Source organism: Cygnus olor, chromosome 4, assembly GCF_009769625.2.
Source record: "Cygnus olor isolate bCygOlo1 chromosome 4, bCygOlo1.pri.v2, whole genome shotgun sequence".
Taxonomy (NCBI): domain Eukaryota; kingdom Metazoa; phylum Chordata; class Aves; order Anseriformes; family Anatidae; genus Cygnus; species Cygnus olor.
In genome coordinates, this window is record NC_049172.1 from 58,158,727 (window position 1) to 58,447,084 (window position 288,358).

Genomic DNA, 288,358 nt, shown 5'->3' on the forward strand with positions numbered 1-288,358 from the left:
TGGCATGAGTAATCTGTAGAAACACTAGTCTTGTCATGCCAAGCAGTGCATAGCAGCATTAATGCTGTAGACCTTCAAAGCTCCCTAATGATAAATGGTAACGTTGCAGTGGTGCTAGTTAGCATGCAGAGTGCCAAAATCCCTTGAGAGATAAAATATTCCTACAAATACATATCACTCATTACAGCTTTGTAAGGTAAACACAACAGATTTCTTACAAACAAGTTGAGCAATTGAAGGCAGCCTTCAATTTTATTCAGTAATCGGGTTGACATTTTTTTAGAAGCAATAAGAGTACAAATTCGTACAGTTTTTAGTCAATGAAAAGCTGCTTTTATAGCCCATAGAAATGCTAAACTTGTAGGCTTTGAGGATTTATACATAAAATCAAAGCTCAAAAACAGGCAAACTATTCTTTCATTCCTCTTTAAAAATATTGGAGCCTTTGAGTCAAGCTAACTTACATATTTTTCAAAAATTCAAGTATTCACATTTTCCTAAAACTTTTATGTCAAAAATATAGTTTATAGACTTCCTTTCCCTTTTCACAGTCAAAAAAAAAAAACAGCATAATGTTTTTCTTATCATTTTATGTTTTTCCAGAACAAAGAACCCTGTTAGGGACGCTGGGTGCAGCCTCCTCAGGCTGCTCTGGCGCAGGCCCCTTCTGCTAGGCCCAGTGCCTGGGGTCCCAGGGTCTCTGCCCAGGCTGGGGATGTGGCTGCTGCTTTCACCTCTGCAGTTCACCCAGCTGAGCACGTCCTGGAGACACACAGAAACACAGCCTGCATCCACAAACAGACACAGAGGGCATGCTGACATGGCTGGTCACAGACCGCTACCGACAAGTCGCTGTCTTCAACAGCGCCCACGCACAGGACTGCCATAAAACAAGCACCACCAGCCAGGCCCCCTTCCTCCTCCTCAGCTGGCAGAGACAGCACACACAAGTGCAGGCACACGCTCGACATTCACCAGGTTACCAGCACACACACATTTCCAGATCCCCGTGTACCAGCACGGCCCATCCAACAGCCCTGCCCAAGTCCCCAGGCCTCTCACGTGCCCAGCAGGCCTTCACTCACCTGCTGCTCCAGCTGGAGGTTTGCTGGCAAATGACAGGCTCACCAGGTTTGGGGAGATGCAGACACTCTTTCCCTCAGCAGCTGATGGGGGGCACGCACTGTTCCTGCCCCAGTGGTTTGGGCACCAAGTCCCCAGTAAGTCCCGCAAAGCTCCAGTAGCTGGGACCAGGACCCCCACTGGCTGCAGGGCACCTACACCCCTGGTCTGACTGCAGTCACAAGCCCCAGATCCACTCACACCAGTTCCCAGTAGCTGGCACCTTGTCCTTGCAGCACTCACATACACAGGTGAACAAGATTAAGAAAGGATTTCGTAAGAGGCTAGGACAGACTGCTGTGATCAGGCACAGGACTCAGGTAAGAGTGCTGACTGGCCCATTTTACATATTACCACCCCCTTTTACACCCCTTTCTGTCCACTCCCCTTTTGTTCCTCCCTAAGCCCCTTCCCTTGCACATTCCCCCATAAGTTTGCATAGCTCCATAAATCCTTGAAGCACCCTAGAGCCTCAGGTTTCATCCTTATCACCTGAAAAGTTTGCCTGAAGTTTGCTGATAGCCCATCAATTATTTTGTTCCTTGTCTTCATCCATCTAATGTTTGTCTGACAGGTCTATGTCTATTTCGGTTACTGCTTCCCACTTTTCCTTAGCATCCTATTTGACAAGGTCTTAGACTGGATAATCTTAAAAAAAAATAAAATTAAAAAAAAATCCCATATTCCACATACCTTTACAGATTTCTGATTAATGTTACGTGATAAAGTAAAATACACTTCAAAAGTATCAACAGACAAGTTGCCATCGGTGTTTTGCACCTTCTACTTTTGCTTCAGGTGTGCTCAGGCAAACACTGTATTCATTATGTAGTACTGAAAAGTTACACCCAGTGTGAGTAAAGGGTGAGTTCAATTCAAAATACAGGGCAGATAGTACTGCAACAGGCCAACCCTAGAGAAAAATAAGTCAAGATAGTCCACAAACCAAAGGCAAGCATTTAGCCCACAATTGTACTTTCTGTAGAATTACATATTGGCATAACACTTGGAACTGTTGGAAAGATGAACTCTTCCCCCAACCTCAGTTCTTCCCAGGAAACTATACACATGGCAGTTCATGCACACTCCCCAAAACATGCTCCCAGTATCAGTGTTATTGTAGCAATTATACTTTACAAAATATTCTGCAGCTTCTAATTGAGTCATGCAGCATTCATGAAGAAAACAATTTTTTCTCTCAAAAACACAGCTTATGAATCCTACCTGCTTACTGATAAAGTTGACACTATTGGAAAAATAAAGCAACTGATTTAGGAAGCAAGAATTATTCACAACGAGGAGTTATACATCATTAACCATTTTTTGCTTCTTAGTCTGTTCTTCACATAATATAGATAGAACAACTCTGCCACCTAGAGTAAAATCTAGGACCAAGATGAAAAGATTTGGTGAACACATACTATCTGCTTGACTAATTTGAAATGGAAGAGATACCTTCAGTGGCAGATAACTAAATGCAAATATTGTAGTTGTGGTTTTGTTTTGTTTTTAATCGTGCTTAAAAAATGCTTAGTAGGCTGCTTGTTATTAAAATCAGCAGCATTGCCAGAGAACTAGGCAAAATATATAAATACAGTTGAGATCATTTACATTTTTATTGGCCCTTTCATTACAAACATGTCCAAATATTTCCAAGATTTCACAGAGTAGTTATCCATTTCCCCATACAAATGGGATAGAATTCTCTTCACAGGATTTTAAATTACAAATTGGTTTATTTGTGCAAATTGAGAAATTGTAACCCAATTTAACATAAAAATGGTTCCAGTTCATATATGTATCACATTTCCAAATATCTCTACTCCTCAGGAATAAAAAAAATCTGCTGCCAGTGGATATGCAAAACACTGTCCATCAGTTGGGAGGGGAAAAGGGAGGACATGGCAAAGCAAAGCAATTCCTTGCACAGATATTACTTTTTTTTTATTTATATAAAACCTTGGAATTTTAGCATCTTATTAATATGAATTAATGCATCTGACTCCAGTTCTGTAGCTCACAAGGGTGAAGAACTGATCTCTCCTTGGATATGAATCTATTGTTTTAAAGATTCAGATAAATTTAAAGCAATAAATCATCTTATTCTGGGAGCTGAAAGGACGTACTCTTAGCTCTTCCATGAACAGTTATGTCAAAGTACCAAATAGTGCATAATATTTTTTCCTCTGGTGACCGAAATACATTTATCATCATGGTAGATGGAGATTTACTTCCAACTAAACAGAGTAAATATATGATTTCTTTTCCTCTATGTTCTCTCTCTCAGGCAGAGGAGAACAACACCCTTAGGAGTGTATGCAGGGTTAATCCCCTGCTCACCAAGCACTGGTTGAAAAGGTAGGGACAAGAATTCCCTTCAGAGGCAGGTACTCGATGCAGCTTCTGGGTTGCAAGATCTTTAAAATGTTTGTTGCTTGAAGCCAGGAGGGTTTGTCAGATAAAGCATCTGTCTTTTTCACAGTTCTTTTCCTTAAACACCTGCTATTCCTGGAGACTAGATAGTGAGATAGCTGGACCTTGACATGACTTATCACAGCCATCCTCATAGAGTTGCTTTTGTGATAGGAAAAGCACCAAGAATGAATTGCTGACGGAATTAAAAATAGCCTGTGTTTATTGTCAATAATATGTTGCACCGGATGCACATAGTACACCTCATCTGAGGACCTAAGAGTTTTGCAAACATTAATTAAGCTCTGCATGCTGATATGATTCACTGAATGCTATTATCATACCCAAGGAACGCAGGAAAGAAAGGCATTAAAGCAGAGTATTGGGAAGCGGGAAGCAAGCCCTTGAAAGAACAATGTCTCCAGTTCCATTCAAATCACATCAGCATACATACATCCCAGAACAGAGAAATTAAAAATTAAGGATTACTCAAAACAGAGCATTTCATTTTTATATGGTTTATGAAGCATGGATACTTTTTAGAAGTAGTAGTTTCTTCTGAGCATTTTTTCTTGCCACTTGTGGGAATATATATTAACATTTCCCAGTCCTATTGTTTGTTTACTCTCATCTCTTCTCACTTCTTCTCTTCTTACATTCACCTGTCTGTTCAAATCTGCTAGTCTTGTCCTACTTCCAATCATTTGCCATCTGAGCATCACAATTTCTCCAAACACCCTATCCCTCACATTCTTTCACTTGACCGTTCTTCCAGTAGTCAATGAACATTTTCCCTTCTCAACCTTTGCCACATTTCTGTGCAGTGCAGTTTGGGCTTGCTGGGGAGCTGACTGCTTACTATTGTTAAAAACAGGGTGTAAAAAGGTCTTAGCAATAGAGAGCAGCAACCAATATCCATTGTCCTCCAGTACTTCCTTTCTTCTTATCGCCAAAGCAGAGAAAAAGTGAAGAGCATTTCCTTAAAGTTTCAATAACTTGTTTGTGTTGTGGTAGGTCTCTGTAGTATTTGGTCATGGTATCAACAGGAAATTAGTATGACTGCCTCTCTGCCTGTACACTAACACAGTCAGCACACAGAGCAAACAGTAAAAATTAGAGGCCTGCATGCAGTTGTAGTGCTCCATGCCCCCAGTGAGATGTGGCGAGAGAGCTCACACAGCTCAAGTGCTGTGAAGGGTGGGTGTGGTGAATTATCACAGTTCATCAGTGTCCAGAAGGACAAGGAGGAAGATCCAAGGAATTACAGACCACTTGACCTTACCTCCAACCATGACAAGGTGATGGATCAAATCATCCTGGAAGCCATTTCCAAAAGTGATTGGTCAGCAAGAATTTACAAAACAGGAATCATGCCTGAACAGGCTGCTAACCGAATGAAGTGAAGAGTGCAGTGGAGTGCACAGTGAAGTGATGAGTGCAGTGGGTGAGTAGGGAGCAGCAGATATGGTTTATCTCAACTTTAGCAAGGCTTTTGACAGCCTCCTATAATGTTCTTTTACATGTACTGACAAAATACAGACTAGATAAATTGGCAGTAAAGTGGACTGAAAACTGACTGAACTGCCAAGCTCAACAAGTTGTGATCGGCAGCACAAAGTCCAGCTGGAGACCAGTAACTAGTGGCACACCCTTGGGGCTGATAACCGGGGCCCAATTCTGCTTAAACTCTTCATTAATGACCTGGATAACAGGATAGAGCACACCATCAAGTTGGCAGATATGCGAATGAGGAGGAGCAGCTGATACACTGGAGAGCATGCAGCCATTCATAGGGACCTCAACAGCCTGGAGAAATGAGCTAACAGGAACATTGTGAAGTTCAGCAAAGGAAAACGCTAAGTTGTGCACCGGGGGATGAGCAACGCCATGCACGAGCGCAGGGTGGGGACCAACTGGAAGGAAAGCAGCTCTGCAGAAAAAGGCTGGAGGATCCCAGTAGACAAGAAATTGAACAAGAGCCAGCAATGTACCCTCAAAACAAAGGCCAACAGCCTCCTAGGCTGCGCTAGGAATAACATTGCCAAAAGGCAAAGGGGAGTAATACTTCCACTCCACTCAGTGCTGTTGGTATGTCACACTGTAAGTGCTGTGACCAGTACTGGGCTCCCCAGTACAAGAGAGAGATGGACATAATGGAACAGCTCCAGCAAGGGACCGTGTTTATGACTGCAAGACAGGAGCAACTTTCATCACTATATTTCAGGCTCAGAGAGCTGGAATTGTTTAGCCTATAGATGAGAAGGCTCAGAGAATTTTGTCAATGTGCATCAGTATCTGGTGAGAGCAAGAATAAAAGACTAAGCCAGACTCTTCACAGTGGTACACAGTGAAAAGACACAAGGAAATGGCCATAACTTCAAGTAAGAAATTCCATCCAAGAATTTTTTATTTTTCCCCAACTGAGGCTGATCACACACAGGACAGGTTGCCCAGAGAGGCTGTGGAGTCCTCAGCTGTAAAGACACTCCAAACTGAGCACAGCCCTGAGAGCCTGCTGTAGGAAACCTCAATTTGAAAAAAAGGGGCATCGTATTAGACAGTCTCTTCCAATCTTAGCAGTTCTGTGCTTCTGTGATCCATGTTCTAGTGAGTGAATAAAGGTTTAAAAAAGAGGGGGGGAGGGACACTGTCCCTCAGTACACTTCAAAATCAACATATGGAAGGAGATCAGCCTGACATTCTCAGAAAACATATGCTATCTGCAATCCACTAGCAGGTTAATCAGACATCTCAATAATTCTGAAATTCTAGGTGGGCTCATTGAACATGCATATCAAAGAAGTCAAGCTGCAAGGCTCTCCTCCTGCAAAGGAAACAAACTCCAGAAACAGGGAATCTGCTTTAGCAGCGTACATGTCCATGCCTTCAGCTAATGAGCAGCAATGTCAGGATAAGCCTGTGCATTCCTTTCTATTACTCCATTAATTTACACTGGTTTTCAAAATAACTAGCAGTACATCTGTGAAATAAATACAGAGCACTGTTGAAAGTCTTTGTGGCAGTTCTATGCCACTTTACATTCTCAGATTTATCTTTTCCTTCCCCCATCATCTGTCACTTTCTGAAACTCCCTGTTTAAGATGAAGAAAGGTCAAACCCGCTTGTTATTTTTATACTCTTTCCTAGCTTTTCATTTTACTTTCCACTTTTTTTTTTTTTTGAAAATGAATAGATTAGTGTGTCCTGAAAGACAGAGTAGAGTCTCATGTAGCTTTGAAAATCAAGACTTCTCTTTGCAGGAGGAAATGTTTAGCTCTCAGAAGAGTTTCATCCCTTAATCCGGTGAATTACTAATACCTAGAACTCAGAATAGCACTTTCAATTAACAGAAGCTTAACATTTATTCAACCCCCTGCAGGAAGCAAGTCTCTATTACCTTTATTTTACAGAACAATTGAAGTGTTTTAATTAAAAGTCACAAAGCAAATGAGCAACAGTAAGAACTAGATTTGAACCTCCCATGTGAAGCTTAATCGAAATGTATTACGCTATTTACTTGCATTCATTAAAGCAAAGATCCAAAGATCCTTTGTTGATAGTTACCTTTGAAGGACCAGAAAACAATAGAAATCTTTCACTTCAAAGTGACAGACAAAACAACAGAATTTTTCCACTTGAAAGCCGCATTGCTGTCCTAAGGTGTTAGATGGGAATTTATTCTAAACTTTAGCCATACACCTTACATATACATATGTATGTCAATGCCCACATTGTTAGCTGATGTAGAGTCCAAAGCGGGAAACCTGAATTTCTCGTAAGGAAGTCTTCTTCCAACCCCCCCCCCACCTTATTACTGTAAGATTTGCTGTGCTAGGTAGTAGCTATTTCATTAGACTGAACCCAGCGGAGCTGCTCTGGGTTGTGTCCTATCAAGTAAGGGCCTCAAAACGGACAAAGCAGAAGCAGTTGCAGTCTACACAGAGTGATCAAATACAAACTTGAAGTACACGAGGAAAGCTCAGCTGGGGCTGGCTGCTGTTGAAAGCAAAGGAACCAAGTCCCACTGGTTCATTAAAAGCAGCTTTGTAAGACCTGTAGTTTTGTAGGGTATTTGCAGAGTACTCGTTACCACATCAAATGAAAATGGCTGCATAAAGATTCATGAAGCTAACCTGTTGACAGTTGTGAGCAAGATATTACAGCTGTATTTTACCACTGGAAAACAGAAATAAAGGAGAACACTATACTACTTCATTTTCACTAAGCACAATGAGCAAATGATTTCCAATGGTGCAAAGCATGTGTAACAGTAAGGCATATCCTTATGCTATAAAGACATGCAGTCATATACATGACGCCATTTTCTATGCATTTGTAGAATCCAGTTTTATGGTGCTGTGGAAGGAAAGTAAACAAAACTTCAGTAATTAAGGTCTTGTCACACTTCCAGCATTACTCAGCAAAAATTTGCTAGTTTCAGCTGACCATGTAATTGCTAGCAGAGATGGGGCAGAAATGTAGTAGAAGTGATAGTAATTAAAAGTCTTCCAATAAGATAATTTGGAAAAATAAATGACCAAGGTAACTTGCATGAGTTATAGTTTGAAGCTGGCAAGTTAATGGGGCACTATTTAAGTGCTTCAAGTGAATAGGGTACTATTCAAAAACAATTTAAAAACAAGTGTTGGCAAATCCTTCTGGTGTCCACACAATTAAGCTATAAAAATTCAAGGAGGCATCTGATTTTAGATTCACAATCCAGCAGCAGTATTTCACTGAAAACTGATACCGATTCAGTTTTTCAACTCCTGACTGTTCTATTCTTCCATCTCTGAATTCTTCATTGCTCCCACTAACTACAGCCTGCAGTGGAGTATTGATCAAATCAGGTGTCCATTGCTGTTGCAAACCACTACAAACATCACAGCTTCAATGACAACAGGAGGCCACTAAGAATTTAGTGATCTCCTCAAAGCAATTAATCACCCTGCACAAGCTGAGGGTAGCTCCTAACACAGTTACCAGGAGCTTTAAACTATTACAGCTGCTGTGAGAAATAGACACACCATGCAAACACTGGGAATGAAAGTCAAGAAGCCCCATTCACCACATGGCTTCACATTGGTTTTGTTTGAATTTCGGAAGTCATACCTCAAAGGTCAATAGGTTCAGTAATCTAAGAAGCAGAGTCTGTGACTGCAACTGTCTAGAAACTAATGCATTGGGAACAGCTATTTTCAAGTAGTAAGGACAGTCAAATTTTAGTGTTATATTATTTCCTATTAGGCTTTTTCTCTGCTTAGTTTACTTCTAGAATTTCTGGTTTTACTTCAGACTCAGAGAAGCCTCTTATTAATATGCAACTGACTTGTTCCTTCCTCCATAGCTAGGTGACCTAAGAGCTGTAATAAGTGAAATTCTCTCATCTGCTTATTCCTTGCATGGAAAAGCATGGACACACAGATTTCCCTAAAGTCTTCTGTAGACGAATTTTGAATGTGATATATCCTGAACACAGCACTAAAACAGTGATTCAACGGTGTAAAACCCTTAAGAAAGAAAAAAATAGAAACAGCTAGTGTTTCAGAAGAGTTCGGGCTGCATTTAAGTGAAGGAGCTATTTGTTCAACTTCCAAGCTTTTCTGTTCAAATGAATGTTTGACTTCTCCCAGACTGGGAATATAGTAAGAAATAAAAGGCCTTTTCATAAACAGCTAGGAAATTGAGCTGCCTGCCTAGTTTATATAACTCTTTGTAAAGAAGCCATCCTCAAATGTGCATACTAATTTTCCCTTGTGAAAAGGAACAGCAATAATAACCAACAAGTTGAACGTTAGCATATTTGCGACCTAGCTGTCAAATCAAAACGTGTGAATTACAGTGCTGCCTTCTCCATTGATGTTCAGAATTTTAACATATGCCAGCTTACACAGTGCTTGGAGATGAAGATCATCTTTAAAGGGATGGAAAACATACGCCCCTTTCTCCCTGTGGAACAAAAGAAGAAAATTAATGTTTGGTTGTAATGCAACAAAATCAATCACAGCTCTTTGATAATAGGTTTGTTGGAGCTCCCTTGGAAAATGGGACTCTTGGGTATTCTTAACTACAGCAGATACAGATCCAAAATAGCCTTTGCAGTTGCAGCTAATTCATGCCAAGGAAGGTTGATTTATTTCCATACAAATCTCAGAACAATTTTGTTCCACAGGAATACTGAAGTATCTGGCAGAAGCCAAAAAGCCAAGATGATCGTCTGATCCAAAGGGATCACAAAGATGATCGGAGAGTTGGAGCAACTCTCCTGTGAAGACAGGCAGTTAGAGTTCAGATAATTTGGCCTAGAAAAGAGAAGGTTCTGGGGAAACCTTATAGCAGTACTTAAAGGGATCCTAGAGGAAAGATAGGGATAGACCCTTTATCAGGGAATACAGTGATAGGACAAGGGGTAACAGTTTTAAACTAAAAGAGGGTACATTTAGATTAGATATTAAGAAGAAATTATTTGCATTGAGGATGGTGAAGCACTGGAACAGAAGCCCTGGATGACCCATCCCTGGAAATGTTCAAGGCCAGGTTGGGTGGGGCTTTGGAGCCAAGTGTTTTTGAAGAGTATATACTAAATCCCTCAACATGACTGATTCAAGAAGAGCAAAATTAGCTTTTAACAGAAATTAGTGTCGTGGCTGCTAATGATCACCTTGCACAATCGCCATTTTCTACATACCCAATTCCAATCCTGACATCTTACATGTTCAAGTTGATAGCAGCTGAACACCGAGTTCTCACTTGGACTGCCAAGTCTCTTTCACGAGTAATGAATTACATCCAGAGCATTCTAGGGATCAAGTAGTTGACATTTCTAACATACATTTATCAAAGCCAATCACCTAATCACTCATCTACATTTCTTTATAGTTGTCTTGTTTACACTGAATTTCCAATATGTCTTCTGCTTCCTTTGCTCACATTTCATCTTTTCCATCATTAACGAAGTTCAATACCAATAAACCTAACATGGAACTGTGGTGCCTTCACTGTTCCTATCAGCTATACAAGCATATTACTTTACTCCTTTTAGTGTCTTAACTCTTGGCATCTATGTCATGAACAATTTTTTTGGTAGCACTTTGTAAGAGGAAATTATGTTCTCCTTTATTCACTACTTTGGGATGTTGAAGGACAGAGTAATATTGATTTTCCTGTTCAAAAAATAACCTGAGTCAACTGAAGTAAGTAGATCTACTTCAAGGCTTCCTCCTATACTCCTATTCCTCCTATACTGTCATGTTTTAGATAGAAAACATTTCAACATTTTGGTGAGTGAGAACTGTCTCCACTCCCTACAGAGTCTCAACAAAACTAATGTGCTTGTCTATGGCTAATATTAGCAATATATGCACCGAGTAGGCACAGCAGTCAGCTCAGACTGTGGCCTCTAGCAAAGCCCAATAGCTCTGGCTAGACCTGCCAGGAATCTTAAAATGATGTATTCCACGCTCCACAAAACAAAATTCCAACAAAAACTTTGAACTTTTCAAAAAAAAAAAAACATCTTGGGTTTGCCTGTAGTTTGTTGAAATACACTGACAAGAGCAAAGCAGCAGAGGTATCCCAAGGCCTTGCTTAGGCAATAAAGGTTGCAGAAGGTACACACTTATGGGGATAAATTGCACTCCAGAAACTCTTCTTTGCATTACACAAGAAAAAAGTCAGTTTTGCTACAAAACAACTTCACGTTGAGATAATGATGGATTGAGCAGCTTATCAAAAGAAATCAAGCTTACTTATACACAGCTCGCTGCTGTATTTGGTTACTTTACGCTAGAAAACTTGTCTTTAAATGATGTATTCTTTCCTCTTTGAAGTTTCATAGCTGAAGCTGGTTGTTCTTTTTACTTCTAATTAAATTTGGAGTTCTTGCTGTTTACGAATCCAAACACACACAAAGCAGAAATGCTACAGCTAAAGCACACCTTTGAACAATTCATCGTGGACTTATTAATGGAAGTTTTTTTTAGGAAGTGTGATAAGCCTCATGAGAAGTCTACTTTCAGAGGACCTTTGCTTGTTACATACTGGTGACTCATTAATTTTCATCTACTTTCTCCAAGACTCAGTGTTTTCTTTCTTATGTCTCCACTGCTTCTTCAGTCCCAAACAGAAATTAATCAAAATCTCTGGCAACGTAAACTACAGCTATCCAGGCTTTTATCTACTTTAACTAGACAACAGCAGGCTAAAAAAAAAAAAAAGAACATGCTTTAAATGCCACAAGATTTGGTGTGTTTTATTCTGTACCCATCTATCTTGAAGCATTTCTGGCAGATAACGTTGGATATACATACCATTGGAGACAGACAAATAAAACATCCCAAATAACATTCTTTCTTTTCATCTACTTCCTCTAAAATTACTAGAAAAAGATTAACATATTTTATATTTGGAGCAGAAAACAGAATGGATTTTTTCCCCAAACCAGTATTTTTATTCACAATCCTCTTCAGGATTTTGCCTCTGAACCCTTAAAAGAGGATTTTTATCATGACAGTAGAAGGGGGTAAGAAAAAAAGTTCTTCAGCAATTAAAAAGTTTGTATTCAAACTTCCCTTGCATACAACTCATCTTCCCAATGATTCCTCTAGATTGCATTTCAGAGCACAGGTGAATTGTGGTATACAGCTTCTCCTGACCCTGTCTCCAGCCTTTCTTCACCCACCTGTGTATTCACATGCCTTCACCCACACGTGGTAACTGTGGCATACAACTTCTAGAATATTTTCATATCGCTAAGCTTTCCCTGTATAAAACCAGTACTAATGAGAGAAGTTATAGAACGAGTAGATTTAAATAAGATGTGTGGAACAAACGGAAATCCAGTATGAGATTCTGAAGATATTTCTGGAATGCTTTCAGCCACTCCTTGAATACAGAAGACCCCTGGCCTTCACCTCACTAAGGCTGAGCAGGATACTGCAGACGTTCACAAGCAATGCCAGCACCCAGTGGAACTGTTAAAACTGTCAGTTTAAAAGCTTAAATTTGACAGGGTCAGGAAATGGACTTTAATTTGGCAGTAATCAAAAATAGTTCATCTAGAATGAAACAAATCTAACTTCAGTGACTGAATCCCACCCTGCTGAAACTGGTCATTATGCAAAGCTCAGCACTATCATCCCATGGGATTACAATGCTCTGTGGTCCACTTGCCTGGGTGCCAAATTTAACAGCTAAAAAAAAAGACATTTATTACAGCCTATGCTAAAATAAGTTCATTCACAACTTGCCAGAGAAATGAATGGTCGGTCCCCATCAGAAAGTAATTTAGCTCTCTAAAGATGCAGAGTTGATTCATATATGAAGTTTAATCAAGGATACTAAGGACAAAGTGAAGTGAAGCCAATGACCATCTCACCACATCATTGCTTCTGAAGTGGGCTGTATTGGACTACAACTGGTAATAACTTATAGTTTTGATTTCCAATAACCCGTTTCTCTCCAGGGAAGAAAATTTATTTTGCACTATAAGCTGTCTGAACACCATCACACTTGTTTCCGTGGTCCCTCACCTGTATTGTCATTCACCTGCTTATCTCATTGCAATTTTATCGCCTTCAGATAGGTGGGGCTTTAGATGTAAGGCATTCAGTTTGCAGCAGTGGTTACAAGACAATTCATTTAAAAAAAAAACTGTTCTTGTGCTTGTGCTTCTTCTGAGTTGTGAAGAGTTAGCAACGTAAGGAATATTAAACAGTAAGAACTTTTAAGAGAGCCTAAGGATTCTCAAACTACTCCTTACGATCAAAATCTCAAGGCACCATACCAATAGTTAATTGGAAAGGCTTTTCACCTTGTTCAGAAGAAACACCCCACTCCACCCCAAATCCTAAATCTTCATAGTATGAAGCAACTTACAAAGTCAAAGCATCTTTCAAGCAAGAGCCCTAAGACTCAGCATTTCCAAGCCTAACTGTAGCACCCTATCTGCCCAAAGTGTCTCCACCTTCCTCTTCCCAGTACAATTGATATCAAATTTAATGATAGCATGGTAAGCAAAGAAATACTGGCCAGACTCCTAAGCATAACAAAAAAAATTCTCAAGTTTTTAAAAAAAAAATCAAAGTTTATACACTCTGGGAAAAGTCTAAAGTGAATTAGCATTATATAACATTTTCACTAACACAGTTTCACTTTTCAAAACGGAAATCAGATTTATTCAACATTAAGTGTAACAACACATCAGAAATCAATATCCACTTATAAAATAAAGTAAAATAACATGAATAAACACAGGAAAATACTGTCTGAGACTCTCCAAGCAGGACATTTCTCATAAGACTCACAGGAAAAAAAAGATTTCATATGCAAACAGACTCAATTCCCAAAAACTCAGTTTTTTCCAGTTGTAAAGCAATATATAGCCAATGGGAGGTAAACTAGAAAGGGGAATGAAATGCATCATGCTGTACAACACCAAAGAAATACTCCAATTGCATCTGTGTACAGCATTAACAACATGCAGTAGATGAAGTTAAAAGCAAGTACATTGTGTACATATTAGAGAGACAGAAACTGGTCGGTCTCAGGGCTTTGTTTCTTATTTTAGTTCGGCTAATGAAAACAAACAGCAGCTAAGAGCAAGTAGAGGAAGAGCAGAATCTGCATGGAGGACAACATATCTTCCCAGAACAGTAAAGCATTTTAAGAAAGATTTAGATTGTGCACTTGTTTACTTGTCTTGGTCCTCTTCTTGCTATGTCATTGAAAAACAACCTATATCCAATGATGGACTTTATGCAAGTATCTACAGTTTTATAAAGCTGTAATTAAAAAAAACAATGCAAATCACTCATTCTGCTAGTCTTTTGAGTCAGGCATTAATATGCTGAACACTCACTACTAAATGTTTTTTTTTCTTTTTTAAATTGAAAATAAAAGCAGGGAAAAACATCTCCCAAATAGCCTTGCTAAAATGTGGGGTTAAATGCAATTATTTTTGTTGCTTGCAGGAGTGCGGTGTGAACACACACGATATCCAATTCATTTCATTAAGAACTATTTAAACAAGTCCTTTAAACCACAAGCTGGGATGTTTTTTGTTCAAGTCAGTCCATAACCTGGCAGATTTCTCCCACCCCAACACCAATTTTTAAACAAACCCCTAAGATCTCCCATGGCTTATATCAGCTATTGAAAAGTAAGCAAGCAAAGCGCACATGCAAGTTATTAGAATTAGCCAAATATAATTAACTACAGAGTTTCAAGCAGTAAGTACATCTACATTCCCCTGGGGAGACTCAGTCCTATTGGGAGATGGATTTCAAAGCTGAGAAAAGAACACAGGTTACCTGGCTCACTCCAGTTCTCTGCCTTCCACCTGAAGACCTCCAGGAACCTGTTCTACCACCTAACAAGCTAATAAGCTAGTACAAATATTCAAGATGATTGTTTCTGCAGAAGAACACTTTTAATTAATTCCAGTAAGAACGGGCTGATGGCTGACAACTGGCCAACCTTTGTTAGGACTAGACATACTGACCTTAAACAAATTCAAGTCTGAAAATAATTGGGCAGCTTCAAGTTAAGATACAAAACAAAGGAGAATTTAAGAAGGACAACTTCACCACTCATACAGAAATTGCACCAGTCAATGCCGTACCTAGCTCAACTGAAGTACAGCAGCATTTTTACAACTATATCCAACCATGATTTAGTCTTTAAAAGCAGTATCTATTCTATCACTTATCTATTAGTAATTAACAATTACTAATTAAAAAAATGTATTCTAAACAAACATTAATCAAGTATCAGTACCTGTATTTATTTTGTAACAGTAGAGGGATCACAAAGAACTGAGCTGAATTAAAGTAAAAGGAATGTAAAGGAGAAAGAGTTAATTCAGATTTCTTCAACACATACTAAACCAAAATCAGCTTTAAGAGACGCTACTGAAGTCATTATCTGAAACAGCTCTGAGCTCTGGCAATCAAGTTAGTGCTATAACTACCAAATTTAATGCTGGATTGAAAATAGAATGGAAATGTCAAGTCAATGCCCTGCAAATTTCTACAGAATAAAGGTTAATTCTTGGACAAAGTCACTGATCCAAAAGTTTTGTGATTGAATGTACCTCTCATCTCCAGCAATATAAATTGTGAGCATTCTTTAGTCTTCTGACTTAGAAGCAGGTGATATACCTTGGCACTCTCATCCTATGCAATGAGCAAAAGGAATTTTTTTCCCCCGTGCTGCCCTTAACATCTGAGGCCAACCTAACCATTTTTCATTTCGGAGAAGCATCGAATACACAGAGCACACACTCCAGATTTGGTAAGCATGGGACTCCCAGTTGGAGAGCAAAAAATGGAATGCATCCGTTTTATTGCTGAAAGACAGCAGATTGGTGAGTGCTGCCATCTCACTTAAGCGATGTCAGATGCAAGAGCAACTGGGAATAACAGTTTAAAGTTGTTTTAATTTATACGAATCATTACATTCTGTTTATGCAAGAAAGGACTAAGTGGAGTTTCAGACCAGCACCATCTCAAAAAGGGCTTGAAGGGAAAGCCATCTACTGAAAATGTGTACGACACTGTTGAATTGGCACTATAGCCTCAAAAGAACTGTTACCTAAACATTTACATGCTATCAAGCACACAAACACTACAGGCAAAAGCCTTTTTTGGTTATTGGTTATACCAAAAGTCAGTGTTTAAGAGTCACTAGCAGAAAAGTTTACCAGCACTTGAAATCAAACAGCCTTAGCAGGCTTAACCATTATTCAATGGAGATGCAATACCCAGGATTAAAATGCTTAGAGAAATTCTGAGCAAGCTGTGTTTCAAACACACATCACTTCAGTCAGTGCAACCGGAACAGATGAGAAAACCTCATTCATCATACTTAACATATTGTACAAGGAGATAAGCAAGTAGTAAAGAGGTCCAAGAACCAGTGATTCCTCTATTTAGCTTCAAAAAAAAAGTTAAACACTCAGGTTTATTTACATTCTTCTCCCTTGCTTGAAAGTAAATGGAAAATAAATGCTTCTTTGCATACATTATAAAATTAAGGTAGTAATCCTTCTTCAGTAATGTATCTTGGAAATGGAATAAAACTATCCTGAAGCTCTAAAAGCTGGAGGTATGAGAAATGCTAATTAGGGTTCTCTCTCCTCTGCACATTCCTTTCCCACATGTTGAGAAGCAAAAGGGAAAAAGACTGTAAGCTTAATTTCTAATTGTCTTTGTAGGCTTTTAGTCAGTCACAAAATTAATGCCTAACTCAAGCTTGCATCCATACATATCACAAACTGAAGTCGTCTTGGGTTCACCATCTCCAAGGCTTCCAGATGAGGAAGGATCATTATAACCTTGACTATGATGGAGAAGCTTCCCTGTTTCAGCAAATTGTCCATCAGAAGGCAATCTGCTGCCTAGGTATCAGTGAAGTGGGGAAAGAAAAATGTACTGATATGCCTGGAACTGCACATATGCAGCTTTAAATTCCATCACTGACCACAGAAAATGAATCAATTGCTTTAATCTCAAGGTTCACAATAGTCTAGTCAAAAGTATTCCCCACACAATCAGGAATAACTTTCCTACTTTTTTTGTATTATTAGGGAAGAGAAAAATTCCAGTCTTCAGTAAGAACTAGGGAAAAGTTTGGTTCTAGAAGGTTGGGAGTTTGTTGGTTTTTGCCCTTTTTTTTAATTGTCAGTATACTTCTTGATATAGGATCACATACTTGACATTTCTTCCTCTTTCAGGTGAAAGACTTAAAGACTTAAGAGGATTCTCCCTGAAGAGGTTACCGTTTAGGCAGTGTCTACAAAGGGGCTCCTGTGCTGACAAATGATTCTTTAACAATATATTTAAGAAAGATCCTTATCTTCTGAAAATGTACTGAAGAATTTAAAATAAAACATGTATTTTGGCTATAAAAGCTCAAAAAAAGTACTCTGATCACAACCATTCTGAGTTTAGAGCTTAGGAAGTCCTGAGCTGCTAAGCAATGACAACACTAGATCATCTCAGATGTCTTAACATCTTACAGAAATCCTCGTGGACAGTGACTGCCAACTGGTTCAACTTGCATTAAGCAAACAGAGGAAAAACTTGGAGGACCTTATAAAGCACATCATCTCCTGAGATGTTGACATATGCCAGGTACTTCAGCATTAAGGCTGGACTTGATGTCTACCAGTGAGGATCTATCCTGGTATCAGTGATCTCTACATACATTTCCTCCTTATTTCCTTTCTCTACCTTACCAAAAACGGGTAGAAGCCAAATGATTTTATTTTTTTTTTAGTAGACAAGAAAGATGCTAAAGGTTTGAAGACAAACACTTCTACAGTAGCCATAATAGCAACAATGCAAGTCACTTAGATTGTGGACAAATTAAGGTGGCAAAATGTATAAGGATTCTATTAAAATAATGAAAAAAGCTCTTTGAACTTAAAACCAATTACAGTTTATGCTCCAACATCCAATACTCACCACTTCTGATCATATTAACTTAAGCTTTTAGTTCTATTGTATTTATTAAGTAGCAGCTATAAAGTTACAGGACAGCTGGTGATAAACTGAGTGTTGAGAGCAGTCTGTGCTCCAAAAGTTTGCCACTATAAAGCCAAAACCTATCACTATGATAATTTTGTTTGTACAACGCCATCTTTTTTCCCTAGAAGCTGGTTAAATTGTGTATTTCACAAAAGATACTTAACACTTTAAAAATTCACAGCTAATGAAGAACTTACCACTGCCTCTGTTTCAGTTTTTGTTACTACAGAACACTGGATTTGTCTGTTTTGGCTTCTCTGTATTTGAGCTTGCATGACTTTGATGTCAGGATTAAGGAAGTGCTGTCCTCCCACTCCTCAGTACCAGTCTTTCCCCCCCCCCCCCCCCATGTGTACATATTTACTCTCCAGTATCAAAAAGCTGCTTTATCTTCTTTGGTAATAATAGAGACAGAACTCCTCAAATGTTACACCGCAAGATTTACTATCCAACCCCAGACCTTAAACTCAATTATTGCTATAGCCTTCTTAAGTGCAGACATCAAAATTGAACATTTTTGGTAGTAATCTTTTCTATGCTGTTGTGGAGCCAAAAGAAGTGCCTTAGTTTTATGCATTTCCCCTTTGTACAGGTTTAAAGTACTTCATCAGGCTTTTAACTACAACTCTGAAGTCTCAGCAGTGAGGTGGTTCTCTGGCACAAGTCTTTTTGCATAGCTGCCTTTGGACAGTCTAACATGTACAGAGTGCACAATCTTAGTTTAAAGACACCATTGCTACCTTGTGATGACTACTTCTGCAGCCACAGTTGTTCAATGATGATTCAGAGAATGGGACAATATAATTTCATTACTTACTATTCCACCAATTTGTCTCTTCCCCAAACTTTACCAAATCTTTTATTTGCCCTATGCTTATTTATATAGATGACGCTCATTTATTTTCATACAGTAAAAAAAATCTAATTCTGGAAGAGAACAGGAAGAATCCAATGTTCCAGGACTTTTAAGGTACTTGCATAGGTAGCGTCTCCATCTCTTCTAACCCTCCTCCTCTAACCATTTACTAGCCACAGTAAATGCTTCTGTTAACATCACCACCACTTATTGAGGACAGAACTGACACATCGTTTATGTACAATGGAACCTAAATAGAAAATTATAGAAAAACATGTATCATTTAAATTTCAATTAGCTACAGGTTTTGTTGAAGGCTCCTTACTAGCAAAAAAAGATTAGGCAATCAGTGAATTAATTCTTTCATACAGTACAGCATGTACATATTGGCGAGGAATGAGCCCCTGATCACAGGCTGCTGGCAGTGGCACCTGTTACTGAGGCAACTAGCATACCCCTATGGAAGAGCTGAAACTATTTAGTCATCGCTGGGTAAATTGCTTGTGTTCATTAGAGCAAGAAGTATTTCTTTGGAATGTACCTCAAAATAAATTCCTGCTCAGTATTAACATTTTCAGACAAACTGAATAAAAGGCACTGTTACTCGAGCAGTACATTTGTTGTCTCCAACTGTTGGAAAAAAAATGGTTTTCAAGCAACTAGCTACTGTTGCCCTAAGAAGGCTTCCTTATTATCTCTTAGTAATTTAATCTCTCCATATAAAAGCTCAACAAAAACTGTTTTTTCCGAAGCATGTCGAGTCTCACCTTTATAGCTATCTTTATATCTAAAATTATGAGTTAGTATAACAGTATGCATTATAAAATTATACCATTTACTTCAGACATGTCTGAACAGCTAAATCTTCAAACTATACAAAAATAAAGTGTATGAAATCTTACAAAAGGAGGACATTAAGACATTAATAGCTAATCCAAAAAATATAACAATAACTTATACACAGCAGTAAGCATAAGCAATGTAGCCTACAACAGCTTTCAATAAACAGGACTTCTGAAACGAGCATCAGCTAAAATTGGAACATTCCCAAGCACAATAACGTTTCCAATTTATTATCTTTACCACAGTACAAACTTTCACAAACCGAATGTCCGTTGTCCGTCAGTCTGTAAACAAAAGCTACTACCCCCACCTCCTCGTTTTAAGAGAGTGAATATTTTTAGTCCTCAGTCAAGTTTCATATCCATCACTTGCATAAGGAATCAAGAGCCTCTTCTCTTGTTAAATTACATTTTTTTTATATATATATATATATATATTTATCATACAGCCTGCAGTGAAGTGAAATCACAGTGAAAGTCCTGGGAAAAACATGATCTTTACAGCAGGACTTGAACCATTCTAATAATAAATGCATCTAACAAAGCTTCCCATAATAAAAGCGTGGCATTTCCATTTCCAGAAATCAAGTCAATTAGAAATTCTAGGTTCTACTTAAAAACCCCAAAGATCTAAAAGTGAAAAGATTCATCTTCTCAAATACAAGTCTTTCAGTTTCACTTGCAGAGAGACTTTTCCAGTCTGTAAAACAGTAGTGCAATTCAATTAGTTCTTTTATTTTTCTTGAAGTCCAGTAGATAAATGTTGTAGCTCTATGGAAAGATAGGAAGATGCTCTGGTAAACAAGAAACTTTGGCAAGCCCAGGAGGGCTTACTAGTTCATTAAAGCTTGGAAGTCCAAAGTGGCTTAAAAAAGGTTTATGAATAAACTAAAAAAAGAGAAATAAATAGGCAGAAATGAATGTAAACTGTCTGAAATTTTTAATGATTTCTCATTGACAGCTGGCACAAACTTTGACAGCAGAGTCAGTTAAATAGAATCCACCTACAGAGTATTCCATTAGCGCATCCAGTCTGGAATGCTCAAATGGAATTACATTCCTAAGGATTTAAAAAACAGTACTTATAACATTACTACAAGGCTTCTTCTGCCCACCTCACTTACACTTCTTCTTAAAGAGGCTTTTTATTTTTGATGGCTTTTTGGTTTTTTCACCATTTTGGTACAGGTCCTGCGGGATGCTACTTATCCTAGGGACAGAAGAAGCTTCGTGGCTGGGTTTACTGTCACTACTGGCTGAAGAACACGAGGTGTGCCGAGGCTTTACGACTGGGATCCCACTTGAAAGCTGGTTCATGCTGCAGGACTTCTCCAGGATTCCATTATAAACTTTGCTTGCAGGACTAAAAATCATGCTCTTAGTTTCTGCCATGCCTACGCAGTCAGGAGAACCCCTAGATATATCTGCAGTTAGAGAAGAGGAGTCTCCTGTAGATGATTCCTCCAGTGAGAGTTCTTCCCGGGATACTTTCTGAGGAGAAAGCGTCTGGTACATCTCAAGACTAGATGGAGGAGACTGCTTCCTTCCAACGGATGAATTTAAGGAGTCACATTCTGAACCTGCTTCCTGTACTTCCCTGAGTCAGAGCAAACAAAGGAGAAAAGAATGAAACTATTATTTCCACCGCGCAATTAAAAAGGAAATTTAGAATCAATAATATCAGTCTAAAAGCACCACCCACTTTTCCTTAGTAGTTAATTAACAAAAACATTAAGTCCAACATTTTAACTTACAACTTGCATTATATCATTTCATTACCTAAACTTAAAATAATTACTTTCTGCAATTTCGTTTTTGTGGGCAGCAGGATCTGCCCAGAATCAGTCATTTGCATCTAACTTCAAAGAACAAAAACTATCTTTCTGGCACGTGAAGTCAGAAAAGTTATGAAATGAAAGGAGGAGATTTAAGTCTATCATATACAAAAAGTTTCTTCAGGACAAGTGTCCCTACCTTTCAACAAGCTCATTTGCTCCTTCCAAAAGGAATTTAACCTTTTCCTATGAGGCCATGTAACAAGAGTAGGTACACGCTCAACATGCTGTAAGAATTGTGTTACCATCCATCTTCTCTTCGCCCAGTAGCTGACATTGCTTTTGATCCTAGTTTCAGATGTAAAAGCCAGTAACATATTGTAATGGAGAATCAGGGTTAGTTCAGTGCACCCTGGATTGTAACATTACTTAACTGTATATGACATGCTAGCTATTTACATACACATACCAGACATGAACACTTCCTGCTCCTTTTGGCTACATTCATTTATATTATCCTACAAATTACTTTAACTTTCATCTTGGTTCAACCTCTAATTCTAAACTGATAGCCTCAAACACTCCTATCAGATTCCCAAGTGCTGTTTGCTAGTCCCCGTACCATTGTTTATCAGCAGAGAAGTAAATGGCTTCCTCCTCCTCTTCAGTTCGATAAAGAGCTGGGCAGCTCGACACAGAAAGGATGTCAGGGTCAGGGGAGTGCAAAGCATGCTGAGACTGTGGAGATGATGGCACAACATTGCGTCTTGATCGACACAAGCTACTGCTTCTTGCCAGTGTGCTGGGAGGTTTTACAATGGACCCTGAGGCAAAGAAAAAGCAAACCAAACCCCCCCATGTGACATTGATGTTAATAAAATCTACTCTAAAGACTAAATAGCAGGTGTCTGCTTCAGCCACAGTGATTCTTAAACAGCTTTGACATTGCTCGATTATTTAGAGGACCTTGCTCAATTGTTAAGAGAGAAGGCAGACCAACAGCACCTTACACATTCTCCCGTTAGATGAAGCAGCTAACCAACTGCAGCAGTTTTGTGCCTGCCAAATACTACTCTGACCATGTGCAGCACTGCCTCACTACTCTCCCTTGGGAGGGAAGAGACTAATGAGACTTGCAAACCCTTATAAACTAAAAATAGCAGTACTCAAGTTAGCACATTACACAATATCCTGTATTTTACTTGTATTCTTTAAGCTCCATACCACCACACACAAAAGTTTTGTAATGTAGGTGATACCTAACCAAACACTGAAATACACTGCATTAGTTGAAAATTACATTAGACATGGAAGACTAAATCATATTATGTATAACAAGATAGAAAATACATAATTCAACCTTATTTCAAGCTCAAAAATTTCCTATCTGATGTTTTCATTTTCCATGCTAAGAATTTCAGGAAAAAAATAATGGGTGGAGACAGCAACACAAGAGTCGACCATTCAAGCACTTAACAGGAAATGACAAACTATGATCTTTCTCATCCAATTCCTACTTCGGAAACTGATTAGGCATCAATACTTTTACAGAAAGAAACCTACAGATCTATTTTCAGGGTAGCTGTTACGCCTCAGGACTTCTCATGTATCTCCTAAAACTGTCCAACAGAATGCATCACTTTGCTTAACATAACACAGACCACACCTTTACTGCTGCTCAAGATGTTTACCTAGTACAGCATACTAACAGAATTCAACATTTACTGTAGACAAAGATTTCTAGCCTGACGCAAAGTGCATCTTATTTTCTGAGATGCCAGTTAATCAGGTAGATTACAGTCTCCCTTCCTGGAATCTCAGGAAAGGTTCAGTTCCTGTTTTCAGTGCAGGAAGCCGTAACGTTCACAAAACTGCAAATAACTGCACCTTCACATAGACTTTGTGTCCTGCTGGGCTGAGCGATAAACAGTGGCTTCCAAGTCCCAACATGACAGTTATCACATAAATCAAACTTTTGATTTTACTTTGATGGATTCCCTATTGACTTGGAAAAGCAGCTATTGGTAGCTAAAAAATAAGCCTGTGTCACTAATGAAATTCCTAAAAGAAAACAAATGTTTACTGAAGAATACAGAATCTATTTAGGAAATTTGTAGTGTGTGTCCAGGTAAATAAGATGCCATTCTACTTGCTGGTGTAAAAAACAAGACCATCACTGACTTTTAAAAGAAATTATAAGCATTTTGTTTCCTTATAGGTGCATATATGCAGGATGATGAAGGATTCAGCTATGACAACTTAGAATCAGTTTTATAGTGCAAATGAAACCCACTAGATCAAGGAGTCAACTGAACCCTAGCCAGTCAACGGAAAGTAGAAAACTTCACTATCCCTTTCTTGTAATGACTTCGTTTCAGCCTTGTTCATCTACTTTATCTCCTCCTGTTCTTCAGCTCAGGACTAAACAGATCCATTACTTCACACCATTTTAGCCTACCATATTTCTTGCTAAAGCGCAAAGAAGTCTGTCCATCTGACTGCCAACTATGCCAACCTTAAGTAGATATCAAAGGATGCTAAGGCCAGGTAACAGCCTAGACCAGACAGTTCAGTTATGTCCAGATGCTGAAAGTCTTGCTTGTAACTGACCTGTCTGCATACTGCCTTTTGCCTGAAGCCTCATGAGTGAGACAAGCCATTTTGCTTCTGTCCTTCCTCGTGTGCATTTGTCATTTTTCTCTAAAGGATGGGAATAATTTAGCAGTTACCAACGTATCACATGATAATTTGACTCTTCCTGAATGGATTTCAGGAACATCACCGAACATATTTTCTGTTTCCCCAGTCCCAAACATTTCCAGTTTGTTTGTTTTTGAAAATAGTACAAACTGTAAAAGCTAGTAAACTAAAAAGTTACTTCTCTCATGCAATCACTTGTACAAAAAGCAGACACTTATGCTTCATCAAAACTCAGAAAACACAGAGTTCTTGTAATGTTATTATGGTTTAGGTAACTTTCATCACTGATTAACTAAGATACCACTCATTAGCTAAACTCTTCCAAAAAGACAAACTAAATTTTAACAAAAACAGAAGCTTCAACTACATGTGCTCTTCCAAACTATACAGTCCTTCTCTAATCTTAGTTCCTCTGAACCAGCTGCACTTTGTTGCTCTCTGGCTTCACTTTCATGCAAGACCTGAACAAGAAGATAGACTAAAATCACGTCTGAAGTCTTACATACACGTTTCAGTGGTTTGCCATTTTAGACTATCTGGAAGGTCACGATAGTAAATGGAGCTCTGTTTTAAAATCACATCACAGGTTACTCCATATTCTTTCTTGGAATTTTGGACGTGGGAATCCGCATCTTACTGGGTCATCCAAGGAATTTGTTACTAAGCTTTAAATCAAAGCCCTTATAGAGAAGGCTATAGTATTCTTTAAAAGTAATCATAACTTGCAGAAAAAATAGCATTGCATTGGTATTAAACTTTTCAAAGGGCTCCATGGAATACATGCAAAAACACTGGTATATTTAGAACGAAAACATGCCCCAAGCACATGAAACAAAGCCAGCAAAGTGGCATTCTACTTATGTGCTTTTAAAATTCTAATTGATTCTAAGAATTCCAGCCCTGGAAGAAAAATGTACACACATAAAGATTTCTTCCCTACTTATTCCCCAGCTTGATATTGCTTGTTTAAAAAGCTACATGGAAGCTCATCTTTTGATATGCCTCCAGAGTCCAGTTAATCAAAACTTCCATGAAACAGGCTCTTGTATTGACGTAATGACTCAAGATACCAGGGTGGTCTGAATCCCCAGTGTATATACTTTCATCATAGTTTAACCAAAGCTGGATTTCCCTCCCTCCAGCATTTGGCCTCTGTGCTTCACACTCAAACCACCCAATGTATTCAAACACAAACATTCTCCCTGAAAGCTTCCCTTGGACAATAACAGGATTTGAAGAATGTTTGAAAAGCTATGTAGCACAAGGAACCCTAGGCAAACTCCATCCCTTCCATCTGAAAGAATAAAAGTGCTAAGAAGAAAAAAAAATCAGCACTACAGATAAGTTTTTGTTTTAGTGGAAAACCAAACATGACAAGCAGACTTTAGAAACCTTAGCTCACTCTGTACCCTTGGTGCCCCCCACCCCCACCAGGGTGAACAAAGGCTTTTTCTCCTTTATCTTTATTGCAAAACCGTATTTTCAGTTTATGCAAGTCCCAAAAGAGATCTGAAAAGTTACACAGAATTTTGTTGCTTCTAACTTTCATCCAACCCTATATGATTTTAGGATGCTCCTCCCACCTCATTTTAAAATCCCATGTTCCAAAGCTTTCCCATCATTTTTACTGAACTTAACACTTACCATGAAACTGTGAAACTATTGGAGGAGTATCTTCATCTAAGTCATCAACTCCCCCTGCAATTGGATAAGGGGGAATGGAAACTCGAGGCATAACTACCCAGCTGTGATCAGAGTACAGAGAGGAGGTCAAGCTCGGTAGCCCAGAGTTGTGTGCAATTTGAAAACCACAAATCTTCTCAATCTGTTGCCATCGATAAAGACGCTCTCGTAAACAGGTTGTCAACTCAGAGAGCGCCTTCCTGAAGGAAAGGAAGCGTTAAAATTACTTATTCTGTTCTTAATAGCAAAGCAACACCAGTGCAGTCATTCTAGGCCCATTAAGACTGCGCAAATATTCCCACTTTAATGTCTTTTAAGCTGTTCCACATAAAAGTGCAAAAACACTAAGATAGTAAGTTCAAATTTCAGGAATACAGTCAGAAAAAAAAAACATGCATCCTGCTATTAGTCTTACTTTGCTTCAAGGATTTTATGGTCCACTTCATCCAGTGAGGAGCTGTGTGCAACATGTAATGTTCCAAATACAGTGCTTCTCTTCTTTTTTATCTTTTCTGCCTATAAAGCAGAAATGCTTATGTTATATACTTAATGCAGACAGCAAAACATTAGCAATATTGATAGGCAGCATACATCATCTCAGAGCAGAAAAATATCCATCTGCTTATCTGAATAATTTGCATTTACTGTTTCATTTACCTAGCAAGATATCGCTCTTAAGTAACCAAAGAGTAAAAATTAGTACCTCGTCTTTGGCGATTGCTAATTGCATTTCTGCGTGCTGTCTTTTGATATTGTAATATTGTACTTCAACTTCATGGGTTAACTGAAGCCACTTCTGTAAAGCTTCAGGAACAGACCAGTTACTCCTCAGCTCAAATTCCTTCTCAGCCTTTTTTAGAGCCATGCGAACCTAGCATTCAAAAAGAAATAAAAGCATCACCAAGATTCTCATTAGAACTGATGGCAGAAGACAATAAAATACAAACACTTTTTTAAACCCAGAGCAACGTATTGAGACTTTACACCAAACTTTGGCAAGTGCCCATCTGTCAGGAAGGCAGACGAGGCATTTCTGAAATTAAGGCATGTGAATGTCCATGTACTATATTACACTCATTTTCTCTGGTGATATATAGTCACTCACTTGAAGCTTACAAGTATTTGTAAGACAACACACTGATTTAGCACTATAAATCCTCTTTTACTACTCAAGAGCAATACAAAGCTACTACTTCTCATGTGGTAACAAGATAGAAAACAAGCTCTCTTATACCCTGTTCCATGAATCCAGTTACATTACGATAACACGCTAATACATAGTGATGTCCTTTTATGGAGCAAAACACTCCTGAAGCTACGACATGATTGACAGACTTTTGCTTTTAGTACTTTCAGAATTTTCCATTCAAATCTAGTGTCAGAGAAAGGCTGCTTTAAACCCTAAAGATCTAATAAAAGACCAAATTAAAGTCAACATTAAAATACATACAGTTTGCAGATACCTGTACTAGCTCTTCCTCTGCATATTTGAGTCTGCTGAGCTCACATTCAGCTCCCTCCCTCAACTCCCTTAGGCGATGAGCTTCTCGTTTTGCATCATTGATCTCATCCATCATTTTGCGCTCCAGATTTTGCTTTTCCACAGCTACATTTCTATTCTCCTCCTGTGCCTTCTCAAGCCTTCACAATTGAACAGAAAAATGAGAAAATACACAGCATGTTTGTTAAAAATTGCCACCCTCTTGAGAAGAAATTGTGTCCAGTGCCAGGACAACAAGCAGTTAGCACAAACTGGAACACAAGAGTTTCCCTCTGAACAACAGGAAATACTACTCTACTGTATGGGTGACCGAGCACTGGCACAGGTTGCCCAGTAAGGAGTCTCCTTCCTTGGAGATCTTCAGAAGCCACCTGGACACGATCCTGAGCAACCTGCTCTAGGTGTCCCTTCTTGAGCAGGAAGGTTGGACCAGATGACTTCCAGAAGTCCCTTCCAACCTCAACCATTCTGCAATTCTGTAGTACTCAAGACTGTACAAGCTGCATGAATGTGCAGCATCACAACGAAATGTCCAGTGTCAGACAAAATATGCCAACTTTCAGTTGAACCTTCATTAAAAGTTTAATAAGATCAAAATAGCAGTCTTCATAGAAAATTGAGTTACGTATGTACCAGAGAAGCCTATGAACTATCATAATGCTAAATAAGCAATACAAAGTAATCAGCCAAGGTCTATTTCAAACTTAAAAGCTTAAAACAGGAAAAAGATAGTTCCATGTTCTCATTTCAGTGTACATAAAGAAAATAGAGATTCCAAAATAAACTAATTATATGAATATAACAACACGTACTTCTGAATCAATAGATTAAAAAGGTTGAATATGTATTCTCTACTCTCACCATTATTATTATATTCTAAAACATCCAGGAGCAATATCTACCCAAAAACCCTTCATCACTGACATCACAATTTCCACGTAAAAAGATTAACAAAAATCCAAAGGAAGCTTTAAGGCACAGTATTTATGAGCATGAATGGTCTGTATTTGTATTTCACCACAAAATGAAGTCAAGGACAACTGAACGTTAAGCTTTGTTTTCATACCTTTCCTGCAAGTCAAGAAGACTTTGTTCTGCTGTTTGGAGACTTTCCAAGTCCTTCATCATTTTTGTGATGTGTTCTTTGGAGGTTCTGTTCTGGGTATATGCAAACCAGCAGCCTCCAAAACCAATAACTATAGAAACTGTTAATACAAAATCTTTCATCCAGTTGTGAGGGGGACCTGTACAGAGAATAACATGATCACTAACCACTTCATGAATACACAGAATACACTGCAGAGTTTTGTTTTGTTTTTCCTGCACAGCCTAAAAGGTGATGGAACCTGAGGCTAAAAATTCCAACTCATTTATCTCAAACTATCTTCAACAACTGTCTCTCATTCCAGAGCATTTCTCATGCAACATAAGCCATTCTGTTCTAATACAATCTACAGTCTATACTAAAACATGTATTACATTGAGGAAAACTTACTAAATTTTAAATTACATGGTCTATATATTTCAGTGAGTTAAGAGAGCTTTCCCAATTACACTTTATCACCCTGGGAAGAACTTTAAGTTATATTTCAGTAAGTTCTCCTCCATTTGTGCCCTCTGAAATACCCTAATGCTAAATTAAAAGTTTTCTTGTACAAAATGGATTTTTAGAAGGCAACTAGCTAGTAGCAGCACTTTTTCAAAGCAAAATCTCAATTGTCAAAGCATTATATCCAAGATTCAAATACGCTACTTTGTTAGCACAACTTTTATAGTTACTTGAACTATAAAAAACAAAAACAAACTTTTTGTAACACAAACTTTTAAAAGAATTTTAACCACAAAACAGTTTGTTTCCCAAACAGAACACGTGGTTAAAATGCTCCAATATAGCTTATGCAGCACAGAGTCCATGCTTGGCCAGCCTCATTTTTTTCAAGTTTGTTTGGTTAAGAAGAGTCATTTTGATGGTAGACTTTGCCAGACCCAGCCTTTTTCTCTCCAGAATTCAGGCAAAAAACAGGACCTCACCCAAACTATGCTGACTAACCTAACAGCATATCATGGGGACAGGCATCCTGGAGAACGAGGGTTAAGAATCGAGTATCTTGATGTCAAAAAAACACTTTAGATGGGCCACTGTTTAATATCGCAATGGGTGTGTGCCAAGTGTGCTGAGGTAAAACACTGTAAAAACTGTATTAATTTCAGGGCTATTTAAGTTACATGAGCAGTTTTGGTTGCTTCTAGAGAACAGAAAAATAGTTTTGCGTTATTTTCACAGCTAAGCCTCCTACGTGCAAAACTAAGCGCTTCAAGACTGCTCCAATGGACCAGTAAGCATTAAAGGTGCTGTACTAGTGTTTTTTTCCCCTCAGATCCCCAGCTCAGATCTGATCTGTCTTTTGCAAAGTCATTCATTAGTCTCCTAACTGACTACCAGCTCTGGAAGGGCTTCCTAGTTTGGGAGCACGCAACACGCACAGAAACACAACAGAACTGTAACTGTGTACAAGTAAGTGTGTAGACCACTGGTGATGTGGTAAGGAAATGTCTGCATAAGCTAAAATGTGTTAGGTGCAGAACTGCAGTACTATATTTAACTGCACTGAAACTCGAGTGTGCACAAAAGACATTGGCATTGGATTTGAATCACAATCTTTTCCTCTTTAGGACAGGGAGTGAGGAGTCACCCCCTCTCATTTCAACATCCCACCTTGCACTGTCCAAGATATCTTGGAGGTGAATGTAACGTTAGCTAGAGGTGTAACTTAAACATAGTCAAAAACATTTAGAATGTACTTATTGCAACACAAAATCCAACATGCAGCCTAGTGGGGATACACCAAAATTATTACATTCTAAAATTCTACAGTTCTAGTCTTAAACACACGTGGGCCTTTGTTGTGATTCCAGCATCCTTACAAGCTTTAATTCATTGTCCAGTTCCATAGCGTATGCCAAGCAACCCAGCAGTACAACCACGATATAAAATAAGCCATCCTACCTACAGCATCAAGCCTCACTGAAAGTATTTTCTGTTGAACTCCTACAATTAAAATATAAGAAAAAATACAAAAAAAATACTAACGTGTGAGAGGTCCAAATAAAACAACATCCAAGGCTTTAAGCTGAAGTTTCTGTCTATGACTCCGGTCAATTATTTTGAGGTGAGAGATCATGAAAGCATGTTCATTTACTGCTATCCTGTTAATGACAAAAACATTACCTACTTCACAAGCTATATTCAAACCAGTCCATGAAAAAATATACCCATGACGTATGGAATTTTCTGGTTATATGGATTATAGTCATGCAATTAAATTAAAAGATACAATAGATCGACCTGTTCCACATTTCCCTGTTCCACTTTTTCTGAAATAACCATTAATCCATCTGGCTAAAGGCAATAGTTGATCTATAAATTTGTGAAACCAACTCCAGAACATATACACAACACTCAGATTTGGTAACTATGCTCAAGAAGAGGGGTTCTGCAGATAATTCTGATATATACCCATGCAATATATTGGAAGTTGTCCAAAAGAAAGTGAGCTAACGTACAGAATTGTGATCATTGATAGAAATTTCAACAGGAAGAAACAAGGCTAAAATGAAAGGAACAGCTGGATGCAAATTATATTTGGAATCATTTTGGCAGAAAAAAAAATCAGCCAGCTCTTTGGAAGCACAAGGGTATTTCTCTTTTCTTGCATTCAACCATGTCTTGTTAGACTTCAAGTTCACATAGTTGGCCTCATACTGACTAAATCAGCAGAACCTACGGAGAATCATTTGAAACTAATTCAGAAGAAATTCACCTGGGAAGTGTTGTTCCATTGACATTGCTGTCTCTAAAATTCTTTTCGTATTGGGGCAGTTCAACAAATTCTGACAGCCACTGAAGGGTGTCCTCTTGGGTCCAGTTATGAACTAGAAAAAAAGTGTTTGATTAACTTAATTTTCACAAAAATCAATAGCAAGACATAGAAGACAAGCAGTAGAAAAGGAAGTTAGTGAGCATAAGGCTTTAGCCAAATAGAATTGCAGATAAATTAGCATTCACGCTAACCGATGTGTTTCTGGCATTTTGCATTTTCCTTATTTGCCTAAGCTTCCTCTGAGAAGCACATGATAAACAAACAAGCACGGAACCAATATTTCTTTATTAAAAATCCACAGAATAATTTTACTGATATATTTAAATCAGGACTGCATCTTGTGACAAATCCACTTAATGAACTCAGCCTCAATCATTTCGTCCTTGCTACTCTTGCTGTACTAAGCATATGTCCGCAGGTGCTGTAACCATTTAAGGCAAGGTACCAAGATCTCTCCCAGGGACCCATTTTCACCAGAATCTTTAGAGGCTTGTGCCTACTGACCACAAAAGGGGAGAGAAGAAGAGAAGAGCAGAGAGTAGAAGAAAGAAAATCTGCTCTCTAGAACTACTCGCATGTGACAAAGCTGGACAGAGATAGCATCTTACACATACAATCAAGACAGCTGAAAAACAAGCTTAAACATTTCAGGTTTTGATCAATTCAGATAACTAGAAATAGAACACCTTTCAGACCCACTTACAAGCTTTTGAAATACACTCACAATACAAACCGCTTGCAGCCATTCGTATAGGTAGAGTATTACTCCTCCTCAGCACGCTGTTTCCATTTCTTCCTCTGCTTTAGCACCACAAGATGTTGTCCAGGTGTTGATCTTACAGCAGACAGTTTTGTCATACTACTCTAAGCTTTGATAAAAGATGTCTCAGCTATTTGTAAACAGATCATTTGCACATTGCAAAGATTCTTAAATGTTTCTTGAATATGAAAAGATCAGTTTCACAACTAATTCTAAGCATTTCAAAAAAGGGTGACTACGATCATCCAGATCATCCTTAATTGCATCCTGCAAGCATCAGATTCACAAACTGATTCAAAGCAAATGCACCGTTTTGATTTGACATACAAAAAGATATCTAAAATAGCTACTGCACACTACAGACTTCACTGACAGTACAACATGTAATTTTGGAAGTAACACAATTCCCTGCATTGATAAATGGAAAATTTGAGAAATTTCACTTCTGATGAAAATACCTGGTAGTCACACTGTCAAGACTTAGGTGAAATTGCTTTTATATATATATATATATATATTTATTTATTTATTTTCACACACACACAACTCAGCAGTAATTTTAAAACTTTTCACCTAAGAAATATTATCTGGGCTCTAATGAAATACACTTGAATTTACATGAAGCACAATTTCTACATTTACAATTTATTTTTAAAGTACACTAGTTCTTTGTAGAAACGGTTAGGTTTTGACTTTATGCAATAACTGATTGCTTTTTCACCTATGTTTTATTTGAAATACACAGAAAATCACTTTTCAACTAGAGCACTGATCAGGGTGTGGAAGTAGACCAGGGAACTCTCTGGGGAAACTGAACACAAGCATTCCATACAACAATAATGGTCCATTGAAGCTTCCTCTTATCACCACAGAAGCTTCCTTCAACTTAAGGGATTCATTTAGATATCCGTACTGTTTGAGGGTCTGAGACAATTATAATACAGAAACAAAAACTGCAAGAGAAACCTGCAGTTTAACCTGTCAGTTTATAAAGCCAACCGTCAAGCCAAGCAATTTGCTCCAGGTCCCAAAATGAGGTTGCATGACAGGTGCTTAATCCATCAGAAAGCTTTATTCTGCAGAAGACTTTTCTGTAGGTTATTGACACTGCTCGGACACTTGTAATCTGCTTCTGCATCAGTGAATTTCTAGTGCTAGGCCCACAAATCCCCACATTTTCCAGGTGGAGCCCTGTCCTCCCTTTCCTGCAGCACCACAGCGGAGCTCTGGGAGACGGGAATCAGTGAAAGCTTTCAAACTGTTTCTTTCCATGTGTGTTTTCTACATGGCATATACTGGCCAGAAGTATTGCTTGACTTGTCTCCAACAAGACCTTATGACCAGCGTATGAATTTATTCTACAACAGTATACAACAGTGAGAAGTAAACTGGACTTTTTTTTTCCTGCAGAAGCATTTATAGCCTACTGAATCATAACACAAGAGCACTGATGACGGGAGCATACTGAAAGTCAAGCTGGCCAGCTGAAATTCATCTCAACCAGCACTGGCAATTTGAATGTGACAGCTCCAATAAGCAAGCTGAGGTAGTGACTTTTCCGTATTTTTATCACCCAAAAGGAGCATAGTCCTTCAGATAGTGGAGTAGCAACTGACAATTACTGTAAGTTAAAAGCATAGAGCATTGAAAGAGGTATCATTATATCCTTCCCTCTCACACTTATTTTCACAAATAGCTATCTTGAGATTAAGAATGTCAGCAGCATGCTTTGGGCAGACAGGTATAAAAGCCACGTTTACGCCCCAATGCAGCACTCAGTCTGTAGGCTTGCATCAGCTGTTACAGTCTGTATCCCAATGTGGCTGTTTTTTAAAAACAGCTATAACCTACTTGAAGGTGAAGGGAGTATACAGGATTGGCCCTCCATGAAAATTGCTCCTTGTTAACTCCTATTCACAACTGATTGGAAGATCAGGCTATATAATATCATGTTAAATTTATCACATAGCACAGGGGGCAAAATAAAAACATTATAGTATTAGCTACAGTACTCCTTTGGACCTCCCGCACCTTTCAGAAATCAGACTACATTCAACAGCATTATTTCAAAAAATGTCAGCATTGGCAAAAAGTGAATGATAGCCATATTCTGGGCTTAAAGTTGAAAACAGGCTGACCAGGCAATACAGAAAAATGGACAAACAAAATGATTCTCTATCAAACACATGGAAGGATTCAAAAGCATTAGTATGAAAATACGCTGCTACTGGTTTTTACAGGTTTTAAATAGCATGAAAAACTAAGAGTCAGGGTCAGCATTTACCTTCCTCTCTATCTTTTCAACAGTATTACACTCCAAGCGCATGTCTTTTTTCACCTCATGCAGGACAGCCCATCTGCAGTACTGTACTCATCCTGCTCCAAATGGCACGCAGCCTTCAGTAACACGTCCTTAGCCAAGCCCTACGTGTGTTTCCAATCTCCGATATTTAAAAACTGAGACAGTAAATGGTTAACAAAGCGCAAGACAACCATAACATCTCCATGGCATGCAGTTTAGTCCTAGCTGCTGCAAGAATACATATGAAATATTACCTCAGATTTAAACAGGTAATCACATATACAAACAAACCCTTTAAAAAATCTTTATCCACTACCAAAGAAGGTAGACTTCAGGTCACCTTCTGCTTTCCCCAGAGAAGTGAAAGAAAAAATACAAGACAAATACAAAAAATATAATACAAGCTATTTTGTATTACGGAACAGTCCACAGACTACAGGATGTACTACAGGATGTATGACATTAAATGTCAAATAAGCCATAATGGCAAAGAAAAAATAGTCGCTTTTTCTTTAAAAAATCAGTTTGTAGAAACTAGCTTTTGGTAGGACTTACAGTTAGTCTGACAAAAGTAAACAACTCAAGAATTCCAGGTTTGACCACTACAGTTTTGTTTTGCCACAACAATTAAGTTGTATGGGACAATGCTACATCGCCAAGAATATAGTTCCCTGCCCTATTCACCCAGACAAGTCAGAGCGCTATCCAGCTGAAGGCTCCTACCCCGATTTTACAGACTGCCTTACTACTGATACTAAATACTTAAACATCTTCTCTTCTAATCGCAGTCAAATTCATGCAGACTTGATCTGGGTGGTGTAAGGGGTGCAGAATACAAGGGCCAGGGCCACAGGTGCTCGACACTGGACTTTGAATGCCAGTTTCTGCTCAATCACCTTTTAGACATCAAAGCAAGTGTTCATCCATAACCTTTGTGAACCCCCAACTCCCGCCTCTTCAAGGCAGAATAAATACTGACTCTGCACTTGGACTTCAACTCAACAATAACTAAGGTTGATACTTGAGAATAGCTGACAGACTCTGTACATGTATAAATAAATACTGGCTAGTTAAAAAGACAAACACCACACAACAAGCATATGGAACATAAGGAACAGGCGTACATAAGAACAGACACAGCAACAGAAAACAGAGGAGTTTTAGGAAGCAGGGTTTTCTATGCTTTACACGTTATGTCAGTTCCTAGCCAATCCTCTAAAGAGTTCTGTCTCTACAGAATTAGATCACAAGATTTAAAAGTTTGAGTGGTCAGTGGCATCAACCAAACTAAATGCCAGTTGTTTTGTACTAAAAGACTCCTCGAAACTGTGTGGCAACAGAGCAACAATAGGCTGGATGCTGATTTAAACTGTGCTGTGATTCCTTTCATGCAGGCAAAACTCAGAGCAGCCTTGAAATCCCTTTAACTTGCACCAGTACAGACTATTACTTATGGATTTTAAGCCAAGGGGGGGGATACCAAAAGCAGGCCTCGTGACAGAAATAATGAAAAAGCAATTTTTTTTTTCTTTCTTCCCTCAAATCTTGTCCACGAGGTATCAAACAAGAAGACAAACATCTGGAGAAAATTATCTTTATGGGGAAGAAAGGACAATTCTACTCAGCATAAAATAAGAAGCACTAAATCCAAGAGACATTTCTGCATAAGCAGTAATGGGCACTGTCAAGGGCACTATTTAGAGCTTGTAATTCTCACAGATACCTCAACAGACTACTTAACGAAGTTTCAAATTACTGATACCACCATTTACACTACTGTCCACACTCTTGCTTTGTGCCGTCAAATTGCATTAAACTGGCACTATAAACTAGCAGCATTTAAATCAGTATTCCTAAAACATCTAGAAAGGAAAAGCAGTATCTTGCGTGTTTCCTAAAGTTAAATGAAAATAGTTTAAGATTTGAGAGGCTTCATGCTTTCTAACAGTCACCAAAACCAAGCGTGCATATACACATAAATTCAGAAGCAACTTTGAAAAGTTTTGTATTGGGGAAAAAAAAGACATTTCAAGACCACGTAGCTTTACTTCTAAGTTCAAAAAGCAGTAAAGAGGAACATCACATAAAAAGCTAAATACTTAGGAGGTTGTTAATCACCAAAACATGAGTTTGGGAATCTCAGAATTTAGGCAGCTTAAGCGAAAAGTTGAAAAAAACAAACAACTTTACTTCTTAGTGTACAATTAAAAGACAGAAAATAATCAAGCATCTAACAGTTATATTTCAATTAGCAACATAAAATTTAAATATTGTTAGCATAAACTCCACTTTTCCTAAAGCATCCTTTATATGACTGTTAGGGAGACTCACTCTAAGGGCTTCCCTGTGGTAGAACTTCAGTATCTATAATGGTCCTGAACAGTGCAGAGCAAAGCCACTGCAAGCAGACACAGGAAGACCAGACAGTCCTTTCAAAATCTGAGTCTTATTCACACTGCTCACTGTACTCAAGAGACCTAGAACAAAGTTATATACAGATACTTCTGATAATACTACAGCCTACATTTTTGAAGAGTTACTGTAGGTCAGACAAAATTGTAGAGAGAATTTTCTGCGATAATTTAGTTGCAATGTTTTCATTGCACAAAATCTTCTGTGAGCAAGTACCTAAAGAATACTTGCAAGAGATGAGGCAAAAAACATCCACTGGTTAAAAAAACAACTGGTTTACTACACAAACACTTGCAATGTATTACCTCAGACTGCACTTAAATGAGTGCCTACATTAGCTGAATGAATGTCATCTTCCTAGTTTCGTTTCTCTTCTGTCCAACCTTTAGTTGTTCAACTGATACTAATTTATAGATCTTTAAGCACACATCATTAGCGCAATAGCTTATGAATGTTAAAAAAAATTTACTCTTAACTCTGACCAACATTCCTGACCTCTACAAATTTACTTTTTAATCACTAAATCCTGGAACATACTCAGCAATAAACAGTATACCATTCATCAAATACGTGTTTTGATATTTAGAGTATGTGGCTTATAATATCATTCAAATCAAGGAATGCACATTGGGTCATCATTGCATTGTCCTGTATTCCAAGTTTCAAAAGATTTTTACAAAATGCTTAGGACTAAGAATTTTGGCTCTTTGTCGCCTAAAGGCAATTTACACAGTAGAAGTACATTGGATTTTCCACTTAGTACAGTGTATAATTAATGTTAAAAAACACCTTGACAGCAACCCATAGGGTTTGCTCACTAAATAAAAACACATCTGGAATTCAATGCTTGCAACAGTCACTTCCATAAATTACAATCTCATACCGGTGAGCGTGAAAGCTATCCTAACATACTCACAATACACCCAGCACGTCCAGAAGAAATTAACACTAGCTGGACTGAGCGAGCTTTCAGTTGGGTTTATACACCCACCCCTGTGAATCAGGGTACTGATACAGATTCATAAAGATGCTGAAGAAGAGGTCATCCACTTACTACTCTAAACAACTTGGTGGAAAATTGGTTGTGTCTATTTCAATAACCACTTTTTTTTAACCTACCTTCAGATGTTTTCCAGCGTCTCCATAGGTCCTCAATGGTAATATGCTTGTCTTCTCTGTGTAGGTGGCTATGTTTATTAGAGGCATCCTTATACTGCATATCTTCCCTTAAAAACTGAAGAAGGAAAACAAATTAAATAACATCACTTTCTAAACGGAAGCTGCAAGTATATCAGGGCAAAAAAAATCTTTACTATCCGTTCCCCATGCAAGCAGCATACAATTCATGTAAGCTGACTATGTCAAAGACTCAAAAAGGAAGTTTAACACTCTTACAGGACTTGATTCTGCAATTATTAAACTCTGGGAAAACTGAATTTGCAATTGCTAGTATACAACGTTTAACAACATTATTCGTATACCTTAGACTTACAGTGATTCTGAGTATGCACTGCACAAATCATACTGCATACTTTTCCATTCTGAATACATTTGGTCTTACCTTCAATAGATGAAGATGACTATGTAATAATTGAAAACACGCCAGACCTTTAAGGATGATGAGTAATACCTGAATCCTGCTATAGCAGTTAAAAGCAACTGCTTGTGGAATGATAGAAAGGTGTTAACTAATATTAGTCTTTTGAGTAGGTAACAAAATTTAGTTCCATTTCAAATTAAAAACAGAAGCCATCTTACAGACAATTTTCTTCTTAATAATGATGCCTCAGTGGCTACACTCCAAGCACAGAAGTATTACACATGGCATTTCATTTACAATAATTAAGAGAAAGCCTATGTCAAAATACTAAGCTTTGCATGTTAGTAAGCATAACAAAACAGATCCTGCAATCTCATTATACAACAGTGTTGTATCAATATTTCACAAGTCATTGCAAATGGTTTCTCTTTATACAGAGAGCCAGAAAAAGCATCGAAGTGCAAGATCCTAGCATATATCCTCTTAGGTCAGGCCACTGTCAGGAAAAATGGATACCACAACCATGAAGACCTTCCTCCCTCCCTCAAAAGCTGAGGAGTGCTAAATATCCATTAGTCAACAATCTTAGCTCTTATACTGCATTCATGATTGGGTGTGCATAAAACCACACTATTCCTGCAGTGTAGTACAGCACTATGCCAGATAAACCCCTAAATTCTTCTCCTGTCTACTGCTTCCCCTTCTTTTTCCAAGTTTCAGCATAACTGAAATTTCTTCAGCTGCAAGTCAGAATTGAAGTAGGGGAAATTATGAGAGGGAGAGACTGAAAAACTTACTGCAGGTATGAATGAAGCTTTCCTAGTGGACAAAGCAAGCAAGACAATAGAAGAATAAAACAGAACATAACAAATAGGTGCCGGGCTTATTTTTTGTTTCACACAGAGCCTAGAAAAGTTGGAATGCTGGTTAGCAAAGCCATCTCCCTTTGACCTTACATTGGTATCAGACCCTAAAAAGCATACCATCAGACACATCTGTGGGTGGACACCTTATTAGTAGCAGTACCAGAAAACTAGCATGACAGCAAAGTAATCTCACAGGAGATTACTTGCTTTCCTCACTCCCTGAAGGATATGCAGCCCAACCAAAACCTGCTATAGGTTGTCAAGACAGCTAACAAAAAACGGCTTTATATGTGGCAGGTCCATACGCCATCTCCACTTCAAACAAAGGTGATAAAGAATGCCACACAAGTGGTGAACTGCTAAATGCCCCACTTAAACGTTACTCCTGGAATAAAGTATCTGCAGATCTTCCCACATTCCTAACAAATCTAGGTATGATTTAATCCACGTTGCGGGAGATGGAAAAGCAGTCAATGTATGATAGCAGAAATATGCAAGAAGAAACTAACACCAAAATCCCCTTATTAAAAATCTTCATTCTTACAAGAAAACAAGAAGTCTTAAAATACAGGAAGGGATTCAAGCTTCTCCTCTAACTGCTACACTTCAGATAAAATAGTAGTTGCCTTCCTGAATCCAATCATAAATACCATACTTATCTTTTGGTTCCAAATACAGGTTGGGTGCAAACCCTCTTTCATCTACCACTTCAGAGCATTTTTGACTGACAGACAATAGCTTTCTAAAGCAGTTTGATTACTCAAATATTTCTGTTTAGCCAATAAAAATTTCATGTGCGCTTGCAGTACTACTACGTACATGTATAAGAAGGCAGAGATGCTCATGTTTACACACGCGTGCATATGAGAAATATCTGAGAAATGTACTAAATGAGAAAATTGAGAATGCAGCCTGTTGGGGCAGAGCCATTTGCAGAACTTCTGAAACACCCTGGTCCAACAGTAGTAAAAAAAAAAAAAAGTACAGTAAGCACAGAAAGGAGTGATTGCTGCAACTATATAGAAACATACCTGCTTCATAACCTCTACTGCATATTCCACAGTCCAAGCGTGAACTCTGAGTACTTCCCAGACTGGCACAACTACTCTGAAGCTGGCAATTCCCACAACCAGCACACGATGTACAATCGAAGGTGTCTATGACAGGCACAGACATTTGTTTTAAAAAGGCCAGTGTGGTTTCTGAAGGGGAACAGAATGGAATACATGCTGTAGCTAAAGATTTCAGCACATTTTGCACCTCCTCAGCTAAAGCTCATACCTCAGAGTTTTCAATTTGCTTCCATCTATTGCTAGTTGACAGCAAAAACAAAATATTTCACGACAGGAACATCTGAACAGTTACAGGTGCTGTCGAGGAAAAGTCTGAATTGCTGTTAAGAAAATCATGCTACAGACAGGGCTAGGAACAAAGAGATGACAGATGCCAAGTGATACACAGAAAAGCTTCAGGGTGTTACATATCGCACAAGAGCCCTATAAGATTATATTAGAAAGTGTTCTGATTTTAAAAATGCAACATGGGTTACCCCAACAACCAGCAGTTAAGCAATGCAAAGAATGAATGGAAAACTTTCAAGGTTTCATGTTGTTGGGCTACAAAGCCAGCAGAGGGAGCAGGAGTTAACAGATACATTCACACTCAGCACTGATGGGAACACAGCTATGCAAGCTTGAGGGGAAAGATAGAAAGCTCATTTCAAATTTCATCACAAATACAGAAAAATCCAAGTTCACAGTACAAAATTTTCCAGAAGGAGAAAAGAACAGTGGAAAAGATCTAATTTACACTGAAAGACTGTTAGGGTATTTGACTAAATATTCTTGTCTTTTTGTTGTTTGTTTTTGTTGTTGTTTTGTGTTTTTTTTTTCCATTTGAGCTGTTTTTAAACAAGGTGTCCACACACAAACACCTCGAGCAACTTGCATTTAATAATCAGTTTGCAGTAACTCCACGGGAGCGGTCCTGTGTTTGAGGATCTCTCCATGAAAAAAGAAAGTGCCTGTCTCCTGTTCAATGCCACCTATATTGCTCTCAGGTCTGAGACAGTCACAACACAGGACAGCCACAACAGCAAAACTAGAGTGTACAGCTGGATAAGAAGACGAAGAAGGAACGCATTCACTAATGAAGAGATATGACAGTCAACAAACATCTCTTTTGCTTAAAATACCTTTATTTAAGAGCTGACCTAATATGGAAGTTCTTTGTTAAGAAAAGGAATTGCATCCTAAATTGAAGAAAGCCATAAAAACAGAACAACTCTGGTAGAAAGGATTTTTCTGTTCCTTGTCATGGCAGCTAATCTCTCTTCTGTTGCCCTGGCCATTAAGTACACAAAGAAGAGGTTAGAAAAATAACTCTAACTTGGGAGGTTAAAAGAATTAGCTCTGACAAAACACATTTAAGTATTATCTTAGCCAACATAATTATTCAACAGGGAGAAGGCCTTTTAAAGACTACAAATTTGAAACCAAGAAAGCAGATGAGTTACGTAAAAAGAAGTGTAAAATAACCATTAGTTGAGGTAGGTAATTCAAAAACAAGTAAAAATTACTTTAAAGAAAGCCACACACCTAAAATCAAACCTGGAGTTTTGATCCCTGAAGTAACATTAACAACTTTGCTCCTACAAAAAAAAAAAATCACATCCCAGAGCCCAGGATTCAGTGTAATAAAAGGAAGAAAGTTTTTCTTCTCCACAGCACCAACAGAAGCTGGAGCTCCGGAACAGTTCAAGGCAAGGTCAGGTGAGCCTCCACCTTCCTCACTACAGAGCCTTTAGTTCTGTAACATTCACCAAAAAAACAGCCAATTCAACTAAAAACCAGCCTGAAGCAAGAACCACAAACTTCTGACCCTTCCAAAGAGGAAAAAAGACACCAAAATGCAATACGGGCCTGACACCAAGGAAGCACTGACATACTAAAGCCATACACGACAAAGATGCAGGGCAGAAAAACACGGAAGATGCAAAATTGCAAAACATCCTTGCTCCTTGAGAAGCAAATGAACAATTGCATACTTTTGCTAAACAGTGGAAAAGTAAAATTAACCACATTCACTAACTACAGAAGGAAGCACTCATGCTATGTTTATTCCTCGTTCTGGATAAAGACACAAGTTTATGATTTTCAGTTTCACAAACTTAAAATAGACTCTCCAACTGACAAGTTTACTTTAAGAGCAATTAGTAACATCTCCTGGCTAAGTGTTACCATCCTCCCTTGAGCAACCATTCCTTTCTACAGTGTTATTCCTTTCGGTTTTATTATTTCCTCTAGCTTTAATTCTTCTGAAGAAAACCTGCAAAAAGTCAAAACCTCAATTTTCCTTTAACCCTACCTTAGTATACAGGCAGTCCTAACAGCAGTCACCCTTAAATGGCCTTTTACAAAGCTGTCCCATCCCGTGCTACCAGATTTACTCCATCTATTGCACTGTCACGCTTTACCACGTTATGATGGCAAGTGTGCTTTTAAACAGGCAACATGCTGCAATTGAGGTACAACAGCATTCACCATTTCCCTCCATAGAAATAGCTTCTAAAGATGTTACAGAGTAAAATAAGGTAATTTATTCAAGCATAAAGTACACATCACCAAAAAACCAAAGTCCGTAGCTAATGAAAGTGGAAGCAAGTGTATCTTACGTAATCTACAAGTTCTACTGGGAAAAAAAAATATATTGTGGCTTAAAACAAGTTTTCAGTAAATGTACTGTAAACCGTGCAATGCCTTCAAAGGGAAGCTGGAATTAATTTCCAAGAGAGCATTTAATTGTAGCAGGACTAACTGCCTGCAATGCTACGTAACAGGTGCAGACAGCTACACATTAGCTTAAGCACCTCCGAGGAGGCAAGGCATGAGGCAGGTCTGATCCAAAACACGTCTGCACGAGTTTCTATGCAACCGTACCCATGATAACAGACGCTGCCGCTCCACTGGACTTCTTTGCACAGACACAGCCACGGACTAGCACTGCCATCGTGCTTTCAGGGCACGGCTGCCTCCCACCTAGCGGGCTCTGAAAAGCACAGACTCTGCAGGCATGCCGAGTTGCTGCAAAGCTTCAGGAGGATAGAAGAGTTTGCCTTTTAACAATCAGGGACAAATGCATTAGCAGCTGAATGATAAAATTCAATAAAAGCAAGACCTCTACTAACACGTCTACAGCTGAAATGTAGCTGATTACTAAAACTAATGGAATTTTAGAGTAAGCAGATAGCTTTGGGGGAAGAGGGCTGTTGCACTGGGTAGGACACTCAGCGTACTCATCTGAAAGATCAATGTTCTTCACATAGTGTTCTCGCACAGCGAGATGTAAAACGCGCTCAGGAGATATCCGGGATGATGCAAAGCAGTTGTGCTGTTTCTGAGCCGCTGCAGTAGGCATTTCCCTACAACACACAATTTTGCCCAGCAGTCTGACTCTGAAGCATTAACTACCTTACACGACTACAAACACCACTTTAAGGACATTTATTATAAAAGTGATAATGCCAAAACACTAAGGGAACCTTCAAGGACATTTCGCATCTTGCTGAGTGTATATTTGCAGGCAACAAGAGGAAGCAAGAGCTCACAGTAGATCTCCTCCCAGCTGAAGTTACAACACCTGGGGTGAGCTCCTGAGGTCCCAAGAGGCACTAACAAAGGCAGATCAAGCTCTCCAACCACGTCACACAAGTGACAGTTTAAAAAACACATGTCAGTTTAAGAACATTTTGATATATTTCTTCAGGAGTCTCTGACTAAATTTAGGGAGGTTGTAACTTCTCTGCCTCCCTATCTTCTAAAAAGTTTGCAAAAGCTAGAAGTCTGTCATGTCCATTTATTCCATCAACTGCCTATACATACGCACTATCTACCAGCCACTCATTTTTCCAACATGTTAAACACAGAGATGCATTTTCCCCTAAAATATTTTGCTAATTCTTTACTCTAATTCTAATTCTTCTAATTCTAATACTAATTCTTTGCTAATTTTTGAGGAAAAAGATTCTTTAAAAAGTTCAAGTTTTCCTACTTCCTAAAAAAAATTGTTCTCTAAGGAACAGTTTTATGTGAGACTTCTATTTTACATAAAAAACTACAACAAAAACAGGGCATGAGAAGCTTTACAAAAAAGAAGAGATGTATGCAAGCAAGATCTCTGGAATCACTGCCAGGGGTTCTCAACTAGATTAGCAAATTAAAATAGCTAAAGTAGTTCAACATCTTTATTTCTTGTCACTTTTCCTTTCTCAAAGTAACTTATTTACAAGAACTTCCTTCCTCAGTGTAAATATAGGCTTGCAATCCATAACACTGTTTTACTAGTGGTATAACAGCAGAAAGTTAATATATCTTGTCATTTTTCCTGCCAAATAATTAAAAAGAGCTGGTGAATATCAATATACTGCTCTTCCAGGAGTCTTGTTGTAAACAAAAGCCACACAGCATGAAAACAGTAAGAAATCCATTGCCTTGCTGTTAAGAAAGATTCCTGTATCTCACGTAAGCTTTATTTATAATTACGTGGTTTATCATCTATTCTCATCTTTAATCAAGACAAGCAGTATTATCCACACTGACAGTTAGAGAAAACATCTGTTTTGGAAGCAGTGTCTATTGCAACATGTTTAATATATATTCAGAACAGTAAGTAATAAGGTAATTAGATAACTGTATTGTTAAAATGTCAGATTTTTGAAGATTAAGATAAAAACTAGTTAAAAGAGAACAGGAACATATAGATTACTAGTTTATCTTCCAATTAAATTACAGTTTTTGCTAATTTCAGGTTTGCTTGTAATGTCTTAGAAAGTACATCTGTGCAAATATGTATTCACTGATCTGCGAGATACTAAATACAGAAAAAAGCTAATTTAGCACTTACTAAACACACCAACATTTAAAAACGAAGCGCAGGGAAAGGGCTACATTTCAGTTGTCTTGCTTTATGTATGGTGAGTACTTTGAATATATATCTTCACTCATCTCTTATACCCTAGCTATAATCGCATCCCTCATGAACTATTCAAACTTCAGTCACTTTAACAAATTTAAGAGTAACTTCTGCTGCTTTGATTCACCTTGACACTCCTCTGCAACAGGAAGAAACTTAATCTCAGAGATAAAGTTGAAGAGGTCCATTGCAAGCAAGGACAGGACTTTTGAATACGACTAGAAACTTTTCAATGTGCAAGTATTTCATTAGTTTCTTTTAACTTTCTTAACTTTCACGTGTAACAAATGCAGTGCAAGTCTAGATAATCATGCAATGTTGAAAAGCTGCTCAGAAAGCTCACAGTCAGTAATGTTTCAGTTTGCAGAGTGGATTGTGCCTCTCCCAAGTATTCGTAGTAATAAGACACTCTAGCTCTGACGTTACAGAATATTTTCAGTGCCTGAACTGCTGCACCATGACACGCCTAAAGGTACAGGGCAGATTTTTTCCTCAGGAGTACATTATTTTACTCTGGAACGTCTTCTGTATTCTATTGTATTCCTTCAGAAAGCATCACTGCTGTTTTGTACATAGTCACACACAACTCAAAGTGGCATCACATTAGACTTGACCATGATAATTCACAACTTCATTCCTTCGGTGAAAACAAATCTACCCAGAGATGTTACAAAAAAAAGGGATGAGAAGCCAGGGCTAGATTCTTCTCCCACTCACCTTCAATGAGAATGGGTTTCAGAACCACATGGCAGTACCCCTCATTTTTAGCGGACAGGAGATCAGGGGACATCTTCACTCCTCCCTCCCAACCCCTCCTTTCTCCTGCCAGAAAGCAGGAGGAGCCAGAAGAAGCAAGAACAGTGAAACTACATGGATATATTTCCTTTCCTCCCCAGTAATTCTGAGAATTCAGACGGTAGAGTTGCGTAAGTACAAGAGCAAGTCCCTTGTCAGGGCCACCAGGAGCTTGCCTACTGAACTCATTCAAGCACAATCACAAAATGCTTCAGGCAGGTCTGAATAACATTCCTTAGTTCACAGACCTCAATCTACCATTAACCTTTAGCAGGAGGTGCTTACTACTTGCCCATAAGATGGGAGCAAAAAAACGTAAGAAAGCATTTAGACTACTGTCTTTCACAGGTACTGTTTTGCACCATGAAGTGCCTGGAACAAATGTGAGGTAAACAGGAAAGCCCGGTGATGCCTTAATCAAGAAAATCTTAAAGCGAAGAAACTAAAATAACAGTTTGGTAGATTATATCAGCGCTTAGTAACCCTCATTGCAAGCCAAACCAAGACCTTTTACGCTAATCTCAGAAATAACAGCTTTTATACATAGTCTTTTTTTTTCTTTTACGCTAAAACAGTGGACAACAATTTTCCATTTCTGACTTACTTTCTGCATTTTGATGCAGAAAGGGCTGAATTTAAAAAGAAACAACTACTCAGGTTCTGGAACATAAAGAGCAGCTATGTAAAACAGGCAGAAAAGGACAGACCTCATAGGTATGCACAAGTGAAGGCTTTTTATATTCTTACCTCATCGCTTTCATCTACTTCAATACCACCATCTTTGTCGTCATCCATTTGCTTATGTATCATGCGGAGAGCTTCTAGGCTAAATCGGTCCTCCTCAGTAAAGCACGGTGGGCTGAGAGAACTGCAGGGATCTAAAGGGGGGAAAACAAATCAGAAGAGAAATATCAGCTACTGTCACTCTAGAATATAAAAGTCCCAAAGCATAACACAGAACTTCAGATTTTGTTTGTATACATGTTACTTGCCCGCACATAGCCTCCAGTTCATAGATGACAAGTTTAGCCATAAAATAAGAATTCTTACAAAAAAGTGAAAGCACACCCTCTTTTTATGCAGTAAGAAAGCTCTCAGAAGAGACTGGTATAGTTTGACTCCTGCAATTCTGCCCTCACTACCCCCACCCTATAACTACAATCTCCACCTCTTCTCCTATCTGTCAACCACCTTGCATGATACAGCATTGCAACAGCAAATAAAGTCACTGCTGTTTCCAACCTCCTTTCCAGAAGCCGGAGGAAAACAATAGATTATAGTGTCCTGCAATCACAGCTTCGTAAGCAGGTAAAGGAATGATACCCACAGCACAGTAGTACCTTAGGCAGCACTACTGAACACAAAATACTCAAGAAGGACTGCAAGAGAAGAAAGCACGCCGCAAAGAAAATTCAGCTGACAAGAATATATGATACCCCACAGCCCTGAATGCTCTGATAAAAAACAGCAGTCACCACAGAGCAGGAACCCAGGTCACAAAAAGCACGTGTTCAACCATATTTGTTACTGAAGGCTCATGATTTGTGCCCATTTGATGGCTCTGCTTCCCTCGTGTCAGGATTTGGTATACCATTTTTCTTTCCTTGCCACAAGACACATGCCAAATGCTGCCAAATTCTATAATGCACAATGATCAACCCATCGTTAAAGACTTGCCTTTCACAGACCTTTGCATCAACTAGTAGCTAACTTTCATTTGTTCTGATGCATCCAAACCCTTCAAAGAACAGGAGGTGGAAAAGGATACAGAAATCATTTTTTCTAAGTTCATTACTGAGATGATTTCCCAACATCATAATCATAATCATTATAAAAATACACTATTCCCATAAACTACAATTAGTAGTTTCAGCTTCACTCAGCTTCAGTCATATCATTAAAAATATAGTTTGAGGAGGCACGATTATTTTCTTCTTCTAGTCTATCAAGAGACTGAGCTTTCTTGCTACTACTGAAGTCATTAAAGGCTCATTTGCACAAGTAATGAAAAAAACATACAGAAATTGATAGGATTGAATTTGCACAGAAAAATTTATTGCTTTAGTATTCCATACTAATTGAATCGACATGATTCTGCTTTTCTGACTTCAGTTGATTATTTTTTTTAATTTATAACAATAAGAGATGCTGACAACTCCACTTGCTACAAAGCAGCAGTATAATAAAGCTGGCAACCAAGTCACAGCTGGGATCTCGGACATTAACAGGACTGATCCCTACGGACAGACACGAGTCAATGCACTCTTACTTTCTATACCAGTTTTATTACACAGAAGTTAACAGTTCCATCTGTGTCCACATATCAATCAAAAACCACAACGACACAGTCACAGAGATAGAAATGGTATCTGTTTTACAACTACTTCATGTAACTCAGAAAGACAAATTACTAAATACTAAACCAGGCCTATCACAAACAGTTTTCAGCTTCGGAATGCAATCAGAAGGCCTTGAAAAAAAATGAAGCTCTTCTAAGGTTGTGGGGTTTTGTTTTGTTTTGTTTTAACATTAGAAAAATCAGTTATTTATCCATCTTTGTTTCACTAGAAAATGTTTAATTTGCATATTAGATGGCATTTACATTTTTATCTTGCAATGAGAAATTTACGATCGCTGGGGGATTTAAGGACTTATCCCTGGAATACAGTGGCTGGTATAGAAAGGCTTCCTCTGCAATAGTAATGAATTACCACAACATTCTGCTAATTATTGAATTCCAGTAGCCAAAGAGTATGGCACTACTTAAAAACAGTCATACATCGGAATCATAACATACTGCAAGATTACATACACTAAGTTAGAAGAAAGCCCAATTGTTAGAACATAAACTGGTCCCTCCAACACACCCAACTTGTTTAATTTGTATTTAGCCCTACTCTTACATAGTGGAATACATCAGATAAATGGAGTTCACAGTTTGCAAGCACCCACTCAAATGCTTTTCCGTTTTGTTCAGCTGAAAGGCCCGCTTTTCAAGTCACAACTTTTCCTCGGGCTACACTTTCTCAACATTGAGGTTGATCAGTTTCTTGATCTTAATGAGTACTTAAATGTGTTAGAATAGAGTGGTTCAGTTGGAAGGGACCCCCAAAGGTTGAATCCACCTGCCTGACAACTTCAGGGTTAACCCAAAGTTAAAGCATATTAATGAGACGGCATTCTGCAAATGCCTCTTGACCACCAAGGGGCATGGGACAACAGGCACCTCTCTAGGAAGGCTGTTCACATGTTTGACCACCCTCACGGGAAATAATTTTTTCCTAAGTCCAGCCTGAACCTCGCCAAGCCTTTTTTGGTTATTTAAGCATGAAAGCTCTTGAAAGAGCTATAGCTCTTCTTAAAAGAAGTAAATAGGCTACTTATGGTTCAAATGCCCCATGCCCTGGCCCCAGGAACACTTGATCTCTCTCGAAGAACAGATTGAGTTCCAGTTTGCTCCTTTTTGGACTGAAAAACATCCAGCAGGACATCTTGACTGCAATAAAAATTAATCCACTCTAAACAGAATCCAGATTTACTCCAACCTAATTTTCATGCAGTGAAGTTAAAAATAATGTTCCCAGACTGACAACACTTGGTCATCCCTTTCTTCAGAGAACAATTTCAAAACCAAAAAAAATTAGAAAGACACAACCTACAGAGTAAGTGAAAAGCATTTCACAGGAATACCTACAGACCCCTACCAAATCCAAAAAAACAACTGATGGAAACGTGATCATTTGCAACTCTGCAGAAGGTTTTAAAAACACTGCATTTTGCCTCATTTGCAAGGCAGGAGCAATTTAAATTAATGCTAGATGAAGTACTATTAAAAACTTCTCAAATGTCCAGTCCATCAGAATAAGTCTAGGGGGAAACATCTTAATATACAGCAAGTACCATCATCAAAAGCCTAAGGCTCAGCAACGAGTAACAATTGATAATTCTTGGCAATTCATCTCTCACTTTGAATCCACGTTGCCAAAGGTGTCTGGGATTCAAAACCTTTTATTATACTTTAAGCTAACTTTTAGGCCTGGACCACTATGTCTGCCCTAGTCTGGTGTGTTGTCATACATAAATAAGCACGGTCCAAAATCGTCGTCACAGAAAAGAATAGAGGTGATATCATTCACTAAGTGAACCTGATAATTTCAGATTTGGTGCTTCCTTTAACAAGCAGCACTGAGAAATTAGCAAAGCAAACCAAAGCAAAAGATGTTCAGTTGAGGTTGGCAGTAGCACACCACACATACCATGTGCCTATAAGCACACCATGCTGTCAGGACATGCAGGAGTTACACAGCATCTCTTTGGGCATTGGTCAGAAGTGAGGGGATTTCACACCTTAGGGTCATGATAACGAGGGAAATTTGTCACTGAAATATTAAAATGTGAAATTTAGGGCTCAAACTTGGTGGAGGCTTTGGAAGGAAGCCTTCCTCCTGCCTTGAGTAGGTCAGGAACCGCCTCCTAGCTCTGAGAGCAAGAGAAAGCATCTGTGCCTGGCCAGAGAGCTGCTCAAAGCCATGATTACTGACCCTTCTTGTAGGAGATGATGATAATGAACTGAGTTCAGAGTTATTCAGTACAGTACACAGGAAGCTGTTTGTTTGTTTTGAACACAAATAAGGGGAAAGTAACACTTGGCTTCCCCCCCCTCCCTCCCTTTCATTTTAAAAGGGAGCTAAAATAAGGCAAGGCTACAAGAAAAAGTCCAGTCAGAAGTTCTCCCAAACTGCGGGATCACAGCTTTTTCATCCCACTTCCTGACGGTAACAGGATGTTAAGCCTGCAGAGCGACACTGTCAACACAAGCCAGTAAGGAAAATTAATTACCCGTATCTTCAAGCATTCATGTCAGCAAAGCCCTTGACATTTATTTTAGGAATGCACGTGGCTCCAAAGCAGAAGGGTATATGATCATCGCACAGTCTTATCTATCCTGCATTTGCTTTTCCTTAAACTGTTGGGAACATAGCAGATCTCAGAATGAAAAGGCCCGACAGTCCCACAAATAGATAACCCTGCAGTTGTTTACCCCCCTTTTGCATACGGACACTGGTGCGTAAGTGCTGCAATTGTGCCTAAGTGTGACAGAGGGACTCCTGCCAGGTGCCTGCAGCTCCCAGCTAGTCTTCAAAGCATCCCAAAGGCTTTCAGTGCCTTGAGAAGCTTTCTTAAGAATACAGGAACACACAGAACCTTCAAGATTTTCCTAAGTACCTGGAATCAGGTTCCCAATTAGTTTGCTGAGAGGAACTTGGCTGTTGGGAATTGCTTGGAGAGATGGGCAACTACACATCGTTTCTGTTGAGCGCTCACCAAGAGGAAGAGCTGACAAGCAGCAGTTCCATGGAAGCCTATGATGTTTCCATGACTATCCTTTTCCTGACAAACTCAGGAGTGTGCCACGTTCCGCTAGTTTTATGATTCCTCACTCCTAAGAAGCCATCTGGAATAAAGGGAAACCTCACAGGCAAGCACTATACTGAAGCATCAGCTTCTTAAGCACATACTCTGAGCTTAAAATAACCCTGTTTCAGCAAGCCATGATGACAGAAGTAGGATTTCTTCGCATTTTCCAGAGCCAAAGCAGGTGACCACAAAATCCCCTCCTGCCTCCCCCGACCACCAAATGCATCTTCATCTCACTAGGCTTTCCTACTCCTTACAGCTACATTTCTTTTGTGGTTTAGTTTTACACCCTTCTTTAATATACTACAGTTTCTCCATCAGTTCAAAATTATTTAAGACAAAAAAAACTAAGAGAACGATGATTTTTAAAGACATGAGTACAAATCCGAACGATACAGTGGGGATTATTTGAATTACTGGAAAGCAAGTGTTTTCAGAAATTTCACCAGATGTTCAAAACGCCTATTCACAATAAAAGCAACAAACATGTAGCTTTTATCTTAAATCCTTACATAAGGTGTCATTAAAATCTTCAAATGCTTGAAGAGAGATCCTCAGAGTGAGCTTCATTTAATCTTTCAATTAACAACTCCCAAAGCAAATCACTCCTACTCTTAATAATTAAACTCCTCCATATGGCAAGTAGGCTGAGCAGGATAACAGTTAACTTGACAATGTCATTTGTGACATTTATTTAAATGATGAGAGAGAAAAAAGTTCATCACTGCAGCACGTCTTTCTACTAAAAAAGATGTTAAAGCAACAGACAAAATTTTGACAAAAAGGGCAGAATACACTTATCTTCTAATCAAAACACTCATGTTACTTAAATGAGCTTCTTGAAAAGCAACATACAATAATACTAATGACAGCAGGGAAAGGGGAAGGGGTGTAATGCAAAAGGAGAGGACACAACAATGTCCTGTTGTCTTTGAATTAAAGATATGCAAAGCTTCACACTAGGCTTTTCTGCCACTGTATATTAGAAATCAGGTAGTTTCTGAAATGATGCTTACAAACTCGTACAATAGCCGATAAGACTCAACAATGAAACTCTCGACTGCAAAACCTGGTGCCTGAAAGACTTGTTTCTGAATATATATAAAGTTTAGTGATTAGTAACACTCCACTGAGGGGAAAAAACTATGCTATTTGCAGTTCAGCTCCATAAAAGCTGTCACAGTTCTTAAAAATCCACTAAATATCCCTCCCATAAACACTTAAAACAACCTTAAAATAAATCAATACCCCTTCAATGTGTATATAAGTGATCCTTATGTGCGAGTTTCAAACCTGTTTCTGCAACTATTGAGAAGTGTCCATTTATTCTGTTTATCTTCAGTATATGCAAATTGATTATATATCTATCTACACATACACTTGATGAAGCAAGAAAGACTTTTTCCCAAAATCGCCATCAATTTCTCTGCTTTCACCACACCCACAAAAAAGCTCTTTAACTGTGAATTTAAATTTCTTTTTTTATATACAAGAAAACAGTGAAGTAACAGTACATTATTTAAAGCAGGAATTCAATCAGATAATGCCACTAGCAAACGCAAGTGTTAAGGCAGGTTTCGATTGGCACTTCTCTAATCTTTGTCAGATAAAAAGCTGTGAAAAACAACAGCAGATATAATTAACTTTCTGATCACCTATTAAGGCATTCAAAGCATCTCACATAATTTAAGAACTTTTCAGCACCAACTGAAAAGGAAAAGACATGAAAGGAATTCTCTAGAGAATTAAATTTGATGTCAAATCTAATTTTGCTTTAATTAAACAGAATTCAAAGCAAGCATCTTCCAACTAGCCCAAATCAGCAATGCTTGTTTGAAGAGGAAGTTACAAAAAGGGTTTTGAATACATTAATCATTTCATGGATTACTCTGACAAAACAAGATATCAGTACAAACATTTAGATTGTTAGGAAGTTAATTAGCAAATTACAACTCTTCTCTATGTCTAGACAAAAGTCAAGATGATGGATTCATGCCTCCATCTCCTTTGCATAACCCCTCCAAGCCCGTGTCAGTCTGAAGGGGGGAAGCTGAACAATGTGTATAAAATGGTTAAAGACAGCTGACTTAGAAGAGAAACTCTGGCCAACCTAACAAAGCAGTATGAGAGCGAACTGGGGTATGGAGATGTTATCTTACGCCACCCATTGAAAATTCTCCATTTTTCCTCTTACCAACCTTACCTATAAGGTATTGACACTTACTGTGCAAACCTGTAAGAACAGTAAAAAAGATGTCTGATATCTCCTCTTAGCAATACAAAACGTCTCACTTTACTACTCTTTATCACAAGACCAAGAAGGGAAATATTTAATTCAGTTTACATTGAAATTTTCATTCATGTATCTTGATTTTGTCATGAAAATTACTTAATATGCGTATAAAAAAGTGTATGATATACTCCTCACACATTATAGTAATCTCTGACATCCGAAGTTAGAATAGCTCTAAGAAAAAAAACATTCACATAGGTTAAAAGATAACCTATGTACATTATACCTTCATCTAAAAGAAAAACCTCAACTCAGACAAAATGAACAAAACCGTTGCTCTTTTTGCCTTATATTCCATACCTCTTAGAAGCTACAACTATCACAGAACCAGGACTGTGAATCTACTTTTTGTCGACAGAACATCAATTGAGCTGATTAAACAAACTATAGGTGCATATTCATATAAATTAAGTGACTATCAGGGCACAACACATCTAAGCATATACCAGACAGCTAAGCTTTCTACATATTCTAGGTCTAACTAGTCATTTTCTCCTGTTGTAACTTTCTCCCTTTCCCAACAGCAGGAAGCTAGAAAAGATGCGGTATATCCCTGATCATCGACCTGAACCCACATAGCTTGTCAACTCAGAAGAAAGATAAGCAGCACAGCATTTAAGCCGCTTTCTTCGGTCAGGAAATCAGATTTAAAGATGATTAAAGATGACCCGTAAACGCTTAACTACTGTTATTTGTCATTTCTGCAGCAAACTTCCTAGTTACTACTTTCTAGATAAAAGCTCATCTTCTGGCTTAGAATTCTATAGTTACTAACACCTCTGCTATGCATTAATCTCATGGCCAGGCCTTCTGGTGAAAATGTACAGAAGATGTGTACCGATTTCCATTTACATATAGTTCACAAGTTAGGCAGAGCATAGGCCACTGAACCTCTCTCCAGAGGAGAGTGATTTGCAGAACAAAACAACCTCGTGGCTGTAGCATGGCTGACAAATGTTCAATTTTTTTTCATGTTGGAATTGTAGTTTAAAAACTTCTTAGAATGAAAATGAGGGAGCAAAAGCACTTCAAAAAGGATTCCCATCTTAAAAAATTTTGAAAGAAAAGTTTAGTAAGAGACATAAGTTTTATAAGCGTGGTTTTAAGATTTACAAAGGTATCTTTTAAGACCTAAATCATTATACTTTCAGCCAATTATAATAAAGCATGTGAAAGCTATATATTAGAGAAGTTTTAAGGTCATGAGCTACTTTCATATAAACTACATCTTTACACTTAGACACTTAACTACACTAGTTTTGCTGATATTTGTTTTCACGATTCATATCGTATCCTATATCCATGAATCAGACAAGTAAGCATGACATTGCTGACATTACTCAATCTCACGTCAAGTCTTTTACACCATCCGATCCAGTACGTATATTATTAACTGTTCTTACGAAGGAATCAAATTTAATCCTCTATGAGCACCATCTGTAGCATCATCAGCTCCCTTAGAGTTCCTGTAACAACATGTTGTCAGAATGTATTTATACTTTAAAAGAGCATATCAGAATTATACAACTGAAACCTAAATTTAAAAAACTGTAACATTATACTTACAATACAGTGTGCCCTTAGCATCAAGGCACGTTTTTTTTTATTACACACAATCTGTTAGGATTCTTGCATTTGAGCATTAAATCTGTCAGCCTGTGCAGTGTCTATGCTTTTAGAAATACAAACGTGCTGACTGCAGAGATTCGTTTTATTTAACTGATAAGACCATAATTAAACCTTTCCTTTCAGCAGCATTCAACACATAAGTAACTGAGCAAGTACAAATATCATAGTTTCTTTAAATAGTCGCATTAGCTTATGTGAAGATTTAGTGGTGCAGATTGCTGGCTAGTAGAGGACTATCCTACTTCCAGAAGCTTACATGAACTGCCCTGCAGTTAGCACCCACATCCAGATTGCACAACTGGCAGTTTTGCTCCTAACTAATATGCTGCTAAATATTTTTCTCATGACAAATTTTGCCAAGTGATAAACTGGGCTGACAAACCTACTGATGCTGTCCCAGTTCACCTTGGCTTATTTGATGCTGATAAGATCCAAACAGCCCTCTCCTTTTCACATTTTCTTTTTACGTTTTCAGAATGTAAAAAAAAAAAGAATGAGATTCACATATCTGTGTAACATATCACCATTATGCTACTGCTCAAACTTACCACAGATATTGATTTTGCAATTAAGAAAGTCAGAATAAACTCTAGATGCACATATCTCAGATTCTTCTTGGTTGACAGGGTTTTAATAAATGTATTTTGGGGCCCATGGAAGTAGTAGCAAAGGGTATTGAAGGGTATTGTCTTCCAACATCTACTCCCTTGGCTGTTAAAGTGGGCATTAAAAAAGAATCCAGTTCTTACACAATGAGCAGACACCAAACATCACGTGCCTAACATCATGCGCTGCAATTACGCGGAGGAGAAAAGAGGAAACTTGGTTCAATTAAAGACTCCAAAACTCAGAGTAAGTTCTGTAATGTCAGATAGGATTAGCTCAAGTTGACAGTTAAATGGTGCCTACTTGAAAACACATAGCTCTTCCCATCGCACACAGATAGAATTTGTACACAAGCTTAAAGCAGTAGGCTTACACCTCTGGACAAATTTTGAGAAATCATTCACAAAAGCAAAGCGTAAAGCTCCTGAGTACTCTACATTTGCCTGAGCACCACACATTGCCAAACACTACTTGTGCGGCTTCAAATAACATCAGTTGCTCCCCAACAGCACGAACACATCCAGGATGCAAGGAAGAGCCAAGGCAATAATTTCACATATGCTCAGAGGCAGAACAAGCCGAAGTCTGGTGCCAAAAGGATTCCTAACTGTTCGTACCCCCACCGTTTGTTCCTACCCCTGTACTGTCCCCTTCCTTGTACCAACAGAAGCACATTTGTGCTGTCGTGCTGCAGAGGAAGGCTCAGGAAACTGATTCAGCCTGAATTGGTTCTCTATATTCCTGCACAAAGACTTGCGACAGCAGAGGAAGGGGGGCAGGAGGGCGAGCAGAACAGCACTTCACCAACAGCACTGCTTCTAAACCCTGGTCCTGTGGTGTCCTCTGAACCTGGCCACCAATGCAGCAAGCGAGCAAAATAAACAAAAACAGAATTAATGCAGTGGAACAACATCTATGCTTCTACCTGAGTGGGGAACTGCAGGTCCAGATCTTAAATCCTTGCCCTCCCTACTGTGCCCTGGAAGACTTAATGCAGCTGACAACTACCAAGCGGAGGAGACGTGGCATACATAGTTAACTGCAAGCTGATGGCATGGCCGAGCTTTATAGCAATACAGACGTCCACGTTGTGTTTAGTTTATGTAGCTCCATAAGTCAAGCTCCAGTTGTTTTGATTGCTTTCCAAAACCTAGGAGCCAGAATATGCAGTAAGATTTCAAAATGCAAGACCTGAACACACACAGGTCTCTCCCAAAGCCAACAGACTGCAACACCTGGCTACACAAAGCCAAGTGGGTGTGTGTTTTTGTTCTCATCTGTTTGTTTGGTTGTGATATCAATAATAAGTTTTTTTAAAAGTTTTCTTAAGAGAAGAAACAGATATTTACAAAGAGCTCAAGGGAAAGCACAAGAAAGTGTGCTTTTTTAAAGTGTGTTTTTTCTTTAAATTTAACACTGTGGCACCTGAGGCTACAACCATCTGCAAAAGATTATTAGTATAAAATACAATTTAATGTCTTTGGTTACGTTCAGAGATGCATCCATATTTCTTCTCAACTCCTCACTTGTGATTGCCTTTGTTCCTGACTTGCATTGGTGAAAAAAAATCAAGACGAAACGAAGGACAGTAAGCTTTTTCCAGATAATAACTATTCTTAGAGTCATTACAGATGCTTCATGACAACCATACATAGAGCTTACTAAAATTTTAAGAGTCTTAAAAGAGACTTTAAACACTAATAGTCATTTGTACCTGTCAGATTTGAAAAGACTGAAGCATGACAAACAACATACTAGATTTTTTTCCCCAATTCTGCTGGACACATACTGGAACTGGATCCCCCGTGCACTGCATTACCAATGCTTCTGCTGCTCCTTGCTCCCTGCAATACACAGAAGTACAAAAACAGGCCCAGAGCCAAACGAATTCCAATAGAAATGTTTCTGCTGCATCAACTTTTTTATAAAAATATATCAAATATCAAAAAGTACAGGTGGTCCAACATTTCCAATTATCAAAAAGGAAATAACTTCTGGAAGATAAAAAGCAACCCGACTTTCATTAAACATAAGCAAAAGCAAGCCAGAGACATGAAAGATGAATTCTAATTCGGTATGTTCAATTAGGTCCCATTTTCAAAAACCCTAGGAAATGAATTTCACACAAGGCCTTCTGTCTCCCACAGAAACAGAAATATAACACAAATAGAACATATAAAAACACTAAATTAAGATTGTTATTAAAAATATTGGAGCTTGTCTTGTTTCATTGGGTGTCCTATTGATGTTATACAGCCTCCATAGATAATAAAACACATCTGAAGTTCATCATTCACATCTCAAATAGATGCATGTTTTGTAACACCTTGTAGTTTCTCTCAGGTTTAACCAAATACAAGGGATTTTACTTCATTTTTGAGATCTATTCTGATGCCTTAAATGCAACACCTGCCAAAGCTGACACCTGAAAACCAACTACTCCACTTCAGTCACATGTAACAACCAGTACAAATGTTTTCATCCTTTGTGCATTAGCACAATGATTCACATAATACAAGTCTTTGCTTTGAACCTGCTTTTGTCTGTAAAGACTTCAAAGCAGTTTTTATACTAAGTCATCTGCAGGAGGCAGGGAAGGACAATGTTTGTCAATTCTGCATTTCTGAATACAGAACACAACCAATATATAGCAGATATCAGAAAATAGGTACAAAAACCATGCCCTTGTAGCTCTGGGTTATAGCAAGTTTCTCATTTATTTTATTAAAATGCAAGGAAACAGTATCTGCTTTTCATTAAGTCTCATTTCTTTAGTAATACTTAAATTAGCACATATTAACACATGGAGGAGTTGCCAATTCACATGAAAATAATAAAAAAACTACCAACATTTAAACTGTTTACTGAAGTTCTCTCCACACAAGTAAAGTTGTGCTACCAATACCAAACCAAAGTTAGGTTCCTTCCTCAGTTAACTTTATCAAGAAATTAATAAAAAGTTTTCAAACTGGGAGGATACGCTCAGAAAAAAAATCTACAGGTATTCTGCAATACACAAAGCAGAAGTCCTAGACGTGCTGGAGACAGACCGAAGAATGGCAACATTTTCCTATGTAGCAGAGATGGGGCTATTACAAGAGAAGTGAACCTGAGTTTAAAAGCACGGCTTTCACTTCTTGCTTTGAAGTGGTAGCAACACAAATTTAAAGCTTGCCATATCCTAAGCAAACAACTATCTAACAGAATTTTCTCACTTCCAATACCTATGTTACAAACAGCCTACATCAGACTACAGCAGTGGCCTACTACCCTACCAGCTTAGTGATCATCATGTAACTTCAATTTCTGCCTTTTTTTTTTTTTAATTTTACTTAACCAAAAACTTACGATCTATTTAAGGCAGAAAGTGTCAACGCATTAAAAGAATCTTCCACCTAGGCATATCAGACATTCAATTAAAACAATTCATCTTTTAAAGAAGTCTACACATTTACTTCTCTGAGCTACTAATTCCATCTCTTGTGCAAAATAATATTCAAGAAACAGTTTGAAGCCGTTCTGATGTTTTGAGTGCTGCACTCTCCATCGCTCTTTTTTCTCACTGAGTAAAGTTATTCTATTTTCTGCTTACACATCATCTTAAATTCAGCTGAAACAACCTTTCTACATGTTGATTTCATCTGGTCTCTCTCCACACCTTATTGGTTTATTACATTATTCATATCCAGTAGTCTAGGTTGTCTCAAGAATGTACATTCTGAAGTACTTGGACTAAAGTTGGGTATCCTCTACACAAAAAGATTTTGCAATAAGCCAAATGACATTCTAATACTTCCAAGTAACCCCCTGTTGTTGGTGTCCTTTAACTAAAATATTGCATTGTTTGACTATGTATACACATGAACGCAAACTTGCATCATGCAGCTAGTTACAGCCTTTTCTTTTTCGGATTCATTTTTAATCCAAAGTTACAATAATGCGTGGTAATACTGATTTTCCAAGTCTTGTGTTTAATGAACTTCAACCTTATTAGGCTTAAGAAAACAAAGTTTCAGTCCTACATAAATTCAAGGAGGCCACCTATTTTCAGGAAACTAAGCTTGTTTAGTCTTCTGAAAAGGCAGCTAAGGTGATCTAACAGTCATCTGCAACCACTTCACAGCAGATGGCAAAGCCTCTTCAGCAGTGGCAGACCATGAAACATGGACCAACAGTCAAACTATGCATTGGGAAGATCAGGTTGAACATCAGGAAAAGCTTCTCCCCTCCCCCCCCCCCCAAAGGCCACTGCAGCACTAAAGCAGGCTATCCAGAAGATTTAGAAACTCCATTCTTGAAGGCTTTCATCAATTAGCCAGAGCTATGGATGACCTGCTGTTGTCGGGTCAGGGTGACATTCTGGCTCAGAGCACGAGTCTGAATTCCAGTGCTCCCTTTCAACCAGCATCTGTCACCTCCTTTGAAAGGCAGATTCTAGAAGGACTAGTGATAGGGCTAGATGGAATGGCATCAAATCATGCTAGGGGAGATTTAGATTGGAAATTAGGAGACATTTCTTCTCAGAAAGAGCAGTCAGGCATTGGGACGGGTTGCCCAGGGAAGTGGTGAAGTCACTGTCTCTGGGGGCATTCAAGGAAAAGGTTGGACGTGGTGCTTAGGGACATGGTTTAGTGGGTGACATTGGTGGTAGGGGGATGGTTAGACCATTTAGTGGATGGCATTGGTAGTAGGGAGATGGTTGGACCAGATGATCTTGGAGGTCTTTTCCAACCCCTATGATTCTATGAGTCTGTGATTCTAAGACTGCCTCCAAAGTGGACGGCTCCACTTCACAAATATAAGTAAAGGTGTAACAGCAGTAGTCATTTATGAAGTGTTAGTTGTATCTTTCTCTCTGTGTTCTTAGGACACTCCTAAGAAGCACGCTGTTATGAAGAAGTTGTTGATCCACCACATTTACAACCTGAAATATTAAGTAGATACCTAATGATTACAGACAGGAAAAGAACAAGGCACGCCTGTGAAGAAATTGTTGCAAAATCCTGAACAAATCCCAAATGAGACCTTACAGCGTTGACATTTGTGCACGGGTTTTACTGCCTTTAAGCATGCACGTGTATTCCTCGTGCCTGGGCACAGAATGTGTGTACTCATGCACACATATGAACTCTGCTTAGGAATGCCTTCACAACATCTGCAGGTCTTCACCATCACATCGTTGCATCTAATGAAGAGAAATGAGTTTCAGCAGAACTTAAGACAGGATAAAAAGACAATAATGAGAACAGGATGATAAGAATTAGCACGCCTGTAAAAGCCCAGAGCTTGAGAACAGGGTAATAACCATCCAGAAGAAAGAATTCATCACAAATGAAGGCATGAGTAGGCATGTTTGCTCATTAATAGCTTTTTTTTTTCCAAAAGGGAAAAGAAAAACAAAGTATATTGTATAACATTGATTTGCATCTTATAATTCCATAAAAACTACCTTGTATGAGGAGACACTTTGTGCACACATCCTTGTGAAGAGAAAGCTAAAGTTCTACTTAAACATGGCCATGTCTAGCCCCAAAGAAATGGGGGCACGTACTCTTAAAATGAAATTTCTATTGCAGAAGTCTACAGCCTACTGCCATGATTAAAAGCAAAGAGTTTCTGACATTATAAGTTGTCTAAAGCTCCAATGGGATTCAGTGATATTTCGGTACATGATATACAAGAAACATCACCTTTCCTTTCACCAACTGATCTAAGACTCTCTAGGCATTAAGACAAAAAAAAAGTTTAATGGCTTTGTTCACACAACACAGCAGTTTTTCACAATTCACACAACGGTTTTTAAGCTAAAGGTTTTGAGAAGGGTTAACTTCATTGGCAGAAGTAGAAGGGAAGCAGAGAGAAAAAAAGGCTTGTTTCAAAAATCCTATCACTGTTTCTATAAGCAGAAAACGTAATTTATGAAAAAGCGTTACATAACTTACATAACTTACTGCACTAGAACTGCAATCTTGATCAAAAATAAGATTCAAGATGCTGTTAGCTGACTTGCAGCCAACAGAAGGAGGAGGGGAAAGTGTGTGCAAACAGTAGAAAAGGAAATATAGTGAACTAAATTGTACTGATTTAGAGAAGTAACAAAAGCAGGTTAAAACATTTAATATATTCATAAAAATACGAATTTGTAACCTTAAGACCTCACCCATAGTTTCTGATCAGAAAGGTTTAAAAACAATTGTAAATGAAATGCGCTAAAGCAGAAAAACAACCAAAATTAAATAAATTGAAGGGAAGTTAAGGAGATCTGCAGAATTAATGCAACCAACACCCTGAAAAAAATACCCAAATCTATTCCCAAAAATTGAAAGAAGTTCCACCTCAACAGGATAAAGAGTGAGCTGAGAGCTCATTTGTAACTACCTGCAGCAGCAGCACCTTAGAGAGGAAGCCATGTCAGGGTTTATGATAAGAATTAATTCCAACCATTTCTGAACAGCATCAGCTGTTCCATGCAACTGCACAAGCTGTGAGCTTGAGCGTTATTTATTGGAAGGTGGGCTTTAATGCACTTAAAACGTTTTCTCTAACGCTTGCCAGGAATAGCTTACATAGTAAAGAGAATAAAGCTATTAACATTTTTAAGTAACAGTATTTAATCAGTCTCAAACAGCAAGCTGACATAACTTTAATGTTTGATACGTTGATTTTTAACTGAATTTATTAACATGAACTGGAAGTTTCATTGTTTGTTTGTTTTTAATCTACAGATTTTGAGAATACCAAAGTGAGTAGGTAACGTAAGTTATGGTACAGTTGAATCTCTGCATTGCATAAAGGATTATTTGTTCTTTTTATTTTTTTTAAAACAGCAAGTACTTCCACCCAAGTTTTAATAAAAAAATTAAACACTGGAGTTCTTTAAATTCCCTTGTTTCATACGAGATCACACAGGCTATTGGTTTACTGATCCCTTACAAAGGATCATCTGTTTTAGTAAAACCCGATTAAAAAGAATTCTTTGAGCTTGCCAATTAAAATAATACACTACTATTTTGAAGTTACAGACATGACTGCAAGACTACAATACCAAAGCAAAAATTAAGTACCAATTATTTCAAATACAGAATGTCAAAAAGTTGCAGCAATTAAACAACAAAATATTTGATATCAGGAAAGTTCAGACCTATGTTCAATCTTTCAAACAATGACAATTCTACGAGCATCAGTAAAGACCAAGAAATCTACACTGTTCAAAATCCCTCTCACCAACACTTGTGTGCCTTTCCATATAAGAGGTCAAACGAATGGAACAAAATCACAAATTCAGACCACTAAGTTGACAAACAAAATACCCAACTCCAGAACATACATCATCCCCTTACTTTTAGTCTAAAAGCATGCATCCCGTTTATTCTAAAAATGGGTAAAAATTTGTGCCCACCCTGTAATATGCAACTCTATATCTACTTTCTAATAAAATAAATCCTTGAAGGAATGCAAGCACAGTGTTTTCTTACTTTCTACCTGCAGCCTAATTTGAAATGACTCGCAAAAGAGATAGCAAGAATGTGGACTATCATAAAAAAGATGCTATTTTTATACACTTAAACACCCACTAGCACTCTTTGGATTAGATGGCCATTTGTCGGAATTGTTCATTTTTATGTACGCACAAAAGTCAGTACACTCACAAGGGAAAATAACCATGTACATAACTGCTAAATAAAAGATATGCTAGGCAACAAAAAGCCAGCAACTAGATAAAATTAAAACAAAGACAAGCAGGATCTTAGCTAGTTTTTCCACAGGGACATCTTGATACAAACGTCTCTTGAAGGCTTACCTTTTCTCTAATACTTTTCTTTAATCCCACAGGTATTGCTACATGCCACATGAATACGTGTGGTTTTTTCAAATCCCACAGGTATTGCTACACGCCACGTGAACCCATGCCAGCTTCACGTACCAGTAGCCAAGCACATGCCCATTGACCTACTTAAGAAACCACCTGCTGCAGCACAGTCAAAACAGAGACAGGTGAAGAATTCAAGAAGAGTTTTCAACCTCGTCCAAATTAAGCCCAATGACAATATAGAGACAGCAGGCCAGGGCAAGACTTTCATGTTGTGTTTTCCTTAGAAATACTGCCCGGGTCCAGAATTTGTTCAGTCAGCCCTAGCATCTTGACCCAAACCTCACGGTACCACCACAGCTCTGCTGGCACATCACAGGTGCACTTGGCTCTGCCAGCAGTTTCTGTAGAGCAGCTATGAACTGGCTAAAAAAAAAAAAAAAAAAAAGCTTCTCATCAGCTCCTTTTCTTCCCCAGTCAAAGCTCCATTGCCCAAGCACGTCACATGAGCACGAGGCAAAAGAACAAACCTCAGCCTCCGCCATGCCATTAACCGGCCAGGACAATAGAAAACTGATGTAGGAAATCAGTATCAAGATTTTCTGCATGGATGCAAACATTTAAGTCTGCTTGCATATGCCTCAGGCAGGACTTGCAAAGCAAACAGTCGCTTTTAGCACATCACTGAGCAGTCTATGGCTAGAACCACCAGCCTGTGGTTTTGCGTGCTCAGTTCACAGCCAGGAAGCAGCATTATTGGAACAAGCTACAAAAATATCTAGTGCTCCAAACACTCAACTTGTTATCTAGCACAAAAACAAGTTTACAAGATGCTACGCACACTGCCAGATAGCTAGGGCTACCAACACATACTGTAGTGTGTAACAAGGCGACAGGAGAAACACATCGTGCTTATTCCTACTATAAACAGGCTTAATATTTAAAAATGAATAGAAAGCCAACTGTAACTTGTTACCTCCTACTTTCAATGCCATCAGTTCCTGTAACAAATTAGATTGTGCCCCTTCTCCCTCCAACCTTCACACACACAGACATTCCCTCCTCCCTGCTTTGCTCATATTTTCCTCTTTCTTTTCCAGGTCTTCTCAATGCCACCTCTCCCAGTTCATTTCAAGTGTCACAGGGTTTTCATTCCAGTTTCTCAGTCTCCTCTGTGTAAGAAGTATTAAGATTCCCTGCCAGCTAGTTTTGATATGCTGGTACCAAATTCATCATCGTACTGTATTTAAAAACAACAAAAAAATCACGTATGTCTCATATGGTGACCTATCAGCTCTCAGTCGATTATAAAGACCTTCTACTTCTGCCCCTCCTTCTAAAAATTCAGTTCCTCACATTATAAGACATCTTTCCGCTGTATCCTTCCCACTGGCTGGCAATGGTAGAGTGACTTATTCTGGTTAGTTTCTCATTTTAACAACAGAATGAAAAATGTGTAACTAAACACTATTGATCAGGTGTTCTTTTTCACTGACCTAGACGAAGTAATTTTTGCACTTGTGCATACATACACTTCTCCAAACAGGGTTAAGAACTAATTTTTAATTGGAAAAGTTCTGAAATCTAATTGTTCAAATCGGACGTTGCAGAAGAGAACAAAGGCAGTATCATTACAGGGACGAGGACAATTTAATCCCAGTAATAACAAGCTACTCCAACCCAGCAAGGGAGCAACTCCAGAGTAACAGCACTGCCTGGAAATAGCAAAGATGAGACCCCTATCCAGAATGTCATCCTTCCCTAAACTTGCACAAAGCATACACTTACCTTAAAGATGCACTTGAATAGCAATGTTATTTACATGCAAGGGAAAAAGAATCTTCTCAAATGCCACCAAAAGCAAATACAGACTTTAAGGTACAAACTTCTATATTATACGTCTTTGTTAACACCACAACAGTGCTAAATTTTAAACATCTTCCTTCATTTGTAGCCTCTTCAGTGTCTTTTCATCTCAAGAGTTTAGCTTATTTAAGGTGAAGGAGAACAAAGATGGCCACAGAGCAATTGTGAGAACCCTTCATAAAATTTACTTGCATGCCTTTTTATTTTAATGTGACCTGCTAAATTTAATCGTGTCTTCTCTAACCTTCAGTCAAAAATCTTACGGTCATAAATCCATAACTATTCGCTTCTCCCCTGCCACTTCAGGGCTTAAGCTTTAAGAAACTGTGATTTACAGACAGGCTGGATTAACTAAAAAAGACGAGTCTTCTGGATGTACAAAGATGACTGCCAGCCACTGTAAGGGAAGATCACCGTAAGTCAGCGTACGCATGCCAACACTGCTCATACAGGAGCGTCCTTATTCCATATGCAGAGAACATCAGGGGCAGAAACACCTTCAGATGTCTTGCTGTGGTACTAAAGTAGTTCATCTGTTTAAGAAATTCCATGCGTGAACCAAAAAGCCCTGCCTTTCAAACTCAGAGCGTCGGCTGTTAGGACTGCCCGGTGCTGTGCTGATTCCCAGGTAAGGTTCAGACTCAGAGGTCTCAGCAAAGAACTCCCTCAAACAATAAAACTTGGGCCATTGTGCACGTCTTTTTCACCCAGGAACAGTGGTTGTGTTCTTCCATTCCATATTAGTATTTCTGCATAACGATGCTAGAAGGACTTTTGTTAGAAGACAGATACCAGAAAATCTCAACGCTTACATTTAGCACACCTAGAGTTTTCCTCCATTGAGCTAGACCACAGTGTGGGAAAAAAGTCTGCAAGTGTCCCAGCTTCCCTTTGCTCGTTTTCCTGAAAAAGCAACAGAATTCCACTTTTTGAACGATGAAAGTTTACATGCCTTTTTTTTTTAAAAGGAGATTTTCCCTTCTACTAGGGAACAGAATCAAGAGAACAAGTATGAAGCTAGAAGAAACAATGTTGCCCTAACCATATACAGAATAGGAGAAACTAATTAACTAGAATGTAATCAACTTTATCAAAGACTTGTGCAAAAATATACACAAGATATAAAGTTATGCAGCACGTAAATAAAAAGGCCATTTCTTAGCAAGAGTTATTCCAAAAACAGATGTTAGTGTTCATCATTTGGTAGGTAAAACGATTTATTAGTAGAAATTAAGATTTTTTTCTCCTTTGTTTCAATTTGGATCCACAGTTGTGCTTGGCTGCACAGAGCCGATTGGTTCCTGATAGCATGTTCTCCAATTGTTTGCTTTTTTAACATAAAACATTTACCAAAGAAGGAAAAGCTAAGCTTCCCCTTAATATCTTCCTTGTAATCAGCCTACCAGAGTGCCTCTATTTTTGTCTTCTGTTATCGATACAATAAACACTGCATAAATACATTCTAGGAGAAAACAGCTACATTCAGATCTGTCTGGGAAATGCTGCCTTTGCTCCTTAGGGGAAATCTAGCAATTTACCTGAAGTTTAGTTCAACAGCCTATAAACTGGTACCAAATCCTTTTTGTTAAGTTGTTGCACTCAGCAGAAGAGATGGTGTGACTTGTAAAACCAGACAAATGACAACTGTTCAGAGACAGGTTATAAACACAGCAGAGAAATACTGAACAGCAGGTATAGAACCAATCTTTTCTACTTGAAGGGTTTCTCAGTTTATACCCAAAACAAAACTAAGGACTTCCCTTTTCCCCCATCAATGCTGAGTAGCTACAAGTTCAATTGCAGAACCGATACCAAGCATAACAATCTTCTTTCTTCCTACTGAATATTGCTGTTGACCAGGTACGTCAACAGCAAATCCCACCTACGATGCTTTCAGGAGAAATCCAAGCCAGAGCTGCAGAGAGGGAGAAGTGGAGGGGAAGGCACAGGAGTTTAAAACAGACCATCGGTGATCTGCACAGTAAGTCACCCGAGGTAATTATACACACTGGAATTTGTTTTAGCAGAAAATTTCTTACCAGAAAGATTGCTAATAGGTATTAAGTCAATTAAGTCATTTGCTTAATAAGCAGCTGTTAGGAGTTACTAAACAGAGCAATGCAGAGGTAATTATACCTCCCTTACCCGGGTACACTGCTTGGTTCTGCTCATCTCAAAATAGACTGAACCTAATTCCAAAGGAAAATACAGGGGGAGATTTTCACATGCAAAGGGCTTACAAGCAATGTGATAGAAAAAGCAGAGAAAATAAGCCAGACATTGAATTTATTTATGTTTTAACCAATTGATGGTATTTTGAAAAGTTACTAGTTTAAAAAAAATTGCCTTTACATGATGTGATGCTCAATTATTACACTGAGTTTACTGATAAACATCATCTCCAAGACACCAAGAACTCCTTCCAAAGCAAGGTCTATGTGATGGAACCATTTTTATTTTCCTTTAAGGTAATTAAAAACAAGCAGTCTGGAACAAGTCTTCCCTAGGACATAAGGCAACCCATGAATGTTTTTTGTTAGGAAGAGTCTTCCTGAAGACCACGTGCTGCAACCATGTGCTAAGACTTCTCTCGATACCCTCTTCTCAAGCCGCAGGTAGACAGTTAATTCAAGACTTTAGATAAGCTACTTCCCTGATTTTGTAAGATGACTATGTTCTTAAACAAGGTTTTAACCTTTTAATCCACTTCTGGATCAACAAGGGAGAGAAAAAAGCCCACGATGATATACCTAAAGATAGTATTTATGGAAGAATCAGTGTCAGTTGTTCCCTGTAAGAGCTGTCTGTGAAAAAAAACACTACAATTCCAGTATTTTAAACCACCCCATGTATTTCCATATCAAACCATAAGGAATATACATGTTTTTTTCCTCTTAAAGAAGCAGACACCAATGTTTTAATAAAAGCTGATGCCACAGGAATTGAATCTTCTCCTATATCAGTGAGTGAAATTTTTAGCAAAATGGTTCTGGGTAACAGGTGAGAGTGATAGATGGTCTGCAGAAATGCAAGTAACTTTACTCTTTTATATAAGAGAAAAATATTGCCTGAGATCACTTAATTCAGAAAACACTTCAGTGATCTGTAAGAATCTACAGTCACATTTGAAATTCAATTCCATTAATTCTTGTAAAAAGTTAGTAACAAGAACGTGACCCGTGCATACAGTCCTTCTTGTTCGTTATCCAAGTCTTTAGCAGTGTAAAAGTACTCATCAGTAAGACTAGATTATTCACAGGAAAAGTGAAAAGACAACCTTGGGGTTTCTTGCAGGATAATTTCAGCAGTACTAATTTTCAAACAATCAGTGGTGAGTACACAGACTCAAATTCCACTAAGCCAGGGGTGGTGGTTTTTAGTAAACTGATTACTAAACCCGACCCTAATCAGTGAATTAGCTAACAACCTTCAGTCACAAGACATATGCAAAATATTCTGCCACGAGTGAAGAATAAACACTATACCATGCCAAGCACCCTCAAAGTAGAAAATTTCATAATCACCACATTTCTTATACAAATATGAACCACACAGTCATAAAACTATTAGCTTAGTATTTCTGCTTTGCTTTATGCTTGCTTCTTAAACACTTAAGACAAAATGCTACATACTTGCATGAAGGCACAAAGAAAATGAGAGGCAAGGAATAAACTGAAGCAGCATTTCCCAGCCTCGCCAACTCATTCGCTCCTGGGAGCTGTGCACGCAACCCTTTAAAAGTTATACAAAAGCAGTCTGTCACCACGGCTATCCTAATGACTTGTATGTTCCGACACCACTAACGCCACAGTATTTCTTCAGAAAGATTCAGAATTTTCACCTTTCCAGCATCCACAGTCCTCACCACCCTCCCCTGATGTAGCTTTACCCTCACCCAGCCCACATTTCACTAGCAACTTCTATTTAGTCTCTCTAACCATGTTCTGCCATCACCGATCTTCTGATGAACATTCAGAAGGCCATGCTGGGAACCTCTTATTATTCTTATTTTCCTCCAATTTTCTTATTTCATCCCCTCTTTCTACAATCTGGTTGGCACATTAAACATTAAAGCCAAGCAGGTGTGTGAACAGAATGGAGGAATTCATTTTGAGTCACCTTCTGCTGAAAGCTGACTTCGTTACTTCATATGGAACAGTTCACTTGCTATTTACTAGAATCACTATACACAAGTAGAGTCCTAGTTCAGAGGGGATGTCATCGCTATATCACATGCTAAATCCTTCCACATATATTGTGTTAGACTGAATGCAAAACTATTCCTCACGTTAAACATAAAAGCTATTCCTCACATTAGGTGATGAGTCAACCATCAACTCTAAATGCAATAACAGAGCAGAATAAAAGCACAAATTTTACATGTGGTCATAAATTGGGCAGAAATTGCAAAAAGTCTAAGTAAATTCAGAGAGTTACAAGGCCTCAACTAATCTAAATGGATTGGCATCATGTTTATTTAGAATACAAACTCCAGATTCCTCAAATATTCACTCTCATTTCATTCACCCCTTCCTTATCTGAACTGAACCAGCTTATAAACACCAAAAAATACAGAAGTAGATTTCTGTGCAGCTTTTGCTTTTCTTTTAAACACAATACTTCAAAAATTCCACTGGACGCTCAACTGAGGCAAGTAACGAGCGTGAGCAGAAGTGAGGGTAATTGTGGACAGGCACCCAAAGCCAGAGTTTGTCCAAGGAAAAAAAATAATTTGAAAATTACATGACAGAAGTCGTCATATACTAGACAAATTGCTGCTGTTAGTAAGTATATATCTGGAAGATTGCATATGAGGAGTTAGCCTGCAGTTTTCTGGATGTCTTGATTACATGTGAAGCACATCCAACTGTGCTCAAAGTACTTTACAAAATTTCAGCATAAATGCTGATTTATTACAATTTTCACCAGTCAAATAAAACAGCTATAAGTTCTCTGCAGGTTCCAACATTAGCCCAAGAAAAGCACAGAAACAGATATTCTGAAGGACTACTAAACGGTCCTCAAATACAAGACAACCGTAGCCTCCAAATGAGCTATAATCGTCCCCAGCCATGCTTGAAGATTTCAGTTTTTCTCCAGCTCTCCGCTATCTCTCAGAGACTAATCTATGCCATTAAAAGACACTGCCCACAACTCTCATCCTTCCTACGGCACAGCTCCTATGAATACTAATGAACCACGAACAGCAACTCCAGTGCCGTGGTAGCTTGCAAAGACAGAGTAGGCAGACCAATATTCTGCTTGTGACTAAACCAATCACAGTTGCATGAGACCGAACAATTGTGGGCGAGAATATCACCATTTCCAATTTAGCACAACATTCTGCTCTGAAGTACAAAGTGTTACTTCAAGTTCCCAGATGCAATTAATGCAGAGGTGGAATTGTTCTTTCCCTTTTTTCATAGCTGTGCTTCTCTCTTATCTGCAGATCTGAAACATTTCTGTTAAAGGCTTTGAGAACCACATGAGCTGATGGCAGCGTAGTCTTCTGGTATTCCTTATGAACACGGGCATGTAGGTCCAAAACCAGCTGAGCACACGCAAACAGGCCTTGCAGTGCAATCCAACCATTCAAATCACGTTTGTAAAACGGTGCAAAAGCTGAAGTGACTTCAAGCATAGACAGATCATCTTCTCTACCAAGTCATCTACCAAGAACTCCCAAACCTTCTCAAAGTAATAAATTATGGCTAACAAGGATATCAAAGATGAGAAGGAGTTAACACCTCCCTCCCCTTCCCTAAGACATTAATTATAGCTTCCTAGCTAGTATTACTGATTGGCTGAAACCTAATCCTGCAGCATTTTGAAGTTAAATGACAGGAAACAAGACTTTAGCACGCTTAAGAAGCACTACGAATGTAAATATCAAATTAATATCTAACCCAAGCAGTAATTATTCAGTCTGCAGTATTCAAAAACTTAAAGACAGGTAATTTTTTTTTGCATGACTCAAAAGGTGTCTAATGTTAGATATAAGATTATGGTTTAAGGTCAGATATCACCTTCAACAGGTTGGAGGCTCCTTAAACAGGCTGAGGCACTGCTCCTGGAAGAGTTTTCACATAAGGCTGGGAGCACACATTTTTTGCCTGCATCTGAAGTGTCCTCTTTACATTCGACATGAATATAACTGACAGTGAATAGAGCTAATGGTGTGATCCACATGTCAGGGTTTGCTACCTCAGGGTAGCACATTTGCTCTCTGTACTGTGTTAGAGAAGGAGCCTGGATTCTTAGCTCAGATACCAACACCTCAAGAACTGCAAAAGGAATCCGATCCTTAAAGTTTCTGATCAAGTAACATCACAGGTAAGCACTTAAAGATGTCTAAGCCCTACTAATTTAACCACGTTTAAAAAAAAACAAATGAAAATAATTAAGCAGGAAACAGTGCAGAGTAATTGGCACCCGAGTATGTTTCTTCCCCCATATGTTAAAACCTGCATGGTCTGAAACAGCAGCTCATTCTCAACATGAGGGCATTCTCCAGGTCTGGTATGACACCAACCACCTTGGCACGACCGGCGGCCAGGCAGAGAAGCCAGGAGGATGGAGGCAGGCCTCCTGCTGGAACAGCCAGGCAGGAAGCACTGCTGCTGGGGCCCGTACCCCACCAGGAACCATCCCACACGCTTCCAGCCCCGTCTGGGAACAGCACAGGGGCTGACAGCAAAGCTTTCTGCCTGCTCCGACAAATGCAAATCCTTATTTGCCTACATCCTCTGACAGAAATGGCAACCGGATAAAAGCTGGAGGATTCCCGAACGTCATCCTTTGGATGACATCTTACATACAATCTCTGATCATAGAAAAATTGGTTATACCTAGATAACTCAGATATCTAAAATCTTTCAGGTCAGTAAAAAAAATAATTGAGGTTGACATCATCATTACAACTACACTTCATATCCATTTGAATTAGTAAATAGAAAATGACTAATGCACAATCAGTAAAATCAAGGGTTTTTGCCTGTTTAACAGACCTGCTAATGAGAACTTGCCCTTTGAAGTAACGTGGCCTATCTCAAACTTCTCTTAAACAAAGAGGAAGCAAGTTTCAAAATATTTCTAAGTAAATGAGAAACTTGAGATCATCAGGTGAGGCTACTTCATAAAACAAGCAAATATGTCAGAGCCAAAGGTTTGTTATTCATGCAAATATAACAGGCTACTTACAACTCTTGGACAAGGTGCATTACGAAAGTACAGTATTCACTTCAGCCCAACACTTAAAGCTGCACTACTTCAAACACTTCATTATTAGTGTTGGTACTTGGCACCTGTGTGAATGTTGCAATTCACCTTATACCACATTTCTAACTTACACTTACTTTACATACTGACATTAAGAAAATATCCAGGAAATATTCCTCTCCATTACGTATCCAATAAGTACTTTAGAGAAATGCTCTGTTTTAGTTCCACAGGATACAGAACGCCCTATATATTCAACTTCTGATCTTCAGCCTCACATAAGGAGCTCTTTGAGATTTCCCAACACTCGTGCAAACGGCAGCCCCCACGGTGATCTCAGGACATACGTATGCCACCGATTTCTACAGCAGTTCAGAGCTGATGTTTCTAACTCATCTGTATGCAAAAAGTGCCAAAGAACTTCGTATTGAAGACTGTCTTCTCCAAAATTCTGACTACAACACTTGCCAAGGAAAACAATTAGAGCTCTGTCCTGATGGTGCAATACATGCTCCTTCCTGCTTCTAGCAAGTCTCTTACCACACTCCTAATAAACAGGCCAGAATTAAGCTTCTCCTTATGAATACTGAGAGCACAGTACAGATGTGGAAAAGTAAGCTGAACTTTCATTGCTTTAAACACCAGATTTTTGTTAGATTCCATCTGCAAAGTGTCCCAGTTACTAGAGGAGAGTTTCACTTCCATTTTCATTTTTAGTGTGCACAGTAAACAATTCTGAAAGAGGCAAACTGAACTAGACATATTCATGAAATGTTTCTGTAGAGTCAGTTTTCAGACCAAAACCCATGCCAAGACCAGAGAGTTTCACTTAAAATGTTCTCAACTGCACAAGCAGCAGTGAAATGGTCATTTTTATTCTGATAAGCCTTTGAAACCTTTTTTTGGAGAGGAAAAAAAAGAAGAAACCACAAGCTCTGAAAAGTTAATTTCCCTCATCACCCTGCAAGTAAGAGTGGCAGGGTCATATTTAAAGAATATTTAAAGCAATAATTTGGGTTACAAGACAATGGTTGTCTTGTTCTTGGCTTCTGCAAGAATGTTAATCTGCTGCTGACAGCATTTTGGGCATAGAAAACTAAGAACGATAGAAAAAAATCAAAAACAAAAAGTCATTGTAATTTTATTAACTTCTGTCAGGAAAGAAATTTCAGCTTTAAGATTCCATTTAGGAGCCTGCGAACCAATGCAAATCAACGGAAGGAAAACAGTTCAATAAAACCAATTTACAAAGTCAGTGCCAGCAAGTATTCTGCAAGCCCTCAAGTTGAAAACCTTCATTTAGCAACATCTCCCAAAAAACTTACTGTATAAATTACGATGCAGCTTACTACAACATTATGACATTCTCCTTTGAGCATTTTAACCTTATTCTTTCTGCATTAGCAATCACTTTAAACATTTGCACGAAACCAAAAATGAAGAGCTAATGGAAAACAGCATCTGCCAAACTGTCTTGTTTCAAACACAACTGCAATGAGTTTCCCAGTTTAATTCCAGCTGTTCACAGAGGTCCGCTCCCTCCACGGAAGTGCGGGGCAGGTGGGATGTCTATTTTAAATCTTCTGATTTTCAATCAATGCCCCTGGGTCCCATATGAAAAAAAGCTACCAGTCTTCCTATAGTTGCCTCCTTTAAAACATTCATGTTTTCAAACAGGTCTACTACATCCTCACCACCAATCCCTACCACTCAAAACCCACCTGGCTGCCACAGCACCACACATCCCTCCTTCCTTCCCTGACCCAGCCTGGGGCTCATATGACCTTCACTTAACCAGTTTCAGTGAATTATTCTAGTAGAAAATGTCAGTTTACTTAACTGAAATTGCTCGGGATGAGGAAGAGTGCAGGCTGAAGGCCTAAACCCCAGCTGTTACCATGTATTGGCTTCAGCTTTCAAATAACCATGGCCACAGGGCAGGTCTTTTAAAAGCAAGGAGTCCTAATGCCTCTTCATACACAAAAGCATATATACAAGAAGTTCGGCCAGCTTTATCCAGACCTTTTCTAGTTTTTCATATCCTTTTCAAATGATAACTGTATGTATGCTATCCTCCTTTCTTCATAATTTGTCATATTTCTTCCTGAAGAAATACCAGGCTTTTTCCAAAGGACAATCCACAATTACTTCCAAAATCAAAACTGTAACAGTCAACCAAGCCCCAGTTATACAGTTAAATTCAATACAAGCTTTTACTTTACAGTATGAAAATATCCAATTCCTTCCTCCCCAAGTGTTTTGTTCGCTTTTGTTATTTTGTTTTCTGCACTGAGACAATCTCAGCTACCATTTCATTACCCTATCACACAGTATCACGCAATACCTTCAGATACCTGTGCAGTCAACAGCAGTTTATGTCAGGGCCCCCTTCATCATCCCGCCATGCGTCAAACTTCCACTCACCCTTAAGCTAATTAGGATAACGCTCCATTTGTCATCATCCAGTACTTTGAAGATGCATAACTTTTCTTCCCATTAAGGTCACACATTAGCTGTGATTGCATATCACTCATCTGTAAGGAAATAGCAGTTTCTGTGGATCTCGTAACAGGCCAGGTTGTGTATAGAGCCTCCATTTTGTTGAAGTAAGGAAATCTTACCACTCTTCAACACGGAGAGAAATTAGAGCCTTGACTACTGATCTCAGGATACTATAAACACGCAGACATGAGGCAGCATAAAACAAGTATCTGAGTGCTTTTGTGACAAAAAAGGAAACACCACAGATGTAATTTCTTAGGAAAGATGTTTACTTAATAAAGGAAACAAACCAGTTATACTCAGATTCCTTTATGACAAAGATTAAAAGCAGTAGTCAGATGAATTTAGAGTTCAGATCGGCTCTTTTTTTTTTTTTTCTCTTTCAAGCTGATAAACATTTACAGCTAAATCAGAACGGAAGATGCCTTCCTTATCCCGTATTAATAAAAATCATATTTCGTTAGTTTGCTTTATGTGATTAAATAGTTATGCCAAGCAAGCGATTTGGCTTTTGAGATAAGCTCTCTTACAATCAACTGGTAAAAACTGAGTTGGCTCCTGGAAGGTTTCATTTGAAGACAAAAATTTCTACTTGGCATGCATGGGCTTCTACTGAAACGGCCAACACTACCTTCCTCCAACACTGTTGTCTTCTCACAGATGCTCTTGTGCAGCAGTGCAGTGAAATGAAGCGAGGACCTGACCCTGCTAAAACACGAGTGACAACTTCCAGCTCAGTGCATTCCCCCGGACTACCTCAGCCACAACAATATTAAGGAAGAAGTTCGGACAGACAGAATAGGCAGGGAGGAAGAGAACGCAACAGGCACAAGGGAATATCCTCTTCTGCAGCAAGAGCCTGCACTGAGGTCAGTTTAAATTGATAACAAAGCCACATCCTTCAAAGACTGCAGAGTGACTCTGTCATTTGCCTGCAATGCAACCAAAGGAAGGCCAATTACAGGCACTGCAGTTTCATAAGACCAAAACGAAAACATTCATTTAAAATGCAGTGTTAGAATGTAGTCCCAGAGAATACAGGACACAGGTTCCTACATCAAAATAATGCCTTTGTCTCTCATCTACAAACTGACATATTATTCAGTTGTTAGAAGTTTAACCACAATACCCTTTGTGGCTATGCCAGCAGTGTTTCAGGAGATGTCTTCAGGGAACACAAACCAGACAGGAGAAAGGAAAGTGAGACAGATGGTCCCAAAAAGCACTGACAACAGTTAAGTCTCCCCCCTCATAAGTCAAACATATATACATGGGGGAAGACATAGCTGCCTTGATGCATTTCGATTGCACCTAAAAAAATACAAGTAGACAAGGATATAAAGATATTTTTTCCTTCACGTCACATCTTTATGTAAGTATCAGAGCTACATGATATTATAGTCTAATTTTCATACTTAACAAAACAGTACACCATACTTCGCACTGAAAAAGCAAACTGCTTCATTTTCACTTCAAAATCATTTGAGTCCAGGCAACAAAAAACTAACTTAAGCCAACAGTATTTTTCATACAGGCACACAACGCTACAGTAAGAAGTTATCTCGCAGCCTTCTATATATAGCAATCTAGAATTAAAACCATACTAGAAGGAAGTCTCCTACTAAGAATGATTAACTTCAGTATTTGTTTCAAAATCATCTCAAAGACCACAAAGTTTGGGTGGTTTTGTTTGTTAACAGTATATTTCTTGCTTGCTGTTCTTCAAATACTAGGCGGCATTGCAAATTCAGGCAAAAGCAAACCAAGTTGGTCATTTCAGGCTACAACTATAGAGAAGCAACATAAAATTATCTTAATCTGCTTTAGGTTGGGCATACAACCTGAAAATTCACCTGCTTACTGAAGTTAGTGAGGCTACACGTGGGAAGAATGTGTTTCAAATAAAATCCTATGGTTGGAACAAAGTGTCAGCACACTGACAAAAGTTACATTGATAACTTCCCAGCAAAACTCACCAAACGCTTCTACACGTAAACAGAGATGGTAGCGTAAATATAAAACGCTTGCTGAGCCATTCCCTCATTCATGAAGTACCAACACATGCTGGAAAAAAGACGAAGTGGTCAGGAGTTACTGATGACAAACCTTAAAGGTCATCTAGTAGAGTTATTTGATATCAAGAACAAAATAATGTTATTGTGAAAATTCCCCGAACTTGCAAAAAATTCCAAATTTTAAGTAATTCAGTTCTCACAGTGACCTGATGGAACTGAGGAAAACCTATTCCTTTTTCTGTGTAGCATTATTACGTGTGCTGAATAATTTACATAAGACTAACCCCTTCCTTTATTCTAAGCCACAAAGCAAGAAAGAACATTCATACCACACCTTGTATGCAAAGTTCCCAATTTTAAGGAGAAAGTACCCAGAGTTTAGAAACCCAAAATGTCTTCACCAAATTTTTTTTCAACAAAAAACTTGCTTGAATTTATACTCTACCAAAGGCTGTTTGCTTTTAAACACAGCTTTAAATCGTTTCAGATAAACTGCTGGTTTTTGCTGATCTCAGTTTTGGAAGCTGAGCACACACGTCAGCTTCTTACAGCTGAAGACTTAACCACAGAAACAAAGTACACAAAAAAATCATGTATTAAAATTGTAACTGGACACAGTACCATAGGGCTGGGCCACCATCGGTTGTGAGTTGCTTCACGATGCAGAAGTAGGGAACAGAAAGCGTGGCCTAGAGGAAAAGGGTCAAAGCTATCTTTGCATTCCTATAAACTCTAAGCTACAGCAGAAGTTAAAGCTTCACACAGTCCCAGTAGCCTCGACAACTCTTCCAATTTACCCAAGTTTCTGTGGTGCTGCCTGTGGTTTGCAGTACAGGCCGCAACAGTCAGTGACACTGCCTTCCACCCCTGCACCCAGGGATCCCGGAGAAGCACGATTCACCTGCAGGAGTGTAACACCGTCTGCATACAGAGGATGTTTCCTCATGAGGTACCTAAAATTCGTTGCTAGAGACAGCAAGGATGAGATTTTTTTCAAAAAAAAAAAAGGCGGTGGTTCCTACCTGTTAATTCAGATTCTGCTGAGTCAACACTTCTGTTAATGTTAGCGTTAACCCAAGTTTGTAACTGTTCTGGCAAGCACCTTATATGCAATTTCCATGATGAATTTTAGTTAAAATTCTGGACTACTTCTCAGTATACAGAATTAAGGATCCCTCTAACAGGCCTCTGACAGGTGCCTGCTTTTGTGATTGGAAGGCAAAGGAGCAAGGTCCAACGGGAGGAAAAAAGCATTAAAGAAACAGGAACAAACATCCTTCAGTTAAGTCTGAAGTGCTGGCAGAAATCAAGTAAACAAACGCAAGTTGTAGAGTACCCAGGCAATCATCCCATTCCATTTATGCTGGTTCTCAATTATAAATATGCATTTTGTTTTATGCACCCTCCCCCTTGCAGAGATGCAAAGATAGTTTCCATAGCAACACGGGAGACTTGGGAGCATCCACCGAGGCAGAATAACACCAACTTATGTAACAGCTCGAAACTCACCTTTGTTTGGAAAACGCACAGGTGCTTATTTTAGGACAACACTCGTAATGATTATTTACTCCTAACACGTACCATGTGTGGTCAAGATAAACATCTCAAGCTCCTGTATTTTAAAAAGCTTTTCACAGATATGATGCAGACTAATCCCACTGAAGTCTTGTGCATCAGGGTTTCTGCAGCAAGTTTCAGACTCAACTCTTATATAAAATACCACACTTGACTTCTGAGAAGTTTTAGACAGTGCATTAAAAGCTACAAAAAGATTAAACCTGTAATCTTCCGAGCTTTCCCACAGCATCACAGCTCTTGACAATACGTTCTTCTCCCCGGTACTGATTGAGAACATATTAAATACAAAAGCACGTAAAAAGTGCAGCACACATGCTAAAAAAAAAACAATTAAAAGGATATCAAATTGTTTACTTCATACAAACTTTTTCAAAAAGGAAACTGCATTTTTAGGTGTTTTCCGTAGCGCTAGTATCATCGTGAGAAATCTTAACGTGACCCACTGCCTCTGCCATTGGGTCCAGTTCTCTTTTGACAGATGCATGGCAGCTCAACCTACTTAGGATAGATTGTTAGTTAGAAGAAAATGAGTCATGCCCAAGTTGCGTAGGAGTAGCTAGCCAGAGCCTAGTAGGAGGTCCCCAGAAAAAGCAGAGATTGCTTCAGAATGCTTACAGCTGAAAGAGCAATGCGAAAACCTGCTGATGGAGGGATGATACTGAGTCAAAGAACTTCAAGTAACTACACTGAAACGCAGTCGGGAAGCGACCAACAGCTTCAGGTCAGCATCATTTAGTGGGGAAAGGACCCAAATTTCTGTCCTCTCACCCTAAATGATAGGAGCAGATCACAAAGAGCTTAGCTACAGGCATACAAATAGAAGTAACAGAACAAAACAAGCTTGAGGTACTCAATTTTTGTCACTAGAAAAATCTACTGGCCTTAAAAAGCAGTCTGCTAGGGAAGTGACCAGTCTTGGAGCTCAGTCGTACAAGACCAGTGCATGCACACGTAATCAAAGATTCTTTTGCTGCACAATCAAGATCACTACACACACGGTGGAGTGATAGAAAGCGTAAAGTCTCACACATGACCACGCCAACTTCCAAACAGATTATTCTCGCTAAAAAAGGTCACCAGAGCAGTTTCAGTCACCTTCAGATGCAATTACATGGGCAGGGAGGCTCATTTATTCACTCACTGCCATCACCAGCCGCTGACCCCACCCACACAGCCCCATCCTCCCTCTTCCTTGCACTGCTGCTGGCGCTCAGAGCATGCCAGGAAAGAGTCTGATAAGAAAACCATCGCTTTTTGTTGCCCCTCTCACATTCCTGCAAGCTAACGCAGCAGTGCTCATCACAGCACTGGGGACAAAAAAAGCACAAAGCAGAAAGAGCAGGAAACTCCCTCCCTCCCAGGACCAGGATGTCCTCCTGCTTGCTCTCACACTGATCCTGCTAGCACGGCCAGCTGGGGTCAGCTTCCAAAGAGAAAAGCCACCCTTCGACAGCCACCCGCATTAGAATGGCTTCAATTAACTATGAAGTTCCAGAAAAAAACAGAGTGTTTTACACAAACCTTCACTTCTCTAGTGCCAACGACAGAAATTTGAGGATCACAGAGCACTGACACGACATGATGGGGCAGTTCCAAAATGGAAGCTCAGTGAACAAGACAAATCTTTCACTTTGAGAAAACGGTTACATTGTGGCATCCACTGTTTCTGCGGTAAATACAATGTAGAGCTACAGTTAAGAATGGCCTAGCTAAATATTACAAGCTACTATTTGAGAGAATTTTATTAGCCAGATACGGTTCCAGGTTCTCTGTCTCGCCTGAAAGACAGCCAGATTTTCTGATCATTGATTAAATTTGGACATAAAAACCCACAATCCTCCAGAATTGCAAAGCAGATAATAACAGAATAAACAGAATATGATAACCCAGACTTATCTTCAAGGTCTGGATAGATGATTCCTTAAAATTTTCCACCAAATTAAGACTAAACAAGCAGGGTCAGAATGAAGAGAAAATAATCTCACAGTATTCATATTCCAATCAGTGGAAATAGTTTCATTGCTCTGATTTTTATAACGGTGACTAAACATCTTCAGAGGTAACATATGTAGAGTTATCATTTACAAGTTACGATTAAAAAGGCGCACGCATGCAAGTAGACAACAGTAACAATTAAGTCCCTGAATATCTGATAAAACATGGCTGTTTAAAAAATCATAAAGTCATAAAATTAGTTGCACATCACTTTTCTGTCATGTCAGTATCTCTCTGGATTACCTTTGCCAGCTGCTTCTCTAACCCATTAAAAACCCTTTAATGATGGGATTTGTTGAACCATTTCTGTAATTTGAATGTTATTGGTAAAAATTTTCCAGTTGATATTTAACCTCAATCTTCCCCCGTACAATTCACTTCCTCTTAACCCACCTCTTAACCACAGCAGATGGAAAAAAAATTTTAAATCAATAACCTCTCGTGAACTAATTTCTTAGATAGTGACACACCCCTCCCACAGCCTTTTCCATCCCCCCAAATAAAGTAATACATTAGTCAGATGTTAAGCCTCTCCATCCACATTGCTACTTTTCTGACTTTTTCGGCTTGTTTAATACTCAAGACTAGGCACAAAAGAGCAATGAAGAACAATAAATTAAGAGCTTTCTATAATTTAAGCCAGATCAACACATCCCAGGATAGCATCCGCTTTTGCCAGCTGCATTATGTTGCTTGTTCAGATCAATTTGCAACCATCACTCCTGGATTATTTCCTACAGCTGTGCTGACTACACACCTACGCTGTATTTGAGCATCTGAGAGTCTTCTGGGCACAGCATTTTATACTTAACAGACTCATCTTCTGGATTTTACCTCTCAAGCCTATGGAATTTGATTTTCGTTCTATTCTTACCCAGCAGAGCGCTTGCAGTCCCTCCTAACTTGATGTCACATCTGCAAATTTTAATCTTCAGAGGAAAGAATGAGAGATAATATAACTACAATCACTCCCTGCACAGTCATCTGGTTCTCCCCCAGCTTTCAAGGCTTCTTCCTTCCGACTTTGCAAAGAGTAACTTAAAACTGTTTGGGTTAGCTACCAGACAGGCAGCCAATTCACACTATCAACACCAAATCCAGCAAGTGGATGAACGCAGAACCATGTTAAAAACCTCTGAAAGATTAAAACTGATTCTGCGTTGGCTCTTAAACATACCTTTCTCCAGACCACGCTCACATTTGTAACATAGTAAATCCACTTGTGATGTGTTACATTTCTCAAATGGATTTTCTCGCCAGATCCAGTGCATGGGGGTGGGGGAGGGAGGCACCACAGCAGCTGACAAGCATCGCAGTGGTTTTACAGTCCAAAAATATTTTTTAAATACTTCTCCCTACAAATTGACATTTCAAGATTGACTGAGCGTGAAACGCAGACAGCATCAGCACTACACATAGCAAGAACCACTTAATACCACCTACGACCAGATTAATTATGCTCTGGAAAAAAAAAAAAAAAGCTGATCTAACACAGCATTTCCCCGACACCCTTGGGAGGTGCGACTCCTGCTTCAGACTGCGGATGTTCCAACTTCCTTAGTTTCTGTGGCGAGCCAAACAAAAATCAGGCAACGGGGATCTCAGAAGCGCCCTGGCCTCACACGAGGCTAATGGAATACCTAGTGAAAAGCAGCAATTTCGGCTCAGGGCGCTAGCTCAGACAGCACCGGATTTTGCCCCGGCAGGAAACGCAGCCCGCTTTGCTTCACAGGGGCTGTGGGGTTTGCAGCTCTCCCTCCCGCCTCCAGCTGCAGGGCTCCCTACAAAACGCGCTAAGCGACCCGACCAACTTGCAGCCCCCTCCGGCGGCTCCCCAGCCCCCTCTCCCCGAGCCTGCGGACCGCGAGGTCCGTTACGGGGCGGGTCCGGACGGCGGGCGGGCGGCTCGGGGCCACCGGAGGCTGCCGCAACCCGAGGGCAGGGGAAGGGAAAAGGGAAGGGAAAAGGGAAAAGGGAAGGGACGCCCGGTAACGGAGCGCAGACAGGCGGCTGTGCCCCCCCGGCCCCGGGACGCGCTGCCCCCGTTACCTGCCACAACCGCCGCGGTGTCCGCCGCAGAGGAGGAGGAGGAGGAGGAGGAGGAGGAGGCAGGGGGGCCGCCCGCCCGCGACCCCCGCCGCCCGCCCGCCGCCGCCTCCTGCTCGCCGCCCGCAGCGGCCAGGAGCAGCCCCGGCAGGAGCAGCCCCAGCAAGAGCAGGCAGGTCGGCGGCGGCGTCCCCGCCGCGCCGCGCAGCGCTCGGAGCCCGCTCATCGGGACGGCCGGCCGCGGCGAGGGAAGAGGGAAGGAGCCGGAGTCGATCCGGAGTGGCTCCGGAGCCGCTCCGCCGCACCGCGCTGCAGCCGCCGGCCCCGCGCCGCTTCCGGCGGCCACCGCCGTCGAGCCGCCCGGGCGACACGTCACCGCGCCGTGACGTCACCCGGGGGGGGCGGTGCCAGGGCGGGCTGGCGCCGAGTGGGGGCGACATGGCGGGGTGGGGGGGGGGAAGCTGAGGGGAGTCCCGGGGTTGCTGCCCCGAGTGCCTCACGTTGGGGCCGGCTGCTGAGGTGAAGCGAGGCGGGGCGCGGTGTTTTGAAACAGTTCGGTTAACCGCATGAAAAAATAAAAAATTGAGTCCCGTAAACTTGCCCTAACCACACCGGCGATGCCCGAAGAGCGGTCGCCTGAGGAGGGTTCTCCAAAAGACACGAAGGCGTGAGAGAACACCTAGTATGGCACTCACAGCCTCCTCAGGGCAGCCACAGAAAGGGGTTTGGAGTCGTCCCGAGCAACTTAAATCAGGAACGCCAAGCCCTCGTGAAGGCTAAACCCTGATTTAACTGTGCTTAGGGCCTTGGCAAAAAAATCAAAAACAAAAACACTTTTACTCAAGTCATTTCCATCAAGCCGCTGCACAGGAATAAAATCTGTGTTGTGCCTTGTGCTGTCCAAATCCATGGGATTATCAGCCCCTCGGTCTTGATCCGTTCAACAACGAATAACAAGGCCTTTAAAGCCTGCATCCCATGTAATACCGCAGATACACAACATAAAACAATGCAGCAAAAAGGATGGCAAAAGCTATATAAACCTTACCCTCGCTATAAAATTAACTAGTGCAACCAACTAAGAAGTAACAGCAGAAGTATTTTTTAAAGGTTCTTCAGAAAAGCCTTGACCTGCCACACAAGCCCCGCAGGAGATGGAGGCATCGCATGCCTCACAATCCCAAAAGCACAATCCCAAAAGCTCACTGTGCTGCCTTATAGAGCAGTCACATACAGCAGGAAATAACTTTTCAGTGACACAGTCAGCTTGCACACCCATTTCAGCCAAAATGGTTCAATAACAACAAAAAACACACACAAACACTTTAGTCATATAGCATATGAAGATTTGGAAAACGCATCTAACAGTGACTTCGTAGCCTTAGCATGCAGCAGCCTTTAAAGACCAGCGGTATCTGAGCAGATCTGGTGCAGAGAGAACAATGAAACACCCGCATCTTACGAAAGCTCACTCGGCGTTGTTTGACTTTAGGGAGGGGAGCTGGAGCACAGTAAATTCCCCAGAAGGAAACAAAGAAACCAGCTGTTATTTTAATTAATTAGGTAATTTTAAAATACAAGAAGAGACGTATTCATAAAGGGTACACGAAAGAGGCAAGTTTCTTGGATGAATGTGAACTGCTGTAACTGAGAGCCGCTGGAGTCAAAGGCTACGGACCGCAGGAGTCCTGCAGAGAAATGCCATGCATCAGAATAGCTGTGAGCTGGGGACACTAGCAGGGAGCACTTCACTGAAATGAAGCTGAAAACGATTCTCATTAAAAATCTTACAAAATTGGTTTGTTTTCACCTGTTGATTTCAGCTACAGGGTGCTCAGACCAGGAAGCCTGGGATGAATTATTTCCAAGGAGCACGTTTGGGAGCTGGGGGAGCCCGGTGCTGGTAGGCACCTGATGGTGAGGGGCACATTGAGGGGCCCTCCTGCTTCACCTCACATGGACTCAGCCACACTAGCTCAGAGCGAGGGAAGGTACCGGCACCGTGCTGCAGCCTGACCCGTTAATCCACAGAAACTTAAGTGCCTCGTGATTTCAGTGTGAGGACCCAAATATGGCTGAGTGTCCTTGATCACAGGATCACAGAGTAATTTACGACCTCTAGAGGTTATCTAGTCTAACCCACCCACTCAACCCAAAGAAACACCTATGACCACGTGCCAATTTGATTCTGGACTGTTGATCACTACTCTTTGTGTAAAGTGATTCTGGCTCTTTTTCACCCTCTTTGGAGTTAGCAGGTGCTGTGTGAAAAGCATTGCTAAAATCGGGGTATGCTGCTCTGGTTACATCATCTACAGAGCTAATCATCTCATCATAGAAAACAAACATGTTGGTAGCTCTGTGCTGTTTTCTCCAAATCAACTTCTCGTCCTTCATCAGCTTGGAAAAGGCTTCCAGAAAGATTTCCTTCATCATCTTCTCTGAGAGAGCGACTGCACAAGGCTGTTTTTTCCAGTACCTGGCAATCTCATCTGATTGCCACAGCTTTTCAGAGATGATAGGACCAGCACAATTTCATTAGTCAGCTTCCTCAGCACCTTCACGTGCACCTCCTGTCCAGGCAACAGATTGAGCACACAGCAACAACAGGGCCTGTGCTAATGGCAACCATGTTAGCAGATTATCAAGTCCACAGCACATCTATGTGCAGTTTTACAAGACACCCAGATCTGGAGTAAAAGAGCAGTGAACAAATCCTGATGACTCACAGAGGTGAGACAGAATAGAGATGCTATCACTATCAGCTCCTAAAGACTCCACAGAGTCATTTCCAAAATCTCCACACGGTTGCCAACCTCAGAATAACCCAGGAGACACGAGGACTTCAAAGCTGGTGTCATTTGCCCTGTATGTAATCGCAAGAGATGCTGGACCCAGGCATGACAGTGCCATAGGGCTGGACAGGTGGCTTGAGCATCTCTGCCTTGGTGCCACATGGCTGTACAGACTTCCCAAACACACGTGTCCTGGTGCTCCTGAGCATGAAACTGTGAGGATGTGAATTAAAGGTGTTTCACTGCAAATTCTGTTTTAAATAAAACCATCTTCCTCTCAAACCGTTCCGACACTGATATGTGGTACAATGCTGGTACAGTGTTGCAACGGTATTTCCCACCAACGGTATTTCCCACCATGACAAGTTTCTCTTTTTGCAAAGAGCAAACTCATCATCTCAAGGTCTAGAGTTAAGCCATTTATGTTACTTAGCGTCTTTAGTCTTGATCAATATTGGACTTGTATAGTCTTGGTCAAATGTTCTGAATGTGCTTTGCTGTATGGATAACCCAGGATTCTTTTTGAGTCCTGTCTCCCATTCTTTCATTGATCTTCAGAGCAGAAAGCAAATCTTTCTTTCTTTTTTTTTCTTCATAGTCTATATCTTACTGCTCTGAGTTGTCATTTCCATTAACAATTTGCAGTCAGCAAGTTTTATCTACCTTGCTTACTTGCACACATTGATTTATCTGATTAGAATAAGGGAAAGGAAATCATCTTCAGAGTTGCTTAATGCCCACAGTGCTTTCCAACAGCTACATTTGGCCAGTCCTAAAAGACCCAGGAAGCAGGGTTGAACAACAGAGCAAAAAAAATAAATACTTTTTCTGCTATTCGGTGCTATTTACGGTCTCTCCAGCCGACCAGATGAGAATGCTCTGGGTATATCTGAGGACTCAAAAGGAAAAATATTAACCATATATAGAAACAAGCTGATAATAAGAGATGAGAAACAAAGAAACCTGGGGGACAAAATGGAAGCAAATCACAGACTGAAAAAAAAAAAAAAAAAAAAAAGAGGAAGGGAGGTCAGATAACAGAAAAGACTTAAAGCAAACGCTTAGGTAGAAATGAAGGCAATCAGATTTACTTATTAAAACATTGCAAATAAAAACTGACAGTAAATTCATGTGTATTCAAATAAATTATGACCACCAGATTACTGATAAATTGTCTAAAGAGCATTTAATTCCACAAATGCCATGAAAGGAAACAATGACTTTCAGTTTTGAGAGTAAAATTCAACTGTCTTCTTGACTAGAGAAGTTATTCATATCTTTACCCAAATTATACAAAATCATGCCTCCAAGTTCTCTGATTTTGTGTGCTGATAAAATCTTGAGCAAAGATGGAATTTTATAGTCTTTATATTTGCCAGGATGAGAGGATTAGTTTAGGACCCCATTCTCAGTTGTTGCTCAGTTACTGAAGTTTATATTTTGGGGAAGGAAGGCTGTTAACTGCAGAGAAAACTATAGTAAGCATTTTAAATGGTCCTGTATTCCCAGCCCTTAATGGACTAAGAAATTATGGGCCATAGATATTATCAAGTTCCAATAATGAAATTGGAACTGAGAGAATGGAAGTAAATTAAACGTTCTCATCTGTTGAGCATATTAGCCCTTATGATCTTCTTATCAAGGGAGCTAGGCATCTCTCAAATGAGCAAATTGCCTGGTAATAACCTAAAATGCTGTTAAAATGACAAAATCTCTTTCAATCAGTGAGAAGGAACAGTCATTAAGTGCAAGCTAGGGCTATAGTTCTGTGAGAAATTGTTGATTATGTCTCCTCATTTTATTTTTTTCCCCAATTATAGTGTTATCAGCAGTATTGCAGATTCTTTTCTCTAACACTTAAAGAGTACAGTAAGTACAAAAAAATCTTGAAGAACCCAGAATGTTCAGCAAATGCTTGTTGCGGCTGAATCTCCCATTAGCATGGAAGCTTTGCTTATGTTTTTTTTTTCAATCTGTTGAGTTCTTTATGGGAGCAAAGATGCCATTCCAGCTACTAGATGTAGGCTAGGCAGACTGTGGTTGAATTTTGTTTAGTTCAAAAACAAACAAAGACTCAATCTGTTTATGCAATACCTTGAGGCATATCCGGAGATACCAAATCTGAAGGAAAACAATGGCAGAACAAGTGACTAAAATATCTGAGGCAGCACTTTAATTTCTGGAATCTGTAGTAGGAGCCAAGCAGCTTGCCAGGACACAACCGTATTAGCGATGGAGGAGCAGGAATCTTCCTATCTGACTGAATATTATTTGGCGTGACAGTTAGATTACAACAAAATGATGGGTTGTTATATGTTTTGACAGCTACAGGAACATTCAAAAATAACACAAAAACAGTTGTGGAAATTAGCATATTACAGCTTAGGATGGTCAGAAGTATGTTTATCTGCCAAGGGACAGCCTTGGAGAGCTATCTAGATATGATTAAGTCCCTCTCTTCATCTGATATACTAAAAGCATGCACCTCACTCTACTCTTTTTTCTTTATTTTTTTCCCAAAATTGGGTGCCAGACTGTAAAAGTCCAGACATTTTATTAATTTTTTTAAGAGGGCTTTGATTGTGACAATTTTGCATCCCCAATAAAGTCATAATCAGTTCATTTGCAAACCTGTCTTTAAATAATGAACATAAGTATTCTTAATGTTTAATGATAGGTAATATTACACAACCAATCAACATACTAAAATAACATGCTGGCCATCTTTCTGTTTTCATGCTATGTGTGAATTCAGCCCATTTCAAGACAGAAGCGGTAGCTTCTCACTCTTTATTGAGATGACTTACTAAAAAAGGCTATCTCAGAGGGAAGGTTGTACAAATAATTTAATCGCCATATAAAAAAGAATCCCAGTATGTACATAATCTTTCTTTCACTTTCTCTAAATCTCAGTAAATCTCTAAATCTACACATACCAGGAGCTGAGACAGAAAGTGCTTTGTGTCTGCCAATTCCTTCCTGCTAGACAGCAAACAAGGAAAAAAAGTACAACCAGGAGATGATAGAGTTACTACCGAACAGGACTAGCTTTTATTTTAAATTAAGCATGCCGACCAGCACCACCACCAACAAAAACTTAGAGTAAAAGTCACAATAAATTTCAAAAAAAAAAAAAAAAGGAATTTGGGTTTTAGCATGTGCTAATTTAGCATGTGCTCATATGTTCACAGCAAGTAGTAAAGACTGCCTCTTGGGGCATGTTTGGGGATGTTTTCACTAGGAGAAAAAGTTCCTACTCACTTGTAGCAGGAACTGTTTGGGATGGAGTCTGCCTGTTCTGGCTGGTAGAGGTGTTCTGGGGAACTGGCTGTAACCAAGGGAACTGCTGCATTAAAACTAATGTGTGTAGTAACTTTCATTATTTTTGTCTGTCTAAATAAAGAGCCAGAGCCCTGTTAGCTTCTAATGCAGAGAGGTGTTCTTTATCTTACTGAGTGGGGTCTAAGAAAATGCTGTCAGCCCAGTTGTTTAAAATGGAAATCTTTCACCCCTTTAAGTAAATATTTGGGATAAGAACAAAGAATATATATGACCTCATGAGCAGGCAAGAAGGAAGTGATCAGAGATTTGCTTCAAATGTGGTTCTGGTAGTTTTAGCAGCTGTTGATTGAAAGGTGGAAGAAGCAACCACTCATTCAGTGGCCAGAACTTGAGTGAGGAGATTATATTCTCATGATCTATGACTGGAACATAAAAAGCCTAGTGAATGTGTACATTGTTTGTAAAGACAATTATATTATCAGTTGTTTTGTAGTAAATTGAAATGGCTGCTCTGAGGTCACAGCAATCAGATTATTTCCTGGAATTTCTGAAGGCAAGCCGCACATCCTGTAAACAGAAGCTCTCCCTAGATCCATCAGACTGCTATGGCGTGTGCAGCCAGGTACCACAAGTGATGTGTCACATAACAAATACGATCATTCTGCAGAGGCAGAGACAGCTATTCTCAAATCACTCAGAAAGTTGAAGGTGATATGGAAACTACTGCTGAGAAAATCAAATAACAGGTATTTTGTCTTTGTCTTGCTTTATTTTTATTTTTTAATTCTTTGGTTTAGGTAATAGGAAAAAAAGCATTGAAGGCCGTATCCTCAGTTACAAGAACATTGGAAACGGATTGACTTCCTACTTTCAAATGCAACCTTGGGCATTTGGCATTATGACTCACTACAAACAGCTGTATTTCTCAGGAAAAAAAAAAAAAATGAGAGCAAAATTTCATCTATAACTTACATCTTCACAAACAGTACGTACAGTTAGTTCATTTTTGTTGCTGCTTGCTTTGCAGGTTGTGATACTTGGAGGTTGTGTGCAAGGTGCTAAGCTTCCCTGAACACTGGATTTGAATGACCTTCATGATTTTCCTCAGATTTTGACTTTTTTATTCCCTAATCTGCCGTCATGACAAAATTGGGAGAGTTTTGGTTAGTGGTGGGACAAAGAAAGTTCTGTATTCATTGATGAAGTTTGTCAGCTTTCTCTGATATAACCTGTATAGGATTTATCTACATCTATTTAATGAGTTTTAACAGTTTTTTGTAAACTGTTCATGATGGTTAATGGGAAAATACAGGGAAGAGTTCAACTAAAAGTTAGATATCCAAATCATTGTACTGGGTTTACGTTGCAAGGTTTTGGTAGCAGGGGGCTGCAGGAGTGGCCTTTGTGAGCAGAGCCCAGCAGCTGCCCCATATCAGAGCCATCTCCAGCCGGTTCCAAAGGGACCTGCCGCTGGCCAGAGCTGAGCCACTGAGTGATGCTGGTTGGGCCTCTGGGAGAGTAGACTGAAGAAAGGGAAAAAAAATGCTGTGCAACAGCAGCTGGGAGAGAGGAGTGAGGAAATGTGAGAGAACCAGCCCTGCAGACCCCAGGGTCAGTGCAGAAGGAGGGCAGGAGGTGGTCCATGCACGGAGCAGAAGTTCCCCTGCGGCCTGTGGAGAGGCCCCTGGTGGAGCAGGCTGTCCCCCTGCAGCCCATGGGTCCCACATGGAGCAGATCTCCACGCTGCAGCCCGTGGAGGAGCCCCCGGTGGAGCAGGTGGATGTGGCCTGGAGGAGGCTGCGGCCCATGGAGAGCCCCCGCAGGAGCAGGCCCCGGGCCGGAGCTGCAGCCCATGGAGAGGAGCCCACGCAGGAGCAGGGGGCCTGGGGGGAGCTGCCGCCTGTGGGGGACCCGGGCTGGAGCAGTTTGCTCCTGGGGCATGGACCCTGTGATACCGAGCCATGTGGGGGCAGTTCTTGAAGAGCTGCTGCATGTGGGAAGCCCACGCAGGATCAGTTCCGGAAGGACGGCATCCCACGGGAGGGACCCCACGTGGAGCAGGGGCAGAGAGTGACCGTGAAGGAGCAGCGGAGATGAAACGTTGGGGACTGACCGCAGTCCCCCTTCCCCATTCACCTGCACCACTCAGGGGGAGGAGGTGGATGGGGGATAGGTGTTTTTAGTTTGCTTTTAGTTTCTCACTGGTCTAGCCTGTTAGTAATGGGCAATAAATTAATCTCACTACACTGAGTCAGTTTTGCCCATGATGATAACTGGTGAGTGATCTCCCTGTCCTTGTATCAGCCCTTGAGCCCTTTTCCATCATATTTTTACCCTTTTCATTTGAGGACAGGGAGTGAGAGAGCAGTGTGGTGGAGTTCAGCTGCCCAGCAGTGTGAAACCACCATAGAGACAGTCAAATCCTGATCACTTTAGAATCAATAGAGAGAGACTGGAACTTCCAGAAGGTTGTTCATTTCACACTAAAACAAATGTCTAAGATCAGATAAATTTTCTTTTGAAATACTTGTTTCACTCTACTGGCAATAAAGGGAACCTTGAAAAATTATTTTAGTAATTTAACTGCTGCACTTTGGAGAGAAAAGAGGAGGGGGAGAAGAGAGAAAGGGAGGGGCGGGAAGGAGAGGAGAGGAATCAATACTTTTAGGTCTTACTGAAGTATTACTACTTACTACTGTTACTTGCTGATGTACCTGGAAAACAACAAGGATGAATGCTTACAGCTTACTTACACATCCAGTAGCAATGAGTAAATCTATTCTGATGATTTCCTATTTGTCATCATATTTACACCTCAGTTAGTTCAGAAAATATATTCAGAACAAATCCTGAAGGACTAAAGAGAGACTCAGAGAAGCATTTGGCTCCAGAGATGCATTCCCAGTGGGATTAGCTGTGCTAACACCATCAATGTTCTGCTTCATCAGGAACTAGGATTTGTGGTCCTTCAGAACTAAGAGTTCAGTATCATGCCAGGACTGATACCTTCTATGCAGTCTTGATATTTTTGTAATCTGACAAAGAAGGGCAAGCTCAAGAAACAGCTACCAAACAAAAAAATTAGGTTTCTAATGCCCCCTCAATTATGAAGACTTGAGGTAGTTGTGGAACCTGTCCAGAGTTACTCGAGAGACATGGCAGCAAACCACAAACTATGACGGTGGGTGTTGTTCCTTAGAGCAGGACAGTTGCCGTGTCCTGGGAGTCTTTAAGCTGGACAGAAGAGCGTGATATGAGGTGCACTTCTTAAATCCTAACAGCACCCCCTTTTAGATCTAACAGATGGCCTGTAAAGTCACCACACTGAAATAAAGGGAGTAGTAAATTTTTAAAAGAAATACTATGAAGGAAATAAAAAGCCAAAATGTCTAGCTTTACTCCTCACTAAAATCTTAATACAGCACTGGGTCTTTAAGTAATGTCTCTGTCCCATAATAGCCCTCCCTTTGAATGGCCCAGTCCCACCAAAAGCAGAGCATACAGCGTTGACCTGTTTGCATTGGAACAATTTCCCCAGCAGTATCAATAACCATCTCCCTGTCTAAATGTCTGGACTGAAGTCAGGAAAGAGATATTCACCCTGCACTTGCTATTTAATAATCTCACTACACTGATTTCTAAAAAGGGGCAAAATTTCAGTCAAGAGACAATTGAAAAGATGACTTACATTTGCATTGAGAATGCACTCATTTCAGTTGGGCTGGCTCCAGTTTTCTGAGAGATCTACAGGAAATTCTACAAAAAGAACAAAAAATTAAGGCTAGTTCAACTGAGAATAGTCTTGATTGAACTGTTTGGAACTTGGGAACAAGAAACCTCTCTCTCTATAAAGTCTTACTCCTTATTGAAAAAAAAAAAAAAAGAAATTTATTTAAGAACATCAAGAGTCTGATCAATCTTCAAGGAAGAATGTCACCATTACCAGAGACCAGGAAGTATCTGACAAAGTAGAAAAATGTCTATAGCTCCTAACATCACAAATTGCTATTGTACACACCATGTAAGATGATCTTTGTTTTATTATTTATCCGGATTTCACAGTTCTCCATTCGTTCTCTGGAAAAGATACTTTTATTTTGTCCTTTCCTTATGTTCTAGAATATTGCATAAACATCTACTGTACCCAAAACAGTTTATTTGTAGGAACTAGCATCTTGACCCTTCCTTTTACATAAGTCAAGTAATATGAATGAGTTTTACGAATAGCATAATAATGGGAATATTTCAATTACCTGCTTGAAAGTTAGTACATACACCATTGTGTGTGATTTGTTTTAAAGCCATACTACTGAATATGATCTCAGACAGGTTTTTTTCCAACTTTGAGTGAACACATAGGCTAACATCCAGCTTGAGACAATTTGCAGTGTTTATTGTGCCTGTAACTTCACTGCTTCTCTCTCTCTCTCTCCTCCTAATGGAAAACCTGACAGAAACGCAGTACATCCTTTCTCCACACTGTTTCTCCAAGTTTACGTCCAGAAATGTGACACAGGATTATCAAGAAAACATCCTGGGCAGCAGCCCCTGCTGTTTCAGGATGACAGCTCTGACAGGAAGGTCTTTGATGGATTTGACTTTCTAACATTTCAAACCTCTTGATCTTTATTAACCTAGATTGCTATAAAGCCCAAACATTTACTACTTTCATCTTTTCATGCTGTGTTTGCAGGTCTGAATACTGATTACCTGCCTAAATAAATACCTGCTGTAAACCGACTCTCCAGTATAACACTCACCCTTATCCATATCACCACCTAATGCAGGAATGGACTGATAACGAATCTTTAAAGTCTTTCCAGCATTTCTTCATAACTGATTAGAAATAATATCTTTCTAATGGAAAGATAAGTCCTAATCAGAAATGTGTGTGTTTTCTTTAAGCTGTAAAATGTAATTCACAGTGGCAAGAAAGCCAGATTGTACAAAACTATGTAAGGATGCTGTAAAAATGCTGTAAAAAGGAGAAGAGAAGGTAAAGCTCTAGAGGAGAAAATACCAAGTGGTAAAAGCTTGAATTCCAAAATCTATACAAATATGTCAAAAATATATTTTCTCTTTCATATGATTCAACAACATTTACTCCAGCTTTTAAATTAAAAAAAGAATTCAGGAACACCTTTTCACCTTTTTGTTGATATTCATGCTGCATGAAGATGCAATCTGAAGTCAGCAGAAGAAAGTGTGCTTTGTTAAGCATACAAATCATGAATAGTCCCTTTCTGTGCTGCAGAGAGACATTCTACAGAGTTTGCACACTTTTTTCCACAAGCCTTTCATTTCAAGAATCACTTTCCACTTGTGTGATAGTGAAGTAGAAGTTGAAGACAGGCTCTCCTGCCTCTGTGCTCAGGGTGAGGGCTGTTAATACCAATACTACTGCTTTCCCATGTCTGTCACTTAACTGTACATCTTTGGAAACTGGTTATGGCAAGATGTGGTGGTCAGAACATCTCCAGTGTATCACAAACTAAAATTAAATCTCTAAATATGTCCTTATGTTGGAAACTGTAAAGCAAACTTCACCACTAACATGAATGCTGAAAGCAACTGGAACTTCCTTCACAAGCTGTAACACTGCCAATTTTCCAGTCAGAGTTTGATGTCAGTGTTAATGAACCAGAATTGGGCTTCAAAGCAATGCCTGTGCTTTTGTAACCCAGAAGCACTATAAAAAAAAAAAAAAAAAAAAGAGAGAGAGAGAGAGAAAAGGGAAAATCTTGTGACACTAGACAAATAATCAAACAATTTTAGATCATAATTCTGAACAGATAGAAAATTAAATACTATTACTTTTTACAACATATATTTGTGGTGATTTGCTATTCATTACTGGACTCATTAACTGCATAACTTAACCCTAAATAGTACTTTTCAGAAAAAAAAATACAGAATGTACTATTCATTGAATAAACCACTGTTGAATAAAGTGAGCTATCAGATACCTACTAAAATACATTAGGTGGCTATAACATATTTTGTCTTTGACAATCCAATTCCAATTTTTGTTGTTTAAAACACCGCACAGAAATTGGTTGCATGCTTTGTCTTGCATAAACTGTGGGATTTAACTTCTTTGTTAAATATTCCATTTATTTTGGTCATAATCCCAAAAGAAACAATTTGTTCAAACTGTTCAGCCAAACACAATGTCACTTGGCAAAACACCATGGTCGTCTATACAGCCAATTCTCTAGAGATAATTGCTAGCTATCAGTAGCCTAACATCTAAAACAACACACTGATTTGGAAATGTGGACAAATAGAGGCCCTGCTCCACCCTTCATCACAGAACCCAAAGCTCAGCTTCTGCAGGCAGTAACGTCTGATACGATGCAGAATCAGGTGAATCTCCTCGGGCTTGTGTGCTGACTCAAAAAAAAAAAAAAAAGGGTTTGCCATAAAGCAGCGTTACCCACCCTGTAATCATTTTAGGACTGATCCCCAGTCAGTATTTAGCACAGCTGGATTGTATTACAGCAGTTTATGCACTGCAGTTTTGCAAAGCTCAGCAAACCAAAGGCAAACATCATTTTCTAAGCATGCATTCGTCCTGTCCCCATTAACGTCTGCTGGATGCCGTTGCACTACCTGTCATCTGCAGCAGACATAAGCATCCTGAGACACTTCCCAGAAACGTGATTGGTCTGTATGGTAGTCATTCGGTATTAAATTATTCATTGACTAATTAAAAAAATACGAAGATGAGACATTTTAACACTGTTTTAAAGCAGAGCACAACCACTCCATGGCTGGATCAAACTGATTTTCCCTGCTTCAATGTTTTTGTTAAGGTGTCGAAAAAGCTAAGCATGAAGTGTGCAGGAAAAAAATAAAATAAAACCTTTCGCTGGTTTCAGCAGACCTCAGAGCTCCCACTTTCTGTGGCTGTTTACAGCAACAAACGGCTCCCACAGAACCACTCACAGGCATGCAGCCCCTCAACAAGCGCGGCCTTGTGTGAAAAGCCCAAACCTCTGCAAGCCGCCACCAGAAAAAGGGGATTTTTTTTTCTATCCTGTTATACTGGGTCCTAAAGCTCTAAAAAGAACGGCACAGTTGTCGTCGAGCCCCTCTTCTAAAACACAGCATGGCTAATTCTTGAGGGGGAATTGGTTTCTGGGGCAGTTTCCCTGCCAGGTGCTGTCCCTGTCCCAGCTTTGGCCCTGGGCCTGGGCCTGGCCCTGCTGCACCCACGGCCCAGCGGCTGCGCCCCAAGCGGGTTTCTGGGGCCGGAGGAAGCGGGCCGTAGCCGGCCACACCAGATACAAAGCTCTGTTGATCTCAAACACTGGCTTCGGCTGATTGCCTTTCCTGTGTCCGCTTTGGGGATGAAAGCGGCCAGCGCAGCACCATCTGCCAGCGGCCAGGCGTGAACAGGAAAAGGCTGTAAGAAAGGAGGGAAAAGGAAGAGCCCAGCAGCTCCAGCCACTCCTGCATCCTCCCCTCCCTCCCCGCTTCCTAACATAAAATGCTTGACAGAAGAGCTGAGAAGTATTTTTCCGATTTGTTAAAAAGGTGGAAAGGCTCTTCTCCTTCCCAACCGAAAATACACTACCGCAGTTTCACGCTGTTTTTCAGTAGCTCTAAATGAATTCTTATTTAGGGTTAATAAGCCACTCACTAAATGACTTTCCCCTATTTAATCTTCACACAGCAATTTATTCAGTGAAATCCCTTTAGTCTTGTTGGAAGAACTGTATAAAATTCATTCGATTTCTTTTTATTGGAAGGGAGTAAAAGAGAGACTTGGGCATCATTTTTCTGCTGGTTTCTGGAAACACAGAAATTTGTCTTGCAGTGATGACTTTCCAGCCTTTCCCTTTACTGGGATACCTAACTGTTTTACAACCTCTAAATTCCCTGCATTTCTCATAGTAAAATTTGTTACTATGACCAAAAGAATTCAGTAAAAAGTAGAAACTGTTCTATTACCAAGCTAATTGTTCTGTTACCAAGCCATCAAGACTAAAGTTTCAATACACTTTTTGGAGGACTGAAATAAGATAACTTGGGTACATTTTTAGAAAAGGCTATTTGCACTTACATTTTTTTTTTTAAACAGTCTCTTTAACTTTACACAGAATTTTTGACAGGTCATAGCCAGAATCCCAAAAGTAAGCAGCAAAAATTGATCTTTCTCTAGAAATATGGAAACAATTGGTTCTTGACCTCAACCATTTGTTTGTATCGATTTCATACAGGGAGGAACAGACCAAGAAAAACAATTTGGCTAAACTGAGCCATTTAAGGTTCAGCTATATCTATTTAAATCAATATAAGCATCTTTATTTATGATTTTACTGTCAAAATTTGGCTGTGATTTATAACAGTATAAATGAAAGACAAGTTTTAGGGTTTAGGAAGCCCTGTGACAGACTATGGCTTTTAACAGGTTTGAACTGCTCTCCAGAGTTGAAGAATTAACACCTAAGCAATTGACACTACCTAGGAGTACAAGAGAAGTATCTAGCTGTGAGATAGAAACCAATCTGTTTAGTGAAAAATGGAAGAGTATTATTTAAACAAGAGATTAAAAATACATATATCAGCCAGAAACTGAAACACAATATTTTGTTGGAACCAAAATGAGAAACTGATGGGAACATGAAAACAGTAAAACTTCAGTAAAAGCAATTTTTTAAATAGATTTCAAAAAAGTTCTAATAGAGTACAATTGCAAATCTAAGGAGAGGATCCAGTTAATTTTTAATCTTATCTTAATCTTATTATAAAGCAATTGTACTCATCATTCCTGTACACATATCTGTGTGTATGTGTGTACCTTTTTGTGCCTCAGAAAAGTCAACTTAAACATCTGACAAAACTCAGCAGAGGCCTTCAGGAGATTCCCTGCTGCAGCTGGTCAATACAACAGATGGTTCAAGGGCTGCATGTAGCCCGTGAAGCCTTTTTCCAGCCAACCCTGAAGCAAGAGGCACGGCATCACCTCAGGCTGACGGAGCAGCCAGCCTGGGCAGCCAGCAGGAGTGGTCTGGCTAATCATGCATATTGGTCCACGCTAGCTGCAAGCATAAAGTCCCTTGTCCAGCCACCGGGAGAAACATAGATAAAGGACAGGAGGAAGAGTAAGTACTCCAGTGGGGAAGGAAGAAAGACACAAGGGAGAAGCGAGATGGTTAGAATGAATGAGGAGATGCCAAGTCACAAGAGAACACACCACATCTCTTATTCACAGAACTACTTGTTCAAAAAATCACCCATCAGTCTCTAATCTCTACCTATCAATGCCCTTTCAAAACTATTAAAAAAAATTAAAAAAAAAGAGAAGAAAGAATCACTCAAAAATCCCATCAAGGAATGAGTTAGAGTAATGGTCAGATTCTGCACCATGCACTTGCATAGAGCAGTGGGAAGAATTAGCAGGTCCAGCAGGGCTCCCAGGGATCTAATTTGCTATTTAGTAAGTACTTTTAATTCCCTAAAAGCCATGGTAACCTTGTAATGACCTTATTAAGCCACAGACCTTGTGACTGCTTTGTAACATTATAATTTCTAAGTTGGTACCCAGTCTTACAGATTTTAAAACTGCAAAATGCTCCATTTTTAGAAGTAGATGTGCATGATGTGCTGTCCCGAAGATGAAGTAAGGTCTTGTGGTTAATACATAAAGCAAGCTTCCTGAAGTATAAACAGGAATTCGGGAGAGACTGCTCATCTCTTAGGAATTTACTCTGTAATCTTTAGCAAATCTCTTAATCTTTCTATGCCTCCATTCCCCATATGTAAAATAGGGTAATACTTTCTGTAAAGATAAAAGCTGTCATGTGTGTCCTTTTTTTAAAAAACTATATGTCTAGAAAAGCCTCTAGTTAAAGTGTTAAAACCATTTCTGTCAAATATTAAAAGATTTATTTCCTTGGTAATCCAGAATAAAATTGCCCAAAATATTATTCAGTGTCACACCTATTAAGCATTTTAGTTCTTCATGTAAGAAGTGATCATGCTGAAGCCAAAACTTTACCTTTTTTTAAGTTAGCCTTATAAATTTAGTAACAATCTATACACGTTCAGTAAGTTTCTTACTATATTATCTAGACAGAGGTAACAAGAATCACAGACATAAAGCTCATTATCCTATCTGAGATTATGGCTTAGATCACTTTTCAGATATCTTTTGAGCAAATTATGGTTTGTATTTTATTGTCATACATACTGAATGTATGTACATTCATGCATGACAACTACATATATGTAACATATATGATGAAGATAAAAGTCCTATGGCAACCTCAGTGGCTATATTCCCCATTATATCCTTTTGACTTTGATTCTTTTCCAGGTATTAAGACATAAATCAAACCAGATTAGTGATTCCCACTTTGGTATTAAACAAGCCAGTGGAAAAAGCTGGAAGACCTCACAAAATAGTACTCGCTAACAGACAATGAGCCAGCCTGATAGTGTAGTGAAAATCCGTCACACATCGATATGAGTTTGGATTCTGAACTGAAGCCTGAGCTGTTGAATCACCAGGGCTGGAAAACTGGCAAAAGCACAACGCTGCTCTCCCAAAGAGGGTGTGGGGCACCGTGAAAGAACTCTTGGCATCATTCTCAGGGGAATATTTTGGCTCATGTGAGGACTGGCTTCAACAAGTTCAGAAGGAAGCTATGCTCAGGCCTTCTCTGCAGGGGAACATATTTTACAACATGGGACCTTTGATGAGACTCTGGGTAGGTGTTTAGAAGACGCCTGGGAGGGCATGTCGGTGAATGAGGACAGGACGACTACAAGTCTCTGTATGAAAAAATAAACATAAGTAACTAACATGAGAAGACAGAGAAAACTTCTGTGGGAAGAATAAGTAAAACAGAGATAGCAGAACTGATGTATTGTCCAACTGCATTCTTAGAAAATAAGAAAAAAAATATTGTAAGCTAAAGTATCTTTACTTTCTCCACTTACAGTATTTGAGTTGATATCCTGTAAGCTGTGAGCTTGAAAAAGTTACTTAATATGAAAAGTGTTCATAATTCTGAAACATTAACGTCACAACTCAGATGAAGAATCACATTACATTTATTTAATTTAATATTACATGCATTTTAGACACTGATTCATGCTTTGTTTTTGCACAAGTAGTCATTCTTAATGTACACGTAATAACCATTGTTACAGGGAAATTCAGTAGCATGCATTACACACATCTGTGCACAAAGTTCCTGTTTTCAGTTACAAAATTCAATTAAGGTCATGATTTCTAAATGAATATTATACATACAGTTTAATTTTGGTTTTATGCAGACATTGCATAGTTAATTATTAGCTTCTCATGAAAGACTGGAAGTGTGGTATCAGTATTGTTGAAGCAAATCAAGTGACAGTAGCAAACAAGAAGATTTGAAGAAGAGGCATAACCTTCAGGGTTGAAAGGTCAGCAAGTACAGCCTAGGATAAAAACCCAAAAGGCTTGTTAAACTTGACATTTGAATCAAATTTCTTTAAAGCAGCTAAAGAAGTCAGAAAAAGATTTGGTACTGACTAGTAACAATAGTTAGGTTCAAACCTGAATAGAAACAAATCACGCTGTTTTATGTTATTGTGCAAAAGCTTCTCTTGCCTTTTTTTTTTCATTCTAACACTTCAAAGAAAAAGCATATGTTTACGTATAGAAAACCAAGTAACTTTATTTTAGCCTTTAGACTTACTTCAAATATACGTGGCATCATGAGGGTATAAGAGGTCTAACATTTCAACTTGCTTCTAAAAATAATTGGGAATTAAGAATCCTTATCCTGTGGCTTGGCTAGTACTTGTGAAGTAAGTCCAATGTAATGACTGAAACAGTCAACGTCTTCTGATGAAGTATGTTAAAAAAAAAAAAAAAAAGAAAAGAGCCATCACAAGTTCTCAACGTTTGAAAAAAATACGTCACCAGAGCTTTGAAAAAAATATACATTTTAACACAGTAGTGGAGATAAACAATAATAATCTTCATCTTAAAGATTTTTCTTCATTTCCTACCTGTAAAATGACAATACTTGCAGCAAAATTTCAGATTCAAAAATGACAAAAGTAACTTTGTAAAATCTTTGTGATATCAAAAAGCACAGAAGCAGCAACATTAAAATATACTGAGAAAAAGTATAAGCGTCCATAATATTTTAAAAAACAATATATCCTACAAACATAATTACATATTTAAATAGAAAAAAAAATCTAATTATACAGCGTAGTTTGATAACTCTTCATTTTTGTAACAAATATACTCTTTTACATACTTATCCTCCAGAAAAGCAGTATTAGGTACTGCATGTTCATAATTAGTCTAGTTTTTATCTAAGGTAAGAATTTGGGCAGAAAGATTTGCACTATGTACCACGTGCCATGTGAAGCTTAAGTTACTGTTGTTGGCAAAGCATCAGAAACTATTTCAATCTCCCCTAACTGAAACATATCCTTACTTCAGCTGCAGCCAGTGATGTCACCTCCATCAGGTTGACTGCTCGGAAAGCAAACACAGCAGCTGCCAGCACTGGAAAGGAAAAAAAAAAAAAAAAAGAAAAGAAGAAGCCCAGTATTTAAGTTGCTGACTTGTTAATTAGTGATTAGAATTAATCTTGATTTAAAATAGCAATTTTCACTCCCCTGAGTAATTACTTTGATTCTGAATAATAATATACAGTGGATGTCAGTGTTTGAATTTCTTTGGCTATCCATTAAAACTGATAGGACAAACGCAATTTTCTTTTAGAAAAGTTTGAGTGAAAATGCTTACATTTAATGTGACAAGCTTTTAATTACAAAGGGGAAGGTAATTTACAAATAGTTAATTTCTAAGCCAAAAATTTGGATTTACTTAAGTGGCAACATTTCAATTGTGAGCATTATGTAACATGAAAAAATAATTCGTAGTTACTCTTATACAGTTATATATATCTACCTAGCTGTCTTACATATACAAATAGAACTAAAACCTTTCCTCTTCTGTTCATCTACTTTGCATTTAAAATGTGTTCCAACTGAAGATACTTATCTTCTTTAGAACACCCATCTTGAACCTTGCATAAATCTTTGGACAGAATTTCCTCTGTAAGTACAAAACTTTCAATGTTTATTAAAAGACGGGGCTTTGAATAAAGATATACAGCAAAACCAGGGCAATTCTCAGTTGTGCTAAGTGCTGAAGTACTTGCCATATGTGAATAAGACAAATATTGTATTTTGTGAAAAGTGATGAACTCAAATCTTAATCATTACCAAATCAAATGGTACCACTGAAGCTGGGAAGACATCCTACGCTCTTTTTCAGAGAGCACTTAGCATCTCTGGAGCACTATCACAGCAAACAATGATAAAGAAGAAATATCGTAAAAAAAAAGTTACTTCACATTTGTGTTAGAGATGCAGTGTTTATGCAATTCTATTTTTCTAAAAGTTATTCTCTTTGACTTGTACGCAATCTACTTTCAGCATTCAAAGATCAACTAAGTTTTCTTCTTGTCACAAAATAGACTTGAGCTAACCTCTATTTGCCTTACTACCACATGGACTCAACACATTTTGTAAAAATAATTCCATTACCAGCAAGAATTTCTAGAGAGTTGTATCCTAGGATTCTGTCCCACAGAAGCAAGAGCTGATCTGTAGCTAAATAACCAGAAAATGCTCGTACCATCCATTTAAATGAAATTCGTAGCCTGCAAACAAGTGATAAACAGTAGTAGTTACATTTTTCTCTCTCCCGTAATGATTAGACCGATGGTCTATAAATTCTTCTGCATTTCTCCTCCAGGAAGAATGGTCATTTTCTCTTGCTGCATTAATAATCAGTATTTTCCTTTGTAACAGCCATCAGAAAAATATTAAGCATCTCATTTGATAAACCACTAATATCATTACAATATTCTGACCAAACAATTACATTAAAGGGATCCTCAGCTTTTATCACCCCAAATGTTTCATCCATTTCTGCTACTATTATGAATATCAGTTATAATACAGGAAGATTTTCAAGTTCTATTGCACTTGGTGCCATGAATACACTATTGAGAATGACAGTCTCCCGCTCTTTCCCCTTCCTCCAATGGCTTCTGCTGTAATGAACATATCACAGTGAAAAAAAAAGTCTCCTGTTCCCCAGGAAATAAATCATTTACTCCATCAGATCTAACCTGCTACGTTATTCAGCTAAGTTTCAGTAATTCTTTTTCTCGTATGAACACAAAGAGCAATTTTCCTTTCTTTTTCATAGAACGTACAGAAGGAAATGCACCATGCACAGATACACAGGTTAGACAAAGGACTCCAACTGAATTTCAAGGAAAACTGGCACATTGATGGTTGCACTTTGGAATAATTTCTCTTAGCTTTTAAATTAAAATATTACAGGACGGCCAGCATTTTCAGAACAATTAATCCACAATATTTGTAGCAAGTCAGAAAGAAGTACTTACGGCTGCGCCCCAATTTCTCGAAGGTGATAAAAAAGCTGGGGCAGATGAGTTTGTAGAAGAGTCTCAAATAGCAAACACAATGACACAATGCCCTAATGAAACAAGATCATATCCTGAATACTAACACTCATTCTGTCAAATCTGAGAAAACAGTATTGGCACGTAAGTATTCATAAATTCTTAATTCAAGAAATAAAACACCATTAATGATGTAATATACAGCTCAGGTAAGCAGGGCACAGACAACTCTGATGCTTCCAGTCACTACAGCCTTGCTCCTACAATTCTGTGTATGTATTAGCAACATAATATGTTGTGATAGCCCCTTTCACCTCTAAGTTACTTATAATATTTGCATGTCATGGTCTAAGTACTCCGTGGGTTATTACAGTATGACCTACTTGAAATATTTCCTCTTCGATGAAACAGACCCAGTTACACTATATATATAATAAAAAATGGAGGATGTGAGAAATAATCTGTCTGATAACTAGAAACAAACAGCAATAGGGATAATTACAACAAAGTTAAATGTAAATACATTTTAAAATTTCTTTTTTAAATTACCATGAAAATGAATAGATTCCTGTCTGACCGGTTTCCCTGCTATTAATGACTGAAAGCACAATGCCCAGCCTTGAAACAGTATATTAAGGAAAGGATTTTTTTTTTTAACCAGGAAATGTTTTCAAGATATAATACAGCTATTCAGCACTTTGTGAGGGAGAAAAGGAAAATATTTACTATGCTCTATTCTTCAAAAATGGAAGATAAGCAAAAACGTCTACAATTGTCTTACACTTGAGACAGCTGGCCACCAACATCACCAAGTTATTTAATTATACCTCCAGCATCTAGTAATGCCAAAAAGCATGTACTGTCACACAAAGACAGTTGAGTTAAAGAAAGAGACATTAACTTGCTATCACTGAAATGACAGCTGTATCTTTGACTATATTATAGTCCCTCTACCCCAGAAAACACTTGTGAGCAATTACGTCATCAATTAAAATGAGACTGAGTATGCATTTACATAACTGCTTGAATCGAGAAGCCTATTACATAAAATACAAGATTACATAAAGTACATGACATTTTATAGCAGAGACTAAAATTGAGGTAGAAAAAAATATCCGATACTCTTTCCAAGTTTGCTGAAATATTTCATTATATTTAAAAGGACGTCTTTCAGTTGTCTAGAAAATCATGTCACCATATATTATTGTTTCATAGCAAACAGAGTATTTAGTGAGTGGGTTTTAATTCCTAATGAACTTACAGAGGGATGAGAAGAGATGGAATGGAGTCTGAAGAAAAAACGCACATACATCTCACGGAATATCTGATACAATTTGGAAGGTTCATGGTACAGAAAACAAAGTGGAGCAACTGAAAGGATAAAAGAATTATAATTGACTCAACACTGTAAACTGCTAAAAGAGTTCAATGATTAAGAGCATGAAGTATGGTGAAAAACAAGTAATTTATACTGGCACGATTTACAAAAATTATACTATATAAATTATTCAGAAAGATTTTTATAATAGAATCTAGCATTAGAAGTAAAAAGTTAAGCAAGGGAGTACAATACATTCTAGCTTACAGTTCTACACATTTCAAGAACCTAAACTACTTAGAACCTGCTTTTCATGGTGCTGGCTTCCTAAGAATAAGAAATACACTTTAAAGACAGCTTCTTTGGGAGTTAAGGCAATGATATGTTGAATAGTACAAGTTTTTGATTTAACCGTCTGTAACTTCCAATGTGCTTTTTGGACGCTGACCATCTCCAAATTGGTTCCCCGTTTTTAAGACAGGCACAATTTTACTATTTGAAGACAGGTGTTTTGAAAAGTAAAGTATTAAAAATAGCTCTTGGTTGCCATATTAATGTCCCATAAGTATGACTGATCAGGAGAGACCTGTTTCTTTCTTGTAAGATCTGAAAAACATGGCCATTTGGTAGTTTACTGTTTATAAGTTTTTTAATATACCTGATTCAAAATAAGAGTTGGCTACATTTGTAAAGCAGTGACTCTCAAACCTCTTTTTTCTTTTTTTTTTTTTTTAAAGTCTGGCATATAGATAGATCTGTTTCATGTATATGGTGCCTACACATAATCAAATACACCTGATTTTTACTCCATTCATTCAACGCACATTTTACAGACAGTTGTTCTGCATGCATTTCACAGCTTTTCTTTAATCTCTCCACTCAGTCATCATCACTCAACTATTACTTCATTTTACAGATGCATTCATGCAGCTTGCACTTGAATACATTCACAGTCTCTCTACATTCACCCTCCCCTCCACTTCTCTTCTACACAAAATAGGGATAGTGACACGTCTGCATAAAAATCTATACATGTACATATATCTATGTGCATATTTATAGATATATGTGGATGTGTGTGTGAATTCATTCATATATGTGTATATATATCAGGAAGGTGGCTTTATAGAAAATAATGGCACTTGTGTATGAGAGGTGGGGCACTAAGGTAGGGTGAGATGTTCACAGAAATGTGTATTTATGTTGCGCTGAGAAAAGCAGAGGGTGTTACCAGTGTGTATGTGTAAGGATTGAAGATGGAAGAGCTGGCAGGGTGCGCATGTACATAAAGGCCAGGAAGATAACAGAACAGTGCCTGACAGCTGCACCGTATGAGCGTATGCATGCGAGCATGCAAAAATATATAGGATTTACATAAGGTCCCAGGTACTTCCTCCTAGAGCAGCACAGCATGCAAGACACAGGATGCTCTGCTTGGACTTACACTAGCATTTCTACCACCTTGTTTTTCAGCCTCCCTCCTTCTCACAGTCAATCTGTTTTGTGCCCTTTCCAAGCAAAAGGGGAAAGGAGGGAGGGAAGAAGCTCCCACCCAGTTTGAGAGCTGCTGTTCTAAAGGGCAGAGTCAAATCCAAACATTTTGAAAAGAATACATTTCACACACAAGTTGAAAGCCTCCTAGTGAACACTTAAGGAAGAGTTTGTAACTAAGCTGTTCCTTACTTCAGAAGACTTAGATTCCCTACCCGGGTTCAAATTTCCATTTCATATTTATATTACATTTTATTTCTAAGAATCAAACATTTATTATTAGCAAAACATAGCATTTTAAGTACAATCTTGAAATCTGCTTGCCCAAATACCATAAATACCTTTGACAAATCAAAAGAAAAAACTGGAAACCTGTAACAAATATTCTCTCGCATTATTTCAGCATCTCTCTGCACTAGCTGTTTTGTTACATCTGAGAACTGGGGAGATTTTTCTGCTGTTTTCCTAGAAATCTTGTTGATGTTTAATCTTTCGTCTGTGCAAAGTAGTAGCACCCATTCTATCATGTAATACTCCTTTAACACCTACTTGAGGATGGATAGAGAAACAGGCCTTTTACATAATTCATGTTTTTAAGACTAACAGCTAACTTAGCCTACCCAAAAGAAATGAGGCAACAGAAAAGAGCAGGCTGTCAATAAACTTCCTCCCTCTACTCATACACATTAAGATGCAGCCTCTGACCAGACCATCTGCGCAGCGATTAGCTCTCAAGGGGTATGTGATATGAAGTTGTTGGAATTTTAAAAATTATATACAACAGTTTTCATGCACACAGAAACAGAACATATAGAAGTTTAAAACTTGCAGAAAAGTACATACAGTTTTTAACTACAATACAATAAAAAGAAATCCCAAACTGATAAGAGTTTATGAGTCACACTTACCATACATAGAAAAGCCATGAAAAGGAATTACACCTACAAAACAAAGATTTATTTTGTTGTTGTTGTTCTTTTGTATTTATTTTTAGCCATGCAAGAAATGTATTTTTTTCCCCAAGTTTCTAAATTGAATTCTGCCTGCTACAGGAATAAAATATTTCCTTCTATTAGCACCTGGTGTTAGATTTAAAGTTTGTAAATATTTAAGTACAGGAATTATATAATTTACTTCACTATGACCAACGGTGTGCTGTAACACGTGCTGTATTTCCTAGAAAGCCATGTAAAGCTCTGTTTCCATGACGCATAAGCTTTGCTGAAATCAGAACCCAATTTCAGATAAATGACAACCAGTAAATGTCATGCACTAACAAGGAGGGAGCAGGAGAAAAAGGAGGCCAAGACCTCCAGTAACTCATGTAGTCCTCAGACAAAACATTTAGAGGACTTGGCAGTGGTAACATGACAGTTGTGTCCTCTTTTCCAACTGATCTCAGCTCCCATTCATTAATTTTCCTATAGGACCAGTAAGAATGAGCTGCTTTGGCAAAAGGTCATAAGGACAATGTTTCATGGCTATAAAGCTGCAAATAAATGTGGAAGCAAAAATGGAAGAAGGGGAACAAACATATCTGCTATCACTGACACCACTGGAAGGGAGAAGTCACAAAAGGCAAGGTCAGAGATACAGATTTAAGATTGGTGACGTGAGGCTCTGAAAGCAAGAGCAAAGAGCTTGAACTTTAAATAAAAATTTGGGGCAAAAACAAGGTAAGAATTCAACAGACAGGGATTTAAATGGTCAAAATAAGAGCTGAAAAAAGAATTTTCACAACTGAAGTAACAGCAGGAATGATATTGACTTAAAATTATATAGAATAGTTATAACGGAATTTCGAAAATGGACACGTTTTAGCAGAAATGAGACTGTCAGGTGTGGTTTGTAGAGTTCCGAAAAGCTGGGGGTCAGATGGTTTCAGCATGTAGCTTTCAGATCCTCTAAGTGGAGCATCCTGTCACTGAAGTACAAGCTGCTGCACCAGAAGTTGTTTTCCATCTTCTTCCCACACACATAGACAAACTCCGTATGTGACTATTAACACCAGGCTGAACATGGTTCTGCAGTAGCTTCAATTCATCTTACTCCTTTAAATTAATTAATTTGGCAGAATAACAGTAAAACACAGTTTGTAATAGAAAAAGAGGTTATCATGTATTCAGGAAAAAAAAATCCTGTATCCTTCCAATCTACCACTAGAGGAGGCAATAGTATAACTCTTACCATTTGGTGGATAGAAAACAGTGTATTCTTCTATTCCAAGTTTTCCTGTGAATCATCAAACCACAATTAAAAAGATTAAACTGTTAAAATTTGTACAGATAAAATTTACATTTTTTATTTATAAGTGACACTTACAAAAATCATAACTACCAATACTATTGACCATTTGATATTGTCCAAAAGTGTGTAAGGAATTCAGATACACTCTAAAATATAAAACAAAAATGTAGCACCAACAAGGGAGGATGACAAACAGGAAAAAAACAAAAGGGAAAAAAAAAGCATTTCAGCAATGCTATACCAATGAGATTTGATTTGGGTATATATTAGGAGCTCTAAAGGTGTTTGCTGCATCCTTGAAGACAGTGAAGCTCTCTGAGGAGATAAGGTTAAAGGGATAAGTCTGTCATGCTGTGGCAGACTGACCTAGGGACCGGAAAGACATTTAAAAAGACAGAAGAACACTGGATAAAAAAACATCCAAGGCTTCATTAAGCCTGCAACAGAGAGGAAGATGGATGGTACAGCTGTGATATAACAACAACAACAGAAATTAAGTAATCTATTGGATGCAAAAGGCTAATTAAGTAAAGACAAACTTTAACAGTACAAACTGAACATACAACTGCTTCTCTTCCTTGCAAAACGAACATGTTACATCAGTTAACAGTATCTTAACTATAGAACTTTCTCAATTAAAATCTTAACGATATAGCAATCAAAAAAATTTTTAAGCACAACTATTTAAAAACTTAAATTATTTCTGTTTTAAGATGAGAAATTTAACTAGAAATTATAATAAACTATGTGAAAATATACAGATATGCAGAGATTCTCTAGACCTCTGTGCATTTTGTTTCTTCTATACCTAAAAAATTAGCGCACACAGCTTTTGTCAGGTTTGGACTTAAATATTTTCCTGTAGTATTAATCAACTGAACTAAGTTCAAAATTACTTTGTGAAGCTCTTGCCCAGTACCCTACGAAAATAAAAAGCAGTATTTTTGAATAACAGAAGTTACTTGTTTCCTTAAACTAAAAGAATAATTTTACTTTCCCTTTCAATTGTTTGCTTGCCATGCAGCGGGGAGTTGTAATCTGGAAGGACAGTATTTTTAGCATGAAGCATTTCTCTTGGCTAATTAGCCAAAAATAGGACCTACGAGCCTTTCGGATTTATACTGCACAGGTTCAGCAGAGACTTAGATTTCAGCAACTTCATTCCTCGGATTTGTTTCTGAATAAGTGGAATAGTCCTATAGCTGTGTTTCTGGGCTGCTATGGCCTGAGGTGAGATGCAGGTCCCTCTCCTGTTCTGCCCTCAGGTGAGCCCCTTGCTACTTTCAGACAGTAAGTAAAGAAAACTGCTTAATTCAGGTAAAGAGAGAGAAAAGACCTACGAAGCAATAAAAAAGGAAGAAAAAAAAAACACAAAATAATCATTGTCTCTAGTGAGAAAAATAGCAGCAGAAGGCAAAGTCAGCAGAGATCCTGCTACAGGAATCATATTAGGCTAAATACACTGGAACTAGGGACCAAAGAAGAAAACGGGAATGCAGAAGGTAAAGGTAGAATGAAAAAATAAAAAGCATTGGATGGTTGAAGGGTTCAAGGTGAAAGACAAAATTAGGGTAAAGCCAAGGCAGATGATTATCTAAGAAGCCAGGAAGAGCCCATAGCAGTAGAAGCTGGCAGAGAAGGCAAGCGTGAAGTGATAAATTTAAGACTGTCAGGTTACGAAAAATAAGACTCACAGAGGGAAATAAAGCCAAAGGTAGGGTAAAACTCTAGATGACACAGTGCTTTGAAAACAATAATAATAATTAAAAAAAAAAAATCAGTGCTCTAGCTGCGTGGTAGAGCTCTACTCTCCCAGACCTTGGAACAGAGCCCAAGATTCTTCAGCAACTTGTTCTGCTCCTGTCTACAAATATGTAAGAAACTCTCTACTTCGGGAAGATAACATCCTACCCCCACTTCCAGTTGGTAAATTTGTTGAAGTTGCAGAGGACTATGTCACGTTTTTAAATTTCTAACCGTGATGACGATAGATATCCAGATTCTACCATATTGTCATAGTTGTGTTTTGAATTTATTTTGGTAAAACACTGGAGAATTACACACATAACACTACCATAAAATAACATCATTGCAACCTGGTCTTTATGTGATCAGTTTCTAAACTGTGATAATAGAATCTGTGCATATGTCAGCTGGATACATGAAGATTTATTAATGTTCTTTTAAATGTAGTCTATCGGGTGTAATGAACATAAAGGAAATTCACATACTGCATTACTGTAGCAGTCAACAAAAGTCCGTGCATTACTATTATTTTTTTAAAACAACTCCCTTTACCTCGTATGTATGATTTTGGTGGGGTTGCACTACTGTAAGTAAAGTGCTCCAATACTGATGTATCTCGGGAAAAACAGAGTAATACCTGTAGAAGACAAAAATAAACTGACTATCAACAAAGCAATGTCAAACAGAGATTTAAGCACCTGCCCTAATTAGCACCTATTAGACTTTCCTAAAAAGAGCTAATATGGTTGAAAGCTATTGACCAACTTAATTCACTTTCCTGTTAAAATTTCCAGGCTCACTTTGAACTTGTTATGATACCATCTTTACATTCACTTATTGTCAATAAAATATCCACACTCTCCAATCTTCCTGTTTGCCTCTAGGCATGAATTTACACCCTTCTGTCATGTCATATTGACCTACACCTGAATAATCAGCACATTGGAACATTTTGGAATGCTTGGTAAGTATTCTAAGTTTTTGCTTAGACATCTTAGTTTTAACAACTAAGTCTTTAACAGCTTGCTCTGTGCATGCAACTCACTGCTGTGATGCATATCAGGTCATTTCCCTAATCAGTTACTATGACTCAGGGAAGTCCTAGTAAGTGAATAAGCAAATGAAACATTTACATTTTAACATGTGTGCATTTCCAGAAGACCGATCCTCTTATTGTCTCTCGTTCCAAAAATCTTTGCAGAATGCTTGCACTACGTTCAATTATTTCCAAAAGAACAGATGAGAACATTCACCTCATATCCATAATTTCTTAAATGTATACTGTATTTTGTAAAATATATCTGTATTTCTCATTGCTAACATAAAGGAACAATCTAGAACAACTGAGTATAAAATTAAATATTAAAAGCGTTCCTAGAAAAAAATAATAAAGAAACTCATCCCACATACAGTTGTAAAAAATGTAATAATTATTATACTTGGAAATTTTCATGTTGTGGATGCAATGAAAGGCTGCAGTATCAACGATGGACACAAGAGGGCAAAAGTAATACAGTCTTCAACTTGATGCTGATTTTTGTGTATCTTAAACCCTCTCCTCTTGCAGGTTTCAAAAGTTTTTCTTCAAATTGTAGCCAAGGTTTAAAATGTGGAGATGTTTTGTATGGTGTTTTACCACATAATTTATTATAAATAAAATTAATAGATTTTTCCTTCAACTAACTATTTCAAACATTTTCCAGAAATCAGCATTTATTAAAAGGCAGCATGCAAAACTGTGACACCTGAACACCACTGCATTTTTTTTATTATTATTATTTTGAGCCATTTCCCTCTTCTGAATTTCAAAATTACTTCTCAGATAACAAACATCTTTTAAAAAATAAATAGCTTCTTTATCTTCAACAGTTGAAGCTAAATATTATTTTTGCGCAATACACAATCATTTTCATAGCTGCCAAAATACAACTGACAATAACAATACACAGGCAAATGTAATTCTCTGTATATGTTAACTGAGGTGAGAGAAGATGAACTAATCTAAAAAGGACATAAATTGTGTTCTCTCATAGGGGAAAGAATGTAACCTTAATTTGAGGCCTCGAACACCCACCACCTTTTTTCCTTTTTTTTTTTTTTGAACACAGTGTCCAGTACCAGTATCTGGAAGTCTTTAAGACTATGTATCTTTATATCAGGTAGACTCTCAAACACAAGTTCCAACAACACCTAAAAACTGCTGGGTAAGGTTCTTTGCATGTATTCATTATGCAGGATGTAAAACTACAGTATTGAAATTAAACATCTGACATTAAATCATGAATTTTTGATTTATGTATTATTCTTCTCATTCACAAAAGTGCTACTCCTAATGGAAACTAATACAGCCCCTTTTTAAGTATAGAAATGTTTGATAAACCATTGGATATTTTTACCAGCAATACAACCACAATCAGAAAACCACTGAATTTAAAGAACTGAGAAAAACAAAAAACAAAGCCAAAGCTTTTATTAAAAAAAAAAAAAAAGACTATACTGAATGTAACCGTACTCCATTTCAATAGTTATAAAGAAGTAATAAACAAACGTTAACTTGGGATAAAGAAAGCACAGTAAAGCAAATAAATTACATCATTTCCCAATGTTCTTCCTAGGAAGGAATGCATGCTATTAAAGAGGTACCAACAATGCAACTGAATATCCTCGATATTATTTTATGTCCAAATGTTCTGGTTTTGATGGATACTTTTTCCGTTAAACAATTCACAGACAAATGTCACACTCTGCTCAAAGACTTGAAAAACTTTGAGGCGCTAATGAGCTACAAGAAAGCTAAAACAACAATGCAAAAAACAAAAAACAAAAAACAATGCAAACGTAGAAATAATTTAATTGGTTTAAACTAAAGCTTACATTATCTCCTTTATTTAGCCATTATTGAATTCCAGTTGTCATATGAAATCAGTAAATAACATTCCATATCAGAGAGGTGCCTATACTGCAAAGTTTTTAGGTCCTACAGAATAAAATCATCTGACAGTGATGCATTTGCAAATTCATGATGCATTTGCAAAGTAGGTTGGAAGAGAAAATGATCAAGGAAAATGGTTAACCTCCTACTAGAAAAAAAAAAACAAACGTAAGGAATGCCACAACATACCAAAGAAAACAAGAGCAACTAATAACTAGATGCTTAAGGTATTGTTTGCCTAAAAGCCCGGAAGTAAAATTAGCCACTTAATTTTTCAAAGATTTTTGGTTGACTCTCCCTTCAAATTACTAAGGTTAGGTTGGGCATTTTAATGATTTCCATTCTGTAATAATTCCTTTAGTCAATAGAGATATATACAAAAATAAAATTTTCAATTGTGCCTTATATTGAGAACAATGAAAAAAAATATTTCTGAGAGTCTTAAAACAAAAGATTATACTGTATACTTGCTTAAATTCATTTACAGATTTTGTGTCCATTAGAACTGTCAGCTAATGACTAGTTGTTATGCCTTAGTTGCCTATATAATGAATGAAACAGAAAAATGTGAGATTTCTACATCCCATGATGTTTCCAATATAACAATAATGAAGGTTCTCTTCTTGATTTAAGTGTCAAATAAAAATCTACATGCAGATATTTCACTGAAAAAAAACACTGTTGCTTGAGTTGTCATCATGTAGTCACTTTACAGATTTTAATTTAGAAACAAATTCAGATGCAGATCTTAATATTGTAAGCGTTTTAAGTTAAAAAAAAGGCTATAATTTCTTGAATTTAGCATTTTAAGTGTTAATATTGAAATCCTTACTATGCTAAAAATATAATGACATAATTGAATAGTATGTTTAAATACTAACACATTCTTATACTTCTATGGGCTAAACAATGTTAAGCACAGCTCCTTCCTTTGTTTATTCTCCAGACTACTAGCAGTTCTATCATCAAAGAAAAACTCATTTCATTTCACATAGCTCTAAAACAAAAAATTAAGCAAGCCTAACCTAACAGGTGTGACTAATGAAATTGAAAGAACTGTGGAAATGGTAAGTTTGCTGCATGACATTTATGTTGACACTGCAATCAACCACAAATTAGGAAATTCATAAATGTAATCTCCTTCTATTTAAGGGCATCTGACAGGCAGCAACGTAGATAATTCTTTACAAATTAGCTGGGTTCTCCATTGCTAGAAGCAGCTTTGTAACGGGAGCAATCTTAAAAGTAACCATACACATGCAGAATCAAAGTCTTCAGTCTGAAAATACATCAGTAAAATATCTTGATACTTACTGTAGTAGGCCACTGAAATAGCTCTAAAGCAATATTTTTGTTTCTAAACTGGAAATCCAAACATACTGGTCCTATCTTAATTTCTCTGTACTCCATAGCTCCCGTTTATCATTTCAATACTACAAAGCTAGAAAGAGGAAGAAAATGGCAGACTTCATATTTTCTGTATTGGAGAGACAACATGTAGGGTTCTTCAGGAGTTTTTAAGAAGCCTGTCATGCTTCATCTATCTAAATGTACAAGATTAACTTAGAGTATCGCTATTCCGAAGGGACAATATATGTAATGCAGCACATGCATCTGGCTAGGGTCTCACTGCATTCTGTCTCAGCAATATACTTTCTAGCTTTTCCAAGAAAAAAAATAGTTACATACCTGATATAAATAATCCTCAAATACAAAATAGTAGTCATCATTGCTTGCTGTTAGCTTTACATCCTGAAATCAAAAAATACAGCACTTTGAAGCTGAAAGACATCTCTTCAGACTCCCTACAGAAGCTAAGCTTAACACAGTGGTAGAAGACGCCATTTCACCATTTAATCATGAAAGAGCTGTGGTTAAGCACATACTCCGTATTTTAAAATGCATCAACATAATATTAACTTGATTATTAAAGCATTTAGAATTGAAACTTGGAATACTAGAATGCCAGTGCTTTCCTTCCTTCCAAAACCAGTTATTCCTTCAAATGAAGTTACCATTTCTTTACGACTGTTTAACACTTCAACTCAAACAAATATCTTATGCAAGAGCCAACACAGGCACAAGGAGAGAGTTTACAATAACGAATCGACACTAATTATTCTAACACTCCTTAAAATCAAACCATCGAACATTTTCTTTGTTTAAAAAAACTACAACAACATAAAAACAAGATATTGGTGTGATGAATATATACATCTCTTAATCACTGGTTAATGAATTACTTACTTTGTAAATCAGGCTGTCCACTAAAAGGTCGTACTGAATCACATTTGACTTAAGTTGTTCATAATACAAGATATCCTAAAATTAAAAATATTATCATCATCACTATAAGACAAAATTCAATCTGTATTCAAGTTACGGAAGCTAATTTTTAATAATAATAATAAAAAAATAAAAGCGTTTATTAAACTCAAATACCCACTGCATAATTTAGGAAGTATTCTATCACTGCTTCTTCTGTCTCAGTAATTAGGTAGATACTTGAGACTTTATAAAAAGACCTCCCCTTCATATTTATTTATGTATTAGTATTGTATTATTATGTATTGTATCATTATTATAAGGGAACTAATTCAAACCAAAGATTCTTATCTTCCAACCTCTGGATATCTATACAGTCAAAAGTTTTTCAATGCTCAAAATCACTACGACTTTCTTCTTTGTTATCCTCTACTTTCATGATCCTCTTCAGTAATGAGTTCTGTCATATCTTCTAGCATTAGTGAGCTGCTGCAAATATTTAATGTTAATATAATACAAACCTAAAAAAATGTTGAAAAGATGAAATGATATCAAAATGATGAAAAGATATCAAAAATCTTGTGGAGAATACAAAGAACTCGGACTTTTTTTAAACTTCAGTTACTTCCTGAGTGTCTAAAAAAGATACACAAAGAGGAAACAATTGGAAAGTAACAGAACGAACACTATTTTACTTTTGCTTATTTTACGCCTTTCTTATAAGAAAGATCTTGCAAAGGAAAAAAACTTTACATGTTCCACTATCATTATGTAATTCCTAAATCCCCAAATACCACTCTGCCATTACGCCTGCAATTGAATATTACCATTTCAATTGTTTTAGATGGAATTGTTATAATTTATACACTAAATCATCAGTCCCAAAGCTCCTTCTCACTTTACAATTTTTTTTATTTCAGCATCTCTCCAGACACCATACAAATGCTTGTATATTGCAAGCTTTACATAATATTTACTGCTGATTTCTTTGCAACAGATGTATGCTTGGAGTAAGGATTTCACAAGATAATGGGAAAACAAGATGAAATTTCAAAAGAGCATTTTAAAGGGAGAGAATGGAAGTAAAGAGAAGACTAGGGAACACTGCAACTGTTCTTTGCATTGATCAAAAACTGAAAAGTAGTGAATAGCATACACTTAGAAATCTCTTAGAACTAATAGATTATTAGACTTAGTTTGAAATGAGGACAAATGCAGTATTCCTTAAGTAATGCTAACTACCACAGGGAAAATATTTTAATTTTTCTTTTAGAGGGGAAAAAAAAAGGAGGTATAATTAATACACTAACAAAGGATGAGACAAAATTTACTAAATAAAAACTAATAGCTGTCTGGATGTAGAACTGTTCTTAAAAGCTACAGAAAACTACCTTAATATTCAAGTTATAGTTTTAAACCATCAATACTGTAGTATATTTAAGTGCAGCACTGTCAAATGAATAATCTACAAAGGTGTTTTTTTTTGTTTGTTTTGTTTTTCCTATCTCAAATAACTGTACCTATTATGACAGGAACTAGCAAAAAAACCCCAAAACCTTCTTTTTCATGCTAGCCATATTGCATGATTAACTGTTTCTGTTGTATATGTACGCAAGATGCTTTAAAGGTATTGCCAATTCCACTAGCACTAATGTGGTTGATACATTACTTGACGGAGTCTACAATCAAGGCAGTGTGTGAATCCTTTGTCAAACAACTAGCCAATTCCTCACATATGCATAGCAAGATAAGAAAAGCATTTTTAACTATGAGAAAATACTAAGACAGAATGGGAAGAGGATGAGAGAGGTTGTCTGTGAGTGACACCTTTCCTTTAAAACCTAATTATTCAACAAGATTCCAAAATACAGATCCACAAGGCAGCAACCTGATGAGCTCTGGAACTCCTGAGAATCAGTTCCAACACTGGCACGTTAGAACAAAGTCTTCTGGCACATTACATTGGCTACTAATTTGTAAAACAGGGATAATAATGTTTTTCTACTATGCATAGATCCATGAAGCTTCATGAATTTATGCTCATATATCAATTTGAGCTCTTATTTTTTCTAAGGTAAGTCAAATACAGTACCAAATCTCTGCATTTTACTTGTATGAAGTAAGTCCTGCTACCACATCTCCCAATGCCAAAACAATAATCAATTTTTTAGAAAACCAAAGCAGCAGAAAACATTAAGGACTCATTTTAAAAGGTGTTTGTGTAGCACTAGGCTGCACTTTTTCCTTGGTGCTTTTGTTCTGTTAATGAAGAAAACAATGTTAAACTTTTCACTGAATGCATTGAAAAGAGTTAATTTAGCAATACCAGATGGATGGGTCAGTTTCTCAGGAAATCTTACATAATAAACACCCAGCAGTAAGTACAGATATCAAAAACAAATGTAATGTTAAATCCACCTGAACTAGACTCTGTACAAGTGAAGGTTAGAGGCAATTTCAGTCATAAGCAGAGCTCACATGGATGTCAAGAAAACACCAGAAGAATAAATGTACACGTTGGCATTCAAATATGACAGTAAGTAGCAATCACTGTATTTGCTTTTGCAACAAAATCAAAGAATCAAATCATTCAATCCTTTTAGAAAAGAATGAAAAATATTTCTAAACTGAAAATTAAGTATCTCACAAGATAAATATATACAAACACTATAGGCTTTGTTTATAACATTTTAAGGAATGCTCTCAGCTTTCTACTTTATAATTAAGATATCTTAAACCATATATACTATTCTGTAAAGTATGTCTAGAAATTTAAAATAAAAAAAAAAAAATAAAAAAAATAAAAAATTGAAAATAAAATTGAACCAACAGCTACAGAAGAGAGAGATACAGCCACAATTTATTTTACTGAATAACTAGCTAATTTACCTCATGGTGACAATTGAACTGCAGAATAATATAGAGATAATAATATATGCCCCAAGTGTAGCTGTTATGAGTGAAAAGTGTATCAAAATGCATCTATCTGCTAATTTATCTGCTACATTTTGAAAGAAAAAAATAAATTAATAATATAGATGATGCTGGTGAATGTGCATGTGAACAGGTTTTAACTGGAGGATGTGTTTTGTTAAACTTTCAGTGAGAAGTGTCCCAACTCATTGATGAAAATATTTACTATGAAAATATTTCTGGGTATTCTAGATTTTGAGGTCACATTAGATTGTTGAGGTCACATACGGTGGGTCCAAGGGTCCAGCTAATGCTATCACTAGTCCAGTGTTTTGCACTAACCTTTTCCTTTCTTCCTTTCTGAACTAGCAAGGCATTTTATTATATTTTACGTTACCTTACAAGAGCCCATAGTGTCTCTTGTCTACACTCCTTCTGTTCTTTGATGTGTTGGTGAGGTTTTGTTTGTTTGTTTGTTTTTTGTTTGTTTCTTAACTGTTTTCCAGTCCTTTATTTCAATAATCTCAAACTGTTGACAAATTTGCAATTCAACATTATTTCATCCATCCTTACTTTTCTTTCAGGTTGTCATTACCATTCTCTAGCCACTTACCTTTCTAGAGTTTTTTTCATCTTCACCACAAAATACTGTCTCACTAACAATTTCCTGCATACAGCCAAATAGTCTCCATCTCAAGGCTCTGAACCCCGTGCAACATCTCCTAAAGCAGAATGTCTACTGCACTGAATCAAAGAATACTTTATGTGTATGAAGTTGTTTTTTTCTACCTCCTCTATAGTTCACGAGCATCATTTTCTAAGTGTGTAGAAAGTTAACACAAGGTAAATATGATGTCAGGGAGGGCGCATTAGCTGTGCTAACATAAATGTCCACATGCAAAAGTTGGAGATGCCTTACTAATTACTACAAAGTGAAAACACATCCATGAGTAGATGTAATCAAATGCACTACTCTCTAGCTTACCTAATGGTAGATTGAGTTAATACACTCACAGCAGAAGCTAACCTTTGGACAATGTCTAAAATATTCACACTTCATGCATAATAGAAACACACATAAAAAACTACTAAAAACTAGAGTTAACTTTTAGAGGATGTAACAGTATGGCCAACAAATATATTAATAGACAGACACAGCTTGTTCCTCTTTAAAAAAGAAGTAGAAAAGATGTCCATGCCAATTTCAGAAATTAAATTTTAAGAAATCTATTTCTATAATAGCTCATGCTTTACATAAAAGTAAAATGAAATATTTTATTATTTTTCTCATTTTCTTGACTTTCTGTCATCAAAACAGAATCCCCAGCTTTTTTATTCAACTTCTTCATTTTCTACATTAAGATAAAAATGTTGTTAGAGCATGTAGCATTTAACAGAATATAAACAGATGCAGTGTAACCAACAACATTAATTTCATATCTATTAAACTCCTGGTCTCATAAAGAGCAAGAATTCTAAAGGTCAAGCTGGCCTAATAATTTAAAAGAACTTAAATCTTGTGATGAGCATCTTGATTAAGATTTACAATATTTCATTATTATTTCAACAGCTCTTTCTTCTACAGAGTTTCATCTTTTACTTATGAGAAACAAAAAGCCTGCTCTATTTCACAAAAAAATAAAAAGAATAAACTAAGTAATTCTAATTCCAGACCAAATAACTTTATTAAAAACTTGTTTTAGCATGAGTGCTCCTTAGGTAAGTTGCCAATGAACAAGATTCACATTTATTTTTACGGATAAGTTTTTATCATACTATGTAGTCACCAATAAATGCTGCAGTGTTATGAGAAAATGACTACATCCTCAAAGGACATGAAATACAGTAAAATCGATACAAGGCTTTTATTGAAATAAAAATAATCTTCATACATGTAAATTTGGTCATAAATGTAACAAAGTACTGACAATTCTCCGAAGACTTAACTATAGATTTTAATTCCTATGGTATGAATATATTAGATATACTGACAATCATATATTTTCTGATACTGCAAAAGAGTTCACTGTTGAGGACTTGAGTAACATAGAAAAAGTGTTTGTACACATGCCTTTATATTTTCATAGAACGGCTCAGGTTTAAAGGGACCTTAAAAATCCTCTAGTTCCAAACCCCCAGCCATAGGCAGGGATGCCACCCACTAGATCAGGTTGCTCAGGGCCTCATCCAACCTGGCCTTGAACACCTCCAGGGATGGGGCATCCACAACCTCTCTGGGCAGCCTGATCCAGTGCCTCGCCACCCTCTGAGTGAAGAATTTCCTCCTAATCTCTAACCTAAATCTCCGCTCTTTTAGTTTAAAACCATCCCCCCTTGTCCTGTCATTATCGGACTGAGCAAAAAGTTGCTCTCCATCTTTTTTATAAGCCCACTTTAAGTATTGAAAAGCTGCAATAAGGACACCCTGGACCTTTCTCTTTTGAAGAAGCCTAAGGGCTGAACAGCCCCAGCTCTCTCAGCCTTTCTTCAGAGAAGAGGTGCTCCAGCCCTCTGATCAACTTCCTCTGGACCTGTTCTAATGTATCAACATCCTACTTGTGCTGGATTTTACTCTCCCTTTGCTCCTTACCTCTGGCTGATTAGAAATATTCAGAATGAGAGCCCACAGATCAGCTCGGAGCGCTGTTGGACATCCCTGACGGACGTATTGTTGAGCTGCGGCACTATCTTGCTCTGCTAAAACTGCAAGAAAAAAAGCAAGTAATAAACTGATGCAGTTTAAGATGTCCAAAGTTTACCAAACTATCAAGTACTTCAATTTTTATTTTTTTAGAGTACTGAAAATTGAGACACACTGCACAGCCTATGACAGTAAGAGAGTTCTGCAACATTTGCATGTATTTGAGGTGGATAATGGTCTGTTAGACCAATAAAAAATATAAAAGTAACAAAAGACAGTATTATCAAGAAACATTGTATTACAACGGAATTTGATGCACTTCTTTACTCTTCTTATTTAGCTTATTACAGTTTTGTGTGCAAGCAATGGTTCTGAAAGATTTATTTTCAGTGTTGTTTGTTATACGGAGAGAATTCAAGCATGTATTTTGGCAAATAAAACACACACATGCAGGCACCATAGAAAGCAAGAGAGTGAGGTTAGTCCGTTACCTATCTGACTGATAGCTGAAGTGTAGTTTAGCCACGTAATGTGAAGATTCAGGAACAGGGCTTACAGTTTGGTTTACCAGGATGCAAGCATTAGCTAAAGGGAAAATATCTAAAAGGTTTGGAAGGATGAGATTTGGAATCATAAACCTATTGAACCGATTTATCTTTTTCTCTCTCTTCTGAAGTATTGAATAACTGGTCCGCCAATTTTCTGTTTTACCAGCAGAGCTCTAACACAGATGGTGTGTGATCTTTTTTCCCCCTAAAGAACAGGGCAAAAAGAAAAAAACATTCCTGTATTCCCCACAAAGCTTCCAAAAAGACTGTGATTCATCTCAGTGTCCACAAGTGTTTACCTTACTGTTTCTTACTGAGACACAAAGTATGAAAAAGTAGTTTTGCTACATACAAGATTAAGTTTTACAATACAATAAAGGAATTACCAATTAGATTATAATAAAATGTAGCTCCTCAGACTAGGTAATATGTATTGCATAAAAGAAAATCAATGCACCCATGGCAACCAAGGACATAAAGAACACTTTATGTTCTAAAATCCAGTAGAGCATGGAAAAGAAATCCCACTGAATGAACTTGAATATTCATGGTCAACACTCTAGCTTACAGTTTTACAAGTTTCTGTGCCTTTGCACATACGAAAAGGTAAGACCATCTGTGTAATAGAGGCTGCTCTAAACAGACAAGAGATGAGGACTAAAAATTACATTGTGAATTTAAATGAATGGCTCAGTAAGCTTGGGTGGACAATTTATTTGAAGAAAAAGGAAAAGAACAGGGAGATGGACAGTACCCTAATGAGTGGCACTTGGATCAGAGAGCAGACAATGAACAGAAGGACCACAAAAGGAGAAGACAAAGAAAGCTCATTGTTTTGTTACTACAACAACAAAAAGGGACGGAGGACTTTTGAGATGGTATCCACCCCATTTTTTTCCTTTGATAATGTTTTGCATGAATCACAAGAAACAGTAAGTTGCATATATTGGTGGGTTTCAAACATTCCCTGCATGTACACTCCTATAAACGAACTGGAACTAATAAATGTTTTTTCCTTTCCGGATCAAGTCTCAGCCTTCAAGGAAACTCCTAAACTTTTTCAGAAAAAGCTGTATACATGGTAACTAAGTACTGCAATATTTAGCAAGTTCTGCAATTGCAAATATCCGTTAAAAAGATTTTGTTCTGACGCACTGGCGTAAAACCCATTACATTAATGAGAACTGTGTGTGCAGGGAAGGGAGTCCAGAGTCTTGTGATTTTAAAATGAAATTCCGTAGCAGCAGAAGTTAAGTCATCACCAAAAAGTTATGTGTCTATGCTTCCTATTTCACTCTAATGAAATATTTGTGGACTTATTTATCTGATAGCTACTGTAGACGGCAATGCTTGCTTTTCTGTCCTTGTCTAAATTACAATAGTATGACTGACTATGTTTTGCTCGTCTGCCTAGCTTGTTAAAATTCTAAAGGCATATGAGATATGAAAGTACAAACTCTATTCTTAATACTCACAGGTTTCTATTTGTTGTTTCTTTTAACCAAATGAAAACATATCCGTACCTTTTTGTCCAACACGTACATGTTCATTTTCAAAGAACTCTAGGAAATAAAGAAACAGAAATGAACTACAAAAATAAATTAGAAAAAAAAAAGACACTCCACCTAAAGTATTCTGTATTTTTACTACACATCACTAGCAGTAAAAATCAGCTGAATGTAAAGTCATTAAAAATTAACCTGCATCAGCATCAGTTTTTTTCCAAGAAATATGAAGAGGTAATACCAGAATTTCTTCTTGTCTGAAGGACACAAATATAAAAGTAGCACTACAATGCAGAAGCCAAGAATTTCAATAGGTAAGTTTCCATTTGAAAAGAAAAATAACTTCAGTGTTTTCCATTTTTATATGGAAAGACCATTTTAAGACCTGTTTCTATAGGAATAATTGTATACAAGGAAAAATAACAGAAGATGTTTGTGTTTATATGTATCTGTTAGTAGTGTCACACTGCAGGGTTGACTTAAGATTTATCAATATTTTCTGTAGTTTTGGAGACAGAAAATTTTGTGCTCCAGACTTGATCCTGAAGTGTTCAAACACCTGAAATTAACATATTTTCAAGCTGTAAATATGATAATTTTAAATCTTCAAATCTGACCCTTTGTATTTTCAATGTTGCCTATTATTAGCTGTATTTTACCAAGAAAATCACTAAATTCATAGATACAGAATAAATATTTATGGTTCACTATGGAAAAAATACCCAAGCTACTTGATATTCGCACTGCATTCTATGCATTAGTTCTCTAAGTAAATGACTAAAACACAGCATTTGCTAACCAGGAGGCACTTGCGCTGAATCATCAATACCCAGCTGTCCCATATTTAAGCCTAGTTCACTGAAATCTTCTTTCTGAAAAAAACAAAACAAAACAAAACAAAACCATAACAAAGTAATTAATAGTGTTTAATTCTCTAAATCATGAAATTTCCTCTGAAAGGTTTAATGCAAATATTTTCTAAACCATAGTTATTTTAAATGCATATATATGAAACACGATCCCAGGTTTTTAAAAAGAGAAAAATCTCACATCAATACTTAGTCTAGCATCATTTTTCATGTTGACTATGAACTACACCTGTATGTAATAAAGTGGGAAATGAGAGATCAGGTTAAGGATAGCATAAAATCCTCTGGAACCTTCTCAGTGGAGCCTTAAGAACAGCTCTCTTATCCTCCAATGATAACAGTTGCATTCAAGTGCTTCCTTCCATCTACAGTCTGACAGTATAACAAGATCTAAAATTACTTTAAGAGAATATCAGACACTGATTGTCAGCTTACTTGATCGTGTGCAAGCTCAAATAAAACTGTAGAATTAATTACGATAAAATGAGTGTTTAGAGTTCGCTTTCACAGAAAAAAATGGAGAAAATATATATAGGTATATTTTTGGCACAAATCAACAGCTGTGTGGTACAAAATAAAAATTTCCCAAGTGACAATTTACTTTTTATGTTTTATTTTTCATTAAAAAATTCTTCTAAAAAGACTTTTCTATGCTGTGTTTTAACTGTTGACCCACTACGCATTCATACTGATTTTCACTTTCAAAAGAGAAACTTACCTCAATTTTAATGTTCTTATTGTTTAGAATCTTGTTCATTAGCAAGGCAAAATAATTTTTATAGAAACCTCTTGTAAGAAAGAATATACTTACCAATTCTGGAATATCTTTAACTTTTAGAGGAACCTGAATTAGCCCCAGATGATTTCTGAAACTAGGTTGTTCTCCATTTTCATAATTTGGGTTTCGAAGATTCATCAGTACCTTAAAAATGGTAGCTCTGTCATTCCTTGCATATATTCAGAAATTTACATTCAGAAATGTTCTCAAAATCATCAGTATTGCAAACTGTACTTTTGGCATAAGACCATTTCCTGAAACTATCATATATACAGGCCCAAATTATATCAAACTATATACCAACGTTTTCAAAATCACAAAGGAGCCAAATTTTCAGGATGCAAATATATGTTACTTTAAAAAGTAAGCACAAATTATGAAATAAAAAAAACAGAAATCATTTTTCATATATGAGCTTAAGTGCTGGTTACATAGTGATGTCTTAAAAAAAAATTAACTTCTTCATCAAAGTCATTTGAATACTAAGAATATCCTCCTGATGGCTACAATATCTAGAATATTCTATAGCACTACGTTTTTTTCTGAAAGAATTTTTATTCGTGTTCTTACATTGGCAATCCTATGTAGCATTCAATCAAAGCATTATACAATTTGCTACTACAATCATTTCTTACTAAATAACAATACCTCAAAACACTTCCTTCTGTTTGAGATTTTTTTTAAACAAAATTAAAAATCTAAAGTAAGGGTAAAATTTAAGAGACAAGAACTCAATGTCAAGATAAATAACTGGACTATATAAAGGAATTTAGTCTGTTACATACTCTGATTCCATGGGTATACACTTTGATATTATAATGTTAAGCTGACAAGGATTCTTTCTAAGATAAGTTTCTAGCTCTTATGAAAATCTATAACATTCTATCTCTATAATTCTCGGTCTTCTAAGTATTCTAATGCCACATAAACTCATCATCAGACTTGTAAATTAAAAGATTAATGTAATAAACTGCAAACTCTGGAAAGAAAATATTTTTTAAAAAGTGGTCTTAAGGGTCACTGGATAAGTCCAAAATGAAAATGGATTCATCTGGAAACACCTGTAAGCTCAAGATTAAATACACAACTTGACTGTTAGTACAGTGATGGAAAATGAAAATTAAAATTTGTTTAATTAAACATTTCAGATATTGCTAATTGGACAAGAGGCGCTCTTTAGAAATGTAATACAATGGACAAAAAGTTTATTGTTGGATTCAGAAATGTACTGACAATTCATAACCATGAAACATTTCATACGTAAACCAGAAATATGATACATTTTCTCTACCACTACAAAAGACATTCCATTAGACTTGTACTAAATCACATCAAACATTAAAATACATTAACTCTGACTGATGATTCAGTATTAGACTTCTACATTTTATTCTGCAAATGAGGAGGCCATCTTAACTCTATAAATCTACACTGTCATGTTCTTGATGATTTGGTTCCTGTATAACTGACAAGATATACAGATGCAGATTTTTTTAATTTTATTTTCAATCTCATTTTAACCCCAAACCTCCTACTGTGTCATCATTAAGTTCACCGTCATCAACAAGACTTATTACTCCATCGTCATTTTCTATTCTAAACATAGCTGGTAAAGCAAGTTCTGTTTTATTAAGACATTTCGTGTTTGAACCATGCAAAATGATGAGTAACACTGTCATTTTGGACTTTAAAGATTCAGTAATCACATAATCTCATTTTTGTAATGATCTCATTTGATTATAGATAAAAGAGTTCAAATTCCACAGAGTTCTGTTATGTTTGATTTTTCACATTCGCTATAGATGACCTAAAATTTCAACCAACCTTTCAACCTGATTTCAATCAGTCTATCAGTTTCACGCATTGCAATTTATTTTATTTATTGCTTAATGTATTGCCATTTAACATCTAAAATGAATGAAGAAATAAGATGGAGCTACTCTTATAAAAGATATTAACCTTAACTAATGATCCAATCAGACACTGGTGTTCTTAAAAAGAGAAAAGACCCTGAATAAGCTGCAAAACCTAACATGAATGAAAGAAGGAAAGAAGTACTGAAAGGTTTGCAAACTGTAACACAGTGGGGCAAGAGAATTGTATGGGTAGGTCTCACACTTTGTTCTAGGACTCCGGCAGTACTACTATTAGTCTTTGTCTCAGTGTAAATATGCATATGGACAATTGCCCAGAAAATAAATAAATAAATAGATAAATAAATAAATAATACTGCAAATCCTTTTTATGAGCTTTCTATTATATCACTCAATGTACAATCATCTCCATCATACCAATCGGGGTTTTTTAGAATAATAGCAAATTGTATTGCTTACCAGTCTCCTTGAGACTTAAAAATTACCTTTCCCACCTCACATAAAAGACTATAAAGGATGCAATTCAATCACTGAGTTTTTTCACGACACTTACTTCAAGAAAATCTTTAGGTGCATAAACAGGCCGGAAGAGACTTAGATCTGAAATAATATTTCAATGATTATATGTTAAAACCAAAAGAGATTAAAAATGCATGCAATTTTCCCATAGCTGTCACACAACTTAGCAATTTCAATAACGCATTACAGCAAAGATTAAAATAACATCATGACAAATATCACAGTTACAACTACAACGCACTCTCCAAGATTATGCTAGTATTAGTCAGTGCCTTGGTTTTCCTTGGTATTTAAGTGAAGAGTCCTAAAAAGCCTTTTATCGATTCCACGTAAGTTTTTAGACTGAACCACTTTCAGACACGAGAGTGATATAATATTCAAAAGAGGTGTTTTTTTGTTTGTTTGTTTTTTAAATAGTGAAGATTGCTGAATGAAATGTGCTATAGTCAAATAAAAAATAGGGACTTGTCATAACCAATCCATGAAATGTATTGGTCACTGTGTACTCCATGGGATACAAACTATTACTTTTGCAAAATCATTTCTTTTGAGGAACTTGGGAATTAACTAACTGTATTTAGCTTTGCTCTCCCAAATGATATGATTGACTATTCTGTGCAAGTGTTATTTTTATATTTTGTTAATAAATTGTCTGAGCTTAATCATCCATACTTCTGAACATTTTCTTTCTATTAGCTTGAGTTTACACTAGAAGGGGTACTCCTTTGCTGTATAAATCTCTACAGCATCATAATGAGTATTATGCCATAACCTTTAAGTGTTGACTCAGAGTTAGCTCAGTAACTTGAAACAAAATAACAATGAAGTGAATATTTATCCATAATAAAACATAACAAACCAGAAAAAAAAGAAAATCAGTTTACCTTACTCTTAAAAAAAAAGAAATCAGTTTACCTTGCAGTTATTACATTAATCTTTGACTGATAAATAAGATGCATATGGTGTTTTTCTATGTACAAAAAATTAATGCACGTAATTTTAGTTGATCTTACCTGGTTCATCAGTTCCCATTTCATTCCATTTATTAAGCAGTTCTTTCTGCTCACTTGCAGGCCTCTGAAAGACAGAAGAAAGTAACTCTTCTTTTTTAAGGGAACGAGTAAAAAATATGTAAATTAATGTAACACTTTTAAAAACAGATTGCACTGGCAGCACAAACTTATTTTGCTAAAATCCAGTCCCAAGCTTGAAGTTTTATTTTTCCGCAGAAAGTCCCAGGTTCAAATTAAAGGTAAAAAAAGGTGGCAATTAAATAGTTTTAAGAGTATGCTAATGAATTTTAGGCTGTTTGATAGTCAGTTTCATATTACTGATGATTTACTGCTTATTCCCTAGAGCTGCTAGACTTTGTCCTCAAATTCCCATCCATGGTACAGTCATGAAAAGCAAAGCCAGCTGCACCCTGTATCTCTTATAACAAACCATAGAGGTTTTGCTACATACTGTAGAGAAAAAATGTACATATTGCAACAGGAGCAAACCAAAGAACAAAACATTCTGACATTGCAATCCAGTTCTGTAATATTTAAAATTAAAGCTTCTAAATGAAGAAATGCAGAATGCAGACAAATAAAACCAGTAATGATGTGTCAGTACTAGCAGTTTGCTACTTTGCTGGCCAGCATACAAAGTATATCCATATTACACACAGGCTATGCAGCTGTAAGTTATACAGCTGAGCCTGCAAACAGGAATGCTCTGTTAAAAGCCATGAACATTAACAATTAGCTCTCCAACATGCTGCTCCCTCAAGAGGCTAATTTGTGCAACAGCAGAGGAAGATCTGACCATAGATTTCTCTCAAGTTCAGCTCAAGCATACACTGCCACAATCTCTGGAATTTATTCTGTACTAAAATAATTTGGATACCAGTCTTGTAGCTCTTGATAACCACGTGTAAAATGAACACTATGTTACAAGCATACAAGACCAGGCTTAACTTCCAGAAAAACATCAGTTTGGCAACAGAAAGTTAGGAATACATTACCTTCTGTGCTAGTGGGATACTGAGTTCTGTGCACATGCTGTTTAGACTTTTTAGAATTCGCTTCTCCCAGCTTCCCTGAAATTCATAAAAAAAATTACATAAGATTTCTTTTTTTTTTCCTCTCCAACTTTACCATGACTGACAATATGCGGCTTTATGAAGTCATATATAAGAAAGGATGGCAAGAGTCACTGATTGACGTTGGCAAAAACATTCAGGGAAAGTTTACGTGGTTGTTTAAATGGAAACAACAGAGCAAACAGATTTCATCATATATATCACAATATAGAATCAGAAAGGTGAGTTATTCAAATTTCAGAGCTCTAAAAAGTACACATCTCACAATTTCTGATTTTTGACATACGCCTAATGTTCAAGCTTCCTTCCAACATCTAACAAATTCCTCAAGAGTAAAAAATGATTATGAGCAGGGCAATGAAGTACACATAAAGAACGCCTCCTCCGCTTTGTGACCTGAACAGAATGCAAGTCTTTCTCTACAGAAGATATTCGAGATGATAATGATTCACAGAAGTTTAAAAAGTTAGAAATTTGGTGTTCTGTAATGCTGAAAGAGTAGTAGTTCCACAATAATGCTCAGGAAATAATTATAAGAAATAATCAAAGAGAAAAACAGAAGTAGAAAATACTTCAGTAGCAAGTGGACAGCTTAAAGAGCAATCAGATTCTTCTGACTATTGCATTAGACTTTGAGCCTACCATATGGTGCCTGATCTGTGGATAATTCCTCTGAAGTTAATGCCAGCTAGTACTGACTTCCTAGTCAACTGACTTAAGATTTTGCTTCCGTGATTACAACAGCACTGGTGGGGTTTATATTTAATTTAGTTTTCTGTGGATGATGAGTCAAGCCCCAACCAAACGAATGCAAAGACTCCTGTTAATTTCATTTAACTCTATTTATTATTTGTAATTAGCTCTAGACACAAATTCTACAACAGTTAGATATCATCTAACCACATGCTCCTCAAGCTTAAAGTTCTGTCCAAAATGGGCTGCAGTTTATTAGACAGGAAACAAATGAAGGGAAGGGCAGATGTTCAAATGTTCTGTTTTTTTTTTTGTTTTTGTTAAAAAAAAGAAAGAAAAGATTACATCTTATCTATAATTGCTTCGCTTTAGCTTCCGTTTACATTATCCTCTTATGACATTTTCCATCAAACGCAATAGCTATCTTTTACCAGTGATTTTTTTCTCACGATCAAGTAATCCTTTTACCTTCTCTTACATAAACAAAACAGTCTGAGTATTGACTGTAACAAATGTTTTCCAGATTACTGTAAATTTTATAATATTCTATATCATTTTTATTTCACTGTATTACTGTACTTAAATGCCTTCCAAATGCTACAATTACACAACAGCACGACACAAACTGTTTACTCTCTCATGGAGGGAACAAAGCATTTATGGAACCCTGCTTTGCTGAAGAGCACTGACATGCCAAATTATAAAAAATACAAAAGAAGCACAGAGGTGGATGACAGCAGCTTTGCAAGACTGAGCACCTGCTCATGCCAAAGAGGAATGGAGGGTGATACCCTCAGTATGACTGACCAGAGATTAGTTGGGTTATTGCATCAAACATGTAGCACGTTAGTAATAAATACTATCTGGATACTCATAAACTGTGCCATTATCCAGCCTTCAAGATTCTGGCCAGTAAAAGATATTCAAACAAAGGTGACCAAATCCAAATAAAAGTGAGGGTCGCACAACCCCTCCAGAAAAGAGCTCTTCCTCTCTCCCCAGCGCCACAGGACAGTGCAATTTCCTGCACTGAGTAGAAACGGAATGCAGTATGCTGAGGGGCTAAAGTAAAAGCCAGGGGCAGAGATCATAAATTCATTTCACTGATGAGGAATGATATATATATATATATATATATTTAAGATGATTCCTATAATTTTATGAAGAAATTTAACACTAAGAAAACACATTGCTGGAATTGCTATGGTTACAAACGATTTATCTTAATGCTGTAGTAAAGTCATTTATGAACTAAGTTAAACGAAACTGGGTGGACAACAAATAAACTAAAAAGAAATACATCAGAACTGCATAAACTAGCTAGTATTGCTTACTTTTTTTTCCCCTACTATTATGAATCCCAAAATTCTTTCTTCTAGAAGACTAGATAGAAATGTCATTCTTTCAGAGAGTACCCAACAAGAACTACTCAGCAAGTAGAATTCAAGGTATCTGGCCACAGATATCATTGGCTACATTTTCTCTAATCAAAACCTGAAGACGATTTCTAAAAGAGGAGAAATGCTAGCAAATATCTTAGTATTGCTCTAGTTCTGATGCTCATGAACTCTGCTTTCTCAAAGAGATTTAGAAACTAGGGAAGATGCATTGACTACTGAAGGAAAATGTTTTAAGCGGACCTTTAGCAGTCACAACATTAAAATTTAATATGTAGTATTGTCATTTAAATGTTTTTTCAGCCTGTTTCAAGAAAGAAAATACCCTACGGATTACTTATCTCTTCTGGGAGAAACTAGAGTATGGTTGGGAACATCCCTATTAGACTTTAGAGAGTTCCTAGTACCTATGCTTTTATTGAAATCAATGGTAATGTTACTCACATTTTAAACAAGGCTGGAGAGTGCTCTATCTTGTAACTCTAAACATACAGGTCAGAAAGCTTTTTTGAAAGTTATTTCTGCTTAGCATGTACAACATGGGGAATCCAGTCTTAGTTGAGCAAAAAACCTACCAGAGTATCTACACTGAATATAGTAATGGACTCCAAGGTAATTTTCTAATCAAGTCTATTGTTTATATATTGACTTTCTTCAAAATGCAAGACCTGAAAATGAGCAATGAGGGACAGAGGCAAATGTGAGCAGTAGGAGGGGAGGATTTGCTTTAGCAAAGCTCCACTTCAGTAAGATCTTCACAGATTTGGCTAGAAGCATGGAGGTAAAGAATCCATTGGAGCAAGGAACAAACTGGTTAGCACATAAGCAATTACAGTCTTCTACTTTCCTGGAAGTCCAAAGTGCAGGCCACTGGAAGACAACTTATCCTTTCAGGTCCCTGTACTTTTAGCTTCGTAGCTGATGCTACTCAAGTGGAAAACACTGAGTTACCCTTAAGATTTCCTTATGTAGTTTATTAGAATTCTTGTTTTTGTGAATGCACTCCAATACCCTAGTTTTAAGAACTGCCATACTTTCAAGAAGGAATACTGTACTGCAGAAGATCCCCCAGAGTTACATTTCTCACTGCACAAATGTCAGACAAAAAATGTCATTTTTTTTCACTAGAGACAGATTTTGAAATAACAAAATAAAACCCTAAAGAATTGTGAACAAAAATATGCATCTAACTACATGGGTTCTCCAGAGCCAGTACAGTATCACAGCTTCCTTTGAAGATGGCTGGTTGATTTAATGTTGCCTTAATCTGGAAAGCAACACCTTCCAAGCAACAGGGTAGCAAGACCTACTCCAACACAGAACGGGTTTCTCCTTTCCTGTTTTCTTGCTCTTTATTCTCTGTTACTAGATGCTAGGGCATCATTTATTATCTATCTCCTTTTCACATTTACTTGATTTACATTTCTGTCAAAACACAACCTGAAACAGCAAGCTCCTGGCTCACAGCTAAAAAACAGGAAAAAGGAACTGTATGGATTAAAACACAGTATTGCAAATTTATGAGTTATATATTTATGGGACTATCATGATAAGAGTTCCTGTTGAGATTTATAGTGTTTGACTCATTGCGAACTTTGTAAGATCTGTATATGACACAATCAGAATATGGCTTCATGGGAGGTGTCAGACTGTAGAAACACTTCCTAACATTTCTTTGCACTCAGCTTCTTATTCTTCTCTTTAGCTCTGTTTTTTCTTATCTTTATGTTGTCCACTTCATTTCTATGTTGCTGTTTGCAGCAGGGTTCTCCTAAATCAAGCAAAGGCTTTCCTAGTGATCTCCAAGAGTGAAACAAATAGCTGATAAGGCTTGCAATCATTTCACCTCATGAAAATACAGATAAAAATAGTTAATACAGAAGTGTAATGGATTTGAGAACTTTTCAACTCACACCAGTCTCTGCTGGGCAGGTAAAGCAAGTTAGCCAAGTCCATATTTTTTAATCCTAGAATTCAGTGCTAACACCTAGTATGCATAAGATGCGTTAAGTTTTAAGAAATAATTCTGCTGTTTAACAAGGTGGGAAGAAGTGTGTTAATGTTCTATCATTTTCAGGAAAGCTGTTTGCTTTTGATATAATGAAGAGAATACAGTATAAAAACTTCAGGCTACCACAAAAGAATCAGAAAAGGTTACTCAGAAGGGTTAATTATGAACTTTCTAATATCTACTGTAAAAAAATGCAAATAGAGTTTTAATTACTGATTCATTCAAAGTAATTCCAATAAATTACATCAAAATAAGATGCTTTTCAGCCAGTATTACCTTTCTTTCCAGAATTCTGAGGTAGGCCAAAATTAATTAAGATAGAAAAGGATAAAGAAAAGGCCAGCAAACTGATAACAATAGAAACAGCACTTTAAACAATGCCTGTGAATAACAAAAATCAAATATGACGTACATGGAAAACATTTTTCTACTAGGACAAGTTTTGTTGATAGCATCAAAATATTCTTCTCCAACTGTTGTGATCCTAACAGACAAGTAAAGTGAAAAAGATCTACCTACAAATAAAACCAAACCAGTCTTCTACCTTCAAAACATTAATTAGATTTCTGATACCTAGTGGAAATAAATGAGTAAGTTTCTATTTTTAGTTTACCCCCAGAGGTATCAGCAATCTGTATAATTGCATTTTCGCTACTTCCAAATATTTTAAGTAAACAAAAACAAAATCAAGGAAACTGACTTCAAAACCATTTTATATTGTTCACTGTTCTTTATTCAAACAAGTAACAAAATAAAATTTAGTTATGATTCAACTGCTCTGATCATCCCTGTTTTCTTATGGGCCTACTACTTACAGTGATAAATGAGTACATCTTGAAAATCAAATTCTCGCATATAAATTGGTGTTCTTAGAAAACATCATGTAAATTCCCTAACCATGTATTTATGCAACTTTGCAACTGTCACTATTTATCAGAATTTCCCTAAGAAAAGGATTTGTATGTTTTTATTGAAGAGTTGTATTTCAAGAAACGGTTTGAAAGTAGATAGGGATGCCTGAAATAGGTCTGAAATATTCTGAAATAGGTCTATGAAACTTTGAAACTAGTAAACACAGGACTTCTTTTCATTCCTAAACTATCAGAAGGACTGCTGTTTCCACACAGTGCTAAAAATATTGTGTAATGTAAGTATTATATACACCTTCATAAAATAATAACCAACAAAACTTGATCAGACAAACATATAAATATATAAACACATATATAAACACTACTGTGCTTTTTGCATTAGTAAATTGATGCGAATGATTATTTTGGGGAAGTAAATTGTGGTATTGCATTCCACATCACAGAAGAAAATTTGTTTAATACAATCTTTGTCCCCAAATGCTACAGACTGAAAACCCAGGGCAGCAAGATGAGACTTACTGGAATAAGCAACAAGATGATTGAAAAAGTAACACAATTTGTTGAATAACTTGTAAGAGAATACTGTAATATATTTCTAGGCACAGCTGAGTTAAATACAATTTTATCCTCGCCTCAGATATTCTGGTTAGATTGTACTCTTGAATATGGAAAGAAAAAAAAGCTTTATGTGGAATTTTTATTTATTGGAAATGGCATGTAAAAAAAATCCAATAAAGTAAAAATACTCTTTTCCTGACATCCAATATCCTTGGTCAATCTTTTATAGTCTTGTTTCTCTTATTCTCCTTCAACATTTCTTAAACTCCTTATCTCTAAAGTTTTCACCTTCCTTTCACATTTCTAAGTACTGAAGACATCTCTTCCTGAAGATCTCACGATCTGCACAGCCTGTTGGTATTCTTTGCAAAACTGCCTACATATATCTTTTCAAAATAGTATTTTTGTAACTCTAAGTAGAATGTCCAATATCTACACTTGTTTTTCTCAACAGAATCAAACTCTCCTTCTTGTTATGTTTTACATGGTTTTCTGTAATATTCAGCTATCTGCCACTATATCCTACTTTGTTCATGGTTGGAGAATTACTTGAGCATTTTTGCTATGTATGTAAAATATCAAATATACGATGTCATTATTAACTTTAACGCACATACAATTACATATTTTTTCTAAGGTATAAACGCTAGAAATTGTACAATAATATTGAAATTGAAATAAATGTCAAATAGCCTAACCTAAGATCTAGTAAGAACTGTAAAATTGGTAACAACCAACCTGTGCTTTCCTCATATAAGCTAATGGTTCTTTCATATGCTCAGGAGGTGCTGCAGGATGACAGGGTGAAGGAAACCTTGAAGAAAGTATAGTACATTCTAAATGTTCGGATCTTTATTTTGCTTAATTAATTATTTATAAACTTAAACATAATTTCTTTCATGAGAACACTAGTAAAAACACTGCGCATGGTGATCAAAACTAAAAATAAATATTATTTTAAAAATTATTTCTTCATCTTTTCCTATGGACACAGAGAATGTAAATATGTGTAATACTATTAGTAACATTACAACATGAGTTCTTCTGATATTAAAACTAACACCTCATCATTTCAAGTATTTGCAAAATAAAATCAAGTAACTCTACAAACAAATCAGACATTCTGGCATAATGTCCTCTTAACATGATGTCAACTTTATAATTACCATTAAACAATTTTTGTTTCAAGTGACGATCTATTTCTTGAAGGACCTTTTTAAAAATCATTAGTGAACATATAGCTGTCTAAAGAAATTAGAAAGTTGTGGTGTTGATCTAAGTAAAGTTGAGGATCAATCCATGAACAGCTCTATGCCAAAATATAAAAGCTGGAACAAGACTAAAAACAACACTAACTTATCCTCCAATAATGCACGTTATTTCCAGTGACTTGTTGCCAAACATTTCCTCTGGCTTAATTTTAATTGTCTCTAACATCTTTCAGAAAACAAAATTTACCAAAAGCATTTGTCATAGCCTGAATTTTCATTTATTTAAATGCATTCAATCAGTCCCCATCATATGATTTTGGGAAAGCCTCCCAAAGTTTCCCCAAGTTTTAGCTGATAAGGTCACTCTTGTACTTGCAGAATAAATAACAAAAAAATAACTGTACATTTGAGTCCAGTATTTTCACTAGGATGAATAAGAAATAATGGCCCTTTAAAACAGAAATGAGGCTGGCACCCTTGGTATGACAGATCTTGCAGATAATAACAACGTATCAGTATAACAACATAAAAGAATTAAAAGTAAATCATGTGAATGGAACTTATTAGATAAAAATACTAAATAAACTCACACGTTGAGTTCACTATAAACAGCATTCTGAAGCTTCTTTTCCCAACCTGTTAAAATAAAATAAAATAAAAAAATCAAGAAGACAACTTTAGGAATTAATACTAACGGAATATGAATCAGAGGTTGCTTTAGAATCATTAGAGTTTTCTGTCCTGTCTCAATTCACGTCTACCTACCAGACAGACAGGAAGAGATGAAGACAGGAAGAGATGAACCTAATTAAGGTAGGAACAACTACAAGTTGAAGTCTGTATAAAGGATGAATATTTTTTACTTCCAACTGCTATTCAAATAATTACAATACAGCTTTGGTTAAAGAACTATTTGGTAGTTTTTCAAAAACGTATTATTAAAACAACTATAAATATTAATAGACAGCATTCCCGGTGATTACAGATCTTGTATCACTTATCAAATCTTCACATTATAGCTATGTAGCCTACAACTTCTAATTGAAATTGGAAATTTACCTAGGGGTAAAATGAATGCTAATTTTCCTTTTTACAAAGCGATTAAACTCTTGTATCGTTCATAACTTTTTTAAAAATAGCAGTATCTTGTAAGATGATAAAATTACTTCTTTGCATGGCATGTTCAAAATGCTGCTGTAATCCAAGAACTTCTTCCCTACTGATTTGCTCTATCCTGTTTAATAATCTGATAAAGTTCTCACAAATCCTGTTGCATTTGTCTATATTTTAGCAATGCCTCACACAGTCCAGAATTAACACAATCTCCATGTTGAAGTGCTAACAACTTCAAAAACAACTTCAAATTTTAAACTAGATTTATCACAACACACCTAAAGTGATAACTATTGTTTGTTACGAGTTCCACACACAAAGATGTGTCTTGCTGAAATAAGGGTTAGGTCTCAATCGGATGCTTAAACCTACTGTAAATTTTAGTTATTTCACTCCATCGGATTTATTGAACACTGCAACCTACAATCTTTCTTCTATTGACCACGTCTTATATATAAAAACACAGCTAACAATTGATACAGAAGCTAAATCAGGTAGAAATATAGAGTCTTGTAAGACTGTTGAACTTTTATCTTCTTCCTTTTCATAGAATCATAGAATGGTTTGGGTTGGAAGGGACCTTAAAGGTCATCTAGTTGAATGTTAGTAAAAAGAATGAAGTATTACAAACCTGATGTCTTCAGAAAATCTTTAATATCTTCTTTCAGTGATTCCAGTTTAATTTCTGGTTTGTGTAGGCTAACCTAATGTGAAAATTCATAAAGGAATAAATTAATAAGCAAACATTCACTAAAAAGAAAGTAATCCGTGTATTTTAAGTTATGAATTAAGAAATATGAATGCTTAGTGTTACACAGCAAACTGCCTCCTACTAACTTGAAGGTGGTAGCTACAGCCAAAAACGTCAGCCAACGTTTTCCTAAATCAGTCTCTTTGTTTTCACATCATCAGTGATATAAAAAAAAAAAAAAAAAAAAAAAAGCTGTACGTGGGTAAAGGGATAGGGACTACCAGTGACATACAGGCTTAACATTCTGAGCAATCACCCTACATACATAGCACAAACGCCAGTTTCTACACATTAGAGGATTGGTCACTGACACGAAACGAACAAACTGAGAATGTTCCACAAGTTTTCATTTAACCTCCCACAGTTCACCTGGCAGATAACAAGCGCCATCTTCAAACTTCAGCTAAAAACTGTGGACCAAACATTCTCCTCTGCAGCTCTGATTATAAGGTATATACAGTCCCTTGTAACGAAATGCACTTGACACAAGCCAACAGCCAGCTCTGCAGCCCTACCACAACACTACCATGAAGATGTTGCTGCAGATTTTTCAGCAGCAGCAGGAGCAGCTGCTATAACATCTATTTCTGTAGACAGACCAAGAAGAGAAGAAAAATAGACCAAAAGGCTCCAACAGGACATCAGTCAGAAACCCAGGAGTTTCTTGAAGTGACTGTAATGCATAGTTTCCTAAACACGAAGAGCAGCCATGGCCAATTGGCACTGGAGGATAAATCTAGAGGGTTGGGAAAGAAGAGCAAGCCTGTCTGCCGACTTGAAAACACCACTGGGAGATCCGTGTGAAACTTACTCCCCAGCCTTCCCAGAGCAAGGCATGTTCGAAGCATATGGCCACATCAGCTACTTAGAAATCTGAGAAACCGCTTACCAAAAGCTACTCGTCAACATGCTGTAGCCATATCAGCTGCTGATTCTATTATGATAAATCGTGCTGCTTATAAACGCTTACTGCCAGCTCATCAGCCGTGTGCCAGCACTAACAGCACTGCTGACAGCACGGCAAGCTTTCGCTCCTTCATACACAGCTAGCTGAAAAGGGGAAGGGATTAGAATGCAGACACTGACAGCATCAACATTTCGCCTTTTTAGGCCACCTTTTTATCACAGGTACTGAAGGCTTTTATATTGGGTGCATTGACTGCAACAGCAGAGAGACTGCAAGCACGCTTTTTGAGACAGAAAGGTCATTGTAAAGACAAACCATAAAATGTAGGGAGTTGCTTAATTCTCACATCAAATGACGAATGTGTTCTGTTCAGCACCACGGTAAATGCCGGCAAAGGACCATCGCTAAAAGCAAGTTTAGTGCCTCGCCTGTACAAATTCGAAACAAAATAACATACTTCAACCCAGGCACCTTTTGCCTTACTTCGGAGTTTTTTCTGAACGCTTTGGTAAATTTTGTCTTCTGGGTTAAGTAGTGCCAATTTTAATGCACTAAAGGTCCATGGGGCATTTATCCGTGGGTCCTGCGGTATATACATGCTTCAATAATCATTTCCAGATATGCAAAAACCCCTCAGAAACTCAATTCATTGACAGATGATAAATCACAACAAGTTAAAGCTGTACAATCCACTAACAAGTTTGATTGCCTTGAAAGCGTAGCAGTGTACCGAGTGACGAACGTGCAGACAGGAGAACAGTATTTCAATTCCCTGTTGTACATACAGCTGCAAAATCAGGGGGCTTTTGGCTCATTGAGGAGGTCGTCAGTATCAACGTCTGACCCCTTTTGTGTGTGTGTGTGCGCGTGGCTTCCTGGAAATTGATATGGGATGTTGTGAGAGGGGAAAAGGGAGCTCTGTTGGTACGGAAAACTTCCCATTTTCCCTGTCCGGCCACATGGTACCGCAGACGTAAACTGCGGCTCCGGAGCAGTAGAATAGATAAAGCCAAAGCAGGGAACCCTTCAGGTGCAGCAGGGTGGCAGCCAGAAAGGAAGCAGAGCAGTTCTTTGGGGAAAATCTTCTCCATGGATTATGCCAGCACTTCATCTCCACCTGTTACCTTCACTGCATGTTACCTTCATGCCCCTTTGTTCAGCCCATTCCTATTTCACTGCTAGCTCTGCTTGCAGCAAACATGCTGGTGCTAATATTTATTACAACTTTTATATTTTTAGTCCATTTCCTGTGTCCTTTTCTTTCTCTTGAATGCAAAACACCCTAGTGAGACAAATTTTTGTATACGAAACATGAAAATTTCCTCCCAAATTACGTTCGTTTCCACAGAGGACACTTCTGTCCCACTCTTGTCATTTTGGGGTGCAATCCCTAGCACCTCTTCCCATTTCCCAAGCCCCCTTTCTACCTTTCCTTTTGTTCCTTCTGATTACAATCAATAGACCCCTACAGTGCCAGGCAGAGCCACAGAGCCACACGAGCTGCTGCTGCTAAGGGCTCATTGCGTACTGGATTGCTGATCGATTTGATACCCGAAATGCGAGAACCTGGCAGCCAGGCCAGCTCAGGGCTGCGACAGCTGTAACACAGAAGAACACGTCCCAGGTCTGCATAACATAGCCAAAGGCAAAAATACTTATTTTAGCAGGCTAAAGGAAATCCCCTCTGAATTTGCTGTAACTTAAGAGAATAGCACCTCTTTGGAATTCGTACAGGTGTTTGTGGGCATTAAATTAAGGAGTCAAGAAGACAGCTCATCTTCCAAAATTATTAGGGCAGGTCTCCCACTCTTTTATTTCCCCTCAGACTGACTGCTCTAACTTCCCTGCCCATAGCACGGGGGTTGGAATTAGATGGTCTTTAAGGTCCCTTCCAACCCGAGCTGTTCCATGATTCTAACTTATTTCTATTAGTTAATTTTCTTAACAGTTTTTAATATTATGTTGCGAAAACCATTTCGGTATTTTGGTAGGTTTTATTTGCTTGTAAACTGCTCGTTACAATGTACTGCTGAAATACTGTTTGCATTTTCACCCACTATGGGTTTTTGGTAGCACGAAAAACACATTAACAAAATTTTCTTACATAGAAAGCATTACTGTGATTTACACTGATAAAAATGCCTGCCTACAGTTTATTGGGAAAAAAAACACCTTGAGGTGATGTACTGATGAATTGAATTAATTTCCTGCATGACCAAAATGCAGGGTACACACAAGCAGAATGACAGACTCTCCAATTTCAATACACACATCTTGATGAAAGATTATCTTTTTTTATTTTTATTTTTTAATCTTTCAGGGGTCTATCAAAAGCAGGGTAAAGGAGCAGGAGCAATAGAAATCAAAAACCTGTGAGGGCAAAAAACAACAGCCAGACCAGGGAAGAAGTGATGCTATCCAGAGGCTCAGCCAGGCCAAGACAGAGTCCTGAAATGAGAAAAGGATGAACGGAGCATATTAGAGCAAACAATAACAAACTATTTTTAAAAAATGTTAATGCCCTCTGGTTTCCTTTCCAGTCTAAGGCAGTATAGGATATGGCATTGTCTTATGGGTAGGACACCACGGTTCAAGGGTTGGGTGTCCACCTTCATCCACAGAGAGACCAAGGTCTTGGGCCAGCCCTTGCAAATCAAGGAGCAACTGTCTGTCGGACATTTCTTCCGAAGCCAAGCCATCATTATGGCATTTCTTGGCACTCTCATCCTTCAGCTGTACAGAAGAGAAAGTACAGTTTTGGACTTCAACAATTTGCCAAAACTTCTTCAAAGCGGATGAGGTACCACTAGCAATACTTTGTATTTACATTCTGCACACAGCTTTGATTTTGGTAAGGTATCCTGTTGAAGTCTGGGCAGTCACCGTCATAAGTGATACTCTAAATGTATTACAGATTCTGCACTTGCACGTCAGCAAGGAAGAAAATCCAGAGACTCAACGCTGACCTGGCTGAAAGCAAACAAAAGGATAGCACAGACCTCGTTGGAAAAAGGTGTAAAAAATTGATTTGTAGAGCAAGCAAACACAAAGGGACAAATTGAGTTGCAAATTAGCGTCTAAACTTGGAAATAGCATTCAGTCATCGGGATCGAAGCAGCATCGATCATGCGAGAAGACAGATGAGCCCCTAAGGCACAGCACTCAAAGCAGTGTAGGAAAGTGGCTAGAGGACCAGCAACATACTACAGAGAGGAAGTACAACAAAAGAAAGCATCACAGCATAACAACAGTGCTATTTTTTTTTTTTCCCAAGAATAAATACTACAGAAAATTGGTCCATCTATACTGAAATGTGGAATTGTATCAGGCGAATGCATTTTTTTTTCCCTGATGCAAACAGTTCTGCAACTAACTTTGCACACTAAATATTTTTACTGGCTACACTCCACCATTCCTTTTCAACACCTTTCTGTATTAGACAAGTTCGCACACCAACAGTGCATTTATTAGTCCTCATTATGACTTTGCACAAGTGATCAATATTTTTAGCTTTTATAGCTATTATTTCCCAAATTACAGTAATGCACACTATCCCAAGTGTAGTCCAACTTTAGCAGACTGAAATCAACTTAAGGCTGAAAAATATTTCCCTTTTCCATATACTCCATTCGGCCATAACTAGATTTTATCAGGATCAAGCTGACTTGTTCAAAACCACTTCAAGTATTATGACAATTTCAGTGTAAACACCCTCTAAACACCTAAAAATCCTAGAAATTTAAGGGAGCGATTTGTGTTTATTATATATATTTCTGTACGCAAAAGACAAATACTTCTGAGCATAACTAAACCTTCAGGAAGTAGAGAACCCTGAGTACACTGACGTTTTTCCAATACTTGCACATTCCTACAGTAATTTCACTAAGGGTGAAAGTGTTGTCAACTCTCCTATACAAGTAGAAACAAGTTAAAAAAATCTAGTAGTTGAAACAGAGTTTCAAATAGCCTCATACAGTAATCAACAGCTTCAGACGTTAAGTTCTCCCACAAGATGTACAGGACACATTTTTAATAACGCAATTTTGATATTTTAATTAATTTTCTAGGTTTTATTTAAATGTAAGATTAGCACTGCAAATAAAATGCAAGGTAAAACGTATACAATCCACAGTACTAAAAAAAATAAATCTGCAAATCAAGCTTGCGTTGTTTCCGAACTCCATAATCTGTTCAACGTATTCATAATTGCATTCAATTTAGAATTCATTATACTGCAGATGTTACTGCTGAGCCATTTGGACCAGAGCACGAGCTCTATCAGAAGGGGATAGCAAGCTCTTTGTTAAATGCGATGCACGAAAAGGAATCATTAATTATCTCTGATGACTCATGAGCCTATGTTTACTTGCTAAGTTTTATTAAATAAATGCTACATTTCACAGAAACATTCTCTTTCTTAATTTGATCTTTTACTTAAGTAGGAATCACTATCAACTTTTTTTTTTTTTTTTTTTTGTAACTGTTGGGAAAAAATGCCGTGAAAACCATACCTTCAGGTATCTCGCAGATCATTCACTCCACATGAAGTACCCTAAAACGTTCACCCACGCTCCCTCTGGAAGCACGCACAGAGGCAGCTTCAACAAGCATCATTCCTGGTGCTCCTCTCTTTCTTTGCCCCAGCTGAAGTCTTGTGAAGTCCCTTACCTCTCACTTGATAATTTAGGTCTTTAGACCTCACGTTCCCACTTTCAGCCTCCTCAGCCAGCTACTACCTCGTTCTGCTGTAACTTCTCCTTAAAGCACTCCTGCCACGGGCATCTTATGAGAAACACAGATCTGAAAATGTCCACACACAAAACGCCAGGAGGGATTCCTTGTACTGTGGCTATTTCTTGCTGGATTTAAACCATAATTTAGAACCTTTACCTTTCACTTTTTTCTCACCTCCTGTTTTAGGAAAAGTTATTTAGGCTTTTTTATTCCTATTTTTTTCATTTTATTTTTCTTTAAAAACTTCACTTGTTATTTGCCCCGGCCATTGGAAGTTCCAGGCAACTCGGGCAGATTCCTGTTAGGGCTCTGGAGAGAGCAAAGACTTTTAATGTTCCGTTAAATATCTGTGTTAAAAGGTGACACTTTTTTCAGATCTCTGAATTGTTCCATTTTTATTCTCACTTCACTGATGAAGATTCTGCCCCCCCACCCCCAAAAAGCAAGGTTTTACAAGAAATTTTGATTTCAAACTCCATTTTCTGACTGAAGAATTCATGTTTCCCTAACCACCTCTAATTTTTGCCTTAAAGACATTCCAGAAAGGGAAGAATGAAGACAAAACCAAACAGATTTGGCTAGTCTCACACTCTGAAAGCTTTGCCTGAGAAACTGCAATCAGATTTCTCTTCAGAAACTCCCATGGCCCCAGCAGCACTCCTACCCGTTGCAAAGCTATTAGCTAATAGTTCCGTACTTTGTCACTGTTACTATTTCCTTTCAAACACAACCCAAAATAAAAACTATAGTCACTCTTTCCTGCATTAATCTCTTGGTATTAAGTGCAGGCACATCATCAATATATCGAAACTCAACCTAGGAAATCAACTTAGCATTTCCTTCCCCAATCTTCTCTAGCTAGCATATGACCCTACCTCTGTTTCACTCCTCGGGACAAAAATGTGATTATCTGATACCCACAGAGCCAGAGCTGTGACAGCAAATCATTTGGTGCCCACGCCAAACTAATTTTAAAGAGATTGCACATCACAGTCCTTGACACAGGCGCGGGCTCCCAGTGTCAGTCCAACGCAGCGCTGGCGCAATCAGTTCATAACCGCAGGACTACTCCATCATCTCTCACAAATAACATTAGGAAGTTGTGTTTTCCCCCAAATTCTATTAACTGGTGAAAGAAACTGTTCATTCTGAGCTCTCCTTCCTAGATTTTAAAGAAGAGATAAGTTTACAAAACAGTTTTTGCTGAAAATTAAAATAAAGTTTGCGAGACTACATGACATCTTAAAAGTATCAGGCAATATTATACCGGACCTTACGATGAATTCTGACTTTCATGCTTCTACACTGACATATAAACATCAATTGCTGTAAGGGTAAAAATATAACTGTAGCAGTAATACCCATAACAGTAAGTTTTACTCCGATACACTGCCTCAACAGATTTCTCAAAATACAGTATGGCTTTCAAAAAGTAACTTGAAATTAACTAAAAAGGGACCACCAATCACTCAGTACTGTTCAGAAACTGAAAGGTAACCAGCAAACAAAGAAATCCACCATGCCCTACTGACCAACTGGAGTTCGGGCACGATGCACGGCAATAGCAAAGACTTCGAATTTGATAACGCAACTTCAGAAGCACTCCAGGCAATGGGAGAGAAATCAAGCATTAATTTAATGCAGACAGTGGCAAAATTTGGAAACCTTCAGAATTCCATACAGTTAAATAGGGATGGAGCAAAGATAAGGAACACACTGATAGGGCCGTTGCAATTGCATAGCACAGAGATAATATGACAAGCGTTATAAATAGAACAAGCCTATATTGTACATGAAAAAACGTAAATGCATGCAAGGTCTATAAAAAAATCAAGATCAAGTAGAACATACAGATTCCAGATGTACTTTTGGCCCTATTAATCTAAAGTGCAGGCTCTGAAAGATGACTTTTAATGTTGGGAAATTGTTTAGTTGGTGTATCTAAAGACCTTCCAGTCTTTCAGGTTACTATACTGAGCTATAGCTCTTACTTAAGCTTCTACTACAAATTCTTCAAACACCTACTGTAAGAATCAACCTGAACACGTCTCCTCCTCTCTGCCCTTCGTACAGATGGAATCTTCTGACCCATACGTGCACAAAGTTCTTCTCTTCTGTTCCTTCTCTCAAAGTCCTTCTCTTCTGTCCTGAAGCTACCAGGACAGATTTGGCAGTGATCATTACACTGTGATTTATTTACCCCACAGCTTACCCTTATGCTGTCAGATTACGCAGTTTCTGCTTGTATCGAGTCAGTGCTGACCTGCTACAGAATCAGGGAGGGACGCAGACATTTAAATGCCATTTCAGGCATCAGATCGCAGAGGAGCACCGCTAAGGTCCTCAGGCTGCCCACCCGGTGCTCACAAAATAACCATCCACCAGCAGCACGAAAACACCCTGCCAAGTCCTGACCATACCAAACCTCCTCGCGTGTTAAAATGAACATGCTAGGTACCAAACGGCTGTGAAATGAGGCCTTGCAGGAGACAGAGGAAAGAGAATAGAAGCAGAGGTGAGCTCAAACATTTTATTATAATCAGTAACGGAGTTGTTAAAAGAGAGCCCTGTTCTGAAAACCCATCGTTGCCGTTACCAAGGACAAGGTCTTGAATTTAACTCTCCACGCCTCACATCAGACCATCTATTTGGGATGCCGAATTCCCCAACGCGTAGCAGGAACTCAACATCCAGATTGTTTTATAAATCTAGCCTACTTGAAGTCATGCACGTTTGCTTACTCACGTTTTTTGAGAGTGGTCAGTGAAAAAGAGCCAGGCAGATATATATACATATATATACATATTTATTTTTTTTTAAAAAAGGCATTTGGAGACCAAAACTGAAAAAGGCACACAGCAATGCCTCTTGCTAGGGAAGGCTTTAGGGACACTGAGAGAAGAAAATCGCAATTCATTTAAAAACCCAACAGAACTAAGGCAGATAATGGGCATCCTATCCTAAAACAAATCTGTACCAGTTTAAGCATTGTTTGCAAAACGTTAACAAAACCCCAAGATTTTACAAAACACAACCCAAAGGATTTCAGTACATGCAACGATAGCTACAGCAGCACTACTATGTTGTCATGGTCATGAAATCTAAAATAAAATTTATCTGAAAGGGAATTCACCTGAAATACAAAAAGCTGGTTTCAAATGCAGACAAGTTACCAAATACAAACTGCTTTCCCTACTACAATAACGTATTTCCGAGTGAGTTTTTCACTTATTTTTAGCTCTTTTCAGCAACCCATCATTTCTCAGGGGGCTCTCTAGGGCAGGGGCGGGCACTCCAAGCCTTGCAAATCTCAGACAAAAGCCAAACCCGGTCATTTTCGGACCGGGTGAGGTTTGAAGAGGGCAGCCCCGAGATTCGCCTCGAAACCCTTCGTCCCCAGAGGGACAAAGCGAGCCCCGGGGAGCGGCCGGGGAAGGGGAGGGAGGGCAGGACAGGCCCCGGGCCGCGCCCCACAGCCAGGCACAAAGCGCCGGGCCACGGGGGAGGGAGCAGGGCCTGGGGCCGGGCCGGGGCTCACCCGGGCCTGTCGCTCGAGCTGGGAGTGGAGGCTGGAGCCCTGCAGGCGCCGCACGATCCGCGCTATGGTGAGGGACAGCCCGCTGTCCGGGTCCAGCATCGCGCCGGGGGCCGGCCCGGAGCGCTTTGGCCGCCGCACCGCCGCCCGTGGGGACGTTACCAGGCAACGGAGGGAGCGGGGCGGGCCGCCGCCGCGGGGGCCGGATGGAAAATGGTTCCCGGCCGAAGAGTTCCGCGGCGTCAAAGGGTTTTTTTTGGGGGGGGCGGGGGGGCCCTGCGCCCCCCTCGCCCCCCAGCACGGATAGCCCGTGCCCTGTTCATGGGCTGCAGCCGGACAGGCTGCCCCGAGGGCTGCCGCCTCTCCACGGGGCCCTGGCAGGCTCCTTCCAGCCTGTGGGCTGCAGTTCAAACATAACTGGTGAAAAACCCATACTGCTCCCGTTTCCTAAATGATTTTGTCCAATATATCCCACTAGGAAAGAAAATGGAAGCATAAGGAAAACCTACGAGTGGACCCAGGGATGTGGTAGCACCGCCTGAGCTGAGGCATAGATACCAGTGACAAGCCCCAGCCACCTCGTGTTGGGTCCTGTGCAGAGAATCATAGGATGGCCTGGGTTGAAAGGGACCTCAAAGATCACCCAGTTCCAAGCCCCCTGCCATAGGCAGGGACAGCACCCACTAGATCAGGTTGCTCAGAGCCTCGTCCAACCTGGCCTTGAACACCTTCAGGGATGGGGCATCCACAACCTCTCTGGGCAACCTGTTCCAGTGCCTCACCACCCTCTGAGTGAAGAATTTCCTCCTACACATGGCCTGCTCTTTGCGTGGGCTGAGCTGACAGACAAAATGTCTTCGTCCCAGCAGGCAGGGTGAATGTGTCAGCCTTACCTGCATGCCTGAACGCTCATCTAGTGGATGCAGGCTCCCGGCAGCAGCCTCGGGCGGTGTTTGTAGCTGCTGCGGCTCACTAGTCACTGCCCTCTGGACCCCATGGATTAACTGGCTATTAGCATTTCACATTTAGCTCAATAACTACTCAAAACAGTATTTTACATCATCATTAATTATGGCTTAATTAACTTGTCTGTCTTTGCATTGAAAAGGACTAAGTTTTCTCATACAGTCAGCGATTCCATCTCAGCTGAGCTGCTACAATCAACAGCTACAATACAGCATCCTCGAATTGCTTCTCAGCTGGAACTGACAGGGCTTCAAACCCATTTCAGAGCAGTCAGAAAGAGAAGCTTAAAAAAATCTTTGGCTGTGGTTTAAGTGGCTTTGCACTAGTGTGAGGTAGCTGGATTCACATCATTAAAGCTTGAGAGTTTAAAACGCTGCTGTCTGGGGCCTGAGGTATCACATCCAGATGGAGTGAAAAGAGCCTTTAGCTACACAGCCTCTTTCTGTGCACTTCAAGGGATATACTAGTAGACCTGCACTCCAGTAAAGTTTTATTGCACTCTTGAAATTTTGTGTACTCAGCATGGTAAGTCATTAATTCAAGCTCATTATGAGGAGCCAATACAGTTCTCATTTAAACAGGACAGCTGTGTGGCACCAGGTATATCTCACTGGGTGGTATGAAGCAAGGAGCTTCAGCACACTAATCGCTTCTGTGGAAATCTGTTCCTATCTACATAAGTAACAGCACTATGTAATCAAATTCTCACTTAATAAGCTAATTTACTAAGCCCAAATATTAATTTTGTGAAGCACAGAATCATTATTAAATAATCTAAGAGACTTCAAGGAGTTAACATGGAAAAACCAATCATTGGCTTCCAAAGTCAAGCATTAATATTCATTTTCAGCTCTGAGGATGACCATACCTCTCTAAAATAAAGAATGTTGTAACATTCTGAAATATCAGGTTGTAACTTTTTCATTGCTGTGAACTCTGCATGCAAGTAAATCAGAAGTGAGGAAATGAAGATAGATATCATCAGCTATCTTGCTAGAAAAAAAAAAAAAAAGGAAAAAAAAAAAACACAACAGTAGATGTAACAGGTATAAAAATGCACCTGAATTCATCTCTCTGCAACCTCTTGACTTCTCAGCAAGCTTTTCTGGATAAAATGAAGTTTAAAGGAAAACAGTAAAAGAAGGCCAGAATTAAAATTCCTTAATCAACTGTAGAAGAAGCTTAAAAATATCTTACGTGAAATCGAAAGACTGAAGATATCTCTCCTCTGAATTAATGGAGAGAACAGGGAAATCAAATGCCCAGTTGTCTACCAATGCCTTAAATACCTCTTCTGGTTTACATCAAGTTGTCTGTCAGTTCTGTGCTTGCATACATTTATGAAGTTAGTGGCAACAGTGAGCACATTTGCATTTCTTCTTGTATTGGGAGATAATGAAATGTTTGCCTACATTCCCAACTGAACAGCTATACAAAGTGTAATAGCTTTATGTACTAGTTCATATTAAAATTCTGCAGAGTTTGCATGGAGGCTGTGCGTCTCACTGTTTTTTGTTTGTCTGCTTGGTTTTTTTTTTTTTGTTTGTTTGTTGTTTGTTTTTGAGGAGGATCATTTGTTTGTGTAGGAACTCTATCTGTTAGAGAGGCACATGCAGAAAATCATGGTATGCCACCAAGCTCCATAACTCAGTGTCTATCAGTCCAGGGTTTTACATTGCAGCTGCCAGTATGAAAGGAAGCCCTACTCCCTTCCCTGGCACAGTCTTTGGCAGCATTTTCTTTTCTAGATTTTGGGAGAACTTGTGGTCTGCCATATGTAAGAAGACATACTTGGAACTCAGAGGCCGAAAATGGAGGAGAGACTGCAAACACCATTGCGTCTGGCAAGTGTGTTGCTTATCAGGACTGTGTGGTACGTGAGGACTCTGAGATTTGGTACTTGTGTACCTGTAACACAGCACCATGTCTGTCTGTTTTCTGTGCTGTGATCTGCAGGCACCACATCCAGCTAGATGGCAGAGTCATGGGACAGGACAGAAGCCATGATATTCTGCTGGTTAGAAGTGTAAGTTCTCCTGCTCCTGGGGAATACATGGGAAGCATACAACAGATTAGTATCATGTGCAAAGCATAAGATTTCTCAGCTCTCCAAAAGCCATCTTTATGTCCTATGGGTCAACAAAACAGGCGAAAAAGCTAATGTCAGCTGTAGATGAGTGATTTCCTACAGCTGACAACCTCCACTCCAAATTTACCTCTGTTACCTTCTTCACATGCATATCTGTCATTCTTCATTCCCTGTTTTTCCGGGCTATTTCCAGCCTGTTTTCCTTCCTCCTATGTTTTTTTTTTTTTTTTTTTTTTCTGCTGTCAGTTATGTCTCCAATATGGGTAGGAAAACTTGCTTCTTGTAAATGCCAATCAAAGTTAAAAAGAAAGGAGATATAAAGAGATCATCCTTACAGCATCTCACTGAGTGCTCTTAACTGCTTCTTGTGTCTCCTTACCATATCCAGTTAAGAAATCTCATGCTTAAGTGTGTGCTTCTTTTTTGTTTCCTTACAAGGAGCTTACAGCATAGCAGCTTGAGAAAAAATAGGGTCACTGTTAAAAAATATCACTTGAATAACAAGCATTGGCAGAAATCCCAACGTGAATGGCATTCTCTTTAGCCCACCCCCATTGGATCCCATGACAAGTTTAACTTTGTTGATGTGATGTGTTTGACAGTTCCTGCTTTTTCATTGTGATTTACTTTTAAATTGCAAGTAAGCAACTGCAGTACAGACAGCATAGAATGGTTTTATGATGTCCAGTGCCACATACCAGAGGTAGCTTTCTGGTTTTGGCAGAACATCTGGTGTAGGTGTCTTTGTTTTCATGTTGTTTTTTGTTTGGTTGTTTGGTTGTTTGGTTTGGGTTGGTTTGGTTTTGTTTTCTTTTCTTTTTTTTTTTTTTTGATCTTTCCCTTTCTTCATCGCTTACCTACAGCCTGAATACCAACTCTCTTCCCCATCATTTCTCACCTCCACTTACAACTGCAGTGATCTACAGTGTAATATCTTTCTTTACTGTTTTGTGTTGACTTACTGCAGTTTGCTATAACTGATACTGGTATCCCAACTGTCTTATATTTATCTGCCACTGCAGGTCTGGAAAGCATCAAGAATTTGGCAAGGGAAAGTAAAAATTGCAAAGCCGGTATCTGAAATATTTCACCCTTAGTCTCTCCCTGTTTCCCTGGTGGATTTTAGGTTGAAAAGAGGAGAGGATCTGAAGCAACAGATCATAAATTGCATACTGTCATTTTTAAGGCCACATGAGACAAGATATATTTTAACGCTTCCTCATAATTCTGAAGACCACTTTATTTCTTGGAATATAAAGCAGACAGTAAAAAGGAAAAGCATCCAAAGGAAACATTTAGTACCTGGAAACTTGTCTTTTTTTCCCCACAACTATGCTAGTCAACCTAATGAAAACCAGGGCTGTCTGTAGGTATCACCAAAGGAGGCAGGTGCCGTGTACAGCAGAGTAATGGGTGAGGGAGGTCAACAAAATCCCAGCAGTCCTAATCGCCAGATCCCAGCAGTGAACAAAATCCTGGCTCTTTTGGTCAGCCACTCCCAAGCCGCTCCTTCCTGAGCAGTTCACAGCACTGAATTCTCCTCCCCTAAGCAGTTCATTTGGCTAATTGTATAACTCCTGCTGCCCTGATTCTACCTTACTCTCATTCTCTTGCTTCTAGAAATAACAAGTCATAAAATTTCCACCTAGGGCTGCTTTCTCTGCTGGGAGAAAAGGGAGGTGAAGGGTCTTGGGGTGGCCAGGGGCACTGCCCCCTTACCTTACCTGTGCTGATTTATGAACACACAGTACTGACTAGTCATAGTTTTGACAAACCGTCACTTGCCTAACTGCATATTTTTACTGGAGATACCACAAAGGGCAAAATATATGAGAGTAAAATAAAATACGTTGCCTTCATGCATTTCTATTTTCTGTCTCTTTAATCTAAAATAATTTTTAATAGATAGCTAAAATAGTACAGGTCTTCTCTCCTGTGATCACTAACCTAAGGGGTACAGGAGGTTTGCCACTATTGTCATTGAGTGGCTCAGAAGTTTTTTGTGGCATTAGATGTCTCATCTCTTTTGAAGTGTTAACATGCCTCCACTGTTAGCAGAAATTCTGTCGTGAACTAAAGCGTGAAGTTCAAATAGCTACTCCCTAGGTTTCTCATCCAAGCAGGTTCTTTCGGAGAAGAATATATTCAGTCCTTCGCTCAGCGTGTTCACTCCTTATACTAGACTAATGCAAATTAAACTTTAATCTCAGTTATGGGCCAACACCCACTGCTTTTCTTATGCAATCAGAACCAGGATATATTGTTTGTAGCTGATAATGGAGAGATGCAACAAAAACTGCAAATGCAAGAAAAAGGAAATTTCTGTCACTGACTCACCCTCATCAATTTTAAGTTTTCTTCAAATTGCTGCCCAAAAAGCGACACTATATTTTGACAAGTTTCAATACTTTTTAAAAATAATTGCTTCCCATAGAGTAATGAGATTTTTTGTCGATATACCACTGATGCAATCTGAAGAATGTAGGAAGCTTAGATGATGTATCTTTACTTAGAAGGACAGAAAACATCTCTTATTGCAGACTATTGTTCATGAAAAGTAATATATTTTATCTAACACATGGCTGAACTTGAGAGCCAGACTTGACTACCAATGACATCAAGGATTATCAGTCTAGTTTTAGGTGTTTCACATTGCTTCAGCTCTTGATTTTAGGTAATTTCCTACCAGACCTTGGCTTTGTATAGGTATAATCCTCCCTGGAGAGGTTCGTGTATCTCAGGTCATGATATCTATTGCTGGTAATTTTTAATGGCATTGCTGAGTCATAGTAGCAACATTCAGTTAGCAGGCATGTAAAACATAGAACATGCACAAAGTCTCTCATTTTTCTAGTATTATTAGTTTTAGTCCATTTTTCATGTGTTTTATTATTAATCAAGCAACGTGGGCTTGAACAGTAACACTCTGCATTTTCTGGTTCTTAAAATCCTGTGTGCACATTTACCAAGACTATTGAGATATAATTATGCAGAGGCAGGTTTTCTTAGGCTTACAAAAGAAACAGTCTATTAGCCTAGATCAGTTTTGAAGAAAAACACACCCTGAACCACAGATACAGCTTATTTTCAGAGTAGTGTATGTACTTCATACAAGGCATATATATCTTAATTTTAAATTGTATGTTCACCTATCAGCAAGTTTATCTGGAAATTTACACAATTATTGCACATAGCCAAACCTTTTAGAAGACATTCTTCAACATTATCCAATCAGGCATGTAAGTTTAGTTTACTTTAGCCACTTCTTTTATGGTTCTTTAAACAATCAGTCAGTAAGCAACTGAAAAGAGCTCTCAGGAGATTCTCAGTTGACATCTTCAGGCCACAGTTTATTAGTATATAGGTATGCTAGGGCGAGATTCTGTGTTGGATTTTCAAGCCTATTGATTTCAGTGAGCCTATGTGGTATAACCACAGTCAGAACTTGAATTTTGCTTCTGACAAGAGGTATTCTCTTTTTAACAATGCCTAAAAAATGTTTGTAGGAGAGTTCTATACGTACTATTTTAAAATATCTAAAACTCCAATTTTCTGTTTATGTATTATGCAAAGTTAGATATTGCTCCACTGAAATAGCTTCTTGACACCATATCCTACTTACTACATTAGGGGAGGTTTTTTTTCTGTGAAAAGTGTAATCAATTTTTTAAGGTTGTCTGTTATATTTTTGTTCACTACCTGGAATTATCATTATTACAACTTATTATAGAGTCATGTCCATATGTGTTGCCAGTCTTTGACAACCAGTAGGTCACTTTGAATGTATTACTTGGTGTCTAAATCACAGCCTTCCTCTCCTTAATCATTAAGAAGCAAACCCATAAACTTCAGTGGCACAACAAGGATATCTCCTTGGGTATCAATTTTAGGCATTTTTTATTCCTGTGATTAAGATTTGATGATGATTAAAGTGGATTTATCTTCTTTCTATTTTTTTTAATTGTCATTAGGAAGGATTAGTAGGCTGATTGGTTTCCTTGTTCGTTATATTTTCAAATAGAAGATTCAGAAGTAAATAAGCCAAGAAGACACAGAAGAGAAGAACTCCTGTAGGGTTTTCGTAATTCTTTCCTGATGGTTAGGGTTGGAAAATAACCAGATACAGTAACTGGTGAAAGCAGCACACTAAGTTGGGTCACAGGGATCCTCACTTCCATCTAGGAGTGTTCAGATATCCTTCACCTTGACTTCTGCTTCCTTAACTTGACATCTGTCCTGTTGAAAAGACAGCTAGAAGTGCCGGTAAGATAAACTACCCAGGGGAAATGCTGAATGGACTGAACATAGCAAGCAGAAACCTTCATAAGCTTCTCATAGTTCCATCACCACTGACGATGCTTTTCTGTCCTTGTATGGAAAAATGCTTTCTTCTATCGAAAGGGAGCACAGGGGATTGAATAAATATCTTAGCCAACTAAGGAATGGAGTCTCCTCTGATAGATCTCAGGCTGTGGCAGAGGCCTAAAGAATCCTATGCCAAAATACTTAGGATTGTCCTGTATTAGTCCAGAAGAGGTTAAGTCAAAATGTAAAACTGAGCCCTAACTTCTATACACAGCTGCTCCATTTATATATAGGAATAGATTTTAGCAGAAAATGGTCTGAGAAGTTTGAATACCAGAGCTGCCTGTTACAGGAACTGTTGGGCATGCACAAAACAGAAGTAAATGAATAGTTTTTACTGTGGAAATAAGTGCATAATAAGAATGTGCACAAGAATTCAAAGCAACAACTTGAAAAGAGTGGAACAAGGAGGTGGAAGAGCAAGCACACGCAGAATGCAGCTCTGAATGCATTTTACAGCATTCAGCACAAGCAAAACCAGGCAACTTGGTTTCAAATGAAGCTCTGCACATTGAAGGCAAAATGTTTTTAATATGCAAATGCAGTTTGGTTTTCTGTTTTGCATCATTTGTTAGAGCTTATTAAAGAAATCTTTCCAATGCACAATGGATTTGCTAAATTAAAAAAAAATAATAATAAAAGAAATAAAGAAAAGAAAAAAAGAAAAAAGAAACAGAGGCACTATGTTAAAAAACAAACAAAAAAAAGTGTTATTTTGTTAATCAGTGGGATACGAGACTGAATCTTGCAATCTATATTTCAACATATTCCCAGAAGCACTGGGAAGGAAACTAGAAGGCAGCCCTCCATAACGCTGAAGGGCTGAAGGAAGGTTGAAATTATTTGTATTCATAAGAAAGAGAGAGAGAAAGAGAGAAAGAGAGAAAGAGAGAAAGAGAAGAGAAAGAAAGAAAGAGAAAGAGAAAGAAAAAGAAAGAAAGAAAAAGAAAGAAAAAGAAAAAGAAAAAGAAAAAGAAAAAGAAAAAGAAAAAGAAAAAGAAAAAGAAAAAGAAAAAGAAAAAGAAAAAGAAAAAGAAAAAGTGAAGATACAAGATATGAAACTGGTAAAACAATTCAGCAAAACTGTACAGATTTGCCCTAGCTGAGCTTGTCAGTTATTGCCATGAGTACAGCAGTGTAAGAGCAGGAATACCTACTGTCAGAAGGATAACTGTGGTACATTAGACAGCTAAGGTAGAGAGTATTTTACAGCCAGATTTTCCCTGATCCAGCTCCAGGAGTCCACACCACTGATTGTCAAGAGCTTACCATAGTCCATCCTCCTCAGTGGGATGTCTCCCTACTCTCCCTAATTATTTTTATCATTAATTGCTTTTCTTCTTCATCAGAAGGATCCCTGCAGCCAACTTTCCTACCCACTGTTTACCAAAAGACATATTTTCCAGAGCAGATGGGACAAAAGGTGCTCCCCAGTTTGAATAAATATGTGGCTACACACTAGTGGCCAATGTGTATAATAATTTCTGGTCTTTGTCTGAAACTGCATGCAGGCTTGCAGCCACAGAGAGCTGCAGCAGGGTAAATTTCTGCTGGATAGTGTGTAGTATCAACCTAAAATATAGCAGAAAAAATCCTCATTGGGGTTGCTGAACAGCAGGAGGACCCACTCACGTATGAAGCTTTTCATTTAAGTTTAATTAGATGAATAATAAAGGCAGCATAATAAGGATTTAGATGAATGAGATGCCTTTCTCCCCACATATGTACTGACATGCAGAGAAATAATAACAGGAGAGGACACCAATTCTTTGAATGAAGCTACTTTCAAAAGGTAGTTAATATTTTTCCCCAAGTATATCTGTGAGGGTTTGCAACAAGAATATGAACGGGACAAAGACTTAAAATAGCCTACAGAGCAGGTATGGTAAGGGATTTGGAGAAGAAAATGACCCAGACATATATACTACATCCCAAATCTGCTCTATGTAAATTTACATATTTGTGTATATTTTATAACCATATGCTCACTTAGAAAAACACTGGCCCTGTTATAGAGTGGTTTAGGGCACCAAAACCCCAAACCATCCATAACCATGCAATGGCTTTAAGTTTCCGTGAGCTTTAACTGTGACATGAGTTACTATTTTAAGATATATATATATATGAAGTAGTACCTTATGCTGTAAGGTGCTACTGGCTTTCATAACTTTATACAAGCAGCGCAAATCTTGGAGGCCTAACTATTTGTTTCCTCATGAGAAGTGGAAGTAATATTTAGTAGCTGCTCAAGGTACTGATTGCAGCTCAGTTGCATGACCCAAGGGACAAACACTCAGGACTTTAGGTGCCATTTGCAAATTCGGAGTTTTGGTTAAGTTCATTTAAAGGAGAAGAAGATGCACACAGATAGAAAGGGCAATAGCTAAAGAATCGCTCATGAGGATGCATGGAAGAGGAAACAGAGGAGAAGAAGTCGTCACCATGTCACTAACTAGACCGGCCACCACATAATGAACAGGGTGATGGGGAAAAGAAGCAAGGAAAAATCCTGTTTTGTTTCTCACTCCCTTTTGGTATTTGGGGAAATGAAATTTTTGGACTTCTTGGTAAGTATGCAGGATTTCATCAAAGAAATATCAATACGTATTGCCGGTTTCTTCTCAAATGCCATTAAATCTGGAAGGCCTTGAATATTTAGTAACAGACCAGAAGTACAAAAGCTTCTAATCATTTTAGTTTGGATAATGTTGTATACAGCCTACGACCTACTCCTACTTAAAACAGAAAATCAAAATATATTCAGCAATTTGTATTATGATCTGATTTTTTTTAGAATTGATTTGAACATTTCCCACAGAATTAAATTTTAAATTTCCAGCATTCTCTATATAAGGTCTTTGTGAACAAGATTTTCCAGCATGAAACGGCTCATTTTAACAGCTAATGAAATAAATGGTGCTTTCCTCTTTATTTTGCCACAGCATCTCCATTTGACAACTAACAACTTTTATGAGCAAACATTAAGAATTAAGTGAGGACTTTGGGGAGGTCTGACTTTACAAGGTATAAACTTACAGCTGACATTTCTGGCTTTCTTCACTGAACTGCAAACAAAATTTAAAGAGATGAGATCACTGTAAGACTATGGTTTGAGCAAGACTATACTTCTGGTACCATCAGGTTTAAAAACAGGGTGAGTGAGACTAGAATCTGGGAACATTTTACTAGCATATCACTTTATATGAATATTTTCGTATAAATATTTTAAAATCCTTTGCTTGTTTCCAGCAACTTCAATAAACAAAGCTTATAAAAATAACATACTGCCACAGATCTTTTTCTAATGGTTTCATCAGAAATACCTTTCCCACTCATTTTTTTTTTTCATCTTCCCCATATTGCAGGATTGTAAAATGAATACTTTAAATTAAAGGCAAAATACCGAGGAGAAATTAGGTATCCAAGAAACAATGCAGTATCCACAATTCAAACTGTGACTGTTCTACGTTGCTTTGTCTATGCAAAGCACACTTAACACCAATGAAGGTGATTACAGGAAGGATGAAACCAGCACGTGTGCAATTGCATACATAAAATAATGACTTCAGACACAAAAAAGCATTAAAAGAAATCATCCACATTAGCTTGAAATACTCAAATGTTTGTAAAAGTAAAATTGACAGTACATCAAGTAAGTGTAAATTTTCCATATATAAGGATTACATCCCAAAAGTCCAACTTCCAATATGTTTGTCTGATTTATAAGCTGCTGGATATTTGGGGAATACCTAAGCATCCCAACTAACTGAGGATTTTGCTGTAGCAAAAAGTGAGTATAGAGGATTCTGGGCAGAATTTGTCCTTGGGCTTTTGCTTCTCTCCTCTTCTGAGAGTTGAATGTTCTCCTTGGCATCTTTAAAGCAGTTTTGTAATGTAAGCAAAGGCTGAACAATGAAAATGAATTTAAAACTTACATGCTTTCAGTCACATTAACTCCCTGCACAATGTAATATTGTATAAACATGGGAAAATAGTCCAAACTAACTACAGCAATTGTTCCTTGGAGTGTGTTTTCTTAAGAATTATATAGACAAAAGCATGGCAAGACCAATAATTCTCTCTTGTAACAGCCCATCTGTGATGCAACTCTGGAAATTACTATTTATTTTCAGTGTTTGAATAATATTTTGAAGTGACTCTCTATGGAAATATTATCAAATACACCCAGAGAAACTTAGTACAATGGTTGAAATAAATGCAAGTATTTGGCCTCACTATGACCTGCCTCTCTCTCAGTTTCTCAAAAAAATGTAACTGACAGCTTTCTACATCCAGTTGTTGGACAGTGTTATATCTAACAAAGAAGTCAAAAATGCAAAGATAAGTTGGCTAATTTGCAAATAGATGTAAAAATTCCAGAAATTAAGACCAACAGCAGAACTTCAGCTGGTGCAAGCTGCCTTCCCTCTTAAAGGTCTTCCAGTACCCCCTCTTATTTGGTTCAGTAATTAGTGCTAATTGTCAGCTAGCAGAGTTCCAGTTATCTGAATTAAACAAACAAACAAACAAGCAAACAACGACAACAAAACCAAAAACAATGGCCTTGAGATTGTCACAGTAAAAGAACAAGAGTCAAAATATAAAATTGTATACAACAAAATACCTAAGAGTACCATGAGCCTAACATGACACCTTACTGTTATCCTAGGAGTCCAAGAACTTGAATGGGACCATTATCTCACAGTCTAAGCGAGTACCTTCCAACCCTGCCATGCAAAATCATGATGATGGAAAAACAGCAAAATTCTAGCAATCACATAATCTTTTGTTTTTCTTTTTATTAGATCAAAATTCTACTTGGGTCAAGATCTTTCAGGGAGATTGCATTGTTTCTTTGCAGGGATTGCTGGTAGGGGTTATGTAGGGATATGTTGTAACCAGTGGTAATGGTAGAGAGGCCTGCTAAAGGAGGCATATTTTGCAGTATACCCTAAAAGTTTCAGAGGACTGCTACTCATAGAAACCTTATGATTCTTACAAAAAATGTAGCTTTCAAAAACTGCTGTAGTTGATTAATGAATTCTTCTTCTTTAAGTGTATTTTTCAATATTCTTCCAATAGAAACAATATTTCTCTTGCTAACCATAGCTTAAATTCCCTTTAGCCAAGGGTTATATGATTCTTTGGGAATTTAGATGGCAATGAACAAATTCAAATAGTATTATCTTAAAGGTATTTATCATCTTTTACAGAAACTGATAGTCCTCCAAAATGTAGATGTCATATCAGATGTCATGAAACACAGAGTAACTTCTCTCCTGAGATAGTAAGACACACAAACTTTGTATTCTTAAGTTAGACCTCTGGCTTCAGACATAGTGGTACCAATTCACTTAATAATATATCACCTGACTTTCTCTATTTCCATTTTCATTTCATAACATCTCTGCTTTTCCCTACTAACCGTACAACCAATCCTTTAATAATTTCGTCAGTGTTGTGAACCTAACATTTCTTTAATTCTGCAGAAACTGAGAAATCTATTTGATCTTAACATCATGAGTATAGCATGGTTTCTTCTTAGAAGCACTTTCCTGTGCTTCATTTTTTTCATCCCTAAATTGAAACTCATAGCATCCGTGGATAACGTAAGTAAATTCTTTCATATACTTCTTTGAGGTCTGCTAATGAAAAGGACCAAGAGCAGAATAGTAGTGACTATTATGGACTTCATTTGAGTCCTAAAAAGAAAAGACTGTAGTTCTTGATTGTTACATATAGAGGTTTATTCAGCAATCTATTCAGAACAATTAGACAATTATCTTGCAGATATCATGACCCATGGGTTTCACCCTTACATTGTTGCATTTGGATAAGTATTATATAAACTTGTCTTAATTGCAGTTATTCTGAAACCCTAGTAGGACTCAAGGGCAGATCACTTTGAAAAAAACAACTGAATGAAATACACTTAAAATAACTGTAATACACTTAAAATAGATGTGTTCCTGAGAATTTCACGTGTTCCTCAAAAGTGTGGCCTAATTCCAGTCTTCTTGTAGTTTATATCTGTATGAGTAATTCCACAGAATCAGTGGCCTTATGCCAGAATAACCCTGGCAACTGAGGACAGAAGTAGACCATGACTTTCCATATATATTTATTTTAATTATTTATTTTAATTCATTTATTTTATTTCATTTGCCAGGACAAAAAGGACCTGGCAACAAACTCATAACTGTCTCTAGGTATGAGACAAGACAAAGATAAGCTTTTCCAAATTCATTATTTTACAACTATTTTACAACTATTTTTTGTTTACATTTGTAACATTATTTACAACTATTTTAAATAGAAACTGGAGTTTCTATTTAAATTAAGTAAAGATCTTTGGCAAATTAATTACAAAAACAGAGCAGGTGCTTTTTCTTCAAGAAAAAGTATGAGGCAACTGTAAATTGATGTGGCTTGACTGTGGATGAGAAAAGTATTATAGCATGAGAGAGCATGGTAACTTTTTTGGCTAGTAAGCTAGTGTTTTCATTTTTTGACATAACAGGGAAAAAAAAAAGACTAGGACTAGAATTAAAAAAAAAAATTAGATCCTTTTGCTATCATGAGTTTTCAGACCCCCTCTTTGAATACAGGAAAAATATTTTTGTCTATGTTTCTCTAAACTATCTGCAAAGGTACACTATGGTACATAAATTATTAATTATCAAAGCCAATTTTATTAATAAATCAGTGTGGTAATAAGGCAACCCACTCAAAGGAAATTCTTGCCTAAAACTTCCAACATCCCAAATAATGGCATGATTAAGTTCAAGCAGGACAGCCATTTAATTTTTGTTTCTCCTAAATAATAAAATGACATCTATGATTAAGCAAGCATTCCATTAAAACAGTCTCCCTTTTTCTTTATCTTAAAGCTTGCAGGGAGACAATGAGAATGATAATGATCAGCATGAAAGGGAGTGATCTATCATCCAATTATCCAAAGATAGTAGAGAGAAATGTTGTTAAAAAAGCAACTCAGAACTGTCCAAACATTAAGATTATTGGCTGTATATTTGAGTAAATCTATGTGAAAAATGCCTAGAAAAACAAAACTCTTTGATCTTAGTTTGTCTCATGCAGAAATCCACTCCAAAAGGAAAGTCAAGAGTTCATAGCAAATTCTTACTCATTTAGTCTGGCAATTTAACCAGCAGATACTGAATCCAGCTCAGCCCAGGACCAGATGGTATTCATCCAGAAGTTCTAAAGGAAATAGTAAAATTATTAAACATGATGTGTATCCTCTTGCTTACAACTACATTGTCGCCAGAGAAAAAATTTTTGCAAATGTGATGCCAATGTTTAAACAGGGCTCCAGTGGAAACCCGAGTGATTAAGAGCCAGTCTGTAAAACTGGCATCCACAGGAGGAAAACTGGTGGGTGCTGTAGAAACAGATAAAAATGTCTGGACACTTGGTCTACGCTTTTGTAGAAGAAAGCCACACCTTGCAGATTTAGAGATCTGAAGTTGTGAACAAGATGATCCAGTTTGTTTAAACTGTGACTATGTAGTTGTTGGGATTTGCTTGAGACAGCAGTCCCTCACTTGTTCCACACTTGCTTTTGGCTGAAATTAATACCTCTGGAGTGAATCATGGCTCACTAGTTAACCCACAACCTTTCATGTCTCTGCCCTATCTGGTGCCTCTCACCATACCACCCTCCATTCATTTGCTCCCTGCACACTTTGCTACTATGACAAGAGGCTCCGCAAAGCAGACTGCATCCAAAGCAGTTTGGTCCATTTAGCATTTCTGGTGACAACATGGAGCTTCCTGGCACGGCTTTAGGTCTTGTTGGCTTTAGGCCTCTTGGATGTGCTTAGGAAGCATGCCTTGACACTGTTAATGGGCCCGTTAAGGCCCAACCCCTGGACAGCTGGGGCTGATGCTCTGGGTTTACAGAGCTTCTTGTACTGAGCTGCAGCCCAGGCCAGGCTCAGCCAGCTGAGAGCACAGTGGTTAGTACTGCTGCTGCTGCTGCTACTACTACTACTACTGGGGGGACTATGTAGTGATATGGACCACTGATAACCAGCTGCATACAGACTCCCATCGGTGAGGAGCATTATGCTGAGTCCTCTACAAGGGAAAAGTCTCTGACACTTCATCCTTTTCATCCTTTTCCATGTGGCGTTTTGTGGCAGGCTTTTTGTGCACAGCCTGGCACTGCCACCACTAGTGGGCTTGCATTGGTAGATAAGGGATGAAGCCATCCGCTCACACTGTAGTTCATGACAATAAACCTGAAAGATGTTACCTAAACTTGCACATCCAGAAAAAAGAAGTTGCAATTCAAACATGGATCTGGATTTCTTGAGTTCGGGAGTTGTAGGTCCCTTATAACTCAGGATATTCTATGATTCCCTCCAAAAGGCACGCTTTCGTTAGGCTGGCAATCAGAAGAAATTACTTGGCAGCCAAGTTCCTGACTCCCATGATCATCCTGTGGGGACACAGCCAATAAGCCATGAGTAACTAGTAATTCAGTGGTAGCTGTGCTGCTGAAGATCTTAATAACACGTCAATGGCAGCCCCAACTTGTATGCATGCTTTGGGCTTCATGTTTTCTTTCCTCAGCATAGAGCATTGTTCCCTTGTGCTGTGAGCATAACCCACATTACTGAGCTACTGTATCACTTCTCGGTTTGTGTCTTCATTGCTTCTCCAGCAGGAGCTTCCAAAGGGCTGGGATGGTTTAGCACATTCAGCAATCATTGTTCACAAACAGTCCTGGAAGACTTCTTTGGGATGAGGGAGCAAAGCTGGCATGGATTTGCATGCCAGAATTATGAGAGAATTAGGAGAATTATGGAAGTGGGAGTTCAGCAGCAATTAAAGAACATGGACAAATAGGAGACCATTGGTCTGAAACGAAACAGAGAACAACATCATTAAAAGATTAGAAATAAAAAGTAGGAATGAAAAGTAGGTGTGAAAAGCAATTATGAATGGAGCTTCACAGAAAGCTTTGCTACAGCTGTTCATCACTTTCATAAATGCAACACCACATGGGAAAAGGGGTGAGATAAAAGAGTTTGCTGATGCTAAATCATTCAAGGAGGGGAGAAGCAAAAGAGGACTTTGAAGAGTTGCAGAAAGCTCTTTCTGATAAAACAGGGTGAATAAAAATCACTGCCAAGTAGAAAACAATTATAATTTTTCATGAATAGAGTAGAGCTCTGAAATAGCTATTACTATGCAGAAAGAGACTACTGAACTTACAGTAGATTCTTCCTTGAAAATGTCAGTTCAATTCTCAGTAGTCATAAGAAAGGCAAATAGGATTACAGGAGCTATTAGGAAAGGAACAGAGGGAAAACAAAACAAAACAAAACAAAAACCACTAAAAGTCAATATGACATTATTTAAATCCTTGGTTCATCCTTATGTGATAACATCTGTGAAAGACTGTACATGAATTAGGAAAGGTTGAGACCTGGGCGACAGTGTTCATGTAAGGTGTGAAACAGCTCATTTACAAGGAATGAATAACTAACCTGATGTTCTTCAAACATGACAAAGTCATGACAGGTATGAAGAAGCTGCCTTCAGAATGATAGTTCACTGTCTGTCTTGGTACAGCACGGGACAATAACCTCAGTGCCATCTCGTCGATAGCACTTCATTTCTGGAAGAGCCCCCAGTGATTCCCCTAAATTTGTTTTCCCTCCTGATCACTAACTGTGTCTCCCACAGTGTCTCTGTAACTTCCCCCGTATCTCCATTCGCTCTGTCCCTTTCTTTTCAACTGAGTCCTGGAGCCCAGCAGATGATAAGTTCACAGTCTCAGTCTATATCTAACAACATAAATAAAAATTAATCTTTCTCTTTAGATATTGCTTCCACATGGTACAGGAATAACTTATCTACAACTCATCAGAACACCAGCAATTAACCCCCCACCCCAAAAGTACAGTGGTATAACCAGTGTAAAAGCTGTCGCTGAAAAATTAATGGAGAGAGAATCCAACCCCAAGCAGAAACGCATCTGGTAAAAAAGTAATAAAGGTAATACTGCTAATACCAGTCAATACAAATGAAACTGAAAACACATCCAATCATTTCTCTAATGCAGATCTAATAGAAGGTGCCAGGAATACAGAAAGATCTCTCCCACATTAAGAATATGCCCAGAACAACAGTTTGACATCTTGCTTACAGAAGGACTCTAACTGCATTAGAGGTTATTTAATTCAGTAAAGGAATTGGTAAACACAATTACAAGCCTGTGGTTTGCAGCAGGTCAGACCATTATAATAATTGAAAATAATTATAATAGCTCCTTTTGACATGCAAAAGTCTCAAACCAAAAAAATAAAGGTCAAAATCATTTTGATTGCCAGCTCTAAAATGTGAAGACTTTAGTGAACTGACTGGCATACAGATGCGGAAAGCAAGGTCAGTACCTCAAGTGCAAAGCAAACCTTAGAAAAGCAGACATATCTACAAAATTTGGGCTGAGATTGGCTTGTTGTTGATTTTTTTTTCAACAGGAAGTAATTTTCAAAAGAAAGAGAAGTTGTTAACAGGAAGTTTTGGCAGGTCAGACTAGACTTTCTGCCTCTCACTCTTGCCTCTGAAGAAGAGTGAAAAAGCAATCTAAATTCAGCAGTTTTTTTTCCAAAAAGCATCTGTGACTTCCTGTAGATTACCCCCACTAAATCAGCACCTGTCTTGGCTGCCACTTCAGATGTTTGGGATGTTAAAATAATTTGAAATTGACAGAGAAGATGTTCAGGAAATATGGGAATAGTTCAAAATAAATACAAAACTAAAACTGAAAAAAAAATCTGTTTAATTAAATGTTAATTAAAATTAAATTAATTTGTCATTTAATAGAGTGGTTGATTATTAACATCCATCAATTTAGTCTTAAAAAAAAACAAACATAAAAAAAAAGCTGAATTAGGCAGCAAAGAGAAAATCGTTTTTTTTCAGAGACATTGGTACCTAACACTCAAGCTTAATGGTCAATCATTGTGAAAATGGAAACAAATTTCAACTTTTATTTCTTCAATATAGTTTTTTGAGATTCACAAGTAGAAAAATAAAACACATGTTATTCTGGATTAATTTCCTACCAGTATAATATAAATTTGAAACTGGAATTGAATTCTGCTGGATTGAATGTTTCTTTCCGATGAGACAGCTACACATCGTATACACTGACATGCCAGCTTGGGTCTGTTTTATCTCGGTTTAAAAAAAAAAAAAAAAAAGAGAGAGAGAAAGAGACCTCAAGAATAATATGTAAAATAAAATGAAACGTTATAATTAAGCTGCTAAAGAAAAGGGAACTTAGAAACTGGAACTTTTCAACCTACTCTCCCTTCCAGTCATGGCACTATAATTCAAGGTTGGAGAGACTGGAAAAGAAATCCAGGACTTCCAGTCTTTGTGTTATCAACGTTAAGAGGTCTGTGCCTATTATTAAGGACCTGAGATTTGAACTGTGAAATTTGTTTTCAATTGAGTAATAGCAGGGATTAATTTATATTATTAATGTACTTTTCCTTTCTTTCTTTCTTTCTTTCTTTATTCTTTCTGTCTTTCTGTTCTTTCTTTCGTTTCTTATTCTTGTCTCTCTCTCTCTCCTTTCTCTCTCTTCTTTTCTCCTGTTTCTTTCTCTGCTTTCTTTTCTTTCTGTTCTTTCTTTTCCTTTCCTTTCTTCTTTCTTCTTCTTTCTTTCCCTTCCTTGTCTTTCTTTCTTTCTTTCCTGGTTCTTTTTCGTTCTTCTTTGGCTTTCTTGATTTTCTTTTCTTTCTTTCTTTCTTTTCTGTCTTTTCTTATTCTTTCTTGTTCTTTCTTCTTTCTTTTCTTCTCCTTTCCTTTCTTTCTTTCTTCTTTTTCTTTTCTTCTTTCTTCCTTCCTTCCTTTCTTTCCTTTCTTCCTTTCTTCCTTCCTTTCTTCCTTCTTTCTTCCTTTCTTCTTTTCTTCTTTCTTTCTTCCTTTCTTTCTTCCTTTCTTCTTTTCTTCCTTCTTCTTCCTTTCTTTTTCTTTTCTTTTCTCCTTCTCCTTCCTTCCTTCCTTCCTTTCTTCTTCTTTCTCTTCTTTCTTTCTTTCTTTCTTTCTTTTTTTCTTTTTTCTTTCTTCTTTCTTTCTTTTCTTTCCTTTTCTTTCTTTTTTTCCCCTCCCATAAACAAGTTGTATCCTGGAAGTCAAAAGCCAGGACTTTGTGCAACACCAGAGAGGATGGTGTTTATGTATTCACAAAGCAGAACCCAGAAGAAAGGGCTTCTTTTAAGCAGTCAAGATTGCTGCATTTCGCTAATGCGTAACTAATGTGCAGTACTTTATCAGTTCATCAGGTTTACAAGTCATATACAAGTCTTTGCACTGAAAAATTGTCTAGGCTTCTGCTTATATGACCCAACAATCCTAGTGGCATACTTTTCATAAGGCTTGATCCAGGAACACTGAATTTGTGAGGCTTTCTGCGGCCTATTGGGTTTTGGATCAGGCACATACAGAGCTTTGGTATGAAGTTAGCACTTCACTAAATGAGCTAGAAGTAGCAGCTCTTGTTTTCCTGAGTCAATTACATACCAGTCTTCAGTTTGCTCTGAAAAATGTGAAGAAAGCAATCGCTTTCATGTAAGGCGTGCAAATCTTCTTGATGTTTTTCCCTTCTGCACCTTTTTATTCAGCTCCTCTGGCCATTTCAAATGTTGTGGTTGAGAGACAGATTTATCACTCTCATCTCTCACTGGTTGTGATTTATTGGCTGTGGAACAGCAGCATCCCTCTGAGAAATATTGCAGAGATGTGAGCAGAAGCAACCTTGCAAGGGGTTAACGCTGTAATCTTTTTCTGGTCTGTTTATAATCCCAACAGTAGGCCAGTAGCAGAAGAGGGTGGATCTAAAAAAGTACAGGAGGGGATGTGTGCTTATGTGCATATGTGTGAATAGTGTCTGTGTGCATGCCTGCTCTGCTAAACTGCTCACATGCCACTGACATAAATCTGTTTTCAGGCTGACCAGGGTGTTCCTGACGGATGGTTAAAGAGCTTACTTCTAGCACTGCCTCTCTGGTATTCCTCTGAAGACTTCATTCAGAAAGATATTGTTTACTGAAAGAATGGGCAGATAGTTACAAGCCAGCCCTCTTCTTCCTAGACGCTAACCTGTGGATCCTGAAGGATGGAAATAGTTGAAGCGAGCTTACTTGAGAACGGCACCAATATCACTGCTTTCCTGTGTGATATCCTCTTGGAAAATGACACTTTTTTCTGTGCGGATGATCCACCTTATTCTTCTAGAGGTATGTATAGAAAGTAAATCTTTTGGGCAGTTTTAATTCTAGCTGGAAGATAGAGAAACAGCCACACGAGGCTTTTGGGGCAAGCAGGGAGGTGCAACATCAACTGGTTTTAGCATGGTTTAGTATGGTTTTCCAAGGCAAACCTCCAACCGGAACAAAATTCAGATAGAATGGAAAACTGACAGTAGCACTATTGGGTACAAAATGTAAACGGCTCTAGTAAGGATGTGGAGAAACACAGTTTTGACTCTTTGAGCAGTTCCATAGCAATGGAGTTATCTGATCTGATAGTGTGTATGAAAGTGCTTAATATGAAATTATACCACTGTGAGGCTAGAAAAAAATCATCCGTGTATTAAAATGTTTTTGATTGCTGTATCATTTCTACTTTTGCATAAAGGAGGGATTTCCATGGTGATTGAGCAGTGCACATAAAGTACTTTGAGCAAAACGTGCTTTTCAGAAGTTGTATTTAATTCTCTAGGAGCCCACTGTATGCGTGTGTCCAATTTTAATGTTATGCAACTCAGGTAGATCAAATAAATTTAAGAGTTTCAGAACTTCTGCAGTTTTTATACTGATATAAAGACATAAACATCAGCAAAACTAGAAACTGACAGGCTTTTGAAAGGCTTACCTTCTGATTAAAGAATGAATCAGTATAATAGCCATCTGTGGTCGTATACTTCATACCTGATTTTCACTGTGACATTTTCAGATTTGCACCAGATAATCCGGATTCTGCTGTACTGTTTGATATTTCTGCTCAGTGTTTTGGGGAACATTCTGGTAATCACAGTGCTGATACGAAACAAACGGATGAGAACAGTCACTAACACGTTATGCTGTCACTGGCTGTCAGCGACCTGATGCTCTGCCTCTTCTGCATGCCATTCACTCTCATTCCCAACCTGCTGAAAGATTTTATTTTCGGGAGTGCTGTTTGCAAAACTGCCACTTATTTCATGGGTAAGTCTTGGAAGTTTATACTTATTTTGAAGATAAACTAGTGAGATATGTGTGAGAAGGTCATTAAAGACCAGCAAATCGCTGTCTGTTTCCACCTGCCATTGAACGTTTACCAAAATCACCAAGAAATGACTTGTAGGGCAACCTTCATGGTTCTGGTTTCCTCAGCATGATCCAGCAAAACACAGGGTACCCACTGAATTTTAACTACACAGAGAAGTGTTTTACAGGATGGGTTAGGTGAGAAGCGTTTCGCATGACCAAGCTGTAACGAGGAACCTGGCACGTCTGCTTGCTTACCCATCACTGACAGAGCTATTTGCAGTATCTGGATCAGCCATCAGAAATGACAGGGCTGTACAATCTCACTGAAGGCATGTTTTGCCCACAGATTTTTGTAGCAGCTATACATGAAAAGGAAAAAAAAAAAAAAGTCCAAAGCAGGTACCCTCTGCAGAACTGGAAGTTAGAGCAAGGGCTTTTTAAGAGCAGAGCAGGTCTGATCAGAGCTCAACAGGCGACCACAAAATGCAGACTGTGCAGATGCAGGTCTTGCAGACTGACTTTGGGAAGTAACACTCCTGTACGCTTTGCTGTGCCCCTCTGGTTGTGAAGGTCAAGCCAGGAGTTTCAAAATGTTTGTGCTATGTATGTCTGTGTAAATGACTTGTCACAGTTCCAACACTTCTTGTGGGTTTCCCTTTTTCTTAAAAAAGAAAAAAAAAAAAAGAAAGAAAGAAAAAAAAAAGAAAAAAAAAAAAAAAAAAAAAGAAAAGAAAGAAAAGAAAAAAGAAAAAGAGAACATTATGTAAAGTTTTTGCTACCTTAGAAGACCCCCAGTTACAGAAAGTCAGGTTTGCCTTTAACCTGCGCCCTTGAGAACTTTGATGTAATGTGAAAGTACACACCTAAAGTGGGAATGGGAAACCAACATCTTTTTGTAGAAAAACCGAAAAGCTAAAGGCCGTGTTTAAACAACTATAATGAATTGCTGCCATAAATACCATAAAAATTACCAAAGCATTGTCATCTTTCTTTTATTTCACATTGTGTAGATTTGTAAAAAAGCAAACAGTGAAATATTCTGAACACGCACATTTTAATTATGAAAGTGTTTATTTTAAGAATCATAATGTGAATGTTTCCCATTAGCAATTCAGGTTAAGAAGTCTCTGTTGACAGGTAGACACTAATATTGATTCTACCAACTATGCTCTTAATTTTCAGTTTTAAGATGCAGGACAACTAGTTTGAAATTACAGATAATTGTGTTAAGCAAACTAATATTGCGGTATTGTCCCTTTATATTTTGACTGACAGTGAAGCATTCCTAATAATTGTTACATGGAAGTTCATTCAATGAAATGAAACATTGTGACAAAGTTAAGCAAAAATGTTTATAATTTTCAGTGATAAACTGGGACACCTCAGTGACAGAAATGCAGATCACTGCATTGTATTTATAACAAATGAACAGGAGAAATTAAGGCTCTTCGAGGACAAAGATTCAGCTTTATGACTTCATTTCTTCTGCTTTTTTAACTCTATTAGCATCTATTTTTAAATAAAATTGGGAACATTTAATTCTGTTAAATGAGGAAATCAGATCACCGATCAAGCCAGACACATAAAAAATAAAATAGACTAGTAACTATGAACATTTGTGCTAAAATAGTAACTAACAGCATAATCCACTGTTTCAGATGCTTGTTTGAAATGAAGTGCTATTACTGTAGTGTATAAATCACAGTAGTAAGAGAAGAGTTAGAAAGAAAAGTGTCTTCTTTCCCTGTTATCAGAATTTTGTGGGGTTGTTGTGTTTGTTTTTTTTTTCAAATCTCTTTTCTCTTGGACCTGTAGAGTCAGAGAAGTGTATATTTATATATTTTTATATATAGATATATATTTATATATGTAGAAAGTTAGCAAGATTATTTGAAAATAACAAGATTGTTTAAAAGAAGAAAATAACCTTTTTCTTTATTTCATACGTACAGGCATCTCTGTAAGTGTATCTACATTCAACCTGGTTGCCATCTCTCTGGAGAGATACAGTGCCATTTGCAAACCTCTACAGTCCAGGGTCTGGCAGACCAAATCTCACGCCTTGAAAGTGATTGCTGCTACCTGTGTGTTTCCTTTACTATCATGTCACCATACCCAATTTACAGCAAACTGGTACCTTTTACCAAGTATAACAACAGCACAGCAAACATGTGTCGGCTCCTTTGGCCAAGTGATGTCATTCAGCAGTCTGGTAAGATATAACTGACTGTTTGCAAATGCATAATTATCTAGTGGAAAAGGATTTCACGGTAGCATTAAGCTTATTGAAAATCAAGTATTAACCTTCAGCAAATATTTACACCTCTATCATGCTTATTTTAAAAAGTTAAAAAAAAAAATCTCATTTTAAGCTGCTTACATTTTGACTCTTGTATGACTTTGCTTCCACTCATTTAAGTGTAAACTTAATTAAACAGTATTTTCAGAGAAATCCATGATTAATCTTAGAAAAACACATTCAAGCGCCCTTCCGTGTGCTGCCTTGGACATTATTTTGTTTGTCTGAGGGTCCTCTAAAGCAGAGAGGTGGAATATGAAAACTTGGAGAGTCTGCAAATACCCTTCTCGAGGACTCAGCCTTTGGTCACTCGTAGAGGACAGGGACAGAAAAGTGAGGGGGGAGACAGTGCCCCAAGTCTTACCTAGGCAGAGTGAGTAAATAGTAGCACTATCAAGCAGCAGTATTATTTAGACATTGTGTCCTTGCATGATGACTGAACTCCTTAACTGGCAGTGAGAAGAAGAAAGATTTATTTATTTTTTTCTTGGCTCCTGACGGTCAGTTGGAACTGGGAACAAGATTACAGTACGCACCACTCCAGCATGGCGTACCCCCAGACACAGTAAAGTTGCATTTAAGTTTTCAGTAGTCTCAGGAATTCGCCAGTATGAGCGCAGGTGGGGAGGACGGTCGCAGGGCGAACTTCCCTTCTGCACGGCACCCTTGCAGACTCTCCGCTGTGCAAACGAGTTTGCACCAAAGCCCCAGCGAGCAGGAGAGATGTGGGATCTTGAGGTGTCTAAACAGAATGATTTCCCCAAGTAGTATTCATGTTACAGAAGCTGCCTTTGATGAAGTCAGAACCTGACGGGCAACCGAGCAAAAGGCGCTCCCTGCACAGAAGGGGCTCTGCAAGGCCCCAGGGCTGTGAGCCCTGGCGGTGGCTGCTCTGTCCCTCCTGTGCGTGCCACAGCCCACGGCCAGGAGACATGCACACACCGAACCTCACTCTGGTAGTGATAGCCAGAACCAGGGGCTCCATCGAGGGTCAGTAGCTACCCGAGGTGGCTTCTGCAAGGCAGTTTTTACACCATTCAAAGCAGCAGGGCATCCAACACTGGTCTGGTTACGGCAGGGAGCCCCTTGTGGCGAGAGCCCATCTCCTCTGAGGCACCACCTCCCCGGGGCCACGGGAGGCAGGATGATGGGTGTTTTGCAGCCATGAGAGCTTTGCTCCTGCTGAGCTTTTCTGGTGGAACAGGGAGGAGGAGAAGTTGAAAGCTTCCGATTTCCAGGGCTGTCAAAATGAAACCTCGTATCAGCATGAAAAAAAATGTCAGCAAAATCTTGAAATCCCCCTCCCAAGATTCTCATAAGGAGAAAAATTATTATTTTTTTTTGTGGTTTGCACTATTCCCTGGTCACTGCCTGTCTTTTGATTCCTCAGGTACACTTTCCTGCTACTCATACTCTTTCTATACCTGGGATTATAATGATGGTTGCATATGGCCTAATTTCTTTGGAACTGTACAGAGGAATAAAATTTGACGCCAGCCAGAGAAAATCTCCAAGAGGTAACAACACATCTAGGTTATTCTTTGTTAGAGCTTAAGATGTGAGCAGTTACCTTGAGGCTACTATACGGAAAAATTTCTACTTGCAAATATTGTTATAGTGACCATATGGCTATGGTCATGAAAATGTCAGACTCATTTATTTGTTGATGGAAGTGATTCCATTACTCTTTAGCCAATAATTCTTCACCTATGGCTTGTTTGCAAAAACACCAGGTGGGATGCTTTAAATTCCTAACTGTTATAGATACATCAATTTTTTTCTTTTTTTTTCTCTCTTTTTTTTTTTTTTTTCTGGCTATGGATTAGGACCATTTCTGTCAATAAGTACCATTAAAAAAATTGTCAAATGAAGGTAGAAGTGTAGAAACTTGAAAACTATCTTCAGTACATACTTGAGCAAACAGTGTTCTCACTTCTTTTGCATCAATCTGTGTAGAGTTAAGACGTGAGAATATTGGGGGATAGAGGACACAGAGCAGCCAATATATGACCGACACAAAATTAGGACGGTGCTTTCTTTGAAGCAGTTGTTCAGCCATAAATTATGTATTTAGACTTGGATTCCACCCTTCTTTTGTATGTTGAAACATTGGTCAGAAATGTTCTGCCATCTAATTAAGTGCTACTTTATGTGTACAGAAAGGAAAATAAGTACCAGCAGTGCCAAATACGAGGATGGGGACGGATGCTACCTGCAAAAATCCAAAAGGAAAAGGAAAGTGCCATTGCAACAGCTCTCTGCTCTGAGCAACAGCAAAATAGACAGGGCAAGAAGCAGCAGCTCTTCTGCCAACTTGATGGCCAAGAAACTCGTCATCCGCATGTTGATGGTGATAGTGATTTTGTTTTTCCTTTGCTGGACTCCCATTTTCAGTGTAAATGCCTGGCGCGCCTTTGACACCACCTCAGCAGACCTGCATCTCTCGGGAGCTCCCATCTCCTTTATTCACTTGTTGTCCTACACTTCTGCCTGCGTGAACCCTATCATATATTGCTTCATGAACAAGCGTTTCCGCATGGGCTTTCTAGCCACTTTCGCCTGCTGCGCTAAGCAAAAGCCTCCTGCAATAAAAGATGTTGGCGATGAAGAGGAGGGGAAGACAACACGGGCTTCGCTCTCCAAATGTTCTTACACAACATGAACGTACCTGCACCTCCGTGAGCTGCATCAGAAGAGGCTGCAAGTGCCCTGCAGAAATTCAGGTGGTTATCGTCTGGTGGGGAAAGTGACTGTGGCATCAGCTGAACATGATTTAGTTCTGAGGTAATGAAACACTTCAGCTGACAGTAAATGTGGTGAGAATTGAAATGAATGCTATCCTTCTCCGAGCTTTATATCACTTTCCTTTCAAAAGTACAAAGGAGAAAGAGGGCTCTTTGAAGATAGGGACTTTATACAAAGCCTTAAAAGGTGGTCATAAATTTATTTGTCATAAATTCTCCTGTAATAAAACTGGCGTCCTTAACATCAACAGTTTAGCTCCATTTTCAGCTGCAGTTCTGAGTATCTCTTAAAATTTCCAAGATGCTAGTGGATTCTCCTCAAACATAAATACATGTATTACAGTGTTTACTTCAATATCTCTGCCTTATAATCAAAATCTTTCAGTTACATTTGTAGTATATTTTTTCACATTGTTCCAGCTGAACTAATACGTGTTGAGATCATTCTGCTGTCACAGTCAATTAAAAGAATTTCGGTGTGGGGAGAATGGGCTTGTCCATGTGAAAATAATGCTTTTATGTAAAATAATTTCATCCTTTTTTTTTTAATAAAATGAAAATAAATATTGATGACTTTAAGTGTGTGGAATGCATTCTTCACTTCGGCAATAACCTATTATAAATTTAGATCATTTAATGTATTTTCCATTTAAATAAAAACAAACAAAACAAACAAAAAAATGTAGAACAAGCACAAAGAAGCAGCTTTCTTCCCTGCAGCTGCGAGCACCCGTGCATTCAAGGGGCAGGATGAGATGGACCCCAAAGGCTGACATGGAAATTGTCACACTGGGAAGCAGAGGGATACAGGCAAAGAGATGCACATACAACAGACATGGCACTTAAGACCTGTAACAATGCCCATGGTAATAACACATTTCGCAAATATATTCACAGTCACTCCTATCGCAGTACTGCACACGTGAAAATAAAAGCCGCTAGAAAAGCAGAAAGAGCACAAAAAATGAGCACAGACTGAAAGACTTTATCATAAAGTGTACTTTCTTCCTAAACTTTGGAACTAATTTCCCCAGCTACATATATGTAAACAGACTCAACACAGAAAAGTCTTGAATGATGTAATTATTGCTGCTTTATTGAGCAAGTAAGTCTCCTTACTGTGTGGTGTATAGGTGAGTGTGGGTGTTCAGATAATGTACTTTGCTCTATGGGGGTAGGCAGGAAAAGTTATATAATTCATTCTGTTTTGTGAAAATATCCCATCGGAGATGCTTCAATCTTCTGGCTGAGTCAATATCATTTAAGTAAATTTGTTATTAGACAGAGATTAAAATTAAGCACTGCATGGAATGTAGATGTGGATATTAAATATAACCACTGTCAAGGTTTTAATCAGAAAAATCTGATCTCTTTACAGGATGATTTGAATTGGAAATGTAGTTTGAGTTCCAAGCACCCAGAGCCACGTTCTGCACCCAGTTATTGGCCGAAGTGGATTACCCATATAACTTAGTACACAACTTTAGCTATTAGTTTTTTTTTTTTTTTGCATCTAGCTTGCCCGCAGACAGGAAATTAAAAAAATTCTAAACAGTATTTATGCAAAATCCATAGAAACAATGTTCTGCCTGCCATGTTAATAAAACAGCGCTGTTCTTGGAACTGCGCTGAGACTACCGACATCTATCTGACCTTTTGCAAACCACTGAATTAAATTATGGGATTTAGTTCATAACAATGAAATGAAATGAAAAGTTTACTTCACCTAAGGCTGCACGATGAAACCCTCTACCAACCTGTCCTGCCTATCGAAACTGAAGGAACAAACGCAGCTGCTTTTGGATTTATGTGGAACCACGAGAGGAGGAAAAAAAATATTTAAAAAATATTTTATACCATTTGAACTTCTGGCTTTATTACAGGACATAGTTGTAAAAGTTATTTACATAAGAAAAATCACATTTTAGTGATACACTGGACGTGAGTATTGCTGACTATGTGCTGTATACACAGACAGCCTCCTTCACGCTTCTGTATCCACTTTAAAGAGCAATTTCTTTTTGCAGGAGTAATCTTTCCAGTACGTTTAGAGCCTGTTGAGCAGTATGTGCACCGCTCACCCACTCCCACTGACTCAGTCCGAGGACAGTGGTTTCGGATGAGAGGCAAAAGACATTTTTGGCAATGCCATAATCAGACCACAGGTCCCCTGCAGCCTCCAGCACCCGTGGCTGAGAGGAGCAGGGTCTCTGATGGATGCCCCACTCGTCACTGTCAGGGAACACAATTTGGAGGGGATGACAGAGGCAGGTAGGGGAAGATCCTGATGGAGTGACGGTCAGGAGGCAGACAGGGAAAGGTAAGAAGCTTGCCAGAAAGGACACGTTTCCATTTGCCCAAGGCTGGCTCTGTGCACGTGTCGCCCTTCCCCTCGATTGCCCCCTGTGCACTTTTTCTGTATCAGCTCTTTGACGTAGCTCCCAAAGTCATGAGCCTTAAGCCAGATTCTGGCAAGGAGCAGGAATTAAGTTTTTAAATAAAATATTACAATCCAGCCATTTTGTCATCTTCTGCCTGGTCTCCTAGAACAGAAGACTTCAGGATCTCTGCAACGTGCATGCATCTTTGTGGCATTTTCCCTGGCTCTGAAAGGTGTCATTTCTTACCTGGAGAGTCGTGGAGTTCTCCCAGTCCCTTTTCAGATTAAACATGTAGTTTCCTTATTTTAGCATCATTAACTTTTAGGGTTTGGGGGGAGAGATCCTATCATAACACCTTACTTTGACAATTGGCAGCAAAGGTATTAAAAGGCAAGCTCTTTCCCAGATGTGGCACACAAATTGGAAAGCAAGAGATCCAAACAATATATTTCAGATGTAGAATGCCCATAAATCTCTTAAGCCTTCTTCTTCTTCCCCTTTCTCCCTGGTTTTCTCCTCCTTTTATCTTTCTGTCTCTTCTATCTGCATGTCACCATTTTTTCTGTACCTTTCCCAGTCTCTAGGCTACTTTCCCCCACAAAGTGCTAGATTTTTTTTTCCCCTTTGACAGGTTTATTTCCCTCCCCAGATTTATTTCCCAGAAAGCACTCTCGGCTTCATTTCTCCCCTCGCCTCAGGCTGACGGACTCCCGAAGCACATCGTGCCGAGCACCTCTCCCTCCCACGACTGCGGAGTCCCCGCGCAGCCATCCTGCAGCCACTTCCCACAACCCTACGTGTGCTCCCACGTCGTCTCTCTTGAATACCAGATCCCTGCATGCTCCCACAGCAGCACATCCTAGTTCATAACAAAAAACTTGATACTAAAATAATACCAAATCCTCCTTTGCTACTTCTGTCATTATTCTTGCAACCTCTGTAATAATGTGGATAGAAAAAGGCAGGTGCCTAAAAATACAGCACTTAGTGGGGGGCAAATTATGAGTACATTTCACTGTTGCTCAGGCCAAATAGAGGTCCGTATGCTCCGAATTAAAACCAATACACAGGTGTCGAGCTGCAGCTACTGGAGGTTTACATCCCTGTCACACGAGATGTGGCCCCTTTTCTGATGTAGCCGCTTTTGGACATCCTGGTGCCACCTGCTCCTCCATCCCTGCTGCCCCAGAGCCTGGAGAGCACAGCCCACAGTCATGCACCACGGTTTATCACGGCCCTTTTACAGCTTGGAATAGGTTATTTCAGGCAGGACCAGACAAATAGACAAATGTTCACATGGATTTTAGCATCATTTGACACTATTTCCCTTAAAAGCAGGAGCTTGCACAGCCCACACTCACAAATGCACTTGGGCAGAAGGCAGACCTGCAGATGGCTGCCTTTCACGGGACCTCTTGGTTAGAGGATGCCAGGAAAATGTGGATGAACAACCGTGTGCCAGTGTTCTGAATTCAAGGTACTCGCTATCAAACCTTGCTATGTGTACGCAGAGAAGAATGTGGTGGACATGTGCTGGCTGTGATCAAGCCCTCTTGCAACCTCATGACTGCTATGGTGAATACAGTTTTAATGCTTTTCCTCAGGAAGCGTTCCTCTTGCAAGTATTTGTTTAGGTGCTGAGATAATTTTAATAGCTACTCATCCCCTTTATTTTCTCAGATGCCCATTTTTCCACAGCTGATGCTTTTTTGTACAAATCAAAGTGCACAGAATTTCATCAGACTTCAGGACTAGACTTACTTCCTCTTCCACTTCTCAGGACTTTAGTAAATATGACTTCTTTTTTTTTTTTTTTCTCAGTCTAAATTGAATGGATGGTGAGCTAAACTTACGGTTCCTGATGGCAAAACATGCCTGTCTCTAGAGGAGAAAGAAAGATCAAAATGAATGGCTTTGAGTAGGGATTATATGAGAAGAGAGCCTTTTTATTACAGCACCTTTTGATTTCAGCATCACAGACAGGATAGTAGAGAGCATTTAAAAAGCTCTCTTTTTTTTTTTTTTTTTTTTAACGAAGTATCTATTTCTCTCATTTAAAATAGGACACAGACCAATGAAATCACACCCCTAGTGTGTCAGCAGTGTAACTGGTAATGTCACATTTCTGACATACAGGTCAGCAATTGTGCTCACCCTCTGACCATGGTTTTGCTCTCCATTTTTCTGTATGTGTTATTCATTTCCGTTAAACAGCTCCAGCTTTTTATGCACAATCCATCCCTGACCCCAGCAGCCTCCACATCATAGCAACGTGTGCCTTAAAGTGGTTTATTAGAAGGCCCATTTCTAGCACTACATTTTTATTTTTCCTCCTGCAGTGCTCGTTAGGCTACCTTAGGTACCTACCAAAGAAGAAAAATGCAAAGGAAATGTTCTTGAATTGTAAAGTTCCTACTTTGCTTGCCTAATGGCAAGTCATCCCTGCTTGGAGTTATTTATCTGGATCTCTAGAGATAATTATGGCACAAAGAGTTTTCTTTGTCTCATGCCCCCAGTTGTGTAAGAAAAGCACCAATTTTGAGCTGGTGAGGTGCCAGTTTTCCACTGTACTGAGAGACGAGAAGAAATCATCTTCATTATCATCAGCAGGTAGCAAACATCAAGTAGGAATCATCACCTACGGGGCAAACACTATTTAATTGATTTCCTGCTATTTTGGCAGTTACTAATTGTTTTAAAAATCTCCTGCTAGAATGAAGAAATGCTACTTATGCTGAGTTTGATTTGAAATGGTGAATGGAGCCCAGCATAGCTCCTGTGAACGTCCTCCAAACACTGGGGTTACAAAACAAGCGTGATGGGCAGCCAGGAACCCCAAACCATAGGAAAAGTGAGGCGCTGCTCATGCTGCTAGCTTGCTTTCAGAGCCAGAAGTTTTTAAAAAATCCACAGTGTCTCCAGTCCTCGTTCTGAGACTATTTAGCGACTGCTGAGAGGCCTAGCTCATGGCCAAGCAAAGGATGACACACTGAGCTGAGACCACAGGAACATTGCAATGAACATCACCCAGGGAAATGACAATACCCAGGGGAGAACCTCCACCAGCTGGGAACGGTGTGTTTGCTTGTACAGAAAGGCGGACTCGCAGGATGGTTGAGGCTGGCAGGGCCTCTGGGTCCACCTGCCCCAACCCCTGCTCACGCAGGACCACCCAGCGCAGGCTGCCCAGGCCCACGTCCAGGCGGCCTCTGAAGGTCTCCAAGGAGGAGGCCCCACGGCCTCTGGGCAGCCTGTGCCAGGGCTCTGTCACCCGCACAGCACAGAAGTGCGGCCTGGTGATCAGATGAAGCCTCCTGTGTGACAGTTTGTGACCATTACCTCTTGTTTTGGCACTGGGCACCACTGAAAAGAGGCTGGCTCTGTCTTCTTTGCACCCTCCCTTCAGGTATATCAATACACTTTGATGAGATCCCCCTGAGCTTCCTCTTCTCCAGGCTGAACAGTCCCAGCTCTCTCAGCCTTTCCTCACAGGAGAGGTGCTCCGGTCCCTTGATCAACTTGGTAGCCCTCTGCTGGATGCTTTCCATGTCCCTCTTGTACTGGGGGCCCAGAGCTGGACCCAGCACTCCAGGTGCGGCCTCAGCAGTGCTGAGTAGAGGGGAAGGATCACCTCTCCTGACCTGCTGCTGATACTTTGCCTAATACAGCCAAAATACTGTTAGCCTTCTTAGGAGCTTACAAACCTGCCGTGGGACTTCCCACACCTGACCTCTTCAGCATGTCACTGCTAATCCGAAGGCAGGTGGGGAGTAACCAGAGCTGCTTCCTTTCTCTGAACCTGGCTCAAAATTCAGCCCACAGCCCTGTGTTCGCATTTACCACGACTGACTTGCTGTCTTTATGACAGGGCACAAGGACAGCAGCCTTCCCCCCCTTCCCTTTCACACTCCACGTGTGCTAGGTCCACTGTAACACACGCTGATTGCCCACCAAGGGGCTGAGGAACCCGCTGCCCCCTGCAGACAGGGCTCTGGGCTCGTGGAGGGTCAGGGCTGGAAGGGATCTGCAGGAAAATCAGTAGCGAGTTTTCAGCTATTAAAAGGGGTTTTCACACTGGGTTTTTAGCAAGAAGAAAGCTCGTCTAATATCAAAGCCCTTGCTGGGGTTGCAGATCTAGGAAAAGGATCCAGAAAACAGACTCGGTGCCCTTGTTTATTCAGAAAAGAAACCTGTTTAAATAGTGTCAACCAGCTGAAGCAAAACAATACAGGCCAGGGGGAGACTATCAGGCAGAACTCTGTGTTCCCTGGTATTTTTCAAGCATTTTTTTCCCTTTTGTATTTATTTCTTTGCTTTTTGCAAGCAGTGGAAAGTAAAAGCTGGTGGAAATTCGAAGACCATTTATTGAAAGGCAGGGCTCTTCACGAGACACCCGGTGTTTGCTGACATGCCCCATAACTTCTCTGCTGCACCGGTTTGTCAAATATTTATTGAAACCTGGACAGACTTTCTCTGCTGTGTGCTGGAGCTGAGGTACACAAGGCTCCAACCCCGGGGGCTGCAAAGTGCATGCCGGGGCTGAAAGCACTCATTTGCAGCAAGGATAAAAAGGGAGATTTGAGAAGACAGCAACTGGCCGACAGAAGGAGAGAGCCAGCAAGCCAAACGCCCCAGGCCAGGGGACAGGCACAGCACCACCAGCAAGCACAGCATGCCTTTTTGCTCCTGTACCAGTCAGGCACCTCTCATTTAAGCAATTTAAGTAATATTGTCTCAGCTTTGCTGTGTTCTAGTCTAGCTGATGGTCTTAGAAAATAAAGTGCGGTGTTACTCTGTCTGAAACACCTATAGCTAAAACACTGTGCATCCATAGTGCACCTCCCATCTCATGCACCAGCCAACACAGACCTCACTCCTGCTACCAAAAAGAACACCCCCCCCAAAAAAAAAATAATAGAAAAACCACCAAAGAAACACTCAGAAGAACCCTGTGGTGCTCACATTTATTGGCCAGCAGTAACTGAAGCAGGCTACTGGTCACTGGCACCCTGTAAATGAGCTTAAAAAGAACAGCTCTCCGCGAGGAGAGGCTAGGTATTCCTCCTCCTGCCCGACCTCCAGCTTTTTGCTGAAGCTCCCTTTCTCTGCAGTGCTGCCGTGTCCCCGTGCTGACGACTGACAGTCTGTTGTACGTCTCCTTGCTACCAGTTGGCTTCGCCAGATAATAATTTCCAAATCTACTTGTTTGCTTAGGCTACAGTGCCGTGTACATTCAATTACTCTGCTAACTCCACCAAGAGCAGCATGTTTTTAAATTAATATAAACTTACCAAAATGCGATTTTATAACTGATTCATGTTGCGTCTGCACTTCCTCCAAATTTAGTTTGAATAATGTTTTCTAATCTACTACTACACAAAACAAACTGAGGGACTTTGATATTATTTCCATATGCCTCTGGGCTCACATGCAGCCATCTGCGCAACTTCAGACTCTGCTGCAGAGCCAAAAATTATTATTTACTTACATTTGTCCTTGGTCCTCTCCAGAGGAACATATTTGTGCAAGTGCTTTTGAGTGCTTTCCTGTGTCTGTGGGATCTCTCCACCTGTGTGATCAGCTATCTTAGATAGCAGGCAGAAGGGCTTTGAAAAAGGGACTGGACCTGTAAAGGATACATTTTTGCTTACTTAGAAACACTTTTTTTTTTTTTTAACTGCAAAGTTTCATATCTGGCTTGAGGTCCCTTGGCTTTGTTTCATAGCTTTAACACGAACTCTTTGCCCTCTTATAACCAACCTCTGATTTTGGATTTATTTTTTATTTTTTCTCCATGTGCAGTGCATCGGATCTAATGCTCTCACCCACAGCTCTCTCACAAAGCTGCTCCCCGCAATTTTGCCTGGATATTTCCAGAAAATTAAAGCAATTGCTCCTGATGCATTTTGATGAACCTCATAAAACTCTAAGACCCATTTTGCGAACATTTCAGGATTTCCATGCCCTCTCTGACAGGCTACCTTTCTAAAACATTGGAACATTTTGCACATTTGTTTCCTTGCATTTGGCCCTTCAGCTCTCTCCATGGTGTGAAGCGAGACGTGAAAACTCATCTGCCTCTTCTGCAGTCACCTACCAACAACACTACAAATAACAGGAGACAGATTTACTTTCACCCACCACAACACATTTGATAGCATGCTTGATATATATGATAACATATATTTATATATGAAAGGGAGGCAGAGGTTTATAGCCAGCAGGGCAAGACTGGATTAAAATTTTTGGCATCTGACGTAGTAGAAGCAGCACTTTCAGACCACTGAACTAGTAAATAAATTGTATCTGCACTTAAATAAGAGGGAATTAGTTGAAAATGCAGACACGTAACTGTCATTTGGCCTGGTGAGTAGATGAGATAGTTTGTGCCTGCAACAGAAATCTTCAGAAATGGATAAATCTTGCAAGAAATGTCCTAATAAAAATGCAGTATGCTTGAGGTGGTGCTGCTGACTTGGAAACCCTGCATGCTTCAAGAGCTAGTTCTGCTTCAAGTCCTGCCTGGGATCAGTCCCATCCAGTCCTGCTTGTGCCCAAACAGCAGCTGCTGCAAGCGATCTGGGGCTGACATCTGCAGGTTCTGTTGTCGTCAGCGAGAGCTTTGTCTGGGTAAGGACGTCACAATAAAGCAAATTTTGTCTCCTCTCTGGGTATCTGAGAGGAGATTGTGTATTAACTTTCAAGCATTTGTTCCCACTGGTCATAAATGCATCAGTCCAGAGCCCTACTCAGGCGTGTCCCGTGGGACTTTTAATTCTGAGCCCAAACACCCACTGATGAAAGGACCGGGAGGGCACTGAAGCTGAGAGTGGCCTCAGCCTTGAGCTGAGCTTTGAATGGAGAGATGCAGGACTCTATTTTTTCAGGTTATTTACAGCAGATAGAACAGCTTTTGTGTTGTAGTAAGGTGCCGGAGGGTTTGTATTATCTACAAGAAAACATTTCTTCCCTCAGTTTCCTAATTCATTTAAATTTTAGCTCTGCCTCTATGCTGAGAATCCTGCATCTCTCCATTCAGGTAAGACCATCTCAGTTGGTCTTACAAAGATAGCAGGTAGAAAACCAGCACGTTATCGACATATTCCTGATCAAACAGCACAGGGGGGTTCTTCTGGGTAGCAGCTACAGTTTGAAGTGCAGGAGCACTTTACAAGTCAACTTCAGCTGGGAAATTAGGTGAAATGAGAGTTCATCAGGAAGTTTCCTATTTAACCACCTAATCAAAAACTTTTTGATGGACATTTTCTTTTTCTCCCAAGGCAAAAACCTTCTCTAGTCCAAAACAGAATTTGTGGTTTAAGAGGAGGGAGAATCAGGTTCTTCCTGATCCTGCTTCAGAAAAAGGACTTAAAATTCAGTTTGCTCCGTTCCAGAGATGGACCCACTAAAGGGTCACCTGGAACACAGACTTTACAACCTTGCTGGTCTGAGGTTTTAATCAATGCCTATTAACTGTTCTTAATTTGGAAAAAAAAAAAAAAAGGGGGATTTTTTTTTTTTTAGATGATAAATCCCCACAGCAACAATTATTGTACTTCAGCGGGATACAAAAGCTGGACTTGCATCCCAGCTTTCCATACAAAGTATGTCGAGCAGACCTGCTTCTTTTTCAACCCAATTCCAGATACTACTTGCCCTATGGGGCCCAGTAAAGCACATCAAATTGGTTAAGATTAGGTAAACTGAAGATGATCTCAACTTGGATGGCACATGCCTGAGTTTTCCCAGTAGACACCTGGTACATCACTTGGTACTTTACATCTGAGCTTCTCGACTCTTTACACATGGCAATTAATGAATTGCTAGAGAACAACAGATTTTCAGTTCTGCTAGTGTCCAACAGTTTATTACATTGTTATTATCAATTCTTATTACTATCTGTTAAATTATTTTATTTTCCCATATTTTTCACTATTTGGCTTTAAATAAAATGTTTTGTAAATTCTGAGCATCAAGCTGACACCTTAGCTGATACTGGCAGAGGGGTTTCATTTGTCATCATTCATCTGTTTGAACCAACACCATTGCTGGCCAGTGGGGGGAAAAAAAAAAAGCCAAAGTACTGCCCTTGCCTATACGAGAGGTAACTCTCAGACTTTACTGGCTGCATCCACTACACTCGGTCCCTTATGACTCACGTAACTCCTATCAGCCCTGAAATTTCCAGCAATCTAGTTTAAAAACTTGTGTTCCCATCTGCTGCTACCTCTCTCCTTCCTTCTTACATAATAACTCGCCACCACTTATGTTCCACTGAGGTCTAAACTCATTGCTTCAGCCCACACGTGGGGCCTGGCCAAATGTCCTTAAGTCCTTTGCGTCAGGACAACAATAATTGCGTTGGGTCTGTGAATTTTCTGCACCAGACTCATGGAAAATGATTTGGACTGAACTTGTCATACTTTTACAGAGCTCATTTCACAAGCTGGCTAGCATTTAGACATTCTAAAAGAGAGGAACACTTTCACAGATACATAAATGATGTACTAATTGAAAAAAACAGGATCAACATCAACGTTGTTGGTGTTCACTTGAATACGACCAGCTGCAAAGAAATTGCTTGTTAAAACAGGATGAAAGGGCAAGTGAAAGGAAGCTAGATTGTGATATAAGATGGAACAGATTCATAAACTTTTCTCAGATCCCAGCAGATGAAAGGCACAACACTACCCGTATCTCCTAACTTTCCTCAAGATAGCTGGAGGAACCAGCTGCAAAGAAATAATATTGACATACAATTTTTGAAAGCTATGACTGCTGAAATACTTAAATTTTCTTCTTGCTGTGAAAATAATCACATACAGGTACTAAGTCAGTCTAATCTATTGCTTTGCCATCATAACTTCCTGTGAGAGGATATTTTTGTTTTGTTTTCTAATTTAACACATTTCTATTGATAGCTGTTGTTTTCTATCAGTTTACCTATAAGCTGACAGTAAAAAGTTGTGCAAAAGGATCATTTTATCAAAAATTATCATCACAAGCTCAGTATTTCAAAGAAGTCCAGGGATAAAGACAACCAGTTCATAACTTTTAAGATTAAACCCATTATGTTCAGGACAGCTTGGACAAAGATCAAAGTATCTGAAGGCAGAAATGCAAAACAACACAAAGTCCCACCACATTTTTGCTCTGAATAGCACAAAATTGTTCTTAACTTGAAAACTGAGCCATTTGTCAGAAAGTGCACGTATATTTGAAAGCTTAAACAGTCACCTCTTGGATTTTTCCTCCCAAAATAAGGAAACAAACTATCTTTATCACCCTTACCTTTATGTTAAATAAAAATAAACCATTTTTTTGGACCATGCTGTTTGATTTACAAATCTATTACATCTCTAAGGTAAAGCTGCTCGCCCAAAAAATGATTTAGAAGTAAAACTTCTGAATGTGCAAAATTGGCAAGTCGACCCCACACCAGCCTCACGCACTGAGCTCATCACTTCAGGCAGAGCCCAAACTCCAGATGGCTCCTCAAATCCAGGCACGCAGTAAAAGCAGTATGAGTGGAAAAAGGATGATGGTCAGAGCAGATACATGGCCACACGAAGGTTAGCCCACGTCAGGCCCCTCAGAAATTATTTAATCAGCCTGCAACACTATTCAAAAATTTGTTACTGCTCAGCTGCACAGCACAGAAACAAGGCATTCATTTGGAAAAAGGATAAACCAAACTCCTACTCGATCAAGTTGCCTCCTTTGTCAATAAGATTTAATACGTTTTCTAGATTTTTTAAAAAATGGTTTCGTATGGCATTCTGCTCTGTATTAAGGCATACTGTTAGACTGTAGCACCTGTGCTTAACCACAATTCTTTTTCTCAATCTTGCAAAAAAGAATCCATAGAATTATGTTAAAATGTTAGAAATCCTTCTTGAAAATACTTGCTTTCAAAAGCAAAACACAGAAACAATTTATCAGAACCAAGATGAACACATTTTTAAAAAATTCAGACATTTTTCTAGCCTAAGGATTTCTTTCATGAAAAAAAATATATATATATACACACACGCACACACCTGAGTCTCACACATTTTTGACATTTCCCATTTACGTTCTTTAAGACAGCAAATTCAGTCACCATGAACCCTCCACCTACTCTCTTCCAGTTTCTACAAATACAAATTGCTGGCAATGGGAGCCAAAATGGGATTTGAAGCACACCTAGTTGAGAACAAATAGAAAAAGTACAACTATGGAAAAAGACAACATTTAAGATGTTATAGTAACAAGTTACTGGGGATGACAGGTGACAGGGGAAGCTAGGAAGCTAACAAACGAACCATTTATGTTTTGGGGGATTTTTATGTGTTGCACGGGACACATTTATGCAGGTACAGAAACAGAGTTCATGCTGAACTAAACTGTGCAACTACATGCACACTGAAGTATCATGCAAAGTTATTTGGAATACAACAACAACAGAAGGTTTGAAGCCACTTCTGTCATATTTGCCATGTGCTGTGAATACACCCATGTGGATCTCAGCATCTTTTTAGCACTTGCCATTTCAGAGCACAGCTACCTTGGCTGGATTAGCTCTGAGCAGATTATATACAATTATATCAAAATTAAGAAGAAACACTCAAACATCAACTCACTAAAACAAAAAGTCACTGGGCTCCAAACAGAATTGAACACAGATTTCAGTATCCAATAGATCCAATTAAGTGTTTGTGGCCAGTTGGCTGTTAAAACAGACAATCCCCTGGCAGAAAACGTACTATGTATAGGTCTGTGCGTCCATCCCTAATACAGTTGTTGAAATTATGAAGTTCTTTAGACCCTGATGGTAGGGTCTGCATGGCTGGGTTTAACAAAACCCTTCCTTCTTTAAGCATGGCCAGTGGATTACAGCTTATTGTAAAAGTCTTCATGCACCGACACAGCAATGCACGAATGAATGCAGCTGCCATCGTTTACATGATGAAGGCCTCATGCCAAGTGACTCGTGAGAAGCTACACTATAAATTAAGAGGGGAAGGTGGGGAAGGCACTTGAATGACACAAAGTCCCACCCTTCCTGTGGAACACAGCAGGGGGGATTCGTAGAGGCAGAGAGCAGCAATTTCCCAGTGGACAAATCATCCAACAGAACAGAAGTATTTCAGTTAAAAGCAGAGAAAACGTAAGGTTTTAATGAACATAGATGAGAGGGCACTATGACAGCAAATGCAACTAAAAGATGGAGAATGATAAGCAAAGAATTTTTAAATTCACGGGAAGATTCACAGGCACCCTTGTACAGATCCAACTCACGCATCACCTTCAGATCCTGCAGATCATTAAGGGCACATCTCATTTTCATTCGATAGACCTATAAGCAGCTTAAAAAACAAATTATCATTTCTTCCTCCCTGATAGCACAGGAGTAGAAACAGCAGAGAGATGGCAGACGTAATCTCCGAAGCCATAGTTCACCTTACTTTCATCACTGACTCATTTCTCCTAAATTATGCAGCAAAATTTGCACCTTCTGAGAACTGCAAACTAATTAAGGAGCTGGAAAAGTACACAGGAAAAACAAGGGAACTGAGCCTAAAATGCAAAGGCAATAAATAGCGAACGGAAAAGAATACAGCAAACTTTTAACCATCCTTTTCCATACTTGAACAAGAGATGCAGAACCTGAAAGATGTCAAGTTCAGAACACTATCGCCTCTATTTCACTGGGTGCAGGCAGCTCACGATTTTTCTTCTACACAGAAGCAAGACTTCAACTAATTTTCATCATACATAATTAATATTAAAACCAAAAATATTTTACAATAAATGAGATGTACCTTCTCAAGCTTCTGGCCTCACGCTAAACACGCGTTACTGGATATCAGAAACAAATATTCTTTACCTGCACACTAATTGAGCATATGAAGTTTGTTTGTTTGTTTGTTTTTTTTAACCCTCCTCAGAAGGGCACAACACCAATCCAAATAGGGCACTGTGAGAGGTAAACCACCCCTCCCAACTTGGTAATCCTACCTGTCCCAGTCCTGTAGTTTTGAAATGACATATTCCATGTAAACCCCTAAATGAATCCTTACCTCTAGCCAAATAATTTCATGCTATTCTCCTTTTAAACTTCTAATCTGGATTTTAACAAGATGTATTGTTGACACTACCTACACAGCTAATTGCCAAGGTTCAGATGAAGACATTTTTAAATCTGTACTTGTTAATCTAAAATGAGCACCATCCCACACTATTTCTTCCAATTATGTCAACATTGAAGTTTAGCAAGTTACTGTTCTTTTTACCAAAACCTCAGAAAAGATCTAATTCTCTCGTCTTCCAGAAAAGTCAGTTTATCATTCCAGCATTGAACTGCAAGGGTTTTAAAACAATTTTGAAATGTAATCTGCCCATACTGTCCCTGTTTCAAACAGACCAAATTTCTGCCCATTTTGTGTCTTAAAGAATTGAATTTACCTTTGCAGATGTTTCAGAAAAGCATCTGTAACTTTTCTTTACGGTCAGAATGATCTGCTTATGTTACCAAATCTTGTCCTCTCCACATCCTAGCCACCACGTATGGCCCCTTTGCAGTCTAACAATTAAACTAGTACTTTTTCTACTAGTTTAGTACAAAACTAGTAGTACTATAATGGTAGGTTTCTGCCATTCCGAATTATCTCACTGTTGTGCCCATTTCCCTTCTAAGTCTCAGAAACGTTGTTAAGCCATCATGTGCTTGGAAGCTAGAGGAAGGTGTAATTTCTAGTTATTCCTTGTAACCCTTCCAGAGTATCCTCTCAAAACAAAAAACAAACCAGCTTGCTGCATTTCCACAGATCTTATTAACAAATAAATATCTGGCAGTCTGCAAGTAAGAAAAGGATGAAAACAGATCAGGTGAACACTAGTTGCAATAATAAAGCTGCTAAAGTTAAACAAACACAGTTCGTTTTTTCTTATTTAATAAATAATATCAAAAAGTGAACCTTTTTTGTTACATTATTGGAAAAAAAACAGTTTCTTATCTAACTCCAGCAATTGTACAAGCCATAATGAAACAGATTTAGTTTGGAAAACCAGCTTTTTGGGTGCACATTCCATATCCCGTGTAAGTGGAGTCCAGCGTGCATGGCCTCACAACTAGTGATGACTTTTCCACTCCTGGGCTTGGTCTTCTTTTGTGTTGTTCTGGCTCCACGGATGACCTCACTGTTCATGCGCAAAAAAAAACAACCAAAAAAAACCACATCCAAAACAAACATATTCCTTGGTTAACATTGAAAAGAGCCCACAAAAACGTGGCAAGGTTCAACACCTGATCAAGTCATAACTACTTTTATGATATATCATCGTACAGATGTTCAGTTATGTTTGTCACATCAACAGTAACATGGCATTTTATCTTTAGCCTTGTAGAAAAAAAATGAAGCCTGATAATATGCACATATACACACACAGTACACTTGACAAAAAAACACTTTTATGTGGTTTACATTTCACTTTTATTTAATCCTCAAAACTGCCCATATTGCAGGGTTTTTCTTGATGAAATATGGAACTGAGCAATTAATTCTACAAAATTATGGTAAAAACTTGCTCATTTTTCTACCTTATTGCTAAGAAACTTTACAGGTGCACAGTTTGTAAAAATAACCCTTTTAAGACTGAATGCATACACATGCTACAGGATTTAAAAAAAAAAAAATGACATTAGCATAGCACCTCCGTATGGGGCAAATGCAGTGTTGAACACAGACAGAATGCTTACAGAGTCAGAACTGTTCGTTTATTTTACAGCTTCTAAAGGGAAGAAATTGTTCAGTCCTAAAAGGGTTAAGTAGAAACCCTAAGATACTTCTTTTTCTAACAAAGCTGCCACTCAATCCCACAGTACAGTGCTTGAAAACAAAGTCAAAAGTCTGGCACAGGAAAGTATACACATTTGTTCAGTACTCATAAACACAGCTGCTTTTGAAAGAAAGTAAATAATATGGTTAATAATTGAAGAGCATCTAGTTTCAAGATGGACACCTCTACCGAGTCTTTTAATCTACAAGTGGGTAGCTTACTTTTAATAGACACTTTGTTTCACTTGGCATTAATGTTTTTTATACGGGGAATTCACAGATTTATACCTTGAGTTCACGTCTTTTCAGGTAACCATTCTGATCTTACAAGTCTGTGCAATGAAAAGAAGTACAGAATATCATTATTAACACAGTTGTGGGATGCCCTCAGGGCACATAATTAGGAAAAACATCAGCAGCAGGTTATTAAAGACTATGCTAGTGTTGAATTCTGAAATGCAGTTCCAAACAAAAGAAAACAAGAAAAGGCAGAGCTAAATTTGAGCACTTAATTTGCTTTTGCGTCCTACAGTTGGAACTAAAACAACGTTCTGAACACAGACTCAGTTTCTATGTATACAGAATTAACAGCAGACTTAACAACTAGACTTGAACAGTTATAACTGTTTCATATTGAAACACTCTAAAAGTAGTTTTATCAAAATGCTGAGATATTGTTAATATCATGAAAATTGGTTAACAGCTCACAAGGCCAATAAATGTAACAATAACACCCCACAGGAAAAGGTTCAGGAAGATAACGTATCTGAACAACTGGACAGCTGAACAACAGTAAGGACTTGGAAGACCATTTCTGTACTACAAAATAACTACTGGCAACAACAGAGCCACAAGCCCAAGGGAAAAATGGGGTATAAAATAGTCTTGTAAGCACAACTTAATAATCTGTTTTTCACCCACTAGGCTGTAGTGTGTAGAACAGCAGAAATTAGGCTAAGACATCAGGTTCTTTACAAGTCAAGGAGTATAATATATCTATTGGGCGAAATTATTGCAAATAAAGAAACTGAATATAAAAAAGTATTGCATTTATATGTAAAAATTTTTAAATAATGAGTATAAAAGCAGGTGTCAAGTTCTGAAAAGCTATCTAAATATTCTCTGAAGGTTAAAAGGCTTGTTATGGTTTGCCTACTGTGTGTATATCATGGTTTGTTCTTGAATAGCCTTCTAAATCCGATACATGTATCATGTATTTTAATTCTGATTAATGATGAAAATCTGTGGCTCTTGATTTAAGCAGTACTGTACGATACTTATGTGCTTTGAACAAAAACGCTGAAATGATTCCTGCCACAAAACAATTAACATGAAGTTTTATAGCACATACACAAGTAAACAGGTTTGCAAGTAAATGCCAGTAAACAGTTTAAAACAGAGATAAGGCCACAATGAATTCTGCCCTTGGTCACTGAACAGAGATGAGGTGAGGCAGTATTCACTAGTGCTAAGAACCAGCATTGTGACTATGTCGTGGGAATAAGTTTCGTAACACAGAAGAGCAAATATGAAGGCCTGTGGTAGAATACAAGCACATTTTGAAAGGACAGTGGCACTGATTTAAACTATTTAGCTAAATATGTTTTACAATGGATTTTCTCCTTTAACCACGTCGTTTTCACATGTACAACAGAGCACTAAAGCAAACAAGTAGAATGGAGCGTCAGAGTACACACACATGGTGCAGACGATGCTTTAAAATGGTGTGGGTGTTGGAACTGGAGTAAGTAGTCAGACAAAAACTCTGTGAAAATGGTCAACAGGTAATCTTGAAAGCAATGCACTGTAGGAAGCCACAGGTTCACATTTACAGTAGTTGTGGCTCATGCTTCAGGGTACAGAAAAGGCTGAACACACCATAACATTTGTATTTTGGCTTTTAAAGAGGAAGATCACACTATCAAAACTTGTCCTATGAGTCTATGCCTAGTTCTGTGACTACAAATGAACTACTGGAATATATTTTCAAATACAAATGAAACAGGCAGGTCTACAAGGAGGGATAAAACATGGCAAAGTCAAAATGAAAAACAAACACAACAACCAACAAAGTCAAAGTGCAAATGAGCCTTAAATTTATGATGGAGAGAAGACTTGAACGTTGCACAAGCTGTTGGCAGGGAAAGAGAAACCCACAGGAAACAAGGATGGGAGGAGTTGACATCTTCATAGTGCTTTTGCGATTTTCTATTTGCCCATTTCCAAGTAATAAAATTTACTTCTAGTTATTATGGTATGATCACTTCACAATGAAAGCACGTTCTCGATACAAGTGTTACACTGAAGTCTGGCCTAATATACCGAACAGTATGATGAAAAACATGCTTTTTGCGATTCTCAGTGATGAAGGGCATCACCTACCAATCCCATTTGCAGTACACACTTCTCGTGATATTTTAGTTACATGCCAACAAGACAGAAGACATGCTGCCAAATGAAGTTATTGGGAACATTCCATTTTTGAAATAAAACATTTAACTTACACTTAATACAAATTATGTACAAGATTAGAAAAACCTGAACAGATCCTGAAACATTTTCGGATGCAATGACTGTGAAAGGAGAGGGGGAGTAACCCAGTAACAACCCTTCAAAAACACCAACGTATGCCTGTGACATGAACAATCATTAACATGACTGCTTCAGATGCCACTAAAAAAAACCTCACGTAATGTTAGAACCTCAAGAATTATCACTATAAATACATATTTTAAAAAGGAAAACAGAAATAACTATTAACAATGACTGAAAACAGAGCACTAAAGTTAACATACATTGCATGTATTGCAGGCAAGGCAGAGGCATTTTTTAAAGCTTTTGCACAGACTTCATATAATCTTAAAAAAAATATGCTGGCCTTTACAAGGTTCTACTTGCTGAAATAAAAACAATTTCAGTTCATAAAAAGTCACAAGACTTCAGTTTAAAAAAAGGAACAGTTCCAGCCACAGACCAAAAATATATATTTTTTAAAACTGGAAGAGTATGGTAATTAGATTATACAAGCATGGTCAGGCTTGGAACCTGAATATACTTCAGAGCAAAAGCTCAGAGGAAAAAAAATATAAACTATTTGGTAACAAAAGTGTACTATATGTTGTGATACAAAAAGGTATGGTGAAAATGTACCTTTTATACTAAAGCTTATACAAGTTCCTTGGTCCATAAAAACTATGTTGTGTTCATGTTTTCTAGTTTGCTCAACATGTATCCCAGCCACATTTTTATTTCTTGCCCATTAAAAAAAAAAACAGCTGAAAAATAGATTTTCAATAAAGTTCTTATGTTTCGGATCTATTTTTTTATTGTGGCTTCTATATTTAAGATCAGCACTTGCAGGTAACAAGGTTCAAAATAATATCACCTAAAATGGAAAGGTGTTTTCCCATGAAACCACAAAAATTGTTCAGTTCTCTTGAATGTAGCACTTAAAAGTCAGTTAAAGTCCAAACAAAGAACGGTAGTTAGGAAACTACAGTTGCTGTAGATGATGTGACGTTGGTTGGATTTGTGCTGACATTCGTGTAACTTCCCTCGCTGTTTGCAGTTGTTTCACTGGAAGCCATGAGGCTAGAGTTGGCTCTGAGGATTGCTCCAGCAGCACTGCAGTGCGGTCGTGGCCCTGGTTCCGGTGTGTATGTAAAGGTAAGGCTGGTGGAGTAAATTATGCCATCGTTACGGACCAAAGTTACTGGAACTTGGACTGGTTGACGGACCCACCTCCAACCCTCTCGAAATGCAGAAATATCTGGAACAACGCATAGCATGCTCTCTGCACATCTGAAAAACAGGAGAGTCAACTGAGTATAACAACACTTAAAGAATGAGTATACACTATGGAAAGTATCCTGTAAAATGTAGCCACTATAAAAGCAGCAGGAAATACAATACCTGTACATGGTTTCAGCTTCCACATCCCCAAACCAGACACGTAAATTTGGAGTGAAGTTCTGTCCTGTAAGTTCCAACATTGCTACATCCCCGCCACCATTCAACTGGAGTGGGGGTGAGCAGAAAAGAGAAAACCCACAAAAAATTAATAAAGACAAGAAGACCCTCAAAAAAACCTCACAGTATATACAAGAACTACGAACAATGCTGTTTCTATTAGCTGGATGAAACTGAAATAAACAGACCTACAAAACTGAATTGTAAAGTAAACTCCTCTAAAAGATACTGCCAAATAATTTGATATCCTGAAGGGATAATGACCATTTGAAATAAAAAAGTGAAAAAGGCTTTGAAAACGAAGAAAAAATAATCTTTCTCAGAATATGTTAGGAGACCAAGTTTTTCAACAGTGGGTGGCTCATTTCTTAATAAGGTTTCAGTCTGCCTCCATTTGATGCATAAATAACTGTTTTAAGAGTTAAAATCAATTTCTAAATAAACAAAAGTCCTAAGGATATCACCATCATAGTATTTTAAAAAATAAAACTTTTAATGTACAAAATAGTATTAATATTATTCCTGTGATGGATATGCTCACGTATTCTGAAATGTAGCTGAAAAAAATTACTGCAACATAAAGCAATTTTACCATTTATAAAGCTAGCATGAATGTTCTCCTACAGTAGCCTGCAAAGGTGCTATGAAGGTGAAATCAGCACGGCAAAAATAATCTCACATGAAAGAGCTTATAAAAATAAGTAAATACATAAATCACTTACTTGAAGACTTTCTACAACAGGCACAGGTGTCACTGGAGCATGGACCGGTCCCATCCCCTCATAAAATGTGTACTCTGCTTTATCTGTGCTAATGATTGTCCAAGAAGCTCCGTCATTAATCATTTCTTTATTTGGTTCTTTTGGGCATGGAGTGGCCTTAGAAAGAAAGTTTGAAAACTGATCTGTAAAATTGTTTGACAATCACAGAGCTAAAAAGCATCTCAGTCAGCAACAGTGTCTATTAGTTCAATAACACGTTTTCCTGTTTTTCCTCTAACAAAATACACTAGGGAAATAGTCACATACAGTTCAACAAACCTAGCAGAAACGCAAACTTCTGAGAACATTTTAATTCTCACCTATGATATAGCCACCTCTCCAACCTTCTTGAGTTGGATTTATTTAATAGGGTTCATTTTAGTTCATCTTCCCAAGTTTTAACATTATTCAATAGCCATTAACAAAACCTACAGCAACTAAAAGTAGGTATTTTAGTAGGACCTTGTGTTAATGACAAAGTGACCAAAACAGCCACAGACTGACATGGAATACTTTTCATTGCATGAATGTTACCTGGCCAATTGCCAAGACTTTTTTTTTTTTTTTAATTTGTTCACCTATAAAATGATGGAAAAAATAAGCTCATATTTCAGTGTTTGTAGAAAGACGTGGGAGAAGCTGAAATGACAACCTTGCAAATGGTTATGTTATGCTACTTTGTTATGGCAGCAGAAGCCTCTCCAAACAATTCCATTATCTAGCAACCAATAGTGCATAGGTTAAACACAGAAAAAAAGATGGACTGAAAAATTTTAAGTTTAATACCTAAATTCTGTTTGCTTCCATAAAGCTTTAAGTGCATCTAGGTATATAACCATAGACTTTACTCTTCAGAACTGGCAGATAAACTTCACAGATTAGATAAACTAGCACAAATTGCCTAGTTCAGATGAGCGGAAGTCAAGATCAAAGCTGAATTTGGGTGGACTCTTCATTCTGATACGATCAGGCTAAAAAACACTGAAAATAGCTTTCAAGAAAAGCCTGCAGTGATGGTAGAAATACATATCTTCCCCAGCTCAAGACTCAAATGATTTTATTAGAAATATATGATGCTTCTAAATTACTAGCCCAACTTTGAAAGAGAAACTACTGTATACTGTTTTGACAAAGGACATTTTCCATGCAGGTAGACTACAACTCCTGTTGGCATGAATGGACTAACATGCTTCAACCCGTAACAAATAAAACCAAGGATATCAAAAATGAATGAACCTGTACAGCATCCTTGACTTGTCCCTTCAGACCTGACTCAAAAACGGGAGAAAAATGCCACAGAATTTTTCTGACAACCCTGCTATGTTGAAGAATCATTTCAGGAACATGTTACTCCTCCTGTCACAGAAATCCTCAGAAGACTACTCTACAAGAGAAACATTTGTCTTTGTCATTTTCAAGTGTGGCAATTTACCTTCAGGCTCTTTTTTGTTTTTCCCCTAAACTTTCCTAACCTTTTCAACAGGCAGCACCAGAAGGTTGAAATGCTCTAAGGCCATGCCTAGTACCTCATGAATTGTCTAGTTTCACATGGAGACAGGATGGGAAACAAACTGCACAACATTAATAAAGGAGAAAATTCCCCAAGGACTGGTAAACGCAAGTCAAAAGGAATCAAAGTGATGGACTAAATGGCTACAAAATGTTACCAAAAGGCAGAGTCAGGGATGTAGCCCTTAATCCTTTTTGTAGGTTCATGGTGTACTGCTAGCTTTCTATAGCCCTCCTGCTTTAAGCCTTTAGTTTCTCTATACTGGGCTATTTTCATTCATCCATGACAACTGCCACCCTAAAGTGTCAGTTTTTGTTTTTTCCCCAGTGACCACAGACTGTCTAGACTCCTGCTACAGGAACTATACTCAGCAGTTAATGCTCAGCAGGTGAAAGATGCCACACATGCCTTTTCTACTGGTCTTGGTCTTCTGGTCCAAAGGAAGAAAGAGATAAAACAGGATAAAACAGTCTCTCCTGCCACTGGCAGGAAGAGTTTATCTTCTGTCTTGATTTCAGTTACCAAAGAGTGATAACAGCCTGACGCGCAACTTAACAGATGTTATTAAACAAATAAAAAAAGCAGGCACCTACTCCTCTAAAAAAAAATTGTAAGAGTGGGTTGTCCTTTTACCTCGGCTCTACTCTCATGGAAAATTCAGAACTCTTATCAGACTGGGCTCTGCAAGTGTTGCATAAACTGTGGAGTGTTTGGATGTCCCTGCAGTCCCCTGAGCATTTCCAGGATATTGAAGTAAGGCAGCTGTCACAGAAGCTGGAGTTGCTTCTTCATTCAGCCCTTCCCTCAGGGTAGTTTGAGAAAGATCAAACAGCAAGGCTGATTCCAAGTCACTGCAATTCCTGTTTCATTGCTTTCTCTTCTTCCTGACAAAGACCCATTCTGCTTTACGAGAAAGTACTTTAATAGATATATATCTCTGCTATCCACTGGGGGAAGAACCAGCAGACGTGGCCACTTGTGATCTCTAGGTCATGAATGTTTCCTGAAAACATGAACAAAGCATCTCATATTCTTTCCACTGTCCCGGTGTAGGATAGGATAGAATTCAATTGAGCCTTTACCAATCTTTCTGGTCACTTCCCTTCAATTAAGGGAAATCTTTAAAAAGTTTGCTTTCCACTTTCCTGCTTCTACCTTTCTTACCCTGGATGCCAGAGCTCTTCTACTAAGAAATTCCTGAGTCTTTCCCGAGTGTGGCGATCTTCCTGGGGCACGTTATCTCTCAACTCCCCTTTGCTATTTGAGCTGCCCTGGATTTTTAAAGAGAATATGTTGCAATACTCAGATGGGCTTAAACGTGATGGCAGTCTTGTTATTCTAATGGTAATTGCCACGCTAGAAGTCTGCTAAAAGCATGCTAACATACATGAGACTAAACCCAGTTTGTTGGCATATTATACGAGCTGTCAGAACAATTGCACACTTTTTTTTTTCTTTTTACAGCTATTCCTTAGGGCTTATTCCTGTTAAAGTAGCTCATTAGGTATATTTTTTCCACCTGCTGGAGAAATATTATTGAAGACAGAGATGGCTACATTCTTTAGGGACAAATCAGACTTCTGTGGCTTTAAAAATTACCATGGTCAACTGCCTTAACTGTCTATATGTTTATGCTCTTAGCCAAGAGCAAGACAGTGCAACACTGCTAAGTATCATGAGATATGACTATGATGAACTCTATTATGTCCTATTTGCTGTAAGCTAGAAGTGGGCAGACAAATAAATGGCACAATTCCACTAGCACATCAACTTGTTAAGTCACAGTACTCTGTTTCCATTTCTTCCACTGAAGAAAACAGAAATTCATTGTCTAGACAGGCATGGAAAAGGTTATGGTGAAAGAAAAAACGTATTTTGGAAAGAGAAAGATAAGATGTGTTTCTTTCCATCCTCTGTCTTTTCAAAACAAAATATTAGACTCATTCAAAACCAACTGCGAAACTGGCACTCATACACATTTTGGGAATATTGGGAAAAGTCTGCAACCGTGCTTCTCATCTACCCAAACAGGTTTAAACAACTCACTTGAAACTGGATTATTCTCTCCTGGGAAAGGCACAAATACATTCTCTCAGTGTCTTTAAGGTAAAACGCACACTTATGGAGCTGCGATACTGGATCATCTGCATCCAATAACGCTGTTTGTTTATCTACTTTTCGAATTATCTGTGAATGAAATTGTACAATATGTTTAGGACAATTTCTGTACTTCATTACGTTGACAATTACATACGTACTATTAGTAAAAGAAGTGAAAGGTGGTATTTTTCAAGTTTCCATGCCGTCTGTTTTAATACCAACATCAGATTCATGATTCCTAATACTTTTGTAGAATACAATATTGAAGTGACTCAGTACTACTGCTTCAATGTGTTGCATGCATATATATTTTACATTTTTCCCCACTCTTACAGCAAAAAACAAGTGCAGGCTTGAGCAAAATCTACTTTTGTTCCATTTCTTGATACAAAAAAACAATAGGTCAAGTATTAACAGGCTTCTGTCTGCAGAAGCACATGCTTCCACCACCAATAGCATCACGAACATTATGGCAGACTGGCTAATGAACCAAAACAGCTGAAAATAAGGATTTACTTTAAAGGTATTGAGATGTCCTTAAGTACAGTTTTGGAAACACAACTATCATAGTATATCTTAACAGCTGGTCATTAAATATCACTTAAAGGAAACTGCAAAGAACAATTATTCCTTACAAGCTGACAGTTCTGTGCAAAAATATATGCTAATTTAATTCAGAGCTGTTACATTTATAAAAATTAAGTTTTTCCCTTACAGACAGTGGAAATGTGTAGCTTGGAATTTTAACTTCTACAAAAAAGAGTAATACTTCATGTCATGCAACATCAGCAGAAGCAGCAGCCATGGTGCTTGAAAATTTCTAAACCAACAATTAGAAAGCCAGCCATGTCCTCTGGGATTTCTAATGGTAATAAATGGCATTATTAGCAACACAATTTTCAAGGTTAACTTGTTTCTTCAAAGTTCCTCACATCAACTTACGCAATGTCTGCAAGTTACCTTGAAATTGCATCACCTTCAAATCACTCTTTTAAGGCAACATTTTAAATGTTTTCAATAGCAAACATAACAGAAACCTTCAGCCTGATATGTTTTAACCTGCAAATCTATTTCTACCTACAAATAAGGTTTCTGGAATCAAATGATGTCATCTACTTTAGGCAGTAAGAAAATGTTAACATGATGCCCACAAATAAAATGAGATCCCTCTTACTGAGTTTCACATGCGCTGAACCAGATCAGTAGTAACTGGGTCTGAATTTTTTTTTTTTTTGTCAGGTAACAGGATGATTTTTTTTTGAGATTTATTTATATTATCTTTTTATACCATTTAATACAAGCAGTCTATCTTATTTTTTAGCTGAGTTTGATATTAGGACAAAACTTCTCATTATAATCAGAGTAAGATACCTCTGGGAAGGGGAAGAAAAACCTTCCTGCATAGAAGGTTGGTTTTATATTGGCATGTTTAAAAAAAACATTTCTAATTAAAAGTGGAATTAGCAAAATCTTGTATGAAATTCATAACGGTCTGACAAACCACAATTTCACAGAAGATCTCATAGGAAGCATGGTTTATTATTAGTCAAAAAATTCCACTTAGGATGGCATTAGGTGCAGAAAACAAGAGAAAAAAATTGCAATTCTATTTAAATTTATTTATAAACAACATTACTGTGTATCCATCAATAAAAGATTTCTTGGTTCACAAATCTTAAGTCTTATAACCAATTTTGTATCTGTGACAAATGGTTGAAAGTTTCTAATTTTTTTTAATCATTCTAAATGTAGTTGCAATGTTACATATTTAATACAGCATTAGTAAATGAACAAAATGTTTTTGCAAGATGTTGGTATAATGATGTAGCCTTAGAAGTACATACTAGGTTTTGGTTTGCTTTTAGTTTCAAACCAGTAGAATATTTTAAATTCTGCGCTGAACTCAACAAATGCATTGTCCTACAGGTTGTAAAGTCTTTACTCATCTATTCAATATTGAAAGTATTTTGCTAGACTGTGACCTACGTTACTGTTTTTAAAATAGACTTGTATTTTCTTAAGGACAGTTTGCAGATTAACCTACTTTGGTAGGTTTGAATTTTGAAAAAAATAATTCCCTGTGCTTAATATACAAGCTGTTCTTTACTTACAGAATTAATATGCAGATACAAAGATAAAAATACTTTGATTAAAATGAATGCCATTTTCCATAAAACACATATTACTAAAAGGAAACATATAAAGCCAGAATTGTAAACAATGCAAAACAAACTATGCAATTACACTAACTGACCATCTACAAATTAATAATAGCACTGGAGAAATTAAACTGTACCAGTCTTGGGAGTGCCATGCCAGTAACTGAGCATACAAGTTTGACAGTCTGCCCATAATGAATGTAGCCGTCTCTCACTGTGAATTCTTCTCCTTCTGATTCATCATCATCCACTGCACGAAACAGGAAGTTCCACATTATTTGTTTTAATAAATGCTTTTCTTGATAAGAGGAAAATTTAATATCACACTATTACATCAAGTATACACTCAGTAACAAAACAAATCTGAGCTTGGGCAATTAATAAGGAAGAAAAATGCAGGACGTTTTTGTGGGGATGGAGGGAGGGAAAGTTAAAAATATATATTCCTTCATTTTTACTTACAGAGGTGAATGTAAAATGCTCCCCACTGTTGTGAACTGGCATGGAAATTACCGCCTTCTACGTGCAAATATCTGGTGCTAACTGTTTGGGATCGAAGTCTATTAAATAGTGCCACTTTTGTCCCTGATGCAATACATACTGCAAGGAATACATACAGACTTCAGATTATAAAATTACTTTGCTAGTACACAGAAAAGTAAGAAAAAGTCACAAATACAATAAATAAACTAATAAATAGCGGAAATCAAGAAATAACTCTCACTTACTACTTAGATTACAAAATATTTGTGACAGACCAAAAATAGTCACAGAATTAATAGTGGGAAACATATAGGGGCTGTTCTCCAAAGGCATGCTAGTTCACAGAATTATGCCACTTGGCCAAATTGGCCAATGTTTGCCAGCTGATTTTTTCTTCTGTTCACAGCTTTCAAACAAATGATTATTTGAGCAGAAGCTTTAGCTTACCCTTGAGAAGTACTTAAATTACTTTCAGTGATCATCACATGTGAAGTATAAAAAAAATTATTCTTACAAATGACAATCAATTCAAAGGAAGACAGACACAAGTATATAAAATTGTAACCATGCAACCTGAAATTCTCAGATCTGAACTTACTTATCGCTCAAAAGGGAGAAAGGATAAGTCTGCTCCCTAAAAAAAATTCAGCAGCTATCTTTTGTCATGAAAACAGGCACGTTTCTTTTACTTGGTTCGCATTTACTACCGAAGGATGCTTGGTTCATATTCACTGTCCATCAACACTATCTGTCTGAATACAAACTCAACAGTGCATACTCTGAGCCCACGGGTGTGAACTGCACAGCACCAGACCGCCTTTAGTCATGTGGCAAGCTAGCGCCCGAGATCCACATTCCATAGGTGAATGGGTTCCAGCCCAACACAGATGGAAGAGCCTTTTAAAGCACTAGTGAAGAGAGAGAAAAACAAACAAAAAAAAACACGGCATCTCTTGAGGTGCTCCAGTGGTATGCAGGCAAAAAACTTTGGAGAAAAAGTAAAAATGCTCCCAATTGTACATTAGCACCAGAGATATCTTTAGTTAAAAAACATGGTAAGCAAGTAAATCTGGGTGAAATATCACCATACAGATTTCTTAACTAATTATTTATTAGTGATCATGCAAAATATATTAGAAGTAAAACCAATATGAAATGGCATGAGACAGTAAGAAGGTGGCTGTGACGTGAAGAGGCACAGTGTGGGTAATGTGTGTTATTCTTACTACAATATGAAAGTTACCTCTTTGCTACTGGTCAAAATATCCTAAGCACCAGATCAAGGCAGCTTAAGGGATTCAACAGCTTAGAAAGCTGAGATAGAGCATTCTTTATGCATTTGCTGACAAGGATTTCCTCCTCAGAATAAAGTTTTTTGGCGGACCTTTATATTTACTAAGTAATTGTGACTGCATAAAACCCAACAGTATAATCTACATTGGAACACTTAAAAATATAGTCGTGTACAGTTCTAAAGTAAATTAGAAAAAACAAATTGAAAATTTTGTTGTATTTTATGTTGTAGTCAAAATCTCAGAACACATAAAAAATGAGTAGGAGGCAAAATGAATTGCTACATAAAGAAAAGAACTGTAGAATACTTACAGTCTGCATTTTTCAGTGACTGTTTCTTTTTAGAAGGCTTGGAGATGACTTTGATTCGTTTACTGAGGAACACACCGATGTCATCACTATTGCCATAGAACATTTTTACTGATAACATGAAGTGCTTTCTCTTGTCTGAATCTGATATGTATAACGTTTTGGCAGTGCAATAATTCTGTAGGTAAAAACATACTATTGTTTCTTTTTTCAGATTAGCCCAGTTCAAGAAGCTATACACATCATTGTGAACAAAACTGGAAACTGACGTATTATTTTCTAAAGCAGATCAGAAATTGCTTTCTCCATCTCTTCCCCCTACTGACAACACTTGATTTTTTTCCTATTTCATATGGAACACTTCCATACGGACATTTTCTATGAACTACTGCTTAGCTTTGTGAAGTTTAGCACCTGAGTTCAGTACTTTAATTTCTTTCTAAATACCCTTGCTAAGGCTAGAAAGCAGATGATTAGAGACTAGCTGTATCAAAGCCACATCTGAGTGGGTGAGAGCACTACTAAAAATTACATTCAAGTAGAGCTATAAAGGCAGTACAGCAGACATGCACAAGAAGCTGCTTGGGCAAAAAAATGCACTGAAACAAGCTTTCTTGAAAAGATCAGAGAGGAGGGTTGGGTTTTGAAGCGAATGGAAAGTTACTAATAGCTAAGCGTCTGAACTAGGTGACAGCAAGAGCTTAAAAACCTCAAGAACTTTTATTATCCTTCATTTTAAGAAGTGAGTACTCAGAACCCACACAAAAACAGTGTCTATCTTGGCATAACAAACACGCTTCTGAGAAATTATACTATAAACTTTAAAGCTGTAACATCTTCAGTGGGATTCTGTGAAATCACGTGTTTAAGCTACAATGTACATATGGTATGTATTTTGCAAAAACTCCTTGAGTTAGTAATTGCTCGTGGAAGCAACTAGCCAGATTTCAGAACAGTTTAAAGAATCTGTTCAGACCCAAATCATCCATCTAATTGTGGTGACCTAGTCGCTGGCTTCCATGGCAGCAAAATAAAGAGTAGCGGTTCACTGACTCTGAATCAACAACCTACAAATGAAAAGTTAGTACCTTGCTATGATCCCATGAACCAAGTCCACTGACTGAGTCGTCCTATATTTTTGAGGTATTTTTTAAACCACTTATGCAATATCTGCTACAGTGTAATGAAAATTGCAATAAACCAGTGCATTCCTTGAAAGATGCACCATGCAGTTATGACATCCTTTGTGGTAATCTGAATGTTTTATTACACTTCTACCTTTCCTTCCAAGTTCAGCTGCTGCATTTCTTGGTCGCTGTTTCCTATCCCAATGAAGGCGCAGGGTTGTGACTCTTGCTCAGTACAACCATCCCGTTCCATTTGCTCTTTTTTTTCTTCCATCCACTGCCCATAAGATACACACATGGAGGGGGACAAAAGAACCTGAAAATGAAGTGAATTATGACATTACACCCAATTTTTAAGAAAAAAAAAAACAAACACTGAGACACAAACTGTTGTAGGCCCAAAGCTTTCTCAATCAATTTACGCTTTGCATTACAGTTTATACATGCATGCACTTCATCTGCATTGAAGATTTCCAAATGCAAATCAAAAAAAAAGAGAAAAAGCAAGGAAAATTAGCATTAGATGCACTGTCACTAAGCATCTTTCCAGTTCAATGACAGCTAACAGTATCTCTATAAATGAAAACACTTTTTACCTTTACAAAGGGGAAATACTCTTAAAGAAAGTAGAAAGGCCTTAAAAGTGATTACAGTGTTTTGCTTTTGTAGGTGGTTAACAGGATTAAGACATGCAGGACTGTTCTAGAAACTAATTTAATGAACAATTGGTGATTACAATCCCTAAACATCTTGGGTTTCATCATTAGTAAAGGAGGGAGTTTATTTTATCCAACCATAAATCTCTTTTAGGTGATTTTACATCTTCATCAGTAATTATAAAAAACAAGATTTACTCTTTAGCAGCACTGACTGAAGTCAGTCTAAATGCTATTTAAAGCATCAAGTTCAAAAATAATTGCACTATTACAATACCATGTATTAGTCTTGAAGTTTCTGCAAAATGTTAAAAAGCAAATCCTATTTGCTTTTGTGTTGAGTTTAGCCAACAGCTGCAGTGTTTTATCATCACTTATCATCACTTTATCATCAAAGTTGAAAAAGCAAAAGAACTACTAGTATATGCTAGTTATGGAGGAAGCTAAAGAGGCATGAAGGGAAAGGATAACTGAAAAAGTTTCTAGTTATTCAAATTGGAATATAGTACTTAATTTGGCACTTTTGAAATCCAAGGAGGACTCCTACCTTACTCCTCTAGGTAGGTACAATTTTTTGAAAATTTGGCCTGGAACAACTAAGTTCATAGACAATTTTTCTTAAATACTACAATAACCTTAATTAGTGTAAATCAGATTTAGTATGAAATCAAGCTTAATATACTTCATCACTTCAACTATTCAGCACTATTACCTTTAACAGCGATAAAATTATTTTAAGTAATAGACTTCTAAATAGAAGAAACCAAAATCCTTCATTAATAACAATATAATAAAAATGTAAATAGTAAGGACCCATACAACTAAACGTAAAGATTTGTAACTATTTCAGTTAAGGCATGCAAATTAACTTATATTCCTTATTAGAGAAACAAAAACAAACAAACAAAAGAATACACATAAAAAAGCCAGCTTTTAAAAGCTTATCTTGCCAAATAAACTCACAGTCACAAATTTTCACTTAAACTTCTCGTTCTTTCAGAAACGCATCAAAACTGATGATATACCAATATACCATATAGCTTAAATATTTAGGAAAATCTTTCGAAGTACAACACAAACTCTGCTTTGAAAAAAAAGACTGCCTACAAAAGGGAATTTGTAGAAGGCAGATTCATATAGGAGGTCAAAAGATTTGCATGTTTGAAAAACCCATGAAATTAATTTGTGGAACTGCTCACACAGATTGCTTTTTAAACTTACTAATTCAAAACCAACAGAACTAAATGATCTATTCCCTCCATTACGATAATCCACTTCAGCAGAGACATAGCGTAACTATTTTTTGCTCCTTTTATTGCCTTCACACTGTTGTGAAGGACAGAAATTTTGATAAATATGGAATTGGGAGCTAATGGAAAGCCACTTGTAGAAGTGAAGTATTCAAAGTTTAACAACTAACATGTTTTTTTGCTTATTGCATCAGTATTAACTATTTGCATTTCATTTTTGGCGGTAATTATGGGTCAGATGAATACAGGGATTTTTTTTTTCTTCCAGTCAAATATGCAGAACATTAACACAGCAGGTAAAAACTTGCCAATTTGCAAAGCAGATGTTTCCTGATGAATTGTCAACTTGAAAAACTACACAATAAACTGCCTCAGAAAAAAATGTAACAGCTTCACAGTAGTGACACAATAGAATACTTCCACTAGCCCAGCCTTTAATGAAAAAGCTGAAATTTACTGTTATCCAACATTAGAATGCATTATTCACACTTTACTGCTGTAAGCAGAGAAGTTCTGAATCTTGAAGATCGCTTCAAATAGGAAGAGCAAGTGGTACTAAATAACTCTTATGTGACAGCATACACCATATGTACCACCTTTTGGCTTATTATATCTTTGCTATCTTTTGCTACCTGACATCTGTTCCAGCTTTCTTTGTGAAGATGCTGAATGATGCAGCAGGGAGTATTTAAGACCACCATGAGTATCTCAGACACTAATCCCCTTCCCTTCCTACTAAGTTTTCTCCTCAAAACCAGTAATGCATTTTCTACTTTTCAATTGCATTTATTTAAAAGAATTAGATCAGCGCAGATTACATGACTTCACCTCCCTCAAATGCTTCTTTACCTTAAAGGAAAGATGACCTTAATAACATTATGTTTGTAATGACAATTATGTTAAATACGTCATATGTCATTACGTCAACTATGTTCAATGATAATGGTTAAAGTCACAGAAAGGTATTAAAGTGCAGGGTGTTTACTTTCTGCAGAACAACCTTATTTATATTCCTTATATTCCCAGCTCTAGATGTGAATACAATAGTTGTTGTTAAAAATCTATTCTGAGGATCACCTAGTGGTTGCTGTAATTTCTGGCACACTGTAGGAAAACACACAAAAAAGAAAACAAAGCAAGAAATAATACCTTTAGCATTACACTGAGAAAATTCTGTCTGCAGGCGTGTGATCATATTTAAAGAAATGTAGCGATATACACAGACATGTATGTGGGTGGAAAGGAAAGGAGGAGAATGGTCCTGTTTTTGATAGACTGGCACGGGGTCAAGCAGGGCAATGATTATGCCCAAGCGGTGTTCAGGAGGCCTGCCCTCCTTCAGCATCCCAGACGGACCACCACCGTCTCGTTTCCCCAGCAAACAATGCTTTTCAAATGGGGGCTACGAACCAGCTCCAAGGTTAGGAAATGTCATGGGGTTTTGTTTGGTTTTGCGAAACTGGAAGTAACAGATGCATCTATTCAAGAGCTGATATTTTGGAAACACCTGGATTGGCAGAAAAAAGACATTGCATAGTCAGCTTCTGAACTGTCAAACTCCAATGACAATCCAAGACCCCTTCCGAGCAGAACAGTGTTAACAGAAGCACTCCCCTAACTTTGTGATCAACAATTGTAAGCTATATCCAATTAAGAAATTATATACAGACTAAAAATTGGTATCAGCATTTAACAGAACAATACTTAGCAAAAAACGAAACCAAATTCCTCAAGCTCTGTATTACAAACAGGTATAACACCATGAAGAAAGCATCACGCATTTGCTTTCTCCCTCATGTAGTCTTTTTGTCTATATTACTGGTCAAAACACCTGAAAAAAATCCCAAACTTTTTTCGTATCTATTTGCATTTCAGCTTTATTCTAAACCAAGTCCTTTACATGACCACGGCCGCTAGGTGGCAATAAAGACCTGTAAGAAAGAAGCTTTAACCCACCGATGAAGAGAAAACAAGCCACAACAATTACAGCTCTTTCTAAATTGAAACGGAGAAAAAAAAACATTGGAAAACTTTGGATTACTGAACAAAGAAATAAACCTTTAACTCAGACCATTTTAAGTCAAGTTTCAACTAGAAAATGAGAGGAAAGAGTGAGTGACCATGATTTCAGTGGGTTTTCTTATGCGTCAGCCTTCAGATACAGACAAGTACAGCACGGGGGCTTTTCACTTCTTCAAAACCCCAGGAACCCACGTACAGAAAAGGTTAACTAACAATTTTCTATGCAGAAGTGGGAATAAAAGGCACAAGTATCCTCCTGTTCCTAATTTTCACAGAGTATTAAAAAATGCGTCTGATATGTATAAACTAACTGCTAGGAAGCGTTTCTTCTTAACAAACCATTTCCCATATAAATAGGAATGTAAACATTTATGATGAGAGGCTGGCTTTCAGATAACTGTGAAATGGAAAAAAACGAGAAGGCAAATCGCCTCCCCAGAATAGTTAATTTAGGTAATTTCCAGTGTTACTGATGGGGAAAATGGCAGGACAATGCTTGGTGGAAGAAATGAAACTGCTCCTCCTTCAACAACCTTTGATTTACAGGGCCTACCTCTTTTTTCTCTAACCACAAGCTAAAGTAAGACTGAGTGGGAGGCAAAAATTATTCTGAAGTATTAATCTGACCTATAGCAAAAAGAAAATGATAGGTGTTGGGGGGAAAGGCAGCTGCCTCTGGTTCTTCTGAGCTTGGTCAGAATTTTCAGTACAGAAGTGGAAAATCACAGAGGATGTGATTTCCTCTTTGGATTTATGACATTTTCTCTTAATACCTCTTCTCTGTGCCACGAATGGACTGGTAATTCCTTGCTGAATGAGCAGTAAAACAAAAAAGGGCATTCCTCCACGAGGTAAACACCTAACAACTTGATCTGGAAACCGCACGAGATCTGATCAGCTCTTTAAGCTCATTCATTACCGGAGTGTAGCAACCAGGAACAGCTTCATCGGACAAAACCCACTCCATGCTCGTTAAAGCCTCATGGCAAGGTGCAGATTCAGTACCCCCTACTTGCTGATTTAAGGCACAGTGACTGGCTGAACCAGGAAAATATTTTGGGATACCAGGTTAAGTATACGAAGTACTTTCAGCAACCTAACCCCACAACATGCAGTTGAGAACAGAGTTCTCGTGGACACCTCGTTACTCAAGCAGAGGCTGCCTTCCCTGTGATGCCCCAGCTTTGCACCTTCCAAGGATTTGTGACTGGTGTAACCAAAACGACTGGCAGTTTTAGATTAAACTAACATTGGCACCGATGTTAGCCAGGAAAGATCAGAGAGAGGATCAGTCTCCTAAAATTAAAAGGCCTCCACCATTTGCCTTCTTTCAGTATAATTTCATTTCAACCAAGGAACGGACACAGTACTACCAACTATATTAAGGCTACAAGCGCAGAAACGCAGTACAGGAAACAGAAGCAAGCTGTTACTCATCTCTTCTGACACATCCAGCCCACCAGACTGGAAACCGAATGTTTTTTCACGGCAAGAACAGCAAGCTGAGGTGTCTAAGGGAGCTCCCCTTTATTCCAGACGACTTCAAGGGAGGAACAAGATAATTTCTAGCAGTTTCTGAGTCTTGACTGCAACAATCAAAAGAGGAATAGGAGGAGTCTTTGGCAGAACCTGCAATACTGTTTTTAATCAGACAGCCGCCCAAGGAGAGGGCAATATTCCCTCAGCCCCTTCAGCCAACTAAAGCCGATCAATACAGAGAAACACGGTAGAGAAGCTACCCTTACTGAACCTGCCAAGAGAGGAAGGGGCATAAAGTAAAATCAGATCAGGTTATGACATTGCTACCTAGCTGTGATGCACTCGATGCTCTTTTAAAACCACAGGGTTCTGTTCCCTAAGGTTTGCTTTTTTCAAATATCCAAGTCATCCATCCCTCTGTTCATCTTTTCAAAGTCAGCGCCTTAAGGAGGATTTAGAGGTGTCTACCACGTTTTCTTTAACTCCGGGGTGCCATTAGCAGGGAAGTTTTTCCTTTGTACCCGTTGGTCAATTGGGCCAGGGCAGGAGGCTGTCAATTACCCACCCTGCTCTGAGCGTGCAAACACCCAGCAGTCTTCTCTCCTTAGGAGCTGGATGGACTGACAACATCCACTAAAGAACACAACACAACAAGAAACAAACTGAAAATAATTGGGTGCTAGAGTGCTGAGGATAAAGAAGCGGAGCCATGAGGTAAGCCCTAGAAAAGGCTACGCTCTCAACAAACACAGTGCAGTGAAGGGGGTGTTTGAGCAGGAATTACAGAAGGTCCTTCACCAACAGCCGTAAAACAAGATGCAGCTAAACATCTGCAGGCTAATCAGCAGTGATAATGTTTAAACTGGAACAGCATGTAGCCCACAAGTACCAGCCTGGCCCTCAGCCTCTGACAAACATCATCTTGGAATCCAAAACACTTGAGTCCTTCAAAGTGTTGAATGTTCACACTGTTCAAACTGCGTCCCTTGTGCTAAGAAGGACCGACTCTGAAGAGAGAAACCTCAGTGAACAGGAAGTATGGAGGGAAGGGACACAACAAGCACAAGCCAAACACCCACACTCATTAGGACTCAACATCATCTGAGCCTCTGTCAGCTGAATGCCTTGAAAGATGGCAGCCATCCAGCAGGAAACATTAGGCAAGAAGCCTTTAATTCAGCTCAAGTCCAGCACCAGGCTTATAACCTCCCGACTTCTTCATTAAATTAAACAACAGGAATTCCAGAAAGAGCAAGGCTACTAAGAAAGGTCCACTCAAAGAAGAAAGAAGCCTCCCTTCATTAGCACGCTATTACATAGGGACGAGTATCAGGAACACCCTCAAACTGATGCAGAAAGTCTCCACCTACGTGGTAGCAACCTGGAGCTGTCTTTCTGTGAGGACACTTAAACCAGACCGTATCACGAGAGATCTGTGCAGTCTACAACCAGCTTTCAACAGAGCATTTCACCATCTACTAAACCTCATCAAAACAGTGAAAGGCAGTTATTGCACCGGACTTATAATTATGCCATGCAAAGTTTAATAATGATAAATATCTTCCAACACTTCACAACAAACAAAGCTTAAGGAGTGGAACAAAAGCTGGAAGGGTGGTGGTTTTTTTTGGTTTGTTTTTTTGGCTCTATTTCTATATTTACTTAAGAGACATGTCATTTAAGAAATCATTTTGTAACTTTTTTTTATTTCCAAACATAATGCAATATACCTTATTCTTTATGGATCAAAACCTAACCAGTCATACCCATGCCGTACTGAAGTCCTGTGGAAAATCTGGCGTTTGTAAGTAAAAACAGGTATGAGATAGGTCTATAAAGATGTACAGAAAACAACTCTCTTTAGAAATGGCATTTACTGTTAAAAAGGATGAAAACTTGATTAACTAGTTGCATGAAGTAGCCTTAAAACTTCACTAATTTTTCCTCAGTCCAACAATACAAAAGATGAAAGGGCACTTTCTGCTATGATAAACCAGAAGCAATTTAAAAATTCAATAAAATAAAATAAAGAAGCTTAATCATTCCGTTGCACAAAGTACCTTGGGGGCACACAAGGATACAAGGATTTAATAACTAGAATTTTTGTTTATGCTGACAATCTAGGTAACAACAGGACATCATTGCTGGTGCTTACAGCCTGGGAGCTAGCAGAACAGTACCAGAAATAGTCTAAAAAGTGGGTTAGTAACATAAAAGAGGTTTTAACTGAAAAACGAATTATTAGCATGTATTCCAAACACCTATTTCATCCCTGTACCAGAATGGCAATCAGATCACAGAATCATCCAGGTTGGAAGAGACCTCCACGATCACCGAGTCCACCCTCTGACCTAACACTGACAAGTCCTCCACTAAACCATATCACTAAGCTCGACATCTAAACGTCTCTTAAAGACCTCCAGGGATGGTGACTCAACCACTTCCCTGGGCAGCCCATTCCAATGCCTAACAACCCTTTTGGTTCTTGTAAGAAGTTCTTCCTAATATCCAACCTAAACCTCCCCTGGCGCAACTTCAGCCCATTCCCCCTCGTCCTGTCACCATCATATTATTCTGTAACAAGCATCCAACTGTTTTCATTCCCAGCCTTCTTTTGCAGAGCTCTGAAATCCTGCACACACAACTGACACGCTCCCATTTTTAAGCAGTGAAACTGAGATACCTTTCAGGAACAACCACGGCAGTGCTGAGTTAGGCAACTAAACCGCACCTCGCAAAATCCAGGTGGTAGAAGAATGCCTAATGTTACTTTGCAACTATTTCAAGCAGTGAGAAACCAATTACTAATTTACAGAGTGTTACCAGTACTCCAGAGTTTAGGCAATGCATGTGCCAAAGTGACTTTCACAGCATCAAACGAAGCATACACACATATTCAAGGCAACAGAAACTGTTAGCAGACGATTTGAAGCTCTGCCCTGTGTTCTTCATAACACTTCTTCAAGTTTTCCAAACAGCAATGGAACATTTAATAATCAAAACAATGTACTTTATCTTCTTATTTTTCTCCCTTCTTCTGATGCAATTTGTTCTCCAACCTAATGAGACACAGGGCAGGTTTGCAGAATGTTCCTGCTTTCACGAGAACTGCTCCGGCCCCGGGAGAAGAAACTGACTGAAGTTACAAGCAAGCTCTTTCGAGATTTGCTTTCCTATCTGCTGGCACACACCTCATTTTTCTGGGACTAATGCACTTAATTCCTCTGCAATGAGCCTTAACTACGCAACTCTTCAATGACAATAAAATCTGAGAGGAAAACAGACTGAGTATCTATATTGCCATGGTTAATCTTTTTGGCTGTTAAATTTGCTGCAAAGGGTTGAAGTTATTTACTGCTGGTAAGGCCTTGCATTACAACTCTTTTGCAGGGCAGTGAGCAACAGAGGGCTGTGTAGATAATACACAGTAGAGCCACAGCACACTTGCCTGCTTTTGTGCCCTTCCTCCTGCCCTGACTTCCCATTTGATTCTCATCAAGAATCCCAGAAAGATCTAAAAAGCACTCGGAATGAGTAAGCAAATGGAGCTGCTGAACCAACAGAATTACCCAGGCACAGAATATTAAAGAACAGTTTGCACCTCCATGACCCACAAACATCAGGAAATGTGTTTTAGATTGGTAGTACTGAACAGAGAACTTCATAGGCTTAATTCTACTATATTCCTGTTTACTAACATTCTCCTAGGAAAACGAGTTAAAATCTCCAATCTCAGCTGTAAAAATCAGTGATGTAACAGTAGTTACACAACAATGGGGGAAAAAGGCTGAAACTTCAAACCCATTAACTTGCAGAACGTGCTCTTCTGTGGTGAAGAAACATTAAAAATCCAAGTATCTGAAAACTCCTAATTGAACACTGCACTATTTATTTTAGTGAAATTCAAGGTAAGAAAGTTAACATTTATAATTAAAGGCTAATAATATAATATTTCATCCTAAGAGGACTAGAATCTGTATATCAAGGATCACCCTACTTGCTTCTACCACTCACGCAATAAAACCATCATACAGAGAAGACTACAGGAAATTCACCTGTGCATAAAAAGCATTCATCCTCACATCTTTCTGTAGGGTCTGTCCCCTATCTATTATAGTAAATTGTACTGTATTGATTTTTGTGACAGAATGTTTATCATAACCATGAGGTGAACAATTTCTCTTATACCAATTTGAAATTACTCGGGACAAAACTTCTCCACAAATAGTCACCAATAATCACCTTCTTTACTCCAGGCTTAAAATGCAAAGTTTACAGTTAGACATATTAGATGTTTTAATTCACTATAAAACACTGAACTATTAATAATGGTGAAAACATTTAGACTTTTTTTTAACATATTTGATTGAAAGTTAATCAATAAACTGAGGTCATCATTAAGCTAATCTGCAAAAAAAAAGTTAAATTATGCCTCTGATCATTATGATGTGTTCTTTATGTTGGGATAGGATGGGACGGGACATAAAAAAAAAAAAAAAAGCATCCAGCCTTTCACCCAGTCTTCAGTTCTCCCTTTTAGAAAGCAGAAGGTACAAGGAAGAACCTCCTTGAACATCACATTATCAATGGAGCCATTTCAGTTCAATGGAAGAAAAATTCCACCCAGAGAACCTGTTCGCAGGAACGGGCATCACTATGTCGAATGCCACAGGTTTGCAGCATGTTACATATTTGTATGATTTATATGGACACTTTTGATTTTATTTAAGCTTCTTCGGATTATAGAACAATCTGAGGGATTCTACAATGCATTACACACCAGACCACACACTACAGCTTCCCTAGCTGGGAGCTGTGGAAGGAAGTCAGCAAGGAAAAGAGACTTACCTTTTTTCATTTCCATATGATTTCTGCGCAACTTTTGCATGGAGTATTAGCACTGTTTGATCACCTCGCTCCTTTAGGTAATTTCGCATTGCTTCCCTAAAAATTAAAAGATAGAATAAATTTTGAAAGTTCTTTCGGTTTTGGTTATAATTACAATAATCCAAAGGCAGCTTTAGGACAAAAAAAAATACAAATGAAATTGAAAACAACAACTGTTAGTATACTAATAGGGTCAAGATAACTTGTTTTGTTTTCTCTGACAATTGCACAGCAAAAACAACAAACTATCTTGTATCAAGCTAGCAGTGCAGCAGTGGTTTGTGGTCATTTACAGCTACTACTGCATTGTCCACAAAAAAGGATGTTTGTGATATGAAATCATCTCAATGCCCATCACTGTAACACATTCAAAATCTGACTTTGTAAAATTCAGTCCAAATATTTGATTAGAACACCATTCAATATTGTCTCTTTAACCAATACAGTTTCTGATGATAGCAACAAATTGTTCTGAAATTTAAGCTATTAACTGAATCAATACTTTTGTCATGTTTATGTTAGTTTTCTTTTAGTTATGAAGATAAGAAAAAATTTAAACTCTTTATTGTTTGATCTAGTTTTCTAGAGAAATCTTTATTTCCTGCATACAATCAGGCAAAAAAAAATAGATTTTTCTATCGTTCATCATCGCTGTAATGACAGAAGTCATAAAAGCTGTAATTACCTCAGACACACCATCAGCCATTCCTTGAGAGAAATAAGAGAACAATACACCCTATCATTCCTCTGTATAACAATCTAACTGCTCATTAAGCAGCACGCCAAATTCAACACCCTAGGGTTTAGCTGTGTCAAAGTGCTGACAGAACATTTTAAAGTCCCTGGAGGAGCTTTTGCAGGTTGAATGCCCACCAATGCACTCATCTTCAAAGTCATCGACCAAACAAACAAATTATGAATTTAACAGGAAGTTATATAAAGAGATGAAACCTTACAGAAGAGGGATTTTTTTTTATAACTGCACCAAACTGTTGAACTCCCTTTAGACAGACCTGTAACACCAAAATAAACTGACATCTTGGCTTCTCTGTAAAAACATTTCCAGTGAAAAAATACGGAAGACAAAGGCAAAATTTTGTTGACGACACCTTTTCCAAAAGAAATCCCCCACATACAGTTTCATAAAGGAAAGTCGATGGGGTGGAGGCAGGGGGAAATGACAACAATCCAGTTTTGCTAATGACGTCTTTTAAATTCTTGCATTTGCCATGCCTCTGTAAGACAGTGATCAGCGTGCTAGATTTTCTATGAGAACAGCAGCATGTAAGAGCAGAGAAAAGACAAATTACTGTTTTAATTTGAATTAACTCAATCTATTTACATTTGACACTGGTAAAACTGATGTTTATCCATGACAATACAAATTGTAAGAACTGTCTCAAACTGCATGAACACTTTATTTGCAATCATTGTTTACAAATGTATTTTAAGCCATAAGATTCTTACACCTTCTAATAGACTAGCTGCATTTAAGTAGGTTAAAAACTTTATCTGACAATTTGAAATATTCTATCACAATATTCTATCAGTTAGGTTGCTTGTTTCTAGCCCCTCGTATAGACGAGGTTTACAAGCTCCTGCTTTGAAGGATGGCTAGCAGCTCCCAGATGCCTACTCTATAATCAAAGTAAGAAGTACCTGACACATCTAATAGATGAATCCTGCACATGAAATTTAGAGTTGCTATAAACGACTACATAGTTAAAATACGTGAATAAATAGTCATTAAGTTTGTTGTTTTTAAATCACAGAAGGTAAACTCTATCACGAACTTCAAGGGGATACTAACAGGTGTTACTGCTCAAGATGGAGAGTAGTTCATGACTTCAAACAGTATCTTTAAATATCCCTGAAAAGAGGTAGGTCAACAGGAAACAGCAGTGTTTGTTCAATTAAAACTTATAAGTCATTTCAGATCACTTTTGCATTGAAATGAAGTCTAAGACAAACTAACCAGAAATGCAACACGACAGATATATCCCCAACACAAAATGCAGACATTTTTCCCACCGTGCTTTACACAGTTTCATTCAAAACAGAAGTAGGCCACAGTAACGCTGCGTTTCCATGTCTTTATACAGCAATAACATCACACAAAACTGAAAAATTGCAGATCTTGCATACTTAAGAGGATTTTAACACAGTAGCTGCTGTTGATGGGGACAGTTTGTGGCAGAGAAAAATAAATATTTGCACTGACTGTGTTACTACAGTTTGAAAAATGTTGACAGCTTCTAGCATAAATTCGTTCCTAGAGAGCCCAGAAGCAGTTGAGGCACAGTACTGCACGGTCACATGAAACACTTTCCAGAAGGAATTGACTCGATGGTACTATTTCATGTCATCACTGACTGCTTAGGCTTCACCAAAAACTGGTTAAGACCACTCCTGGACAGCACCACGTTAATTCTGCTCTTACCTGCAGCGTGACAGCACTACCGGAACAGCTGCATTTTGCCAGTACAGAATGCTGTTTTATAAGACTTCACAAGTCACTTTCAGGCAATAAAAGACATCTGGCTTACCTGTGGTTATCTAAAACTAAGCAGATTCACATCCTACTGAAGTCAATACAATTTATTAAAAGGCATTTTGAATACCACACTAAAAACAAACAAGCCACTGGCTGTTCAGAGTTTTCTTCTGAATGCTAACTGCATACAATAATCACATTTTTTTTAAAAGCTTTGATGTTTAAAATTCTAGGGTTAGCAATTCACGCTTTTTAAACGTGGAAATCCTTCTGGGGATGAAAAAGGAAACTTCTGAATATTCCTACAAACAGAATTTCTTTAATGCTTACCTGGTAAGCCGTTTCGGTTGAGGTCGCTCTCCAAATTTCCTGAAAAAAGAAGAAGTTGCTAATTTAAAACAAAAATGTCTAGTCATAATTTCGAAATGAAACACTATCCCAATTTTACAATTTCTGAAAATGTACTGGAAGATGGGATATTTTCTTTGTCGTTTCCTAGCTTGATTGCTATTACAATGCCATTCATCTTGCAACAGCTCCTCCCGCAATAGCAGAGGCATTTTTATTCAGAAGACTAGATAGCTTTCTTTGCTGAATATCTACGAAGTATTTCATTTACACTAGTTACTTTAATACTAAACAAGTCTTTCATTTACTTTACGCTTATAAAAAATGCCTCCAGCAACTCACTCTTTTTCATTGTCTTTTCTGTTAGAGCCACGTCTACTTTTTCCCCAAATTACGTTGGAAGATTTACGATATCACAGCTACGTAGATAACCAGAAGCTCTTTGCATTGACCAGAAGTGCCAAGAAAAAGCAGTTATTACCAACAGAAATTAACAGCCTTAGCTCTGCGCTAACGAATCACAGCAAATTCTCCCCATTGGGCTTATTTCTCAAAAATCTGTTTCTCTTTACAGCGTAAAAAGGATGACAACATACTTCATATGTGCTGGTACGGAATTATACGAAAAATCTCTTGTGAGTTGTAGCAAAGCACAAGCCAGAAACACCCTGGTATACACCGAATGTTGTTTAGTCAAAGTGTTTGGAGACAGCTGTATTTCCTCCAGTGCTTTCGCTTGCTCATGAGAGACAGTACGCTCTTTACACAAGCCTTAACTAACATCAGAAAATGAGTCTACACAAGGCAGTAACACTTTTACTAAGAGAAAACATCCTCAGATTAAACCAAAATCGTCAAGTAAAAGGCCTGAGCAAAAAAGGACGGCTGTACACAGCGATGTACATCTGCTCAACCTGGTATGGAAGTACAACCACAGAAAAAATGAGGACAAAGAAAAAAGGGGGAAAAAGGCACTTATCGGCTCAAAGACAAACATCTAACAGGCTTAGCTTAACACTTTTCTATCTAAAAATAAACCGAGGCAGAAGAGAGAGCGCTGCTGCTGTCAGTGCTCATAACTATCGCTGCGCCTTGCCAAGCCCTTCGATAAGCAGGCATATCTTTCCCTTCACGCTTCCTGGATAAGGGAAAAACCCGCCTCTAATATTTCCCTACAGCAGCAGTGGAGGCTCCCTAGGACAATGAGGACCCGCCGGGGGAATTCCTGGTGGCGTCACTTAACCATTTGTGCAGCCAGGCCGCCCGCAGCTCCTCCACCACAGCTTGGGGAATTATTCGCGGCGTTTCGATTTCATTTCGGTACTGCTCCAGATGTGCAAAGTGTAAATACACAGCTCATGTCGTTTATAGCATTGAGCAAAACAGCACTTTGCTGAAAGGGCAGTGACAAGATCGCTCAGCAAGGTTTTGTTATTATTCCACTTTGGAGAAATTTGCCTTGTGAAGTGCTGGTGGTCCACTCCATACAGAGGAATCAAATAAAGAGGATTAAGCCAAACGAGGTTGGTCTTCTTCCAGTTTCAACAATGAAATATACATTTATTTTTCTGAACACGCTTAAGTTCCTTCCATTTTACTTTGGTGGTGTTAGTGTATCGCTCGTGTTTTGACTTACTTTAAGTTAAAATGCAACCTGATAAAATTCTTGCTGCGAGATTTGTTTTTGTGTGTTTTGAGTTTCAAGCTCTATCGGACATGTACTTCATTTGGATTTTTCTCTGTGGTACACGTGGCTGCGTTGTCACAGTCGTAGGGCAGAAAGTAAGTACAAAACCCGCCAGCTTTGCACCTGGGCAGCAGTACCGGGTGTCTACACCTGCACAAGCCAACACTCCTACCAAAACAAAGTTATATTCCCAAACCTTTCCTCTTCTACCCCGTCTTTTCAGGATCTGCCTCACTCCACCTCCCAGGCATGCCCTCTGATTCGAACAAAACCCCGTAGGTTAGCTGCCAGAACCATACTCTTTGTTTCAATCCCTCTGCACCTTTTAATTCACAAAGAGAAAAATGAAGAGGTGCCAGCTTGGAGCAAAGGAAGCATTACACGACACCTGCTTGGCCAACAGATCCAGCCCAAGAAGAGGCCACGAGCACAGCAGAAACCACGCAGCCCACAACATTCCCGGGCCAAACCAGCCGTTCTCCAAGGCAGCATGTGCTGGTGCTACCTCTGGGTGCAGCAGGTACCGTCCCCTCGCAGGTGGGCTTATCGCTGCCTAGTAAAGCTCTACGAGCAAGGCATCTACACGGAACAGGTGCAATTACTTCAGGAAACAAAACCCATCCTCTTGGCCCTGTACCAACAGGGCCCCTTCAGAGGCAGAGCGAAAGCTTGGAGCCATTCTGGAGATGTGCAGTGTCCCCTTGCAGGCCCCTGGCTGAGTCAGAAGTTGAACTCGGATCACTTGATGCTGGGCGCAGCACCTTCCTAAACCACCTGGCAGCCTTCCCCAGCCTCTGCCATCCACAAGAAAGCTCATGGCTTCGCTGGAGTCGACTTGGGAACACACGCAAATGCTACCTGTAGCAACACGAACCTTCTGCAGAGATGATGTTACATACAAGGCAAGGTAAAACAGGAGGAAGTTACAGACTCACATTTACTGAAGTCCAATTTTTGACACGCTAATTAAATACAGCTATTGCTTCTTTAATAACGTCATCTTACAGAATCACAGAATCTCCTGAGTTGGAAGGGATCCACGGGGATCATGGAGTCCAACTCCTGGCTCTGTACAGGACCACCCCAAAACCAGACCATGTGTCTGAGAGCATTGAGCTCCAGCAGGCTCGGTGCTGTGACCACTGCCCTGGGGAGCCCGTCCCAGTGCCCGACCGCCCTCTGGGTGCAGAACCTTTTCCTAACCCCCAGCCTGACCCTCCCCTGTCCCAGCTCCATGCCGCTCCCTCGGGTCCTGTCGCTGTCCCCAGAGAGCAAAGAACTTGACCAAAGACCGGTGGTCGCACGCCTCATCCTTGAACATCAGCGATCAGCACCTCCCTGCACCACCTCAGCATCTTTTCAAGAATCCCATGAATGTTATTCAGAACTTACAACTCTTAAGATCTCACCTACAAACGACTCCAATTAATAGAAACTTTGACAAGGATAGCTATGATATTTTAGGAAAAGTTAGTGTTATTCTTGTACAGAAGCGCTATAATTATAAATTATTTAAATAATGTGTACATGAATAATGTTGATCACCACTGCATTCTTAGACATCCAGTAAAGAACCTCTCTAGCCCATTGACAGCACTGGTCAAAGAGGTCATAATTCAAGAATTAACAACTCAGACATGATTATGCCATTGCACTGTTCTGCCACACACCCAAAAGACTGAATGCTGCCTGCCGTCCACTGAGAACCACAGTGAAAAAAAGGAATCTCAGAGTACAAAAAGATACCAAGAAAATTAATAAGCACGATCAATAGTTCTCAATAGGCTCAAACTCTTTAGGCTTTAGTGAGAGAGAAACCCTGAGAGAAAAGTGACAAATGGATTGCAACAACCTGCAAGAAAAAGAAAAGGTATGCAGGATGTGAAAAGAAGATGGTTATTATTTCTCACAAACAGGAATTAGGAAATACCTCTAATATCTCCCAATTTCATTCTAAAAAAAGATTTTTTGTTGCTCTACCAACACTTGTTTTTTTTAGACTAAGCTGTGAAACATATTTGCTGCTAGAGGATGCTGTGGAGGCTGAAAAAAGGACTTAAAAGCTTATACAAAGTCTGGTACAGAACTCTGTTAGTTTCTATTAAACATAACGACCTATTTTTTTCACAACCTTGTTCTCAGGAAACCCTAACCATGGTCTAGCAGCAGCAAAGACATCACCAGCAATAAAAATCCGTCAACATTTGGAGCTGTCTTTTGATTCCTTCCTTGGTCATCTGTTGCTGACGGCCGGCAGGCATGGTCCAGCACGTACATCCCCAGGAGCCCGACTATTCCGCGGCAGCTGTTGCACCCAGGGCACCAAACTTTCAGTCGCATTGCAAAACTCAAGATACACAAAAAAGACAGGAAAACTAAAGTAGCACATGTATTACATTTAATGGTTCATTTGGTTTGCTCTTTCCGTATGTTTTCAATTGCTGTCGATACCTGTATCACCAACGCGGCGTACAAGGACCAGTAACTGCCACGCAGAAGGCTCTTTAATGTTTGCGATGCCAAGACAGACACTCTGGAAGTGCAAGAAACATTTACAGTTTCGTGCTAAATGACAGACAGCGTATAAGCTACGATTGCAGTTATTTCAAGCTATTTGACATGTTGAAATATAAGCCAGTTCAGTTTGTCAGCATTACCTGACAGAGCTTGCAATATTTTTCTCGTGTAGGCTTTTCCTGGATTTCTCTGCTCTGGGATTTCTTTTTGTGTTCAGCATTTCTCTTACTCCTCTTTGTATACATCTTGAAAATATGCAAATTGATGCATTAAAAATATACAGGAAACAAAATGTATCCGGACCATTTCCTCTAGCGGTTATAAAATAAGCTAAATATATATAATTTGAAGTCCTAATAAGAAGTAGTATATAATTATATCTGAATGCCCTCGTCATTTCCTTATTCTTTAAAACTATCCAAGACTAAGCACTGCTTCAGGTGCACTGTACTGCAATGCCAGACACACAGCCAAGCTGCCATGTCATTCACAAAACTGATTCAGTGCAAACTGTATTTCACTAACACACCGCACTGCAAACAGCAGTGCGAGCGCTAGGCTCACCAGACCACTTGCTGTTGCAGCTAGTTGTGCCGGTTCCAATAATTCTTTTCCCAGTCCTATATTTTCTCCAACCAGTGCTCTGTATCCTATTACTTTATGTATTTTACTTGTCCTCTGATACTTGCATAAACTAATTTCACTTGCACGTTCCGCACTGTAGGAATGACTCTGCTCGCACATCATGTCCCAAATCACTCTTCTTTTCAATCCATCCTTTCATTTAGCAAGCCCCGGTTTCCCATTCAAACTTTTATTCAAACTTTCCTCCGTTCACGGAATGGGAAGAAAACGTACTCTCTACCTCTTCGCATGCTGTACCTGCCTGCCTCTCAAGTAACCCTGGACATGAACAATGCGCTACCATGAACCTTGTAAGAACACTAACTACTCCTGCTCAATTTTTTAATATTCTCAGGTTAGGTAAACATGACAACACCAATGGTAATTCTCAAATGTTTTCAGACATCAGAATGCCAAATCCTATTAGGAATGCCTCACTCAGATACGATACACGTTATACTACAGTTTCCTATCACTGTGAGAGTGGGAAGTTCCATCATTGCCCAAATCTGCATAAGAGCACAAAGAAAATTGATCAGTTACGGTAAGCATCTACTAGCAGTACCCAACTTCTTTCTGCTACACAATCTTACTTTCTGTTGCTAAACTTAACTGTTCTGGCTGAACACTTTTTTTCCCCAATGACTCTGTGTTTCAAGTCAACTTTGGAAGGAAAAAATAAATTAAAACATGGCCGTTTTGCATTTGCAAGAACTATAAAAAAGAAATCCCAGGCTGTCCCATCCCTCAGCTTCGACTGAAAATTGGTGGTCGCTAAACTGCTGTAGCATCCTCATGCCTGGAATATGAACTTCACATTCTTCCGGCACTGGCCTTTAGCCAGGAACAAACCCTTTCAACAGTCCCCTGAGAAAGTCCATTCACCTTTATTTGCTGAGCTCATTAGCCTTAAGAAAACCAATCCACAGCAATCAAATAGAGGCAAACTTCAGCAATTTGCCTTAAGAATTCTGTCTTCCCTTGGCCTTTTTATAGCATGAGTATCATGGATCTTACTGTAAATAATGGTCTCCTGAGAGGCAAAAAGCAAAGGGGAGCTGTCGGATTTGAAGACAGTAGGAATAACAGCTGAGTGGAAAGAGTACGCTGGTGATGCCAGCAGGCAGGGAATACCAGGAAGAGCAAGAGTTGGAAGACAGGAGTGGCAGACTAAGGCTGGCTAGCTGAGAAGAATGGGCTGGAGAAGCACATTCTGGGAAGTGAGGCACCAGAAAAGCTTGATTAAAAATAAAAGCGAAATACTTGACTTACCCTGAAGAATCCCAAAACATACAGCAGATATCCACGTGCTGATATCTGAATAAGCACCTCTTTTTGCCTTACACAACCAGGAAGGGATCTTCATGGTGTTTGGGGTTAGCCCCGGTAGGCAACTAAGCACCACGCAGCTGCTGGCTCACCTCCCCCACTCCCAGCAGCATGGGGGAAGAGGAAAGGACGAATAAAAAGCAAGAAAACTTGTGGCTTCAGATAAAAAAAAAAGTTTAATAAATGAAGAAGCGGAAGAAGAAAGAAAACAAGCAACGCAAGGCAATCACTCGCCACCTTCCCGCAGGTGGATCAAGCTCGGCCAGTTCCCCCCCAAAGACAGCTAACCTCCCTAAGCCCCCTCTCCCATTTATTGCTGAGGATGACACTTCATGTAAGGAACATCCCTCATGTTAGTCAGGTCATCTGCCTGCTCGTGCTCCCTCCTGGCCTCTCGCGAGCCCCCAGTTGCACTCACTGCAAGGCAGAAAGGCCTCGATGCCGGGCAGACCCTGGTCAGCAACACCTAAAGTCAGGGGGGGTGTTAGCAGCAGTGCTTTGGTCACAAACCCAAGACACAGCACCAGAAACAGCTGCTAGGAAGAACATTAACCTCACCCCAGCCAGACGCAGCAAATTGGATAACTGCAGGGAAATCGTGTGCTTTCCGGCACGGGAAAGGAATACTGCTCAGAGGGAAACTTTCCTGGAAAAAAAGTTATCCCATAGCTGTTTAATGCGACAGTTCCGGCTCCTTCTCCTCAAGCAGAAACCTCCCGATGTCAGCCATAAAATATGGCAATCACTAATCCAGGACAGCGTAAGGCCTGGAGCCTGATGGGAGTGGCAAGTCCCACTTGCCTTAAACAAAGCTGTCAAACGAATGGGCTTTGAGACACGCACAGCGTACTTATTAGGGGATAAGATGATTAAGAACACTAAATTAAACACAGAATAGAGTGACTAAAGGAAGTTTTACTTCCTCAGAGGAGTCTGAGGGAAACAATGCTTGAAATAGGAGGAATCTAATGAAAAGATCTTCAGATTTTTATAGCATCTCCAGAGACGTTTCAGAATACACTGCCCAAGTCAGAAAGAAAGAACAAATTCAACCTCTGCTCTCCAACAACATGAAGTGACAATGAAGTCTGATGAGAGGTTGAAGGTACGTGCCAACAGCTCTACATCTCTGATTTCTGGGGAAGAGGTGGTATCCCAAAAGCCACTCATTGTGACAGGGTGGGGAGTGAAGAAATACTAACATTTCAGCCACTGCAGGTTACGCTGTAGTTGGGAGTGTGCCTAAACGAAAACTTCTGTCCTTCCTTGATCCCCGTTCTAAAAGCAGTCTGCTGTCAGATGCAACCGGCTCCTGCAGTACAGCCACGTACATCTGTGAAGGAATGTGAGGAGTCTGGGACTGGACAACGAGACAAAAGCCTTTTAAAGAAAGAAAGAATAAATAAGACAAGTAATTTGCAGGCATTTTTTATTGTTTTCCCTCAACTTAAAATCAACAACTCCAACATATCTGGAAGGCAGAAAATCTTTCAAATATAAGTTCAGCCTTTAGCACAGGACAGCTAGTCATAACAGGGCCTACCGCTTCTACCCTAACAAACAAAAATAATCTTCACAGAATTCTTTTCGAGTCGCTGTGTGGTCAGTTATCACAAGCCTATTAAAAGTTGTGTACAGAGTTCGCCAGGATCGTTCACCTTCGCGGTGCTATTTCGAGGCTTACTGAGCTTGCTGAGGTTACCTAAGAGCTGGGGAAGTGAAATGCTAGGTTTTCAGTCAGTTTTATGTTTAAAGTCTGTATAGAGGATTAATACAGAAGTATCAATTTTCAGCAGTTAACTGAAACATTAGTTTATTTTTTTTTAACCCCCCTTCAGCTGCTGACCATTTCCAACTTCAGAGGATCCTGGAACAGTTTGGGTTGGGAGGGACCTTGAAAACCACCCAGTTCCTAGCCCTGCCACGGGCAGGGACACCTCCCACCAGCCCAGGCTGCCCAAGGCCCCATCCAGCCTGGCCTTGAGCACCTCCAGGGATGGGGCATCCACAGCTGCTCTGGGTAGCCTGTGCTAGTGCCTCACCACCCTTACAATGAAGAATTTCTTCCTAGCAAAAAATTTCTTCCTAATTTGATTCAATTTACTTATAGAGAAATTAGGGAGGTACTGAAGAAGCACAGAGGAAAGTTCATACTCAGACTTCAAACATGCTTAAAATTTGCAGAGCCACCAGATTACAACAGCGTCCATGTCTAGGACGTACTGAACAGATCTCAGGAGCCATCCCTTCGTTGCCTGTTGGTTAAAAACACTTCATACGAGTTAAGCAGTACACTGCAATCTACATGACAAGACAACTGTTCTAGATCAGCCTCATCTCGTTTTTACAGATTTCTGCATTTGCAGATTTCCACGTTTCTACTAAAGTTAAATTGCAACTACGTTATAAGAAAAATAATTTTTTTAAAATTTTTCTTAATGTAAATGTATTTTCTGGTGCATGTACTTCTGTGAAGACAAGATGCAAATACTGAAAATATTTCTGCACATTCACCTACACAACCATATTTTCTCATAAGCATGTTGGAACACAACTCCCAAGAGAAAAGATCGTCTAGGAAACAACGTCCCATCTGGTGGTTCGCACACACAAAATGCTATGTATTGAAAAACGGCCATTTGTGATCCTGCACAAGCTTGACTACCAAACTTCATACAGTAGTTTTTCCTATGATTGGTCTGTGAAATACATATTAAATATATCTGTTGATTCACACCATGTTTAATATATTTGCTTATGTATTTGATTTCTGTGAGTCCACCTCATCCCCCTCTGATTATTTGTAATGAGGCCGGAAATAGGGTATTGTTATGAATTGCCAGTGGCAAACACAACTCAAAAAATAATGCTCTGGAGGTTTCATACACACGCATTCGTGCTCAAATAGAACATTTCACACTTTCACATGGATGAGGGTAGTGAATGAATGAAAATACAAATGGCTGAACCAAGACCCCCAGAAGGAGAATTTATCTTCTCCAAAACACAAATGTGTTCACTGTACACAGGTGAGATCGCTAAGGGAAACAGAGAAGGTCGTACTACCAGTAACACCCAGTGCTAAACAAACAACACATCAGAGGCACAAACTAACCAGAAAGAACCAAAATAACAAAATTATATTGTCAAAAGATGAAAATTCTTCTCGCAGCCCCTCTTCAGCCCATGACTCCACACATCCTGAACCATTCACAAATTCGGAGCAGAGTTCCTTTGCCCAGGCTCACCCACCCCAACATCCCACACGTGTCTTTTCTTTGCCCTCCCCTGATCTTTACAGTTTGCCACAACTTAAAGCCATGCAGCCGAATACGACCCAACCCACACCGGGAGCGTTCCTAACTACTGTGGCTTCTTTATCTGTGCAGCATCTCCAAGAAAGGAGTTTTTAATCCTCAGGCTACTCGCGCCCTAAACATTTTATGGTCTTCTAATATTTCCTCTGACTTCGCAGAACCACAGTTGTTGTTGCTGTGCTACTTCTTCAATAAAAATACTGCCATGGCTGGTATTCAGTCCTGTGAAAGGTGCATCAGACACTGAAGGCTATGCAGATCCATTACTTCGCAGCAGTGTGTGCATCTTGTTCTTTCTTCCAATGAACGTACTTGGACTCATGTAGTAAGACACATCTAACTAAGCCACAGATAAATGATACATGTCAGGAGCTCTTACTCCTTCCATAGCATCACACACGTGAGGTACGGCAGCTGCTGAAGTGACATCTGTCTCCCTCCAGGTGCAACTCAAGAGGAGCACACGCAGCCGCAGAATCGCACCCGGCCCTCGGCTCGCTCTCGCTTTTGCCTGCCCGCAGCACTTAGGCCCTGATCCTGATCAGCTGTCTGCCATTACAAACGTTGCTATAAAGACTTTGTCCTGAAGATTAGGAGTTTAACCTACTTTAAAATAAACCACGGCTTTCACATCCACACATAACGTACAAACAGCCAACCTCAGATAACCTGCTTTGAAATACTACTGACCCAACGTACCCTCTCTTTCCTATCCATCCTGCAAAAGGAGATAAAATAAAAGCCCCACCAACTGAGGACGTTTAAGGGATGTGAACAATGCTAGCATTCCTGCTGCTCCTGAAGTCCTTTCCTCCCGGGAACGAGCGGACGATGGGCAGTCCAACTGCACTCTGGCCCTTTGGCAGTAGGGAGCAGCCCTGAAGTCACAAAACCAGGACGCTCTGTTGATCAACACACAAAATGTTCTCTCTCTCCAAGGAAAAGACAAAAAAAAGACCCACCTGCTCCAGGGTGAATGCCAGCAGCCACGCACTATCACATCTCTGTACTGCATGATCCTGCGCTGCTCCAGCCTGCGCTCACAGAGCCCTCCAGCACTGGGAACATGTTCCGTGTTTGAAGCGAGCCTTCTACTGTACAGCGCTATGTACACTTTTGGCACCATATCAAATAATACTGACATAAATACAATAGAAAAGGCTCCGGTTCGGTTAGTCACGCCCTCTCACTGGAAGTCCCTGGTTCAATTAGGAACTCCCTCTCCCTCTTCTGACCTGCTTTCATCCTCCCACGTTGCTTTCGTTATTGTCCTCTCTCTTTTCCAATCCCCAGATAAAGGAAATCACAGAGCTACAACTGCAGTCGACAGCTTGCACTGCTATCAGCAAACAGGCCGACTTTTAAACAGCTTACAGAAGTAAACAAAGTCCCTAGTTTATACTAGTCATACACATTTGGAGAAAAAACTCCATCCAGTAAATTACTATAGCTCCACATGATTCTAAAAATCAAAGGTCTGGTCCAAAATGGACATCATTTTACTCCAGACAGGACCCACGCAACTGTGCCACAACAGTAAGGCAAGCAAATCAGTAATCACAGCCTATTTAAGAACAAGAAAGTGACCGGAACTTTTTCTGTAGATGTATTTTCCCTGCTTTGATTTTTGCTTTAGGTACCTGTTGCAAGAAGCTACACTAACTCAAAAATCTCAAGTACACTAAGTAACTTCTCAAATTGATAGTTGATAATAATCGACTTAAAGCATGCAAATAAAATGGTAGGATGGTGCAGAATGTAAGAATCATCATCAAAAATGACTGTATTTATAAAGATTCCTTTAAATTCGCATGCTACTAATTCTTTTTGACTGAATCCATAAAAATGTTGGCTCAGAAGTTCACTGGAAACTGGAGATTAGCACACACCTTAGCAGCTGCAAGGGTTATCAGCTTGAAAAATCAGTACGCCAACAGAATCTCCGTCCCTAAAACAATATAATTTGGCTCAGCTATTGTAACTGCATGGGGAATGTGCACTGTAAGACTCATTAATGTTAGCTTCTTTCACTCAAAAAAAAGTGACCGTTAAGAAAAAGGAAAATAAATGCACATAGTTCACAAAATTAGCCACTAAAATAATGGTAAACTGCTAAGGTATGAAAATAGTCTGAAGCGTGGTCCCACATTCACAGCTTTCAGTGACAGCTCCTTTGCTGAGCGTACACTTACAAGGATTCTTCTTCTCCCTCTAGCCCCATAAATTTCCCCCTGGACTTGACCTTGAGCATCACCTGTGAATAGATATTTCACCAATGAACTTGGTTTTTATTTCTTAAGAAAGTGATTCTATCTCCCCTACTAAACTGTAATTCAAGTTATCACCTGGCCTTTAAAAAAACAAACAACAAAACAAGTGACTCCCTTGTCTTTTAAGATAGTAGCTTTCTAAATATTGTAAAAACACAGCTATTGAGAAGTAAAGCAATGCTTTTTATGGCCACTATCTGCCCATAACTGCAATTACGATTTAGTCTAAAGCAAGATTTTTTTATTACATAAGGAATCAACTTTACTAAATGTACTGAATGTTGCTTCGGATGCCTCATTACTTGACAAAGGTCACGACACTTTTTAGACTATGTTTCTGCCAATATAGGAGCCCTCCTCTACACTACAGTACCTGAGGCTTTGCACGACCTTGGTTTCAATGTTTGAATGCCTGCAGTGTTCAGAGAACAGTTTCCCCTCTTCAGACCTTCCATCCTTAGCTGGGAGATACGCATTCATCTTCTGTGCAGAGGGCACCTTGCAAAAAAATATTAGTGAAAAAAGCACAAAACCTAAAGGTTCCTGGTTTTCTCTGAATCGCCACTGTTCGCTGTAATGCCAAAAATACATAGTAGAAGCAGAAATTGTGAATGATTTGCAAGGAAGTGGTAAAGAGCCATATTGAACTTACAAAGGAGGAAGATCCTCAAAAAGCCAGCCTAACCTCACTAACCATTAAGGCAAATCCGTATTTCTTCTGAACAGCTCGTAAGGACACAACAGGTTCCTGACAGCGACAGTCACTGGTCAGCCCCAAATCCCTGACTGCTGTTCTATGAGGGTAACAGGCAGTAAGTCTTCGGTGTGCCTTTCCTTACCCTATATTGCCACACAAGCAAAGGAGCTTTGTTACTTCAGCGACTGCTTCCTAGGCATAACAACAAGAACACACCTAGCTGGCTCCCAGGGGCTGCGTCCCCAGGGGCAGCCCCACTCCAGCCTCTCAGCTGCACCACCTGCAGCGCCCAGAGCTTCTCTGAGCGCCAGTTCGGCCCAGTCTGTCACACCACCAGCACGCTGGGAAGCGGGAGAGAGACGGGGACACAGCGCCTTTTGGTTGCAGACAGCTGGTCAGCCACCTCCACAAGCTCTAACAGAAACCAAAGAGATCCCACAGAAGCAGCAGCTACGCTTGTTTTCCCTTGCATTCTAGCAAGCCTGTAACTCTCAGAGAAAAGAATTGTACGGAAGAAAAAGCACAAGAGAATTCTGTTACCTATAAAGTTAAAAAATATATGTGCTATATATATATTTTTTTTTAGTGACTCAATCACTCGTTTGAAAAATCAGGAAGGAAAATTAATCCTCTTGCATAAGGAAAATGACTTGCAAAAATGTCTTTATTATATTTCAGAGATCTTACTGGTAGACTAACACTCTCAGTACAGGTTACCTTAGAAAAGCAGAGGCCTGTTGCCCCAGCTGCAGTCAGAACTTCATGCAAAATGCCAGCTAAGTGTGCTACATCTAACTCTAAGGTTTAAGAGGGCCAACTCTGACAAAGCCTTGCTGTGACAGCGCAAGTCACTGACACCCAAAAGGCCTCTCCCACCTCGGTGCCAGGCCAGGGTGAGCAGACGCAGAGCTGCGTCCCAGCCACGCCACCTCACAGCTGGGCTGCGGCTTCACGGCAGCCGAAGGCCCTGCTGCCACCACACAAACCCGGGGCTTCCTCGCGGCCACAGTCCCCTACCCTTCCTCACCCAACTCAGCGCCCGTCACACCGCCCCACGAGCTGGCTAAAACCAGTGACCCTGCCCAAACACCTCTGGGCAGGAGGGAGACGGAGGGGCAGCAGGAAGGTAAATTGTACTGGGGGAATGCCAACCACCACGCGATGCGGCCAACGGGAGCGCTGAGGGGTCGACAGTGTGCTGTCAGAAAGCTGGTGCATCTTCCCTTCGAACCCATTTTTATGGTGTTTTAATTATGTAATAAAATACGATTTGTACGTTCCATTTACTGAATTTATCTTGTTTCAGGACCTGTAAGCTCTGACTGGGATAAAATATGCAATGCTCAGCCCACCAAAGGATAAGTTTCAAGAGCCATTTATAAAAATGTTTACTGTATTTTCATACTTCTAAACAACACCCGGGGGAAACAGGGACCATACCCTAGCATCTCCTTCCTCCAGCAGCTCTATCAGTTGAGTAAACTTCTTATATTTGAAAATCTTTTATTTCTTTTAAACACTATTCTTACTTTTTGTATCCTCTCCCTTCATTCCCTTCCCCCCTCCAACTTCCCCACCGCAGCAATCCTTCAGAAAGCAACATGGAAGCAGCTCCTCCTATTAATTAAAAGAAAATTACTACAGTTATGTAAGCTTACTTCTCTGCAACTGTGTCTCATCCCCTGCTTCTAGATCTGTAAAACAATTATCAGCCTTTAATCAGAGCACAGGTATCAGCTCACAAGCAGGTTTTCATGCACGCAGCGTTCTCCAAATGGTCAAATAAAATTTGTCTCCCAGTAGATGCAAGCGATGACACGAAACCTGGGAATACACACGCTTTTTAACAAAACCCTATTTGGCACCAACCTGTTTTACAAAATTACAGGTTTTCCTAGATTTCAGACGTTTTCTTGGTGCATCACCCAGGAATTATGTGGTTACATCAACATTAGCCGGGTGCAGTTGCACAAGGAGCTGTCACTATCCTAGAATTAATCGATCTCAAGTATATTGTTTTGTAATTAAGCTTGTGAATACATCGCCCCATGAATATAACAGCAGCAGCAATAAACACATCCCAGAGAAGAGGGAGAATTAGAGGCTCTCCGTCACTGTCGAGGACAGCTAAATCACTTGGAGGCCATCCTTCATCAGCAACCTCTCCCTGTGGTTGCGGTAGCGCTCTACAAGCAGGGAGCGTTTTATACAAGCAGAGCGTTCTTACGCCTTTAAAGTCACGTACCTAGTCCTTCATTTATACTTCAGCTACAGCCCCTGCACTAATTAAGCGTTCCCACAAAGGAAAGACACAAATTCAGGTTCCCATTTAACAAATAGTTGACTTTTGAAAGAAAAAGAGAAAACAGGGCACGTATAACAAAAAACGTTATTTGTTTAAATAATATAAGCCAGAAAGGCCTTTCACTTACTGCTATTGTTGATTTCATAATCCATTTTTAAAACCGAACTGCTAGAGAAATATAATCTCTGCAATGCCTTATCATCAACTACAGTAATACTTTTTATAACCGTTATTGCAAACGGATCAGTGATCCCTGAAGAGGACAATTAAACTGACACTCCAGAACCACGGTTTTACTCCTTATCGCAGTACATTTACAATAATCATCTGAAAAGTTTAGATTGTGTGGCCGGGATGTCAGCAGGCTAACACCTTATTATCCTTTCTTCTGGTATTATGGCATTACAGTTCTCGTACACAATTATACGTGTTCCTCTTGTGCCAAAATAGCTTTCACGGGGTATTTTTCGTAAGAAAAAGAATCTGCAGAGCACAAAATGCAAAGCAGTTATTATTGTCCATTTTTTTAAATGGAAATTGCGTGAATCATACTTAATTCAAGTAGGCTTGCCTTTCAGGTTTGTCAAGTTTAAACTCCACACAGATGCAAATTACTGCTAAAACTTCTCCCTGCATCTTAATGAGGTACATTATAAACTATGAAGCCAACTCGAAAACAAGAGCATTTTTGACGGCGGTTTTACTCGAGCTAGGTATTCTAAGCGGTTAAAGGACTTGGAGGGCAGGAGGAAGCTGTACCAGCAGCACTTGGATTCTGCCTGATCCCGAGCCTGTGCCTGCTCCAAGCCTGGTTTCCCAGAATAATGCTTGTGCTGGCACAAATTTCTGTGCGAGGATTTGACTGCATGATAAGCGTGCCTAAGCAGCGTTGCGAAGACTCCCAACTGCTGAGCTCTGAACCCAACCTCTTTTCAAAACATTGTCTCATCCTTTCAAGTACGTTCAGGCCAGAAGGGAAAGTAAATTGTCAAAACTGCGTGCAAGTGCTAAACTACCAGATTTAAGAAGACATTTTAGTTAGCAGCTACCACTGTCTCGCTTGTATCTTGACTGGTTTAATGATGATAGCCAACAAGGGATCGCCAAGCGCGTAGAGCATGGACTGCGCTCATCGATGGCGAGGTTTCCTTTCGGCAATTCTGCCTACTGCTGCTTCAAACGGGGCCGACTGGGCTCGCCAAGAAAAATGCTAATCATGGACAAATGCAATAATTAAGGGTCAGAAATCAGATAGAGAAGCCGAATTCCTGAATTCCAGTACGCAGATGCTTGTGCAGCCAAGATAAATGAACAGAGAAGTCTCACTCTAAGCAAAATCACGGGGTGACCTATATTGGGAGTTAGAGCTCAGAATTCAGCAGTGTAACAAGACAGTGCCTTCTTCCAAGCCATTAATGCATGCTGGAAAACAGGGCCATGCTAACACGTCCACAGAGCAGACTTATTAGTCTACTAACGGCTAATAGTCCTTCGTTGCTTTAGTTTCCCAGCTTACTAAAAAAATGAACCTCACGCTATGAATCTGATTATCCATCCTTGCAGTAACTTCGGAAGCCCTAATTCAGTTCTGACCAAGTTTAAAGAGTGGAGAAGAATTAAGCTGCTATGAGTTTTACACAAACTGGAGGCTGGAGAGACATTTCCAAAATAATGATGTCATTGGAAAAGACACCCAGAGCTTGGAAATCACGAACTGCTTCACAGCTGGTCACTGTGCACGTGCCCTTTGGACAGAGCACAAGCACGTGCCTTCGCTGTGCCACAAGCCGCGCTCTGCCCATGAGCGATGAAGGAGCTCATGGTATCATCCTGTAAACTTTCCTCACCATACAAGAGGAAGCGTAAGTTCATTAGTCCTGCTGTTTGCAGAACAACTTGAGGACAAAAAACCCCACCCTGTTCCTTGACAATAGCATATGCAAATATAGTCAAAACAAATGAAGAACGTTGAGAACGTCAATTTTGAAGTGCTTTAATTATCTTACAGAGTTATGGGAAACTTTGAATATTATCAGCATAGCATTCATGCATACAGAATACTCTATCAGTGTTTCATCGTAGAAGTCTTAAATTTGTTATCTACGTGCTGTTCAGTCAGGCATAAGAAATATAAAAAACAACAGTTAGCTATAAAGTCGGATTATAAGAGGGTCTCCAGAATGCTAACAGCAGCAATAAGCTATGAAATGTAACTTAACTGTTGAGTTGCACACGATTTTAGGGACGCTGCCCTACGTAGATCTTTAAACAAGAACCATGGGTTGAATATCAGATTTATGACTATAAACCTCTTGGAACAGGTATGAAATTGTTATGTTTACTAGCCTGAAGAAAGCCTAAATCCTGGTAATTTGAAGACAAACACCAGAAAAGTATTTCACTGCCTAATTTAAATTTTTTATTTCCCCAGCGGTTCACAGGTTGTTGCAATTGTGTGCCAAGTTACCTACCATGTCAGCTACGATGATGCCTGTTTCTTTAAATAGATGGTAGTGCTGTGGAGACAGAGGAAGAACTACAGGACTGCTTCTGTGACGAGGAGGACAGTGGGAGAAGTGAAATGTGAGCTGCAGGTTTGGAAGCCTGAGGTATCTTTCACTTCTGTTTTGTATTTTTTCCATATACACAGGAAACTCCCTTGGGGGGAGGAGAAAGACCAACTTCCCTACAGCTAAACACAAGAACATATGTAAAACAGTCAAGTCGCAAGTCTTCAATGTTTCCATACCTTAATAAAAAAGAATGAGGCAAAAATTTCAGAAACTGAGATAGCAAAGTCTAATTTCCCACCTCCAAAATGTCTTCAGACAACCCATGTGGGAAGTAGTAGGAAATTCAAGAGAAGCAGGACAGAAAAGAAGAGCAGAAAGCCTCCACAGACACACGTGCATCACCGCCCACCTCGCCCTTGCACAGCTCAGCCCCTTCCCCAGCCCTGACCACTGTCCCTCTGTTTCCCTCGGTCCCCCTTTTGCTGCTGCAAAGCAGGAGAGGCAGTGAGGAGGAAGAAGGGCAGAGCTGACACTGACGTTGAGAGCCTTCTGCTCCCACTGCTGTGGGATGTACGAGTTACACCGATTCAGTACAGCCCAGGGTCCAGCAAGCCACGTGCTGGTCTCCAACAGATGGATTAATTGACAGCTGAGGGAAAATAAGAACCAGACAAGCCTGACTGGTACTTACCCCAAACGTTCTCCCTGTCTATGACTATTTTCAGTTCAGGGGATTTCTGGACCCAATGCTGATGCCAGGAATGAACGCAGCCTTTATTAATACTGTGGCCTCACATGGTCCAAGCACGCTGTAGCCAGCAAAGGATGTGTTTGGAGACCAATGGGGCACAGAAGAGACCAAGGGAGCTTCTGCTATATTATATATATCTGCTATAACACAGGGCTACGCGGGATGTGCAGGAGAATCCCAAGGCACCCGGGCATTATCAGCATGACCAGCCCTGAAAGGTCACCCCACCCCAGATCTAAAATTCAGTTCTGACACGCCAGGAAAGCCAGTGTCACATCGGAGTGACACTTGCAAAGCCTGCAAACCGCACGGCTCAGGAGCCACAGATACTCCCTCCTGACCTGACCGCTGCGCTGGGATGCCACGGCTCAGCCGGCCGGCCAGCGCCACGTGGTAACACGAACCCCTCAGCAACCAAAAGGGAAAGCACAAGGAAGCTCCACTGGCCACGTAACTGCTTTTCAGAAAGCTCATTTAATTACGTAAGAAAAGAGAGCTTCTGAGAGTGCCGGTAGTTGTGCTTTGGTCCCATGCAATACAGCCCCAAACTTCTAAGCTTTGGGAACACAGTAAGACACGTTGCCTGCGCACCACTCTTCACAAGGCACAAGGAACACAGAGCCTGTGAGCTCCAGTTACCCCGATTGTTTTGGGGATGAAAAACTAATGCAGTCCAGCATTTCAGGTAAACTATGGCCACTGCTGGAAGTGTGCCGAACCCGTATACCACCCTCCAGATGGAGTGTGCAGAAGCTAGAGATGAGTACAGGCTCCTTACAGGAATGAGACCATGCCAAGACCCGGGGCACTTTGAACTCAAAGTCCTCAAGATGTTTCTAACAGCTACCGCTAACTGTAGGCGCTGTGTAGCACAGATTCAAGAGGAATGAGACGGAAAGGCAAAAAGCAAGTGGACAATGCACTGAACGGCCTCAGGCAGAAGAAAGTTTAGTGGATTCCATTACAGATATTTGGCAAAGGAGAACCTGATAAATGACTCAACTCTTCGGAGAGCAACGTGAAGTTACTTTTGGCTTCCAAGACAGAAATTAAGAAGGCAGCTGAAAAAAGGAAGAGGCCACAGTCACAAGGAGCAATGGAGATCTGGGACAAAGCTTAAGCGCTTGCTTCCTGTTTCTACAATTATGATCCAGTGTTGCAAGACTGAATTTTCAAAGGTTCCTTTTATCGAAGGAGAAAGGTTGCACACATTGAGGCTCACTGGTCAGAACCATTATTCCGTTCTGACGTCCGCAGGACATCCCTGTTTGAATTTTCTCGCCAAATAACAGTGGAATGGAGGAATGCTTTAAGCCAAAGGGCTACGTGAGCTGCTTAACCAGAGAGTAAACAGGCAGCAAGTTCACTGCTGAAAAGTCAGGGACCATTGCTGCACCCCACCTTCAGTGACATCTCGATGTTAGCCTCTAAAATGAGAGGATTTTGTGATGCAGCAGCAGTAGGCAAGTTCATGACAAGTGCATCACAAAATCTACAAGCTACTGAAGATTGCTTCTCTGATAAGAACAAATGCTGAAGAGAAATATTTCAGTTGAACTGTTGGTTTTTAACCTGTATCAGAACACTCTGCATGAATACAGTTTCTGTAAGGTTCTGAAAAGGTATTAGGAAAAGCAAAACTAATGTACTGAAACAGTGAACCAGGCAAAAAGAAAGATGCAATTTTATTGAGAAAGTTACACGTGCTCTTTTAAGCCATCCTAAATTAGGAGAGATGTTGTGTACAGTAAATATTAATTCAAGATTTATAACAAAGCTGTATAACAAACGACCTGAACTGAAGCTTATCCGCATGCATGCACCCACATTTTGGGCACTGCTTAGCTACAGAATTTAGCTTTCAAAATCTGATCTCAGCGTCACTTTGTTTACTTTCAGCATTTCAAAAGCAATCCTTTCTCCCAGCTCTGTGGCTTTAGAAATGCATCATATTAGTAAGAACAAGGTGTCCCATTCCTTCCCAACTTTCCATGTATTTCCTACAAAGCCACTAGCAACTGATTGCAGCAACTCTCCATTCATTCAGTTATATTTTATCCATCCTTGGAGGAGCAGGAAAATGAAGTAGTAATAGCTTCCCAAACGCTTCGAACGTGGTGAGGAGGACTGCAATATGCCAAAAGACAGGAGCTAAGTGAAAAGAAAGAACTCTGAAATAAAGTGATCCTCCGCTATTTCTACCCCCCGCCTTCACATCATTGATTTTTTTGTTGCTTTTCCTTTACAACTTAATTTTCCTCGTTGCTCCATATCCATATTTTGTCTCTTGCTACAAAAGATATTTCAGGTTCTTGAACCTGTCTTCTCCCCAATCCTCCCAAGTTCTGTGAATGATGGCAATGGACACTTCAGCTGGGAGATGAGCAGCATACAAGCACTCATTAGGCGCCTTTTCTCATGATGGAGGACACCAATCTGGGCAAGCTCCACGTTCCCAAAAGCAAGGAACAGGGTTTGGACTTGACTTAAAGCAGACAGTTGTTAGCATATTATATTGGTTGAGTAGTAACAGTGACTTTTCCACTGCATAGATAATGGCGGTGATGCTCTAAGCAAACCCTAAGTCTTATAGGGCCCGTAATAACAGACCTGAGGAGAAATAAAGACCGTGATGGATCCAGAGTAGGGAACAGTGCAGTTGGGAAGTCCTCTGGAAGTTCTGCTCTGAACAAAGGCAACTGGACACAAACTGCCCAGGAACAGAGAGAACAGGGCTTACAAAGAAACTTCACAGAAAAAAAATGGGGAGATAAAATATTCTGGTGTGATGATCCATAAAAAAGGGTATGTAGGAGCAAAATGAATTGAGATCTGGTCACAAAACTCAGGAGAGAACAAGACTGAAAGTAGCTAGGTAAAAATAATAAAAGATATCTCAATATCCCATATATAAAACAAGAGGAAACATTGACTGAGTCTGAATTCAAATTAGAGGAAGAGAATGTCAAGCAGTGCCTATAAACATTCTTCAACTAATTTCAAAACAAACAGGAGAAAGCATTAGCTGGGACAGCAATTTGGACACTGCTAGGGTAGTAACTTTCATCTTAGGGAAAAGGCTGCCATTACTAAAGGAAAACACCTGAAATCAGGACAATACACGGGAAAATACTGAAGACAACAAATGTTATCACAGGTGTAACCAGTAAAATCTGTATTGAGAAGGTACATGAAACAACAACGTCCACAACTTGAACCCTATGCACCAGACTTCTAGTAAGTGAAGAAGTCTCGTATCTCTCCAGATGTAATACTCATCACTGCCTAATAACTTCTGGAAAATGTTGGTCTGGTTTTTGTTTTTGGCTGTTGTTTTTTTTTTTTTTTTGAGAACTGTTCTAACTGAAAAAGATAAACTTCCAAATTTGAACTGATGCAATCTGACCTTCATGACTACGCAAACTGATGAGTCAAACAAGTCTCCTGCTAACTTGAAGTGCCGTACAGCAGTAAGGTGAAACAGCAGAGAAAGACTTTTTTTTTTTGATCGTTTGTACAGTACTGCGTGGTATTAAAAAAAATAATTCATCCAAAAAGTATCCATATGAACACGGGAAATCCTCAGGGTATGTCCAGAGAGTTTTCTTGTACATTTTATTCCCATATGAAAATTCAGCCTAGATTCAATGAACACTCACACTGGCTTCAAACTCTGCCTCGACAGGCACCTTCAGCACATCTTCCGAGGTCAGCTTTCACCTCCTGCTGTCTCAAAAGCTCCATGTCGATGCTGCAGCCAGTCAGAAGGAAGAACAATTTTCCTTCCAGCTCAAGGGATCCAACAAAACGAGTTGTCTTCTACTTTCTAGTAGCCTGTAGCACTTGGACATGGCTGTAAGCTCCTGATCCATCTTTCCTTTGCTATCGCCTGAAGTATGACTTACCCCTTCAGCAAGCTCGCTGTAAAACTTCCCAATGAGACCTTTTTTTAAGCATCATTTCGTAACCATTCCTTTGTTTTGTCTGTTAGCTATTGTGAAACACAGGTATTTTGCCCATTGCAAATAAAAATACGGAAAGTTGTGACGTTTGTTTTAGCGCGGTTCTCATGTTTGTTTTAACGCAGTTCTCAGTATTTTGAGAGCGTTACTACCAAAACATAAGCACTGCAAACACAGGTTTTATTTACTGTGTTATCAAAACTGAACACTAACTTGGCCAACACTGGTATAATTAAAACACAGGGAAATAAGTCTTTATGCTTTAATTTTCCTACTTCTGATGACCTTTAAAATCAAAATACACTTCAGAGCTGGAGAATTCCCTCTTTTCTTTGTACAATATTCATCTGTCACACTTACCCACAAACCATCACATTCACCTCCACACCCAGCAGCAAAACACTTAATACTGGAACTAAGAGCCACCCTTGTACGTTCAGTGCTTATCCAAAGACCTCTCAAAACCTAGCTTTTACATCATCAGTAGGATTCATTTAGCATCACCTGTGCTGACTGACACAGCTTGTCACAGTGTGCCATGTGCCACAAGCCTCTTCCAAAGAGGAAGCCTAAGCCCAAATGCTTATTATGATTGACTGCTCAGCACAGTTTATTGACTAAAGATTTGTAATGCACATGTAAACAAAACAAAACCAACACCAACCAGGCGATCTTAAAAAAAAAAAATAAATTGGAATGCAAAAAGGAAAATAAGAACACCCCAGGACTCAGTGCTGGCAAAGAAGCACTGAACAGCAAAAGAAAAAAGGTTGGCCAGAAAAATACTTGGACAGAAAAGACACATCCAGAATAGTTTTGCTATATCCCCCTCACTTCTGGAAGATATTACATTATTAAGGATTTTACTAGTCATCACTGTATATCTACTACAAAACTAAAAGAGCGTGAAAAGAAACACACACACGCAGCATAATACCAGGCTTTCAATACAACTTTTTCTTTTCTGAATTCTTACGCTCGCTACTGAAGCCAGCGCTGGCTGGCTGAACTGGAAAGCAGGAAAGGATTTCGAATTTTAAAAATAAATACCTATACAGAAAAATTTCTTCTGGAGCATGAAGGCATGGCTCCAGCCCACCACAGCACCACTCTGTCTTTCTTCGCCTTTATCCGCTGGTCATGCCCCATCCCTTCCTTGTGGTGCAGTTACACCAGAGCAGCGCCTCTCTGTTCCAGTATCCCCCACTCTTACCAAGACACATTTATGATGGACACGGTCACACTTCATCTTCTTTACCACATCTGTTTGTCAGGCAGGTTGAATGCCTAAGGAAATGCGATGCCTTCCATGCACCTTTCACTCTGTGACCCAGCTGCGGCAGGGAGGAAGGCACGATGCCACCTGCCGAAACGCAGCGAACCCATCAGGGCAGGGCCCCCAGGCACACGGGGCGGCGAGAACGAGGCCGGGAGACACTAACTGAGCTTCCACCTCTCCACCGACCCTGCGTCTGACCTCGGCAAGTCACTGGCTTTCTGCACTTGCTTTCTGATGTTCAGGACATGAAGGGCTTTTACGCAGACGGCGGAAACAACAACGACAAGATAACCGAGTAAGTTAAATTATTATTTATTCCGCTATGCCAGGCCTTAGATCCCTTCTGCAACGGCACGAGCCAAGAACGAGCACAAGCACCTCGGATTGCCCAGACCTCCAGTGTGAAGGTCCCCTCGCGTCAAAACACCAGGGACAGCAGCAACCCACCAGCAGAGACTCCCCCCTGCTGTACCAAAACCTGATAAAAGCTTCGTTTCACGAATTGTGCTGCTGAGCAAACAAGTTTAACCTTATTTTCTACACGGGCAGTTCCTAATCTACAGCTTGCGAAAGCAACGCTGCCTGCGAGACCCTCTGCCACTGCTCCCAGCCAAAACTGAATTACAGAGTTAAAATAAGAGCTGCCAGGAAAAGGAAAGCAGGATATTGCCCAGAGAGTATTTTTTACTCTGCGCTGTTACTATGGCCCGGCAAAAATTAGGGACCAGTATTTTACACAATTCAGTTCCCTCTGTCAGGCTTAGAGAATCCTGAATTTCATGGCTGCCTGATCAAGTTTCCTTCTGATACCAGGCTTCCTGGTAACCTCCCAAAGCACCACACACTGGAAATATGCCACAAGTTATAAAAAAAACTCAGGTGAAATAAATGTTCTACAGACTGAGCAATCTTATCAAGAACAGCAGCAGAAAGACCGTTGTCTGGCACATACTGAAAGATGCCCACGTTCTTCTTTGCTCCTAATGGAAAATAAAATAAAATTAAATATTTGTGTTGCTACTCAAGTAACTATAAATAACGACGTTAACGTCGACTAGGACCCGTTGCAATACGTACTCTTGACTCTCGCCACCAGACGTAGAACAATTAAATGAAGTAACAGGTGTAATCTCACATGGAGCAGTCAGAAAGGACCACCTGCCAACACAGCTCGTTGCCTTTTACCACACGTGCTCTGGATTTTGGACGTGCTGCCTAAATGCCTCTTCATACAAGCCAGTCGTCCAGTTGCAACGAAAAGGAGGTTAGCTATACTTCCATCCACCCATCTTAATGCCTTCACGTCTTCCAAGTAAAGCAACGGCAATAACTTTAAACCACTCATTACAGAAATACATAAATTCAGCAAGAAAGTTTTCAAGACCTACTCACATACAAAGACACGTTCAAAAAAGAGCTCGACAAACTTACTGTAGGTACATGCTGCAGACCGAAATTTTCAGATCGCTTTAGAAAGAATAAATCATGTTGCAGCATCATGTCATTCACTGAACCACCTGAGTAACTGGAATAGTAAGGCACCGGTATAACTAGTGGTAAAATGATATAGATAAATCAAAATTTTCAAAAATTAGAAAAAAATGAGACGGGAAACGAAAACTGTTATCCTTGCAAAGCTACAGCCTCCGCGTGTTGTAAAGATGTAGAAATTCAGTCTTAATCAAGGGATTTCTCACACTGAAACCCCTATCTTCTCTCTCTTCTTGGTAACAGAGCTTACCGCCACAAACACGTAGTTTACGCATTTACAAGCATGAAGATGTGTATCGCTATCTGGTTAACCACCGCAGCAGAAGAGTACCGAGTATTTTTTCAGAAAACGAGATTATTTTAAATTGCTTACTATATCCTGGCTCTGCAAAGTGGCCTGTGATGTCACACACAAACAGGCGATGAAAGAGTTTCTTCAGGTTGGGAAGGGTACTTCACATTTTAAAAAAAAAAAGAAAAGGTAGCAACCACAAAACACACATACACACACACACACACTCGCACGCGCGCGAATTATGAGTAAAAAAGCACCACAACACAAGCAGAACCCCAGGAAATGAGATAATGTCAAACTCCGAGCTTCGCGTTTACTTTTCCACTCCTCGGTAAGGATATAATGATATGGAAATTGCTACTTTCTATTAATAATTTTCTCTTGAAATTTATCAGCTGTTTCCTCTTCTGAGCTTGTACGCTGGAAAGGAATGACCATAACGCCGTATTACTTCCTTGCCTCGTACGATCTTACTTAGTTCTTTCTGCAATTATGTTCAAGACAAATATGACAGCTGTACAATATTAGATCACAAGCATTTTACATAAAAATGAAACCTCAGTAAGTTCAGAAATACGATTTTGCATCTGTAATTGTAAATTTGCCTTGAAATAACAGACTTAAAAGGCATACGCAGTTGTGCAAACAGAATTAATTTCATCCAACAATGCAGCTAGTGATGTTTATCTTTTTCCCCTCTTTATCTAAGCATACAGGAAAAAATAAGCAACCCTTTAAATGCAGGCAGATGCTACAGTTGCTTTTTTTTTTTTTCTTTTAATAGCTCAATAATGTAAACTAAAAATAAAACAAAAAGCACTTAGAAGTACGCCTTCCCTGGGAAATGCTCTTGGGAGGCAGCGATTCAGCACATCCCAGTGCCACACAGGTCAGCTAATAACGTGCTTGCAATTAACAGCCAAAGCATTCAGGGTGATCAGCACTGCCAACAGAGAAAGGATGGCCCCAAACTTTAAAATTCTGCTGACATGATTTGCTCTCCACATGTGAAGCTAATATGTGGGATCAACTACGTTCTCCATTCCCAACAGACGTTGACATGCATTGCCTAAGATACGATACTCGTGTTAAGCACGTACTTTACACATCTAAAACTACAATTTCTCTGCTCAATTTTACCAAAAACCACAGAATAGCTATGTAGTGCACCCACCTTAACTATACTCTTTATAATGTAACTGTACTCTTTTAAGTAACTCGAAGAATGAGTTCCTAAAAGCTTTTTTCCAAGCCCGTGCACATGAAGGTGCAGCAGGTCTTTCAGAAAGCCTTCACAAGCCACTGCTGCTGCAGGCTACTTTAGCTTCTTTGTGCGCTCTTTTTAAATGTAGAAATCGTTTGAGTTCCTAATAATGATAAAAAAAACTCGAATGAATTACTACTGCAAAGTAGAATGTAGCAAGTCAGAGGAAAGAAAGAGTATTCTCTCCCACTCACATATCATTTGTGTAATTCATAGTAGAGAATCAGAGCTCTCTCTGCACAGAGATACTGGTAAAGGATTCTGCCTTTTAAGTAGCAGTTTAAAAAGCCAACGCATTTTATGCCTATTAAAACAGACTACAGCCTATTTCTAGAGAAATCAAGCTATAAAAAGAAAGATGATTTTCAAAGCTTCCTTGTGCCATACATCAACTACAATAAGTCCGAAATGACTAAGAGCTACTTAAAACAACGAATAAACAATGGGAGCAAAACCCTAATCGAGAGCTTAACGTCATAAAATCGCTCCTGCCGAGCCTACAAGCGGTGAGAAGAGCATTTGTAGGCATCTCAGAAGACTCTCTCAGGAACACAGCGCTCACAGAGATTTCCCAATAGCCAGAACGAAGATGCTGACATGCCCCTTGATAATGATTTAAATGTTAGTCACACAAAACCATCTACTCATTTGATTGTAAATGAGTTTCTCCCAACAACCTTTAGCACTCATGATGTGCGCGCACACAACACAATAGCCATGGTTATGCTATTACTCAAATCTTAATAAGCACTATGTTTAAACCTCCAGCAACAGTAAAAACTGTAGCCCGAAGATCCCATTCCTTGGATCCTACTCCTGCAGTCCACATAATCCATTCTCCAGCCCCTGAGCTCCACGGACACCGTTCTCAGGAAGACCTCTTGCAGCCACCGCCGCGACGCGGCTCCGGATCCAGGTGCAGCTCTTATCTCGCCAGCCCTGCCGATCACCCGGACTATCAGCAGCGCTTCTTCGCCGGAAATATTCTCCCTGACTCCCTCGGCCCCGTTCCTCTCGTGACTCAGCCCTTATCGTTCTCATTTTCCTTTCAGCACATCCTTCTGGAGGAGCATCCCCATTCACCTTTACTGTTTTATGAACTACTTAGCAGCCTGTCTCACACCCCTTTCCTTCCATTCCCCTCCACCTCACCTAGCACCACATGAAGCTGCTGCCTGCTTGCCAGCAAATCAGAAACACGCTTTCTACGCCGTATCTGCAGTGTTTGACCGAGCTAGCACCTTGGCTGGCGCCACCGGTCTCTCCGTCCAGATGCCTCGCTATCAGCTCAGCCCCAGCCCAGACAAAACACGGGCCTTACGCGCTCTGTCACTGCTCCAGCCTCCTTTCCACCGCGGCAAGTCGCTGCCTTTCGGGACTCTTACAGCATCAGCCCTCAAACCGTGGCTCTCTATACGTCCTCAGACCTACAGGTTTTGAGACCCCATGTCGCTAAGATCTGCCTTTAGTAGGTTAAATTTTATCCTGTGACCACAACAGCTCACACCCCAACTACCGAAGCACCCTTCCAAAACGCAGAGCTGACCCTGCTCTATTTACTCTGAGCATCCCTCTCCAGCTAGCTTTTTCGGACCGACGTCAGGTCACGCAAGTCCTCCTCCCCTCCCATCTCTCCAGCAGCACCCGCTCCACCCTCTACTTCCAGACCCTTGCTGGTGAACCCCCTCCTCACACCGCTGACCAGGACGCAGAAGGGGCAGCTTTCAGCGAGCACCCTGTCACGTTTCCACCTGGTGCCAAGCATCCTCCTGTGCCACCACAGATCTGCGGCGTCTTCCCTCACCCTGAAGTCGTTCGGCGTTCAGGGAACACCTCTTCGCCACCCAACTTCGGGGTGACTAATTCAGGCACCTAACAGCCTGGTATTTAGAAATGTGTTACTAAAACACTTGTCTACAGAGCCTCTGGAAAACCCTGTACCCGGGAGAAGCCTGTGCAGTTGTTATTGTCTTTTTTTCAGGGTTTATCTGAAAGCTGCTCGAAAAATAACCCAAATACCGCCTTGTTTACTGCTATTACAAAGGTTTTCACTGGTAATTGAGTACTCAAACTTATGGCTAGCATTTACCATTTTTATCTACCCTCTACAATTTTTTTTTTACTTGCTTGCTGGTACAGAAATCTTTGCAAAGGTTTTTGGCAACAGCTTCTTGCTTTTTTTCTAATATTTTACAGACGGGGTTGTCCCAGACTAGAGAGCGAGCCACAGAAGAGACCACTCCACTTTTTAAGTCATTTTAAAATGGCTTAAAAATAAGTTCTTAAGAGCAGAGATTCTGTCACATTGTTGCAATAGGCCTAACACAGCAATTTTCAAGCTAATCAAGGCCTAAAGGTATTTTTGTAGTATCAGTAAATATTTAAACAAAGCACTTCACACCCAAAATGTGCAACTCTAGTTAACTAACATTTTCATTAATTTTGCCGTCTTAAAACATCGAGTTTCCCTAAACTGCTCACAAGCCAAAAACGCTCCACAGAATCCCCAAACACTATCCTATCATTGCAGCCCTAAACTATCCACTTTGTTTAAAATCGCCTTACAAACGGTTCATTTTCAGTAACTGGCCCCAGGTTTCTGCGTACCTTATTAGACGCAGTTCTGATACCGTGGGCTTTCAGCCATCCTGTACACGCCAGCAGTTTTGATCGAACCGCTCCTCGTGATGCGAGAAGCGTGCAACGTGCTGCAGGTAATAAACTGCTATCGTACCCTGACTCCCCCCAGAATTACTCTAGTAAATTCATACTATTCCACCCAGCACTGCACAAACCATACTTTAGGCTTAGGCGTGCAGCTTTCGCAGGAAAAGCTGTGTTTTCACATGCAGCCTACGCTGGCTACGGAAAACCATATGCTTTATCTCAACGTTCGAGCACCCATAAGAAAGGCACGCTGCTCAGTCAAATACCAGGCAGTATTTGGGCACTACAGACTTCAGTTACAGCTTTTTAATTTCAAGCACTTTTTTTTTTTCCTGCTTAATACCCAGCTTTTGCAGAACAGCCAAGAAAGAAAAACCATTTTTACTGACTACTTGGAAAAAAGTCAGTTACTGGAGTATCGTCAAATTGTGTCGGGTGTGCTAATGTACACAAACAGCTCAGCATCACAGCTGTAACCCAAAAACAGCTCATACAATGCAATCCTCGATGCAATCTAGCTACAACGTTGACCGACCTTAACATACTTCTTTTTTTATCAATGTTAAAAGTAATAAACAACAAAAAAATGAGACAACATTTTCAGAGAATTACTCAATTTACAGGTTTTGAACAGTAACTTCAGGGTTAAAATCCACAACAGTTTTTTGCATTCTTGTTAAAATGCTTTTTTAATTTGATCGCCCATTAAAAAAAAAAAGTACAGCGTCTGTTATTCTCAATATTTTAACGTATTTCCACGAAGGCTAACTGTAACGTCATAAGCACGAGAACATTTCTGACAAGCCTGTAATAATCAATAAACAAAAGGAAATGGAGCCCAAATATTCAGATGAGTAAACTAACAGAAACGTGGAAAAGCTTAATTGCTAACTAGGACACAGACTACTACTTGCAGCAAACTTTAAAAGCATTTCTTTCCTTCTTTCAACTCTAACCTCTAAAATAGCACACCCCAGGAACCATAACAAATAAGACCAGCTTCACCAAAGAACATTTAATTGGGAAAATGTGTACGAGCCGCAAGATGCCTTTATCAAGAGAGAAATCAAGCAAGAGCTTCGATATAGTTTTCGACAGACAAAAGCAAGGAATTGGAAACACTGCTGCAGCCAAACAAAACAACAAAATACCATAATGCTACCTTCTCCACGAGAACAAAAGCATCAACCACCAACTCCACCCCACCCCCAAGCAGGCTGTTGCGCTCTCTAACCACATAGCCCATGCTGGAGACAATGTAATCCCACGGGGAAGACAGAAGGTCACAGGCACGCTGTGAAATCACAAAATAAGGTCCACTGTTTAGAAAGGCTCGGCGGTGCTTTCACCGCTCACAATGTCATTTGGAACAAACAGGTGGAGCGCAGACATGGCCTGCTCTTCTCCTGCTGTCCCTTCCCTCGGCATATAGGAGGTTACACGTGTCCAGCGCGGTCCAAAATTACAGGCACGGCCTTTACAATAAGCAGGAGAACTCAAGATGTGGCAAGGGTGGCAATACTCAGTGTAACACTGCAGGTGAGATCGGACGCTGTGTGCCAGCAGCGTGTCTGTTATTATCCACGGGCTGTAGGTGGCTACGAGGGTGTCGCTGGTTACAGTGACACGCACTGCAGCGGGCTAGCCACGATTAGCTATTACCCAGCGCGGCTGAAAGGGTCGGCAGCTATCATTCATTGCGATCCACGGTGGCTTAGTGGGGCGGGGAGCCTGCTCCCCTCGGCCATGCACCATTAGGAGCTGAGAAAGCCCAGCAAAGCCCAAGGAGCGGGGAAGGGGGACGAAGGGGAGGCGAGGAAGGGCAGTTTGGCCCCGCGCCCCAAGAGAGGAGCTGCCTGGCCGGCAGGACCCGCACCCTGCCCGCACCCCAGCAGCCATGCGGGGGCCCGGGGGCGCTGAGCCCGGCCGGGGGCTGAGGCAGGGCAGGACCGCGGCTCCCAACCTGCGGCCGGGGCAGCAGCCTGGGTGCGAGCGGAGCCGGGCTGCGGCATCTCGGGGGGGGCACAGCCGGGCCCACGCCACCCCTCAGGGACCCGTGAGGACGAGCCCCGAGCCCGGAGCCCCTCAGGCGGCGCAGCCCGGGGGGGGGGAGCACGGCCGGGCCGCCTCAGGGAGCCCGGGGACAACCCCGCGGGCCCTGCCCCGCGCCCCGCGCCCCTCAGAGCCTTGCGCCCACCCGGGGGGGACCCCGACGGCGGGGGCTCGGCTGGCCGGGGCCCGCCCGCACAGCCCCCGGAGGCCGCCCCCGGGCTCCCCGAGGCGGCGGTGGGGCCGGCGGCGGGCGGGGGCCGGGCGGGCGGCGGGCGGGGGCCCCCCGGAGCGCGGCGCTCCCGGCGCGGCGCCGCCGTCCCCCCGCACTTACCCTGTCACAACAGGCGCCATCTTCCACAAACTCTCGCCAAAACTCCTACTCTCGCGAGAGCTGCCTCCTCCCCCTCCCCTTCCCCGCTCCCCTTACACCTCCCCTCCCCGGGATGGCAGCGCGCATGCGCCGAGGCCGGGGGACACACACGCGCGCGCGCGCGCGCGCACCGCCCACTCAGCGCCCGGGCTCTCCCCTCAGACACAACAGCCCCGGCGTGGGAACCGGCGAGGTCTCGCGAGAGCGCGCGGCGCTGGGTAGAGGGGAGAGAGGGGAGTCTCGCGAGAGCTGGGTGGTGGGGATTCCCTCTGCCCGCTCGTGCGTCTGGCTGCCCGGCGGGCGGGGCGGGGAGGACCGAACCAACGCGGGGACAGCGGGGGGGGGGGGGGGGGACAGCGGCACTGCCCGCAAACCACGCGGGGCGGCAGTAGGGGGGTGACCGCTAGCACGCCTAGCAGAGCCTCCCGGTAGCGGCGGCAGGCGGGGGGCTGGCGGCTGCCTCCTCCTCACCACCCCCTTACCCCGAGCTCCCCCCCGCGGGGGGCGCGGTGGGCCCGCCCGCCGTGTGCCGGGTGAGGGCCGGCGGCGCGCGCCGCGCCTCGAGCCCGCGGCAGGGCCCCGTGGGGTCCCGCCGCCATGTTGGGGCTCGGCCGGCCCCGGGAGTGGTGAGGGGCTGGGCTCGGCCGGGGGGGCTGCGTGGAGCCCCCGGGGCTTGTCCGCCACGGGCCTGCCCGGGTCCGTCACCTCAGCGGTGCGGGCTGCCGCCTAAAGCCTAAAAGTCCGTTTCATCGCCCTCCATAGCTCCACGTGGGAGTGCACACCAAATGTCCCTTCGTTCCTAACTGTTCAGTTCAAAATTCTCCTCACGCAGAGCACAGAAACCAGCCAGAAAATAAATTCTTTTACAAACTAGGGGTTGGAGATCGGGCTTCAGAGGTGTGGGTACTCCAAGGACTGATCCCATTTCTTACATAAAATCATCACATTTTTGAAAAATAAATTTTAATAAAAAGCCTATTTTCTTAATTTTGGTGTCTTCTACAACCAAAAAGCATAAGAATATAAAATCATAGGATGGCCTGGGTTGGAAGGGACCTCAAAGATCACCCAGTTCCAAACCCCCTGCTATAGGCAGGGACACCACCCGCCAGATCAGGTTGCTCAGGGTCTCATCTAACCTGGCCTCAAAACACCTCCAGGGATGGGGCATCCACAACCTCTCCGGGCAAGATATATTTGTTTAGCAGGTAATTTTGGAGTCTGCTAAGTCCCAGACCAATAAAGTGACTCTTGTACTGACCTCTCAGAAGTCTCACTGTGGATGATGTAACAAGAAGGTATCTGCAAAAAGAAAGGACCTGGGTGTGCTCCAACATCTTGACATAACAAAATGAGAGGAGCCTGATCTTGGATCCGCTTAACAACATGACCATTTCAAGTCCATTATAGGACTGTCTGAAAATTAATCCCTTTCTGACTTGGATTCTATCCTATCCATTCAACCTCTTCATGCCTTTAGTATAGCATACCAATTTAACTTCAAATACATATTCAACATAGATTTAAAAATCCCCTGAGACTCCAAAAAGTGCATCATTTTTATTACTTCACCTCCATACCTCTGCAGTTTCCCAAGGTAGGAAAAGCGAGAACATTTTCAGTAACACCATTAGTATGATGTTTTTCCTAAGTACACTCATACTAATTCAATGAATGTGTCAGATGTTTAAAGGCATGCTCTAAGAGATCGCTTGGCCACCAGGTTTACTGTAATTCTGCTCACTGTACAAACAGCTATTGTTTGCTATTATCAAAGGCACTTTTCCCCATCATGATTTCCCCTTCTGAAAGGAGTTACAAAATGACGTTGATTGGCTCCAAGGAGCCATGAAGGCGCAGCTCTTGTCAAAAGCACGATGTATACTGGAAATCCTCTGTATTGTTTGTGAAGAGCAACTCATAATCCCTTTGGAAATCTCTTCCTAAAAACATCTTGTCTTTTTTTTTTTTCCTCCAAGGCTAAAGAATGATCTCAGCTCATGCTAGCTCCGTTCCGTTAAGAATGGTTCCTGGATATTTGCCATGGCCTGTCTCTAGATGGTCATTTTCTGGGGCCCCTCTTTTACTGTGTTTTGAATTGAACTGGAAGATCTAAAAATACAGTACACAATAATATGCCATGTCTAGACTCTTAATATTTTACAAAGAAGTCATTTTGACTAATAATCAAATAAATTGGATACTGGAGCAGGTATATTATTTTGAAGAATAATAACAGAAATGATTGTAGTCCTTTCCATCAATGACAGAGGTACATTACAAAAACAAACGAGCATTGATTTTTTTCCTTTCTTTTCAGTAATAAACAATCTGTAGTGCAAAAGGCCAGGAATACTGTTCACATCAAAAACAATAGCCTGAAATTATGTGAATATATTGAGGTGGAAGGAAAGACAATAAAACCATAGAGGTGTGTTTAGTTTCTCTTTCTTTCTTTTTCTTTCTTTCTTTCTTTCTTTCTTTCTTTCTCTTCTCTTTCTTTCTTTCTCTCTTTCTCTCTTTCTTTCTTTCTGTCTGTCTTTCTTTCTTCTTTCTTTCTTTCTTTCTTTCTTTTTCTTTCTTTCTTTTCTTTTTCTTTTTCTTTCTTTCTTTCCTCCTTCATGCCTTCCTTTCTTTCTTTCTTTACATTCTTATTCTTTTTCTTTCTTTCTTTCTTTCTTTCTTTCTTTCTTTCTTTCTTTCTTTCTTTCTTTCTCTTCCTTCCTTCCTTCCTTCCTTCTTTTTCTTTTTTTCTTTTTTCTTTTCTTCTTTTTTCTTTTTTTTTCTTCTTTTTCTTTTTCTTTTTCTTTTTCTTTTTCTTTTTCTTTTTCTTTTTCTTTTTCTTTTTCTTTTTCTTTTTCTTTTTCTTTTTCTTTTTCTTTTTCTTTCTCTTTCTCTTTCTCTTTCTCTTTCTCTTTCTCTTTCTCTTTCTCTTTCTTTCTTTCTTTCTTTCTTTCTCTCTCACTCTCTTTCTTTCTTTCTCTCTCTCTTTCTTTTTCTTTCCTTCCTTCCTTCCTTCCTTTCTTTCTTTCTTTCTTTCTTTCTTTCTTTCTTTCTTTTTTCTTTCTTTTCTTACTATTGTTCATGCATTGGATTTTCTCCTCATTGCTAAAAGTTCTTATTTCACATGGTACAGTGTGTGCAATTTCAGTTGCCTTTAGTGGAAACTGAAAGCATCTCATACCTCAGTGAACTAGGCCCCCCTTTCTGATCTGTAGTGAAGGTAAACACCTCCTGAGCTGAGGTAGGGGAACAAATATAACTACAAAGTTTGCAAGATTTAAATTTTTGTATTTATTTACTATGTAAATCGGCAGTCGACCTTTCCAATAGAAGGTGATTCAAGCCGTGCCGAATTCAGTGGCACAGCTCTGAATGGAGCCCCTGGCTTCCACAAGGATGTGGGGACACCTGGCTCGGAGGCACCATGGACACAGGGGCTCCCAGTGGGCACGGGGCCTCTCCTTTCAGGAGGGGGCTTTGCCCAGTGGGGTACCCACAGTCGTTAGCTGCCTTTGGAAAGGGAAGGTTAAAGAAGGAAATGGCTGTTACTCTTGTTTTGTAAACCCTGGGACAGGGCCGCCTCCTACTTCTTTTGGTTCACTGACACGTACAGGTGTGGACAGGGCCACGTCCATAGGTCTGTCTGTCAGTGGTCTGTCCCAGGTCTGTGCTCTGTGCAGACACCTAGAGCTTCACCTGGGAATTCATATGGCCCCTCATCCTCTGAGGACTCAGGGTGGAAAGAAGAGAAAAGACAGGGATCAACAGCCAGCAAAGCTGTTAGGGATCAGGCCCTCTCTGTGGTCTTTTGGCACTTCATTTTGGCTGTCAGGTGGCATTTAAGGAGTTGCCTTGCACAAACAGCCCGGCTCTGGAGCAGAGGGCAGGCAGGATCGGGGAGCACTGGGTGCAAGCTGTAGTAAGAGGACTCAAGATTTCAACAGCCTGCTCAACCGGTCCGGAGCAAACTTTCTCCGGCTCAGCCCTGACTCTGTGCTGCCCTGAAGCTCTTTCCTTTGGGCACAGCACTAGCTAGCACTGCTGCCTGCCCTCCTGCTCGGCCACTGCCCCACATCCAGATGACCTGTAGGCAGGTTAGGGGACTGCAGATCTCTTAGGGACTGCCCCCACTTCTATAGAAGTACCCCGTGTCTGTTACGTGCTTAGCAGTGAGTCCCCTTCCCAGTCGAGTCTCACTTCTCAGAAAAAATAACTCATAGCATATCCTGTAAAATCCTAGCTATTTATAAAGCATACTGACCTTAAAAACATCATAGGCAGTAGATTCACGCAGCTATCTGAATCTGCAGTTCATTGTAAGTAACAGGTTTATCTGTAGATGCTGCAGTTTGTATCTGGTAATGTAAATCACACATTCGAGTAGTACATGCTATGATATAACCCTTCTGGAATTTTATAAGCACAGGATGTACAGTGTGGTTTAACCGCGTGTCTAGGAAAGAAAATAAACAGGCAGTTGCCCACAGAGCATATCTTACATCTGAACTTGTGTGCATATGCCAGCTAAAGTGATCGCCTTAACCGCTAGCTGGACAACTAGATGTCAGAAGTGCCTCCGCTGTTTGAAATGGAAGCTATTGTTCAATGTAGCTCAGAGGATTTGCAACACTGTCCTGAGGACGATAAGGATGAAGAGGAGGGTAGTTAGCAATCTTAAACGGGAGCATTGTTAAATAGTTCTCACTTGTGTGTCATAATCTCAGCAGCCCAAGGAAAAATCGTGACCTGCATCTTAATGCCAGCTAGGGCATAAGTGTGCCCTTAGCACGGTAGCTCCTGAAAGCTACGGTCAGGCTTGTGCCTCTCGAGAGTGCCTTGCAAGCAAGTACAGTCCCTCCACCGAGCACTTCTAGAATCTAAAGGCAAGATGCAAAAAGTGAGTATAACAAACAATAGGAAGGAAGAGGGGGAGGGAAGATGAGGTTAACAGTAATAACATCATGTGGTTATGTAGGTTAACAGTGTGAAGGGTTTGATGACTGACTTCTGAAACCTTTTATTTTTAAATATTTTTCTAAAACACCCTCTGAAGACACGTTTTGTATTGAATTAAATTTTGTGTCTCACCCCACCGCAGAAAAGTACCTCCAGTTATTTTCCATTGGGTGAAGTTTTTCTCCAATTGCCTGTAAACCACCCTGCATATCTGTACTTCTTTCAAAGAAACAGCTGCCCATGTGTGAGCCTCCCGTGCGCAGCGCTCCTCTCCACTCATGCGCGTGCAGGACGCCCGTCCGACAGATTTTGTGGCACCTGGTTATCGCCCTGGGCCACAGCTCCTTCTGTGGTGCCCTCAGCCTCCTGCTCTTCAGGCTGCCCTGCAGATACCTGCTGCAGGTGAATCTGAATCCGATGGCATCCTGGAGGCTGGCAGTGCCTGCCCGCTGCCCGGCAGCATTCCCAGCTGCCTTCGGCTCCCGCACTCGGGCGTTCACGGCCACAAGAGCTGGCCAAGGTGAGATCCGTAGGGCCCCACCTTTGGGCTGCTGCGACCCGGTGCTGCTGGTAAGCACACGTACCCACCCAACCAGTTCTCGGATTCAACCGCAGCGCACAGGATTACCAAGTGATTACCGCAAAGGAGCACGGCAGGATAAACTATATCAAAAATCTCTTCCGCACTTCCAAAACACGCTGGGGAACATATTGTTCCTTTTGTGTACGGCCCTTTGACGTTTCAGTGGAGTGCAACAAAGGTAAATTAATTGCATCCCACTGAAATCAAGAGGACAGGAAAGCCTGAACTAGTCAGTTAGACTATGAATTATTACAAACAAAACAAAAAGGAAGATTTAAAGGTTATGACACAGCTCCAGATGTTTTATCAATTTTATTCATATATAAATACAAATTGAGTTTGCAATGTTACAGTTCTGAACCGATGTGGAAACAGATGTCTGTGCAGAAAAAGTACTTAACCAGAGGCACTGTCTCAGTTCTGATGTTTTCGTGATGTATATTTTAGTGTACTGGCTACGCTGACAGAGGCACGCTCACACCCAAGCCTGCAGTTCGGTGACTGAGAGAGGATTTTTTCAGATAGTCCGCTCTCCCATTCATGAGGCTCTCTGAGAAAGTGTATTCTGACATGTATTCTGACATCCTTTACCTGCAAGTAAAATGTGTTTGTGGAAAAGCCCCTAAAGAGTGAAAACTCGTTGGTTTGACAAAACGCGAAAAAATAAACACAAACTCTTGATTATACACATTTTTCTCCTGTATTTAGTGCTTATGGGAATTTCAGACTGACCATAAAAAGGTATTAAAATAAGAGCTCAGCAACCTACTCTGAAATAAAACCACAAACTGCACATAATGCCTTGATAAAACTACTACTGGAAACCTATTTAACATAATAATCCAGCCCGTTTTACTATGTACTAGGAAAGTCTGGGTCCTAGTCATAACCACATGCTATGTAGAATGGGAGGAAGCATAGGCAGAAATCCTTAACCTGTAATCCTCCATACAAATATGTGCACACAGGAATTTTCCTTGCAACGGCTAGAGAAGAGTTAGGAAATTGCTTTACAGAGTGCAAAGCTAGGTACCGCATACATGCTATTTTGAGAATTTAGCAGCAGCTAAGCCTTATGCTAGTCCCGTATGAAGAAGTTAAATTAATTTTGCATGTTTGGTGGCTTATGGAGAATGCCTATGGCCTCGGGCTGTGAAGATAATACTTGGTTTTGGTCTATTTCTCTATTTAAAACATTGAGGAAGTTAGACATTCCTGAAACAGAAGATTCTTTAAAGTATTCTAAACATGTGGTCAAAGAACATGTAATCCTAAAAAAATAATTCTCTTGTCATACTGCTATCTTGGATCTATTTAGATGATTTCTTTTGTCAAGAACAGTCACACAAATTTTAGCTGTTGTGAACGTAGTCTAACTTCCGTGCCAGTCTCCCCCAGAACATCGGTTTGATCCTCTGCTGTTCTGTAGCCCTTCCTCTGTAATCCCCTCTCCTCCCCAGTCTGTTTCTGATAGTAAGTGATGAAAATAAAGTCCATACAAATTGCCTGAGAATATTTCATTGCGCAGATCCAGGGTGGCTGACACTTGTGAATAAGATAACCTTTTGATTTTTTTTTTCCTTTTAGTGGATTAGAAGTGACCTTTTAATGCTAAAGTTCATTAGTGCTTGGATATCATATTGATGAGCTTTGTATAAATGAATGGATGAACAGATAAGTCAGAACTAAGGTAATGAGCTTACGGCTGTTACGGAGGTAACTGCAGCCATGCCACTGATGCTATTTAAAGAATTTCTGTATGCTATTTATTGGCAGTCTTGGTTCAGAAGTCACTATCACTTCTTTGATCATAACCAACGGTATTTTGTTTTTACTGTTGTAGCTACATAAGTTTCTAGAAATCCAGATAGATGGCCGTTCTTATTACTCATGGCTTCATTATCAGTTTGTTTTTCTGCTCATTACTGGCACTGACCTTGCCAAGAGTTATGCACATGCATAATTTTACTCATGCGATTAGACTCATTAAAGCTAATGGGATTAGTCAAGAAAGTAAAGCTACTTCTGCCTAAGTGTTTGTCGTTTGGGGCAGATTGACTAGGAACAAGATCAGGAAACTGGAGAGAATTCAGACCAAACAATATTTTTCCTTAAATGTCACAGAAAGGGAAATTCAAACAATTTTTCCTTAACCCAAGCTGATAGGTCATGAACAAGAGATGCCGTTGTTCTCAAGCAGCTTTCCAGGTACTTAGCCTTCAAGATCAGAGCTACAGATTGCCACAGAAAAGTTTTCACTTCTGAATTTCCTTTACCTTGTATGCCTTTCAACTATGTATTCCCCTTTCCCAGTTTTGACCTGCGAAATAGTTTTTTTATACTTATTTTGTCAGACACAGCACAATTCATCAATTTATGCAAAGGTGGTTTTGCATTGGAGGTGAACAGAAATTTTCTAACATTGGTTTCTCTTCAGAAAAGGATGGTTGTCCAAACCGAAGCTGGTTTCAGCAAACTTTACCAGGTCTTTCCTCAAGTCTAGGATGAAATTTCTACTGAGAGGTAATGAGAAATATACGTCCCGGCCAAGAGCCCAGCGGCAGAGGCTGACTGTAACCCGACAGCTATGTCACGATGCTGCAAACCAGGGGAACCCAGAACAGGTTTTGCTCACACAGAATGAGGGAGATTGCCTTGAATTAAACAGCATAAAAGTGTCTGTTATCTCAGAGGACTGGCCTGACAGCTAGGACACGGGCTTGTAGGTTTAGGGTCTTTTTGTGTGAAACCTTTCAAGAGATGTTTATTTTGGTACAGAACAGGGAATAGACTGTGAGGACGTTTTCTGGAAAAAGAAATCCATTTCTTTCCCAGTACTTCTGTCGTACTTTTGTACCTCATTTCGAGCACTGCGAGTCTGCCTGTCTGTGACCTGCCTGCTGAAAGCCTCGCAGAAGCATTAGCGCAGCCAGAAATACAATATTTAGAGAGCAGCTGTGTTCCAGCCCCTTCCTCTGATAGCCGTCTTGGCTTGGGCTGAGAGAGGAGTGGCAGGGAGCAGTTATTCGTCTGTTTTCTACCCCAAGGAAATTCCCTACCAGATTGCCGGGACAATTTTATGGCCATCGGAACAACAGACCAAACATACAGTGAGTGATTATTAACTCCAATTTTGAACAAGCTGTTATTCTTATTTGTCATTTTTGACCTCTGGTGAGATGTCCCATATACAATAAATTATAAAAAATCTGCCTCTCACTTAGAAAAACAAATGCCAACTGCCCTGCTATCATTCTGAGGCAATAAATCTCCCCTGGCCTTGGAAAAAAAAATCATTTGTGGACTTCACCCATTTTATACCTTTTTTTTTTTTTTCAAAACAAACACTTATTTTGATTCCTGATATAAATACAAACAACAATGAAAACTGAATAAAGCTACAGTAGTGTAGTCTGAAAGTCAAAAATCTTAGTGCATACTGACTCCCGTCCCCTGGCTTTTTCCGGGTAGAGGTTAGAAAAACAGGAAATCCACCACTACCAAGTCCAATACTGGGGGTGGTGGATGTTTATGACTATTATTCCTTTTTTTTTTTTTTTTTTTCTCCCTAGGCTAGCCGCTGAATTATGCCCCGATGCACACAATTTTATGAACGCTGGGGAGAGCCATGTGGTGCTCACGCAGTGCTTAATCTTGATGAAGTCCCAGCGCCCAAGGTTTTACGATTAATGGCAGAGGAGGAACACCCGAGTGACAGTTAGGGTTTTGCCAGTTTGTACTGTATATACAGCTGTTGCTGCACAGGGGAGGGAAACGCAGGGTCTGGCTGTCTGTTCCAAACAAAAAGAAATGGCACATGCTATTACTTCCAGATCATTGCAGTCCCTGCACCACCATCTGCTGGGGGTCAGAGCAGTTGTCCGGGTCGGCGTCAGTCATGCACAAACTCAATGCCTTCCCCGGCGCTGCGCCCAGCAGTACATATTTACAAGAACAATAAAGCGAACCTGCTCCCCGGACACAGGCACCACAATGCTCCGTCACATTCGGAACAAAGGGGCACAACGAAAGTTGATATGCATTACAAAGGGGGTTCTCGGGGATCACAGCTTTGTGATTTCAGGCCGTAACACAAATTGAAGTGAAGAAAAACTGTCACCAATAAGCTCAGACCTAGGGATCATTGTGTTTGTAATTGACGTAGCGGCTCTAAAAGGGTGCCTGGCTCTCCCCGTTTCCCCCTTCCCTTTTACAAAGTCCTATGTAAAAGATAGCTGAATGGGGGAAAGTTTTGACGGTAAACGTTAAGCACTTTGATATATTATTCTGTAACTGCGGCCAGAGGATCACTCCCACCTTCCCCAACTTGCCTCTGCCCACATCTTTTACCAGGGTTATGCCACGCGCTGGGGCAAGGTGCGGAGAGCCCTGAGCTGATGGAAAGTGAGCAGCTCCTTGAAACAGGGCCGGTACCACTGTGATGCTGAAACCAAACGAGGAGTTTTAGCATCTCTTCAGCCCAAGCAACAGCTAGTGAGTAACTCATTTCTTCTGCTAAAAAGGGCTGCTTCAGTAACACCAGCGTGACACGCCGCCCAGGACTGTGGGGTGCTGCCGGCCCTTCTCTCAGTGCTTTCCTGACCCCATGGCTGAGCAGGGACAGGAAGCCTGTGGTTCCTGGAAGGGGACGTGGGGCTCCTTGCTGCACGCCGAGGCGCAGTGCGGAGGCACAGAAGCAAAGCCCAGCTTCTCTCCTCAACCTGGGCTGGTTTGCTGCAGCGTTAAGTCCGATGTCCCTGCACTGGATCAAAATGGAAGCGGTGGAGCAATGGAGCTCGGAGCAAAGACGTCTGCATTGCTCGTGACAAACTCAGCAGTGTTCATCCGATTTTGGTCTCAGCATCAGTATTATTAAAGCAGGCAACAGTGCCAGCATGGGGTAAGAGGCATGGGCAGCAGCCCCGGAAAGCAGTGAAGAGGGCAGGTGGAGCTAGACCCAGAATATTTGTTAAGTGAGGCTTATTGCCAAATAACTAGAAACCATGCTGTACTAGCGAGAACTCACTAAGGACTGCTGTACTCTCTGCCTCACATAGCTGCAGTATCTGTCACAGCGCTACCACATACATAATCTTTGACATTTCATCTGATAATTAGTGGTTTTGGCACAAGCAAACCCGATCTTGTTAGGTCCTCTCCTCAGTTGTTTTCATATTTTAGTAAGCTCCACTCTGGGCATTATTTCATTAAGCCTCTTGAGTGCGTGTAACATTTGAAAGCATTCTTGGATGCACTCACTTTGCCTGAAACGTAACGCGGGGCCGGAGACCTCCAGGTAGCTGCACCCACACGCCTTCCAAACCCCACCTCCTCGGCCTCCCTGGCACCAGGACACCCCGCTGCCAGAGCAGCAGAGCTGGTTCTGGAGCCCGCGGGGGGAACGTGGAGCAGCGTTTGCTGTGTTCCCTTGGAAAACGTCACGGGACTCGGCTGTGTGTTTGTAATTTGAGGGCACTTACCCCGAGCTGTTCAGCACTGAGCTAAACCGCGCTAGTTCATACTGCAGCGAGGCAGTCTTTGGGGTGGGATCAGAATGAAAAGAAGGATTTTTTAAATCACAGCACTGAGATTGAAAAACCACAAGAATAGATACCTCCTGACCTAATGAATTAACTTTTAATATAAAAAACCAAGCTTTTACCAAGCAAACAATTGAATGTTCTCATTGGTACTCTTATTTATGGCATGTTCCTGCTAAACTGTGCTCTTTGATGAGGAAGCTGGTGAAATACTCCTTCCTCCTCCACCGTACTGTGGCATATGCAAAAGACACGGTGCCCTGCATGAGCCATATTCTTAATTTCTACTTCATAAAACTGTCATTGTGTGAACAAGAGGGTTCTGTTTATTCTTCTTAATTGCCTAGATAAAATGAATGTATATAGTGCACGCAGTTAGGTGCTACAGCTTAGGAGTCAAATGCTGAAACCACACAGCGTCCAGAGGTTGCAAACTTTTTGTTTAGATTCCTAACTAGGAAACAAGCTATTGGGAATATCTAGGCCAAAATAATATTTATTATTATTTTTTTTTTTATGTTGCCTCTTTATTTCATTAACATAATCCATTATCTTTGAGGCTGCAGGTAGTGTTTTTATAAAGACCAGTTCTGTGAGTCACCAGATCGCAGGGCAGTGTAAACCCAATCCAGATCAGGCACAACGAGGTGCCTGCTGAATTAGCCAGGGCACATAATGCAGTGTTTATGCCAGCTTTGTTCTTTATGCAGCCTCAGTGACAGCTATGGGAGAAAAGGCGGTACTTGATTAAACCTGAATTGCACAGGGGCAAGTTTTTGCCTTTTTGAACAAATTTAATCCAGTGCTGCAAGCTGTACCAGTTGAGTACATTGCACCAAGAGGTGCTGACATTTTTGATCTGGGATTAACTCCTGTAACTTTGGATTTACTGCCTGGTGGAGCCTTGGCCTGATTTTTGCTCCCAAACGACTTAGATAGTGTTTCTTATATATCTGCCTTGAACTCATTTACAAATCTGCTAACCTATCTTCTTCCAAACCTTGTCTCTGGATTGCCTCTGCAATACTGTCTGCAAGAAACTTCTGATGCCTAATGGCTAGATAAATGACCATTAGGAAATAATGGATTCATGAAATATAATTATGTAGCTTTACGTAGCAATATTTTAGTGATTTGCAGCAGGCCTAGGGCATACATATGATTACTGTGGACTTCTGGTGCTTTTGTCCTCCATCCCTTCTCACTGCTTGCTCTACCCACTTAGAGCATTGTATTTTAGCCTCTTGAATTTGACGGATTGAATAAGTCTTTGCAGCAGTATTTCCAAAGCTTATAATACAGGGAGTTCCCCAGCATACTGGAGATTCTTAAGACTTCAGGAGAGAGAAAAATATATTCAAAGCTTTTAATATTTAAATATATTTCCCCCCATTGTTTATAGTTTTACTTTTCGTAGTTATAGAAATCTTCTGAAAAGGACCATTGAAAGGGTTGTCTTGCTTTAATCAACTTAGTAAACTTTGTTTTGTCCTTTATGTTGATTACAAAAGAAGCTGACATTACTCCATTTCACTTGCACCTTTTAAGCCACTGCGCTGTGTTAATGGCTGCGCACAACCTCACAGAGCCACAGAACCCGGCCGGCTCATCAGCTGCTTAAACGCTGCTGCAAGAGTAGCACAAGAGAGAAACGTTGTCTGTAAGGTCCTACAGAAACTCTGTAGCTGGAGAAGTGAACTGCAAGGAGATGTGGCAGAGCGAAACTGTAGATGGAGAGGAGGAAAAAAAAAAATGAGAAAAGGGGGTGGAAAGGCAAAGGGAGAGGCTGTTGCTTCGGTAAGTAGAGAGGGATGGCTAAGCAGGCAGCATCAGATTGCTCCCAGTCCCTGTTCTGGCACTTGCGGATCTGTTGAAAATAGGCCAGAAGGACATGCTGAATTTGTTGCTCCCGTGTGCCAGCCTTTTCTGCAGCAGCGAGAGAAACCAATCAGTGCTGCTTCAAAAGCAGCTGGAAACTGAGAAAACTCTGGTCCCCTGCTGCCTGGCAGTCTGCAGGACAGGGTCTTCTCGGTTTCCAGCCACTACAGAGGCTCCATTGACAAAATGTGTGCTGCATTTGAAGGAGCACAATGTGACAATGAAAGAACCTGAGAGAGACAAAACAAGAAAGAGGGGGGAAAAGAGGGAGGAGGGAGAATTAAATGGGAATGGGGGAGCAGGCTAAAGGGAGGGGGGACAAAATCAAAAGAAAAATATGCTAATCTGCAAAAGTGGTGGCAAAAATAGATCATAATTGTCACATTTGACACTTCTTAACGTGCTTTATCAAAGAATATAGCTGAGATGGCAAGAATTGAGAAAACAAATTATTACTTTACTAATGTTAATCTCACCACCCCTCTGAGACAGAAACAAGCTTATTTTAGTCCCCCATTTTTACAGATGTTCTTATGAAATACAGACAAGCTGGAAGGCATCAGCTCCCCTAACAGACTTATAGAGGCACTGCAAACAGGGGGTCACATCCTCATCCTTAGTTTCAGAGAGAAGTAGGTAAGAGCTCTGCAAGTCAGGAGGCTGGCGTGTCTTTCTGTTGCTCAGAATAACTGGGAGAGAAAAAAAAACGCCACCCCAAACAAAGCCATTTCTCCTTTCCTTTGTAGTTCATTAAATCTGCAGAGAGAATATATGGCAGTGTACAAATCGGGGTGCTGCTGATAGCTCAGATCAAAGCAGTGTGGCTAGAGTTTTATCACGGTGTGCCTGGCTGTGTCGTGGGACACCTAAGAGGGGCATCCAAGAGCTCAGAGGAAGCATGTGTCGTAGTGTTTTGGTAATCTCCCAGCTGACCCTATTTGCCATGCTTATCCAGAAGGCTGGGAGCACAAGAACTGAATTTTGTTACGAAGCAACTAAACTGGAAGGACCTTCCTGGATGTCCCCACATTGCTCATGGCCTTTCAGCCCACGGGTCCAGCTCTAGCTGCTTTAGAGTAAAATCCATGAAACACATACAACAGTGAACACAGGGTCTTCGGCACCAACAGTTCCACTCTAAGTATCTGCAATAAGTTAGGAATAACTTGGTAGACGTGCAAAAGAGAATATTGCTTGGGAGAGAGCACTAACGTCTACAGATTTTCTGGGAATTCCTGGTACTTTCTGAAGGGTCAGAGAAATGCGCCATAAAGATTGAGATCAAGTAATACAAACGACGATTGCAAATTTCAGAAGGTATGTCAGCCATGAAATGAGAAGAGGATAAATCCTTGATTGCCCACACTGGAAGTGGGTAAGCTCAATTTGCCTGCATTTGCCTGTGAGCACCCTGTTGTGATCATTTTCAATGAGTGTTGTTTATCTTTTTATTTTTTTATTTTTTATTTTTTATTTTTTTTCAGCAAAGGAAGGCTCCTGCCCTGAAGACAGGATTTTGAAGTTAACAAAACATTTAAAAAGTTTTCTCCATTATCATTCAGGTTCAAAATAAACTGCTTCCTTTCGCTCTATTAAGTTGGCATTTACTTTCAGTCTTGGGAAATTACTCTCTAAAGTAGGTCAAAAAAATAGTTGTTTCTCCAAAGCAAATTTAATTTGAGCATGACCCATGGCATCTATACAATCCCCAATTTTTAGGTCAGTGATGAAGCTGTCTTTCTCCGTAGGAATGGTACGTAGTGTGGAATGAAACTGACTTTTTCTGTGAAATTTTTGCTAGCAAGTTAGTGTGTCATAATTTTGGAAGAACTTTCAGATGCTTTAGCAGTTGTAATATTAGACCATCATCCTGTGTCCATCATCAGTTATCCTGCATTGGGTAGTAGTTTAAGAATGGGATAGTGTTTATTATGTCATCTGCTCAGTTCATGCGTAATAGAAAAAAATTAATATCATATTTTTGAATTTAGCATTTCAGGAGTTTCCCATCTGAACTCTAAGTTTATTTAAAATAAAGGTATCTTGCTTCAGCTGTAAAATTTTAGCTGCACCTCTTATGTTGTAGGAGGAGGTGATGGCAAGGACTGCAGAAAAATAAACATGTAGAGGTAAGTTTTATAATATTGTGCTAAAACCTACGTTATGATTCTCAGGACTTATTTTCTTTTTTTGATTATGTCTCATAGGCTGGCTTTGTCTATATCAATGAGTAATTCATCATAACAGATCACCATACTGATGTAGCTAATGCTGAGAATCAGCATGTTTGTTACAAGCACTTTGCGGATTTGAACTTCAGGCTACCTTTGACTCAATCCCTCGGACTGGCTGTTCTCACCATACAAGCAGTTTAAAGCTGTCCAAAGGCCCACTGGCTGGTTTGGACTCTTACATCCCCACTGGAGTTTGGAGTACGTTTCCCATGCACTGGGCAGAGCTGCGGGGTTGGCTTCCTCTGAAGGGAACCTGAGCTGCTCTGTGAACTGAACCAATGAGCAATAAATGGGTGTGATGAGGGATTTCTTTCAAAACTGCACTACTGCTCTGAACCAAAATGCCGTGGTATATATAACTATATATATGTTTGTGGTTTGGGGAAGATGCTGCGTATTTTTCTGCTGTATATAAACTCAATAATTTTGCATGATAATGCTGGTATACCTTCTTGTATACATTTCTAGCCAGCAACCTCTAGTAAGTTCTCTATGTTTAATGGTGCAAGACAAAAGCTAACTACACTGAATCACTGTGCAAGCAGATAAATTCTTACATACATACTTTACATGCAACTCAGAAGAGCAGATTTTATTTTATCAAGTGATAATAATTGTGGTCCCCACATAAGCAATATGAAAAACTGTTTTCCAAGCTGTGATGAAATAACTGCAATGTAAATTGAGGAAGTGTTACTCCAAACCTCCAAAAAAGAGAAAGTGATGTGTTTGCCAAACCTGGAAAAGAGACTTACTGTCTGTGATCAAAGGCAGCACTGCTCTACACAGAACTTCATGAGAACACAGAAAGGGGGAAGGAAAAAAAGGTCTGGAATCATGAAAGTTTCATTTAGAGCAATGTACTTGAAAATTCATTCACTCAAATACTGGATATTAAAATTAATGAGTAAGTCCCTTTTGTCTTCTCAACTGGAAAAAAAAAAAAAAAAGACAATAGTACTGATCACTTCCCGTAGCTAACCAGCTTTCCCTGTTACTGTGGTTCAGGCAGTCTGCGTGAAAAAGGACACAGATCTAGTAACTTAAAATGATGGTACTCGGGATAGTTAAGTACCTGGTATTTAAAACTCACCCACATTAAAAATTTGATTTTTCTGCCAAGATCAGCCTTTCTGTTTCATCTTTGCTTTTATCATGGACTTCTGTTTTTGCTTATATTTTGGGCAATGAGTACAGCACATAAATATATTTCAGGGTCTCAACAAAAGAGAACATTTGCTTTCCAACTCATTTATTTTGATACTTAATCTTGAAAAGCAAGCTGTGCATTCTAGAGCTCCATGAAAGGCAAAGTCTTCTTTTTCTAAACTTGTCAAGGAAAAAGTTATCCCAAAGTATCAGTCAAAGTCTGGAATGTATCAGATCTGAAGTCTGAAAAAAAAGTAGTTAACTTTCATTTGTTCTTACTCCTCTCTACCAGAGGTTATTAAAAGTAACATTAGAAATGCGGACACAATCTACTACATCAACATATTGCTCATGAGATCGGAAGTCAGAACTCCCAAATGCTAATTCTGACTTTGTCAATGATTTTCATGTCTCTCAGGTTGTTACTGTTCTAGGTTTCCCACCCGAGAAAAGGAATATTAATGCTTCAAAAAGCACAAGCAAGAGTTTAACACAATAATTTGCCTTTTCAATTTCTAGTTTATTTAAAGGAATCATTATTACTTTACTCTTAAAACATTGATGCAAATTTTGTTTACTACTGCTGTCTTTTTGCACTGAATGTTTTGATTTTGAGCGGTAACATTCATCTGTGTAATTTCTGTTCCCTTTTTGGGTTGCTGTAACTCAAGCAAATTTCTAGTGTGGCTGCTTGTACAGGCACAAAATCTAGTTTCTCTTAATTATTGTGTATATGATTTTTGCATTTGCTCTCAAGTAATGATCAGGCACATTTTCAGGAGTACGTTTCCGGAAAGCCAATAGAAAGTGAATGGTATAAAAGCATTTGACTGCTAAAAAAAGAGAATTCCTCTATTGAGAGAGAATTGTGCTCTATTGGCTCAGCTCTAATACTCTTGAATTTCTTCCACTGGGTTCTGATCCATAAAGGGATTCGGTCACTTAAAATAGCAATTCTGTCCTAATGTTTGAAGTAGGTGTTGTTAGAGCTGCACCTCAGCTTCTGTTAATAGAGGGCACCCACATTTACACTGCTGATTATACTCCCAGGCTGCCTTCCTGCCTTCAAGGTCGCTTTGCTGGCTGCAAAAGGGAATGATGGCTCCTAAAACCATGGGCACTGCGGTAAATCCAGGCAAAAATGCTCAGCTGCCATGGAGGTGCCTGATCTCAATTACAGCTATGTTATTTTAACCCAGAGGCTCTTTTGGAACCTGTGGGTTTGCATTTGCACACGTTCAGAGCTGCATTTGTTAACTTGCTGCTCACTGCCATTGAGGCCCAGCTGATAACACCAACTTCAGTGCAACGACACCAGGGCTCGCAGAAGGGCCGAGTTTTGTAGGAGCGACAGCAGCAGGAAAGATTTTTTCCTCGTAAAAGGTAGAAGTAGGAATTGCTGCCATCCATTTTTGTGAAATGTCCAATTTGGTCCAGTTTCCTGCCAATAAAATTTGGAGAATAGTGTCCCAAACTGGAATTTTCCTATCCCCAGACCAGAAGCGGAATTTACCCAGAGAGCTGTGAGATACTGCTTCCTGGGGAGCTAAGATGTTGTCAGGCAGTTGTGGCTCCAAACTCCTGGCAGGCCACACGCTAATTAAAACCTGCTTCTGGAATGTCGTTTTGCACTTCTGCCTCGAAATGTCATTCTCGTTTAGGAAACTTACAGAGACACTCATACTCAGCTCCTTTCTGAGTTTGAGAGGGCTCAAAACTATATTTTCAGCCTCCTGGACTTCGTCTACCTCAGCACATCTCCTCTCTATTTCTCATTCTTGTCCTAGAACAACAAAAGTGAATTTGTTTCCTGATCAGAAGACACTGTTGTAAAGCATGCCACCTCATTTTTTACCAACTAGGACTTTCCTCATAGTCAGACATTACAGATAGCCTCAAATTTAGTTTTTAAGTTGTTTTTTTTTTTTTAATCTGAACTGGAGGTAGTCCACAGGGGTGTCCAGATAGGAGACCTCAGTTTAGTCCGATGAAAGATCAGGACCTGTTTGTAAAAACTGCATCCGGATTTTGAACATCCCCTAGGGGTTTCTGATTTTCTTCTCTCAATGTAGCACAAAAATGTAAAATATCTTCCCTTCCACCTCTGGTCTGGAACGCATTTAGAGTTGCAGGACTTATGACAACTCCATGTCTCAAACAAATGTCAGTCGGTCTAAATTTTATCTCTAAAGAAAGCTTGCAGAACCCCTGAGCAACTGTTCATGGGTGCCCTGATAAGTCATTGAAATCAGTACTTCTTATCCTCAACCATTATGCACCCTACTACAGGTGAGTACAGAGAGACAGACGGGGCAGGCTTTTACTGAAGCATAGTCAGTCTGTACAGATTCATTAGAAAACAGGCCCAGTGCAGTTGATGCCAAAAGAAAAAGTCCAAAGCATGAAAAAAAAAAAAAAAAGAATTACATCATTTCCTTGTATCTTCCCTGAGGACAAGGGATTGGAGAGTATGAGTCAGTCTGAAGAAATGAAATGAAAACAGCCCAGCTTTTAGTGACTTTTCCTTGTGCTTACCTTATCGAGCAGAGCAGGCCATCGAGAACAAACAGTACAAGTCTTACCACTTGCTAGGTTTTAAAATAGGAGTGAAGGTGTGCACGTGGATAGTTTGGCTTTACAATTCCCTACAAAGATAGAGCGGACAGGAAAATGTGGACTTGAATATGGGGCAGCATGGCCTTGTGGGCAAAACCTTTACATGAGGACCTGCTGCCTACTGTCAGCTGCAAAGTAGGTGGGCTCTGCAGCTAGTGGGTGAAGTGTTTTCAAAGCTCCTCAGATAGAAGAACACCTTCCACGTCCTTTTAGGTGCTCAAGCCTCTGCTTTCCAGTCTACAATACAGAGCTGTAGGGAGGATGAAGTAGCGGAGGACTTACACACTGCTTTCTTGGTCTAGGGAAAGTACATTTTGTCTGTGTCTTGTGACTTATCACTTTGCCATTTCCTCACCTTGCTGACTGACTGACCTCACAGTGTCAAGTATGCTGGCAAATGACATTCAATAATGCAACCTGTTTTTCTGCTTAATAATTCAGCAAGTGAGAATTATCTGGGTACTAATGAACTTCCGACTGGGTCAAAATGCTATTGTTCACTTCTGTGTAAAAATGCCCAAGATAATGAAGGATTAGCTGCTTGAGATAGGGGTTCATTTGAGAGTATTATTTGTAATTCCTTTAATATCAAGGATATTCACAAGGTCAGTGTCTCTAAGAAGCTAGGTACATGTATGACCTTTTTATTTTTGATGTGAATCATAGAATATCCTGAGTTGAAAGGGTCTCACAAGGACCACCAAGTCCAACTCCTGGGTCCCCAGAGGACCATCCCAAAATCAGACCACATGTCTGAGAGCATTGTTCAAACGCTTCTTGAACTCCAGCAGGCTCAGTGCTGTGACCACTTCCCTGGGGAGCCTGTCCCAGTGCCCAACCACCCTCTGGGTGCAGAACCTTTTCCTAACCCCCAGCCTGACCCTCCCCTGTCCCAGCTCCATGCCGTTCCCTCGGGTCCTGTCGCTGTCCCCAGAGAGCAGAGCTCAGCGCCTGCCCTTCCGCTCCCCTCGTGAGGGAGCTGCAGGCCGCCATGAGGCCTCCCCTCAGCCTGCTCTGCTCTGGGCTGAACAAACCAAGGGACCTCAACTGCTCCTCATATATCTTCACCTCTAGGCCCTTCTCCTTCTTTGTAGCCCTCCTTTGGACACACTCTGCTAGTTTTATGTCCTTATTATATTGCAGTGTCCAAAACTGTACCAGTGCAAAAAAAAAAACAACCAACCAAACAAACAAAATAACCTCTAAACTTTTATTTTATCCCTTATAAGTTCCTAAGTTTATCTATCTTACTTACAATCTACTGGTTCATGTATTATTGTGCTGTGGTATGTGCTCCACAGCCACCACATGCTACACTCACAGTCTGAGAGTGCTAAAGGTGCCACTTTCAGTGACAGAAAGAAAGGCAATTAAACAAATTACTCTGATAGACATAATTCAGTTATTGACATTGGTTGATAAAACCAAAAATGCAATACAATGTATTTTTTTTTTCATACTCTCCAAAGTCAGTGACATCGTTCAGTGATCAAACCCGGAAAGATCCAGGATTGTCATGGACCCTGTCAGACCAGAGCTTCCAGTGTGGAAGACCTAAATAGCCAATCATGCCCCTAAGTTTCACTGTCCTCCAACTCCTGAGATTTCATTTTAGAGGGAAAGGATTTGGAGTCTCCTCTTGCCTGTATTTTTACCTTTTTATCTTTTTATTTTCTGTTTTTCACTGTTAGGTTCTGCAGTCAATTCCGTCATTTCATATCGTATTCCTCCCCTGCTCCAAATAGATAGTCTGGCAAGCACAAAGACATTGAAGTACTACAACCAAGTTAAGAGTGTGTGTAGAAGTGATGGAGGATTTAGGATGAGAAGGTGGAAAAGAACTACCTGGCAGTATATGTATAAGTTATCTGAATAGTTTTGGACCAAAACATCCTGAGGTTTGTTTGATTTTATCATGGTCTCAGTTTTCATTTCAAAATAAGTCCCTCTGAAGAAATATTTATGCCCATACTGATGCCTGAGCGTGCAGTCTGGAACAATAGCTGTGAGTACCGCTGATCTGCATCATGAGGTTCAAAGAGAGATGTTCAGTAGCTCAGGGCTCACTGACAACCTTATGAAGTGACTCTGTGTGCCAAGACAAGAGAAATGTGAAGACCCTATTAAACTGAACCCACTAAAGCCTTGGCTTTTGGAATAATTGCTAAGGCCTCTTTGCCTCCGTCAGCCTGTGAGAGGAAATGGGAATGAACTGTAGGATGGCCGTGAGAAGCCAGAACCACGCAAGATTCATGTCACGCTGTGCCTTGGGCAGAGGCTTGCTGTAATCTGACCCTGTCCTCAGCATCTCTTTCCCCGAATTGCAAATCATTCCATTACCATCATGCTGTTTTACCATCATACAAATGTGAATTTACCCTATGACAGAACAAGTCATATCTCTTGATGGAATAGATTTCGCCATCCCGTCTCGTGTGTGTGCTTTATGCTGCAGGTCCTACGTAAGCCTAAGAAAAACCTTCTGATGTGTACTACTGATTGTTTACATAGGTTATCAGAGGGGGGAAAAAAAAAGAAAACAGGAAAGGAAAGCTGGCAGCTGACACTGCCAAGAGACCTGGCAGTGTCTAGAATCACATTCAGATCATTTCCAGTCAATAGGCTCTGTTTTCATTTAAAAAACAAAAATACAAAAAACAACACAAAACCCTTCCTAGAAAGTTGCTGCACTGTTATTTTTTCTCCATTACAGTCAATACAGAGGAATACTTGTACTGACTCCTGTCCTCAGACCCGAAGCAGGCGATACCGTGAGATACTTTCAGGCAGAAAGTGGAAGGCATGGCTTGCCAATAGGTGCGGTAAGATACGGTGGTTTATACAAGCTCAACACAAGCAATGCTGCTTGGAGCTGTGATCACAGTTCTGTGCGATAAAGGCCTCTTAATGATAATGAAATCACAGACTTGTAATGCAAACAGAAATCAATGCCAAAATAAGAAGGAAGAATGCGATAAAGCTTAGGACCTAGGCATGTTTCTCATCTTCAGGTCAGGCTCTGCAACAGGGCTAGAAAAGACGCATGCTGGAGGACTAAGAATCCAGCTGCCTGCATTTCAGATTTGCCTGTAGCAGAGGGAACATTTCTTTGACCAGCTCAGCCAGCCCTCACAGTACTCTTCTGAAACTAAAATGTTGGAGAGAATATACTAATGCAGTTTTAATGAAAGTCCGACTCAAATTGTGTCAGACAACAGAAATGTGTTTAAATTTGTGTTGTATCAGCCTGTCTGTTATCAGCACATTCACATGTACAGACAATACAGGAGACTTTGTTAGGTTGAAATCAAAGTTGCAAACTCACATCGGTATCTCAGGTGCTCTAATCCCTGCTAATCCAGGCTCAAGCTTCAGAAGTCTTTGGCTTTAGATATAAAACTATTCCCATAAAGTTAAGCATATGAGGATCAAGACTGTAATTTTTGAAAATGCTGACTCATTTTCTAATAAAAACTTGCCTGAAGAAATGCCACATAAGCAAAACTCGGATTTAAACTTCAGCATCAGCATAAATATTAGACATTTGTGTTAGCATCAGCCAGAGAGGAAAAAAATAAAAAAAGAAGGAAAAGAAACTCAAATTCAAGTAATCACTGTGACAAGGAGCTCTAACAGGAATACCGTGTGAGAAGATGCATCAGCATTTCTTTTGACATCTTAGTCATCAGGAGCACAAGGATGGTGGTTGTAATGCTGTAGAAGTGGTGGTTGTAATACTGTAGAAGCAGAACAGTGATAAATTCACTTCGTGTTCTATTATGGTGTCGGATTCCAGATCCAAAACACAAGGATTATCTCCTGGCATCATAAGCATGTAAAAAAGTGACTTTTATTCTACTTTCAGTTATAAAACCATTAAAGACAGGAGCACTGCAGGGTTTCTGTTAAATTCTACTCACTCCCATCAAGTACGGATATTTTACTGAAATGAAAACAAAGCAAACAAACAAAAAATTCCCCTTTTGAAAAGACTATTTTAAGGCAATTTTCTAATCAGAAAAGAAAAATGAAGAAAACAAACAATCTTAGTCTTTTCAGAAGTTGTTGACATGCAGGAAGATACGCTATTTGCTTTTCGCATTTAACTGAGACACACTCAGGAGACTTGGGATCCTAGTTTTACTCTGTCATCCCTAGATAAGAGAAGACCAAAGAGCACCTATTAGATACTGGAGCTGCCTACAGGTTACAGTGTATGTTACTTCCCTCTACTCTCCAAGGCAACTGGGGTATTTCATTTCGGAGATACTGGCTGTTAGATCACGTGCTTCAATACACCAGTGCAATACCAAGAGCTGTTGATACAGGGAAAACAAAGCAATACTTGTAGGCTGAGATGTCAGAGAGATGACAAAAGCTTTATCTGAGAAGGGAATCAAAAAAAGAAAAAAGAAAAGATGTTATTCAGTCGGAACTTGTTGGGAAACTACCAGTTTCTGCTGGTTTTTTTCTTGCGAAAAGGACAAAAACGTTTTCTCCTGAAGGCTGACAATGGTAGGACATTGGCATGCAGCAGCTTCATATCTGGAGGTACTCCAGGCCAATGAAAGTGTAAAAGAAGATAGCCTTGAAATAAATAGACATAGGTGCCCCAATCTTCATCAAGACCTAATCCTGATCCGAGCTACTTCAGATGCCAACAATTGTCTGTGCCAGACTCCCAAACATACCTTTGTCAATGAACTTTTTATGTGTTTGGGAGAAGGGGGGAAACATTGGATGAGTTAACTCTGGCTGAGGAAATCTTGGTTCCCTGTTGCAGGCTGAGAAGGAATATTTTTGAGTTTAGCTCTTCTGCAAGAACTGTCTGACTTCTTTCCATGAGAAGAGTAAAAGTGGACCAACACAGTTAATCATTTTACAGAAAAGCCTTCGCCCACCTTCATTTCATGCTCATGACTCCTGCAGATGTTAGGCACAGTTTGGCTCATAGCCAGCGCATGGCAGTGGCAGCAAAAACTTGTTTCCATTAGTTTCTTTATTTCACTGTTTCCCTTATAGACCTGAAAAGAGATGAATCAAAAATAATTGCTTGCTTACAGAGTAATAGTGACTTGTTCATTAAACCTTGTCGGGGCACTGGATGCAGGCACTTGAATGATCTGAAAAATATGAGAAGAACTTGGCTGGGGAACAAAACCAGAGCTGATATGTGATAATGGCAAAAACAGGAGTAGAAGCTATATAATGCAAGTGAATTCCTATTGAATGCCTCTTTGTCTTGCTTTAAAGAAGTACAGAGAAGCACTCAGGATGTACAGATAACCAGTCAGCGTTCCTCACTGCAGAGCTGAAGGAAAGAAGGAAATGCTTCAAGGGTTAGTGCCTGGCTATGTGGAACATTGCTGGGTTGAAAGCAGTCAGCTGGAGTTCATCGCGATACTCTCTCAAACCACTTTATCACAAAAATGTACAGCAATCAGTAAGAAGCAGCCGCAGTATTTTTCCCACCAATTGTGTTTTGTAGGCACATGGGGAGACAGGGAGAGAGTGTGGTGTTCATGTCAATAAAGAGCACTGCATCAAATAGTGAGATAGGTCTGTGTTTAAATGATGTATCTTGTGGAAAGGGAACAAAAAAGGAACTGTGATGGCATGTGAACATCCTCTTGCCTACCAGTTAGTTGTTCTGCTAAGCAGTAAGGGCAGTGTTTTGTATTTGTTCATGTGCAGAACATGGAATAAAAAAAAAAAAAAAAGCAGGAATAAGGGTGAGTCAATAAACGTATGGAGGCCTCATTCAGGAATTTCTTTGCATCTGCCTCCACTGCTACACTACCAGCTAGGGAGAGCCTCCAGAAGCATCAGTCCTGCTTCACAGGCTGATCAAATAGTTTGCTGAAGACAACATTTCTCCCTCTTACAGAAGTATGAAGTTAGAAGTTCCCAAGTATTGTGTCTTAAGAGAAACTGATATTGGTTGCTTTCAGAGATAAGAGGATTGGGTTAACCTTCAACCAAGCCCCACACGAGTGCAGTTTTGGCACCTGTTTTCTATTTATACCGATTTATGGATCTGGGTCTTAAACTGAATCATTTTATTTCAGTGTGATGTTTCTTAATGTTTTTGATATACAGCTTTTACCCTTTGCAGGTAAGGGTAAAGGTGTGTGGTGTGCCACCTTACTCTGCAGTTTAGATTCAGGAGAACAGTCATACTGCGGGTTATATTCCGTTCCTGGGTCAAAGTGCAGACCTGCTGTCATTGCATCCTTTGAGCAATGACATTGAAAGAATGAATTATAGTGGTAGTAACATCAGTGGCAAAATGACCCAGTGATATTTCTGTTTCAGGTAAGTTCTTACGCTGTTGTCCTTCTACTAATTCACTTCCAGGTGACACAGGATGTATAGTTAGCTCTGACCCAGTTATTGGACAGAAAATCCCAGTCTTGGCCTCAGTGAGATAATTAAGACCAATAGAGAAACCCTATTTTGTAGAGTTAAAAGACATAGGATTGATGGCATGAAAACAAATGCCTCTTCTGGCATTACAGAGATAGGTTTACCACCTCTGTGAAATTGCGATACAGTCTTTGTTCAGTCTGAGTCATTTCTACTTTCCTCTTATACTTCACATCCCTGCTGCCAGGATGGAAACATTGGTTCAGAGGTCAGCTAGTCAGTTAGCATTTATTCCCAAATAAATAAATAAATAGTTTTTTTCTACACATTTGTCAAACCTGAAGTGCTCCCTCACGGTCCTGATGGACTGCAGCCACGTTGCTGTAAGGTTTCTGTCCGGGAGCCCACAGCTCCAGAACAGCCCTCCTACACGAACAGTCCTGAGGCTGGGGGTTTTTTGGGATCCTACTAGAGCCAGAAGCAAGGAAGCCTTGGAAGCCCTGGCTTTAACTTTATTTTGGCCTCCATCTCTACAGCAGTCAGCTTGCAACCCCAGCTGAAGCCAAAACATGCCTGCTTGCCAGGCGTCCTGCCACGGAGGAGGCTGCAGAGGTTCGCTGCTGATTCAGGCTGACGTGGGCTGAGGGTCCCAGGGTTTCCAGGCTCCCCGTCCAGCTGGCTCACCGGGCTCCCCAAGTCCGCCTGGAGTCTAGAAGCCATGGCAGATGCTGGTGTGATTCCTGTTGACTGAACTACCGCTTACCCCCGACTGGCAGTGACTTTCTCAAAACTGCTGCTCTGATCCTTGCAGAGCACCTTCCAGTTTGGAAATTTTGTATACTTGGATTTCCAATTTTATTTTCACTTTGCCTGCTTAGCAGGAAATTTCACAGACTTTCCCTCCCCACTTTAATTTGCACATAAACCAATTTCAAAATGCCAAAATGTCATCGCTTCGGATATTCTGGGGTATGGCCATTTCCAGTCTAAATGTTCGTATTTAAATTCCAAGAAAAATATAATAGTTTCAAATGGAGAGACTCTCCCAGAATGTAGCAGATTGCACAGGGTTACCCTAGGAGATGAAAAGATAGAGTTCTGCTGACATGGTCCACCTTCTTTATACTAAAATTTGAGAAAGTTCATCCCATGAAGGGATTGTAGCCAGGTTCCACTTTTTTCCCCCATTTTCTTTAAGCTGAACAAAGACACTGGACAATGCTGAACAAGATATGGAAATTCACAAAAGTCATTTTTGCTCTCTCTGCAACTCTGGTAATGTCTCTGCCCAGCTGTAGAATCATCAATAACTTTGGGAAGGCAGGAGCTGTAATTTTTAATGCTCTTCTTTGCAGGTTGTTTTGTAAAATATCTCCTTTTAAGGCTGTCAGACAAGTGCCTAATTGCTCATGAAAAAAACTTACTGCTGATGCATAAGGAAAAGTCCATGGCCTCCTAATTCTTAAACTTCCTGTGCTCCTGCAGCTGAACAATATAGAATTGTGTTGAGAAGGAAAGCACATTCCCAGTGGTACCTGTCTGAGTTTGGGATTACGCTGTCACTTAAGGATGTGTCTAAATGTAGTTTTAGAAGGCTCCAACGCTGCCATTTGCCTGAACATGTAGTATGGCGTTACTACATCCTTTTATCTGCCTTCTGCAACTAAAATATATGTATTTTTAGAAGCTTAGATTCTTGGGTACTAGTGTTTTGAAACCAGGAAGCCCTTGTGGCCATTGTGCTGGGTCAGATGAGCAGAAGAAAAAGAGCAAAGCATCAGTGCTTTGTAACTACCATATCTCTGTGTGGTGATTCTGAAAAGTAAATAAATAAAAACAGCTTCCTGCTTTAGCAGGAAACTTCCTGTTATTCATGTAGTCCTCTCTGTCACCTAATGCAAGGTGTCAAGTTTATAACCGAAATGCAATGCATCAAGTTTTGTACTTCCAAGAAGCTGAGCCAATTCTAATTTCCACTGCTTCATTCTTATGGGCACTGCTGGGAGTGGCATGAACAGAAAAGCAAAATGAGGAAGTTTCTGGATGACTATTTTTCTGCTAGAAGTTCTCATTATTTTTATATTAAAAGGAATTTTGTGAGTGGTGAAAAGAGTCTCTTCTGTAATTTACCCACAACATCCTGTATATGCTTTCAGCACTATTTTGCCTCCAACTGAACCTCCAACATGAACAGGGTCTTTAACCCTGCAGATATTTGAAGTTTCAAGGCTACAAACAAGATAGAGTATAACACGATTTCTTTTGCGTGTGTTAAGGTAGAACAGAAGAGTGTGTTATAACAGAATGGTATGTGGCACTGTGAGATTATGTGGCTAAAAATCAGGAGACTGTGTTATTTTCCCTGCTTCTTTAATATTTTAATTTTCTTAGCAAGTGTGTTCTCTTTATGTATTACACCTTCTAACCCTTCTATCATAGATTAAAGGCTATTAGGGAGTGTTTGTAACAACAGGACAGGAAATATAATGTGGTCCTCTTACTGCAAAATTAGTCCACTGCTACAGGCTGCAACTGAATTTCCAAAAGTGGAAGCATGGAAATGGGGACCTGGCACCATGGGCAAAGTGCTGTGTTACAGGTGCTGATCCAAGGATCCAAAACCCCGGAATCACTAACCAGCAGGTGTCTGTGTGGGGGCTTTTCTTTAGGGAATGGAGGTCCTAACACCAAGCAAAGTATTTTTCTTGCTCTTACCACCATAAGAGGTTAGCTTCTGTCAACAGCCATGTACAGGTTCCTATCATTTTAAGTAATAAACAACAAGAAGAGCATCGAAAGGCCCTGTACAAGCAAGTGTTTCCTGCAAAACCCTCTCTGTCATCTCTTCCCTCTCCCTTGGCACCAATAGATGGAACAAATCTTTCCCACTTACAAAGGTGCAGTAGGCTTCTCTGCAGGTTGTTTTCATTGCCTCTCCCCAGTGTTTTGGCTTTTGCAGCAAGACTGGTTTAATTTTTCAGATCTGCTAGGATTTGGCCTGCGTGTCTGGCTTTCCCTTTCCTGTGTTATTGCAGACTTGTGCCCTTCTTGCATACTTATTGATGGGTAGCCAGATAATGATACTCAAGAACTTATTTTTGTCTTCTTTTTTTTTTTTTTAAAGATTTTTTTTTCATGGTAGAAAAAGGCATTGAAATTAAGTTTAAAAGCCTAGCATTCACAAGCATTGGTTTTGTTCAAAATCACTTTCAATTTTCTCACTTTAAAATACAAACAACCGGAACCGTTATAACAACAATGGTGTCATAACAAGTCCCAGATTTCTTCATTGTTTTCCAGCCTGCTTTTAATTGTCTGAGTGTTACAAAAGTAAATTCAAAAGTTTTGAATTAGCAGCACTTAAAAATCTCTGCATGTCTGGAACTAATCAAGCTTGCACTGAATATTAGTTCTAAAAAGAAAGGGCATTTCAAAAGCTATTAATTTGTGGCCACTGCAATATTGGCATTAAGTTTTGACCTGGGTTGACTGTGTACAGAACTAAGGAAAATTATGTATGACGTTAAGAGAGAAACCAGGACCATAACTCAAGAGAACAGACAATGCTAGATGGGATCAGAGAAGTAGAGGCTCCTGTTAATGTAAGATCACTGAAGAAATCACAACCATATTCCTGTAAACAACGCATAAACAAAGGTGCCAAACATGTGGCGTAGGTGCACTTTCGAGAATGTGTGTGAATGAAAGTATCACTAATTCAGATTGCAAACGAGATGGGAAAAACTCCATTTGAACCTGTGTAGCCACCTGCCATTAACTAACCTAAAGTCAAGTGAAAGTTATTGTGTGGCTCGACAGACAGAAGGGAAGATTACTGAAAGCATTCAAATGAAACAGCTGCGCTTTCTTACTACAGCTACAGAAATAAGGCATAAAATGAAAGAATAATCAGGGAGAATTTGAACCTAGTAATCATTAGATCAATAAAAAAGAATTCGTTTAGGACAACTGGGAACTTAAGAATGTAAAAGCAAGCACAAAAGTGATGCTTTGGCCAGGAACGTCTGGACAGGGAAAATAACTTTTTTTCTAATGTCAGCAGAAAACTTTGTCTAAATGTCAGCAGCGAGAAGTAAATGTGAAATCGTCAGCAAAAAGAAACATTTATCATTCCTGAACTTCCATGTCACCTATGGCAATTTCTGGGAACAAGATTTTCCACAGGGAATATTATGAATATTTACTGGCAATAGATTTCAAATACTTTTAAACATCTCCCTGAAAACAAAATATGTCATTGAATGTCCACTCCAGAATGGCTTTTTGTATCTGAGAGGAGAAAAAAAAATGAACACCTACTTTTGAGCAAGATTCAGGAAGATTTTCAAATAATACAAAGACCGAAGAGGGTGGGTTTTTCAGGTCTTGCTGTAGAGATGCAGTTGGTCCTAAAATGCCAAATAACTGAACCCTATGCAGTCTTTTAAGTCATTGTTCATCACAGTGAAGCAGTTATGTAAGAGCCCATTAAAAAACCCTGAATCAATCAGAACAGGTAGGCGAAACCCAGACCAGGTCATGTGAAACTCTGAGGAGAGCCCAGCACAACGCAAACCACTCCATCTACAAGGCGGCGTAGTTCACCCTAGCAGAAGACCGGGTTGCCCCCTGTCAACCAGTCCGGTCAAGAAGCCCCTCACCTGCTGCGAAATATCCCTTCTGACCAGCCCAGGGTAGGAGTTTATACTCCCACTTCTGGCAAGTATTTATTCATTCTGTGGGATTGGTTAGAGTTCTGGCATGAGACTGATAAAAAAGGGCCTACTATGTTCTTGGATGGAGAGCTGACTTTGGTAGGATAGAGGAAGGGGTGATGCTGACAACAGTCTCCTTATCTTTGCTGGCTGTAAAACCAAACCAAGTTATTCCTAATAAAGAAAATATGTTTCACCTGCAGGTAAAGGGGTGGGTAAATATTTCTCTGACTACTAACATCTGAGAGGGATGCTAGTTTTCAAGCTACACTTAAAAGTTAGAGCGATGGAGCTTAATAACTCAGGACCTAGAGACAAGGGGCTTTCTTTGAGATTTTTTTTTTAAATTATTTTTTATAAACTGTGAAACTAGCTGCACAAAATGTATGTATTACCACAGAGTCTATGCCTAGACTATTAAAACCAAAATTTAAATCATGGCATAGTTTAAGACCCCAATAATGCAAAATTTCTGGAAAAACTAGAACCATCTTCTGTGAGTGTTCATCAGTAAACAGCACAGACTCTTATTTTTTCGGCATAGAAGAAGACCCAAATAAACCCAAAGGGCTCTCAGAATAACTAAAAATACAATACCCATTTTTGTACCAAATTCCCGCCCTGCCATATGCTAGGATTTTCATTTTACATTCTCATGATCATAGAATCATAGAATATCCTGAGTTGGAAGGGACCCAGAAGGATCATTGAGTCCACCTCCTGGGTCCCCAAAGGAACACCCAAAAGTCAGACCATGCGTCTGAGAGCATTGTCCAAATGCTTCTTGAACTCCGGCAGGTTCGGTGCTGTGACCACTGCCCTGGGGAGCCTGTCCCAGTGCCTGACCACCCTCCGGGTGAAGAACCTTTTCCTGGTATTCAGCCTGATCTACTGGACTACATAATCTGTCACATTTTTGAGGGAGAAGACTTCTAAAAGCTAAGTTAACCTAAAGCGATTTGTACTTGTTTTGCCATAATTGGAGGCACTCCTGTTTACAGAAAAATACCCCTGAATTTTAAGAAGACATCAAGAAAATGGCCCAGTCCCCTGTTGTATGCAGGACTGCCATGTAACACACTCAGTAGGGGAGAATTCAAACCACTGTCTGTTGTGTCACAGGGCAGGAACTTTAAGACCTGTCCATGCAGAGGCACCAAGAGGATGTGCTACAACTCTCAGGAGACTGTTGTGGGCTACTGAAATAGTAAAAGTGAGGAGAAGGAAGTACTATCACTGCTCATTGCAACAAATAAACAGGATTCTTAGCAAATAGGCATGTAGGGGTTTATCTTAGGAGCTAACATCGAAAATCATAATCACTTCCAACCACTTTACCCTCAAGCTAGGAAAGCAAAAATTCTAAATCTCAGCAAAAAGGAGCCTCAGAGTACCATGTAAGCCTTTTGACCATCAGAGAGCCACACTAGGGCTCCAGGAGTTTAAAGGCTATGAAAATAAACCCAACGTTACCATTCAACGTGTAAACAGGAGTCTTCATCATTACCTAAATGGCCTGCCAAAGCTAGAAGCAATTCTAATATTTCAAGAACACCCTGATGATGCTACTTGGAACTTGAGATTGCTGCTCAAACCTTCTAAAAGTAAAGCTCCCATTTATTGAGGTTTCTGACGATAAGTTGAAAACTTGGCTTTTTGCCATACAGCCTACCTGAATACACGTTATTTAAAGCTCCTATAGTGCCTTTCATAAATGAAGCCCAGACTTATCCTTGACTGGAATTGTGAAAATCTCTTTCTAAGGGAGATAAGCATTTGCGTTGCTTCTTCTGGGCTTGCATAGTTCTGGATATATTACTACCATGGAAAATTCAGGAACATTTGACTGATTCTGTTACAGAAGAAGGAAAAGGTTAACCAAATCTCATGCCTATGCAGTGATACAATGGATTTATGATTATAAAACCCAAGCTCATGGAATTTTGAACCCAACACAGTTTTTATTTTGCTGGATTAGAAGAGCAGACATTTTATCAACACACAGGAGATCCTGCAAATTTCATTTGATCATACTGCATAATTCTCTTTTCCTAGTTTCAAACTGAATTTCAGTGATTCAGAAAATCTGAAGTGCCATTTTTGGATACAAGATTTGTAAAGTACTTTTTTATGTACACATATATCATACACACATACCTGTGTGCCTGCACCCATGTTCCCTTTGCTGTCATTTCACCATTAAGTTCTATGTAAAAATAAAGGATTTTTTTTGGATGGTTTTCTAATGGCTTAGAATACCCGCTGAGGCTGAAAACAAGCCAGAGTTTCTGGAAACCTAAATCCACTCATTTTAATAGTTTTTAAAATCCTTGGCGTTTAGCTTTGAACTTTTACTAAGAAAAGTTATATCTTATAAACAATGGCATTTGTTGATTGGATGAAGGACTAGATCAATATTAGTTTTGGCAACTTGTTTTGGCTCTGTTTGCCTGAAGAAATATGCTGGTTGTGGTGTTAAAAAGTTATGTCAGTTCCTTAACATGTGCCTCTTTTTCTTGGAGCACTGCCTGAAAATTAGTTTCCAAAGTTACTTCCAGAAGTTAACCTAGAGGCTGGCCTCCTCAGCAAAGGAAGCTACACAAAAAATACTGGAATATAGTCTATTATTGTGAGCTATCACCGTGTGTGAAGTAAAACAATTAAAGAAGAAAGATTAAAGACATATCATAAAACAATGTATTTTTGTTTCACAGAAGTACTAAACCATAGGACACAATTTTCATTTCCATTAAGTCTGATTTACACCATTCTTAAATTATGCTATGCAATTTAAAAGGAGCTTGGAAGTAAATAAGTAGAATGATAGCAACAAGATTTTAGGCACTATGGGAATAACCTAGCCGACACACAGCAAAATACAAGCCACATTGTTTCCATGAATCAGTTCCTGATTCAAGGCCAGTGCTATGAATGAACAAAAATATATCTTTGAGGGAAAATGTGCCATTTTGATTTCAAAGTTTCCATTGAGAGGAAACGCAAACTGACAAATTGCTACAATTACCTTCAGAATTAAAATTTTCATCTTGTTTTGATTCGAATTTCTCTCGTTTCAGCTTCCAATCATTTCAGCCCGTGATACGGCTGCTACAGGAAAGAGTCACTTTGAATTAAAATGTCTGTCCCCTGAGCTGATGTTGATGGTTCCTCTATTGGTATTCTCTGTTTTTCAGCGTGCTGGTGGAAGGTTGAGCTGGCTGAACTCCAGAGCCAGACAAAATAGTCCTGCAACTGGTACAAAGGTACCAATATAGCATTAACACAATCTCTCATGCTTTTCTCCTTCCCCCAGGTCTTCCTCATGAAAATCACCTCTGGTGATTTTAAATGACTCCCTAATGATCAGTGTAAACTTGATAGTGGCCCTCTACTTTATCTATCTATCTATCTATCTATCTATCTATCTATCTATCCATCTATCTATCTATCTAATCTCTTCCATCTCCTGTATACGTTCTAGTTCACCCATCTTTCTCCTTTCATGGTGCTTATCCCTGTGATGTGTTTCCAGAAAGCAATCTCATTACATCCCAGCCTTTCTTTTGCTGTGATAAACAAGACAAGCTCCTTCATGCCTGCTCTGGAAGAGGTTTTCACATGTCATCCAGGAGCCTGCTGGATAACCCATGTTTAAGTCTGAATTCTTGAAAATGACTGAACAAGTTTCCGCATAACATCTTACCAATAGTCTTGGTGAATAACATTAGTATTTTCCTATTTAAAAAAATAAATTCCTTCACCTGATTCATTCTGAAATTAGTTACCCCTTTTTGCATTTGGGTCACTTTGTTCCTCTGCCTGACAAGAGCCTTTTCCACTTTTTTTGTTGTGCCCTGATGAGGAAGGCCACTTAACAACAGAAATTCATGTTGTTTGACCCAGAGGATGGTATTCATCTCCTTTCAGAAAGTACTGAAGTACTTCCAGGCACTTTCAGAAAGTAATTTAGTCCGTCCTCAGAAAGGAATCCCAGAGAGGTAGGATGAATGAGCAGCAAAAAGCTTCCATCTTTATATGTTAAATATAGATGTCTTTTGATAACAGCCGTAGTTATCAAAACTAAAGTATTTCATCAACAGGTTAAATGAATAAAGTATTTTATTTCCCCTCGCCTGAAAAGATCAAAACCTCCTACCGAGCATTTCTGGATTTTCTACATTATTTTACATTTTTCTCTAATTATGGCTAATGGATTGATTGTTGTCCTCTCTGTCCTTACTTTTAGCACTTGATCTTATATATAGAAATAGAAAAAAAAATTATAATTAATATACTTTGTTGCCTTGGAATCCTCTTTTACGTCATCCTATTCAGACCAAGGATATTTTATTAATTTTGGACATGCAAAATGATTATTTCTTAACACAATATAAAGGAGACAAAACAGCCCCATCCATTGATATGCAAAGTAAGATGAACATTTGACTATATATTTTTTTTTTTCCATTGTACTGTCCTTTATTAAATGGCTTCACTTTCACTTTAGTGTCAAGTTTATGTTTTAGGAAAAAATGTGCTGTTTCAAGTGCTTTATTGTCGTAAATTATTGTTAATGAAAACTGAGTCATGAATCGCATAAAACTTAAGTTTATGTTAAAGATGTTAGTCCATCATAATTTAAGTGTCTTGCAGTTAAACTAATGCACTTCTAATAACCTATGAAGCAACATATTCATTCCATAGATCTTTTTCCCTGCTATCATGATGATACAATAGTTCTATGTGATTACTTTATTAATTGCCTTGTGTCAAACTAAATCAGAGGAATTTGTGTACTGTATGGGTAGCTGCCTTTGTAATTTTAATTGAGCAACCTTTTCCTTAAAGAGTTCAAAACCACTTTACAAAAAATATTCCAGCTGTACATTGGAATTATTCTATTCAATAAAGGAACGCAGGTAGCACTAGGGTATGAAGCAGTTTGATAGTGTATGTCAGTTTAGACAAACGGTGGAATTCAGGTGGAATTTAATTATGCACTGGAATTTGGTCGGTTAAATAAAAAAAAATACAGAAAATTCAATGGCAGTAGAGATTCTGCAATTGGTTTTGCTTAGTTTTCCTTGATACGGAGAATGTAATTTTGAAAGTCTGCTTTAGCCTCCAGTAGCACAAGAACTGTACAGTGATTTATGAGTAGGGCTGCTCACAGGCTTACTAGTGCCCACAGTAGAGCTTCTTTGAAGATGTTGTGATGGCTTTTTCCATTCTCCATTCTTTCATTATTCCAGAAAACTTTTCCAGTTTAGACTCAGTTAAATGTAAGTTTTTCATCACCAAATCTAATAATTTCCAGAAAAGGAGAAAAATCTTCTAAAAGTTAGGTGGCCTTTTCCTTTCCTTTACAAGAAAATTTTCAGCCACTTTTGTAAGCCCAGCACTTCCTGCAGTCATTGGGAGTCTGATGGCTGAGTTTTGATCAATTCTACTTCTGATGGCAGGATCTGTCATCCGTTTGAAGTATATTGTGACAGAAAATGCGTAGCATTTTACAGTAAGTTTGGATACAGATCTGAAATGCTCTAATCCTCTTTTACCTCAAATGCTGATTCTGAATTATGATGAGAGCAGAAATAATTTCCTTATTGCCAGAATTTGTCAGACATCTGTGGGAGCAAGCTGTATAATGGAATTTCAGTGTCTCTGCCTATAACCCTAGGTTGTCAAATTCAATCATTTGAACCCCCCAAAAATTTTTTAAAAGTTCTTTCTCCAAGGGCCAAAAAGAGATTTGTTTCCCTTTTTGGTCCTCATTTCTTTTGCCCCTGTTTGCTCAATCTTAACGTATGTTAAAAAGGTTGCTTTACCCGTAATACCAAAATCAATCCACACTTCTTGAGAAGCTCTTGACAACTCCCAGGCAGCGTGTCAATGATACAGCCATTATAACAGCTCCCTCCTCTACCATCTCAGTTGGACCAAGTGGAGCTGTTGGACTTTGTGGGGAAAGACTTTATTTTCTGCTGGGCTTTCAGGGGAGGCCGCAGGTCTCGTTTACTCTGTTTTGTACATTTTTTCATTCGATTGGAAAGCCATTTATCATCAAAATTTTTTCTCTTCCTCAAAGAGCATGATTTGCACTCTCTCCCCCAAATTTATCATCCTAATGCATAGCTTGAGCGCCTTCAGTCTATCTCTGTGCATTCTCCTGTTCTTTAACCATTGTTGTGGATCATCTTTGGGTACTCTCCATTTTTTATTTAGATCACTCTTGAATGGTAAAAACAAGAGCTGTGGTATTCTAGAAGCTATTGAAGCAACAGCCCAGTGCAGAAGCTCTTGGCTATCTCACTGGCTTGTCTCCTTGGGTTGATGTTGTGTCTACTGACTCCAGCACTTAGTTCTGCCCTCCTGCTAGGAGGCAGAGAGTAGTCAATGAGATTATCAGCAGTCTTTGAGATCCTTATCAAAAGCCAGCAAGTATGATACATCAGTCCCCCAGCTGTGCAAAGGCTCTGTCAGCCCGTGCAGCCACATCCCAGGTCCCAGTTCGGAGAGATTCAGATGCCTGCTGTCTCCCCACCAGCTCTGGGGATGGACTCGTGCAGGGAGGAGCCAGCACACACTTCAGCCAGATGCTTAAATCAGATAACCACAGCACGTACATGCCCTACAATTTAAGTATATCCAGGGAGACATTCAAACTTTGCTCAAAGGCTTAAAACCAGCCGTATGGCTCTCAGAGAGAAAATAGCTTGAAATACGGATTCAGAAGTCTCCTCATCTTCCAATATGAGATCTCTCAAAGCTAGGCATGAAGGGCAGGCAAAATGTAAATGGCTTCCATGAAAACTGACATAGTTATGCCTCTTTGTAGCACCAGGCACAGATAATTTAATTAATAATTCAGGTTTTGCATTAAGTCCTCCTTTCTGGAAAAGGAATACAAAAAAAGAGCTAATACAAGGAATAAAAGGAATACCAAAAAAAAAAAAAAAAAAAAGAGCTAATACAAAGTAAGACAGGGGCAGAGTAACAGCGCAGAAATGTTTAAGAGTACATTTAAATACACAATAAGCACTTGCAAGACATCCATTTTGCCCAGTGTATAGTGTCAGCATGCGATGTTCGTGCAGTGCTTCGACATCCTGAGGCACGGGACTGACGGTCTTACGGCTTTATCCCCATCCCTCTGTAACTCCCAAGTAGAGGGGGTTCTTGGTTGGGCTGTGTTGTTTTTAGCTTGAAGTGGAAAAGGGAAGTTTTTCAGATCTTTCATCTGAAATTCACTAACTCTATGTAAAAGAGCAGACTTCCTGGTTCGAATATGGAGCAGGTTATATTCCTCTTTCACTATGACTGTCAGATCTGTGATATAACCTTCACAAACCCACTGCAGAGAAATTCAGACAGATTTTAGAGAAGTAACTTACTTTTACTAAATACAAAATGCCAAAGACTTGCTTTTATTGCTCAAATTTTGCTTTAAAAGTGATCTTAGTAAGAGAAGGAAAATGAGTCATGTGGAACATATATCACGTGTGAGACATCCTACCCACAAAAGGGGAGAGGGAATACAGAGAGGAGTTTTGCCTGCAATTTTAACAACATCAGAAAGATTTTTTCTCTTTACCTTGCAGTATATTTCTTATTTACATACAAAAGCAGTCATTATGCCTATCCTAACTTCTAATTGACTCAACAACATCCTTCCATCTTGTATGAGCACTTAGGGGGCTTTGCCAGTTTGACCTACTGATAGAAACTTCAGTGGTCAAGAGAGAATCATCTAAGTTTCAGGGTAGATCCTGACATTGGGTGCCTCCCATTGCACATCCTGCTATGGCAGCAGCAGAAAAGGGAAGAGGCTGGAAAGCCTTTGACCCAGCCAGCTTTCTGCTGCTTTTGAAGTCTTCTGTAACTCACACAGCCCCAGCATCAGCTGGACAACTCTGTCTTTCCCCTTCCTCACTACTCCTCTGGACTGCTGCATGCTCCAGACATAGATGTGAATGACAGGAGGGAGAGAGGATAAAAGCAAGGCTATGGATAAAATTATGAAATCACATGGCCACTTGACATAATTCACAAAGCTGTCAGAAATGCAGTCCTGAGATGCTAGGCAGGTCTAGTATCCTTTACAAGAAACACCCACATGCTTTTCTGTCTTCTAACGTTTTCCCCTTTACATGTGTGCAAGGCAGGAGGAGGCTATCACTGCTCTCACTGTACACCCAAAGAACTGGGACCCAGAGGTCATAATGGGGCAGCCCTCTTCACATAAAGGGACACAAAAAGCAACTGTACCCACATCTGTTTGTCAAACTGGCCCCAAACTGTTGAACTGCATGTTGTTCTGCTGATGGCCATGGAGACTTTCGCCTACATGAAAAAGCTTTGACTTGGGCTCTTGGGTATGTCAATGGTTCCACTGAAATTATATTGCTGTTTTCATAAGCTATTTATTTCCTGTGAATACCTTGGAAAAATTCTTAGAAGAGACTTAAATTAAGACAGTATTGTAACTTGGCAACATCACTTCAAAATTCATTAGTGTTCCTTTTCTGTTTTCCTTTGCAGAGCTCTGGTGCCTGTCGTCAATAGTCAAGGGGAGAGTTGGGGGCTGCTTTGTTTTATTTTGATTCTACAGAAGAAAATCCTATTGGCTTCAGTGTTTGGCCCTAAAAAAATATTGAATTTCCCCTAGGAAGCTGCAACTTCAGAATATTCTGCGCTGATGCATTTTTAAGTCTGCCCAGATGTAAAACGCTTACATCAATTAGCTTCACTTTTTGAGTACCTAGGACAGAAAGATTTCCCAATTAAAGAAGATATATCCTTTATTAGTCTTTTGTATCTATTGTGATTCAAGCCATACGATCAATGTATTTTCTTCATGTCGTGGATTGCAGAGATCATTCAGCTGTGGTGATTTAACATAGTGCCATGCTGTGTTTGTGCAGAAACATCGCACAAGGGAGATTCCAATGGGATTTTAGCAACCCCCTTCCAACACAGGAATTTTGAACAACACTACTTGGCCATAGGCAAAAGAATTTCCTTTTGGCAGTTTTTCTCTCCAAAGAAAACACAAAAAGTGGAAGTTAGATAGTACTGTTATTAGAGCTTTGTTGCGACAAGAGCAAAAGTGGTGCTCGCAACAGCATGGATACAGCAGCAGCTGACAGACAGCTTCTCTGCTGGATCTTCCCTTTACTCAGCCTCTTTCCCGGATTCAGGTCTTTACAGAGCTAATCCCTCACTTGGACCATGCCTGCACATCCTACTTCCTTTTCTTAGAGTCCTCCATATCATGGGGAGTCTTGGAGGGCAGAGAGCAAGCGGTGAGGCCAATGTTGAGATTTTTCTATTTTAAGTGTTAGTTACTAAGGAAATGCTCAGAAATACTAAGGTTTGCTTTATGTTAAGTTCTCATGGAAGTAAGAAGATGAAGACTGAACAATCCTGTCAAAAAGCCACAAGCAAAAAAAAAAAAAAAGCACCCCACCCATACTTCCGCTTGGCTGCCATCTGAATGGTGTAGAAAGCACCAGAATATAGCAAGTCTGTTTCATGCACTCACTGAAGCCAGGGAAAAAATGTTAATATTTTCTTAGAAAACATGTCAAAATAATGTCCCTTCTGCCTTGGTTTTTGGGTTCCGTTTTCCTGGTTTGCTTTCTTTTCCTGTGTTCTCCTTCCATTTCACCTTCACTGGTGAAAGAACAGAAAGGAAGAAACTTTTTCACTTTTAAAAAGAAAATCTAATGAATGATTATTTCTTTTTCCAAAAGATGTACTCTAGGATGTTATTCTACTGGAAAAATAGTTCTCCATGAATAATACCAGTCAGTTCTGGCCACTATCTGCATTCATGGCTACTGATGTGGCACTGAATATGACTTCACTGTCCACAGAGTCTGATCGATATATTGCTAGTTAACAACCCCTCGGCCTTATGTTCTGACTTGGTTTAAGTTTTCCTTGGATGACAAACTCCAAGGTCTCCTTCTCTGTCTGCTCGGCTTGGTACTTTCAGATGAGACAAATTCCTGTGTCTGAGTCCTACCAGAGGAGAGCCCTAGGCAGGACAACCTTCCCTTCACTAATATTCCCAAATCTTTATCTAAACGTTCACATAAAATCAATTTTAATGAGGTATTGTTTCTAAAAGACAACTCTGGGAAA

The 288,358-nt window shown here is 39.4% G+C and overlaps 4 protein-coding genes and 2 long non-coding RNA genes across 12 annotated transcripts; 3 read left to right on the forward strand and 3 right to left on the reverse strand.

The window, feature by feature from the left end:
* Nucleotides 1-18,405: 18,405 nt before the first annotated feature.
* STIM2 (stromal interaction molecule 2) lies at nt 18,406-83,281 on the reverse strand. Of its 6 annotated transcripts, XM_040556472.1 has the most exons (14): nt 82,925-83,258; nt 46,693-46,823; nt 37,894-38,008; nt 31,241-31,352; nt 30,511-30,626; nt 28,486-28,663; nt 27,382-27,559; nt 26,622-26,789; nt 26,334-26,434; nt 25,880-26,118; nt 24,146-24,235; nt 22,158-22,359; nt 21,735-21,883; nt 21,168-21,357 (listed from the first exon to the last, which is right to left on the reverse strand). In XM_040556472.1, exons 1-14 carry the CDS (start codon nt 83,145-83,147, stop codon nt 21,320-21,322), a joined length of 2,040 nt encoding a protein of 679 aa, XP_040412406.1. In that variant the 5' UTR covers nt 83,148-83,258; the 3' UTR covers nt 21,168-21,319. The 6 variants fall into 6 exon arrangements, with proteins under 6 accessions (XP_040412407.1, XP_040412403.1, XP_040412405.1 ...); XM_040556473.1 differs by lacking the exon at nt 24,146-24,235 and having other exon boundaries at nt 18,406-21,357; XM_040556469.1 differs by lacking the exon at nt 21,735-21,883 and having other exon boundaries at nt 18,406-21,357.
* A 16,763-nt stretch (nt 83,282-100,044) lies between these two features.
* TBC1D19 (TBC1 domain family member 19) lies at nt 100,045-147,149 on the reverse strand. 2 transcript variants are annotated; one of them, XM_040556476.1, is made up of 21 exons: nt 146,975-147,149; nt 137,676-137,748; nt 136,522-136,567; nt 135,459-135,534; nt 129,112-129,186; nt 128,117-128,180; nt 127,138-127,184; nt 124,744-124,854; nt 123,863-123,935; nt 123,082-123,120; nt 120,960-121,072; nt 115,439-115,513; nt 114,881-114,943; nt 110,812-110,896; nt 108,454-108,498; nt 107,175-107,207; nt 104,719-104,828; nt 103,440-103,531; nt 102,568-102,683; nt 101,448-101,518; nt 100,045-100,431 (listed from the first exon to the last, which is right to left on the reverse strand). In XM_040556476.1, exons 1-21 carry the CDS (start codon nt 147,071-147,073, stop codon nt 100,357-100,359), a joined length of 1,581 nt encoding a protein of 526 aa, XP_040412410.1. In that variant the 5' UTR covers nt 147,074-147,149; the 3' UTR covers nt 100,045-100,356. The 2 variants fall into 2 exon arrangements, with proteins under 2 accessions (XP_040412410.1, XP_040412411.1); XM_040556477.1 differs by lacking the exon at nt 102,568-102,683 and having other exon boundaries at nt 146,975-147,134.
* A 19,332-nt stretch (nt 147,150-166,481) lies between these two features.
* CCKAR (cholecystokinin A receptor) lies at nt 166,482-174,314 on the forward strand. The gene is given in 9 exon segments (XM_040555451.1): nt 166,482-167,674; nt 168,393-168,509; nt 168,512-168,643; nt 170,641-170,769; nt 170,772-170,900; nt 171,493-171,751; nt 172,378-172,403; nt 172,406-172,504; nt 173,147-174,314. Coding segments are annotated over 9 exon segments (1,515 nt in total). The 5' UTR covers nt 166,482-167,553; the 3' UTR covers nt 173,650-174,314.
* A 15,254-nt stretch (nt 174,315-189,568) lies between these two features.
* RBPJ (recombination signal binding protein for immunoglobulin kappa J region) lies at nt 189,569-248,217 on the reverse strand. The gene is given in 12 exon segments (XM_040556478.1): nt 189,569-193,733; nt 193,845-193,948; nt 194,624-194,779; nt 198,219-198,359; nt 200,569-200,681; nt 200,894-201,031; nt 202,520-202,694; nt 203,795-203,910; nt 203,913-203,959; nt 213,899-213,994; nt 216,762-216,800; nt 248,131-248,217. Coding segments are annotated over 12 exon segments (1,461 nt in total). The 5' UTR covers nt 248,151-248,217; the 3' UTR covers nt 189,569-193,417.
* On the forward strand, nt 229,854-264,485 carry LOC121069942. Its single transcript, XR_005819777.1, has 3 exons — nt 229,854-247,286; nt 263,216-263,258; nt 263,337-264,485. It is a non-coding gene; the product is annotated as an uncharacterized LOC121069942 (long non-coding RNA).
* Nucleotides 252,658-254,395, forward strand: LOC121069941. Its single transcript, XR_005819776.1, has 2 exons — nt 252,658-253,069; nt 254,159-254,395. It is a non-coding gene; the product is annotated as an uncharacterized LOC121069941 (long non-coding RNA).
* Nucleotides 264,486-288,358: the final 23,873 nt, after the last annotated feature.

What these genes read in the sequence shown, in the direction of transcription:
- STIM2 (XM_040556469.1), bottom strand. Translation starts at nt 83,147, where the DNA reads ATGAGCGGGCTCCGAGCGCTGCGCGGCGCGGCGGGGACGCCGCCGCCG. An exon ending in TTTATTTGGACCTCTCACAC is followed by an intron (nt 28,664 to 30,510) that starts GTTAGTATTTTT and finishes TTCTCTGTACAG; the next exon opens with GTCCCCCTCACAACTGGATG. An exon ending in AATAGTTTCACAGTTTCATG is followed by an intron (nt 24,236 to 25,879) that starts GTAAGTGTTAAG and finishes CCCATCCTTTAG; the next exon opens with AGAAAAATGACAAATGCACA.
- TBC1D19 (XM_040556476.1), bottom strand. Translation starts at nt 147,073, where the DNA reads ATGCTGGACCCGGACAGCGGGCTGTCCCTCACCATAGCGCGGATCGTG. An exon ending in ACCAAAATCATACATACGAG is followed by an intron (nt 108,499 to 110,811) that starts GTAAAGGGAGTT and finishes GATGATTCACAG; the next exon opens with GAAAACTTGGAATAGAAGAA. An exon ending in CTCTCTAGAAATTCTTGCTG is followed by an intron (nt 101,519 to 102,567) that starts GTAATGGAATTA and finishes TTTCCTTTCCAG; the next exon opens with TGCTGGCAGCTGCTGTGTTT.